Genomic DNA, 252359 nt, shown 5'->3' on the forward strand with positions numbered 1-252359 from the left:
GATTAGGATTTATTAGAGAAAAAGTGGATCAAACAGAAACTAAAGGCATAACCGCAATCAGGGACGTCCGCAGGAGGTCGGCCCTGGGATCCGAACTCCCCCTTCACTAAATGCAGATCTTTCTGTAAGCTTGATCTACTATGAGTGATGGTCCTCTAGTGCGTGAGTCCATTGGTTCGATCCCAGCTCGTATCAAGTGAGCTCTATGGTGGGCAAACACCGTGTGCGTGGGTTTTCATGCGGTTCTCCCGTTTCCTCCCACTTTCTTCATTTCACCATTTCATTGATTTATCATCATCACCGTCTCCTTTAGCCTACCCGGAATAACGTGGGACATAAAAGTAATTAATTTAATTTTTGCGGGGTGATTTTACAGATTTTAGTATAATTTATTCTCATATTGAATTTAGACCCCCTCCCCCGAAATAAATTCCTAACCACAATATGTAGATTTCATTTTATTTCACCTGAAATCAAAATACTAGTATTGGGAATGACAAAATCGTCAAGAAAGCATCAAACAAGAACACGTCTGTCTTTAGCGTAATTTATAACTGCTGTCCTTGTTGCTATAATATATGTAATAGTATCATGAATTTGCACAAGGGGAAACCAAAGTACAAACATGATACTTAAATTTGAAGATAGAAGAAAAAAACTAACACGGAACCAAAAAATATACTAATTAGCAGAACATTAGCATGAAGCAAGTCAATCATACTGGTGGAAGGTCACCTATATCTTAAGGCAATGCACAATAATAATACGTGCATGATTATTTTAACATTCAAGGTAAGGTATTCGGTCCTGTAAAATATTATGTTCTCATAATTTGTAGCAGTTCCTAGTTGTGATACCAATAATGCTTCTTTAACAACTAATCACAAAGAAAGAAAAATAAATCGAGATTCTGACACAGTATCGAATCGAATAGTAACGATGTGATATTCGAGAAGCATAGAAAATCATGAGAATCCTTTAGAATTTCGCTTCAATTTCTTAATCCATTTCTCCTTTCTCATTTCAACCATAGGTTGGTGGACAAATCATTAATTGAATATCCCACGGTTAAAATCTTTAGGTTAAAAGAGGGGAATGATTAACGAAAGTGAATGATTATATAAGAATTAGTAAATGTGGATGTGGAAAGAAATGGAAGAAACTTTCGGACATGTTCATGATATTTTCCAGCACAAAATAACATCGTCTGGGATCGAACCTTGGACCCCTTGCTCCAGATTCGAGAAGTCTACCATTTGACAACTGTATTTTATTAAAAAAAGAAAAGTTTCATACGACAAAGGCTTACGTTATCTTGAAAATCAAAGAAAGATCTTTTCCGCTTAAGAGTCTTCATCCCGGCGAAATTAAAATACCGCTACTTTTACAGTAATTATGTGATATCTTCAAATAGATAAAAGATAATTGAAATGTGGAACAAGAGCGCCCTAGACAATATTATTTTGCGTGAGGTACCGTTATCACAAGCCACCTAGTGGCTTTCGTTTTCAGCCGTTTAGAAACGCGAAAATAAATGCCGATTTTCAAAATGGCTCGAAATCGAAAGCAGATAAGTGAGTCGTGATAACGGTATCTCATGTAAAATGATATTGAATAGGGCGCTCTTGTTCCACATTTCGATTTTCTTTTATCTATTTGAAGATACCACATAATTATTGTAAAATTAGCGGTATTTTAATTTCGCCGGGATGAGGCCTCTTAAGTGGCTAATCTTATTTCATCGAAAGGAAGAACTGGTTTCATACGACAAACTCTAACGTTTATCTTAAAAATCGAAGGAAGACTTTCACGTCTAAGTGGCTAATCCCACTTCATCGAAGAGTAGAACTGGTTTCATACAATAAAGGTGTATTACACTGTATATTTATACTGAAAATCGAAGAAAGACCTTTCCCGCTTAAGTGGTTAATCCCACTTCATTGAAGAATAGAATTGATTTTATACAACAAAGGCTTGATCGGTCTAGAAAATCGAAGAAAGACCTTTCTCCGCTTAAGTGGCTAATCACACTTAATTGATTGACTATTCGAATGATGATCCAAACAATATTACTTAATTTATTAATAGAAATTGTTCTTTTAATTATTTTGTTCGAATTAAGAATTATCGAATAATATGCCAATCGAACATTGGATTTTTTAAGGAATAATTCAAATTTTGACAGAACTAACATAACAGAATCTATGGTCTTACGTTGAGTTTCTTTAATCCTTATACATCTCCGAGGTTATGAAGGATAGGACTTCCTATTAACGTGGGCTCACGACCGAGGATTAAAACTGGTGCCGCTGGCATAAAGACTATCACACATGATTAATCCTCACTGTGTAGGCCGTTCCCCACCCCAATGTCTTACCTCCAAAGAGAATTGGAAAATGAAATGAAGTGAAACCTTTCAGTTTAACATCCCACGACTGGGCCCTTTGGGTTTAAGGAAGACGATGATTAAAGCAAATGGATGATGATGGAAGAATTGGTGGAATGAGAAAGTGGAAGGATATGGGAGTAGCCCGAGAAAACCCACGGACATGATGTTGTCCACCACACTTACTTGACCGAGAATCGAAACAGGGACCCCACACCAAAAGTAAGCGCTCTATCACTGAGCCATCGCGCCACCTTCCAAAGAGAGTTGGATTAACTATAATCTTAAGTTTCCAGAAAAACAATTGCAATACTACAGCATAACCGTGCAACAGGGAAGTCTATAAATTCATTTTTTTTAAAATACACGAAGTATTAACCTTCTTTATATTAGTAAGACCTCAAATTTACGAGGTTGTGGGAAAGAATCCTGTGCCAAGCAATACGGGAATTTAAAAAAAGTCAAGAACGATTAAAAATTACTGCATTTTTTCACATTATCTAACCTTGCTCCACGCGATAAGAAATGCGAACAAACACGTTGTGAACATATAACAACACTCCACGCCCACGATATGTAGATATGGGTATACACAGCGTTTATTTCCAATGTAAAAAAAGAAGAAAAAAAACAGCAGTTAGTTATGCAACCTGAAAAATACAGAAAATTTTGTAGCTGGGCAGAGAAATTCGTTCGTTCGAGCTACCGTTCCTGACTGATCACAAGAGATATGTACAACTAAAGTTCTTAAACCTTTTTTTTTTAAAAAAAAAAAAAGGACAATTAACATGAAGAAAGAAAAAAATAGCCGACTTCGCAATAGTATTCACTGTGTGCATATAAGTACGTACGAACATCATGAAATAAAACCGCTGACGTATTAGGATTTTGCATACAAGCACGTGCTCATGGATCTTTTTATTGTACAGTCTCTCAAAGGAAGAGTACTATAAATCTGCTGTTCTCTGCATAATTTTGCTCTGTATCATGCAGTTATGTAACCTGCGCTTACAATGTATTCTTCCTCACTTTTTAAAAGGTAGATTCTTCATGAAAAAGCACGAACAGAAGAAATATTACATTTTGAACAGTAATTTGACCACTGTTTATTTATTTATTTATTTATTTATTATTATTATTATTATTATTATTATTATTATTATTATTAGTAGTAGTAGTAGTAGTAGTAGTAGTAGTAGTAGTAGTAGTAGTAGTAGTAAATTACCCGTTTCCAATTATTGCTTTTTGGGGTAAATTATAGATTTTCAATCAAGCAGCCACAGCATCATCCCTATTTATCCTAGGATCATAGTTCGTACCTCATTCTCTTTAGAATAGAACAGTCTTTCAAACGGTACCATTCATACATCCCTATCTTGTCTCTGAGACGGGAAATTTTGAGAGAAATCGTGATTTTTTCTTCTTTTTTCAAATTTTAAAGACCTCTGGATCCCCACTGTGTTAACGCACAGATCTCAAAAGTAACTGAAAAATACTAAGAGGTATACTAAATAGGCATACAAACTTTCAAGCTTCTATCTTGAATAGTAATGACGAGAAAAATATTTATCAATGATCCCCACAATGCCACAGATTACTCAAAAAGACCTAGATGTAATATAAAAGTTTTCTGAAACATTCCTATTTATCCCAGGGTCATGGTTCATAAATCATTCTATTCAGAATAGAACAAACTTTCAAACAGCACCATTCTCATGTCTCCATCATGTATCTGAGGCGGAAAAATAGTGAAAAAATGGATTTTTTGTTAAAAAAATAAGCCTTCTTTTTATCTTTTTGCCCCTCTGGACCCTCCTTATTTTAACGCAAAGATCTGAAAAGTACTAAGGGGTGCACTGAATTTGTGTGTAAAATTTCAATCTTCTAGATGCAAAAGTAAGCCCGCCAAAAAATAATATACCCACAATTTCCCAGATTCACGTATAAAACGGGATTTCAGGTAAAAAATTCCTGAGAATATCGCTGTTTATCCTAGAATCATCATTCTCTTCAGAATAAAACAGCCTTTCAAACAGTATCATTCACATGTCTCTATCATGTATCTAAGGCAGGAAAATCGCGAACAAAGAGATTTTTTGTTAAAAATATTTCTTTTTTTTATATACCCTTTTGCCCCTCTGGATCCTCCTGCTTTAACGCAGAGATCTGAAACAAATCTGAAAAATACTAAGGGGTGCATTGAATGTGTGTGCAAAATTTGATCCTTGTAGGTGCAAAAGTAAGCCCGCCATAAATAATAAAAATAGGCACAACAAAAACATATTTTTTAAAGTTATAACGTCATCACACCCTATGTCTCAACGCAGAAAAGCATAAAATCATACGTACCGTATTTTACAATGCCTCCATGCTTGAAAAAAAAAAAACAAAGTAAAAAGTTTTATTGGTATTTTTTAATCGAATAATGAAGACACTATGTTAGTACCTAAAATTAGGCACTAAAACTTAAAAGGGTTAAAGGTAGTTGTATTAAGGAAAACATTTAACCGTTTGATCAACGTTCATTAACAATGTTTCTTCCAGGCATTCTTCCAGGGAGGCAAAGTTCTCCCTCCCCTTAGAATGTTCAACCCCTTCCCCTGAATTAATAATTTAAATTGCGATTACATATTAATCTTGTGCAATTGACACTCTTTAGCAAATCGAGTCCCAGTCCATCTCCTTTATCTTTAGATTCATCCCCAATTCCCGAACTAAACTTTGTAGAGGAAGACCTGTTTTTTTGTTATGACTGATTACAATAGAAACACTCTGGCCGTGGTAACTCAGAGGTAGAGTGTTCACACCTTTGGTGCGTGGGGTCCCTGGTTCGATCCCAGCTCGCGCCAAGTGGACTTTGTCGTGGACAAACACTGTGTGCGTGGGTTTTCTCGTAGTTCTGCCGTTTCCTCCCACTTTATTCATTCTACTATTGCATTAATTTATCATCATTACTGTCTCCTTTAACTTAGCCGGCATAGACGTGGGACGTAAAACTGAACGATTTCATTTTATTTTTACTTAATTTAATGATTCTTTCCAATATTGTAAACCGTTACTTAAAGAAGTGTTAAGCTATTTAATGAGTAAATATGAAGCCGCCAATGGGAAGTAAGCTTCATTAGTTGCCTGACAAGACTAATCGAATATAAAACCGGCCTATCTGCTACGAAGATGAAGCGTAGCGTAGGATGATGCAACAGTTCATTTGACCAGAGATTCACTTTGCAGCCAGGATGGAAATCTGGTCTCCGATGTGATGTGACAGAAGCAGTATCCAACGAAGACATTAACCTGATTATCCTATATCAAGTTTCAATACTGTACAAATGTTAACGCTGTACTTGTATATGCTAATAGATATGTCTGCAAGCACTAACTGCTATACGCTATTCAGATGAATTCAACAGGGAATCAACCGCATTCACAAAGGAAGTCAACATCGTACATAATTAATACCGTGTCATTATATATTATTGCATTCTTTGCTCACTGCAACGCGACTTGTGCCTCTGGGCAAGAGGGCAAAACAGTGTTGCAAGTTGATTTTACCTGAAAAATAACAAAACATAGATTTAATATCGATAGTTGTGTGTAACATACTTTTATAAATACTGCAAAGCAAATATAAATACAAAATTTATCTCGATTATTTTACTAGTTTGTTCATAAGAGGGAAAGGTCGCTCAGAGACAGTGCGCTCATCTCTGGTTCGATCCCCGGCTACGCGAGTTTGTGGTAAACAAAATCATGTCCGTGGTTTCCTCGGAGATCTCCGATTTCTTCCCACATTATAATTCCATTAATTATTTCACATTCATTAACTAAAAACTTGATTTCATTTCATTTAGATACTAATAAATGGCTAATTTTAAAACACCGCTTATTACAGTATTTAAGAAACCAAAATCTTTCTAAGATACTTTTACAGAAGAGATTTGAAAGTTATATAAATTAGAAGAAACACTGACAGATATGCCTTTTAAAGCAATAAAAAAAGGTTCTCAAATGGTTCTCAAATGAAGACTAACTAACTAACTCTATGACCTATGAAACCCGAAGTTCAATGCCGCATTCACAAAACTTCTTCATACCACATCTATTACTTTACTCAGTGCCATATGCAAAAGGGGAATACAGGGTTTTAACCGCCCTCCTTTCTGCAAATATTATGGAAAAATATTATTTTACGGTATTATTAGAATATGTACTGTATATATTATATCGCTCATGTTCTGAAGCGATATGAGTTTGAGTCGAATACTTCCTTCACCACCGCTGATTTCTTAAAAGGGAAATGAGGAACTATTGACTATAATAAATGCCTAATAGAAACTATGGCGATATGAATTCTTAGAGTAAGAATGTATGAACAATTTTAGGATAACTTCAGAATCGACGAATTTTCTCAAATTCTCCTCAAGAGAACTAGATTTGAATCGCCCAATTTTTTTTAGTAAAAAAAATTGATATCTAAAATACAAAATCTATTTTAGAAATACCACTATATTCAAACTCAGATAAATAACGAAGATTCAATCTAAGAATAATAAGTTTCACTTTGAACGTTCAGATAACGCGATATTACCTGAAAATTAACTGGTTAGTTAACTAATAAGTCGGTGTGGCAACACTGCAATGTAAAATTAAAAACAAAAGAAAGAAAAAAACATGCCCACACAAAATACAGGAAGGCCAACAGAGACGAGAAATGATGAAAAAAGAAATAAAAGAAACAAGTGACCACCGTCAGCCATCATCGACCTTGCGTTACGAATGGGTACTGCGCCAATACCTGCATAGCCTAGAACCCAGTCACTTTTTAACTCACCACAATATCCTTTTCTTCTTATTATTTTTATTATTATTTTATCTCCGACTCAAAATGTATACAGTAGTAGTTATACATAAAAATAAGAAACACTTCATTATAAAAATATTTATCGTGGAATCTTAATTTAATGCAACTATTAAAAAATATAGAAAGTTTCAACTCGCTGAAAGTACAAGATTCTACTTTTCCTTCTGTTAATAGTTTTCTACTGACCTTGGACTTGAATACTGCAAAGCTACCTTGATAAATCACCAAAACGAGAAGCGTATCTCAATCAAAACTCTGAACTTCCTGATCTTCTTGCCAAAATTTCCATCTTGTGTAGTTTATGAAGTAATATTTTGGTTATATATCTACTGTTCCTGCTCACATATAATAATAATATATATATATATTTTAAATGGTTATGTAATAAGTGATCTTCAAAGATTTGGGCCATCCAACCGATTTATGGGGTCTGGGGCGAAAGAAAATTTCTGGACAAGTCATTTACATAAAATGATCAAATTGTATTTTGCGCCAACTCTGACTATTTCATATCGATGATGGTGGGTATCCACGGACACAATGGAGCACACACAGGAGTATACAGCGTATATATAAAATCCGTATTATGGAGGTTCCGTTAAGAGTCTTCATCCCGGCGAAATTAAAATACCGCTTATTTTACAATAATTATGTGATATCTTCAAATAGATAAAAGATAATTGAAATATGGAAAAAGAGCGCCCTAGACAATATTATTTTGCGTGAGGTACCGTTATCACAAGTCGCCTAGTGGCTTTACGTTTTCAGATGTTTAGAAACGCGAAAATAAGTGAGTCGTGATAACGGTTTCTCATGTAAAATAATATTGTCTAGGGCGCTCTTGTTCCACATTTCGATTATCTTTTATCTATTTGAAGATATCACATAATTACTGTAAAATTAGCGGTATTTTAACTTCGCCGGGATGAAGACTCTTAAGGGAAGTTACACTGTATTTCATACGCTATTATCAACCTCATATACTGACTATCTTGCCCCTGCTTCACTGATCGCTTAGTAGCCTTCTGGCTAGTTACGTAAATCGGCTATAACGTGTTTTGGTTAGATACAGCACAAGAGAAGCAGGTAACAGGTTCTTGCTATAGACCCATATACATTTATACTGTATAATGGAAAAATATCAACAACTGTTTACAAATCATTTTCGCTCCATACTCTCCTCTATACCCAGTTCCCGCTTTCTGCGTTATCCAATTTAAACATGGAGATTTTTTACCTATAGAGGCACTTGAGGTCAATAAATCAGTGCAGCCAGTCCATTACGGAATTTACGCGGTATGTGAAATTGCCAAAGCGACATTATTACTCCACGTAATGGGCTGCTTTATAAGTTCCATACTGTGTATGGCTTCAATGGCGTAATCGAAACTGTTTCTTGGAAGCATTTTTATAAATCAGAGGCGATTCGCGAGGGAAGTTACATAGGTAAAAATAGTTTTATCGTTCAAACTAAGGGAAGAAACTTACCTAATGCACTAATTCTTGTATACAACAGTTAGTGTATCAGGTAACTTTTCTTCCCCTTACTTTGAAGCAATATAATTTAAATTTTTATTGATATTACTTTCCTCATGAGCCACTCTTTGTAGTGCATATATATAAAATGTTGATTGATTTAACTAACTTTTCAACACCGAGGCTAGGTAAGAATAGACCTAATAGACCTACAGCTTAGCATGAGATTCAAACCACAGGAATTTACACCGGACTACAACCCAGATATCCTACATTGAAGCAGTTTGTCCATATTCGCCCGGCTCTCAGGCTAAATCGGCCTCGAACTCAATAAATGGCTCTCAGGCTAAATCGGCCTCGAGCTCAATAAAAGCCTCTCAGGCTAAATCGGCCTTGTGCCCAACAAATGGCTCTCAGGCTAAATCAGCCTCGAGCTCAATAAATGGATCTCAGGCTAAATCGAACTCGAGCTCAATACATGGCTCTCAGGTTAAATGGTACAAGTTCACATTTTTACGAACACAAAAAGTTCCCGGATTGAATAAACTTTACTATACAAAGCAAGTTATCTTAGTTTTGTTACAACCACTCTGGTTTCCTCTATTACTTCTTCTTTGGGAGGCAGGAGGAAAAAGAAAATGGTAAATTTGCTGAGAGATGGGGAGTTGCGCAGAACATGAACGAGAGAGTAAAGAAGACGTTGAAAGACCTAAAGAAATTTAACCATCATTACACGTATAATTCTCAACGAGAAGAAAACATTACAGCCACCGGCAAGGGTAATACTGATCCCTTCTCAGCAGAGACCATCGTCCCTTACCCTTATCTGCCTGCGTGGGATAAAGTCTTCAACTTCTGCTAACAACCTTTTGCTTATTACATTGTATAAGATAACAATCTACATGGAACAAAATAGCTTACAGCTAGATATCCTCCCCACCATACTGATGCTTAAACAGATGTTAGACCAGACTAGACAAAGATCCAACAGGATTTACAAGACTGTCTGAGGGGAAAAGAGTAGGGATGACATCCACTCTTCTTTCACATTTCCCTGAAGTTAATTTAATAAGTGAGAACTGTTATATCTTTAAGTTTGGCGGCTTAACTCAGACATTCCCAGCTGGTGTCCCAAAATTTTGGAATTTAAGAACAAATTTTATACAATTAAAATGGCCTTTAAGTCTAGGCTTAATACAATACGCCTATAAGTGTCTAGGCTTATTTTATTTCCACGCCTATAAGTTTAGGCTTAACACAATATTTATTTTATTTCTACCTCAAAGACTAAAAAAAAAAAAAAAAAGAAAAGTTGAAATCAATTTGAAACTGTCAGTACTAGTCAATTCTTGCAACGGCAGCAAAGCTTCTTCTAACTCATTCTAAGTGTGTCACGGAGGTGGAGTCCGTTAAAGTGAATCATCAGTTAAAAAAGGTGTTATATTTCAAGCAAGCGTAATATATGGTATGTCAATTATATTCAATTTAAAGAATGATTCACAGTCATATTTAAAATATATATCAGTCATCATTAATTTATGTAAAGTATTAACCCGACTTTTCGTGTTACAGTTTAACAATACCGTTAATGACAATAGATTTGCCAAACTCTAGTTGCAAATTTAAAAAAGCGTTAAAATTGTGGTACCTAATGTAGGCAAAAGAAAAATTTACTTCACTTTGGACTGAAGAAGCATAGATATTTACATTAATTAAAAAAAATAAATTCAGACTCTTCTGAACACAACTATGAAAGCTACTACCATTTATTACGGTTGTTTACGATATGTGAGACGCGTTAATATGATTAACTGCAAAAATAAATGCACTGAAATGCAACCAGACGGAACATGCAAGTGCGTCAATGAGCTCTTGATTATTCTATGTGACATAAACGAAATATCCTGTAGATTATTTTCTAAAAGCAGTACCATTAGATCTGGCTTTTCAACAAGACAAGAAGGTTAAACAGCCTCCATATCAGAAATATATTAATATTAATTGATGTAGGAAAGTAAAAATACGTGTAATGAAACTGTAATTAATAAATTATTATGGTATTCCTAATATAAAGTGTAGGATACAATTGGCGGAGAACGAGAGTTTAACACACTACAGATTAAAGTGAAATTCGAACCATTGTAGTGCGCTCACATTTTAATGTTGTCTTATCAGGAATCGAACCGGAAATCACATGCATCAAAGGCGCACGTGTCAGCCACTATGCCAGCGGGGAGGATTCTTCCTGACTGGTGGCTGGATAATTTTGATCAAATAGTGTATATGACCGGGGATTCCTCTCTTTGCTTCTACATCTTTCTTTATATATGAGGCCTCATTAAATCGTTTCATCGGGCCCCAAAACGGTAGATTCATCCATTTCACACAAAACATGTAGGAAGTATCCTCCACCACAAGGAATTTTAACCTATCACAGATGTTTTTGTCCAAAGTACCTTTTTAGTCGGTTTTCCAGAGTCAAAAAGTAATAGCAGATAACCTATAACCATAAGAAAAAAAATGTACTCTCTCAAACTATGCAAACCAATTGATTGGTTTTGGAGATAATCTCAAGCAAACGAACTCACAACCTTTCTTTCATTACATATTAGTATAGACACTAAGAAATTAGACGAAACTCTTTCAATAAAACACATAATCTAACAATTCGTATACTTCTGTTTAATGTTTATACATAATGAAATAATTTAGTGTTCAATCCCTATTTACAATTAGAGAGCCTCTCTAGACTTCATTTGTTGCGTAGTAGTAGTAGAGAGAGGAAATACTGAATCAATTATTCTCATATCTTCCCATCACAATCAAGGAGGCCATATGACATGATATATGTGGATTTCATGCATAATTGATTCGTATTTCAACATTAGGTCAACGTGTGTGTTGACCTAGTATGATTAATTTGTAATTATGTAGATTCTTGTATTATTGCTTAATCTTTATATACTATGTTCGATATTGGAAAATGTTTGTATTATTTTTACATGTTTAAGTTAAACTAAAATAAACTCTATGTATAATAAATACTATGATACATTTATGTACAAAATTTGGTAGGGCAACAAGCTGATCACAGTCACAGACACAGACATTATTATTATTATTATTATTATTATTATTATTATTATTATTATTATTATTATTATTATTATTATTATTATTATTATTATTATTATTATTAAAGACAGATATCTTAATTTTGCCCTTCCTTCCACCCGAAACATTCATATATTCTCCAACTACAAGATTCTGATTAAACTACTGAAAAAAGCCACACATCATCAAAATATTTATTTATTACGAGTAATTTATGTATAGTTGTAATTGTAAATTAACAAATTTACTCTAGGATATTTGATTATATAAATTACAAAATCAATGCTAAATTTAAGATTTGGACAATATGACAATTTTATTACCGAAACCAATAATAAATGAGATGTAAAATTTGTGTTTTACGTCGTTACGAAACACGAAGGTTACGACGAAGGGAACTCAATATTAACGTGAACTCCGAACTAGGGATGGCTACATTTTTTTAAAAAAAAATATTTTCAAAGAATGAATTTTTCGAAAAATGCAAAATTTTTCCAAAAAAACGGATTTTTTCGGAAAACGGAAAATTTTTCGAAAAATAGAAAATCAAAAAATGAAATTTCCAAAAGTCGAAAAACAGATTTTTTGAAAAAGGCCATCACTACTCCGTGCCACGGTAGGGCCTTGAATCCGGTGCAGTAGACAAATGGACAAATTATCAAACAAAATCAACCGTCACAGCACAGCACAGACCATTTCCCATCACACTATCTTACCACTATAAGAGAGTTAGATTACAAGACTGCACAATCGGCCCTCGTATACAAAATCTATATTCACAGATGACGAATAGTACTGCAAGTCAAAACACTCGACTCGCGAAATTTAATTAACTACGTAACTGCGTTAAATCCATTTATGAATTTATTCTTAATGCATTAATAATTATGATTGCTTTTCGTTTAGCGTACGTACGTCTGATTTGTTACAATGTAGGTTACACCTCTCACGTCATTAGGCGATTAATATGCTCTGACGATTTTTAATTGTTCGTTTCTTTTTAAAAATTATATTTTCATTTTTTTTCAGTCATTGGTCATTAATATAACTTTTTTTCTTGCTTTTAAATGCATACTTTCAACACAAGTTATGGCATTATCACGACTGAGCATATGGAATGTATTCCGAATAACACGAAGGTTGTAGTGTTATAATCGTTGTACAGTAGCCTGAAAGAATAACCACCCGACTCCTTCCCCTTCCACAGACACACAAATTTCGATACGTTTAAAGTAATCTGAAGCAGCCTTTTCAAACATACTTAAAATTACGTTCTCACCAAAATATTAAATGAAGATTCCTCTCACTATTTTTGTCCACAACCGTCTATATTGGGCAATTCTTCTTGATATTACTCCATATTTTTTCTCGTCATACAATGTATGAGATTGCTTCCTAGGTATCTTCCTGTCTTGTCGGTACCCACAAGAGCCTGAAGTTCGAGGAATTCCTCTCGAAATGCTCAATAAATGTTTACACTTTCATACTATACTGTGCATAACTCATAGAACAGATATGTTCGTCTGTCCGTTTTTTCAGATTGCTTTTACCCACCGACCATCATTTCTGCTTGCAATTACATATACAACGTGCCTTTACTATTACAAATTGCATGTAATAAATACATATTTACATGCATATACGAGTGTATATATATATATATATCATCATAATTAACATTTTTGCAGTTTTATAATAAAGAAAATGCATTTTTCCAGTGTCATGAAAAATTAGCACATCAGTTTATCATTTTTAATCTTATCTTAGATTGATATTAAATTTATATCAGATACAAGAAATTAAAGATACTATCCTTATTTTTCTTTTCACGACACCGGATTCTTTTTCAGCCTTGGCGTAAAACACACACACACACACACACTATATATATATATATATATATATATATATATATATATATATATATATATATATATATATATATATATATATATAAAGTGAGCTAAGATACTTATCGTTAGGCAACACGAAATGCAACAAGATGCTTAAAGTTCGAGGAATTCTTCTTAATAAATGTTCAAACTTTTATACTGTACTCTGCATAACTTTATGTTCACCCGTCCGTCTATCGAAGGGCATCAGAGCAAAAATGTTAACAGATAGTCAATATATGGAGAGAGAGATATAAGCGAAATTCCATACCAAAACAAATATGCATTTGTAATTGCTTCTTGGTTTATGGAATTTCTTTTTTATCCTTCAGTTTGAATTTAGGCAGCCACACAACCCACATGACAAGATGTATAGCTTTCAGGAACTTGATACGGTGGCTAGACAACCAACATGACTTTTGTGGTATGCTGGATTGCATAACTTACTCTTGCTGGCCATTAATGAAATACCAGTTTGTTCGAAAACTAATTAAGATAGCCAGCTCCGGATTTAACATAGAACTCATAAGTAGTTAATGTTGTAAAGACACTTTTTATTAAAACTATAGAATCCACTGCAGGAAAACAAAACTGATACTCAAATAATAAAATAATAAAATGTCAAAAAATGAGAAAAAATAGCTGAACCTGCGCTATTTACACAGCGCACAGTTCTATTATGAGCGTGAATCTCCTTCCCACTATATCTGAGCAAGTCCCTTTATGACAGGGTTGAAAAAAAACATGTTTTTTTTAAAAAAATCATAAAAAACGTTTTTTATGTTTAAAACATGTTTTTTTGTTTAAAACGTTTTTAACGTTTAAAACAAAGTACTTTGTTTTAAACAAGAAAAAAACATGTTTAAAACGTTTATTTTGTTTAAAACAATAATCTACATAAGCATATATATTACATTTTTACACTCTTAGGTACTGCTTGCCATCTATATTCAACCGCTATATCAAATTTCGGGAACTTCCCTAATCTCGATCCGCCCAAATGTTCAATTCCGGAGAAAAAATCGGGATTTTCCCGATCTCCGTTCACGGAATATGTAGTTTAGTTTCTTTATGTTACGTTCTACTGGTCGTCTGCATTCTTCATCTTTAAACTCCCATTGACGCAACTGCTGTGTCAGGGCTTTAAACCTCAATGGCTCAGTCTTAAACCTCAAATTAAGGCTGGAAGATGGTTTTGGTACTAATTTATTCCTCAAAGATGCAACTTTCCTGGTGTGCATTTTATGTATGTGGGAGGAGGGTAAATATCGTGTTTTTTTTTTGTTTTTTTTTTTTTTTTTGTTTTCAACAGTTTTTTGGGGGCCGTTCCCTCTCTTGGGGGATAGATTCATAAAAATTGTTACATGAAGCAATGAAGTAGGTTACTACATGGTAATATCGTGTTTTTGTACCAGGGTTGGCTGGTTTAAACCAAAAAACGAAAAATGTTCCTAAAAGTGTAAGTGTTTGTAAAATCTTGATGAACACACGTTTGTGGGTTATCACGTTTCACTCCCGTATATTATTCGTATTATATTCAGACCTAAATTCCCCATTCATTACTCAAAAAGATTATACTGCATAAGCAACTTTATATATATATATATATATATATATATATATATATATATATATATATATATATATATATATATATATATATATATATATATATATATATATATAAAGTTTATAAATGTTTGTTTTGTGGTTTTTTTGTGTTATTATTGTTTTTATTTAATTGCAATCAAAGAAAAATTCTAAATATTGTTTCGTTTTAATGTTTACTATTGATAAAATACATCGAAATGCCGTACTTTTTGTGTGTGGGGGAGGGGGGTCAGACCCCACGAGAGACATTTAGTGAAATGAGAAGTCTCTTTGGTATTTATTTATGTATAAATGAGTCTGAGCCAAAGTGGACTCAAATAATTCGTATCTTTATTCACTTTTCTTACTAATATGCAAATTAAGTCGTTGTATTTCTTTAATTTGGACCAATAAAAGTTGCTGTTAACTAACTCGAACTAAATTAGTTCTTCTGTACTCCGTAGTACTTTGAAATTGTCCATATGTAATTCTGTATAATGCTTTCACTTGTGCAACTGTTTATCTTTTTGTCCTTCTGAAATGACTCTTGACAGTTATATTAAGAAGCATGTAAAGATCAGTACAATGTATTTTTATCAGGATTCCTTCGTGAGTGAGTCGGCAGACGTATCGCATTTGTGGCCAATTAGTCCTGGTTCCGAGTTCAAATGGAGGACAATTTCTCTCGGATGTAACTCGAGAAACGATTTTTATTCCGCTTTAAGCTTATGTGATCCCTTCCAGCATAACCCGGTAGTTGCATAATAACATCAAGGCGAAACAGACTTATTTCTGTCCATATATGATATGAATATATAGAGCAAATTATTTAAACCAAAAGAACCTGGTTTAAACCAAAAAAACGTTTTTTTGTTTTTTCAATAAAAACCATGGTTTTTGCCAACCCTGATTTGTACTTCTTGCTTATTATGGGGAGCAGGGAGGGGACAAAGTTAGCCAATTTTTGGAGTTTCAGTTTTTTGACGTAAATTACATTTATTTTTACAACAAACATCAATAGCTCAGTCCTTAATTAAGCTAGAAAGGTGATTTGGTACCAAAGTATTTTTGAGAGATAAAGCTTTCCGTCACTTGCATTTTATGTATATACGGGGTACGTATGTACGGCCGAGAGAGGGAGGATGATTTTTTTTTTTCATCAATTTTTTTTCATCAGGTTTTGGCGGGTATTCTTCCCCTCTGTGTGGTACATCCATAAAAATTGGTATGTGAAGCAATGAAGTAGTCCCCTACATGATAGTAACCTGTATGTGTACTTGTTGTTTATAGAGGAAGAGAGGGTCAAATTTGGTTAATTTACATTTATTTTCGGGACGGTCCCGTATAACACAAGATATATTTCACTGAAGTGGTCTAGAAGCATAATTCTTGTTCGTATACATGATGTGTGCAGCAAAAATGATTTGCATATGGACGTGGTACTATAGTGGGGGAGGGGAGAGAATGTCTAATTCAATGAATGTTTTTCTGCGCATATTTTTTTAAAAAAATATTTCCTACATAAAACGAATTCATTACGCAATGGCAGCAATGGCTACCATTTCTTATATTATTGTCACAAGTATGTGGCCTACACATTAGCATCATTTTGTCAGCGCAGGTAACTGCAAGGGTTGCCAGGGCCCCGCAAAGTCAATATTTTCATATTTTTAATGATTTTTTTATGTCTGTTCTTTTTCTACGAATACGGCGGGAATTTGACGCATATTATCTCGTTGGAAGTTGTGGTCTATAAGCTTTTCAATGGTGTATATCTCATGAAATGTTCAAATACTTCACTTGAACTTCTGTTGGTTTAGTTATAAGCACACTGATGTGCAGAATTTCGTTCAGTAATTGCTGTTATAATAAGAATATAACTCTGCTTGTAATTTACTCCATGCACAAACCCTGCGGAGGATGGGTTGTTTGTTAGAAAATTAAATTAGCTTCTTCAATCTGATATTTTAGTTGTTTTAAACATGTCCAACCAGCATCGAAAAAAAACACGTTTAAAACAATTTGTTTAAAACGTTTAAAACAAACTGAATAAAACAACAGCCCTCGTTTTAAACATGTTTTAAACACTTGTTTTAAACATTTTGTTTTAAACATATCAACCCTGCTTTATGGACACAAGTAAACGACACAAAGACTCTTAAGGGGAGTTAACTGCTCTACACGAACATATAAATATAATATTTTAATATATAGAATGTTGGGTGAGCTAGTGGCAAACTTGGATAAGTGATAGATGATACAAAATGCAAATACAGTATTATGCTTACAATTCCATATCCGACTACGCCTCATTGTGGGTCCATAAGCCTTCGAAGTTGCCAGCTCGCAATAGGTTTTGTCATTCAAATTAAAGCAAATGCGCCTGAAATGTCTATCAACCCGCTATACGTAGGTCCTCTACTGGTTGCTTTTCTCCAACCTAGTTGCAATATAAAACTAATAGGGCCAAAACGACACCTAAAATGTACGTAAAAAGGAAAAAAGAAGACAAGTTTTATATCTTTTTAAATGAGAACCTTCAAATGTACACAAAATTTGGAATCGACCAGAGAAAACGGCACGTTTCTAGCACTGGTGGCTTTCGAGATCTCATTGTCGAAAGAGTGGGGACATACATATTCATCCCCAAAAAGCCAGCGTTTTTTTTGTGTGTGTGTGTGTGTGTGTGTCTCTAGTGAGTCTTCACGCGCAGTTGTGGAAAATATCGAAAGATTTATTTTTTTGTAAACCTAAAAAGTGGACGCTGTTCAATAACTGCGCCATACATTAAGATGAACTTGATACTAAAGTACACATTAAACAACATTTGTATTATGCCACTTGCAAGACGATAGTATACACACACAGACAGAAACATCCAACCAGTATGTCGCGACACACATCAGTGTGTCGCACAGCCCCACAGGATGTGTTGCGAAATTCTAGAATTTAAGAATTATGATGCTCTTAATAATAATAATACTTAATTAAAATAAAAATCAATTTTCAGACAGAGTGTACCAGCCAACGCCTCTAGCAGTAGCAACAATATTCAGTACTACTCAATCACTACATAATAATAACATCTTATAGTCTTACACTCTTTACACTCTTATAATTTGTATCATTATTAATTTAAAAAAATCATGTAGTGCACGTTCAGTAGTGTGTCGTCAATTAAAAAAAGGTTGATTAGGATTAGGAATTAGATTTTATGAGCTGTCGACATCTAAGGTCATTTAGCCCGTCACGTATATGAGGGACGATGTTCCTCGACGAGCACACTATCCGATGAAAGGGAAGGAAGGAAGCAGCCTGAGACAATGATTTTAGTTACCATCCCGACATTTGCCTGGTGTGAATGTGGGAAACCTAGGAAAAAACCTCACTCAAGATGGCTGGCCTGAAAAAGCTGTAACACTTTTTCGACCGAGTGCCCGCACAGGGAATCGAGCCTGGGACCGTTTGAGCCAAAGGCGAAAGCGTTAGCGACTATGCCACGCGGGGCCACTAAATAAGGTTGAGACCAATTAGTGTATAGTATGATTGATACAATGTAGCTGAAAATTAAAATTAACGCTTATGTTTTAATCGTTGTTTAAGGATAATATTGTTCAAAGATAGGTCATATCAATCTAAACAAAATGAGATGTTGAGAGTAATTCTCTTGCGTCGTTTTTGAGAAAATCGAGTTTTTATGACGTTCAAAAATATGTCGTTCGTTGCAAATCTGTTAGAATAGATTATTATTAGGACTTATAAAATTGTAATGTTTTAATACGACCGTTTCTCCGTAACTTTTGAACGGAACGGATTATTATTATTATTATTATTATTATTATTATTATTATTATTATTATGCAGTAGATAGCTAGAACAATTATCTCAACCGAGATCATTAATTGAGTCAATCCGTCAATATGTTCACGGGTAACGGTGACTTTAGCGATAGCTATCCATATCCTATTTTCTATACAACTGAAACAAATGTGGTATAGAAGAACACCTTAGGGGCAGCAAACGTCCTACAGCAAGTGACATTTACCGGGCGAAATTGAAACTTCTATAGTGCGTGATCATTTTTATACTGTTTACCATAGTTTATTTATTGATTTACTTGCAGTACATGAAAGATATACGCTTCATCTCTACTGTTATTTCATTTATCCTAACCGTGACGCGACACTCCTAACTGTGACGAGCATAGTCTTAACATTTTACACGTATTATATTTACACAAATACTACTTCTAATTTTAGACATCTTCCATAGATGATTTTCCGTGCCTTTGTCATCTTAATCTAATTAATAAGCCTATCGGTTTCACAGCTCACTTTATAAACTGCAGCCGAAAAGATTAAAAGGTGTGGTAGGACTTTTTTTTTATACTTTCTATATTGAACCATCATATTATAGATTTTTAAAAAAGCCCGTAGAGTTTCAGACCCCATAGCAGAGCTCCTTCGTGGTTAAGCGGTTAGCGTACACGCCTTTGGCCTGGGAGACCCGGGTTCGATTCCCGGTGAGAGCTCATGTGGTTTCGATTCCACGTTAATCAATAGGTCCACGTCTCATATAACCTCGCTGCTCAACCTGTTAAAACTCAAGTCAACCATTTTCCCCTCGCCGCTTTCTAGACTAGAATTAGCTTCTTATTTTTAGAGTAGATACCCAATTGTTCTCACGACATTGGTTATGCCTTTGGCGTGGGAGACCCAGGTTCGATTCCAGGTGGGAGGTCATGTGGACTGGACTCTAGGTCCACGCCTCATATACTTTCGCCACTGAAAGAGACGCTAAACTCATAATCAAATGAAATCAAACGACGTTGGTTGAACGCCACAATGCCTGGTGAGTACGAATGGTCTTTCACCCATCTTTCCTCTTACCAGAGCCAGTACTGCTTGACTTTGTCCATCTCGCGAGAAGCAGTGTGGCTAGGGCGTTAGCTATTATGGATAAAGTTAGCAAAATATTGTATGATAACCACCATGAATATCACAATCAAAAATAGAATTGAACATACAAGAGATGTAATAAGTGTATCTGAATAGTAAATCTATCTTAAATCTATGGTGTTCATTATAATTTCCACGATGTGTCACGTAGTGCTAATATGGTACAAATGATAATGATAAAATATAGTCTTTTTTAAATACAATAACTCGACAACCAAATCTTGATGTAATTGACATTTAATGTATTTAGACAGGCTCATCCATCATTAAACGCAATAAACCCATATTTCACGTTGACCATTTGCACCATACCCGAGGAATGTTATGCATTCTGTCACATTTGTACCGGCATATTAGGTTAAATTACTATTACACACTGAATTATACATATATCTATAATGTTCCTCTCTCTCTTTGAAATTTTATCAAGGACACAAATCAGATACTAACCAAGCTACGCTTTGCAAGATTTCGTTGCATGGTTTCTCATGCGACAATAGTTTTATCGTTGGGTTGTTCCAGGGAATTTCTCTCTTGTGTTCGTATATACGAACGTGGGCTTTGGTACATAAAAATAGGCTGTCCTCGTAATGCAGCTAATTCTTTTCCCCATTTCTTCCCGTCATTCTTTCTTGAATGCTGTGAATTTCTTCTTTTTCTTCTTTATAAGTTAAGAAATCTTATGCTGTGAAAATTACGTAAGCAGTTACATATAATATTTCTTTTCACGGGGCCTATATACAGACTATATTATATAGAAAGAAAATCACACTTCTTAATCATATAATAGTAGGTTCAGTTAATTTAACGTTATTTTATATTCCTGGTTTAAAGTGAGAAAATATGAAAAAAATCTAATAATACTGTATATTAATACTGTATTTTGTTACACTGCATTAAAGAATATCTGTATTATAGTTTGCACACGAACAAAATCAACTTTTTCCTTACAGATCAAGATCTAAGGGTAATATAAATAAGGGAGAAGACTCTCAGATCTTTACACTAAAAAACCGGGATACCCTATGAAAATTTACAGTAGCAGTCAATGGCGGGTCTAGAAGGTGTAAACTGGGAGCCAGCCAGACTTAAGTAGAACATCGCTGTACAACACCCCATTACTCTCCATCTCAAATCACAAACTCCTACCAAATCCATTTTTCTTCTTTAAGATTTTCCAACTTCCCTCCTTGTAACATGATACGTACGTTCCTTGTCCCTATCCTAATGATGCATCCATAGTCAGCGTCACGCTTCCACCACTTGATCCCCCAAGCCCCCCAGATCCCCCACCACTTGATTACAAAGACTGTGGAAAAAAAGAGTCAAAGGGAATTAAATTGTACCACCACTAGACATCGAACGTGAGTTACCAGATTGGTAATAAGACGACTTCAAATCTAATGTTAACACATCAGAAAAAAAAAGACTAGTGTGCATACCTCTAGAGCATGGGGTTTCTGGGTTGATTCCCGGCGAAGTAAGCTTGCGGTGAACAACATCGTCTCCGTAGGTTTTTCGGGGTACTTCCCTTACCTTCAACATCCTAATTCACCAATTCTTCCATTATCATTCACTTGCCTTAATCATCTATCTCCCTTAGTCTAAACGGTAAACGGTATAAACATGGGGTGTTAAACTGAAAGATTTCATTTTCATTTTTTTAAATTCAAATTGCCCTTCTTAGTGGCTAGGTAGTAACAATAGCTGAGTGGGCTAGGTAATCGGATTCGGATCACGAAGCACAGTTTATTGTGGGTTTCTAATCCCTCTGAAGAGTATGGATGTATTTTTAACTGTCTTTGATATTGCACTGTTTGTGTCTCTGTAAAACATGACCATGGAGATTGCAGACAAGTGTTCTCGTCGGGACGAATTTACAAAAGTAATGGCTAGTGTGAGTGGCTTTGGTGTATGGTGCCCAGAAGGGGGGGCTATGACGCAAACTGCGTCATTGAAATATTTGGGGGAGGGGTTAAAAATCTATATAAATATGTTTGAGGGGGTGTAAAAGTTAATCGAAAAGATTTTTTTTCATGGAAGAACACCTACGGATAGACAACTGCGGGGGGGGGTGCGTCATGGACATAAGGGGGGCACCACTGCCTTAAAGTGTAGGTCCAAGTCTCTCTATAGCCTCGATGCTGATAAGAGACGCTAAATTCCAATTAACGAAGTTTAATTTAAGAAATTGTCAATTTTTAAATCATTTTTGTTAATCTATAATTACGATTTAAATTGATCTATTTTGTATAATAAAGAAAATCTATAAGAAGCCTGATACTGTAGACAAAGTGATATTATTGCCTGTGCAATTCATTTTAACCACTTTAACCTTCAATTTTATTATTATTATTTCCTTGCAAAAATTTTGCACAGTAAATAATCAACTTTAGAGTCACGCAAAATACCAAATTCGTGACGTCTGTCTCATGATTCTTCCGTGTATTCAATACATCTTTACATCGAAACTTCATTTCGTCGCACATTCTTCAATCAACTAACTTTTTTTTTTTTAAATTTTTATTTTTACTCTATCATTCAAGGTAATAGAGAGGTTCAAAATTGCCACAAAACCAGTAATCACTTACATGGCCTTTATTATTATGTTGTATTGATTTTTTTTAAAAAAATTAGAATGTCATGTCTTTTGATTCATCTGTTTGTCGAGAGCGAATTCTTTCTCATTTAAGTTTTCTACTAAACGAATCAAGTCGGTCTTATGTGTGTGCGAGCTTGTGTGTGTACCTCTGATGTGAGTGGTCTCAAGATCGGACCCCAGTAGGAAGACCTACACAATTTTCGTTCGAGGCGCTATATATACTTGAATATAGGTGAAAGAAAAGACGAAATTTTCATTCGTCATTATCGCCAACATTACTTAATATCTAACTAGTACATTGAGAAAAAATGTATGTGGTGTACGTAAAATCGTATGTTACATTTGTAAATCCTGTAGTTTTTGGACTTAACGTACAGCAAACGTAGGATAACTGAAAACGCATGTTTTATAATACTTTCTGTATAAGTGTTCCATCTGTACGTACTTTCTGTATGAAACAATACAGGCGGTCAGGATCTCAGATACAAATGGACGTATATAACATATAGATGACGAAGGTAACATACATATATGTATGTAATATAATGAAGACTGTTAGATATAAGACATCCTGCAACAGCATGATGTAACATCTAAGGGCAGTGCCTATGTAGCATACGGATAACGTATGCTCCGTACTGATTTCTGTAGTAAGCAAGAGGATTCCGTACATTTGTATAATATACTGCTGTCCGAAGAACGGATTTTTCTCAGTGTACAAATGGGTATTTCAGTAGGAGATAGAGCGTTTAGGTGTATACGGTTTGCAGATGATATGGCGTTTGTTGCGGAATCTGAAGAGAAAATCAATAAAAAGTTAGAAAACGTGAGGAAGGGTTATGAAGAATATGGAATGAAAATAAATGGTAGAAAGGCAAACGCCAAGATGATGGGAAATAAGGGGTCGGCATCAAATATAACAGTAGGAGGGGAGAAAATAGAACAGATGACTAGTTTTTGATACATGGGTAGTATTATTAGTAATGATATGAGGTGTGAACGTAAAACAAAAGCAAGAATAGGAATGGCGAAAAAAGCTTTTAGGAGGAAGAAAATACTATTTTGTGGGAACTTGAATAAAAAGTTGAGAAAAAAACTCATACAATGCTTAGTGTGGAGTATTGTACTGCACGAGTCAGAAACATGGACACTACGCAAAAATGATGAAAAAAGACTGGAAATCTTTCGAAATGTGGGTGCAGAGAAGAATGAAGAGAATTACTGGGTCGATCGGAAAACGAATTAGAGGGTGTTAGAAATGGTAGGGGAGTAAATAATAATTTTAGATATTACGAAGAGGAAGAGAAACTGATTGGGACATTGGATAAGAAGGAACTCTATCACAAGGAACTATGTTGGCAGGAAGGAGAGGGAGAAGGTGAAGAAGATTATAATTAATGGATGATATCAAAACAGAGAAGTTGTATATGAAGACGAAGTTGTTAGCAGAATACCTTCCCAGTTGCAGAGAAACTGATTGGGACATTGGATAAGAAGGAACTCTATCACAAGGAACTATGTTGGCAGGAAGGAGAGGGAGAAGGTGAAGAAGATTATAATTAATGGATGATATCAAAACAGAGAAGTTGTATATGAAGACGAAGTTGTTAGCAGAATACCTTCCCAGTTGCAGCAAGTGACCTGCCAATAATGGCAGAATACCTATGATGATGATGATCATTGTTGGGAGAATTTTGTTGTTGGGATAGAAAATTAAGTGCTCTGTACAGTGAACAAAAACAAAATAATTAAGAAATGCACGAATTATTCTGTAATTCAGGGGCAGATCCAGGACCGACTTCTGGGGGGGGGGGCGGTGGGTTGCCATACTGCTACTTTTAAGGGCTCCAAACTTTGGGATGGATTTTATTTATATATATAAAATAAGAAAGCTTCCTCTTCTGGGGGGAGAGCGATCGCCCCGATCGCCCCCTCTGGATCCGCCCCTGCTGTAATTTACTGATTCAATTTCTCTTTAGACAAAGTTTGAATATTTCATCTCTTGAAATTAATTCAATTATTTTAAATATTATCAATTCCTGCAAAATGCATTGGAATGATAGGGGAAACGTGCTGCCACCTGTTGCTGATAGTCGGTCTCTTACACTTATCGTAGGGAAAAGGAAAGGGACCTAAAAATAATTTCGCAATTCTGAACATTTTGTTATAGGCCCTACTGGTGAGCATTACAGCAACATTTTATTGTAGTAACTAAATTACTAACATGGACAAACAAGACGTTAAAAAGAAAAGAAAATATCCCCTCTAATGTTGTTTTTATTGAATAAATAAGCAAACATAAACAAAACAAAAACCGTCAAAGCTTCCAGTTGTTATCACAAGAGGGAACTGTCGTTTTCTTTATGTATTTTTGAGCTTCGAATAACTGTACCTATGGTTGACATCAAAGATATAAACAGAAAAGTTTGGGACTTCAGTGGCACCATTGTACAGAGATCTTCTTTTCCTTTCTTTTTCACAAGTATCCACCAACCTGGTCAAAGACCACGAAACGTACAAAAACAACCGGTAATCTTTAGTTTACAAATAAGCAGGTGTGCGTAAAGAAAAAAAAAAAGTTTGTATATACCTATTTGCCAAGTAAAACTTTCACCAACCATGATAATTCTGAGCAAACCTTCTTCTTCTTGGCGTTTGTGCTAAATACTTTGCGATGTTTTAACCTACAATCTTAACATACATGCATGCTACATATTCCTGTCTCGTTCTCTCTCTCTTTCTTGCTTTAAAACACACGCATTTGTTTCTTCTTTTCTTTCTTATCAGAAAGTGTTAATCAATCGTGTCGCCAGTGGCGCACTCGTAACTCTTACGGCCACAAATGGATTTGAGAGAAAAGGGATGTGAACGTTTCGACCTAATACTAACTAAGCATTTCCTCTTTTCTTGAAATAAAAATTCTTAAGGTGTAAAACTGTAAACTAGTGCTTAAAATTAAATTAATTCATTTTGAATAATGGACTCTTCGAATGTCTTAATAATGGATTCTTCGAATATTCTAATAATGGATTCTTCGAATAGGTTATTCAAGTATTCTAATAATTGAGTCTTCAAATATTCTAATAATGGGTCCTCGAATATTCTAATAATAGATTCTACGAATATTCTAATACATGATTCTTCGAATATTCTAATTATAGATTTTTCGAATATTCCTATAATATATTACTCGAGTATTCTAATAATGGATTCTTCAAATATTCTAATAATGGGTTCCTCGAGTATTCTAATAATAGATTCTACAGATATTCTAATACAGGATTCTTCGAATATTCTAATTATAGATTTTTCGAGTATTCCTATAATATATTACTCGAGTATTCTAATAATTGAGTCTTCAAATATTCTAATAATGGGTTCCTCGAATATTCTAATAATAGATTCTACGGATATTCTAATACAGGATTCTTCGAATATTCTAATTATAGATTTTTCGAATATTCCTATAATATATTACTCGAGTATTCTAATAATGGATTCTTCAAATATTCTAATAATGGGTTCCTCGAATATTCTAATAATAAATTCTACGGATATTCTAATACAGGATTCTTCGAATATTCTAATAATAGATTTTTCGAATATTCCTATAATATATTACTCGAGTATTCTAATAATGGATTCTTTGAATATTCTAACAATGGATTGCTCGAATATTCTAATAATGGATTCTTTAAATAAATTATTATATTAATGGATTCATCGAATAATAGGTTCTTCGAGTATTTTAATAAAGGACTCTTTCAACATTCTAATAATGAATTCTCTGAACATTAGTTATTCGAAATTCAAATAAAACTCGTAAATTCGAATAATTGTTCTTCGAATTATTCGGTTATTCCAATAACAGAAAAAAATATTCAAATAATTTCAATTCTACTACTGTAAACTACAGCATATCTATAGAATATGAGACATCGTACACAGTGGTTATTTCGTGAATGTTTTAAACACAAAATTATAAGATATTGTTTGTTTGATTTTTTTTTTTTTAAGTCCGCTCACCTCTCTAACAGCTTATATTCTCGCAACTGGACTTAACGAAATTTTAAGACATTTTGGTTCTTACGTTCCTACAGAACTTGGAATATCGAGAAAGCTAATTAGATTAAGACAGCCGTGTGCAACAGCCGGCCCGCGAGCCATATGCAGCCCGACTAACCCTGTCTTCCGGCCCGCTGGTCAGTTATTGAAAACAAGAATTATTAGAATTTTTCTTTCTCACAAAATCAGTTAAGAGTGAACTGGAAATTTTCAATCGATCACACAGTGCGAAACGTGGTAACGTCCTGAAGACATTGGCAAGCGCAGGTACTTGGAGGAAATTTCCCTCGGTATAAGGATTGCTAGATGTACCGACAAAGTTCTAAATACATTATTCTGCTCCTCTTTCGTGAGTAAATATTTTGGTTACCAGTATAATAGTCGTTTTGTGTTATTGTGACGTAAATTACGATGAATATGTTCCATCATTTAATACTAAACTATTCAATTGTCGTAAAAATGATACACCTACAGTGAGACTCGAGACGCTGTTTAGTGCTCTGTGATTGGCCCGCCCACTGTTCCAAGTTGCACACCCCTGAATTAAGATATCTTTAAATGAATTCCAAAGTAAAACCCGGGCAGGAAAAATTTGTCCATGAGTTTTCACGTCGAAAATGGCCTGAAACAAGGAAATGCATTGTCGCCACTATTATTCAACTTTGTTATTGGAATATGCTATAAGGAAAATAAAAGATAATCATACCTGTTGTTCTGTATGGTTGCGAAAATGGTTGCTTACTCTGAGGGAAGAACATAGACTAAAAGTATTTGAGAACAAGATCCTGAGACGAAAATTCGGACCCAAGAGGGACGGGAGTGGGGAATGGCGGAAACTTCATAATGAGGAACTATATAATTTATACGGTTTACCAAACATTGTTAGGGTCATCAAGTCTACGAGGCTTAGGTGGGAAGGCCATGTAGCTAGGACGGAAGAAAGTAGAAACACTTTTAAAGCCTTGACTGGAAGACCAATCGGAAAACGACCATTAGGAAGACCTAGGCACAGATGGGAAGACAATATTAAGATGGATTTCACAGACATAGGAATACAAAGTAGAAATTGGATCCAGTTGGCTAAGGATGGAAGTCAATGAAGAGCTTTTGTGAACGCGGCATTGAATCTCCGGGTTCCATAGATCACAGAATTCGTTAGTTAGGTTCTGAAACAATGGTCTCAACGAGTGAAAAATTACCCGAAAATTTTCAAAAGAAAGCTGGGTAGATAGATATTTTTGAAAAAGGAAAAATTTATTTTGTAGCACAGAAGAGAAAGAAGTTACATCAAATACAATACATTGATGGGTAAGATAATTCGCTTCTGGTTTGATAGCGACAGCCGACAAACTACCCGTAAGAATTTATCTTCAAAAGCATGTCATATATTCATCTCAATGTGCTTTATCGATTATTATATGTCTCTTCTCTAGACAATATTCTCGATACAAAAATTAAACTTTAAGAATTATTCATAAATTTAGGTCTTATCTCATTAATCATACTATGTACTGTTCAGGGCTGTAACTTATGGGGGCTGGGGGAAATCCCCCCCCCCCACGGAAGCTCCCCGCCGTTCGAAGAGGCCCCATTTTAAGACAAAATTTTCTTACTCCATATACGATACAAACATGAAATTATAAATGAAGCATCGAACAGGTTCACTACATTACATAAACAAAACAGCACACAAAAGGTAAGTAAAACAAAAATAAGTCGTGGACCTATTTCAGTAAAAAAAAATGTGTACTATTAGAGGCCGTAGAAAAAATATTTATTCGTATGGCTTTGAGATTTGTCAATATTGTCCCTTTAATTAATTTGACATGTATGGAACGGACCAAGGGACGTAACTAACGGCCACGCAGACCTTACCGTGCGGAAGGGCCCACAGGCTCCGGGGAGCTCATATAGAGTAAGAGAGAGGTGAAAAGGGGGGGGGGCTCAAAAATTAGAAAAACAACTTTTCTAGGGAGCCCAAATATACATATTAATGCTTGTCCCCTCCCCCTAAATCAAAGTTACGGCGCTGGTACTGTTGTCTTGCAAGTAATACAGGGAGGGCTCTACCATATGTGCAACACGTGCATTTGCAAGGGGCGGCAAAATCTGTCATAACTATATTGCTTAAAATAAATATTTCTTGTTGGAAACAGACTTCATGATTATGGTAGTTAAATTTACTAAGCTAACCTTCTATTTGAATACTACATTATATAAATCATGTTTAGGTCGCATTACATTAAGGTCACATGGACAGTGGTAAATCGTCAAACAAATCCTAGCATGAATTGCTTGACTGTTGTCAAATACAAGAACTTAATTCTCGAACAGTAACGAACATCTGTTTCATTTAGTTAGTTATCAAATTCCTGATATGAAAACTAGTTTTGTCTTTGTCACAAACAAGTTCCTTATCATTGAAGGTGGAAACAAGTTTTTATTCTTTTAACAGATGTAGAAGGAAAATCAAAAAATAAAGATAAAAGAGCTAATTGCACTGAGATTGCAAACTGATATATTGAGACTGAAGCTCGATATTTAATTATATATATATATAAAGAATTACCATACGAGTATTTCCTCTGTAGACGTGTTTGCTTTATCTTTCACTAACATAACATATTATTATTTGAAGGGGAAAAACAGATACAAAGATTGCATTTGCAGTGTTTAGGCCTTTCTGAGTGCGAGTGTTTTTTCTCTACCCTTCGTTGTTCATGATGGGGTAGCATACTTAAAATCGTGGTTTTTAAGGTTTGTTCTTTTTGAAGGAAGGAGGGGGCGGCAAATTGCATAGGGCCGGCCCGGTAGTAATTTAATAAAAAGCTTGACAAGGATATACCTTTGTGTCAGTTTCATCGTAACAAATGGCGTGATTATCACACAGCATAATTTTTTTAGGACTGCGAAGAAAAGTTTCCTCTCGATTTTTTCTAAAACTACGCATGAGGATTTAACCATATCATTGTATTCAGCTCAATGAGTTTTATCGATTGGTGTATGTCCAATCTTTGAACTATTATTATTATTATTATTATTATTATTATTATTATTATTATTATTATTATTATTATTATTTTCTCGTAAAACGCTAATAATAAAGTCGGAAAACTGTAAGCTGGCACTTAGCCTAAAATTGCCATAAGCCAAGACCCCAAAAGTAAACTTCTGGTGATTATTTCAACAAACTGGTACTAACACAGTGGTTCATCTGAAGCTTCTTTTTTCTTTTAAATCGAAATATCGTAACAAGCTGCTCTTTTATACATGAAGTGGGATGGTGGAAATTCTCTTGGGCTACACGACAAGTTCAGTTATCGGATTTACTTTGAAAAACTTTTTTCTCTTCTTCCTCTTTGGTCCGAGGACTTTCCGTACAAAAAGAAAAAAAAACAACAACAACAACACTCCTAGTCCTTCACCTTTCACAAGAACGGTAAGAGACGGCCAAATGCATAAGCTTTTTTTCAAATATTATTTCCTTTAAGGTGTTTAGTGCATCGCATAATTTCATGACCAAAGTGTTAAAAGCTGGAAGTTGAAGAATGCTTCAAGTTTTCACATACATTCACTACCATTAAAACCCTTTTCCATCCAGCTTATCGTCGTGCTGCCTATAGATAACTATAAATATTTAGTACTGGTATCATAGGCGCCTGAAGGGAGGGGCGGGGGATCAATGGCTCACGAAAACAACTTAAATTTCTCAAAATGTTAAAATACAAATTTAAAAATAATACCAAACGTAATATAGCCACCAAGGAAATGGTCTCCCTAGAAAATTTTTCTTTGGGCGCCCACGACTTTTATCCTTATATTTGTTGAATAATATTATACAATATTACATCCTAATGTTTGTTTTTACAAGAAATCCTTTAAAAAAATGTAGTATTAATATCCTAAAATAATTAATTGACCCTAATTATTCGAAGTGGTGTAACCAGCAAGTTTTTCTAGGGAAGGTCAAGATCTTTAAGGAGGGTTGGACTTCTACATAGTACAGGCGGTCGCACAATGCGTGCAGTGGCTACGGGTTTTTAATACCGGTTTTCATTTTTCCTACAACAGTTCATTCACTTTTGAATATATATATATTGTTTTCTATGTTTGACTCATGTTGCTCCATCATGTTGCTTCCTGACGAAAAGTCAAGTTTTATGAACATATATTTTGAAAATGTCATTAAAGAATTTAAGAATTTAGAATTTAGATTTCAGGGCTTTCGCCATCTATGGCGATGTTAGCCCGTCATGCATAAAGGATGACATCCCTTGGCGATCACACTATCCGTGGAAAGGGAAGGAAGGAAACGGCCTGGGACAAGTATGTTGAGTACCATCCCGGCATTTCTCTGGTGTGAATGAGAAAAACGCAGGAAAACCATACTTATGATGACTGGCCTGAAAAAAAAAAACTTACACACTTTCGATCGAGCATCTCTACCAGGAATCGAACCTAGAACCGACCACATCAAAGACGAGAGCGTTAGGGACTCAGCTACGTGGTGTCACTTAAAGAACTTAAAGCAGTGGTTCTATTAAACAGAAGAATGTCATTTAAAAAAAAAAATCTTGTACTTCTTGAACTTAAGTAGTTTACATTGTGAAACGTGTACTCTTACACACTTATATAGTGTCAGATATATCGTTGATGAATACATTTACATTTACAGGTGCGTGTATCCACATATACAATTTCTTTAAATATCCATATGCATAAACGTATTTATTTCGTAAATGTTAGTACTATTATTTTTGGTAAGCTGCACCTACATTACCAACATTCTGCGTCCGTTATTGCTAAAACTCAACAAAAATTCTTCTTTCAGAATATGAAGACACAAATAATTCATCATAGGCTACATTATTACACTCATATATACATATTATTATTATGTTTTCATTATGATACCTTATTGAAACCTGGATCTTGACAGTGTGTGAAGTTAGGAAAATCACAGATTGCAGAAACTGTACCAATAAACTAGTAGAAAGTAAACAAAAATTGTTTGTGGAACTCCATTTGTTTAACTTCGTGTTTATATGGTTGTAAATAGTATTTTTTTAAAAAGTATCGATGTCACAAAATGCATTCATAGTGGGATGTCACCATCTTTCGAATGAAAAAAATCAAAGGTCGGGGGAAGGGGCGCACCACGGGATCTGCGGGTCCGTTATTTCCGTCAATGTACATTATTTTATGCAGAAGTGTATCATTCGTTTTGTTAATGCATTTATGCATTTCACTAAAACAGAGTTTCTCAACCTGAGAGTCGCGACCTCTAGGGGGTTCGCGAAGACAAGCGGAAGATGAATGAACTGACCAAATTTGGTGTTAAGCCATTCGCTTTTAGGGAAGTTTCTGTATCCACTATATACAAGAACTGGATTCTACTATTATAGAAATAGATGGATATCGTGAGATTTCGGCAATAGGTATATTAAAAATCCCACACAAGCTTATTACAAACCAGAAATTATAAAGGGGTCGCTAGAGGATGTGATAAAATGGGCGTCGTGATAGGAATTAGGTTAAGGACCACTAACACATACTTTACTGTGTTATTTTTCGTGGTTCGTTTCCAAATCAACCATATCATTAATGAAAAATTTAGGACTGTAGATTTACACCATTTTACACAAACGATATATTATATAGTGACGAAATTTATGTTCAATATATGGAGTTTTCATGTAAATCACTATCACCGCAGCTGCTTGAGTTTAGTGCTCTAAAGGTGTAGGCATTACTTGCAAGTTTGTAAGATCTCAAAAGCAACCAAAGGGGATAGAAAGTATTATTTAGCAAACGTATTTATAATTAAATAGGTGATTATAGACAGTGACGTAATTAAGGGGGTCAAATGTATCCCGGGCGCCGGATTGAGGGAGCGCAAAATTAGGCAAATAGTTATTTTCACTATTAGGCAAGGAAAGGAGTTTTAGCAAACCGAAGATCATTAAAAAAAAAAAAAAAACTCAGAAACTTAACAGCACGACAACGATTCACCAACCTTAGGATCATATTCATAGAGCATAAATTAGCTTCAAAGCTATCTTTTAAGAATATTGTAAAAGCCTTGCAGCCAAAAGAGGCCAAAAAGTTAAATTTTAGTTCCAGCTTTTTATGTTTTCATTTAACTTACATTGATTTAAGAGTTTTGCAAAATGTCCGAGTATAATACTCGTGAAAACAGCTTGACTGTTTGTCATAATTAAACATTCCATTCCACAACAATAGAATGAATGTTGATTCATTCTACACATAAGCACATCCTGATATAATTCCAAAAATATTATGATTTGCAGTTATTATGATAAGACTATAAGAATATTTCAAACATGCTACTCTTAGATTATTTGAAAATCAAATACTAATTAGTTTGGTGTTTTTATTATTTTTTTTTTCGTACTAAAAATTAAGTTATGTACTGCAATTTCTAAATCAAGCTTTACCACTTGAAGAAAAAATGGAATAAGAAAATTATTGTGTGATGCCAATTAGAAATATCAGGTGTAGTTGGAGAGTGTTTTGGTTTGGTTGGTCAAGGGAAGGGGAAGGGGGGGGGGGCGCTAAGGCGATTTCTTGGCCCGAGCGACAACTAGCCTACTTGCGTTGCTGCAAAAAAGGGGCTAAGTCCATTTTGGGTAACTGAGATATTAAAGAAAAACTGTTTAAATCCGGGACTGCAGACTTTTCTTGCGCTCGACTTATAGTTCAATGTTACGTTTACACCGTTGTAATACCTTCTTACTTGCCTTCTCTATACACAAAAATCTGTATACTTCCACAAAAAAACAAAAGTTTATAAACCAAATTTTAGAAAAAAAAATAGTCTTAGATGCTTTCTGCAATCATCAATTCATTATTGTAAGTGTTCCAGCACATTTGGAACAATATTGTCGCTGATATAACATTATTATATAAGATTCTCAACAAATTATACACGCTTCAATTACTTCGACAAAACGTAGAAAAACCGAAATTACTCAAAATAACTCGACAACACCTAGAAAACATGCAATTATTCAAAATAACTATTATTTACAAAATATTTCACGCTGGCGATCCTTCCGAATAGTGAAGGTGTTATCTTTCAATAAGAATTTATAACGATGTTACTCAGCATATTCAATTTACATATTATGCTGTACATCGAAGTTCTATACACAACCAATAAGCCGTAAATATTAAGAGATCTTGATATTAAAATCTTGTGGCGAATATATTGTTACTGCTATTTTTAAATAATATTGATACTGCTATTTTTGTTTTAAAATGAAAATTCTTAATGTCCCTTCCGCTTCATGATATTAATCCAACGTAGAACCAAAAAGGTACGTAATACAGACACCACAATATTCAGTTTACCTTAATGGATGATGTTAAAACAAATTCATTTCTGTACTTCCTAATTTTAGAGATTAATTAGAATTATATACAAATCTTTCGTTATTGTACCATGTAAAAAAAAAAAAAAAAAAAAAAAACCTAATAATAGTAATTCCCTGGCGCTACAGCCGACGAAAGGTTATGGCCCGTGTTCAATTGAGTGATGTGTGGAAGCTCTCAACGACATACATTACATGTGACTTACCAAACAGGAGTTTGCTTCGTTTTAATTCAGAAAGCAACTCAATTACCTCACAATGCTGAGTATATATTGAAAATTCTGTCATCACCGGGAATCGAACACCAAAGACTACTTGCATTAATATTTCTACTATACTTAACACGGAACTATACAAAGGCAGAATGTGAAGTGCTTAAAATGACGCACCAACATGCATGCGTCTTATGATCATGAAATTTTTTAACTTTCGTTTTCGTTTACCAGCGTTAGTGTGTTATCCTGGAGTCGCAAATTGTTATGTGGAAAGATAAAATATGTTTTGATATCATCAGCATTGAAAGTCCTTTCCATATATATATATATATATATATATATATATATATATATATATATATATATATATATATATATATATATATATATATATATATATATATATATATATATATATATATATAGCGCTAGTGTGCGAAACTTTAATCTCAGCTCAACGAGTTTCGCTAAAAAAATATTACTAAAGTACACATACATGATCTCTCTGAACATTTCATAAACACGAAAATACCCTAAACATTTTTGTTCTGATTCTTTCAAAGTTGCTAATGAAGATTTTAAGTTGAATAATTTGGCAGTATAACTTAGTTTCTTTCTTTTTATTTTTTCAACGTAATTACATATTTCACCGTCTTCTAAATTAGAAATTAATTTTCATTCGTTAAAACTAGTTCTATATTGATATAAAATATTTAAGTTCACTGTCTTTAGATCTTTTTATCTTTATTTTAACGTTCCGTAGTTATGAACTTTACACTGAAGGAAGCGGATAATTAATAGAAGTGAATGATTATGAAAGAAATTGGCTGGTAGTATAAAAATGTGGGAGGAAACAGAACCTCGAGAAGACCCATAAACACAATGCTGTCTATCACAAATTCACTTGAGCTGAATGGAATCACAGACTTCTCACACTAGGAGTCAGCGCTCTACCACTTTCTTTTCTTTTTCCTTTTTTTAATTCACAGCAACTGGAACATCTTGTCTACATGGCCTTCTAATGAACCTCTTCAATATTCTACTTGGTCAGCTACTACAGGAATACTAACAGATAAACATTCAGGACAGTGAAAAATGCCCATGGGATTCGAATTCACGAGTGAGCTCCTTCGTGGCTAAGCGGTTAGCGTACGCGCTTTTGGCGTGGGAGACCCGGGTTTGATTCCCGGCGGGAGCTCATGTGCTTTGGATTCCACGTTAATCAGTAGGTCCACGTCTCATATAGCCTCGCTGCTGAAAGGGACACTAAACTAAAATCAACTCAACTCAACTCGAATTCACGAGGAATTGTGCCTCATGATCCAAAATTGAATGTCTTAAACCACTCGGTTATAAGCATCGGGTCACAGTGTCCTCCAAACCGTCGTTATGTTATGTCCCTACCAGGCACGTACGCAGCAATTTATTGCGGGAGGGGTCAAAGCCATTTTGGGGGGGGTTCAAATTCAATTTGAGGATAAATTATATTAAAATTTGCAAACTCGCCCTTAGAACCAGACTAAATTTGCAGACAAATCGGGATTTCGGGGGCGGGAAGGTCCGGAGCCCCAAAACCCACTCCCTGCGTACGTCCCTGGTCCTGGTCCCTTCTATGACTAAAGGAGTTCTGTCTGCTTGGATTTAACAATCCTCTTCAGCAGCAAGGCTGTAGAAAAGAAGATGAACAGTTTACTGTGGAATTCTACAACATAGGCATATACGGGTCCGGAAATATAACCCAAGCCTTCCGCATCACTAACTAACTCGTGAGAGCCAAAAGTGGTTAAATAAGACAGTGAAAATGACCAAGAAATGATGAAAACACAATGAATACAATGATTATTTTAGAAAATTTCCCCCGAAGGGCAGGTTACTGCAAAAATAGTTGTCACCCACGTTGAGCACGATCGGGAGATATGTCCCAGGAGGAAATTCCGTAGCTTGGGGTAGGGGAGAATTCTACACCTTGAAATAATTACTGAATGAGTGTACAGAAAACGAGAGAGAGAATCGAAAAAAAAAAATCCAAATCATCGAGGCTACTCTGCTAATACCCTCGTGTGGTAAGACAAGAGTTCGAACAAGCAAATTTTGGACTTAGATTACTGATATATGGGTGATTCTGAAATTAAGGGGAATTTTCTGTCCCTCCGATTTTTCAGCCTCTAGATATACAATATTAAAGTAACAAAGTTATTATTAAATAAAAAATAATTAATACTTTGTGTTCCCAGAGTTTATTTTAACATTTATTTTATTTTTCTGCTTTTAAAAAAGCGAAAAATATGTGAAATGTAACCTCCGTGGAGTGTCCCCACCAACATTTTTCAACATTAACAGAAGAGAAAAACATGTTTGCACTAGAAAATTCGTGAAAAATCCGCATAAGTTACTACTGTAAGACATAAATAATGAAACTACTTTGCAAGAAATTACATTTTAAGGTCATTTTCATGGCCTATTTAATGCGAAAATATTGTCCCTGGGTTGTGAGGTAACCTCCATGGAGTACTTTTAAAATTACCAGAAATTCTACTAGGAAGCAACACTGTCCAGTCTCTGGTTCTGAAAGTGAAGCTCAGAGCAGCCATTTTGTGAGTGATATGTTGATAAGTGTGTGTGCAGTATTGTGTTCGTGAAAAATCTTCACATCTTGATGAAAATACGTGCGTACTCTTTGATCTTGTAACCTCCATGTATTTGCTAGTTTTATTATTAAAAATGTTGAAAAGGTTTTTTCAATTGATTATTGTTAAAATAGCAGTTTTCCTACTAAAAACGAAGTCATTGCATATATAGTCTTCTTGCTTTGAGTATCAGGCTGTCTGAAGTGCACTTTTGTAACCTCCATGGAAGTAACCTCCATGGTTTCTATCTAGCATGGAGGTTACACATGATCCATGAAGGTTACCATAATGAACAGTTCATGATATTATTATTTAAAAAATAGTTACATATTTGAGTTACTATGAGCTTCTTATTGAAATGCTACCTATTAGAGCTACCCAGAGGAAAAATTCCATCATATGTTTGCTAAACATGCTACAATAATATACATTACATGTTGTCTTCAATAATATATGATTTGGTTGATGAATATTGAATTAAAATTCAATTTAATGTTATACATGAGTAAAATTTCGAAATATAACATCTGTACCATTTGTTGTTGCTTATCTCTTGGAACAAAAGCACTAAATGTTTGAAGTTAGGTGTTAGGATGTGCACTTTGTAGAGTCCAAGCTAATAAAAACAGGTTTGTTGCTGATTAAACCTGGATTATTAAAATTATTGATTTACGTTTTTATTTTATAGAGAGAATGGCACCAAGAAAAAAAGAAAGCTAATGAAAAAGTAACAATGGAATCAAATAAAAGCGTTAATTGTAGAGAGGAAAAAGCCAAGTAAGGTATCAGAAATAGAAAGGAGAAGAAAAATGAAAAGAGAATCAGAAAGACGAAGAAGAGAAAGAATAAAAGCAGATCCTGTATTATACGAAGAATTCAAAAGAAAAGAGAGAGACAGATACAAAGTCAGAACTACAAGCGGAATGATTTTAAAAAATAGCAGATCTGAGTAAACGAGAGAATAGAGCCCAGAGAAAAAATACGTGAAAATTTTAGAAGGCATAAAGAAAAGAAGAAACGAAGAAAAGAAGAAAGCAGTAAATAAAATGCTGGAAGAAGCAACTCCTCCTGACAGTGATAATGGTGGTAACAATCGAAATGTCGTAAGATATGATATTGTTGAGCCTAATTTTGACCTGGTAGAAACCAGCCGAAAGAAAAGTGGTAAGAAAATTGCAAAACGAAATAAAACTAACAAGGAGAAAGCAGACTTTGGTAAATGAGCTTCGGGGTAATTTTTCGCGAAGTGGTAGTACATATTTAAAGTGTTAATATTACAAATTGGGAGAGCGCAACAGCCAAAAATAACGGAGAAAAAGCGTCTTGAAGTTTTCGACTCGCCCCATATATCGTACGACGCATGAAGTTATCAAGTGACGGCGTGGCAGATTGAGGAACATCTACGACTCACCTGCAAAGGGTGCGGGGTTCGGTTTCCGCCCGAGTCAATTTTACATTTTTTTTTGCTTCAACTAATAAAGTAGCCATTTGTAGCTACAAGTGAACTATTAATTCCCCATATGTTTATAATGAATAAAACAATAGATATGTTGAAATCAGTTGTAAAATCCTTCAATGTTCCATGTTAACTATCAACAAAATGTAATCTATTCCGTAAATATATTGATATCACGAGCGATAACGGTTGCCCCAGTTATTGTTTACAAAATGTTCTTCACGCTTCGTGTTTACATCTATTGACAGTGTGCGAATTACAACTGAAATGAAGGGGGTAATCTCCATTGGTTATAGCTACTAAAGAGGATGGAAGTGTTGTCAAGTGACATGGGGAAGAAACACATTGGCATTAAATATGCGCAGACTAAGCTGCTTTCAATGTAATCCTGACAATAAATACAGTCATTTTCATGAGGGACAATACAACTCTGTGCCTGCTGCACAGAGAAAAATCCGTTCTCTGGACAGCGGTATATTGTACAGATATACGGTATCCTCTTGCTTACTATAGAAATGGGTACGGAGCATACCTTATCTGTATGCTACATAGACACTGCCCTTACGTGTTACATCACGCCGTTGCAGGATGTCTGACATAATACTTTTCCGTATATCACATGCATATACTTATGTTATCTTCGTCAGCTATATGTTATATACGTTCATTTGTATGTGAGATCCTGACCGCCGACGTTGTTTCATACGGAAAGTACGTATAGATGGAACACTTATACAGAAAGTATTATAAAACATGCGTTTTCAGTTATACGTCTGCTGTACGTTGTCCAAAGACTACAGGAATTACGCATGTAACCTATCTTTTTAAGTATGTCATCTACATTTTTTTCTCAGTGTGTTTCAACCATAAAGTGTATTCTTTTATGTAACAGCATTTATGAACTGCTACAACTTGTTTTCAGATCTTCGTACTCTTACTCTAACCTAACGATGCTCAAAAGCAAATAGAGCCACTGTGGGTACTAAAGACATTGTTGCAGGGTTGGAACAGCTTTTCTTGGAAAATAGAACATTCCGGTTTACGTTTACTGCAATTTTAGATGTGTACACAAATCTATATTAAGCATTCAATTCAAAATATTACATTGTCTTACATTTTACCAGTGAGTAAAACTTAAATATATCTTCGTGAGTATGTTTTGTAACCTCCGTGGATATTAATGTAACCACCGTGTTTGTCAAAATAATAAATTACCATTTTTTAAAAAAATATATTTTCTTGACCTCATCCACTGTAATGATTGTATTTGTTTGGCCCTTAGGTGTGTAAAAAATAAATTATACATTATTTCTTCGATTTTTAATTTTAAGATTTTTCCAGTGCCAAAATTCCCCTTAATTTCAGAATCACCCATATATATTTTAGAGTACTTATATATATGAACAATATATATATATATATATATATATATATATATATATATATATATATATATATATATATATATATATATAAGTACTCCACCACAAAGTCAGAAGGGGTTTACATTTCTTATACGATATGTGTGAAATTAATTTATATTTGACTTGCTATAAAATACGAGGCATTCTAAATTCCCATTAAACTACTGTTAAGTAACTGAAACCAAATCAATTAATTTATTTTGCAAAAATCATCATTCTATATACAACGGATACATTCAGGTATTTCATACTTCAACGGTTCAGTGAACGCAATGATGATATTGTCTTATCCACGCACACGAATCTCCACTCATTTAAAAGACTTAAAGACGTAATATTATTCTCTTATACACTGTATGGTATTCTTATTACTAAACTTCAGGTTTGAAGAAAAGAGAGAAAGGTGGTGATCTAATTTCTCGCAGACAGAAACGAAAACAAAACAAGAAAGAAAGAAAGAAGAAAAAAAAAAAGGTCTCAGAGTTTTAACCTGACCTCAAACGGCAGCTTCAATGAACTGTGTAGTTCTGGTATTGCCACGTCGAGTTACCATCAAGATGAATTGTTAAGATTTCACATAGCTAAATACAACAAAATGGGGGGGGGGATTCTATAAGAAAAAGAACACTAAACTAGTAGAAAAAACGCAAAACAAAAGATATGAGTAAGATCGCAGAATAAAGAGCGACTGAAGAGAACGAAAAAAAAAAAAAGTGACGGAACTTGGCTGGCAACATTCGCATGCTGCTGGTGACGTGGCAGAGCGGTTGGGTTAAGAAGACTTGTATTGTTGGTTTGCTTATACGAGTATGTGAAAAGCGGCTGCCTCAAATGACTTTTTTATTCTATCCTCTTTGCTTCTATGTCTAATAATTACAATGTAAAAAGATTATAACAGAATAAAACAAACGAATTATTATAATTTTGTAAAAAAAAAAAAAACTAACTTTGTTTCCAATTAATCTTCCGAAAAAAAAAATAGATCATCATGCATGTGATGGCAATACAGATGTATTTAGATCACAGTCTTTGGATGAATGAGACTTCGATACCTTTATAAAATAATATTATTAATACATTTTGATTCAGTGGAAGATGAAGATTCAAGGCTTGTATTAATATTGATCAATGCACTTTTTTTCACAAAATAATAAAACTTCCAGTTAACTGTGTCCACTTTCTCTTATTATAATAAAGAGCTTCTTGTAATGGAAGTTGCTTATTTTAAAATAGCATTTTTGGTTTCTAGCTACCAAGAAACGAAATGATTGAACGTGGAAATATTCAGCAGTCAACGTGGAAGTTGCTGGAGGGGGAGAAGAACGTTACAAAGCGGGGATTGGAAAGAAGAAGAAGACCAAAAAGTGTATGTGTGTGTGCGTGAGAGAGAGAGAGAGAAAGAGGTGTCACGAGGACGGAGAAAGGGAGGGAGAGAGAACATCGACAATGACATTGACCTTGAGAATTCTGGTCAACCTGAGGCACCTCTACGCATATGAGGTACCTGCAGGGCTTAAGAAAATAAGGGGGGAAACTCGTACATATATATATATATATTTACGCAAATATTAAAGTTAGTTTCTCAAAACATAAAAAAAACGCACCAATTAAAGTATCAACAATTAAATGAATGTCCCAAAGAAACTCGAAGAAAAAAGACCGGTTAAGCGATTCTATGAAAGAATACGTGTTCGAAACATTCGCAGAATACCTAGAGTTTTGTCAGAAAAGGTTATAATTTTTTCTTCGTCTCCGAACCCTTTCTTTACAACTGTTTCTTCCACACACACACACACACACACGCGTTGTATGTGAATACGCGCTTTCACGCAAAATAATAAAAAGAAAAGAAAAGAAAAAAAGAAAGAAGAAAAAGTAGCACATGAGCTGATTCTGTTTTTCCTATGGTATATGACCATACCTTTTTATGCTTCTTTCATGCCGTACAGAATGCTTTTCGCAACTCACAGTTTTAACTTTTATTCACCAATAAAGCAACACAAGCAGATACATTGCAGTTTGTCAATGCACGAAGATAATAATTATCGGTCACTTTCTTTCTTATGTTTTTGAAATCCCATGACATCGCGTTCTGTTCAATACCTCTACAGAAAATTCTGTCGGATAACCTAAGCAATTTTGGCATTTTATAAACTTTTTAACAACAAAATGAGTTAAAAAAACAATTTACATCACTGAATGGTCTGTCTTCGTAAAAAGAAAACATTCACTTAAAAAAATAATTTTGTTTCTTACCTGAAGATGAACGTAACGAAGTAATTCCAACTTGGCCTTTAACACCTGCTAATCCTATGAGACACACACCGGAGCAAAACAACACTAGCAAACTTCGACACGCCATACTTGATTTCGAGACTCACTTAGCACCGCACATAATGACAACCTCTCACCGACTCTGTCGAGTCTGAACTAAACTGAAACTGACTCGCCGTTTGTCGCTCGCTCGCTTCTTCGTCCAACACGCCGCGAGTTTACGCCATGAAAGAACAGCGCGTGAGGCCCCGCAGTGAGCATCGCTCTTCTAAACTAACTAAAGAGAGGGAAACAAAGTTGTCGACTTTTTTCTTGTTTCTTTTTATTCTTCTTCTTCCTTCCTTTGCGGGTAAAGATAGAGCGAAACAAGCGAAAGAATAACAATAATAAAAAAACATGAAAGGAGAAAAAGATGAAAACAAGACTATATGAAAGAAAAGAATAACTTAAAAAAGGAATCAATATCTATGGTAAATTACCGTAAAGTTGAGTAGGTTATGACACTTCATTCTTTTGAACATGCAATAATGACCCACAATTCTTCACGGTACCAATGATTCATTTGTTCATGTTACAAATGTTTCACGCTATTTATTTCTTTATATCAATTTAATTCTAGTTAAGAAATATGTCAAATCTTTATTCTCTCTTTATAAAATTTGCACTGAATGTTCGATTTATGAAATATTAAAAAATAAGTAACCTGACAGATATCCTTCATCCTCACAAAGATTATTCTGTATCGCATCGCCTTTCCTATTTTCATCACGCTTCCTTTCACATCTCTCACAATATACAATTCCACCTGAAATTTGCGTTGATCAATCTTTTTTTTTTTTACTTCTGTAATTATTCACTACTACTCTTTATCTCCAATTTTATTATGCTCTTCTTTTTCACTTATTTTTTAAATGTTTTATATTGTACTAATTTTCCATCTTTTACATTGTATGATAATAATTTTCTTCACTCAAATTACAGATGTTGGATCATACGATAAATTATATATCCACACCTTATGCTCTGTAGCAGGGCCGGATTAAGGGTGGGGCTTAGGGGGTTTATAGCCCCGGGCGTCTAGGGGACAAGGGCCTCCACTCTGATCAAAATTTCAACTGAATTGAGAAAAATAATCGTATGTGGCATACTTAAAATCGTATCTTACGTTTGTAAATCCTGTAGTTTCTGGAACTAACTAACGTACAGCAAACGTATAACTGAAAACGCATGTTTTATAATACTTTCGGTATAAGTGTTTCATCTATACGTGCTTGCCGTATGAAATAATATAGGCGGTCAGGATCTCACACACAAACGGACGTATGTAACATATAGGTGATGAAATTAATATGCATATATGTATGTAATAGAAGGAAGACTGTTAGATATCAGACATCCTGCAACTACATGATGTAACATCTAAAGGCAGTGCCTATGTAGCATACGGATAACGCATATTCCGTACTGATTTCTGTAGTAAGCAAGTGGATTCCGTATATTTCTACAATATACGGATTTTTCTCAGTGTGACTATCTAAAAAAAATCATGGAGATACAATCGTCATCATAAAATAAAATATGAGCAATAATATTAAATATATTCCCGTATCTTTCCTACTGTGCTTTCACAGAAATGTACTAGGTGAAGTCAGCAGGGGCCACATATTTTCTCTAGCCCAGGGCCTCCAGGTGGCTTAGTCCAGCCCTGCTCTCTATAGCATGTGTAACTTACATCAAACTGCAACGTATATGTCAATAGTCATTAAATCTGCTCACAAGAAGAGACAAAACGAGAAATGTTTTGTAATCTCGTCTCATAAATATAAATCTTGTAGAAGTCTCGTCTCGATTCTCGTTTCATCTCGTCTCGAAATTTTCTAGTCCAGTTTTCTAAAATTCTGTATAAAATTTATGCGCACTGATTTCTTTCTTAATTTCATCTAGAATTTATCAGAATCCTTTCGCCCCACAAGACGTCCACGAACGGTGTGATATAGTAACAACATTTAAAACCATACTTATTATTAGAGTATATTGTGTGCAATGACTTGCATATCTTTCATCAATGATAAATGCTGTTCATTATGGTCGTACAATGACTATTAATTTTTAGTGGTTGTGGGCACGAAGGCTCAGTGGTAGAATGCTTACCTCTAGTGTGTGAGGTTCCTGGTTCGGTTCCCGACCGAGTAAGTTTGTGGTGGACATCGTGTTCGTGGAATTTTTCGGGGTACTCTCTTTCCTTCCACTTTCTCATTTCATCAATTCTTCCATCATCACTCACTTGCCATAATCATCGTCTCTCTTAGCCTATACAGGGGTGCCCACAAGGGGGGGGGGCTATGAGACAAACTGCGTCATTGAAATATTTGGGGGGGTTAAAAATCTATATAAATATGTTTGAGGGTGTGTAAAAATTAATCGAAAATATTTTTTTTCATGGAAGAACACTTATGGATAGACAATTGGGGGTGTTGCGTCATGGACATAAGGGGAGGTGGGCACCACTGGCCTATAGGTCATAATCGTGGGACGTTAAAGTGAAAGATTTCATTTATTTTCATTTTCAATTTATAGTGTTTGTTATGAATCATGTAACGCTAAAGTAGGTTTTTGATCTGAGATTTGGATGATTTAGTTTTGTTCACTAGGCTCTGAAATTTCTCGTCTTGTCTCGTCCCGAATTTTAAAAAAGTAAATTTTACCTCGACTTTCGTCTAGCTTTCAAATAAAGGTTCGAGACGAAATGAGATTTTTTTTCGCCTCATGGATAACTAATTATAATATACTAGTTGCAATGCCCGTTCTTCGCACGTGTTTATAGGAAATCATTAAAAAAAAAACAGTATACAGGGTATTTGAATCCCTTTTTCATCCCCTTAGGATGTGCATTTGAAAAGAAATTACAGGATAATGACTTAGCTCGACCCAAATGCAAACTACGTTTGGAAATTCATTTCAAAATGGTGCAGCCGTTATTCTTTGCGAAAGATATATCTCTCTTCCCCCCGAAGATACTCATTTTAATCAAAGTGTAACAATAAATGCCCAGATCAATTTAAGTGCTTATAATAAGTATAGTTTCACATTTTTCATTGTATATTACTATACTATTGTTTAGAATGTATAGGGTAAGGTTTGGTAATATCGTGATATTAGTAATTAAGGAGTTTGGTTTACCAAACACTAGTAGCATCACTTCAGATTTTGCCAGGGGAGTGGGTAAGGGTATCCACTAACGTAAGAGTTTCATATATATATATATATATATATATATATATATATATATATATATATATATATATATATATATATATATATATATATAGTATGGCGCTAAATTCGTTGTACAAAAGCAGAGGAGTGATTCCTGAGAGTAAAACAAACAAAAAAAGTTCCAATAAACATAGGGCGAAAACCCCATCGTTTACGTATTATAGGCTGCCGAAAACATGAAAAAATGAATTCTAAAGGTCCATAGCTCCAAAACTATGGGATCTACTGTAGTTGGATTAAGACTTCACTTAGGAACTAGTATGTGCTCTATACAAAAATACATGTTTTAGAATCCTAAGGTACTCACGCAACAATTTATATGGAGGTAGTTAGAGAATACTTTATATCATAGCCCCGTAGTCAAATCCCTCTATAAAAATTGTTGTGGAAACACCTCAGGATTCTGAAACACGCATTTTTGGATAGGGGACATACTAGTTCCTAAGTGAAGTCTTGACCCGACTACAGTAGATACCATTGTTTTGGAGCTATGAACCTTTAAAATTTATTTTTCATGTTTTTGGGAGACTATAACACGTAAACGATGGGTTTTTTTGCCCTATGTTTATTGGAACTTTTTTGTTTGTTTTACTCTCAGGAACCACTCCTCTGCTTTTGTACAACGAATTTAGCGCCATACTGTATATTAATTTTAGTATGCTAGTATATTATTTATTAAAGAAGTGTGCTTCTCAAATTCAAGGGAGGACAATTACCCCCTCTGGCTTCCCCAAATGACGTCCCTGTCAATATGGCCTGTATACACTATATTTACTGTTTTTATCCGTATGTCCGCCCAGAAGACACGAAATCTCAAGAACTACTTGGTGGCCAGAATGTAGAGAGTCAAAATATTAAGAATCGAGTTCGTCGATGAACGTGATCCATTCATTTGATCCCAAGATATAGTCAATCATAAATCGGTGTCCTATATATTTCTATATGGGAGTAATTACGAATAGCATCCCTGCTTTATAGACCACCCGCAGTACTGTTGAGATTATTGGGTTAGAATATTGCTCAGGATTCAAAATACAAATTTGTCCGTATAATACAACGGTCAAAAATGAAAGTAAATGACTTTCTACCCTACAACTGTAGAGACTTAAATATTTTATATTTTCAAATATTCATTAATCTTAAAGTATGTTTAATTTAATTTTTATTTAAGTAAAATGCTATATTTAAGTCTAGGTTTGGTAAAATTTAGTCAGTTAAGGAATTTGGTTTACAAAAAAAAAAAAAAAAAAAAACCACCTTTCCCGTGGTGTACACTATGGTGCTGCTACTTGTTTTTGTATTAGAAGCTACCACACAATATAACCGTGCGTGTAGTTGGAAGGTTTACATGTTCCCTGTTGCCTGGAAGGGATACGTGGAAACGTAGGAACTCGTAAATATTCAAACTTCCAGCCAGTGGCGGATCTAGAAGATAACGTGGGGGAATACAAGCCTCAGCCTAAGACAGGTATATCAAGTTTATTACAAACTTTCAAAAAAATGTAAATAACAGATTAAATTATTTTGGTCACTCGAAAAACTGGGCGGCCTAGAAATCCCGGCCCCGGGCTAGATCGACCTCTGCTTCCAGCTAGGTTATGTTGTGGTACACGCTAATATAAAGTTACTTATATGAAGGTAGCACCAAACTCGTGATATTTAAAACTCTTCAGAAGGAGCAGGTAATTTCCTCCATTCTCCAAAAGATGGCCATGGTACTAAAATGGAAAGATTTTTAGTAAAATGAAGTTTAGAGCTACGTTCTTATTGTTCCGCAAAATCTTCGGCTCGCTGTATACTATACACTAAAATCGTGTTTAATTAAAAGCTTTAATTGTGTACTTGTAAGGTATTTAATTATTTAAGTTTCCGTACCCCGAACTCCGTAACACATTTTTTTCAGGCAAATAATAATGCAAGCAGTGCTACTCACTAGACGAGAAATTTCTCGTGTCGTCTCAGATACGAAATAAGAAGTATATTTGCAGATTCGATTAAGGGATTTTGGATTTAGGTTTCTGGGCTTTCGGCATTTATGGTCATGTTAGCCCGTCACGTATGAAGGGTGACGTCTCTCGGTGATCACGTTATCCGACGAAAGCGAAGGAAGGAAGCGATCTGGGACCTGTATGTTAGGTACCACCCCGGCATTTGCATGGTGTGAATGAGGAAAACCTTGTTTCAGAGTAACTGGCCTAAAAAAGCTTTTCACACTTTTTCAAATGAGTGTTCCCACCGAGAATCGAACCCAGGACTGCTCGCACCAAAAGCTAGAGCAGCGTTTCTCAACCGGTGTGCCGCGGCACACTAGTGTACAGTGAATGGGCCACTGGTGTGCCGCGAGGAAATCGGACAAAATTATTAATTCTATAGCAATCAAACTGCAATACGTAGGGGAAAATGTATATTTGTATTGCACATTACTATGAACCTCTACTATGAATTTTCAATTTTAAGTTTCATACCATGTTACTTTTCTGTACATTTCTAATGTTGAAAAAAAGTATTTGTTATGACCATTATTGTTTCTTTATTGTTGCAGACTATTTCGTAACTTGAAAAATTAAAATATCATTCAATCCTTTCGACAAATTACCCACATTTGTGTTTTAAAAGTAAAAGAGATTTCTTTGTTTGTTCTTTCTTTAGTGATCTTCCTTTTTAGTAAAAGGTTGGATACAGTTTTTGAAAAGCGTATTCTTTAAAAACCTGAGTTCAATATTCCATAGCAATTGTTTTCTGTTTTTAAATTAGGATGAAAAATAAGCATAGTGATTTACCACGGGGAGAAACCAGTGATTGAGCTCTCTTCTCCGTGCGAAGGAGATCAGTAATCAAAGAAAAAAATACCACTGTGTTTCATATTTACAAATAATAATATCTATAAGTGTGCCGCGAGAATCCAAGTTACACCCGTAGTGTGCCGCAAGTTGTAAAAGGGTTGGGAAACGCTGGGTTAGAGGGTTAGAGACTACGCTACGCGGGGTCACGTTTTCAATTTCGGGACGAGGCTAGAAACTACCAGGAAACGAGAATTTTTTCGAATCTCATGGGCAAATACTAGTTTACTAAAGTCTTACATTAGATGATTCATAGTATAAAAACTACAAATTTTGATGGTTATTGTACGAACATAATATTGAGCATTACTCTCTTATCTCCAATGAGTAATGATAATATATTTCAACAAGTTTGACCAATGTTTTTTTTCTCTCTCATTAATCACGCCAAAATGTTAATTTTATGATTGTCATGCAAATACTTCTTTTCTTCACCACAAGATGTCACTACTAGTTCAGCTTCAATGAAGCTCATGCGACGAAGACCTGAAGCTCGTAACTTTTTACTAAGAAACTGGTTGGAGTTCTTGATGGAATTCTTGGTTTACAACAAATAAATATATTAAACAATAATAATAATAATAATAATAATAATAATAATAATAATAATAATAATAATAATAATAATAATAATAATAATAATAATAATAATAATTTATGATTGAGTTTACAAATACACTAAAAAGTAAAACTTTGACTTTGTGTTTCCATAATATCATTGACCATAAAACCATGGTGCAAATATTTAAAGGCAACAGTGGCACGTGTAAATCATGTAAAGGAGTATGATTTATATGGCGTTGTATTTTCTCAATAAACATTGAAACAGGAAGTGGTAATAGATTTCTAACTTCTCCGATTGTAGTAGACCTCTCTCTCTCTCTATATATATATATATATATATATATATATATATATATATATATATATATATATATATATATGACCGAATCCAGGATTTTCTGAGGGGGGTGCACCAATAACTATCAGTACATTTGAATCAAATTTAAATTTTTTAAAATGCTTTTAGGCATCTGTGATGTGTATGAGGGGGATCAGGTCATTTCCTCAAGTATGTTTTGGTCAAGCGTTAAAATGTGGGACATTTGCTCAACTACCTTACCTTGCTATTGATCATGAACTGGAAATCCATGACAGGCCCGAAAATCTTGACTAATGGCCAAAACGGAGGATTGAGATTTTCATATATGATAAAATATACGCAGGGTTGCCACAAGTTAGATAAAAATTTTACTATGATTTTTTATTAATAATAATGAATGTTTTTCATGAATCATTTATGTGAAAGATCTGAATATTCCTAAAGTATGTGCATGCGCTTGCAATTTAGGACTCAGTCCTAGCAGTTATCACATTCTCAGTATTATATTTTCCATATTACGAAGGTAAAACACTGTATCTGAGCAATTCAAGGTACCAACTGGATTTCTTTCATTACTTACAAGACTTAAGAAAAAGAGAATCATTAATTACAGACGATATTTATTTAAAACAAACTGTCCTTTTACACCGTATGTACGAATTCTTCATTAAATCACATTCATTTCTTAGGTTATGTCAGTTAATTCAAATGGTTCATTCCCGTTTCGCCTACGGACCTTCCAGCAATATATATCATTACCTCAATCCCATCGTAGATGTAGGCCAAACAGGCATTCCCGTTTCGCCTACACTCAATCGACGAGGGATATTTAGTTTGTTTTTTTTCAAAGATTTATGAATAAGTTTAGTTTTCAATGTCAGCAACAGTTTTGACGTGATTGACTGATTCTAACCAAGTGAGTGTCGTGTCACTAGTAGTTCAAAAGAGAACAACTCATTTCAAAACAGATATGCGTTCTAATTTTTTATGGGCTCAGAGAACAATTTAAAACGGCGAGTGACTAGCTATTCAAGATCAGTTTCTCGAACTTTACAAGGCTGGTCGGTACTCCGGTGATTCTGACTGTGAGAGATGAACCATTATGCCCTCCAATTGCCCTGCTAGTAAAATTTCTTAATGTAATTTTTCATCCTTAGTGGTGGTGGAAATAACTTTGTAGTTTTTCTGCCTGAATGCAGAAATACTTGTAATATTGCAAGTAGAGTAAAACTGAGGCCCGGAGTGAAGGTTCAGGATAGCATGAATGCTAGTTTTTAAATTCAATTTTGAATGCTTTTGAATTGAGTTTTGAATTTTGAATCGAATGTAGGACAAAATCCAAGCTAAATTCTGGTAAGACGGACAAAATCCAAGCGGATAAAATCCCAGTAACAGTATCATGTGCGTAGCTGTGGTATGTTCCTGTGAACACCCTAATTAAATGTGTGTGTTTGTTTCTTTCTTCAATTGTCAATTGCATTCTAAAGTTTTATCTGTAATTCTTCAAGTTATTGAAATAACATTTCATTTACTTTTAAAGAATTGAAAATACAATAAAATATGAAAGATTGTCACAGTAAGAGTGAAGATGAGCTTTAATTACTCATAAAATATTCTGGCTACTTCTAGGACATGCCCAGGTGGATCCAATTTAGGGTGGTCAGAAATATTTTGCTAAAAAGAGTATATTCACATAAATAACCAGAAAATGAAAGCACTGACTTGCTAAATCAGAGATAACAAATAACAGCAAAGCAGCCCAGTCTTAAAAAGAGTACACTTATGTAATTCTATTCTATTCATTGAGAATTAAAGTAGAAATAAAATTAAAAAGATATAATTTAGATTTAAAAAAATTTACTTCTCTACCCTCAAAGTATTTACATCAGTTACACTTTTGAAAATAACCAATAATACATACATTTTCATTTAGTTTGTCTAGACACATTTTCACATTTCGATTTTCTAGACAACACTTTTACATTATTTAATTCACACACATTATTACATTAAAAATACACACTTCAATAGCATTCAAACATAATAAATGGTGGATGGCACGAGTAAAACGACACTCAGCATTCTACCATTACCATATTCACATTTTGATCTTGATAGATACATCTATATTCACTTATTTAGAGTATAAGCGAAACAGGAGAATAAAAAAAAAAAAAACAGCATTCTACAACTACCGTATATTTCCATTTTGATCATTTCTGACGAAAATTTGATCAGTATATCAGAATTATTTGTTTCAAAATACTGTGTATAATAAAATTGAGATGAAAATACATACTTTTACAATGTATTTGTACATACACAATACTTTTACATACTTTCATATGGATGTGATAAGTAATTAAAACTCGTCTGCACTCTTACTGTGACAATCTTACATGCTCTATTGGATTTTCAGTTCTTTAAAAGTAAATGAGATGTTATTTCAATAAATTGAAGAATTACAGATAAAACTTTAGAATGCATGGCAATTGAAGAAACAAACACACAATTTAATTAGGGTGTTCACAGGCACATACCACAGCTACGCACATGATACTGTTCCTTGGATTTTATCCACTTGGATTTTTCCACCTTGCCAGAATTTAGCTTGGATTTTGTCCTCTTGGATTTTGTCCGCCTTACCAGAATTTAGCTTGGATTTTGTCCCCTTGGATTTTGTCCGCTTGGATTTTGTCCGCGCCCCCTTGATTCATGTCCAGAGTGGTGTGAAGTGAACGGAGTCAATTCTCTCCCTCGTTCTTCCTGTTTCAATAAATTGAATACGAGTTTCTCTAAATGAAGTGATGTAGCTGTTTTGCTTTGATAATATTTAACGCGGCTCTGGAGTAACGAACGGAATACCTCGAATGGAAGCTAATTGCACTCCAAATCTGAATTTCTTTAAACTTATTTTAGCTAAATTATTTTTATACCAAATTTCTCATAATGAAGGTATTAGTTTTATAGGGTTAGTGGGTCAGGATGAGTCTTCAGTCAAGGCATAACGTTTAAAATGAATGTAGTGATAGTAGACAACGTCTGGATTTGAACGTTGCTGAATCACATTTAAAAATATTATGGGGACTAACACACTCAATTTACCTCAATCGTAATCTTAAAAAATAAAGTTGAGAAATTTAAGCACAGAAACTTAGTAACACATAAGAGAGAAGTCAAACTTACTACAGCATTTATTAATTAGTATGAGAATTTTAGACAATAAAAGGATTACTATGCAGTGTTAATTCTGGAATTCTTTTCTGAAAAATTCAAGTTAATTGGTTTAATTTATTATTCCCTAGATTAATTAATTTCCATCGATTTAACTTGATTGAAAAATCACATGATTGCATTTAGTCGATATATTAATATTTTAGTTATCTCTATATTGCGTTTCCACCTCAAACACTCAAAACTTCCCCAAACTATAAATATCCCTAGTCGAGCGAGTGTAGGCGAAACATGAATAGGCGAAACAGGTATACCTGTTTCACTTAAGATAATGATAGAAGTTGGTGGAAGGTCCGTAGGCGAAACGGGAAGACACCATTCAAATAGGTTATGAGCTGTATTGAAGGAAATTATATTAAATTTTCCATTGTTTGAAACAAAATGTTTTATGCGTAGAGTGTAACGAAGATTAAGAATAGTGTTAACCAGGAGACGAGATTTAAAGCTGTTTCGTCTTGAAAAGGAGGCATGAAAGTGTTGTCTTTAAAAACGTGTTTATTGGAAGAGTTCGGTGTCATCTCGAAAAATCTACCTCGACATTATGTTGGGTAACACTAATACCATAATCTTATATAAAAGAGTGGAAGTGATTCGCTCATCATCGCCTGGATCATACTTCTTTAGGTAAAAAGAAATGTGAAATTTGGACAGAATATTCCTTGGGTGTACTCCACTAGCTCACAAAGAAACGAAAGAAAGTGCTTATGGTATCGCGAGCGCACAATATTCGATGCTGCGTTGTCATGTTTGGATTTGTTTTACAAATTATATAAGAGATCGTTTCTGTTACATGGAGAGGCAAATATCAAGAAATTAGACGTTTATTATAACACGAGTAATTGCTACATTTTGATTTTTGAAAAATATGGGAAGATGTTTTTGTAAGAAAGGGTAAATAGCAAGAAGTACAACATAGACGTACGTAATATTATTATATTGTAAGTTTTATATCCACGATTTGTCTTTAATTGACATTTACCCATTTTTAGTTCGCACTTATAAAAAAGAAAAAAGTGAGTACCAATATAAGTATCGGCTACCACTACACTATAAGTGCCGCTAAATGTGTAACTTTCGTTAAGGGGAAGATTTAAGTTTGTGTACCAGTTTTAGACAATTTAAAATAAGACTTTTGAATTTCATTTATGGACAATTATCCATGCTGTTCAACTTTAAAATGATTACCTTATGTTAATGGAGAACAGCAGTTTACATTTTTTAAATATATGCTGACAATATGAAAGTATAAAGACATGATACGTAATATGTTGACCTATTTCCAAATTCTGTTTTCTTCCCCTGCGCGAAATAAATTAACTAATCTTGTACCCAATGATAATGCAATATTTGTTTCGAGAGTTGTAGATGGTGATTTTGAAAAAAAAAAAATCACTATTGCCAAAAACTGTTTGACACAATGGACTATCATCGCATCATATTTTGTGCACTCGAGGTTTGTTATTTATGTTGATCGCACATAGGCCTTTGTTTGTGTGCTCCCGGCCTATGCCTATTCCTTTTATCACGGAGGCAAGAAATAAGAAAGTATTTTTTGGAGCATGTATTCCAAGGGAAATAAAGATATTTTTTAAAGTTTTTTTTTAAGGAATTTAGTATCTCACAAATTAGAGAGATGAAACTCAGTACATAAACTCTTCTTTAAAATGAGGGAATACGTATTTCAGCGCTTTCAAAAATCCCGTTTCTAACGGAGACATTTCTACAATATTCAAACTTCTCTTCCTTTCTTCAGAGGCTGTCGAATGTCAAGATTCGCTTAAGTTGGGGGTGTGGAATTCGGTACATAGATTCTTAATTAAAAATAAGGGAACACGTTTTCAAGAGCAGAAATAAGGTCGTATTTATTATATTGAAATTTCCTTTTATTTATACATAAAGTGCTGAGTGTGACAATTTAAATTTCAGTTTTTATATTCATTACACCTTATCTTCCCAAGAGGAGAACGGAAACTTCTGCTACTGTATGTATGATCAGAATACAATAAAATATATATTTAATAACTAGCCTTCTGTTAGCTGGGGACCTCGCCCAGAAACCGCGGTGTTTTCTCGGTCTACGGCCTCACATCTCATTCACCTGCAAGCATACCGAATTTCAGTTCAAACATCAAGTTTCATGTTTCTAACTTTCAGGATCCCCAGATATGAATGTATTATTATAATAAACTCAAAGACCGTAAAGAGGATTACGTAATATTTTATCATTTAATATGGAACATGGAAGTTGTATGGCTCTTTCAATTGCGGTTTTAGTAGATAGATTGGTATTGAGATGGAATATATTCTTGGGAAACTTAATTGATTAAACAAAATCGCTTCTCGCTATCTATTACCGTTTTGAATTTATAGTGATCAATATTATAACCGGAAGTGAGTAATTTCTATTTCCGGCTATACTAGAGTGTTAAGGATGGAGATGAAAGTTGTCCTTGAAACATGTAATCGATTCCCGAAAATCGTTTATCTCTGTCTATTATCATTTTTCTTTTACGGTGATAAAAATGTTAACTGGAAATGACTCATTTCTACTACCTCCGGTGGGCGAATCACCTCCATCAACGAACTCCCTCGAGATAATAACTCTATCTATCTATAGCAAAAGAAAAACAATTTAAAAATTCGCATCCGTTCAAAAGTTATCGTGCAGAGTAACGGACGTACGGACGGAAGGGCTAACATTATAATCTTATAAGTACCAGTACGTGATCCTAATAATTGTAATACTTCGACTAGCTGGGTGCTTCGCCCTCAGACTCTTGCATTTGTTCAGCTATTGCCTCGCACCTTATAAACCTACAAGCATACCGAATTTCAGTTCAAATACTAACCGTCCTGAATGCCCAGATACACTGAACATTTCAATCACCAGAGACTTCGCCCCCAAACCCACGTTCGATCGGCCTAGGGATTCACATTCCATGAAACTACAGATTACTGAATTTCAGTTCACATACCAAGTTTCATGGCTCTAATCTTCAAGGATCCAAAAATATGAACGTCTTATTGTAATTGTGATACCTTCTTTCCTTCTAAGCCAGATATAAAAAATACATATATAATGTGGCATCTTACTATAATAACTGCAATCCCTACCTATTTTCCCACCAGTTTTCTTTCTCTTTTTACTAAAATATCAGAAAACGCTTAAATACGCCTCACATTAGTTTAAATTTGAAAAACAAACACCAAATTTCAAGTCTCTAACCTGAAATTGAGAAGAAGAAGAATAGGAGGAAAGAAGAGGAATACAAAATATGTAAAATCAGATTAGAATATTAGAAAGACGTGCGCAGAATATGAATTTGACAGAGATATTAGGAACTTGCAGATAAAGATGGCTTATATTCAAAAACTAGAGTAAAACCAGTGAAATTTCTTGAGGACTGGGACTGCTTCACATGTAAATAATTTATCAGAAATTACAGTAAATTAGTGAAAATTTTTGAGGACTGCTTCACATGTACATAATTTATGTGACAAAGGAAATAGCTTGCAAATCTTGTAATTGTAGTTTTTTGACAAAAGCAATAACCTGCAACTTTTAAGCAGTCTATTTTCTGTATCTCACATAGAAAATAGCTAGTTCCAAGCATAGATAAAGTGTGAGGGAAAGTTGCAATAGCATTGATTTGTCTAATAAATTCTACCAGAACGAGACAGGAGTTGTTTTTGATCAAACCCTGATAACTTGCTTTGTAAAATAACTTTTATTCAATTTTGGGATTCTTTTTTCATTCTTAACAGTATTATTATGGTAGAATTAAAGGTTACACCCTAAAACCTGCCTGTGGATTTCAAGTCAATACAGAGACAAAAAAAAAAAGATCCAGTAACAATTTACATTTTTTCTAAATGAGATACAACCAAATCTTGTATCCAAGCAACACTTGTGATACATAGCTCACTTCTGATGAGGGCTGTTTAATCCCGGCAAGTGCAAGCTATATTTTGTGGTAAACAAATCTCGTGGGGATGGTCTCTCTTTGGAATATTCTTAATTTCATCGATTCTTCCGTTATCATTAAGTTCTTTCATTCATCAATGTCTCATATAGACTTTGAGCGTAATTGGGAGATGTTAAATTTAAATATATATACTACATAGGCTTATGCAGAAATATTCGATGGGAGGGGATATATAATAACTATGATAACAATAATATCTTCCTGTTGTGTTTCGTAGAGTGCATGTTCACTTCTGTTCCTAACACTCCCTCTCTCCACATAAATATGAAGAGTACGTGGGACGAACGATGAAAGTCATATTTTCACATATCTGAGATACCAGATTTTTTAAAAAACTTTTTTACATAGGAAAATTGACTTTCACCATTCTTCCCGCGTACTCTTCATATGTTTTCTGCACTCCTTGATATTCAGGTTCCAAATACCAAATCCCGATATTCCCTCTCCCCATTATTTGTTTATTTAACTAAAATAGTAAACTTGATTTTCCTTCTTTATTTACAAAAATAAAATATTTGGAATTGTATCTTATCTTCCCTTTCAAAAGTTCTTGAGGTACACTATGCAATACAATACACCACTCTGAAAAACTTTGGAAATGTATAAAATACAATCGGGGATCTCATCCAAGTCTCCTGTCCAATGCAGTTATGGTGTGGTGCATGAAGTAATCGTCTCTACATTTCCTTCACGGTTTGGTTAAAATAACCCTTAATCTCGTTTCCCTGGATAAGTATATACCTCAGCCTGTTAAAAATTTTCTAGACATTTGGAAGCGATGTAATATAATGCCTATAAATTAACCCTCCTCCACACATTAAGATCTCACTTTTCCAAAATTTAAGTAATCTGAAATCCACTCTATTTAAATAGTACATGAAAGTTCAATGCAATGGGTTACAACTCCCATCAACCCCCCTTAGATATGCCCCTGATATACTGTTACTAAAGAGGAATTTCAACCAAAAAGCAAGGAAGAAATGCATATATATGTAATGCACAGTAATTCTTTTCTTTTCAGAAATTTATTTACTCACTCTATAATGTTGAGATAGAAGTGATGCACGAAAAACTTAAAAAGAATGAAGAACATGTGCCTATGTTTTCTGAAATCCCTCCAATATAGAATTTCCGAAAGTGAATGTCTGAGTTTCTTGAACATGAGTTCATATCACTATTTCTGAATAATACAAATACATAATGATGTAGCGACACAGAAAACTATTGCCCTCTTGCTGGTAGTAAAGCCCCGGAGAATTGAATTTTGCAAGAGTCTACTTTCCCTCCTTCAGAATTCCTAATTATGAATATTGATCTTTCCATTTCCTTTCAACTAGTTAACAAACTAGGTATAATCAAAATATATTATATTTATTAAGAGAAAAAAAGAAATACTATTTTTTCCTTTGCCGAGGAATAAATGAATGTGTGCACTAGAACAGTTCTGAGTGGGTCGTATCCGTGTATTGTTTCAATCTAGAAGTAGTATTTGAAATATGCATAATTACTTCGAAAAATGATACTAAATTCCTTTGTTGTTGTTGACCTGTACCTTTCGGTTTATCTAGGTTGGACGCTAGTGACATGCGAGCACGAAGCGCAAGTATGAACCTTATTCAAGTTACAAGAAAGAAAAAATGTTACAATTAATAAATCTAAATTGAAATATAATACAAATAATACTTAACGTACGTAAAAATTATGCATAGCATATTATTCATTATTTCAATGTTCAGATATGCTGCGTGGTTAATTTAATACTGAATTGCAGAATTGAATTAGTCATTGGTAAAAGGGATTATGTGTCATTTTGGGCCAAGTTGAGTTATGAATAGATTCGTATGTACTGTATATTAGTAAACCTGTATGTCTGTGGGAAACTATGTTGTTATTTCACTCATAACCCCGCTTTTAAACACTGAAACAACTATGCTTAGTTTACCATATTTTTAAAAACAACACAATTTTATCTGACACTCTGCAACCCTGTCTATCGGAGATATTTCAGAATAGCCTGCAGCGAAATATCACCCATTCCCTTTCTGATATTTGCTAAGAATGCAGCAGGTGTCCCTTCTGTTTCGGTTGATGATCATCAGATTAAGAAAAAGATAACCACTGTAGGAAATGACCCTGGTTTAGAGACTTGAGGAAATAGACACTTGGGCAAATGACGCTATTTCGTATGAGGAACTGACTTACAAACTATTGTGTATAGCAAAACCGCTTTCTTTTAATCTCGAAACGGAAACATGACATTAAATTTTAGGAAAGTATTGCTATTTCCTCTGCCAGTTTCTCACTTTAGATAGTGTATATTCAGAACGGAGGGGGGTGCATGTGCAGGCTGTCGGAGTTGAAGGCTGCCGAAAACATGAAAAAAATAACTTTAAAGATCCATAGCTTCAAGACTATGGGACCTATCGTAGTCGGGTTAAAACTTCACTTAGAAAGTAGCATATGCCCTATCAATGTTTCAGAATCCTAAAGTTCTTCCGCAATAATTTTTATAGTAGTTGGTGAGTACTTTAAATTATATGCCTGTAGCCAAACTCCATGCATAAAAATTGTTCCGTGAGTACCTTAGGATTCTGAAACATGTATTTTTGGACAGGCCACATATTAGTTCCTAAGTGTTCTTGACCCGATTACGGCAGGTCCTATACTTTTGGAGCTATATACCTCTAAAGTTCATTTTTTCATGTTTTCGGCAGCCTATAACTCCGAAAGGAAGCATTTGAAGTTTTTTTTTTATTATTTTATTTTGCTTTTTTGTTTTTAACTGTGTCCACGAGCTTTTAATTAAGTGCTGAATCGTCGCTTCAAGAAATTGCATTATGCAGTCCACAAAAGGAATCTGTATATTTATGACAAAAACGCAATATGGTAATATAGTTAAGCACACGTCTTAATTTCCGAACTCATATTGCAGTGAAATGATACGCCGATCAAGTTTGTTTTTGCATTTCTTTTAAGTTGTAACTCGAATACTATTTTTCTTTTGCCATTTCAGTTAAAAAGTAGAAGACACAGCAAATAAATGTGTTCTCGACCAGTGCTATGAAATAACTATACAGATGTGTCATTTATGAACTTACCCTATAGCTCGAAACAACAGGACAGAAAAGAGAGTACTACTCAAATCCAGTGGCGTATCTACAAGATAGAAACTGAGGGGGTTAGCCAGAACCCAGACTATGATACGTATATCATGAGGCTCCCCCCCCCCCCGGCCTCGAGCTACATCCGCCACTCCTCAGGTCTCGTGGTTTCGTTAAATTATCTAATTTCCGAAAAGCATACTGAGGTCTTGCATTTCGACAGCTCAATAAGGCGTTTGATCTCCATATGCTATAAAATGCCAAAGTACACATCATCTCTTTGTCGTCAATTTTACAATCAGTCTCTAACAATATGGTGTCCAGTCAACAGTCTATTTGTATGCACTATTGAGAGCCATAGAGGCACCTAAAGGTCGAATGATTTTGTGTAGTAAACTGCGATGCGATACCACTTTAAATAAATAAATAAAAACTTATTTATATTGGCTGTCTTGGGGGTAACTTGACAAACATAGCTTACGTACCTCAACAAGAAAAAAGTTTATCTGCGACCTTTGATGGAAACACGTAATTTCGGAGATCGGGTCAACCTAAGTTAATTAATGGACTTGATCTTAGCGTGACTACATTGTACACAACAACCAGCAAACTTCGCACACGTATTCAAGACTTCAATATAAGATAAAAGTTTATCGATTAGCAAAAGACCGTGAAACAAGGAAGCTTCTCAGTTGTTGCGACAAGTGACCTGCCAATAATTGCAGAATACCTATGATGATTGGTCGGAAATGCCTAATTACGGAGATGGGGCCAATTTAAGACAATTAGTGGAATTGTTCGTAGGGTGATTACTTTAGATTGGCCCTATTTCCGTAACTAGGCGTTTTCGACTGAAGTTGCATTGCAGATAAACTATTTTCTTGTATTAAGATTCTGAACAAACACCGTGTGCGTGGGTTTTCTCGGGGTTCTCCCGTTTCCTCCCACTTTCTTCATTCCACCATATCATTCATTACTCATCATCACCGTCTCCTTTAGCCTAACCGGCATAACCGTGGGACGTAAAACTCAAAGATTTCATAAGATTCTGAACATGCACATGAAGTATTTGTCCGTTATTTTATTCAGTGTAGCCACTAATGCTGTTCACATTTCGTGACATTTTTTTTTTTTTTTTTTTTTGAAAATCGAATATCTGAAAATCAATTTTCCGTTTCGAAGCTGAAACCAATTTTTCAGCTTTTAAATGAAATATCTGTTATATAAATCGAAATTGAATTTCGGTTTTGAAGTAATAAAATAATTTCAAAATCCAGCAACCACATGCGATGTTGGTCGTCTCTTCATTTATCAAAAAAAAAAAAAAAAAAAAAAAAAAAACCGCAAATAAGGGTACTCGAACTATCAGGAATGTTATTCCCTTTCCTTCTATTTCTTTAAGATTACTATTACCTCAATTTTCGAAACATTCCCTACATAGCCAGTGCTGGAAACGAGAAATGCCAGTTGTTGGTGAGTTCTTCTTCGTGAGTACTTCAAATTATATGCCCGTAGCTAAACTCCTTCCATAAAAATTGTTTTGTGAGTAGCACAGGATTTTGAAACATGTATTTTTGGATAGCGCACCTATTAGTTCCTCCGTGAAGTCTTGACCCGACCACGGCAGGTCCCATAATATTGGAGCTATGGACCTTTAAAGTTCATGTTTTCGGCAGCCTATAGCTCCGAAATGATGGATTTTTGCACCCATGTTGGTCGATACTTTTTGTATTATCTTGGTGTCAGGAATCACCTTCCAAACGTTGTCGGTGTTGTTTTGAAACACCCTGTATATTTGTAAGAGATGTTTTCTTTTAAAGTCACTTTTAATGCCTTTAAGAGAATGTGAAGTGAAGAAATAGGTCTATGGAAAACAGACACGAGTAATACATAGGGAAAATATGCATCTTCGAGCGATTAAAAAAAAAAAAAAAAAAAAAAAAAAAACAGATTTCTTGGTAATTCCTCAATAATATCATGGATCAAATGTATGGAGTTGAATTATGGCATTCGTAGTAAGCAGAATAGCACGAATCACATATGAATTTAGAAATAACCGAAGCCAGGGGAGAATGTAAAACAAGTGCCAGAACCCACGAAGTCCAACTGAAGTTAGGATGTTTTTTGTGCGTCTGGGTAGACATCTAGGAGCTAGGAAGTGAAAATGAAACTGACAAGACAATGAGGAAGCGAGAAGGAAGACAGTTTATTCCCAATGCAGCGTTGATGGTTGATGTATTTTTGTTGTCCAATTTCTAGAGAATAGGAAAGTAGGTATTATTAAAAAAGGAAATGAAATTTTAAGTTCTACGTCCCACGTTATTCCGGCTAGGCTAAAAGGAGACAGTGATGATGAGAAATGAATGAAATGGTGTAATGAAGGAAGTGGGAGGACCCCGAGAAAAACCCACGCACAACGTGTTCGTTCAACACAAAGCTCACTAGGTGCGATCTGGGATCGAATCAAGGATCCCAGACACCAGAGGTGAACGCTCTACCACAAGTCACCTCGGCCCCAGTAGGTATTATTGAGTTTTAGATTTAATCGAAGCTACTCTCGAACACAGATCTACAAATTTCCAAAATTTTGAAAGGAACTTTTTATTTAACAAGAAATAGTACTACTGCACTGTAATTGTGCAGATTAATACAACAACTAACTAAGAACGCATAATGTCGGAAGGTTATACAATACTATATTTCCTTTCCTTTTATAAAGTAAGATAAATAGCAGTAGGTTGTTTACATGATACATTATGTCTTTATTCTTTACTGTCGGGGGACAAAGAAAGAATGGTGATCATGAAAATAATCAAATTCGAGGTTTTAATGGATTTACATGTTCCATGCGCTCTACATGCCGAAGAAGGGACTTTTGGATGTCTGTCTATCTATCCGTCCGTCCATATTCGTTCCGATGTATATACACTCACACAGAGACCATACACTTCAACGTATCTAGACCAAATTATTTAAACTCAAGGTTTTTGTATTCTCTATTTGACAATCGTTCTCCTTTGAATTAACTTCCTACGCTCAAAATTAAGGGTAATTGACTAAAAAGTAATAATTAAAATTCGCGATTTTCTTGAAAACAATTTTGTTTGTATTTCATAAATCTGTATACCATTTACCGACCCTATAATATAGTTTTGTTTCTTTATTTCGAAAAAAAAAAGAGTAGTTTGCTTTTAGGAGCAAGTGATTGGACATTAGCCTCCAAAACGACTCAGGTGATTATGTTTATCTATATATGAGTGGCTCGGGGGAACATAATGGAATGTCACATCTTCTAACTGTCGAGTAAACTGGGAAAGAAGGTTCAACATTCCTCCAAATGCAATTCAAAGCAATGACAAATTCGAGCAATGACACATACCTAACAAGCTTCCTCTGTCATCTGTAGATAGATTTCAGAAATTAAGCTACCTACATGCTGTTCTATGGTTTGATCCCAATTAATTTTAACATAATGGGATCCGGCACTTCTGGCACTTAATTTCACCGGAAATGGCGCTTACCATTGTCTTCCTCCGAGACACTCATTTATTATGATCTTGTGTGGGATTGCAGCTTAGAAGAGCTAAACCGTTTGATTTTTGAAATGTATTTGTCACTTACCTCGAACTACGTTTTTACCATGTGACTTTGATTAAAATGCGTATCTTATAAGCGGGGAGTGAGAGCTCAAGTCGGTAAGTACATTTCTCATTAAAAATAAGGGGATATATATATGTATCTCAGCGTTTTTGAAAATTTCCGTTTTAAAAGAGGAGGGGGTATTTTCTATATCTCAGAAACATGGACATTACGCAAAAATGATGAAAAATGCTTTCATCGATGTTCTTACCTAATGCCCTAATAAGTAAGGTTTTTTTCTTAGCTTGTAACAAAAAAAAAAAGTGATTTTATCGATGTTCTTTCCTAATGTCCTAATTAAGTAAGTTTCCTTTCCTTAGCTTGTAGTAAAAAAAGAAAGAAAGAAAGAAAGAAAAGAAAAGAAAATGGTTTGACCAATGTTTTTACCTAATGTCCTAATCAAGTCTCGTTTTCTTAGTTTTTCATAGCAAAACAAAACTATCACCGATATTCTTATCTAATGTCCTAATTAGGTAAGTTTTCTTTCCTTAGCTTATAGCGAAAAAATGCTTTTACCGATGTCCTTACCTTACGTCTTAATTAAGTAAGTTTCCTTTCTTTAGCTTGTAGTAAAAACAAAGAAGAAGAAGAAGAAAGAAAGAAAATGGTATCACGAATGTCTTTACTTAATGTCTTAATTAGGAGTTTCCTTTTGTTAGTTTTTCAAAGCAAAACAAAGCTTTCACCGATGTTATTACCTAATGTCCTAATTAGGTAAGTTTTATTTTATTAATTTGTAGTAAAAATGCTTTTAACGATGTCCTAATTAGGTAAGTTTTCTTTCCTTAGCTTGTAGCAAAAAAATGCTTTTACGGATGTCCTGACCTCATGTCCTAATTAAATAATTTTTGTTTCCTTACTTGTAGTAAAAAGAAAGAAAGAAAATGGTTTTAGAATGTCTTCACCTAATGTCCTAATTAGAAGACTCCTTTTGTTAATTTTCATAGCAAAACAAAGCATTTACTGATGTTCTTACTTAACGTCCTAATTAAGTAAGTTTTCTTTTATTAATTTGTAGTAAAAAATGCTTTTACCAATGTCCTTACTTCATGTCCTAATTAAATGAGTTTTCTTTCCATAGCATGTAGTAAAAAGAAAGAAAGAAAATGGTATTATGAATGCCTTCACCTAATGTCCTAATTAGAAATTTGCTTTTGTTAATTTTTCATAGCAAAACAAAGCATTTACCGATGTTCTTACCTAACGTCCTAATTAGGTAAGTTTCTTTTAATAATTTGTAGTAAAAAAGTGCTTTTACCAATGTCCTTACTTCATGTTCTAATTAAATAAGTTTTCTTTCCTTAGCATATAGTAAAAAGAAAGAAAGAAAATGTTTTTACGAATGTCTTTACCTAATGTCCTAATTAGAAGTTTCCTTTTGTTAATTTTTCATAGCAAAACAAAACATTTACCGATGTTTTTACCTAACGTCCTAATTAGGTAAGTTTTCTTTTATTAATTTGTAGTAAAAATGCTTTTACTGATGTTCTAATTAGGTAAGTTTTCTTTCCTTAGCTTGTAGCAAAAAAGTGCTTTTACGGGTGTCCTTACCTCATGTCCTAATTAAATAAGTTTTCTTTCCTTAGCTTTTAGTAAAAAGAAGGAAAGAAAATGGTTTTACGAATGTATTTACCTAATGTCCTAATTATGAGTTTCCTTTTCTTAGGTTCTAGCAGCAAAACAAAGCTTTTACCGATGTTCTTATCTAATGTCCTAATTAGGTAAGTTTTCTTTTATTAATTTGTAGTAAAAATGCTTTTACTGATGTCCTAATTAGGTAAGTTTTCTTTCCTTAGCTTTCAGCAAAAAAGTGCTTTTACAGATATCCTTACCTCATGTCCTAATTAAATAAGTTTTCTTTCCTAATTAGAAATTTGCTTTTGTTAATTTTTTCATAGCAAAACAAAGCATTTACCGATGTTCTTACCTAACGTCCTAATTAGGTAAGTTTTCTTTTATTAATTTGTAGTAAAAAATGCTTTTACCAATGTCCTTACTTCATGTTCTAATTAAATAAGTTTTCTTTCCTTAGCTTGTAGCAAAAAGAAAGAAAGAAAATGGTTTAACGAATGTCTTTACCTAATGTCTTAATTATGAGTTTCCTTTTCTTAGGTTTTCGCAGCAAAACAAAGCTTATCTAATGTCCTAATGTTCTTATCTAATGTCCTAATTAGGTAAGTTTTATTTTATTAATTTGTAGTAAAAATGCTTTTACTGATGTCCTAATTAGGTAAGTTTTCTTTCCTTAGCTTTTAGCAAAAAAGTGCATTTACGGAGGTTCTTACCTCATGTCCTAATTAAATAAGTTTTCTTTCCTTAGCTTTTGGTAAAAAGAAAGAGAGAAAATGGTTTTACGAATGTCTTTACCTAATGCCCTAATTATAAGTTTCCTTTTCTTAGGTTTTCGCAGCAAAACAAAGCTTTTACCGATGTTCTTATCTAATGTCCTAATTAGGTAAGTTTTCTTTTATTAATTTGTTGTAATAAAAATGCTATTACTGATGTTCTAATTAGGTAAGTTTTCTTTCCTTAGCTTGTAACAAAAAATGTTTTCATCAATTTCCTTACCTAATGTCCTAATTAGGAAAGTTTTCTTGTCTTGGCTTATAGCGAAAAAAATATTTTAACGATGTGCTTACCTCGTGTCCTATTTAAGTAAGTTTTCTTTCCTTAGCTTGTCCTAAAATAAATAAATAAAGAAAGAAAATGTTTTTACGAATGTCTTTACTTAATGTCCTAATTATGAGTTTCCTTATGTTAGGTTTTCGGAGCAAAACAAAGCTTTTACCGATGTTCTTATCTAATGTCCTAATTAGGTAAGTTTTCTTTTATTAATTTGTATTTTGAAAAAATGCTTTTACCGATGTCCAAATTAGGTAAGTTTTGTTTTATTAATTTGTATTTTGAAAAAATGCTTTTACCGATGTCCTAATTAGGTAAGTTTTCTTTACTTAGTTTGCAGAAAACTTGCTTTTACAAATGTTCTTACCTAATATCCGAATTAGATAAGTTTTTTGCCCATATTTTGTAGTGTAAAAAATTTATAATTTATCGATGTGACTTCCCTTAATAGCCACCACTGCCTAATTTAAAATCAGTTACATTAATAAAATACATTATTTGTAGTTTACTGTTTCACCTCACAAACAATGCTATAGTAGACATAGAGAAAGAATGTAATGATCTGCTGTTTCTCACTTAGTTTTCTAATCCATCCGAAACGAAAGATCATTTTTTTCCGTACAGTGTGTGAACAAAGATCCAACTAGAAGAAGCTGTTACATAACATGTTATGCAAAGACGGGCGTAATAGGTAAGTGGATGGTCAGAGAGCAAGCAAGTGCCTGCAAATTTGCTGACTTCGGCCAACAGGACGTGCGTAAAAATTGTTATTTCACCGGTGTTTATGTATGGCGAAACAACTCTTTATAAACTCGTTTCTCTGTACGAGGTACTCGTGCTGATATAATATATATACAAATGTAGTTTGTGTTGTGTGAACTAGATGCGCATCTTTTCGCCTCTCCATCCCGCAAAGAATTATATATATATATATTTAAAAATTATATTTGTAAAGCAAGAATGCTACACATGTGAAGCTGAGACTCATGTTTAACCTTATAGACTAGATATGACAAACTTAGTTTATGTATGAGGTTGTTTCATTTGAAGTTAGCAATACTTAAAAGATATTGTAGCCCAATACGGTTAGAGACATAGCAGCCTTGGGGCAGGGGGGATATTTATTGCTATTTCGCAATTCGAGCTCTCTATTCTCAATGAGGTTTGCGCTTACCAATCTGCATAAGGCTCACGCTAGCTCAAACTCCCTCCTTCTCTCAAGCTCACTATCCTCAAATGGGGCTCATGCTCACTAATCTTAATTGGCTCACACTAGCCCAGACTCCCTTTCTCTCTAGCTCATTATCCTCAATGGGGCTTGCAACACTTACGAATCTCAATTAGGCTCACGCAAACTCAGACTTCCTTACTCTTAAAATCACTATCCTCAATAGGGCTCATGCTCACTAATCCCAGTGAGGCCCACGCTAGCTGAAGCTCCTTCTCTCTTCCAAGCGTACTATCTCCAATGACACTTACGCTCACTAATCTCAATTTAGCTCACACAGTCCAGACTCTCTTTCTCTCAAGCTCACTATCCTCAATGGGGCTTGCACTTACTAATCTCAATGAGGTTCACGCTAACTAAGACTTCCTTCCTCTTAAGGGGGTAGTATGTGTTAGAGGTCAAAATTTCCTATTTTTGAAATGTATTATTCTCAGAATCTACAGTCTTTGAAGTTTCATGTTCCTACGACATCAAGTTTCCTTCGAGAACTGCAAATTATTATGTACTTCCGCTGTATTTTCAGGCTTAAATATATCTATTTTCAGTTTTTAGTTTGTTTGATCATCCCATTCTTCTGTAATGATGTAGTAAATATTGTAAAACTTTGTCCCATTGTAGGTATAGGTAGAGAGTTAATAAAAAGAGTGTCTGGAATCGATTTTCCACTACCAATTTTATTATGAAATTTCTCTATAGAAGTATTTTCACAAAATACTGTACAAATTAATCTCTCTAGTATCGAAGATTAGTTTCAGGTGGTCTTTGACCGTATGGTCGCAGACAGGATCTCTGCAGAGCCCCTGTCACTGACATGTAAACATTGATATGTGGAATTGTTTGTTTACAACATCACATGGGATATTACAATATATTTTTGCTTTGTCGTTCCGAAAATAATACACACTTCTTTTCGCTTACTGTTATTTCCGCGTTCACAGTTCTTTGTTTTCCTTATTAGTCTGTGTCAGTAAACTTAGCCAATAGGAGGTAAATGTAGAATGAATTCCAATAAATTGATAGCTTGCAGGTATATTATGGGAAAGCAATCAGGAAAAACGTTGGCAACCTTCAGAAGATGGAGAATGCAGTGTGGGTAACTTACTTTCATAAATATTAACTGACGAGAAACCAACGCATATGCTTTGTCCCAAAGAAGTTTTCCAGGAGTAGGTATAACAGATCCCAAACAACTGGAGAACATTAAGAACATTTGCACTCGTTGCCTGCTGCAGTGATGGGTGCTATCAAACCTATCTACAGAGCTCTTGCCGATCCCCTTTTTCGGAAAAATGTTTTCATAGGAAAACACCAGAATCCCAATGAAAGTTGCAATGCACTGAAATGACAACGATGTCAAAAAACTACATTTGCGAGCTCTAAAATCGTACAAATTGCAGTGTATGATGCTGTTTTATGCAGCGCAGTAATTTAGATTTTTTCAGGGGGAGAGGGGGCAAACATTAATAGGCATATTTGGGGCCCCTAGAAAAGTGTTTTTTCTAAATCTTGGGCTCCTCTTTCTATAATATCTTTCCCTTATCTTTATGGCCCCCCGGAGCCTGTGGGCCCTCCCGCACGGCAAGGTCTGTGGGGTCGTTAGTTATGCCCCTGGGCCCGTTCCATGCATGACAAATTAATTAAGGGGACAATATTGACAAATCTCAAAGCCATACGAATAAATGTTATTTCTGGGGCCCCTAATAGTAGACATTTTTTTTTTCTGAAATGGGTCCATGACTCATTTTTGTTTTATGTATCTTTTGTGTGCTGCTTTGTTTATGTAATGTAGTGAACCTGTTTGATGCTTCATTTATAATTTCATGTTCGTATCGTATATGGAGTAAGAAAATGTTGTCCCCTCTCGAACGACGAGGAGCTTTCCTGCGGGGGCAGTTGCCCTCCCTGCCCCCAACAAGTTACGGCTCTGGTTTTGGGTTTTAGTAGCTACGTGAATCAAGAAACGGTGTTCTGGAAAAAATAGGAATTTCAAGCGGTGAATATAGTTCGAAACTACTGCGAGACATGGGCGGAAAACGTATAACAAAATCTGAGCTGGGAGTCCTGAAACTTATCAAGGAGTCAAGAATGAAAAAAAAAAGTGTAGGAAGGGTGAAGAAAACATAGCCGAAGACGAAGAATATGGTTATGATCCTTTCTGAATGTTGTGATGCGTCTTATTGCTAAAATCCATTGTAAATTTTAAACTTTTAATTTCTCAAAATTGCATTTTTGGACATACATGTACCATTTTCTCACAAACTATGAATGATAAAGCAATCAAATTTTGCACAAATCGTAGTTATACCTCTATTTACTGAACTAGAATTATGACGTAGTTCCTTTATTTGTCTCAATTGCTCTTTGGTGAAGATGAGTAAATTACATCATTAAAATTCTTCGATTTTTTTTAAAAATAATTATTGACTTTGTATGTAACCTATAGAAAAATAATCCTAGTTCAGTAGTATTGCCAACTACTGTAGGATGTGTGTTATAAAAATTAAACGAATCCCTTCAGTAGTTTCCAAGAAAAAGGTACAAACACTTTTAGAGCTGTGCTAAGAATTTGAGCCTATGCCATATGCGTAAATGGCAAGATAGAGGGACAAAAATTAACTAGAGATGCTAAACTTCTATACACATCTAACAACCAAAAATTAAACTTCTGTAAGCAATAGCAAAGCGTAAGTTGGCAAATTTCTCGTACGCAGTCAAAACACGGACATTCCCCCTTACGATCACTATCCTCAATAGGGCTCACGCTCACTAATCACAGTGAGGCACACGCTAGCTCAAACTCCTCTCTTCCAAGCGCACTATCCCCAATGCGACTTGCGCTCACTCATCTCAATTTAGTTCACACTAGTCCAGACTCCCTCTTTCTCAAGCTCACTATCCTCAATGGAGCTTGCGCTTATGAATTTCAATGAGGCTCATGCTCATTAACCTCAATGAGCTCACTCTAGTCAAGACTCCATTTCTCTCAAGCTCACTATCCTCAATGGAGCTTGCTCTTACGAATCTCTTTTACTTTTACTTTAGTATTTGTTAATTTAAGAACTAATACGTTCCTTATTTCTTCTTGTTCTATTTTAAAAGGAGTCGATAGCTCAAGTTTTCATATAAATTGAACTCTTATATGGCAGTTTGACAAATAATAATTTCGTGCGTTTCTAGTAGGAAGACAAATCTAACTTGAAGGAACTTTACGATTATGGAACAATTAGGCCCGCTATAGCCCGATATATATAACTACGAGATAAATCCTAGGAAATATCTTAGGATTTATCTTCGGAAAAATGTTACGACATATCTCATAGGAAATCCTACCCTTTTGTGCCATATACGTGAAGAGTTTTCCTGTCTGACCCGAATGACGTTATTCAATATTATGAAATAGTTCTATTTATTAAAAGTACAAAATTAATGAATTCCTATGCTAACTACGATATACTGATATTAATATCAGGTGCTATATTGTTAAATTGGATACCTCTTTTAAAAGCATAAAAATCAGAAGGATGCTGGTGTACTTTTCGCGCACCACATTTTAAATTTACAGTAAACATTCAATACTTTGCATGAAAAGACATACAGGGTTTTCATAAAGTCTGGACGGATTTAATTTGCTTATAATTTTCATAAAAATGCTCATAATGAAATCAAATAAAGTGCAAACGGTAGCGGAAGGATTAAATTTTTACCTGTAAACTGCACCAGCTCAGTTCATTCACCGCCATACCTCCAACTGGGCGCCATTTACGTCCACACATTCGCGTAGGCGGAACTGGAATCCACTCACAGCGTTCCGCCGTGTTTGATCCGAAATACCAGCCACAGATGCCCTGATTTTGTCCTTTAAGTTCTCCAAACCACTTGGCTTCTTTGCATAAACTTCCGTTTTCACATGACCCCAAAGCCAGAAGTCGCAGGGGGTAAGGTTGGGAGACATTCGGCCGCCTACGCGAATGTGTGGACGTAAATGGCGCCCAGTTGGAGGTGTGGCGGCAAATGAACTGAGCTGGTGCAGTTTACAGGTAAAAATTTAATCCTTCCGCTACTGTTTGCACTTTATTTGATTTCATTATGAGCATTTTTATGAAAATTATATGCAAATTAAATCCGTCCAGACTTTATGAAAACCCTGTATTTATAAAGAACAAATTTCTGCAAGCAATAGAATTAAATACAAAGTATTTTATGTTAGGGTTACTAGTATAAGATCATTATAAGTGTTTTACTAAGGGAGGGGCAACGTTCAGCATAAGGGGTTCAACTATTTTTTTCTAAGAAATGTTCCAATTTCGGTAGTTTGTGTTCACATTCGTTTAGTTTAGGTTAGTTACGGTTATGTTATGTTATGTTAATTATATTACTATTGGGTTCCAGCATAATTTTTAAAAAATCGTTTATTTCTATTAATATTAGGTTAGTTTAAATTAGTTTAGTTTCATTAGGTTAGATTTAGTCAGGTTGTATTGGTCTAAGTACTTGCATCTTCCATAAATTTCTGCCGTAAATTTTGCAGTTTTATGTACTTCTGGACCCCTTCTGCGAAACGTTTACCTAAGTGAGTGCATATGAAAGATGACTGGTAACAGAAGCTGTAATTTATGCTTACAAGTGGAGCGCTACTAGCATGACACCATGAGTAGTGCTATTCAAACTCATATCATTGCCAAAACCAACTCGTTTTCACTACCTTCGTTGACGTGTCTGGTTCCTTCGGACGCAACCCCTCACTAACGCTCGGGATCCCGCTTCACCCTGCGCTAACCCGGTTAAATAGCATTCGTGCTTTTCAGTGGCCACCTAGCACAGGTTGGTTTGTGTTAGTTGCACTATAGTTTTTATACTGTACATACAGACTCCGTATTTATACGCAAATTGTAAAAGAATTGTAGATTTCAACAATTGCTTTTGATGGTCCCCTTGAATTTTATATATGCCATGTGAGGTATTTTCATGTGGCTCAACGCAAATCAATAAGGAAACAATAAAGAAATTAGTGACAAACTTTTTAACAATTATTTCGAGTGGTGCGCCAAAAGTAAACCTGCACGATCAGAAGATAAATTAGCAAAATATACCTCATCAGTTGTTTGTTTTCACTTGTTTTGTTTTCATCTCCTTTCATTGATGTCGCTTAAATGGAAACCTTACGAATTTTCTTTCCCAAATAGAGCGCGCTCTAAACAAGAGAAATCTCATAGGATCGTTCAGAACACAGAAAATGGCATGCGATCTGATGCCATACACGTTGAGATTTTGTCTCTAGGACAAATCGTAAGAGATTTACAAGGATAGTGTATAGTGGCCTTACAGCAAGATCAGGGCTATGATTACTTTGTATAGAAAAGACAACTGAATGAAATAATTTTCCAAAGAAAGCAAATTTGCTCCTAATATAGCTGTAGAAGATCTTTAATTTATAAATGTGATATGTAAATGAGCTGCAATGGAAACCTATGGGCTGTTCTACTAGAACAAAGTGGGATGTGTGTTACTATTAGGAATAAATGTGTATCACACCGTTATAGCAGAAATCAAACATCCATAGAGATGCAATCAGTTTCACCCAGGGTTGACATGTTTAAAACAAAATGTTTAAAACAAGTGTTTAAAACATGTTTAAAACGAGGGCTGTTGTTTTATTCAGTTTGTTTTAAACGTTTTAAACAAATTGTTTTAAACGTGTTTTTTTTTCGATGCTGGTTGGACATGTTTAAAACAACTAAAATATCAGATTGAAGAAGCTAATTTAATTTTCTAACAAACAACCCATCCTCCACAGTGTTTGTGCATGGAGTAAATTACAAGCAGAGTTATATTCTTATTATAACAGCAATTACTGAACGAAATTCTGCACATCAGTGTGCTTATAACTAAACCAACGGAAGTTTAAGTGAAGTATTTGAACATTTCATGAGATATACACCATTGAAAAGCTTATAGACCACAAATTCCAACGAGATAATATGCGTGAAATTCCCGCCGTATTCGTAGAAAAAGAACAGACATAAAAAATCATTAAAAATATGAAAATATTGACTTTGCGGGGCCCTGGCAACCCTTGCAGTTACCTGCGCTGACAAAATGATGCTAATGTGTAGGCCACATACTTGTGACAATAATATAAGAAATGGTAGCCATTGCTGCCATTGCGTAATGAATTCGTTTTATGTAGGAAATATTTAAATTGATGAAAAAAAAAACTTCATCCCCCCTCTCTCGGCCGTACATACGTACCCCGTATATACATAAAATGCAAGTGACGGAAAGCTTTATCTCTCAAAAATACTTTGGTACCAAATCACCTTTCTAGCGTAATTAAGGACTGAGCTATTGATGTTTGTTGTAAAAATAAATGTAATTTACGTCAAAAGACTGAAACTCCCAAAATTGGCTAACTTTGTCCCCTCCCTGCTCCCCATAATAAGCAAGAAGTAAAAATCAGGGTTGGCAAAAACCATGGTTTTTATTGAAAAAACAAAAAAACGTTTTTTTTTTTTTTGTTTAAACCAGGTTCTTTTGGTTTAAATAATTTGCTCTATATATTCATATCATATATGGACAGAAATAAGTTTGTTTCGCCTTGATGTTATTATGCAACTACCGGGTTATGCTGGAAGGGATCACATAAGCTTAAAGCGGAATAAAAATCGTTTCTCGAGTTACATCCGAGAGAAATTGTCCTCCATTTGAACTCGGAACCAGGACTAATTGGCCACAAATGCGATACGTCTGCCGACTCACTCACGAAGGAATCCTGATAAAAATACGTTGTACTGATCTTTACATGCTTCTTAATATAACTGTCAAGAGTCATTTCAGAAGGACAAAAAGATAAACAGTTGCACAAGTGAAACCATTATACAGAATTACATATGGACAATTTCAAAATACTACGGAGTACAGAAGAACTAATTTAGTTCGAGTTAGTTAACAGCAACTTTTATTGGTCCAAATTAAAGAAATACGACGGCTTAATTTGCATATTAGTAAGAAAAGTGAATAAAGATACGAATTATTTGAGTCCACTTTGGCTCAGACTCATTTATACATAAATAAATACCAAAGAGACTTCTCATTTCACTAAATGTCTCTCGTGGGATCTGACCCCCCTCCGCCCACACACAAAAAGTACGGCATTTCGATGAATTTTATCAATAGTAAACATGGAAACGAAACAATATTTAGAATTTTTCTTTGATTCCAATTAAATAAAAACAATAATAACAACTACAAAAAAATCACAAAACAAACATTTATAAACTTATATATATATATATATAAAGTTGCTTATGCAGTATAATCTTTTTGAGTAATGAATGGGGAATTTAGGTCTGAATATAATACGAATAATATACGGGAGTGAAACGTGATAACCCACAAACGTGTGTTCATCAAGATTTTACAAACACTTACACTTTTAGGAACATTTTTCGTTTTTTGGTTTAAACCAGGCAACCCTGGTACAAATACACGATATTACCATGTAGTAACCTACTTCATTGCTTCATGTAACAATTTTTATGAATCTATCCCCCAAGAGGGGGAACGGCCCCCAAAAAACTGTTGAAAACAAAACAAAAAAAACACGATATTTACCCTCCTCCCACATACATAAAATGCACACCAGGAAAGTTGCATCTTTGAAGAATAAATTAGTACCAAAACCATCTTCCAGCCTTAATTTGAGGTTTAAGACTGAGCCATTGAGGTTTAAAGCCCTGACACAGCAGTTGCGTCAATGGGAGTTTAAAGATGAAGAATGCAGACGACCAGTAGAACGTAACACAAACACTAAACTACATATTCTGTGAACGGAGATCGGGAAAATCCCGATTTTTTTCTCCGGAATTGAACATTTGGGCGGATCGAGATTAGGGAAGTTCCCGAAATTTGATCTAGCGGTTGAATATAGATGGCAAGCAGTACCTAAGAGTGTAAAAATGTAATATATATGCTTATGTAGATTATTGTTTTAAACAAAATAAACGTTTTAAACATGTTTTTTCTTGTTTAAAACAAAGTACTTTGTTTTAAACGTTAAAAACGTTTTAAACAAAAAAAACATATTTTAAACATAAAAAACGTTTTTTATGATTTTTTTTTAAAAAAACATGTTTTTTTTCAACCCTGGTTTCAGCAGACTGGCGCGAACGACATATTTTGAACGCCAAAAAATAAGTTTCTGTCGAAAATTCCACATTAGAATTTACCAAAACAAGAATCTCTTTTTGTTTATCTCGATATGATATATCAATTGATTCTATAGCTAAACGAAAATCGAAGTTCATTACAATTTTGTCATTCCTCTCGGTAGTGCCGTAATGAAAAGCTTAATGAAGATGTACAAGTTTTATTTTAATAGGTGGTGTGGTGGAACTCCCCCATGGCTAAGCCGTTAGCACATGCGTTTTTGTTGTGGAAGACCCGCGTTTTATACCCGCCGGGAGCTCATGTAGTTTGGATCCCACGTTAAGCTATAGATCCACATCTTATATAGCCTCGCTGCTGAAAGAGATCGCTAAAACTGGAAGTCAGGTGGCGTGATTATTGTACAACATTAATTTTATGGTTTACAGAAAAATTCGTTTTTTCTCGAAAACTACACAGGAGCATTTACACTTACTTAGGGAACAGTTCCATACAGGGCCGGACTCAGGGGCGGGTGTGCAAAGGTGCATGTGCTCCCTCCCTCTTAAAAATATACACTATCTAAAATGGAAAGCTAGTAGTGAAAATAGCAACACTTTATGAAACTTTCTGCCATCACGTTTCCGTTTGGGGCTTAAAAGAAAGCAGAGCTTTGCAAAAGCAATTGTTTAAGTCGATTTTCTAGAGATTGAAGGAAAGGGATTCACCTAGCAAAATAATGTAATATTTGTCAAGAACAGAAGAAAACAGAAGACAGGAGGAGACAATAACATTATTTTCCTGCATATCACTTGCGACCCTCTTTAAAATACTTTCCTCCGTTTTATGCATCAGTGTTGTCAGGGGTAAAACCAGTGTTGGGTTTATAAAAATGTAACGCGTTACAAGTTACTTTACTTTCTCTTAAAATGTAACGCGTTACTTGCCTCAAAAAAGTAACTGTTACTTTACTTCGAAAGTAACGCGTTACTAACGCGTTACTTTTAGTTCCGAAACTTTGAATATGTGAAAAAAATCTTATTACTTCAGTTTTCCGTACTACTATTACTACCGCTTTTATTATTATTATTATTATTATTATTATTATTATTATTATTATTATTATTATTATTATTATTATTATTATTATTATTATTATTGCACGTTCTGAATCGATTTATGTAAATGCAAGGACAAATTTTTACTTGACAGCTATATGAACACTTTAATGTAATGTAACATTGAATAAAATGCCATACTGCGTTACTCGTAGGGGTGAGACAATTTTTCTTTGAAACTCGATCCAACTAGTAACAGACATCTTTGAGCTCGACAAAAGAACTCGGCTTGAAAAATTTCCTCCAACTCGACTCGAATTCGGGTCAAGTTTGGAGTCCAGTCGAACCAAATCTGGTGTATAGTTTCGAGTACTCTCTTCAAGTATCTTACATAGACAATATAATTATTATCAATGGTACTACTACCACTACAACTTATTATTATTATTATTATTATTATTATTATTATTATTATTATTATTATTATTATTATTATTATTATTATTATTATTATTATTATTAACAACACTGTGTATAAACATGAAAGATAGGCGGTTTATATCGGATTACTGAAAAAGTAGTTGATTGCCAACCTCGGTAGTCGTGAAGTGTAGGAAGTCAATGACATTGTTCACGAGCTTCTGAATTTGGGTTGAGGGTCTAGGTTGAGCATTCGCGCTCGATCCAAACATTGTTAAAAGCTATAGGGCACTGGCCAAATATCTTAAAAACTTCTCGGCCCGGGTTTAAAATTGTCAACGACTCGAACAGATCGGCTCACAGCTCATTCACTATCGACCAAACCGAGAAGTGAGCCGAGCCAACAGCTCACCCAACCGAGTCGGCTAGAGCCCTTCGCTCAGTTGAGTCGAATCGAGCAGATGGCTCATCCCAACCAAGCCAGCTCGAGCTGATGGTTCACCCCAAGCGAGCCGGCTCAAGCCATCGGCTCACTTAAGCCGAGTCGAGCTAAGCTTGGTATAAAAAATCTCTTGTAGTCTCGCTATCGAGACGAGACGAGATGTGAGCAGTGTCCCCTCTCGTGAACAACACTAAAAGTATTCCATATTACTACTTAGCTTACATTTCTCATGGCTTTCGCTTTCCAGTGTAATCAGGCTATGATTTCAAAACGAGTTGAAACGAGCGAGTCATTTATCACACTCGACTCGACTCGAAACTCGACGCCAAAAACAGTGAATCAGCTCGGAACTCGACTCGAGAATATTACTTTTGACTCGACTCGAAATTCGACTTGGATTCGAGTCGAGTTTTAGCTTGACTCGTGCCCATCCATATGCGTTAGAAAAAGCGGTTGCTTATTATTATTCTGCTAAACTAATTATATCTAATAACAATGTTGCTATGTAAAATTAAAAATACAGAATATAGAGAAACATTACACAACAACTGACAAAATGAGAACACATGAACTGGGGTGAATCAAAACTTGCCAATAACTCTAAAATCGATACATGCTTTTTAAAGCTAATTGTTCCAAACTCTATAATCAACGGTACTTTAGGATATGCAAACTGATCTAAAAGAATTCTAATATTACATACCATCAACATTACATCAATAAAGTAGGTCTGATCATCAGAACACAGTTTATTCATATTAATCCCTTACTGTATGTCATTAATTATGGTATCCTAGTTGTTGATAAATATTTACTTTTAAATTCTGATCACCATCATCTTCAGCTTTTAAGAAAAGTATTCTTTCAAATGTTCGAACGATAAAATATTTTCGTTCTCCATCTTTATAAAAACAACACCAATCAAAGTAAAATTGACTACCAGTACCATTGCACTCGTAGTTCACTAACTGAATGCATTGGTCTGAAGCTGTCAAAATCTAAGACAAAATCTTCCAGGTGCTTGCAATCTGTACACGTGATTTCCCTGAGGCTGTTCTCATCTTCCAAAAACAACAAGTGGCACTATATTTTGTTATATAAATAAACAAATCAAATTGTATCTATGAATGTATTTGCAGGCTTACCAACATAAAATTCATAAGGCGAAATGGGAAAATGCACATCGAGATTTCCCGTTCCGCCTTACATTAAGATGAAAAGTGATAACAGGTTTTACATGCAAATTTCATTTCTAGAGGTCATAAGGCGAAACGGGAAAAGGCGAACAGTGCAGGAATTGTCGATCACTGACATCGTTCATCCTCCATTGTTCCATTCTGAGAAATTCACTTACAAGAAAGAAACATTTGTTTCCGGAAAAAAAAAAATATATATATATATATATATATATATATATATATATATATATTGTAGTTACTTATCCGAAATGTAACGCGAAAAAAATAAAGCAAACTAGGTAAGTTACTTAAAAATTTGTAACGCGTTACCGTTACAGTTACTTTGGAAAAAATGTAACGCGTTACTAGGAAACGTTACTTAAAAAGTAATGCGTTACAAGTAACGCGTTACTCGCGTTACGTTACTTCCCAAGACTGGGTAAAACATATTGTCACATGCCACTTTGAAGAGTTTCAGTGTGATTGGTTATTTTGGTAGATATTGGTGCCCCCTCTCAGACAATCCTGGATCCGGCCCTGGTTTCATATAAACTTTAAGTTTTCGACATAAGAATGATATGTTTTATGTTTTACTTTCAACTTTGCTTTTAAACATTGTAAAAAAGAAAAAGAAAGAAAGAAAAGAAAAAAGAAAAAGAAAAAAGAAAGAAATGTATAAACAATTATTAAACAAGAGTGCTTACACACATATTATTGACTTTGCCTTCACATTTTTTGTTGGTCTTTTATTTATTTATTTAGTTATTTATTTTGACGGTTTTTCCTTTAATTCCAAGTAGACAAACATGTTTATACATGTAAAATGTCCGAAATTGAATTGATAGTAGACTTACACTTGAGCTTAGAAAATGTGTACAAATCAGGGAAATTCGGGAAAAGTATGCGAACGGAAAAATTTTACTCTCAAAATGCGAATGTGTGCATAAATACTGATGACAACCCTCATGGTTCAATCCAAAGAAAGTACTATATGCAAATTCTATACTTTCAATATAGATTTCACCATTGTATTTATTTGTAAACAGTTTCTTAAGCGTGCATGCATCCATATGTAATCGTGTTTATGGTTTCTATCACGTTCGAATGCCAAAGTCACGCAGAAGGAACAAGGAACAAGTTATTACTGAGCAAATTAACGTAAAATATTGATGTTTTACTGTTTAGTCTGATGCTTTTGGAATTTGCAAATTATGTCTTTATAGAAACGTAAAAACCAAGGTCGCTAACCATGGAGATCATTTTCACGACAAGGATATTTCCTTAGAGAAAATGTTTTAAAATACTTCGTTAGTAAATTAAATATGACACATACACATTACGTGTTGCGAAAATTATCTTTGATTTTGTAACCAGCAAAGATTATACACTAAAGACTTTTCAATAGATTTACAACGAATAACCGACAAATATATTGTAAAACTAAATGCCAGTGTAAGTGCTATAATACTTATGAAACGAAAACAACAATAATTGACGTTAAATATAATAGGTAACAATCAGTGGCGTATTTAAGAGAGGGCTTCCGGGCTTAAGCCCTCCCCGAAATTTTATTTACTATTTTAAAATAAATGAAATATCTTGCAGACTTTTCACATTTCCAAGAACAAACTTAGCAAAGCCCCTCCCGAAACAAAATCCTAAATACGCCACTGGCAACAATGATAGTTTGATCTAAACTGTATTTCCTGCCTTACCCTTGCCCTATTATTTAATCTAACAATCGGCATTATACTAGCATATTTGTGTGCTAGCAAATCGTTGTGATCTAACTGAATAAATCTCACAACCAGTGGCATCGTAATCGTCAGGCTCTTTTAGAGTCGTATAAACTAACAATGGCATCATAACAGCGTATTTGTCAGGGATTCTTTGTGATCTGACAGAAGAAATCTCATAGGCGTGGCGTTGTCAGGTACTTTTGAAATATACTTAAGACACACTAGAAAGGTTTAACGTCGCCCAATCGAGAACAGCAAAAGCACGGAATGTGTAAGTGACGTAGAGATAACGTAACACACACACACACACACACACACACACACATATATATATATATATATATATATATATATATATATATATATATATATATATATATTACAAAGTAATAAAGTAATTTTATCTTATAGACATTATGGCTGTCAAACTGCATAATTTATGCGATTTTGTGTACAACCATTAGACTCTTATGAAAATCGGCTTTTGATGAAACACACTCATATTAACCCCTTACCGCATGCCGTGCCATATATGGCACATACCTTTTTTTTACTTTAGCTTTTTTGTGATTTATCAAAGGCACCAAATGACTGCTTTGTCTGCTGTGTGAGATATTGACGTGTATGAATAAGAGATGTTGGTGTCATCTGGCATGTTCTTTGTGAGTTGTAAGTGTGTCATATATGGCACTTGCTTATTTCTCGTCGGAATTAAGTGAAAAATCTAAAATTCAAGTTTTAATTCATTTTTCAAGTTCCCATATGAGGATTTCCAATACTGATTATTTTTTTTCGCTAAAAGAAAAAAAATCATGCAGAAAGGGGTAAATATAGTATATCGTAATTTTCACTATCCTGAGTTTGACCTACATACAAAAATTTCTTAATGTATGGGATCGCTGTTACCACTATATGTGTAACTATCAGGAGTATGTGTGTCACTGCATAATCAATATTGTTGCCAGCTTTGGACTTTTATTTTTCGTTAAATGCTAAAATATTGCAGAATTTAAGATTAAAATGGTTTTACTCATCCTGCACATCCTAAGTCACGTACAGATCCTTAGTAAAACTACTATCGCTAGAAATAAGAAATTTGGACAGAATACTTCTTTTTGAAACAGAAGGAAAAGGTAAGGAAATACTTCTTTAAATACAAATTCTTAGGGGTGGTAAGTGATAATTTTCCCTTGATTTCTGCGAACCGAAAAATCTCTTTTGGGCAAATTTTCTTTTGCCGAAGATAGATATTGTTTTTCTTGCTGGTAGAGGGAATTGCAGTGAAATTCTTAACTATAATTCATCGATATTGTTTTTCTTGCTAGTAGAGGGAATTCTTAGCTATAATTCATCATTAGAGTCCGGATTTTTATGTAATATCAGCCCCCTAAATATACACATAAATATGTAACAAAAATCGCTTAAAATGTAAGAAATATGTAATATTATATAAGAATATGTAATATTACAAATGTTACATATTTATGAAAACGTAATATTAACATGCGTATGAGTATGCAATATTCAAACGAATTATGAAAATAAAAAGGAAAATCTACTACAATCTATCCTGCTTAATGCAAGTCCCCCAATGAAGTGAAATGCTTGAACAGCTAAGACAACCATACGCCACTGACGTGACTGATTGCAGGATAATAAAAATCAGATGGGAATGAAGGAAGATGTGAATCGGTTAGAGAGAAACAGGAAAGACCCGAGAAAAGCAATGCATACGGCATTCGTACGTCAGAAATCCCGTTTCAAATCTAGAACCTTTTACACTAAATGCGCATCCGTCACCACGGCCCAATCTTGAAATGAATTATACGCAATATACAAATTTAAATACTAAAAGCAACTTAAGAAAAAATGTATTGTTTTATATATATTTATTTCATGCAGGGAAAAGCAGTCCTATATCTTTTAAACAATACCAGCTGAACTAAGATTTTAAAACTTTTCACGGTAGGCTTGCAAATGAACTATAATATGATGATGAACTATCATATGGTTGGATCGGACCCCCCTAACTTCAGCTGCCCCCCCCCCTACATTTTTGGGCTGGCTACGGGCCTGAGTCAAGGTTCACCGAAGCATGATCCCCAAACCCAAACTGAGATATTGATGTCATTGGAACGCATGAAAAGTCATTGTGGGTAACCGAATTGCCCACTTGTCAGGATGAAGGGCGATGGTAATGTAAAATGTGGGGCTGTCAGAGGTACTACTTATAATAGTTGGATTTGTAATTTTCTATGTTGCCGTAAACCCTCTTCAAGAAGATAACTGTTAATCTTAGCTCTGAAAATGTTACATAAGGAGTTTTATTGCTATCATTAGGTTGCATATAAATCTCTTCATTCCGGAATTATCGGATTTATTTTAACGCTTAACTTTCACATCTCTTCTGATTTACGAATATTTAAATCGCGATTATCCCTTTAAGGTCAACTTGTGATATTTTAACTCATTTCGAACCAACTTTATATATGGTTAGTCCTATTATATGAGGATAATTGAGACCAGAAGCAGTCTACAGGCTAAGTTCAAAAGAATCTTGGTTGACCTGATAAATCACGTCTTTTAGTAAGGTTAATTGTGGCAATCCGATACCCCGATGCCTTGCTAATTTTTCCCCAATGTGAAAGTACCTAACTTTATTGTTAAAAATGAAAAGGACTTTATTTGAAACAAGTCTTCATTACAGTTTTCGTATTTGAACACAATACTCATGAAAAGTCATGTTAGAGCGCGACTTACCCCTAAAAAAGAATATATATATATTAAAGTTTCTCGTGTTCCCCAAAGTACATGCGGAATTAGTGCAAGTGCCTTCCGCTCGCATTACAACGGTTACGATCTTGGTACTAGCACATGTTTCGGTTTCCAGATCTCAAATATTTATCTTTCAGCCTGATTCTATGTACGAATCCGAATTTTCAAATCTAGATAAGGGGCACCAAAATTCATAGTTTATTCTCGGTGCTCATATTGTGATTTACTAAATAATTATTAACTCTAATTGTAAGGTATACATTTAATATTTTGAGCAGACTGAGCAAGATAAATATACGTAAAAACTAGTCAATACTTGTCTTAACTGTTTATATTTTCTTAACTGTCAATGAAACAGATGCCTTGAGGAATTTTAAATATTCGAGTTTTGTATTCCGGTTTCAAATATATATGTGTGTATTTCATCTCGGTCCTGCAACCAGGCGGATTAGATTCGACATTCGAACTCTCATCCGGATCGAATCAGTTTTTTTTTTTTTTTTTCTTTTGGTAAACATTTGATCTTTAGAGTAGAATGAAGGGGACAAAGAGACATGTCAATATTCGTCTTAATTTTCTGTTTTCTTCTTCACTGTCAGGACTTCCTGAAATTACTTTCGGCGAATTTTACATATTCAAGTTTATCACAATTTGGGTGGGATATGGGTTTGGATAAGAATCAAGATCTGAGATCCGGATTTCGGATTCAGATCCGAATTTCGAACCCAGACCCGAGATTAGAATTCGGATCCAGATCCGAAATCCGAGAACCGGACCCAGATTCGAGATCCGAGATTCAAGATCCGGATCCACATCCGGATCCGGCCATCCCTAATGTATGTATGTATACAAAATTATGCTTGTCGTAAAGGAAATGAAATCAAGTGCTTAAATCCCCTTGACGAAATTCTGTGTACGCCACTTTCTGTCACTATTTTAACCCACCCACTATTTCTGGCTTTCTAGCGCGGAGACTGCTAATTGAAGTTTTCTCCAGTTGCCTGACGACACTAATTAAACATCACTAGGAACCCAACCAGTAGGTACCAATTTCTAAATTAAGAAAGAAGGATCCTATTCATTGAATGGTTTGTGACATATATGGATATCATATAGACTATATGGATATATACGGATCTTATCCCCCAAAATAGCTTTTTTTTTTTTTTTTTTTTGATTTGAAGGGATCATGAAACATAGCTTAATTGTAATAATAATAATTCTATTAAACAATAAACATTAACCTTTATAATCAGACTGCTTCATAGATAGCAAGCAAACTTAAAGCGTCAACCAAATTAATCAAAAGTAAACAACAATCTTGAAATATTATTAAAATATTATTGCAACAAGTTAGTTTGTAGCATTGCTTTTGAAGAAGGAATGTTGTTACTTATCATGCATTTCAAACATCATGGTAATAAACAACTTTTATACCAACCGTGTCATTGGACGAAAAGACACTTTATAAGAAACTATCTGATTAACCCACACTGAAAGTTTATATATACATATATTAAGTGTGATACATTGGATAACTTGTAAGATATCTCTGTTGGGTGTCTTACTCATTTATATATGAATGTTGAATGTATAGAAACTAAAAACACTAGCCGCTTGTTATCAAACTTAAAATTATTACTCATAGTGACAACATACTGGTACTGCTTCAAATCAAACTGTGAGTCAATACGGAACGAAATTCCAGCAATGATCTATCGCAGTGTGATACACTTTGATATCTTATCTTACATCCTAGTTCATTTTACATTATATAAAATTTATAATTCTTAAACTATGTTTAAATAATACTGATTGATTGTACGTACAGATTGTACTTTTTTCAGCGTAAGTGTATATGAATCAACAGATAGGACCGACGTACTTACTAATTACTTCTGAACAACTATTCCTTTTTTTTTTTTTTTTTTTTTTTTTTTTTTTTTTTTAGAGGCTTAATTTTCCTACCAAAGACAGTAGCATATATTGGTTCAATGGTTTGAACTATCGTTGATATTACTTTAATAATAATAATAATAATAATAATAATAATAATAATAATAATAATAATAATAATAATAATAATAATAATAATAATAATAATAATAATAATGAATATGTTTTCGTAGTAATGAATAAATAATGACTCAGGATACTATTGTTGAACATAGTTTTCAGACAATTAGTTGGTGTTTAGCGTCTCTTTCAGCGCCTAGGCCAGCGTTTCCCAACCTTTTTCAAGTTGCGGCACATCCATGTATATATATACTATTATTATTTGTAAATATAAAATACCGTGGTATTTTTATGTGATTACTGATCTCCTTCTTACAGAGAAAAAAGCTCGATCACTGATTTCCCCCCGTGGTAAATCATTATGCTTACTTTTCATTGTAATTTTAAAATAGAAAACAATTGCAATGAAATATAGGACTCGGGTTTTTAAAAATCCACTTTCTCTTTCGAAAACTGTATCTAACCTTTCACTAAAAGGGAAGATCACTAAATAACGAACAAATAAACAAATCTTCTATACTTTTAAAACACAAATGTAGGTAATTTGTATGCATGCTTTCTTTGTTGAATTTATTGAATGATATGTTAAAATTTCAAGATACGAAATAGTCTGCAACAATAAAGAAGCAATATTGGTCATGACAATGATAAATACGTTTTTCAACATTAAAAATATACAGAAAAGTAACACAGTATGAAACTTAAAATTGTAGATTTATAGTAGAGTAGAGGTTCATAGTAATGTGAAATACAAATATACATTTTCCCCTATGCCTTGCAATTTGGTTTCTATAGAATTAATAATTTGTTTCGATTTCCTTGCGGCACACCGGTTGGGAAACGCTAGCCTAGGCTATGTGAAACGTGGATCTATAGCTTCATGTGGGATCTGAACCACATGTACTCCCACAGCAATCACCTGTGACTTCAGTTGGTTTGTTTTTAGGGATGATGAATCATCAGGGCGATGAAGGTGCGGAAAACAAATTTCGAATCGAAAGTAGAATAAACTCTGTATTATATATTTTAAAACTCTGTCCCATATAGGTTGTAAGTAGAGCGTGTTAATAAAAAGAGTGTCCGGAATCGACTCCCACTACCGGCTTTTATTATAAAATTCACTAAAACAGTATTTTACAAAAAAATACTACGAAGATGATTTCTTTATGCTTGTAAGGTTAGATACGGGTAGTATTTGACCGTAAGGTCGCAGACAGGATCTTCACAAAGTCCCGAAGCAGGCTAGGCAGAGTGGCGATAGGGATCCCAATGCTCCATGGCAAGCAGTGGGTTGGTTAAGTGGTCACAGAGCCCCGAAGCAGGCTAAGCCAGGAGAAAGGAAACGCCAGGAGTCCCGAAGCAGACTAGAGGCTTGGGGTTAGGTTACTCATAATGTTCCGAAGCAAATAGTAGGAGGGACATCAGAGAACTGGTACAGGTCCGCTGCCGACCATCAAATTTATAGGGCCGGAAAAGATGGAGTTGTAATATACTCTGGCTGTCTTGGAGGAGATAGCCTATAGCGTAGTGAGAAACGACCTACCTGTATACTGTGAGGATTGATCATATGATCTGCTCACCCAATAAATGCATCAAATTCAAGCCACGACCACGAATCAGAGTCAACGTTAATAATAGATTCTGTCATTCATAATCTCGGTGCTGTACAAGAATGAAACACAAAGTCTGAAAATTCAAATTTTACTATAATGGATACATTTAAAGTTAACTCACAAGTTGATCTACACATTTTCATAATTTAGATTTTCTCATTGTAGGAATGATGGTAAAAAAAAAAAAAAAAATACATTTTAATAAATCACTTCAAAATTCAATCGCTTTCTGAACAAAGAACTTATCCTTCAAACGCCTACACTTAAATTTCAAGCACCTTTATCATTCTTCAGCTTGCAACACTGAAGAAGATATTTTCCAATTTTTTAATTATTTTTTGACCCTTATTTCTACTGTTGTGGTACTGTTTTTTAGGTTTACAAATAAACTGCACACAATTAAACTTTTCCGTCATAAAAATGGTCACCAACACAAAAATTAACACACCCTTTTATTTTTATTCTTCATATTTAAAAAAAAAAATCCCGCTAGATGTAGCTCTACGCACACATTCACGGATATCTGAGAAATCTATGAGTTGATTGCAGTTACCTTGGCATTTCTCATATCATAGCGCAGGCCGGTAGCCAGCCCAAAAATGTAGGGAGGGCCCGGCTGAAGTTATGGGGGCCCGATCCAACCATGTGATAGTTCATCACCATAATATAGTTCATTTGCAAGCCTACCGTGAAAATTTTAGGGGCCCAGCAAAAATTTAAGGGGGCGGTCCCCTAGACCTTCCCTGGATACGGGCCTGTTACAGCGTGGAATATAATAACACCTCTCACCTTCTGTTTTTCCACTATCTACTTTTTGATATTTTATTTAATATGTAAGACTACTTAATTGCCCAACAATGTTTCTTGCCTGCGACATATCTTCCGTTGCCATTAGACAGTGCTTTTTATAGCGTTCTTACATCTCCAGTCTAGAGAGCTGTATACAAAGCGAAACAGAGCAGGAGTAAAAGTGCGGGGGACGCGGGGGACGTCGTACCCTCACTTCCAGAAAATATCTGTGGCGTCCTCCTGCTTTCTAAAAAAATTACAATGGGCAAAGATAGGCATGAGGGACGGCTTAACATCATGCGTCCACCTGGGGGCGCGGTGGCTCAGTGGTAGAGCATTCAGCTCGCGCGGTGTGGACTTTGTGGTGGACAAACACCGTGCTCGTGGGTTTTCTCGGGGTTCTCCCGTTTCCTCCCACTTTCTTCATTCCACCATTTCACTCATTTCTCATAATCACCGTCTCCTTTAGCCTAACCGGCATAACCATGGGACGTTAAACTTAAAGATTTCATTTCATTTTCATTTTCATGCGTCCCCCTACCTTTTCAGATCCACTTTTACACCTGAAACAGAGTACACACAAAGCTGTCAGCTCAGCTGCTGTATCTTATTACTAGTAGTCCACAATATACATCACTGACCAAAGATCAATCAGAATTCCAATAGAGGTATATAAGTAGGATTACCAATTTCATTTTTCTATAAATGGAATGATACCTGTGACTGGATTGTTGTTAACTATTTCGGTGAAATTCGTCAACATAATCTATCCTGGAAATAAAATTATTTTAGCACTACAGTATTTTAATTCTAACTTTTTAAAGTTTATAGCAATAATAATAATAATAATAATAATAATAATAATAATAATAATAATAATAATAATAATAATAATAATAATAATAATAATAATTTGTGATAGAAGCAGTAGTAGCAGCATTTCTTTTATTTGAGGGTTAAAACCAATTTTATTTACCTAAGTGTATTAACTCATACACGAAATCTCATTCAAAGCGTATTTCATTTTATGTATTATTTCATTTATTTACCTTGATAAGATCAGAAATAACTACATTCCAGTGCTATTAAGGACTCAATTATGATTTTTTCAGAACAGTATTTTTTTAATTACTCTTTGACATCAATAAAGTGGGAAATAAGAATGAAGTATATAACATTGAGCTCTATTAGTAATGAACATTTTGAATACAAGCAGGAGCAATAATCCAGTAGCAGTGTGGAGGAGCCCTACATTTTTTTTTATTATAATATTGTTACGAAATGAGGTCTGTGTCTTATTATGACCAGGAAGATCATGTGATACCTTTTAGAGATAGTGATGATTTCAGGAAAAGAGTTTTTAAGTTCAGTTTCATGTTTTATTGTCCGTATGCACCACTTAGGTTGTGAAGGACATAATTTACTATTAACGTGGGCTCTGAACCACGACTGGGCCTTGAATCCGTTGCCTCATATTAGCATCAAGAGAGCAATGGATTACAGGACCAAGATACCGATGTCGGCAGTGGGAAAAGGAAATTAATACCAATGTATAGTATATACATAAATATTAAGTGCTCAGCAATTACTTTAAAATCATACATAACCATATATATATATATATATAGGGATTGACAAAATAGTTGACACTGGAAAACTGTATTGGAATGGAAATTAACATCGAAAAATCGAAAGTCATGAGAATATCCCGTGGAAACACGCCCTTACGGATCAGAGTAGAACAAAGAGAACTTGAAGAGGTCGATAATTTCAAGTATCTGGGAAGCAATTTGACGAGAGACGCTTACTGCACCAAAGAGATCAGGTCAAGAATTGCCATAGCTAAAGAAGCATTCAACAAGAAAAGATCACTCTTAACTAGCAGGTTCAATATTGAACTTAAGAAGAAGTTGGTCAAGTGCTATATATGAAGCATTGGACTGTATGGTTCAGAGACTTGGACATTACGGAAGTTACAGAGGAAATATTTGGAGAGCTTGGAAATGTGGTGTTGGAGGAAGATGGAGAAGATAAAATGGACAGAGAGAGCAACAAACGAAGATGTTTTAAAACGGATAGAAGAAAAGAGGACACTTCTAGCCACCATCCTTTGTAGAAAGACCAATTGGACTGGACACATCTTGCGAAGAAATTGTCTTCTTCACACCGCCATAGAAGGAAAGATGGAAGGGAAGCGAGGAATAGAGAGAAGAAGAACACAGCTGATCGATGATTTGAGAAACAGGAGAAAATATTGGGAGTTAAAAAAGGAAACTGAAGATCGACAAAAATCGACAAAACTGAAGAAACATTTCCAGGCCCAAATCTAAAATTTGAAAAAAAAAAATCCTCATTAATCCCAGGACCTGCTGAAAGGCAGAATACTTATTAATAATAATTTTATATATATATAGGGTGTCTCAAAAGTCCTCTGACAGAGTAACTTTTTATTAACAGAGTTACAACAAAATGTAAGAGGAGAAACTGTCTCCAAATATATTTTCAATCTAAAGTGAAGGAATTTTTTAAATCGGCCCTTTGGGCTGTACGCATATTTTCGAAATACACTCAGCCCTAGCCAGAAGGCATTAGGTTTGGCAACATCGCACGGAAACAAATGAATGTTGAATTTCATTCTAACGCGTTCCTATTATTATTATTATTATTATTATTATTATTATTATTATTATTATTATTATTATTATTATTATTATTATTATTATTATTATTACTTTTGCTATGGATCTGTATAAGTACAAGGGCAAACTTATTTTAATGAAAGAAATTTAATGAAAATTTTAAAAATAATCGTTAAATCACTTTTTGAATATTATTTTAATCTTATTGTAACGAAAGAAGTATTATAAAAATTTTTAAAAATAATAAGAAAAGCTTTCCTAACGCAGGATTTGAACCCACGCCAACAACGATTTTCCTTTGTAGTATGTTGCACTAGCTCACTCGGCTACCAGTGCCGACAGCACGTGGCGTTGGCGTTTACTTTGTGCTATATGGAGGACATGACTCGTGATCGCGATATAAACGTCATTCATTTTTCCTACATTGTTGCCAAGCGTAACCCCGTTCACAATGCCTTATAACTAGAGTTCAGTGTATTTCGAAAATACGCGGGCTGTACACTCTTTATGCGACCAATGTTAAATGAAAATGCAACGTTGCCATTTACCTGAACCACAACTTAAGTGAATGATGTTACTAGTGGCGTATTTATGATTTTGTTTCGGGGAGCTTTGCTAACTTTAGTCCTGGAAATGTGAAAATTCTGCAAAATAATTCATTTACTTAAATATATTAAATAAAATTACTGGGGGGCTTAAGCTCGGAAGCCCCCCCTAAATACGCTACTGGATGTTACTATTTGAAATAGAGGCTGACCATCGACAGGTTAGCGTAAAATCCAATAACTTCATTTGCTTATGTTGTAGGTCCAGGTAAATGTCAACGTTGCATTTTCATTTAACATTGGTCGCATAAAGAGTGTACAGCCCGAAAGGCTCGTCCGATCTAAGATATTAATTCACTTTAGATTGAAAACATCATATTTGGAGACGGTTTCTCCTTCTCCCCTTCTCATTTAGTATGTTTATTTCAATGAAACTGTAATGATAAAAAAATACAGAAGACACTCCATTTTTGGCATAAATATTCAAACACCCTACCGCCCACAGAATCAGCCATTATATAAAGCCCGAGAACTATGAATTCGACACTAATTTAAATCACTTTTGACATTAAAAAAAAAAAATCCTTCTCCTCTCATTCTGATGATGGATCTGAACTTGGACTTACCGGTTAGTCAAACCGATAAGGTTAAAAAAAAAAAAAAGGACAGCTTTAAATGGGTACTAACTGTCTTCCAAATGTCATTTCAAACGTGTCAGACCCGACCCTGAAAGCTATGAATTCAACATAATTTTCAGTTTGACCCTCCTTTCACCTTATGCTGATAAGGATGATCCTGGACTTGAACGACACTGAGAGCGTCATTATTCATTTCAGCGACCCTAGGAACTATGGATTACACACTATTATAAGTAATTTTACATTATTTTTTAACTTTACTCTTGCCAATTTCCACTCCATGGGGTATCTTACTCCCACAGTTTTTTTTTTTTTTTTTTTTTTTTTTTAGTTTGAAAATCATGTATCTACAAAGTTTAGTTAAAATTGCTGCAGACGTTCCGGAAATACGCTGGAATAGACATTCAGGCACATACATCCAAATATGAAGATATGCGAGTAACGCCATCGGTGTTACCCCTCTAAATTCCCAATTCAGCTGATAGGCTCAACGAACCCAAACTATAGATTCGAGTCTAAAGTCAGTCATTTGAGATTTTATTTTTCGCCTCTTCTCACTCCCATGTCGATGGGGGCTGAACTTGCACTTTAACTATATCGGGAGTGTAATTATTAATCTCAATGACATCGAGAACTACGGATTCGACACTAATAAGGGTTCTAGGAAGAGACGGGAAAATTTAGTGAGGAGAGTGATAACTTTAACTCTTGGAGAGGATAGACATCCCTGGTAAGACACTGGGCCTTATTTCATATCAGTATTCGCAAAATTTAGCGGACTGCTAGACAACATCTGAAGCAAATTCTAAGTGTTATACCGATTATCGCAAACTAAGTCACAAACTTTGGATTACATTTATGCAAAACCGTTATAGAAGTGCCCTATAGTCTATTAGGGTTGGAAAAAAGGTAGGAGGAGTAACGCTACACACAATAAAATAAATGACGAACGAATTTCGTAATGACAACAACATTCCTGTTTCCATAATAAACAATAGCATGGTGCTAGAATTTTTTGGACATATTTGATGAAACGCTATCTGATATGTTGATTGAAACATTGTTAATAGTGACTGAAGAATTTCAAGAAGTAAAAGGACTTCAATGTAAAGTAACGTCTCTAGATATTTGTGGACTACTTTAGTATCTAGGTACGACTTTGTAGTTCATATTTTTACTCACGGATACAACAAAAATAATGAAATCATCTTGAAATTTGGTAGCACGTTCATAAAATGTGGAAAACAAAAACAAAAACAAGACAAAAAAATCAGGCAATTCATTCATCCATATTCAATAATTCGAATTCATACAAGCTCATTTCTTGGTGAGTTAATTATTACAGCATCTCTACAACTAGAACTCGCACATATTACGAATGCTAGGACAAATTTATATCACAGAGAGCCAAAATTTGGCAGGGTTCTAGAACACAGGCCCCCCTTTCCACTTAGCTGTAATAAAGACAGAAAACAACGGGCCCTGCGGGGCTCTAACCCGCCTTCACTCGCTAACGCTCGCTCGGGTATACTATGTGAGTTAAATAATTAACTTGGGTACAGAAAAGAACCAACCTAGCTATTAACCTATTTGGAGAGACATGTGTTCTAAAACCTTCCCCCAAAATTTGTAGTAGAAATAGTACCTTCTAAACTCTTCGTTTGTTGTTGCAAACCGGTACCTTACTTAGAAGAGCTGAAATTGAACAACACAGCCAGAAGTAATTGTTTAAAGTATCAGTTCTCTTACTAGTCATCTAATGACTATAAGATTTTTATTTGTCTGGCCCACGACCAACTGTGTACATATTTATAATAAACCTGCAAATGTACATGCCATTAAAATTGTTACTCGTGAAAAAAAACACGGACCAAGCTGTGTTAGGTGGTAACTACAAGCAAGACTTCTGTCTGTCGCGGTTCAGGGCAGATCAAAGTTGATGGGTCCACTAGTTCTTTCACCGATTTCTTTCGTGTCTACTAAAAGATTTCCATTGGGCGACATTAGGGTCCATGTTCCGTTAAGGGGGTCCAAAACTACACTGGACCCCCTTAAGCTAACCTAACCTGATCTAAGTTAACCTAACCTAACCTAAAATAACGTTATATTATGTAATCAAACGAAAATCAATAGAAAAGTGGTGTCAAAGACACTGGACCCCCTTAACGGAACATTGACCGACATTAGAATTCTTACTTGGCATAGAAAAAAAAATCAAGGGGCCATGTTGTGAAATTACGGCTTTCGTATGTGTAGCATAAAAACTACAGTGCAAAAATACAAATTAGCCTATGCTGGGTTGCCACTAAGAACATGAATGCTGTCTAACCGTGTTAGGGTAGGACGAAGCTGGGGTACATTCGATGGGAGCAGACGCGTCACCGATGATGGGTATCCGCGCAAGCGAGGGTAGTGGGCAGAAGTAGGTTTTGGCAATGATATGGGTTTCAGTAGCACTGCTCATGGTTTCATATTAGTAACGCTCCACTTTTAAATATAAAATACAGCTTCTGTATGCTGTGCAAAAATATGCTGCCGGTAAAAAAATAGCATCTAATAGAGCCACCTTTCATATGCACGCACTTATTTTATCCGTCATAAAGCACTTGCAATGGTTTTATACTTAACCCACATTTCGAAACCTAAATTACAGCTGTGTAACTTCGTACTTAATTCTGTCGCCTGCAGAAATTTGTTCCTTATAAACGTGTCTTTTCATGCAAAGTATTAAATTTTATCTGTAAATCTTTCAAAATGTGGTGCACCAAAACTGAATCTGCACCCCGTATCAGTATTCGCATTAGTGTAAAGCGTTGGTGGGTATTCGTGTAAAGGAAGACAAGTGCTAAAGAACGCATTGCAATTGCATAGTAATGAACTTCGCTTTTTAAATCTCCTTTTATGTTTTTTATTTTATTCATTTATTTTATTTTCCGTTGTAAGAACTTTGCGTTCATGGCTTCGTCAAGAGATACATTCTTACAATTAATAATACAAATATTAGAAAAATAATATACAATAATGTAATATATATTATAATAATACAAAATATACACGTAACAATAAAACTTACACTAAAAGTGTATTTTTAGAAAAAATATAAATTGTACCATGTTTTATATATTTCAAAATTCAAATAAATCTTAATATTTACATTACAAAGAAAGATCACACTGAAGATATACATCCAAACGATAGAAAAGATGTTTAAGTAACATCAACTTGAGGTGTCTTTTAAACTGCAAGTTTGGCATTCGTTTGACACAATCTGGTAATTTATTATGAAGTTTTATTGCTATGTGGTGTAACGAATTTTGAGTTCTTGTTAGACGGAAATTTTGTATATGAATATGATTGGTTGTTCTTGTTTGTATTGGTGTAGATCCGAATTGAGTTGGAAGTTTCTTTTATTCATATGTATGAATGATGTTGTTTTGAGAATGTATATACACGGCAATGGTAATATTTTAAGTTTCTGAAACAGTGGTCTACTTGGTGTATGAAATGGAACTGATAACATTATTTGTAACACTTTCTTCTGCATTGTAAATACTTCTGCATTCGCTATCGTACTACATTACTCTTCTGTCAAAAAGCTACGTGATTTAATAAGATGCATATTTAATATACATTATAAAATACTTTTCCCAAAAGCACCCCCCTCCCCCCTAAAAAAAAACTTAATTGTGAACGTTTCGGCAGAAAGTTATTGTTACCTTCAATGCATGTCTTTTAAGGAAAAGTAACGTTGTATGTGGAACAACATTCCATTGATTACTTCTTTCTAATAGCTTTACTTTTTTTTTTATTTATTTATTCCAGTAGTACTTAAAATTTTACTTCTTCCTAAACATTCTTCTACATGAGCTCTAATTGGTTTCTTATGTAGTTAATTAAGAACAATATTTTAGTTTGACGTTACACATTTATGCCCTTTATTATGAATGTTAACTATTAAAAATAGACATTATAATGAATAAATTGCCTAAATTTAAATCTTATTAATGATGCTGTATTGTAAATAAACTGCTACACTTCCCCATAGTCATACCATTTTCATTTTTTGGTGTAAATGGAACGATGGGAGTTAATGTATACATATGTACCAAAGGGTTAAAGTAGTTAACCTTTAATACTGCCATAACGAAGACGTATGAAACTTTCACATTATTTTGTATTGAAACAAGATAGGATAAAATATATTAAGCATAAGGTACTGTGTTATCAGAATGCAATATCTTTAAGAAGAAAGAAAAAGTGATTGCTTATTTGGAGACATTCCATAAAGGTATCGCATGATGTTTATTATTTAAAACATGTAAAGTGGTGAAGAAAAGGGATGCTTTAACAGTTTGGGAATCCATAGATTTGTAAAATTTACAGAAGAAATATCGAATGCTATTTCAAAACAGAATTGTATAGATAATTAAAATATCTGGGGATCTTACCGTAATAATATGAAAAAAATATAATCCAAAGTGTAGGTTTATAATCATGTAATAGTTCATGAGGAAGCCATGATGGACTGAATTTGTATGTGACTGTAGTATGTTAAGTCATGAACCGTAACAATAAAGCTGTCTTACACGTAAGATATCTAGTAAATGAGAAACACAGTGTGTTCGCGCCTTTGGCGCTGGAGACCCGGGTTTGATTTCCGGTGGGAGCTAATGTGGTTCGAATCCCACGTTAAGGTATAGGTCCACGTCTCAAATAGCCTCACTACTGAAAAGGACGATAAACTCAAATCTAACCAACTAACTAGTTGTCCATTGGTGAAGAAAGACGTCATAATTCGTGAATTCAAGTATGGATACCTAAACTGGAATAGTATCAGACAAGGTAATTTAAAAGCTGAAAGGGTATTTATACTTGCTCACATTTTGCAAATAAATATTGTTAGGATATTTCCTCTCTTATTTATTTATTTTATGAAATTTGGCAACCCTACCAGTACTTACATCAAGAAATCTAGCTTTTCTCTACAAAAACAAATTTATGAAGAGGTCAGTTGTCGGGTTTTTAAAATCGAGAACCCTTACACCTAAAGAGCAAGATGTTTTCATGAAGTGATTCGGTCTTCAAGTGGGTGACATCACCTGTTGAGAAAGGACACGGAATAACTGAATTAGACTATCCAGAAAATCCCCTAAAGACCCAATAAAGAAGCTAGATTCATACTACCTGTTTTTGAATAGTGCTAACCATGCATCAGTTTCCTTTTTTAAGTAAATGTTGTTTAATAGGAACTATCTGGCACATCAATCGTCTTTTTCTTCATTGAGTATGTGCCAAATACGTGCTATACCATAATATATATATATATATAATTTTTTTTCATTCTTTTAGGAAGCAAGTATGCGGAAGAAGATTTATGAAGTAAAATTCAAATTAGAAAGATGCAATTAAAACACCTCAAAAGCATATTACCTCCTCAGGTACTTATCTCTATTTTATTATAATATATGATAAAGTTCAATGTGGTATGTGAACAACTGTGACCAAAGATAAGTTCCCAGTCTATTTTTTTTAGATGCATGAAAGTATTGTTTATTTATTTTATTTTATAGCGTTGATATATATATATATATATATATATATATATATATATATATATATATTTATATATTTTCCTAATTTGCAACTATATATTGCACATAGGCTATTTTGTACCCACATACTCTTCATCCATTCACATCGGAATATATTGCCTATAGTCTTAGGAATAGGGTTTCGGTGACATTTGTGAATCAGAAAGTGCATGAAAGAAAATTTTTATCCTCAGAGTTGGTTAATAATAGAATACAAATAATTTTGGTACTACGTTCACTATGTCACTTGTAAAATCGGTATATAGCTGGGGTTGTATTTGTAACATTAGTGCTCTGCCTAGGCAGTCAGAAAGAATGACTGTATAATATTTTGCCCGTTTTTATTTGTCTTGTGAGTAAAAGACTAAATTGACTAATAAGGTAGTTATAAAACAAGTGTCAGTAGCTCAGGTTTCTTATCACTGAATAATGAAAAGTGAAAGTCGTATGTTTGATCACTGAGAAACTACAGATCATACTTTTATTTTCTTAAAAATGAACTTTCTTAGGAAAATAACAGGATGTTTGCAATATTCTACATGTAATTCCAAAGCTTTAGCGTAGGTTTCTCAAGATAAATGAGCTAAATTTGCAGAGGAATATGTTTTAATCTTCATTGTCAAATGTCGTGTTTAAATTGATGTACCTGACCAAGTCAATAATCATTATCAAATTCGAATGAATTGATTTGATTCATACGTATCTGGTATCTCGCTAATGTTAGAAGCCATCTTGAATATTGTTCTAGTATTCAGAACTGAATCTTAAATAATTTTAAAATTATATTGAATCTGTTCAAAATTTTTTTATTTCCTGGTTACACTGGAATTTTAAGTTTTTGTCACTCAAAACCAATGATGAAGTTAGGCAGTCACTTGGACTCTTGAAATCATCAGAAAGAATAACTTCATATGATCAAGTAAAGGCATCATATACCTATTACTAAACAAAGACATTCGTCGCGACCTGACCACTGGAAATTTAGAGCCCATCTTATTCATATATTAAAGGTTCAATCCAAGGATTTCAGTTTTCAGTATTGATGAGTTGAAGTGTTATGCATAGTGTGCTGTGTTATGCAGCTTAAGTTTTTAGTCTTCCCCGATAAAGACGGAGGTTGTTCGTTGAAACAGCTTGATTAATTGAATAATAGGTGTTTCTCAACATCTCCGTGATGCACCTAATAATCTCTTTACAGAAAAGAAAACGTGTCCGGAAGGACCATTACATTGAAAAACAAATTAGATACAATATTTGTCAATTCAATGAGTAATTCGAAGTATCATTTTCAAGATTAAGTTGTAACGGACTGTATAGTTTTTATTGTATTAATGTCTTTTTCTGATATGTTTCATAGGATGGAGCGGCTAAGATAGCAGCCATTGCTTGGGCTCCGAATAATTTAAAACTAGCAATTTGCTCGGCTGATCGAGTAGTGATATTATTTGATGAAACAGGAGAAAGGAAGGACAAATTTTCTACAAAGCCTGCTGATCCCAAGGTAAAGCATCTTAAGTTTCACTTAGGTTGTGCTAAGTATATTTCTATTATAAACAAATAGCAGTGTCATGTGCACACCACGTGCAAGAGTTTAGTTTGTATGGCGTCATATTTTTTCAATATTGAAACCGGAAATGGTAATAGATTACTCTTCCGGTTTTAGTAGCGTGATTAAAGTGCAGATGGAATATATTCTTCAAACACTTGATTGATTGCAGAGAACCGTTTCTCGCTATATGGTGCCTTCCATTTCAATTCAGGCAGAGCATGTACCATCACCATCTCAGATATTGTTGAAACTTTTTTTATAGCAACTAGACATGTTTTTAAGAGACCCATATTTTTTTGTTTTGTCGAAAAAAAATTTCCCGCCAAGTAATGGGCCATCAAAGACGGGGAGTACAATTTATGAATTGTAGAAGACATGGAAAATGGTCAACTTCGGAGCCTCACCATTCGGCTATGGAGACAGGTAGAGCTATAATTCTTGTTGTGGTATGTACATAGGGATATAAATAAACTATATTTTATTATAGTTTGGTTTGCGTATGCGTATCTTTTTGTACATTAATTAACAAATGAACGTAAATTTATCTGAAAAGTCGAAGTTTCCGAATTTTTTTCGAGCACTTCCGGTTCGAATTTTAAAATTCTCTTTTCACGGTTGGTAAGACCTGGTTACCCGCTTTCCGAAAAAAAAATTGTATCGCTTCTGTGTGCAACCGTTTTGTCGCAAAAAATTCGAGAAATTGTAAAATTTTCAAAAATCGCCATTTTTGGGCGCCATTTTCTCGAAAACACCATCTTTTAAAATTCTGAAATTTTGTCAGATGGTTCAACTTTACATGAATAATAAACACACCAAATACAATTCTCGACCAATGCTTCATGAATTAACTGCAGCCTTTTAAAGTTAGCGAAGTTTCGTTAACTTTGATGTCACAGTTAGCAACACTGGGAACAATAAAAGTGCAATGATTTGATGATGTTTGTGGTTCACATTCATTAAATGAAGAACAAAATGTTTTCTTGACTGTTTTTTTTTCATTATTTTGATCAAGAAGGCTCTCAAATAGTAAAATGGGCCTCTCCCTACTCCTCCGTTTTCTTAAACCGAAATAATCTGAGGTGGAAATTACGATTACGAAACACACAAATTTTAAGTTTACTTGAAATGGCCATCCAATAAATTCTGATGATCTACAAAAAGCCTGAACTATTACCTCAATGATGATTTGGAATGCTCCAGATAAAGTCTCAATTAAGTGCGATGTCATTACAGTGATCGAAAAAGGGCAAAAAGTTTTTAAAAAAATCGAAACGTTTTCTTACGCGTTCCAAAGAAATTTACTGACTTTTTAAACAGAACAATCCCAACATAAGAATGGGTCACTCGGAATTTTACAGTATTCGACTAAAGTGGGTCAGTCCGCAACCTGCGAGGGAAGTGTGTATATGTGTGTGTGTGTGTGTGTGTATTGTGCAAATTTTAAGTTAGCTGCTACTGCGTTGCTACAAATCAAAGGTGTTGCCTGTATTGAAGCTGTCATGAGTGACCTATTTCCTTTAGTAGTATGATCCGTAGAAAATGACAACTGTCTTCAAGAATGTGGTGAATGTCCTGGAGTGGAAGGAGTAAGTGTGGAATCTTTAATTATTGATCCTGATGAAAATGAAAGTGTTACGTATGCCATATGGGAAAACAATAATCTCGTTAAAAAAACTGACACTTTCTGTTTTCGTATCGTACATTGCTTGTTTAACTGTAAGAATTGTAATTCATGACTACATCAAGAATTAATTGCTACCGAAAAGCACCGTATAAAATTTCAAGATACAAATTCTATTTTACTTCATGTGGACTTCACTGAAAACTGGACTGTTATTCTGCAAAGTGAAATTCAGAGTTATCACCGGAATATGAAACACCTGACAGTTTTGTTGTAATAAACGACGATAAAACACACGATTCGGCTCATATACTCATAACCATAGACAAGATTCTAAAAATACTCGAAGAAAAGCGAAAATATACTTTATAGAAAAAGGTTTGAATACGAGAAAATAAGTGTCTACAATTTCCCAAACCGTGTCAGTGATTTCTGATGGCGCTGCATTCCACTTTAAAAATCGATTTAAGATGTTCGAGATGCAGACAGGTCCAATAAAGCAGTGGTTTTGCAGTGAAACCGGCCATGCTTGGTCTCTGCGACGGTATTGAGGGGGAGGGGGAGGTGTAAAGAATGTGGCAACGTGGCATAACCTTAGGCAAATACAGATACACAGTATTAAAACCGCAGAAGACAAAAAATAAAATGAAATCTTTTAAGTTTTACGTCTCAAGATTATGCCGGTTAGTCTAAAGGAGACTGTGATTATGAGAAATGAACGAAATGCAGTAAGTGGGAGGAAACGGGATAACCCCAAGAAAACCCACGAGCACGATGTTTGTCCTCCACAAAGCCCACACGGCACGATCTGGGATCGAACCAGGGACCCCAAGCACCGGAGATGAACGCTCTACCACTGAGCCACCGCGCCCCCACTAAAACCGCAGAAGAATTCGTGAGTATAGTGCAAGTACAAATTCCGGGTATTACTCTCGTTTTGTTGCCTGGAACTGAATTCGACGACTTCCGGAAGAAAAAAAGGGAAAGTATGCGACCGGTAACTGGTATTCAACGAAGTCATCTTTGGCTTTCGGAAAATGGCGAAGTTTTTATGGCAGTAATGGGTCACCATGAACTAACTTCATGCTTCCCCCAAAATCGAACTTCTGCAATTCAAAGTATAGATTTAAGAAATCTGCAAAAAGGAACTTTTGTTACATACATATATGTATGATAACCAGTGGTGCGTAGCAGAAATATTATGAATAAATAATGAATTACGTGAAGTTGAAGTGCTGTTTATGCTTCCACATGGACGTTCAGCATTTGTGACTTAGACAATGTGCTACGCAGAGGCGGATCCAGGACGGACTTCTGGAAGGGGAGGGGAGTATACTGCTACTTAGAGCTACGAGCTCCAAACTCTGAGATCGGTTTTATTTATATTTAAAATAAAAAAAAGTTTCTTCCCCCTAGATCCACTCCTGGACAAGTTGTGAGTGAGCCAACACCTATGGAGCACCTGCACGGTTACATACTATTAGACACCAATCAAGCAAATGATTGGTCCATGTAAAAAATAAAAAAATAAAAAAATCAGTCAAATTTTGTTTCCGAAAACCATTCTAGGTAAGTGAACTTGAAATTTGTGCGTTTCGCAATCGTAATTTCCACCTCAGATTATTTCGGTTTAAGAAAACGGAGGAGTAGGGAGAGGCCCATTTTACTATTTGAGAGCCTTCTTGATCAAAATAATGAAAAAAAAAAAACAGTCAAGAAAACTTTTTGTTCTTCATTTAATGAATGTGAACCACAAACATCATCAAATCATTGCACTTTTATTGTTCCCAGTGTTGCTAACTGTGACATCAAAGTTAACGAAACTTCGCTAACTTTAAAAGGCTGCAGTTAATTCATGAAGCATTGGTCGAGAATTGTATTTGGTGTGTTTATTATTCATGTAAAGTTGAACCATCTGACAAAATTTCAGAATTTTAAAAGATGGTGTTTTCGAGAAAATGGCGCCCAAAAATGGCGATTTTTGAAAATTTTACAATTTCTCGAATTTTTTGCGACAAAACGGTTGCACCTAGAAGCGATACAATTTTTTTTTTCGGAAAGCGGGTAACTAGGTCTTACCAACCGTGAAAACAGAATTTTAAAATTCGAACCGGAAGTGTTCGAAAAAAATTCGCAAACTTCGACTTTTCAGATAAATTTACGTTCACTTGTTAATTTATGTACAAAAAGATACGCATGCGCAAACCAAACTATAATAAAATATAGTTTATTTATATCCCTATGTACATACCACAACAAGAATTATAGCTCTACCTGTCTCCATAGCCGAATGGTGAGGCTCCGAAGTTGACCATTTTCCATGTCTTCTACAATTCATAAATTGTACTCCCCGTCTTTGATGGCCCATTACTTGGCGGGAAAATTTTTTTCGACAAAACAAAAAAAATATGGGTCTCTTAAAAACATGTTTAGTTGCTACAAAAAAAGTTTCAACAATATCTGTGATGGTGATGGTACAATTTTATATTTTTTTGCCTGAGTTGAAATGGAAGGCACCATATATAAGCCTTGCAACTCGACTACTCCTATCAGACAACAATAAATATCAAAAATAAATAAATAAATAATGCGATAAATGTTGAATTACCACTTTTGAGAAAGAAGAACACGTTGAAAACAGGACTTTAAGTTGTTGCCTCAAAGAAGAATGAGCGAGTGGCTCATTCGAAATGTAGGAAAGAATCAAAATTGGTTGGAACACTACTAGGTGAGTAATTCGTATATTTCTCTTTAATACTAGTATATTTAATTATCTTTTCATTGCTGATAATGTTATTACTTCAAAGTTTGCTTTGGAGTGTTCTTATTCGTTTGTATTTTATTTGCTTCAGTATGGGAAGAGAAGTTACACAGTGAGAGGATTGGCTTTTTCTCCAGACTCCACTAAAATCGCAGTTGGACAAACGGACAATATTATATTTGTTTACAAAATTGGTGAGGAATGGTAAGTGTTAGTATTTTATTATCATTGATTGACTGTACCCTATTATTTTCATTAATTATACATATTGTTTTCATTAGTAGTTGAATGTTTAACTGGTTGGAAATTAACACCATTATACAGCACTAAGACCATGAGGGATGGGACCTGTTGCTTTTGATGAATCCAAACCTCTACTTACGTTTCTATGCGAGACTTAATACCCATCGGAGATCGAACTCGAAATCATGTGCATAGAAAACATGCGCAATAGCCCTATGTCCATCATCAGATTAGGATTAGAATTAGGAATTAGATTTCTGGCCTTACGAGAAACATCTATGGCAATGTTAGCCCTTATGTGAGGGATGACGTCTCTCGGCAATCACACTATCCGAAGAAATGATTGGGTAAGAAAGGACACGACCTGGGACTTATATGTTAGGTGTCATGCCGGTATTTTCTTGGTGTGATAAGGAAAACCCCAAAAAAACTTCACTTAGGATGGCTGGTCCGAAAAAGCTTTTACACTTTTTCGACCGAGTGTCCCCATCAGGAATCGAACTCAGGACGAGAGCGTTAGGGACTACACTTATCGTAAGAAAATGAGTAGAGTTTGTTTTATTTGCATAACGGTACGACGTGAAAGTAAATATAATATGCATTTTCTCTGACATAGCATACATTTACGATTTTCACCTGAGACATATTTTGTGAAGTGAGTTTCCAATAGTTTGAATTATTACCACAAGTATTCTTTAACGCTTTTCGTTCGAATTTGATCTGTAGTAGAATTGAAAAAAAAAATGAAATCTTTCAGTTTTACGTCCCACGATTGTGCCGGTTAGGCTAAAGGAGACGGTGATGATGATTAATGAATGGAATGGTGGAATGAAGAAAGTGGGAGGAAACGGGAGAACCCCGAGAAAACCCATGCACACGGTGTTTGTCCACCACAAAGTTCACTTGGCGGGGGCTGGGATCGAACCCGGGACCCCAAGCACCAGAGGTGAACGCTCTATCACTGAGCCACCGCGGCCCCCTAGTAGAATTGGAGTTGATTCTTTATTAACACTAATCATTTAGTGTATTTTGTATCTTTGTATGTGTTATGTGTAACTAAGGATTTTTAAAAAAGTATTTCCAGAAATTGTATATCTTTGTAGTGGGGGCTTTTGGCGTAGTCTTGTAATCTAGCTCTCACGGAGGCGAGATAGTGTGGTGAGGAATGACCGATATAGTGACTGTTGGTCTTGTATGATGGTCTGTAGAAGTGACAACTGCACCAGATTCAAGCCTCAGTTACTGTTTGGAGTCTACGTTAATAATATTTCGCAGTTTTTATAACCTCCTCGGTGATGCAAAAGAACGCAAAACATAAAAACTCAAGGTTCAACTCTGTGTCTTTGTCATTATATTAGAGGAGATTTTTTCAATTTTTTTCAATATCTCGCACCGTTTGCATGATTGAGCCTATTTCCGGTTAGAGTTTCTAATTCATATGTGATCAAAGTTTTCTTTCTTCATGCATGAAGTATGTAATAAGCAAAGACATTACATATACAATTATATAATGTCAGTGATATATTGTGTTCATTGGGCAAAACCCTCCAGACAATAAAGGTTCATCTTAGACTGGAGAAATGGATATCCGTTTTTCATTATCATTACAATTTGCCTGAAACAAACGCCTGAGGGATATACAAATATGTGGTGTTGGAATGTATAAATCCTAGGATATGATGCTTTGTTGTCTTTTTTTTTTTTTTAATTAACACTTCCAGTATACCTCTAAAAAATAACGGCCATTTTTTTTTAACAATTAAAACTGGACAATCTGCACAAAATTGGAATCGACCAGCGCAAATGGCACGTTTCTAGCACTTGTAGTTTCCGAAATCTTATTGTCAAAAGGATTAGAGACAAACATATAAACTTTTCTTGACCACAAACATTTAAACCTAGCATTTTAACATATAGATTCTCCACTTTGTTCTCATCAAGAATAAATGATATTCAGTGACTATTAGTTTCGTTTAACAACTTGTTGATGAACTTTACGCAACATCTATGTTATCAAGGGCCGAGACCTGTTATGTACGTGGGTTCCAAATCACATCGGGGCTGAATCTGATGTAGTTAGAGGGTGCACAAGCCACTGTGTAAGATCAGCTCGCACAGAACAGGCCCTTCTCTACCATACTATCTGAATTACAGGACCACGCCTTAAATGCCGGCTATTCAACTGACTTATGAATAACAGTAAAGTTTCAAGCACATTTGTTAATTTTCAAATCAATTTTCATTTTAGTTCGTAATTTAGGAACAGAATCGTTACTATTAATAAATTTTAATATTTTTTAGGGGAGAAAAGAAGATCATATGCAATAAATTCGTTCAGCAGTCAGCTGTGACGTGTCTTGTGTGGCCAACCGAAGGCCCGTTAGTCTTTGGATTGGCAGATGGTAAAGTGCGAGCAGCGCATACTAAGACAAATAAATCACAAACACTGTTTGCAACTGATTCATATGTTGTTGCGCTCGCTGTAAAGTAAGTGTTCTTCTTTTACAAGTAGTATGCGTATCACTGTTACGAATATTGTACAATGTTAGGAACTATATTTGTCAGTGTTACAAATATGTGTGTGACTATTAGGAGTATGTATGTCACTATTACGAATATTGTGTCACTGTTAGGAATAGGCGTGTCACTGTTACAAATAAATGTGTGACTATTAGGAGCATGTATGTCACTGTTACAAATATTGTGTCATTGTTACGAATGTGTGTGACTGTTAGGAGTAGGCGTGTCACTGTTACAAATATGTGTGTGACTATTAGGAGCATGTATGTCACTGTTATGAATATTGTGTCATTGTTACGAATGTATGTTACTGCTAGGAGTAGGCGTGTCACTGTTAGAAATATATCTCACTGTTAGGATTATGTGTGTCATTGTTAGGAGTATGCGTGTCACTGTTCGGAAGATTGTGTCATTGTTAGGAGTAGGCGTGTCACTGTTAGCAATATGTGTCACTGTTAGGAACATATGTCACTGTTAGGATTGTGTGTCACTGTTAGGAGTATGCGTGTCACTGTTTGAAAGATTGTGTCATTGTTAGGAGTAGGCGTGTCAATGTTAGGAATACGCATGCCACTGTTAGGATTATGTGTGTCACTGTTAGGAATATTGTGTCATTGTTGGGAGTAGGTGTGTCACTGTTAGAAATATGTGAGTGACTATTAGGAGAACGTGTGTCATTTTTACGATTTTTGTGTCATGTGTCATTGTTACGAATGTGTGTCAGTGTAGGGGGGCGCGGTGGCTCAGTGGTAGAGCGTTCACCTCCGGTGCTTGAGGTTTCTGGTTCGATCCCAGCTCGCGCCGTGTGGACTTTGTGGTGGACAAACACCGTGCTCGTGGATTTTCCCGGGGTTCTCCCGTTTCCTCCCACTTTCTTCATTCCACAACTTCATTCATCTCTCATCATCACCGTCTCCTTTAGCCTAACCGGCATAACCGTGCGACGTAAAACGTGAAGATTTCATTTTTCATTTTTTGCCACTGTTAGGAATAGGCATGTGACACTGTTAGGAGTGTGCGTGTCACTGTTAGGAATGTGTGTAACTACCAGAAGTATGTGTTTCGCTGTTAGGAATACGTGTTATCTTTAGGTAATGACAAACAATAATTAATACAACCTGCTACTTGACAGTGTATTTCTTTTTTAACATGTGTAATACACAAATAAATAAACAGTCTGTTTCAGCAGAATAAAAACTATCAGTTATTACTGGCAAAAAGCGATTCCATTTTAGCGCCATAAATATTCGATCGAAAGCAAGAATATATTTTTAAAAATTTAAAAAAGCTTCAACTTGCGGACAAATATTCAACTTATAACGTCACCTCCAGTTCGATTGATTTTTGAAAGATTTTATCGTGGATTATACTTATTAAAACTTTTCACTATTTACTACGATGATAATTCAAATAAGTAGACACTATTTTGATCACTTAGGATAATTTTATTTCCAAATAATTAATAATTGCTTCTCAGCAATTCCGTACACTTCTAACTTAAGTGGCGACGAGTTGTATTATATAGGGTGGTCCAAAAGTAGGTATACAGTCCCGTACTGATCAATTCATTGCTTTTTATATCATTTCTTATTGTTATCCATCAGGTAGACTTAGTTTCTTTATTATTTGTTCTTAATGTATTTTTACTTATATCTTAATCTCGGATCAGCCGAAGAAAATAAACCTATAAACTAGAATGTTATACTTGATCAATGCAGGGGTGTATACCTACTTTTGAGCCACCCTATATTATACTCATTTATGAACAAAACCTTGGTAACGTGAATCGTTACCATAGCAACCGAGCTGCGATGAATAAACAAAATTTCTGCCTCTAGTGGCAGTAACATAAAACATTTTAAATCGAGATTATTCATCCTCTTTTTCTTTTAGCTCGTAGCTATTGCCAGATAAGATAACACTTCTGCCTAACATATTAAATAAAAATAAAAGTACAGTAGAGCGTCGATTATCCGAACGTCGGTCAACCGAACGACCGCTTAACCGAACTGTGTACTCGCTCGCACCTGTTACTCTCCCACCCTACCGTCCATCATCCCCCTCACTCCCAAACCAAGTTTCCCACAGTAGTCGCCGCACTGAGCCACCGCTGGCGGAACATTGCTTCTAATGGGGCCTTCATAAGGCGCTGCTGACCGGCCAAGCTGCCAGTCGCTGTGTTTCAACAATCAGCACACTTCTGTCGGTTTGGCACTGGCTGTAGAAGTACAGTACAGTACAGTACAGTTCGATTATCCGAACAAACCAGTTTTCCGAACACCCATGTCCCCCAATTACTTCGGATAATCGACGCTCTACTGTAATATATGCATGTTATCGTTGTAAACTAATGAGCACATAACGCATGACAAAAGCTCGCAATAAAGTTACATAACATTAAACAATGTTTTATATATAGCTCGAACAATATGTAGATCGTATGCCTTCCTAAACTTAACACACAATAGTTCGAATCGAATCAGAACAAGGACATGATTGCATAGCTAAGAGTTCCACCTTAAAAATCGCCCTGAGGACAAGGGCGCAATAAAATTAAAAATGGGTCATCTTTGACCAGAACTTGATATCTTGGAGGTCAATTTCAGATTGACAATTTCTTAACTCGTAATGCTTTCTCATGGGACACAACAGCTTACGGTAAGCTGGTAGTTTATCGCCTTTCATCTTCAGGAAAACAAAAATTACCAACTGTTCGTATTACCAGTAAACGAAGACAACTTCGTTTAGCTTCTACTTACAAAGCAATCTTCGCATATCGGCACACAGCCACATCTCATCGTCTTAATTTATTATCTCGCTCTGAGCAGAGATGGCAATCGTCAAAATCTCGAACATCTAACGAATATCTTCCCTTCAATCATGCCTAATTTTTTAGATTCTTGTTGTAATGTGATACACGTACGTATTGATCCCGCCCAAGATCTATGACTTTGAAGGGTCGTTCGATAGGTTAGATAGGGTCATTCGTTCTCGGGATATTTTTTTAAATAATTATAATATTCATGTTGCTATTAAATGCTATCATGTAGCCTGCAATTGAGCAGGCCCAGGACTTGAAGAAAGAGAAGCTACTCCATCATACCAATAATAATAATAATAATAATAATAATAATAATAATAATAATAATAATAATATAAAGAAAATAGAAACAAGTAATACGATAAAAAAAGTAATATAGTGTAGCATGAGAAATCTACACTATAAGGGTAAAATATTAAGCTAGTGCGAATTGTACGCGTGCTTTTGGTACATGATGTCGCGAATTCGGTTTCTAGTAGAAGCACAGAACTTTGGTATCGATCTAGCATTGTGAAGCGATTGGGATTCTGCTTGGAGTGAGAGCGAACCCCCAGTCTGGAAGGCCAGAGATAACGGCGCACAATAGCAAAATAACAAAAAACCTGGACAAAACCCCAAAAATGAACTCTAACACTGGAACGATCATCTATAGTCTTTTAGTAGGGGAATGTCCACTCTACATAGAACAGATCTGTTTTTCATGCAAAAACACCTGTAGAAAATGGATAATTGGCCGTCCTTGTAAAAATGCTTTTCGTGTTTGGCAGTATGACGGAACTGTTACTCTTTAAGTATGTTGATAGTTATGAGATGTTAAATATTGGTCTTGTTGAGCAGATCAATAGCAATCCTTTAAGGCCAATAGCAGGCCTTTGAGGCACTTCATATGCGCACTGGGGGTATTTTTACAACGCTATACTCAAAGTCAGACTTTTAAAATCTTCGTAGCAAGTCCAAGGTTTCATTTTCATTTTAATATTTTCTGTAGTCTCTCAATTAATGATTTTTGTTAGAATTAGCTGCTACTGCTTGCTCCGTGGCAAACGAGCGAGCTTCAATGAGTGTTGTGTCGTGCCACCTAGACAAATCTTCGCGCAACATGGTAAATCACTGGAGGGGGTAATATTCGTAGCTAATTTTCCAATATAGATGCTAAGTGAGGAAGCTCAGAAATCTCGAAACAGACTTCCCCAGGTATCGCGAGAAATTGTGCCGGAATAAGTCTAAGAAAGATACAAACCTAGACTTGCTACACAATTTTTGAAATCGTTTGACCCGATAATTTCATCGTTTAGACTAAAGATGCCCCAAATCGTAACAATATGCCGAATTAAATGTTACAACTATTAAATATCCATCGCCAATCTCATGTTTGGGCACCAGAGACTTTCAAAAGTGATTAATTTCACAATCAAATTTTGTGACTTTGATTGTACTTGATTGGATAACTTCCACTGTTTTGTGTTCAAATATGCGTGTTGCGAGATAATTTCATTTCTGTAAACATTTCCTACACGGACTGCTTTTGGTTAACTTCCTTGTTCATGTTTATATGTATTTTTCATTACTGTCCAAAAACATGTTTATTTTATTTATAATGACATTTTTACTCTGCAATTTTAATAGGAATAACATTACCATAAGTTCTAAATTATTTTGTTTTCATAACGACCCAAGATGGTATTTGTAAACCTGATTTTGAAAATATCGACTTTTTTCGCCACCTACATAGACAACCTGCATCACTGACCATAAACGGTAAATTATTCACATTTCAGCAGAACAATCGAAAAATAGCCTAATGTGCTTTCAAGAAATAAAATATCGACAGAAACACGCTTTCAGTACGCCCGCAAATAGTTTCGCCGCCGCGTTTTCTCGCGATTCCGACCACTGTTCGGCAGTAAGAGCCAATGAGCTGACCACATATCATACGTTTAAAAACCGTTTGTCAAACCGGAGCTCTTTGTGGGACTGTACTGTCAAAAAGTTTAATTATTTATGAAGCCTATTAATTTCCGTGTTAATTATTACAATGACATTATGTAAATACGTGTATGGATTTATATACTTGGTTATTAAATATTAAAGTGACTATAGGAAATCTACAAATATATTTATTTCATTTGCTGCAAATACATTATTGACTTGCTGTTTCTAATAATATACTGTATTACACATTTTTTATAGAAGAAATGTCAGTACAACATGATTATTTTTTTAAACTATGGGTTCTCCGTTTTTGTGAAATAATTAAGATTAGAATTAACTATATTTAAAAATAAGCTATTAAGTATACTGCTTATAGATAACAAAATTTTCACTAAAAAATCATAATAAGAAGTTTAAATTATGGATTGAAGAACTGAGACTTATTTTCTGTACGTTTTAAATGGGTAGAAATTGGATTCTATCACAGCCAAGTAACTGATTACCCTTTTCTTTTCTTTCCTTGAAGCTCACGTGGAACAGGGATTCTTTCTGGCCATGCTGATGGAAGTATTGTTAGATTCTATGTCGCTGAAGATGGCGCTGCTGAACCTCAGGTAGCTACTGAACATTAATTCTAGCATGTTACAAAATAAATAAATACACAAGCTACTACAAATTAGTTTGTTACAATATGTAGTAGATGTGGTGAATCGGACAAACATTTGTGTGAAATCCAGTCTAGTCGTGTTCCAGCTGAGTTTAATTAACTCAGGATGTATTGCTGAACTTTTCGTCTGTGCTTTTTGAATTCCTTAAGGCATTGAATAGAGTATCTAGTACAGTTAATTCTGGGAACATTGTAACATATTTCTACTTTTATTGTCACTTATCTCCAGCCACCAGCATAAATATTATATTATCTCTTCCATATACAGGATGGAACATGTTGTAGTGACACATAAAGAAATTTCATATCTTTTAAAACAGTTGACATGTATTGATGGGTTAGAGTAACCGACAACTTAAAAATTTTCTCACCTCTCTATTGCTGATATTAAAATAACGGATAAAATTAACACAGTTCCATCTTACGCATTCATAGGTCTCAGTGATTTGTTTCTTGTAATCTTCCTCAAATTATTAACAAGTTTGTTCCTGATGGTGCCAACAATTAGAGACTTTAACTTCGTCATGTTTCTGGGCGTAACCTTTACTACCTCTTAATAAGCCCTCAGAAGAAACTCGGGAGTCGTCAGTGATCAGAGGCTTACTGGGGTTCAGCGATTGTGATGCACACGCCTGAAAATTCGCTGCTTTATGCTGCATTTGGTTGACACCGTGCATCGCTTTCATGTAACCAAGACACTGTAGCCAGATATTATGCAATGTTTTTCCGTTGCTGATTGTAGCAACTCACTTTTTATCAGGGTGGATTGATTTCAATCAGTCTGATTTAAATCAAATTACGAAATAAATTAATTTATAGTGAAAATAAGTAAAATCCTGTTTCTGTTCTGTTATTTCGATTATGAAAGATAATCATAATACAGTGGGACTCTGATTTATGTACAGCATAATAGGAAAACGAGTGTTTCATGCAGAGGATGATTAGAAAAAATCCCGTTTTGAACGAGTAACGGGAGAATCCTGCTTTTTTGCCTTCGTAACAAATGGTTTTGAAACCGTTAACTATTTTAGCGGGAAATTTAAGGCGAAAATTCTTTTGTGTGCGCGTCTGTTTGTTCCAAGATAATAGGGGCGTATTTAGAGGGGTTCGATCCCCTCTGTGGACTTTTTTTTTTAATTCTGTAACTTTAAACAAAATTTACGTATTTTGCATGTATTTCGTGCCGCAAGCCAGTTCCGATTTTTTAAAAGTATGCCCCTGCCAAATATCAGTAACATTTGTAAAAAAAAAATGTGTGTGTCGTGTTGATAAACGCTGCTGTACTTTTTCCTTAATGCTTAAGAAATATTGTTTGGGATTGAAATAGGTTAACGATTCAGGATTAATTCAAACTCCAACCCCAATACTTTCACTTAAATGGCATAATAACATTTAATATAATTTCTAATGTTTTTTCTTCAATTCGCGACTTGTATTATACCAGGAGAAAGATTTGATTTAATTAAAAAAATCGATTAAAATAAAAAAAAAATGTTTTTTTTTTTAAATCATGTTTTTTTTTTCCACCCTGCTTTTTACGTATGAGTGTATATTGCTACTTTGAAAGCTATTCAATTTGTTCATTGGTCACTGTAATGTGTTTCACCCTTTATATTTTGTTGTCAATAATTTCTGAACAGGGAACAATTCAAAGAGAATTTTTGGTACTTTATTTAAAATTAAATTATTTCTGTACCATACACGGATGACTAGATATTCCTAAGTAGAGTTAACTGACGAAGTTCTAGAAAGTTAAATGAACTATTCCTGTAGACAAAAGTATATGGTAAAATGAAACAATGAGTTTATGTACTTTTTGGTAGTTAGAGTTAAGATTTAATATTGTTTTACAGGGAAGAGTGGCGAAACATTCTGTTCCACCGTATGCTCTGGCTTGGCCGTTAGGCTGTATAGTTGCAGCTGGCTGCGACAAGAAAGTAGTTATTTACGGCTCCGATGGACATGTTGCTCAACAATTTGATTATAGCCGAGACGACTCAGAAAAGGAATTCACTACAGCCTGCTGTAGTCCTAGTGGACAGGCTGTTGCTATTGGCAGTTACGATAGGTAAGAATTAAATTTAGATAATATCAGGCAGCCAAGAAAGTTCGTGCGGTTTTTACACCTGCCACTATTTTTCGTGGGGTAGTAATTATTTCTGCCGCCAGAGGTATCTGCATGTGGCAGTTTCTGAAAGCTGAGTCATTGTCACGTCGGCTAACGTAGATAACAGGTCGCATTCGACAGTTCGAGATCAAGCATGCGCAGTGAACCATGTCTGTGTCGAACGCAGTAATCAGGGCTTGTTTACTGTATGAGTTCAAGTTGGGCACAGAAGGTGCGGAAGCAGCAAGAAAAATATGTGCAGCGTTTGGAGAAGGTACAATTAGTGAATGGACAGCTCAAGAATGGTTTCAGACTTTTTCGATCGGCGATGAGACACTTGAAGACAAACCTCGATCGGGCAGATCAAAATCTCTTGATTTGGACCAACTCAAGACAGCAATTAAAGAGGACTCAAATCAAACGTATCAAGAACTCGCTCAACGATTTGGGGTAAGCGATGAAGTCATTCGTGTGCACTTGCATGAGCTTGGAAAATCATGGAAACTGAGTAAGTGGATCCCTCACGTGCTGACTGCTGCGAACCGTCTCCAACGACTGAACATTTGCTCTTCCTTGCTGACTAGGAACAACAACTGTCCAATTTTGGACCGCATTTTGACGTGCGATGAAAAGTGAATAATGTACGATAACCAAAAACGCACGTACCATTGGCTATCGTCAAATGATTCCATGCCTTTAAGTGCAAAACCTGCTCTTCATCAGCGGAAGGGGATGCTGTATGTATGGTGGACTACTGCTGGGATTGTGCATTATGAGTTCTTGGGAAGTGGTAAAATCATAACCAAAGAGGTGTACTCAGAACAATTGCAAAGAGTAGCTGAACAGCTTGGAAAAAAAAAAGGAAGGGTGTGTTTGTCCACCAAGACAACGCTAGACCTCATACAGCAAAGATGACCCTGGAGGTAATTTCTTCTCTCGGCTGGGAACTTCTGTCACATCCAGCGTATTCACCAGACATTGCTTCATCAGACTACCATCTTTTTTTATCCATGAACAATCATACGCGCAATCGACAATTCAAAACTCGAGAAGAGTTTGAAAACGCGATGACGCAGTTTTTTGAGTCTCAACACAAAGATTTCTTCAAAAATGGCATCTACAGGCTTGTAAAACGATAGAAGAAGGTTGTAGAAGCGGATGGTGGATATTTTGCGGAATAAACATAAGGTATACGCATCTTTTTTTTGTACTGAAACCGTACGAACTTTCTTGGTTACCTGGTATTTCAGTATTAGATTTGAAAATTCCGACATTGGCGTTGCTGGTTGGTGTCACCAAGTGTGATGACTCCTCTCCGACATACCCAAGCTCTTAATATACCAGATCATACAAGTCCTTAGTAATACATATTTTATTGTTTTTTTTTTTTTCCTGCTCTATCAACTAGTTTCTGTTTTAATTACAAATCTATTAAAGTAATAGTAATTCGAAGAATCTTTTAAGTATGTGCCGTTACTTATCTTGTTGAACAGTGACTGTTCTATTCGAAGGCAAGTTAAAGCCTATTCATCCAGCTAGTAAGTCGAGACCCAGTGATGCAGTAGAGCAGGTAGGATGTCCAGTTTTTTCCCCAATGGTTTTATAAAGTTTATGGGAAATTGATAGTTAGGGTATTTAATATATTTTTTAAAAGTAATATGTGTTCAGCTACTTTCTCTGTACACGTTTTTTCAACACCAAATCACTCACATAAAAATCGAATCATTTAATGCAGACTTTCTCAACCTATTTTATATTATTATCCCTACTCGTATTATAACCTTTTGCTACTGATCCGTGTAAGTAATTTCTGGTTTGTAACAAACTTTTTGACTATTGCTACTTTATCAGTTACACTTGTGTTGTATGTCAAAATGAGCCTGCCCATTTTGTAACACCGAAGTTCTACGGTTCGATTCCGGATTGATGTTTGGGTGGTTCCGACTTGGAAGTCCGATTACCTTCCTGTGGCATTGTCATTACTCCAGGACGAGGATGTCGCGGAGTATCATCATTAGTATAAACAATTTATCATGAGAATTAAATCGTAGCCGTAAGCACCAAACAATACATTCTGTCAATTTTGTTCATTCATTAAAAGTTACGAATGCCAACTAGTTCCCTGACAGCAACCCAACACCTGTCTTCGAAAACACCTAACCTCAATACCTTTACTGTCAGAAACTGTTGCCATTCTGATGTCAAATTCTCATAACTAAAAGATTTCTTAGTTCATCATTTTCATGCACGAGCTTCGCATGGTTTTCTATCAACAAAATGGATAACACGTCACGGCAACCGGTTTAGACACCTTTAGCGGTCTGTACTTAAAACAGTACATTAACATCGTGTGACGTATCTTGCATCGATATTCTGCTGTTCTTTTGGAAAATTAGTAGAATATCACGCCATGGTGTGATTTCCATGAGTACCTTTAGGAGAATGAACTTGGACTGGACGTGTTATGGAAAGTAACAAGAAACCTATGTTAGTATCGAATAGAATAAAACCTTCTGGTTTTCTACGATCTGGATCAGAACCCGGAGGCTATGCTTATAGTCACAATAAGCCGCTTTCTTTCTTTTCTTTCGAGTTAATCTTAACATGTACGTCAAGAGAATGAGAAAAAGCAGTATGTAATTGATGCAGAAATTAAACGATTGTGTTAAACATGTATTCTTTCTTATATATTTATGGTATTGTGATATTTGTTGCCGTTCTTATTATAATCAGAATTTAATTAATGTGCAATATGTAATAAATATGTATAACAATTATGTTGAATATGTGTAACAATATTAATCAGTCATCATCATATCAAAAGGGAATTATCACATTGGTGAGAAACGGTCGGCTGTAGGTAGAGGAGGAAGCCGATTCCGTAAAAATTTCCTGTAGTCACGAAATATCTATAGAGAGTAATGAAAAGCCAGGAAGAAATTAGAGAATCTTTTTTGCTCAAAACCTATAGGAGCCCTGTCAAACCTCATAGGACCTCTCCGCCAAGGTCCGTAGTTTTTAAGTTTCTGTGAAAATTTTATGAGTATTGTTTAGAAGATCATGTAAACACTTGAAACATATTTTTGTTCATGTGTCCTACCTCAGAGTTGTGTTGTTATAATTACGTAGTTCCATATAAGAATTTGCAAATACAATGCTAGTATGAAAAATAAGGAACAAAAGTCTGAAATTAATTTAAGCCAAATTCACAGTCGGCAAAAGACAGAATAGGAAAGTATGTATATATTTACTTGTATTTTTTGCATGGATATTGAGAGAACTAGTGTATCTACAGGTTCTCACCGTCGTGGGAAGCCTGGAAAAGTCAAGGAATTCAACTTACTCGTAAAAAGTCCTGGAAAAGTCAGAGAATTCAACTTACTCGTTAAAAGTCCTGGAAAAGTCAGGGAATTCAACTTACTCGTAAAAAGTCCTGGAAAAGTCAGGGAATTCAACTTACTCGTAAAAAGTCTGGAAAAGTCAGGGAATTCAACTTACTCGTAAAAAGTCCTGGAAAAGTCAGGGAATTCAACTTACTTGTAAAATGTCCTGGAAAAATCAGGAAATTACATGGAACGCTAAAAAGTCAAGGAATTTGAGTACGGATTTTTACTTCTCAGAATCCATTGTTTTAAACCTTTATATTATTACAGCAGGCATTTCTTATTTAATAAGAAATGCTTGGAAGAAATTGCGACTCTTACAACTGGAGCCAGTGGTTTAACATTTCCACTCTAAAATTATATTTCAAACAGGGCTTTCACTGACAATATCGGAACACCTATATATATATATATATATATATAGAAAAAAAGGGAAGTGTGTAATAGAAAACAAAACATTTGAAGAAGTGGGCAGATTTAGAACTACAGTGAGAGAAAGAATTCTAGCAAGAAACAAGGCGAATCATGCTAATGCACAGATACTCAAAAGTGTTGGCAGGCAAACCAAGTTGAAGATTTGCAAACGACAATTAGACCGGTAGTCACTTACAGCGCAGAAGTGTGTGCGTTAACGAGAGAAAACGAAGAAAAACTGCGAATATTCGAACGAAAAATAACAAGAAAGATTCTCGGGCCAATCAGAGAAAATAACGAATGGAGAAGCAGAACCAACAAAAAAATAGATCTTAATAGGAGAAGATATTGTATGGTTTATAAAAGCGCAACGTCTGCACTGGACTGGACACGTAGAGAGAATGGAAAAAAGACGGATAGCAGGGAAGATATTACATGAAAAGATATTTTCCACGAGAAGAAGAGGTAGACCAAAACAAAGATGGTACGAGAATGTAAACAACGATTTGAGAATATTGAAAGTTAAGAACTTGGAAGAAAAAGCAAAGAACAGAGAAGAATGAAGGCGCCTGGTGAATGAAGGTAGCTCCAGGGCTATAGAATTGTATGGTAAGGTAATAAGTCAAGAAATTCGTGCTCGCTAAATAAATGGGAACTCTGATCTATAATAAAATTTAAAATGGTTGTAAACTATAGGACATCACCTCTCAAACTGTGGCTCGCGGACCACAAGTGATTCTCTGAGATTGAGCATTACTCCATAAGACAGAAAAAATTATAATATTCAAGTGAACTGCAATTGGGAATCTCTAACAAATATAAAATATATAAATAACAGATCATACAATTTCATAACTTAAAGATTATACAAATTCTAATAGCTTATATAGATTTTAACAAAAGAGACACTGACCAAAGCTTAAAACCCACTTTATTTTAAATTATAATTTGTAACTGTTTCGGATATCTAGCATATCTTTTTTCAGACACTATCGAAATTAATGAAAATACAGACATATATATAAATGTTGTTATAACAAAGTTTAAATTCTTTAACCGTTATATATATAGTCATTGTTATAAAAAAGTTTAAATTCTTTTAACAGACATATATATATAGTCATTGTTGTACTTTTTTATTTTTTTAATTTTTTTTTTATTTTTTATTATTTTTTTTTTTTTTTTTTATTTACTGAGGCCTTCAGCCAATCCTATAAGTCTTCGTGTTCAGTTTCCAATTAATCACGTTTCTCATTTTTGGTTCTTATAAGGGCCTTTTTTTTCTATGTTATTCAAACTTCCTTGCCATAATTCATTAATCTGTAAGCCCCCTCCAGTTCATCAGTTTATCTCTTCCTACCTTCTTTATCCAATCCGCTTCTTTCCACTTCCTTATTATCATTCTTTTCTCCATCTCCAATACTTCCGTCTTATTCCAATTAATTCCGTGATTTGTCTCCTTAACATGTTTGTATATGGCATTGATATCTTTCTTCCTCCTAACATCATCATCATGTTGTTTTATCCTTTCTTTCATTCTCTTTCCTGTCTCTCCTATATATGACATATCGCAGTCCTCACACCATACCCTGTAGATGACCCCTTCTTCCTCTTCATTAATCTTTTTAGTTCCTTTTCTATTCTTCTTCTTTATTGATCTTAATAAAGTTTCTCCACTCTTTCTATAAGTTCTGACCCCTTCTTTCTTCAATAAATTCTTCAGTTTCTCCGTTTCTTCTCCCATACTTTCTATGCCATGCCATTTTCCACTCTCATCCTCTTCATTCTTCTTTCTCCCTCTCTTCCTCTTCCTGCGTTCTTCTTCCTTCTCTAACTCTTTCTTGTTGTAACCGTTCTTCTCTAACTGTCTGTAGAATTTCTGTATGCTCTCCTTCCTTCCTTCCTCTTCGTCCTCCATCATTTCTTATCATATTTGTTATGAAATTTCTCTTTGTACTCCTATCCACGTCGCTCCTCTCATGGCAGTACACTTCCACTGAGCACTCTTTCTGGTACCACCTCGTAACCAGCCTTTCTCCTTGTTTTATTATGGCCATGTCTAAAAAGTTTATTCTTCCATTTTCTTCCAACTCCATTTCCAAGCTTATGCCTTTTTCTTTATCTTCCACACTATCTTTGAAGTTCTCTAATTGTCTCCTAATCCCTTTCCACAAGCCTAGACAGTCATCCACATACCTACAAAATATAATCAAGTTCTTACACCCTTCTTCTTTCACCTTTTTCTCCCATTTGTTCATAATTATTTCTGCCAGTACTGGGCTCAGCCTCGAACCTATACTGATTCCTTTTCTTATTTTTACCACTTTCTCACCGATTATACAATAACTGTTTTCCCATATTAACTTCAAAGTCTTAACTACTTTCCCTTTTGTCCATCCTTTTATACTTTTACTACCCATTTCTTCCTCTATGACACTTATTATTGCTTCTCTACTAAGGCTCGGGAACATAGCCTTAACATCAAGACTAAGCATCAAGAGCGATGAATTATGGCAAGGAAGTTTGAATAGCATAGAAAAAAAGCCCTTATAAGAACCAAAAATGAAGGAACGTGATTAATTGGAAAGTGAACACGAAGACTTATAGGATTGGCTGAAGGCCTCAGTAAATTAAAAAATAATAATAATAATAATAATAATAATAATAATAAAAAAAAGAAAAGAAAAAATAAAAATAAAAAAAGTACAACAATGACTATATATACAGTATATATATGTCTGTTAAAAGAATTTAAACTTTGTTATAACAACATTTATATATATGTCTGTATTTTCATTAATTTCGATAGTGTCTGAAGAAGGATATGCTAGATATCCGAAACAGTTACAAATTATAAATTTAAAATAAAGTGGGTTTTAAGCTTTGGTAGTGTCTCTTTTGTTAAAACAATCAATCCAAAGCCATGAATAGTCTTATATAGATGTGTTATTGTAAAACATTCTTGATACCATTTTAATTATTTTTTTTAAACTAATATGTATTTTTTTTAGTACCAAAATAAAAATAACGGAATTTTAGATATTATTATTTTTAGAAATGTAATTATGAGTATACTGATATAGTAGTATTTGCTCAAAATATAAAAAAGGTTATAAATTCTTCGAAAGAAGCAAGAGTAGGGTGTCGGTAGAACATTCTGACTACTAACAGTGGTCCCCGCTTGAGAAAAAGATATGGGAAATGCTATTACAGAAAACATTGATATTCAAAATTAGGATTTTTGATTCAATTCTTAGCATTTATATAAAATGTTTTCTCCTTCAGGATTCGTATCTATAGCTGGAGTCCACGAAAAGCGTCATGGGAGGAAAATCCTGCGAAAGAAATCCAATATTTATATAGCATAACAGCACTCGGATGGAAGAGAGATGGCTCTCGGGTAGTTTGCGGTACATTATGCGGAGCAGCAGAGTTGTTCGAATCCGTTTTGAAGTAAGTCCTTATTTCTTCTTTAGCTAGAACTCTATAAAGTTATTAAATAATATTGCAAATTCTGACATTGGTTAATATTTTCTGTGTACACGTAGGTTGGACGATGGAAAATTATTGCTTCTGTCTTTGGTTGACTTCAGGGTTTACTACGGTTGGTGCGCTATCAGCTTATGACCCTACCGACACCTATCTTAGGACCTGGTACCATTACTTATGCTTATTTAAAGTTCTTTACATTGAAATTCAATGGAGTGGGCATATTCCACTAATAGAGTGGTTAATTAGGATAAGATTCGTGAAAAACAAATTCTCGTACCAAAATTCACCAGTACCCACCAAACCCTCGCATTTTGTTTGCAGTTTCATCCTTGTTAGCTTGAATTACTTAACATCTCATCATGAAAGTAGTGGACAACAAGCAACGATCTATTTTTACCATTCCCATGCAACTGCGTAAGCAAAGCACACCCGAAGTCTCTATTTGTTGAAGTTGCAGGATAAACCGATGCCAAAGAAGATATCCACGTAGGTCGAAATAGCCAATTAATGGAGGAAAACAGAGGTACAAAATAAGCCACGTTAACCCCCGAAGTGCTTCATATCTCGTAATCGGAAATACTATCTCCGCCTTTGACCGCACTATTTGAATTCTTTCATGTTTGAAATTCAAGCATTGGGTGCAGATCTATCTCAAGTAGAATAGGGCTAAATCTGCCTCAAGTAGTAGCAGTAGAATAGAAGTTCTTCCCCTAGTCTTACTGGTAGGGTCGACCCACCATGAGCCCTTCCCGGCGGAAGCTCATGTGGTTCGGATTCCACGTTAATCAGTAGGTCCACGTCTCATATAGCCTCATTGCTGAAAGAGACGCTAAACTAAAATCAACTCAATCCATCATGAGCCCATTACCAAAACTCACACCAAATCTCTCCATTTCCAAAACGGTCGCTAACACCTAGATCACAAGTAGGAAAATTGGTTATGCCCATTGTGTGATTAGTCCGCGGCCTAATATCCAGTTGTATCTACTGGTGGAGGGAACTATCCTAGCGAGTAAGAGCCTCAGCATATTCAGAATTGACTCTGGAACTTTAAGGTAAGCGTACATATCCTTCTTGATGCCAGGAGGCGTCCTGAAGCCCATGGTATATATTTTCGATATTATAATTGGAAATAAAACTATCCCATTTTGTTTTTGTACTTCTAAGTTCAGTAAACACAGTATTTATCTTTATTTTTGATGCATCGAATTCAGTTAAAGCTTCCTGTAGAAGAATTTAGGAAGTCACTTTAAGAGTATCAATATAGGAATTTTCCGCTTTTACCGTCAATTTTCAAAAAAGTTTTAGATATTTGGAAAAAGCAGGGCTGGTTTTGTTTTACGTAATGTTGATGTTAGCTCAGTGTTGCTACAAGTACATCAAATGGTAGCGCTAAATCCATGTTCCAGTTATATCAAAATACATTCTCACAAATATCTTAACTTTAAGGAAGCCTAGTTATAATATGCTAATATGGTAACACATTCAAGAGGGAGGTAGTAGCCTCACCCCTAGAGATATTTAATTCGTATTGGAACTTGCAAAACCTATTGGTAGTAGCTTTAACCAGCATACAGAATCCAAGCACAGGCATCATAATACCAAGAAATAACATCTGAACCGTTTTACATTGTCAGTCAATTCTCCTTAAATAAATAGCGTGCAGCTCCACTGTCTAACGTCTGATCATACAGAATATGAGATCATTCAAATATTACGATATTTATTTAACACCATTATTACACTACAAAAAATAACATAACCAATGATTCATTAAAAAGAACATATTCTCATACAATGTTTGCCAAACAACTGCAGAGTTATTCAGTTTACTTCTGATCTTCCTTTTTCCTCCGAAAACTCAATTCAGTCAATGCTGAAATATTCCTTACAACGTCCTTCCCCTCGTTTCGTAATAGTTTAATTACCGTATTTACGCGAATCCAAGACGCCCGCAAATGTAAGACACATTAAGTAAAATTGGAAAAATAAATTCCTTGAATGTAAGACGCGTCTTTGGCGAAAATAATAATAATAATAATAATAAACTACACTGCATTGATTTTAAAGAATGAAATAAAAAATAAAGATTAATAAATATGGGGAAATAAATAATGTTATGGAAAAATCAAAGAAACATTGAACTTAATGCTGGAATTTACGGTATATTCATGTGCATTTGCTGGTAGTTTTTTCCTAATGTAATTACGGTACACACTTGCTTGCGTCAGTTTTATAGCAATCCATTATCGGTATCATATTATCATGTTATACTAGTATGTATATTATGCTGGTATGTTATTCCAGTATGCACATACATACACACACAAACAAACAAATAATTATTCACCAATTACTTAAACTTGTTTCTTTTCTTCTGTTTTGCGCTTATACACTCGCAGAAACAACACTAGTACGTTACTGTTCATCATCTGTTTCCTCATGAGCACCACTATCTTCCAATTTTTCCACTTTTGATAGCCAAATACATACAAAATACACATTCTTTACAGAATCGTGACTAATGGGATTAGCAAGTTTTGGCAAAACTCCATTCTAATCTGGGCTAAATTTGCATATCTTAAATCTAAGACATATCTTGATTTTGGAGGCCAAAAAATCGGTAAAAAAGTGTATCTTAGAATCGCGTAAATACGATATTATTCACCTTTGTTAAACTGGTATATATCGTATTTGCCAAAATATTACACAAAATATTACTGATTATAGACGCTTACCTTATTATTCATATTTTTTTGGAGTTCCTCGCTGTTTCAAAAGGAGCCCTAGTTTTCAGAACCGTTTTGTAGAAATCTTGACAGGTCCATTTTCAAGTTCATGTAAACACACGTTTTGTCTATCACATTCTGTTGATTTTCTGTTTATATCATCTGACGGTAAAACTTTACCCTAAGCACTCGCTCTATTACTCGAAACATGAAATTAATTTTAAGTTTTATCTCCACCTCTTATCAAATCATTAAATTAAAATAGTGTTGTTGCCGGGTATTAATACAAACGCAACAATGAAAATAATTCAAATCTAGTTTAAACCATTGTTACAGTAAAAATATAACCTCTATAAATAACTAAATATAACATATACTATAAGGCTTAAATAGTATAGATAATAAATTATAAATATTTAATATTTAAACCCGTAGATTTGATTTGTTGGTCCGTGTACTCGCAGAATTATTATTTTCGTACATATTTTTCATTCTAAATATTCTATATATTCTACCTAATTTGTACATATTTTTCATTACTCTCATTATTGTTGTTATTTTTTCTTTGATTATTCTTCATATATTTTCTTTATCAGTTTTATATTTTTCACTTCCTTTTCTTCTGTGTTATTTTCACGTAATTATAGTTATATAGAGTTCTCTCGTAATTTATTATATCTTCTTTCTCCAATTCTCTTATCGACTAACTCATCCTATCCTTCGTCCACTGAATGTAGAGAATGTTTAGTCGGACAACATATCAGGTTACTGTATTTGAATATAGTAACTTCTACTTTGTTACAGTTGCTTTACTGTTGCTTTGTTACAATGTTTTTTTTTTTTCTTTTTCTTTTCTTCTTATTTTCTTAATGTATGCAACTAGCTAACTCTATTGCCTTTAGAACCAGAAGGTTGATGCCGCATTTACAAACACACTGCATTGACTTGGTCAGGGATGGAAATGGAATTCCAGAACTAATGGGACGATCATTAATAGATACAGTCTGATCGAGCTACGTCACAACAACAGAAGTCCAGGGGGCGTGGATACAAGCAAACTTTCGTAGGCTACCGACTAAAACGACAGTGTTTGATACAAAACAATAACGTCAAGATCATCATCGAAGTTTCCAAATTTTTTGCTAATAATCGCTGATATTCTTCCTTCTTTTAAGTTTATTAAGAGAACGTCGTCCCCTCGCGTTCCTTATTTCCACTCCTGACATTTTTCCTTTAGTCAACTAAATCCAGTTTCTACTTTGTATTCCTATTTCTATGAGATCCATTTGAATATTGTCTTTCCATCTTCACCTAAGTCTTCCTAATGGTCTTTTCGCGAGCGAGTTTCCAGTTAAAATTTTGAAAACGTTTCTACTTTTTCCATTCCGGCTACATGACTTGCCAATCTGAGCCTCCTAGACTTTCGAAATGTAGGTACGAGGTTGAGGTATGTATTTGAGAACAAAGTCTCATCCGCAGGCAATAAGAAAACCTTTCAGTTTTACGTCTCACAGTTATGCCGGCCAGGAGATTGTGATGATGAGGTGTGAATGAAATGGTAGAATGAAGAAAGTGGGAGGAGACAGGAGAACCCCGAGGAAACCTACCACACGCTCGCAGGCAATAAGAAACAGACACTGGAGAGAGAGCATTTATTACCTGTCAACGAGCTGTACTGGTGATCACGTTCACAATGATCGACATCTGCACTGAGAGCCAACGGTGTTGTGTGGATGCTTATTGGAGTATCTGTCAACCACGGATCATAGTAAGAGTCCATTGGATTAACATCTTGGGGAGTTGGAGGGGTGGGGGGTAGGCACATGTTTGGAGTAATATGGTCATGAAAACTGTCGACCAGCTGTTCTTGTATGGTACAAGGTGTCTGGGATGGAGCGGAAACCTGCTGATTAGCTGATTATTATATGGCCTCCCACGCTCTACAGCAGTAATCTTGTGCATAACTGTGTTTAATGCCTCGAAGAAAGCAACGGCGTTGACTCTGATACTTTTACGAAAGAAATGTAGTCATCACGTCCCCTTCGTTGTTCACGATCCCCAGAATCATCACTGATGCTGAAATTTGGTGTGCATTGCGATCGGAACCTTCTTTCTGCTTTTACAGTTACTGACCATTTTTAATGTTCACTTTCTGGTTCAAGACAAAGCTTTTTTTTTTTTTAAATTGGAGAAAAACCAAAGCATTTTGAGCTTCTCTTGATGTTTCAGCTTGTTGATTCTATCAATTGGTTCGCCATGGTTCTCTCGGACAGAACTGTTCTCTCAGCATCATGTCCGCACGAGACTTTAACGAAGGGTCTCATGAATCTCACGTCGGATGGTGACCTTGTCAGCCCACAACACTCTTGTGTGTGTGCGCATAGACTTCTCAGGATCTTCATCGATGGCAGCTTAGACAGAACGGACAAATTCCAGTGTCCTGATAATGTGCGAGCAGCAACATCATTTCCTGTGAGAAACATTGACCACATCACCCTTAACAGCTCTCAGTTCTTTCGAAACTTGGAAGACGAATGACCGGGTGACATTCAAGAATGCAGTCATGTCTGAATCGGAGTGGCATGCAGATAAGGAAATGGTAACAGCTTGTCTTTTCATTTCCTGGGTTAGTAGGTTCTTCTATGTTTACCTCGAAATGAAGGGATTTGTAACTATGACGCACAGAATACTGTGTCACCTATAATGTGTTCTATGTGTTCTCAAATACCTGCCGCACCCTGTATGTATATGTAAATGATATATAGGTCATCACCCAGTACAAAAATGATGGCTAGTACTTTATAAATAAAGTCACTTAAAAGAAATCTTAAATTCGAAATAATAATATAAAATAAGCATTCTTCTCATCTATACAATTCTTTTATTGGTTGTAAACCTATAATTATAAATTAATTTCTTGAAGTGGAATGGTGTTTGTTAAGATTATTTTCAACAATAGAAACAACCATGTTAAAAAAAATAATAATAATAATATTAAATGTGTACTGTGCAATTTATCAACTTACTTATCCTGTACAAGAAATCAGGTTTAGTGTGCATCCGTTTCGTAACCTATTTTTAATTCCGTGATTATTTAGTTAATTATTTGAGTATAAACGGTAGAAAGTTAAATTATGATTCCATTTTTCGTCTGCTGAAAAAAATGGTAGGTGCTTATAGGTTCTTTCAAAGAAGACTGAACAATGTAACTAAATTTCTCTGTATTTTCCATAAAATAATTATTTTGTAAATTTATTTCAGGCGAACTGTGTACAAAAACAAATTTGAATTGACTTACGTTGGACCGAGCCAGGTTCTTGTCAAACCACTTGCTGTTGGCTCTAGAGGAGTAATTTTAAAGTCTCAATTCGGATATGAAATCGAAGACGTGCGAATCATGGGACAAGAGAACTATTTGGTAGCTCGCACAACGGAGACACTTCTGTTGGGGGATTTACAGAGAAAAATGTTGAGTGAAGTCCCTTGGAATAATACAGGTCACAACGAGAAGTTTTATTTTGATAACCCAACAGTGTGCATGATTTTTAATGCTGGAGAGCTTACTCTTGTGGAGTATGGAAATAACTATATATTAGGATCAGCAAGGTAAGATATATAGTTATTTGGAATGGTTCTTACATTTACTTAAGATGGTCCTTATTTTTGACTTTCGAGTTTTTTGTGTCTCGCCCTCTAAAATGGTTCGATATCAGACCAAAGTAACCCATGAAAAAAATTAGCTCAATTATATTAAATGATGCCACAAGAGACCTCAGTTTTTCAGTACACTTAGAGTATACATATGAAACAAAAATACGTTATAAGTTTAGAACGAGTAGAGGGAATAACACCATATTTTTTTCCCTCAAATTTATTTATTTATTTTTATTTATTTATTTATTTATTTATTTATTTATTTATTTATTTATTTATTTATTTATTCACTTTCCTTTGGCCCCAACGAGCTAATGCTCACATTAAGGGGCAGTACAATCCACTATGTACATACTTCAATAATAATATAACATGACAATATATGTTTGTCATAGACTAAAATGAGACAAATAAAAGAAAGAAAAAAATAAAGAAACAATTTTCGATATTTTCGATAGGGGTAATGGAAGTAGAGCTGCATCTATTACTGTGTAGTACCATCGTTGTGGCCATGTTGAAGTTCTCCATGTTAGATTCAGATCCAAAATTTTTAATAGGAAAGGGCCATGCGGCATATCGTATTGAGGTAACTTTTTACCATAAATACACACCCGACGTTATTTCCAATTTATCTATAATCATTTAATAGTTATTACCTTCATAATATATGTTTGTTAATTTACAGTTGTCGTTCCAAACTTACAAGGCACCTTTGCTTCAAAAATGCCTCATGATGTATATTGTAAATGCATTGAAAACATGAGGTCGCTTGCGGCACCATGTAATATCGTTCTATTGAGCAATTTTTAGCTGATGAGCCTGACATTCAGAATGAGTGAGTGTGAGGCCGGATATCAAAGGGACTAAAATCATGAGTTCTGCTAAGAATGAATATTTTTTGTAAGAGTTTCCCGACTTACACCGTACTTTTTTTTTCATTTTATGTTTTGTTTTAGAAATTATAAAATGGAAAACTTCATTTTATAAATTTTTCATCGTCGTCTTCTAATTGTACACACCCTAGTTATTTATATTATATATTATGTATTTTTTCATTTATTTTTTAATCTTTTACATTAAACTGTTTTTTTTTCTCTTCTTTTAACAACATGTAGGTCTGTTGGGAAAAGTTCTTCTGAAGATTTAATTTCTTTTGCGTCGAACTGACTACTTCATTAAAGTCTTTTGTAGATAACATTTTTACATTTATATTCTTGTGTAAAATCATTATCTATAATAAATTTAGGAAACCATGTTAAGAGTTATTCATTTTATTTATTTATTTATTTATTTATCTTTTAACTTAAACACCTCGTTTTAGATTTACTAGTTCTCACGTATGAAGGATTGATAGCGCTAATGAGACTTGCTTACTTTCATTAAGACAGTGAAATCAAAGGCAAAATTTAGCTTGTGTAAAACGAATACCTTTCACTTGAAATTTTCATATTTTAATATGTCAATATTATATATATATATATATATAGATAGATAGATAGATAGATAGATAGATATAGATATAGATAGATAAATGATAAATATGTCAGAATATAATAGCAAGGAAGTATTATCTCAGTTTTAGTTGCAGGTAAAGGCTGGTGATAGTCAACTTTGTTTCATAAACTTCCATACATATAACTGTTATTGTTGTTGTTGTTATTATTATTATTATTATTATTATTATTATTATTATTATTATTATTATTATTATTATTATTATTATTATTTAAAGGAAGTCAGAAACAACAAATAGTAACATTACTTGACGTACAGGCTTTTTCTAGGCGTTGAATTTTTTTTTCCCCTAGATTACCTTTCTGAATATTTTATATATTTATTTTACAGAACAGAATTCATGAATCCTCATCAAATAAGTGTTCGAATTAATGAACGAAAACAGCAAGGTGTCGAAGATAATAAGAAATTGGCCTACTTACTGGATTTGAAGACAATTTGTATTGGTATGCACCTTTAATTTTTTGTCGTAAATTATTTCCATTCTTCTGAGAAAGAGGTTGAGCCCCTAAATTGCCTAATGTAATTCATACACTATCTTCTAATTTGCATAGCCATGGATTCAATTCTAGTTATTATTATTATTATTATTATTATTATTATTATTATTAATTATTATTAACATAGTGAAATATTTAGGGAATGCTTTGATATGTTCGCCACACAATGCAAAATTAAAAAATTAAATTTTATAGCTGTTCATTCTAAGGGCTTTTGCGCCATAGGATGTTTGATTTCATTAGTTTGTAGTGTAGTAGATATTGTGACAAATTAACGATATAATTGTGTGAAATTACTATGAAGGAAATACTTATTTTCTGTATAAACTTTGTAAGTTTCCTTTATTTTTTATAATGCCAGAATCAGTAGCGACTCCTGAATTGTACAAGAAAGAAGTCACATCTGTGCAAACTAAAAATTTTTTAGATGTAAAATTAGCATGACGCGGCTAAGTATTGACTGAAATTGTAATACCTCGTCACTATTTAAACTATTGAACAAAGAGCGAATATCAAGTTCTGTGCGCTTTTAGGGGAACTCCAACGGAAATGTTTGAGATATTGAAATGTTTCTATGTGGACAATTATTTTTCTCGTTGGCGTGTGTTTTTGAGTGGCGTAAGAATTTCAGTACTGGCAGGAAATTTATGGAAAATGACGAGCTCAGGTTCAAGCAGGTCTGTAAGGATAACTAGATGATTGACAAAGTTCGGGATATCATTTTGAATGACCAAGACGCAAATTTCAAGGTAACCTAAGCCCTCATAGGGGTAAATAAGGAGGCTGCTCGCCAAATAATAACTGAAGATTTTTAAAAAATGCAGGTTTCATTCTTATTCCTTAACGAAGGAGCAGAAAGTGGAGTGATTGTTCGTGAATGTTTGGCCCCAGAAAGTGCTTCTCTTTTACTGCACCCTGCATATTTGTCAGACCTGTCCCACTGCTATTTCTTTCATTTTCCCAAATTCACCACTGAAGGGTTACTTTTTGACGATGTTTCTACCATCCAGAAAACAGTGATGAGGGTTATGAACACCATTACAGTCCAGGATTTCCAGCAGTGATTCCATGACTTACTGGATCTGCAAAGCTGTGTGTGAACAAAGGAGATCCATACATAGAATAAATCGAGATAAGTTATTCCATTTGTTATACATTTATTTTGTTTACAGATTCAATCTCGTTTCATAGTTGCAGCACTGTGTATTTTGTTTCCTTCAACCATAATGGATACCATATGTTTAATGTTTAATATTGTGAAGTTTTCCCTGTGTAGGAGTATGTAGAGCTTGATAAAGTAAATTATGGTTTGAAATTGTCTTCCACTACCGGCCGGTTTTTATTATAAAAGATCCTCTATAAACAGTATTTTACAAAAATATTACAATGATGTACCTTCTCTAATATAAGGTAGAAGAAGTTGACCCAAGGCCCAAACAGCCTAGGGCAGGATCCCCACAGAGCTCCGAGCAAGATAGGTGGAGTGGATTAAAAATCTCCAATGCTCTGAAACAAGTAAAGAGGGGGGTTAAAAGTCACAGAACTCGGAGCAAGCTAAGTAACTGAGGTTGAAAATCTCGACAGAACTCCGAGCAAGCTAAGCGAAAAAAAAAAGAAAAGCCTAGAATTTTAAAGCGAACTAAAGGCTGTGGATTGGATATCTCCTAAAGTTCCGAGCAAGCTAAAGGAGAGACGAACCAGTCGAAATTAATTGCTATTCATAAAATCTTTTCGGTTATGTAGGCGCTGCAGATAAAGCAATAGCGCTGCTGTTCCCTCGTCATCATGTAACTCGCTGCTGTCTCCTTTGTCTGCAGCTGTAGTACTCCATAGTAAGGTACACGTGGTTGTTGTTCATAAATAGAAACATATCAGGTGTTTGTAAATACAAGTACGTGGTACATTACAATATGTTAATAATATATTTAATGTTTAATGACAGTAAGTAATTATTAATAATTTTGATCGTATTTGTTTTTCTTTTAGTGGACCTAGTGTATGGATTAACATTGGGTCAAGTGAGTCATGAATCAAAAATTGATTGGCTGGAATTGAATGAAACAGGAACAAAGTTGTTGTTCCGGGATAAGAAAATGCGGCTTACGCTTGTTGATGTAAAAACTCTCCACAGAACGTCAATTCTCAACTATTGCACATTTGTACAGGTTAGTTTGTTTTCTTTTCAAACTTACGAATAAAGAATGGGTTTAAATGACAAATAACAATTAGTAAGAACACTGTAATGACCTGTTATGCCCAAGAGGCTAACAAGCGACTTTCTTTACTTGTAATCGTGTACTTGATTCGTGATGGAAGCGCTTGCTCGGATACAAGTCCGAGTAATGTTTCAGATCCCACTTTGGCCTTAACCTTTGATCGATCAAGCACTAAGTAGGAATGCTCGGTTGTGATTTATCACACGTTTGTTTGGTTCAAGATTAAAACAATGCATTGAAAATAGTTGACACTGGAAAACGATATGGAATGGAAATCAACATCCAAAAATTAAAAGTCATGAGAATATCCCGTGGAAATGCGCCCTTGTCAGAGTAGAACAAAGAGAACTCGAAGAGCTCGATAATTTCAAGTATGTAGGAAGTGTTTTGACGAGAGATGCTTCTCCACCAGAAGGTCAGGTCAACAAGCAGGTCAGAAGCATTAAACAAGAAAAGATCACTCTTAACGAGCAGGTTTTATATTGGACTAAGGAAAAAGTTGGTCAAGTCCTATGTATGGAGCATTGGACTGTATAGTTCAGAAACTTGTACATTACAGAAGTTAGAGAAGATGTATTTAGAGAGCTTCGAAATGTGGTGTTGGAAGAAGAGGGAGAAGATAAAATGGACAGAGAGTAACAAACGAAGATGTTTTAAAACGGATAAGAGAGAAGAGGACGCTTGTACCAGCATCCTTCGTAGGAAGACCAATTGGATTGGACATATCTTGCGGGTAAATAGTATTCTTCATCTCGACATAGAAGGAAAGATGGAAGGAAAGCGGGGAGTAGGAAGAAGAAGAAGAACACAACTGATCAATGATTTGAAAAATAAAAGAAAATAGGAGCCGCGGTGGCTCAGTGGTAGAGCCTTCAACTCTAGTGCATGGGGTCCTTGGTTCGATCCCAGCTCACGCTAAGTAAAGTTTGTGCTGGACAAACACCGTGTACGTGGGTTTTCTCAAGGTTCTCCCGTTTCCTCCCACTTTCTTCATTTCATCATTTTATTTATTTCTCATCATCACTGTCTCCTTTAGCCTAGCCGGCATAACTGTGGGACGTGAAACTTAAAGATTTAATTTCTTTTCATAGAAGAAAATATTGGAAGTTAAAAGAGGAAGCTGAAGATCGAGAAACATGAAGAAACATTTCCAAACCGAAACCTTAAATAAATAAATAATCACAAAAACATTAGTACGTTTGGAAATGTTTCAAGGGTAGTAAGACAAGGGGAAGATAGACCTGCCAAAAGGTAGAATTCTTAATAGTAATAATAATTTTGTCTTATTTCTTAGTACCACATCCAAATGTTATAATTAACTAGCATGAATTACCTGCTTCGCTGGGTTAAATTAAGAAAAAAAAAAAAAAAAAAAAAACAGTAATATGCTCCGTTAGTCAGTCACTTTTTACTCTTACTAAAGCGCTCTCTGATGTCGGTAATTCTTGATCATTTTTATATTTCTTTCTCCTCCCTCCTCCTCCCTCATGTTGCGTGGCTGAATTTGGATTTAAATGGCATCGGAAGTGTCATTGTTCATCACAGCGTCTTCGAAAACTATGGTTCCGTCATTGATATTAGTCATTTTCGATCATTTTTAATATCTCCCCCTTCCCCTCCCCCAAGTTGCGGGTTCTAAATTTGGATTTAAACCTTACGTGATTCAATGAACATAATATATTTCATCTTTCTTGCTTGTAATTTGGGGATTCCAGTTCAGTTTGGGTACATTTTTGTACCCTTAACGTCATTGTGTCCAGATACTATGCCAGTTTCTTCCATTGCGTTTACTGTTTAAGAAAATAGGCATAGGGAAACAAATAAGTTGTGTTTTTACTCATTTTTGACAGCAGAAAGTATAATTGTAAGTTCAGGCTATAGTGCAAAGTATATTCCAAATAAAATTAATTCAACATTGTTTATTTCAGTGGATACCAGGTAGCGATGTTGTGGTTGCACAATCAAGGAATACGTTGTGTGTTTGGTACAATATTGATACTCCCGAGAGGGTGACCATGAACCCGATAAAAGGAGATGTCGTTGATGTGGTTAAGGAAGATGGAAGAACCGAGGTATGTCTGTACCAGTGTATTTATTGTGTTTGTATTTTATATTAAGAATAATGTAAGGAGATAGCTCTTCAGTAGTAGCTCCCGAGTACCAAGTGCATGGTTCTGACTTAGATTGTCGGCTGGGGCAATGTTCACTAGACATACAAGTGAAAAATAGTAATCCGTGTATCGCCGTGTGCAAAATAGACAACATAAAAGAGGAACACTGTGTTTATTAATATATGTGACGTGTTTGTTTTCCACCGTGTTTAATATATTAATATGTTTTTTCAAGTGACGTGTTTGTTCAGTGTTTGTATAAAAGTTTTGCAGCAGTTGTCGCAGTATACTGGCCGAATATGTGCGTAAACATCTGGTTTTATAAACTTCACTTTTTATTTTATTTGTGCGTGTAATAAGAAGGGTTTTAATTCTTCTCTCTGACAACTTCAGACACCTCTGTATAATCTAGTTAAAATATACTAAATGGTGGTTTTAGAAGTTATTTGCTTATTTTGTTCTGTGGGCAAATTTTCTGCGTGTACAGTGCATGTATTTTACACAAATGTGAAGGTTGATCAAACTGAAACGCGTTTATTGACTTTAACTACAATATGGTGTGATGAAAGGAATGTAGATGTAATGATATATCATGGTATATGTCCATGTTCAAGTACAGTAGAAAAATGGTTCCATGTTTTTTGTCGTTGTGGGATGACTGTTGAAAGAAATCGTATTCACAAATCGTCTAAACAAAATCAACGTTCTGCCATATAGTTCCTCACTGCCGAAGGATGTCAACCAACTGAGGTCGTTTCGTCGGATGCAGGACATTTATGGCAAACATGCGTATCAAAAACAACAATGGTCAATTGGTCAAGCATGTTTCGTGAAAGACGTGCAGGAACAAGTGATTATTCCCGTCCTGATCAAGCTCATGTTGGTACCACTAAAGACAATTGTGCAGAGGTGTCTGAAATTATTCGTGCGAATTGACGCCTGACATTCAATCCATAGCGGACAGTTCAACATGGGTTACGGTATTGCCAGATGACGAGGTGCAGACTGCCGTCCATCAATGGACGGCATTCCTAGATTGGTCACACGATGGATCAAATATTTGAAAAATATGGTTGACTTCTTTTGAAGTATAAATATTGTGATACACTGATCATGGATACTATGCGGCCGCGGTGGCTCAGTGGTAGAGCGTTCACCTCTGGTGCTAGGGGTCCCGGGTTCGATCCCAGCCCCCACCAAGTGAACTTTGTGGTGGACAAACACCGTGTGCGTGGGTTTTCTCGGGGTTCTCCCGTTTCCTCCCACTTTCTTCATTCCACCATTTCATTCATTACTCATCATCACCGTCTCCTTTAGCCTAACTGGCATAACCGTGGGACGTAAAACTCAAAGATTTCATTTCATTTTTTTGATCATGGATACTGTTTTCAAACCAGTTTCAGTTGATCACACCGTATAAACTGGTATTATTACAGTTGGAGAACAAACAAGAAAGTAAACTCCAGCCATGCTGTGATGTCATGGACAGTACTAATTCTGACACCATTTTCTGACTAATTATCGACGAAAACCATTTCAAAAAACGGGTATTGGTAACAAGAACAAGAATCTTATTTTATTTTGCAGAGAAATTTTAATATTATATGTTTTATTTCCATAGATATTTTATTAACTTGCATAATTTTTTATTTGTCCAAGTTTTCCGTTTTTTTTTAATATATAATAGTGATTGTTCTTTTTTTTCTTTAAGGTGGTAGTTCAGGAAGGCCATCATCAAATTGGCATAGAACTTGATGATGGCTTAATACAATTTGGCACTGCAATTGACGATGGAGATTTTGTTCGAGCAATTACGTATTTGGAAAGTATTGGTGACACTCCAGAAGCAGAAGCTATGTGGCGCACTTTGGCTAATCTTTCCCTGGAACAAAAGCACCTTAGAGTTGCAGAAAGATGTTTTGGAGCGCTTGGAGACATAGCAAAAACCCACTACTTGAAAGAAACAATAGAAATAGCTGAAGAATACGCAGCGAATTATGGTAATTTGGTTTTAATTTCTATAAAAAGAAGTCGGACAGATCATTTTCTGCTAACATTATTTTAATGTTGATAGAAACAAATGAACCACAAACACAGTTTCTTTTGTTAAAGTACTTAATTTAAAGTTATAACAGTTCTTCGTTGTTTGCGATTGAATGATATTAGTGCGAAATAAAGTTTATAAAATAATAATAATAATAATTTTATAATAGAGAAACACTAATTCCTAGTAGTATACAGTCATAATAGGTGTCACTACTCCACTACCTGCCTGCCTGACGCCAATAAATGCCACTTGCGTACAGGCAATTGCAGATTTAAAACTATTACAACTATTTTGTTGCAACTTAGAAACGGAATTGTTTCAATTTAATTATTTCAAAATAGGACAAGGGCGTAACCATGTTTAGGTTCGAGCACTAATATTTGTGTTTCTACTTGTATATTGTGATAATGTAATTGCAACTTGAACTGTCTTGTTTCGATTTAATTATTTGAAAATATATGATGATTATACTAAACATGAACGTGCTTTGCTGTTTATTATCAGGACAAATAAACAATTAGAGCTTTCAGTTAAGCACGATTTTAATTATAATGAAATGAAATGAAAATGTCTTTATTGAAGCGGGCGAGGTTCAGCCATGGCTGCTCTACCACCTAACCCTCGTCAAAAGAATACAATATTAAACATTACACATCAAAAGGAACAGAAAAAAAAAAAATACAAGTAAAAGAATAAATCAGAAAATAAACAAGTGACATATGCAATAAAAAGTATCGATATTGTTGGATTTAGCTTTGTTACTTAAAACTGTACATGTCGTAAGTGCCAGAGGCCAGCCGCTGGGATTTCATCAAATGTGATTTTAATGAATTTCGAAATGAATTAAATGACTTTATTTCCGTGAGAGCTTTTGGTATCGCATTCCGTACTCTCGGACCTGCTCTAGAAGATGATCCTTGCACTATCTTCAGTTTAAGTCTTTGTACATTGAATTTCTTACTGTTACGCGTAACGTGAGAGTGAATTTGTGACCGCTTTGTGAATTTACAATATAAATATTGTGGGGATTGAGTTTTAAGGATTTTATATATATCAGACAACTATAGCGTAGGTATCTTCTTCTCGGCATTGTTAAAATATCGTTTCTATTTAGCACTGGTAGGATATGTTCCGATTTCTTTAAGTTAAAGGCAAACCTAATGCACGAGTTCTGTATTTTCTGTATAGTTTTAGAATTGTAAACGGAGAGAGATGGTCCATATACAGCGTCACAGTAGTCTAATAACGGTAAAACAAGAACTTGTATGAGATATAATTTCATAGGCTGAGATAGAAAGTCTTTGACTTTGTAAAGTGGACGTAATAAAGTAATAGCTTTATTACACTTGAGTAGATATATGATCATTATAGTTTAGTTCCTTATCCAATATGAGTCATAAGCTTTTCACATGGGTAGAGTAAGAAATATAAGTGTCCATAATTTTTGTTTTTAGATCCGCTGCCTTGATTTTACTCAACTGTTGTGAGGCTCCTATAATCGTAAATGTACACTTACTGGGGTTGATGACAAGACCGTTATCGGTACACCATTCAGATATAGAGGTCAAATCTCTATTAACAAGTTCTACAGTTTGTTCAATATTTTGTAGTGATGACATGATGCAAAGTTGTGTCATCGGCGTAGCAATGCACAGTAGAGTATTTAATAGAATCTATGAGGTCAGCAATGTAAATAGAAAATAAAAGGGGACCCAAGATTGATCCTTGAGGTACTCCTTTGTTTATAACGAGTGACGAAGATAAGGGATTTTGAGCTGTCCTAAGATATACTTGTTGCTTCCTGCCTAGTAAGTAGCTTTCAATCCAGTTTATAACGGTATCAGAGAATTTATAATACCTTAGTTTAGCCAACAACAGGTTATGACTAACTAGATCGAAGGCCTTGGTTAGGTCTAAGAGGACTATGATTGCAACTTGAGAGTTATCAACTGCGTTTAATATCCCATCTGTTACCTCGAGCATCGCACTGACAGTACTATGATGCTTACGAAAACCGGATTGAATAATAGGGATAATATTATTATGATTTACATAGTCGTATAATTGCTGGTTTACTAATTTCTCTACAACCTTTGACATTATTGGTAAGATACTAATTGGACGTAGCTCGTTTAAGGAAGTTACGCGGGGTTTCTTTGGTAGCGGCACCACTTTTGCTGTTTTCCAGGCAGTAGGAAAGCAGCCGTTAACTAGTGAATAATTAATTATTTTTGTTAGAGGTGATATTATGAATGGCAACGCTAATTTGATCATGTTAGTGCTTATTGCATCAAGGCCAGCTGAGTTAGATTTTATGCTCTGTACCGCCTTTCTCACATCGGATTCATTTACTGGGTTGAATATAGTGTACATAGGACCGAAGGATTGTGTGAAACAACAACAACAACAACAACAACAACAACAACTACTACTACTACTACTACTACTACTACTACTACTACTACTACTACTACTACTACTACTACTACTACTACTACTACTAGTAGTAGTAGTAGTAGTAGTTTATTATTATTATTATTATTATTATTATTATTATTATTATTATTATTATTATTATTATTATTATTAATAATAATAATAATAATAATAATAATAATAATAATAATAATAATAATAATAATCGTAGTCATAATTATCAACCTTAACTGATGTGGAGAGTTCGGAGAAGAAGCTCGTGGATTATTTCCTTTTGAATAGACTTCAGTGCAGATTTATTTAATATCATTTTCCAGACACTACGTGACTTACTACAATCTACAACAAGTGAAGAGATATAATCAAACAAATGAAGTTATTATTTCACCCGTACCTTATCCTCTTCGTATTATCGATGGAATTTAATTTGTATGTACATTATATCTTTTATTTACTTTTCTTTAGGTGGTAATGGAATGGACTGTCCAGATGTGTATGCAAGATTGGCTATACTGAACAAACAATTGAAAACAGCCGAGGCAATTTACTTAGAACAAAATCAATTGGACAAGGCACTGCAAATGTATCAGAAGCTACATAAATGGGATGAAGGTAACTCTTGTGTTTCATTATTCATAGAAAAAATTACGGAATACCTTACATAAACAATTAATTGGTTTCAAGATACCTCTACACAAATCAAACCAGATTATTTGAGGTCTAGTTACAGTAGGTTCAAGTTGAATTTATGTCACACGTTTATATATATATATATATATATACAAGATAGAATCAAAAAGTAAGGTAACTGTTTTTTTTTTTTTTCAGAAATCTTTATGTCTTGGTTGCCTATACTGTTACAGGATATACATGACACTCCAAACTAACATTCCACATAGTCGCCATATTTGTCTAAACACTTGTTCCAGCAGGTGACCAATGCAATGCCACTATGTGGAAGAAATCTGTGTCAAGGCTGTTCAACCAGGTTTTAACTGCATCCTGTGCCTCTTGCACTGTGTTGAAGCGTTGTCCTTGAAGATGCTTCTTCATTGGTCCGAAGAGATGGAAATCGCTGAGTGCAAGGTCCGGGCTGTATGCAGGGTGTTCCAAACCTTCCAAGTTGAAATGCATGACATGGTCACGGGTGAGATGGGCTGTGTGCGGTCGAGCATTGTCGTGTAACGACAAGACACCCTCCATTAGTGCCCCAGGTCTTTTTCGACGTATGGCCTCTTTCAGTGTCCAACGTCTGGTAGTAGGTCCGAGCAGTGATCGTGGTACTCGGTGCAAGGAATTCTAGGTGAATCACACCAAGGTGGTGCCAAAAGTCAGTGGCCATTGTTTTCCTTGCACATGTTACTGTTTTAGACACTTTGGGTGGGGGCGATGAAGGATGTTTCCACATCATGAAGGAACGTTTCTATTCAGGTGTCTACAATGGCACAGGTGTCTCATCACCCGTAATGATGCGATACAAAACTGAAGACCCTTCTTGTTGATAACGGGTCAGGTGGTTCAGACTAGTGCTGTCGAAATCGGTTTTTGAAAAAACCGAAAACCGGTTTTTGAAAAAAGTGAAATTTCATAAAACCGAAATGTCGGTTTTGAAAACCGCTTTTGCGGTTTCGGTTTTGAAAACCGCTTTTGCGGTTTCGGTTTCGAAAACCGCTTTTGCGGATTCGGTTTTGAAAACCGCATTTGCGGTTTCGGTTTTCAAAACCGCATTTGCGGTTTCGGTTTCGAAAACCGCTTTTGCGGTTTCGGTTTTGAAAACCACTTTTGCGGTTTCGGTTTTGAAAACCGCGTTTGCGGTTTCGGTTTTGAAAATCGCTTTTGCGGTTTCGGTTTTGAAAACCGCAAATGTCAAAAATTCTACAGCACTAATATCAAGTAACGACGAGAAAACAGCAAAGAATCTTTCCCCACACCGGCTCTCAGTTGCCAGATGGAGGGAAATTTACCTCGGCGGCTTAGGGAAAAATGATCAAAATTTGCAGAAGGAAAAGAAGGTATTTTTTCTTAAAATGTCCTAAAGTGTAGGGAAATTCTATACTTTTACAATTGGCAGAAAAAAAAAAAGTTGCAATTTCTCAAAGAGGCACGGCTATCGTTATTGGGAAGTAAAAAGATACAGAATAAAATATGATCGGTGTTTCCGTCTAGTATAAACTATTGCAGGTGTCTGGGACTTGCGATAAGAAGCCAGTCGACACATGCAAAACCACAACATTCACATTTATCGGTTGAGCAACAAATCAACAATAAAATTGTGTATTGCGATAGAGATTTTCTTTCTTTCTTTTCTCTTTCTTTATATTAAGAAAGGGAGGTGGTGCCTTTTTGTTAACAAAAGAAAGAGTGGCAGTACTATTTTTAAAAATATGGGGAAAGAGTAATAATAATATAAAAGATGTCAGTCTAAGTGGATGATATTTCAAATTGAATTTCATGAGTTGCATGTTTAGTGATCTTAAATAGGGATATACCTTATTTCTATTGAGTGTTGGCTTATTACCCTATTTTAGCGGGTACCACCCGATTTTCAGGTTATATATTCGTCCCCCGCTTAAACATATCTTAATCACGAAAAACCACCCGCTTTTTGGGATTGGAGAAAAATCTAAGAGGACTTAGTTGATAAAGTGTTGGTATGGTATATTCAACGTAAACCGCTACACCTTTGACAATCTCAATCGCGATTGAGTTAAATTTGGACTCGCGCTCAGGCTCAAGCTCTGGGCTATCTGAGCAGTGCGCGTGTGCAGAATCATTTGCTAATAAGAGATCTGCTCTAATGCACAATGGTTTTCTTTGTATAGTTCATGTGTTTTCTATGTAATGTATTGGAGGTTCTATACGAATGAGTATTCGTTTGTAGATGTTGTAACAAACATACTTGAATTATTCATACCTTCACAAGCTACAAGAATGCCGAACGACAATTTCAAGTGTAACTTTAAAGACTCTTATAGAAGCGAATTTACGTTTCTTAGCCAGGGCAGAACTCAGTTTGAAGCAAAATGTACACTCTGGAAAACTGTTTCGTTTGAAAAGTAGGATGCAGGGAAGCAAATTGGACCTTCCCTGATTTTTATATATTTTGTAAACTAGATCACGAGGAACACGAATCTGAAAGCGTTTTGACATTCCGACCTCCGGAACTCGAGATATTAAAACTTAAAGTTTAATATAGACGTTATATGAAAAAAACACAATATTCTCTATACGAAACATATTATGTCCTGAGAGATATATAAAGGTAACCAAGAAAGTTCTGTCGCTTTTTGTGGAATTCTGTGTAAAATTGACCCTCATACCGTGAGTTTAATGCGTATGGAGATAAGGCGAAGGTCAGTTGTTGGTGTGGGTATATCCGACATTCTACCTGGTTGTGGAAGTTCAGTTACAACGTAAACGTATGTAAGGACGGAGTGAATATGGAACCTCCACAGAGCGTCATAGGGGCGTGTATGCTATACGAGTTCCAACTTGGATCAAACGCCACTGTAGCGGGGCGGAAGATACCTCAGGGCTTTGGTGAGGGTGTCGTGATTACGCAGACAGTGCAAGGGTGGTTTAGCAAGTTTAAGAACGGTGACGAAACACTCACGAAAGACGCACCACACGTGCCGGAAGACCAACACATGTACAAAATGAGGATCTTCAGGTAGCAATTGAGCCGAACAGACATGTGAGGAACTGGTGCTAACATTCAATGTTAGTCGAGAAACCATTCGCCAGCACCTCCATCAATTTGGGAGCTCCTCCGTGGCTAAGCGGTTAGCGTACGCGCCTTTGGCGTGGGAGTCCCGGGTTCGATTCCCGGCGGGAGCTCATGTGGTTCGGATTCCACGTTAATCAGTAGGTCCACGTCTCATATAGCCTCGCTGCTGAACGGGACGTTAAACTCAAAATCAACTCAACTCCATCAATTTGGGAAGCAGTACAAGTTGGGTCTATGTGTCCCAGATGATTTGTTTCCGGGCCAGAAAGTCCTCCTGTGTGTTTGGTGGACTGCTCACGACATCGTGCATCGGGAACTGCTACCGGGCGGTCAGAGAAGAACATCAATGCAACTGTCTTCTGTCAGCAGTTGAGCCGTGTTCAAGAAAAACTCAAAACCCTGGAGCCAACACTTCTCAATCGCTAAGGGGTTCCCCCATTACGGGACAACGCTATGCCCCACATAGCTAGAATGAGCCGGAACACTATCCTACACCTTGAATGGGAAACACTATTGCATCCTCCATACTGTCCGGACATTATACCGTCCGGTTATCACCTGTTCCTTTCCTTGGACACTCACTTTAGAGGACTCCAGTTCAACTCCGTAGTAGAGGTGCTAAATGCACTTGATACCTTCTTCGCTTCACGGCAAACCAAGTTCTACCGCGAAGGATTCCATGCCCATCCCGAACGTTGGCAGAAGGTCATTGATACTGATGGGTACTATTTTTGATCTTCCAGGTTCGTCTTTGGTGACATATCTATGCTCTAAGTGATAGGTCAAAAAGCGACAGAACTTTCTTCGTTACTTTTATACATATTACATAAAACTACTGTATAAGTTCTAGTATCTCGAGATCGGGAAATCGGAATGTCAAAATTCGTTCAGATAATTGATATGAAAATCAGGTGGGGTCCACCGGGTTTGCTTCCCTGCAACCGAAAGGTACATTGAAAGTGTCGTCAAAGAAATAACTAAAAAAAAAAAAAAAAAAAAGCTAAGGATCGAACGTCAGTATTTGTCACCCTAATTTAGCTGTGACTTGTACAACCATCGAATTATCCCTTTTGCACTGTGCTACACATATTACCATAATAGTCTTGGAGCAAATAAAAAAAGTTAAAACACACATATAAATCAATACATTTGTCTCGATCGATAGATGCTTTCACAATTGTTAAAAGGTGTAATTAAAAACAGCAAACATTGTTTCTGCTTTGTAAACGACAATCCCTTATAAAAAAGCAAACACGGTTTCGGGTGGCTTTCGCTTTCGAAAAGAGCTTTTTCGGTTTCAGTTTGGAAAACCGCATTTGCGGTTTCGGTTTTGAAAACCGCATCTGCGGTTTCGGTTTTGAAAACCGCATCTGCGGTTTCGGTTTTGAAAACCGCTTTTGCGGTTTCGGTTTTGAAAACCGCATTTGCTGTTTCGGTTTTGAAAACCGCATTTGCGGTTTCGGTTTTGAAAACCGCATCTGCGGTTTCGGTTTTGAAAACCGCACCTGCGGTTTCGGTTTTGAAAACCGCATTTGCGGTTTTCGGTTTTCAGAAAATCGGTTTTCTCAAAAACCGAAAACCGCAAATGTCACAAAAATTCAACAGCACTAGTTCAGACTAATGCCCATTCGTCTGTTTCTGTGAGATTCGGTGGTACCCAATGTACACACACTTTGTGATAGCCAAGCGTGTTGTGAACAATACTGTGAACGGAAACCTACGAAATGTTCCGTACCTCTGCAATGTGTGACAATGTGATTCGCCTATCCTCCCTAATCATCCCCTCCACCTGACAAATATTCTGGTCGCTAACAGACGTTGACGGTCTGCCACTTCGATTCTTATCAGTGATGTCAGTTTTCCCATATCAAATTCCCTACACTAACTCCCTTCCTCGATAACACGTTGTTGCCATACACCTCCACAAGTTCCTGATGGATCTCTGCTGGTTTCTTCCTCTTCGGATGCAGAAACCTAATCACACTTCGCACTTGAAGAATTGACCATGTTTCCAGCAGCCCTGCCATCTTGGAACTGCGATTATCTGCAACTGCGTCACCGTGCTGCTCTCTAGCGGTCACCAAGCATACTACCCATCAATACCTACAACACACAGAAACAGAAATCTTTGAGTTTTACGTCCCACGGTTATGCCGGTTAGGCTAAAGGAGACGGTGATGATGAGTAATGAATGAAATGGTGGAATGAAGAAAGTGGGAGGAAACGGGAGAACCCCGAGGAAACCCACGCACACGGTGTTTGTCCACTACAAAGTTCACTTGGCGGGAACTGTGATCGAACCCGGGACCCCAAGCATCAGAGGTGAACGCTCTACCACTGACCCACCGCGGCCCCGCACACAGAAACAGAGTTATTAGCATATAGTGGTTCATTTTTAGGGCACTTATTACCTTACTTTTTGATCCGCCTTATATATATATATACAGGGCGGTAGGTAACTCCACCGAAAAACTTTGGGAGGAGATTGCTTATACGAAATGAAAGAAAAAAGTTCTAATAAACAGAGGCCGAAAAACGTCTCCGTTCAGAGTTATGATCCATTGAAAATTCGAAAAGTCACTTTTCAAAACTTCCTAACTTAGAAACTATAGAACCTATCCCAAACAGCTTAAGGAATTACACAGGAACTAGTATGTGCTCTATCTAAATATCCATGTTTTACCATCCTCCGTTATTGGTGAAAGGAACTGTAAAAAAAGGAAGTTGAAGTATAGGGATACTCCTTTAAGTACTAATGGTGTGTGCGTTTCGCTGGTACCGGTGAATTCTGAAACATGAATATTTAGATAGAGCGTATACCAGTTTCTGTGTAATTCCTTAAACCGCTTGGGATAGGCCCTATAGTTTCTAAGCCAGGGCGTTTTGAAACGTGATATTTCGAATTTTCGGTACTTCATAACTCTTAAAAGAGACGTTTTTCGACCCATGTTTATTAGATCTTTTTTCTTTCATCTCATATAAGGAACCGCCTCCCAAAGTTTTTCGGTGGAGTTACCTACCACCCTGTGTATATATACAGAGGTTGATTCAGTTATATTGAGTCGAATTTGAATGTGCCTCTTCCTAGTAAATGCTGTGTTTCCACTACCGGTTGTGTTCGATCTGTAGTCCACCTCTACGGACTATTGCCCAACATCGAAGTTTCCATTGCAGGAGATTGTGTTGCAGCTATAACCATTAGCATTGCATCTCACTCCACTTTATAGGCTTTCCACAAGTCGGAGACGGTGCGGACTCGATGAGGGGACAGGCGCCGCTTGAGGAGTTCGAAAACTCAATAGTCCATTGGGCTGACATCTGGACTCTTGACAGGAATAACAGAGATGGAAACTGCCGCAATTCGAGTTTCCTATTCCATACGGCGATAGAATCCCAGCGGCGTTTCCACCGTGTGGCTGGATGCCTTGTCTTGGTACAGTTCAACTTGATTCCCGACTTGTCCGTATATGCTGGCAACAACAAACTTCCACCGATCACCCACGAAATGACATTTATACAGCCTCGTGCAGTTTCTGCAATCCGAGCAAGCAAAGAGGTTTAGTTAGTTGACGAAACTGTTACACAATTATTATTTTTTAAATTAAAACTTGCTTTGTTCAGAGATTTTTATTTTTAAATACTTCGCTGAAGTTATAACCCCTTCCCCTATACGGTATGTTTTCTCACAATACTTTCTAATTAGTAAAACATTGTATATTGCATTTGATCTGTTTAATTTAATGCTTGTTCATATTATTTTACACTCCTTTAAAAGTGATTGATTTCAACTAAGACGAAATAAGAAACACTTCAGTGGATCAAACACACACACACACACACACACATACTGTATACATAAGAACTGACAAATCTCATTACACAATGAAACACCTTATTGGATTTACTTAAAAACAAAATAATATTTTCCTGATAATTTATGTAAAAATAACTAGTCACAAGTATTTAACTGCTTTCCATTCTAAAGAAATGAACTAAAGATTGAAAAGATCTGTAATTTTCTTATGAAACGTCTTGAAAAGGAAGAACCTATTTTCGTTCACCTATATACCAACACCAACATATAACATTAGACATGAGAAATACCGTATATAAGTTATTTAATGCACTTGCATTTAGTCGTGTTTATGAACAAACTAGGTATTTATACAAGCATTAAGTCAAACCTTTAGTGCCTTAAAGTTTTACTGTTTATGCAGTATAAAGGCAGACCTGCCAGTGCTTTAAACTTTTACAATAGTTTCTTCAGATAGTACTATTAACGTTGTCCATAATCATTCTTTCGGAAGAATAAGTTTATCCTGTCCAAAAGTAGTTTTGCACTTCACATGCACTTTACACGAGCTTTCATAACATTTGCACTCCACTACTACTGACATAACCGACACAATATTCGGTACATGCTCCTCATATTTGGTCCATTACATGATTCCTGTGTTAACTTTACAGGCTCATTACTTCCGAACCCACTGCTGACTGACGCTGGGAATCCAGATGCTTCTTAATTATGTAGAGGTATATGGTTTTGGTCATGTTATTTTGGGTGATGGAAAATCACATTTATTCAAAGTTAAATTAAAAGACTGAATTATAGCAATAATGAAATATTGTCATGTTGTACAAACACGTGCGTTTGTTTATCTGTTGACTTACGTCAATAATTTGTAAATGTGTTAAATGTAATTACTGAATGTTATGGCTAGACGCTAAGTCGTCACTTTCTGTGTTTGTTGTGATTTGTAATGTTGTGTACAAAATAATGAAATGTCATCAATGTGAAATGATGTATGCAACATTGACACACTTTGACTGTGGCATAACTGTCAGACTTGCAGAAAATTGTTGGTCTGGGAATTTGGTCACGATGTAATTCGGGTTGAAACCAATGTTTCACCAATAGCTGAGATAGACAGAAAGATCAACGAAGTGAATTCCAGAGTGTCTGGAAAGGAGAACAAAAACCTTTCGTTGGAGAGGATTGGGAGGAGAAGTGCAGAAGTGAGCAGAAGTGGAGGATCGTTAGAGAGAACCACTGGAGAGCCTTTGGCAGCTGAGCAGTGAGCTGCAAGTTCAGTCTACCTGAATAGATCAAGGGAGATCTATTATTCTACATCTTCAACCATAAACTTGGAGTATGGTTGGTTTATAGTCGGATTCCACAGAACGCCGACTATCTGCGTTAAGAGAGCTTGCATCGTAAAAGTATTGTCATCCAGTCCAGGCATTCATCAGAAGTTAAGGTATGTGTATCTCAGCTATGTACGAATTATTCGTGACAGAATTTCTAGATGCTGTCGATATGTGATCTGACTAGTTATACTCAATCATACATGAACATACACACACACTTGATATTATTGAATAATACATTTATTTAAATGAAAGCTCAATTTGTGTGGTTTTTCTCTGCTTCCACTTCAACCTACTCATTTCAGATAGTGAGTAGTAGCAATCTCCAATCGTCAATGATAACGTCATCCCCATTCAATTTAGGCACGACGTGAGGAGGTTGTTAATTAGAACTGGCTTTTCCAGGATATGTGTCGCATTCCGCCATTCCGGATTCAGAAGAGCGAAATGTTACTTGTGAGATGTTTATTATGTATTATTAAGATTATTATTAACGTAAAGAAGTCCAAGTCTACTAATACTTTTATTCTCACTATGAACTTTTTTTAAATACATATTTTACTATTTTAGTATGCCTTCTAATAGTATTTTTCATATTTCTTGTGTATTTCTTTTATAGCATTAATGCTAGCCGAAGCAAAAGGCCACCCGGATGTAGGAATTTTAAAAGAAAATTATGTAGCATGGTTAACTGAAACCAAACAAGAGGAAAAAGCTGGAGAATTGAAAGAGAAGGTAGGAGATCATCTGTCAGCTCTGAATATGTATTTAAAAGCCGGACTGCCTACACGAGCGTCAAGGTAAGTGAAAACACTATTTAAAATACAGTATAACGCTGAGTTTCTGATTTTGCATTTAACGAAAGATTAATTTGGTCCCGAAAGATAACGTCATATATATAAATCATTTAAATCCGCATTTAACGAAAACCATATTAGTAAATTCACCGCATTTAACGAAAAAAGTAAAGCGGAAGAAACATTATTAGTAAATAAAAAGTATTGATATACATGTTTTGTTTATGGAAAAATTGCCTTCTTTGTGCTTGTGTTTCTTTTAAATGTTATATTGATTGAATATGTTCCTAAGATTCTCTACTTGGAATAACGTAGATTAGTCTATTCATATTTGCATTATTCTTCTGAACAAACATATTAATGTTAGCAATTCTTTTCTTCAGGTTTTTGTTAGTTTTTAATTTTATATGTTTGATCATTTTTGCTCTGAACTTCAGTATGGTGTTTTTCATTAAGAAGCGCATCATTATACTATATAAAGGGTGTATACAAAATCTAGGAACATAAACCGCATCTGTTGTGAGTAAATATACAAAAAATGAAGAGAGAGAAAAGTTCTTGGAAATAAGTGGCTTTCAATCTAACTTTGCCAATTGCACCAGCCGTTTGAACTTCACACTGGTAAGGCGCCCTATGTTAAATAAAAACCAATGTTGCCAGTTCAGCAGGCTGTTTCCTTACATTCTTACCATACTCACAATATAGTATTGTTGCGAAACTTACTCGAGGTGTTCTAGGTTCCCTCATTTTACAATGTGCATGTTCCCCGTGTCATTCTTACGTGCCCTGACGTTCCGTTCGAACAACCTACTAAATTAGATACGCTGGATTTTCATTTAACATAGAGCACAATGAAATGTAAAATTGATTATTCCACTAACTTGATCATCAGTTTATTAATGAGCCGTATATCTGTGAAACTTAGTTGTAAAACTTAGACAGATTTTAATATATTTTCACTTCCCTTATTTCTATTGCAGATTGATTCAAAATACGCCTCACATGCTTGAGAATCATGATCTTGTAGCTAAAGTTGCGTCTGCGCTGTTGAAAGGGGAATTCTACGAGCAAGCCGGAGAACTTTATGAAAAAGTGGACAATACAGATAAAGCCTTAGATTGCTACAAAAAGGGAAAAGCTTACAACAGAGCAATTGAATTAGCAAGAAGCTCATTTCCTTCTGGTAAGATAATATTTAGTTGATTTGTGTACTATATTGATCGTTTATTAAGGTAAAAGAAGCTTTGTAAAAAAAAGTCTGAATGCATGTAATTGTCAACTTTGCGAAAACGTATTTTTTATATTATTTAGACACTGGTTATTACAAAAGGCTTTTTTAATGGTTTTATTCATAGAATATTTGTACGCTTACTCATAAAAGAAGTTTTTCTGTAATCGCAAATGAAATTAAATGAAATCTTTAAGTTTTACGTCTCTTGGTTATGTCGGTTAGGCTAAAGGAGACGGTGATGATGAGAAATGAATAAAATGGTGAAATGAAGAAAGTGGGAGGAAACGGGAGGACCCCGAGAAAACCCATGCACATAGTGTTTGTCCACCACAAAGCTCACTTGGCGCGAGCTGGGATCGAACCAAGGATCCCCATAGACCAGAGGTGAAAGCTCTACCACTGAGCCACCTTTTCTGTGATCGAATTTCTTTGCCAGTAGCTTTTCAGTGAATTGAGCAATTTCCCTTCTTTCAATTCTTTTTAGTCATATGTTTGATTTGATTTTGAGATTAGCGTCACTTTCAGCAGTAAGGCTATATTCCTACAGCTTAACATAGGATCCAAACCACATGAACTCCCACCAGGAATCGAACTCTGGTCTTCCACGCCAAATTCAGTCATATATGAAAGAACACGAACACGAAGTTCGAAATGTGAAATTGCAAGGTCCGGAAAAATGAAACTTTACAAATGTGGTAAAATAATATAAAAAAATAATGTATTTGAATTCTCACCATTAATGCTAACACACATTTCGCATTATGATTACTAAAGGAAGATCGCTCTTTTGAAGAATTTGTGTGAGTATGTGTAACCGTAAAGGTCGCCCCTCTTACGGGACAGGTCAGGAAGGCCCAAGAACTATGTGAGGTAAAGGAACTTAAGGATGTGATGTGGCCAGCCCCAGGCACTCGTCCATTTTACTTTCTGAGGCTGACCCAGGTACTCATTTCAAAGAAGCTGGTTGAGTCGCAAAGCCACATTGAAACGAGGATACAACAAGAATTTTCCTCCCCCTCCGGGGATCGATCCAGGGCCGTCCAGCTGTCAGGTGGACGCCTAACCAACTGGTTATGTAGTGGAATCAGTGATCTTTCTGGTTCTGACAAAAAAGAATCCCCTTCAGTTGCTTCTTCAAGTCCCGTAATACATGGAACAACAAGTCAGGGCTATAGGCTTAATAGGTCAGAACCTCCCATAAAATACTTTTGATTACATGGAATATGTCATTATCGTGGAAGAGACTAACGACATCTGTTAGAAGACCATATACATTTTGACCTTGATTTCGTGACGCAGCGATGTAAGCCTGTGGTAATTGATTTGATTGATAGATTTACGTCCTTCGTAGAGCCGAGGCTATATAGAACGAGATATACAGTTTAAAGTAAGATTTAAACCATTAAAATGCGGGACTGGGATTTTGTGCTCCAAAGACAAGCGCGCTAACCACTAGACCAGCGATTAGGACAGGAAAAGTGTTCAAGTATCGACCAACACATTATACGTATTCCGTAAATAGGTTCACTGTGATCGAAGAATACCGCCATTTTACCGGTTACTTCGAATTTCATTTGGTTGCTCCTTATATTTCACCGATAAAAATCTAACATAGAAAAACATATATAAATAAAAATGAGTGTACCGTTGTTTATCCACGAACTTCTAGACCGCTGGACCAATTTTGATATTTGAGTTGACCCTGGTCTATCTTAGGTTTTTATCTCATTTTCATCATTGGAAGTGAAAGGGGGTGAGGATGGGTCCGAACGGGATGACATAATCGAAATCGGCCCTTTTTCGAATAAAAATAATCGAAAAAAGACCTATATTAGTGTCCAATTCTTAGTTTTCGCGGTTGGAGAGATGAGTAGTGACACATGTGATGCCGTGTAAGTCCAAAGACATCCTTCATCGGCATGAGGGTGAGGGTGGGAAAGAGTGACATGTAAAATTAATCAAAAACGCCCGATATTAGTGTGTAGTTCATAGTTTTGTAGTCACTGAGATGACAGTGACACTCGAAATGACTTTAAGTCCAAATCATTGTGAACATGAGGGAAAGGGTGAAGGGGTGGCATTACAAATTTTTGTCATTATACTTTCATTGAAATGCGTATGGTGCATCCTCCCCGTGCGAGGAACGAGCATTTCAATTAGCAATAGTAATAAAAATAAGATATTAAATAATGGTCAAGGCATAAATCTCATTGGCAGTCTTTGAAAAATATCATGATTGTAATCTTCGAACATTTGTTAATTGGCAACATTTCATCTTCTAGTATAACAATTATTTTATATCACAGTACTGCATTGGTCTTTATTTTATTCAATATATGTTATGTCTTACTGCTACTGTATTTTCATATAAGCCAAACTTATTGTTTGAATATATCTTTCAAGTGTAAAGGAATCAATGTGTCTTTGCTTCGATTCACAAAGACTGTTATTAATAATGCATTGAGTTATGCAGACAATAATGTTGGTGACAGGTTTCTATTAATTTTATTTGTGTTTTGTGGAGTTTCTGTGTAGAGTGCTTGCGTCCTGAACTGTCAACAGTCAACTGGTTGTTGTTTTGCTACATCAGCAATTTATGAATGTTATGTATTTATTGTAATAAAGTTACGAGAGACACCTTCCTGTCTCCTCCCAACACCTAAAACCACACCTCCTATGACGTCTGGGACTCGCTTTCGATATCAACCAGAATAGTCACCGAGCCTGGGGGCCCTCCTTAAATAGCCCCGGTTACTTCCGTCTCGAGGAGTAGCGATATAGATTTGAAGCCGGGAGTAACGGTGCGGAGTGGAAGCTAATCTCGGACTTCTCCTACGAACTGGCGGATGCCCGCGATATCCCGCCAATAGTCCAGGACCAGATCCATAGCAAGATACCAGGAGACCAGAGAGGGACCAACGGACTCCCGGACGTCATGAAGGTACACCTTCCCTAACCGATAAACCTAACCCTAACCCTGTCTCTCTTCTTTCATAGAATTTCTTCGTTATTAACTCTAATATCCCAATGATCTTTTACTTTAAAGGACAGCCGTCCGAATCCAGTGCCTGTGAACTGAGCTAAATTCCCCACTTTAGTTCTTCTGACGGCTTGTGTGTAGGTGGAGTTTCCTTTCATATTTCCTCCCCCACACACCCTTTATATGGTGGAGATGTGGCTTTTTACTCTTTCTTTTTATCCCTGCTAGTGTCCTACTTGGTGGAGAATTGTTTTTACCCTGCCAGTTCTATCTCTGCATGTTTTTAGGTCAATCTTCTAGTAGTGCATGTTTTTCTTGTTTTCTTTTCTGGCCAATAGCTGTTGTTGGAGCAGGCATTTCAGTGCCGAGTCTAGACTGGTTTTCTTGCGGGAGTGTAGCACACGCACCCCGATCGAGACCAGTTATTGGGCGTATCTCCGCAACAGACGGATGGTTTCACCAGAGTGGAGGCCAATAAGCTCTCTTGTCTATTGGGTCTTTCGCATTTCACTACTTTTGCAGTGAGGCATTTTTGCCGAGTCTGTGCGAGGTTTATTGCGGAGGTATGGACGTACCCCGAGCAGAACCTTGCTAAGGGCGTAGCACTGTACGAGGAGGGTTTCACCCTATCGTGAATGCTCTTTTGGTGTGCGTCTTACTTTCGAGCGAAAAAGTACTACTCTAGCGTCGAGGCCTTTTGGTCGAGTCCGCACACGGAGGTCATTGCGATTAGATGGAACTTCTGACCGATCTGACTTCCTCGTTTAGGGGCGTAGTGGCGCTAGAGTCCGAGAGGTTCTCCTCAATTGGAAAATAGCTCACCTATGTTTCCTCTTATTTTTGCATGACACTTGGGTCCTGGCGAGATGTTTTTTTTTTCCTAACTCTTTCCGAAGTATAGTGCGTTTCTTATTTTTTTGTGTCTATTAGCGTATTCTCGGTATTATTTTATTATTTTTAAGTTAATTATTGAGTTATAGTATTAATGTGATGTGTAGTTGTGTGCCCAAATTCTTAGAGATTTTTGTCTATGTTGCGTTACTTACATGAGGAGTTAGGTGTGCCTACAGAAGAAATCTTAGACCACAGCGATACTGTATATTTTGAGCCTGCCGCGTGTTCTTCCCCTAAGTCCGCTAAGGTTACGCGCCAATATTTGTATAACTTACGTAGGCAGTTACGTTTATCCGATACCTTCTCTGAGATTTCTGGGTCCTCTTCCATTTCTTTAAGTCCTAAAGTATCAGATATGGCATCTGCAGCGAATAATGCAGGAGGCGAAGGTCCCGTCCAATATATGAATTCGATTATTAGACCTGAGCCGTTTTATGCTCGTTTCGGGGAGGATGTGGACAGATTTTTGAGGAAATACGAAACTGTGGCCGAAGTCAACGGCTGGACAGGAGCCCGTAAGAAGTTAATTTTAGGATCATTACTGAAAGGAGGTGCTGAAAATTGGTATTCAGCAATTGAATCGAAACCCGAATTTGCGCAGTGGAATTATGACCAGTTTAAAGAACGAATCCGTCAAACCTTTAAAGATCATGCGCTTCCCCATTTTACTGTTGCGCAGATGAGGGCTCGAGAGCAAGGTACGGATGAGAGCGTGATGGATTACGTTTACTCAAAACAGGATCTCATTCTTAGATCAGATCCTACAGCCTCAGAAAAAGCACAAATACAGTACATTATCGAAGGTCTTCAACCTGAATATTTTCGTGCTGTTATTAAAAAAGAATATGAAAATCTCGCTGCACTCGTCGATGAGTTAATATTAGAGGAAAAAGCACGATTGCTGACAAAGAGGAAGGAATTGGATCAGTTCATTAAAAAGAACTCAGTGCTTTTGCAGTCTGCCTTGGTCAGCAATAAGCCGGCAGACAGTCTTCCTTATGTAACAGCTGCTGACGCAGCATATAGACAGGAAACAGCTGTTAGAGCTGCTGACTCGCCACGAGAGCAAACGCAGCAGAGTAATGACGTCAATGGCCGTTTGCTTGAATTACAGCAACAATTATCTAAGTTAACGTTGCAAATATCCGCTTTTTCTGATGGCAGTAAAAACAAAAACAATGACAATGGCTCACGCAATAGAAGAAATAACAATAGACGAAACTTTCCACGTAATAACAGGCAACAAAACAATGATAATGGTGCCAATAGTTTTCATGTGCCCCAAACCGATCCTAACCGGTCCGAATCAAATACAGGGTCGTCCCAAAACAACGACTCCTCAAAAAAGGGACCTATTATCTGTTTTCGATGCAAAGGCCCTAATCATATCGCTAGATATTGCAGGGCGACTTTAAACTAACTGCTAGGGTAGCAAATTGGACCACTGCTACCCATTCTCTCCGAATTACGGTCCCTCTTTTCACCCAGAATGAGTTGCCTCATATCAGTGTTATTATGGGAGGAGTCCAGACTGAATTTATGCTCGACACTGGCAGCCAGGTCAGTTGCGTCGGTTCCAATTTAGTACCGGAAAGTGCTAGGAGATATCGCATCAATACTCGTTTACGAGGTGTTACTGGCAAGTTTATACAGGTTTCTGAGTTGGCGATTCTCCAGTTTGATATTAATGGGAGACGTTTTTCTCATGTGTTTCGAATTATTCCACACTTTGACTATGGTCCCTTGCTTGGAGCTGACTTTTTGAATATTCATAGAGCCTTAATTGATTATGATAGAAATACCTTTACTCTTTCTTACTTTGGTCGTTTACCGTCTCGTTCATTGCCGAGGCGAAATTTGGAGGTGCATTTATCCAAAGTCCTTACAAGTAAAATTGCTAGCTGTTCTACTCCTGTTTTTCGAGTTTTTGAAAATACTGTGTTGCCACCGCGGTCACATACTTTGGTCCGTCTCCGAAGTTCGCTTGATATTACCGGAAAAAAGTTGTTGTTGTCCCCGTCTCAGCGAATTGAAGAGTTATTGGGAATTTTTATCCCACGAGTTCTGGTAAATGGTGAGACACCAGTCGTTTATGTGACCAACCCCACCACCACCCCAGTGAAGTTACGCATGGGAACAGTTCTTGGTCTGGCAGAGGACTTTGAGGAGGTGCCTGTTGATTCGGATGAAGTTGTGGCAAACACCACGGAGGAATACACCCCACCACCAGAGCAGTTAGCCGCATCACAGAAGATGTGTGATCCCACCCGAGTGGACGTCAATCAAGACCTCGCCCCGGAGGACAAGGAAAAATTTTACGATCTTATCCGCTCCTTCGCGGATGTCTTCTCTTGGTCGGACACAGACGTGGGCGTCGCTAGAGGCTTTGAACATGAAATTAGGCTATCTGATGAGACCCCAGTGAACAAGGCTCCGTATTCAGTACCTTACCACCTTCGAGATGTCGTCAAAAAACAGTTGAATCTTCTCCTACGTCAGAATGTAATCTCGGCAGAGACTTCCCCATGGAATCACCCTATTATTTTGGTCAGAAAACGCTCTGGAGACTTCAGATTCGTTTCGGACCTCAGATTTTTAAACCTGCAATCGATGCCCTGTAATTATCCGACGCCACCGATGGAGGACATCTTAGGACGCATGGCGGGAAAGCTTTTTTACACGAGTTCCGACATGAAAGCCGGATTCTTCCAAATTAAGCTTACTAAGAAGAGTAGGGAGTGCACAGGATTCTCAATTCCAGGCTTCGGATCCTATGCATACAATTGCCTACCGATGGGGCACATTTCCAGTGCCGCAGCGTTGAATAGGTTGGTGAAATTAACGCTTGCTGGAGTTCCTTCATCAAACATCATGTATTATGTGGACGACTTTTATGTAGTTTCCAGTAGTGTGGCTGAAATGCTCGACTTATGCAAGATTCTGTTTGAACGACTTCGTTCCAGAGGTTTAAAGTTGTCCCCCGAGAAGACCAAAATCGCTCACCACTCTTTGGTCGTACTTGGCCACAAGCTTGGGAGTTTTGGGATGTCCGTTTCCGATAAGATGTTGGACACCATTAGAGATTACAAGAGGCCACGGACGAAGAAACAAGTCAAGAGTTTTCTTGGAGTTTGCTCCTTTTTGCGGCGTTATGTCAAGGATTTTGCGATTATCGCTGATCCTCTTCAGAAGTTGATGAAGAAGGATGTTGATTTTACCTGGGGTAAATCCCAGCAGGATTCCTTTGAAGCGCTGAAGACCGCCATCTTGGAAGCTCCCACCTTATTGGCCTATAAACCCGAACGTGACTTGCACATATACACGGATGCTTCGATCCGAGGTTTGGCTGCCGTCGCAAAACAACCCGTATCCGAAGATCCCGAATCTGAACTGGTGCCTATTGCATTCGCATCCCGTGCAGTGGGGCCTGCTGAGAAGAATCTGTCTGTTTACCATCTAGAACTCCTAGCTCTGCTATATGCCTTGCGTTCTTTCCGCTATTTTGTTTTGGGAAGACATTTTTTCCTTCACACGGACTCCAAAGCCATAACATATTTAAAGAATAGCAAGAACTTAACTGGAAAACTAGCTCGTTGGCTGACGGAAATTGAAGCTTACCATTTTACTATATCTCACGTCGCCGCAGCCAGCAATGTGGAGGCTGATGCTTTCAGCCGTTTTGTTAACCACAAGCGTGATATTACCGATGAGGACGCAAGTGCGGCAGATCCCCGTATATTTTTCATTGAAGATAATGACGCTATTGATCTTAGAAAAGCTCAACGAGAAGATCAATACTTTAGCAAGATTATCGCCTACTTGGAGGATGCTCCTGACAAGGATCCTGCTTTCGAGCGAAGAGCATCACACTTTACCATGAGGAACTCTACCCTATACAAAGTCAACTCCACGCCTCTTGGAAAAGTTCATTTAGTCGCTGTGCCACTGTCCTTGAGAGACCGAGTTTTTGAGAAGTGCCATGCTGAAAAACTCGCAGCAAACCACGCTGGATTTTCCAAAACGTATAATTTGCTATTAAAGTCTGTATACTTTTTGGACATGAAGAAATTTGTCTATCGGAAGTGCAAGGAATGTATTGTTTGTCAAGTGTTGAAGAAGAGGAGTGGCAAGCCTCTAGGAAATCTACAGACCCATCCCAGCGTTCCACCCTTCTATAGGATATATATAGATTTTTCCGGGAAATACCCCAGCAACAACATCCTTAAACACAGTTATTTGGTTGTTTGTGTCGACGAGGGAACTCGATTCTGTATAGCTGCTTCTTTGCCCGATACATCAGCTGCTTCTGTATCTCAATTTTTGTACGAGCAAGTTATTTTGAAGTATGGTCTTTTTTCTGAATTGGCATGCGACCGTGGCTCAGCTTTTACGAGTCAAGTCTTCAAGGAACTGTGTAATATCTTTGATATCCAATTACACTTTGCAGATGTGGCAGGACACTATTCTTTAGGTCAGGTGGAAGTCGCCATAAGACATATTGAACAGCAACTGAAACTTGCATTGGACAAAGATAACCAGTCCAATTGGATTGAACTTTTACCACAGATTGTTTTTTCCTATAACGTCACATGTAATTTGAGTATGCAGATTTCTCCATTTGAGTGCCTCCATGGTTTTTCTCCTAAACTGTTACATTCTGCCATGTTGGACACACAGTGTCAATTTTCAGATAACCAAGATCGTTTAGAACGTTTAAGATATATACGGGAAAGAGCCCATGATAACTTGTATAAAAGATTTTTGATTTCCGCTAAATCGTACAACAAAAAGAAGAAACAGCAAACTTTTAAGAAAGGCGATCTGGTTTGGATTTTTGATTCAACCGTTAAGAAAGGTAACTGCAAAGCTTTCTCAGGGAAATACTTTGGTCCAGGTATAATTCAAGGAAGGAAACATGACAACAGTTACTATGTAAAGTTTCGGACAGGACATGGGCAAATTAAGATTGATTCTTTCGCTGTTGACCGTTTAAAAAAGTATTACCCACCAGGAAAAGATGCTGAAAAGGATGTTCAGAAGCTAGATGCCTCTTCCCCTACTGTCTTAGGTGAAGGTGCCAAGGATCCCGAGTTACCAGCTGTTAATGGTGATTTCGCCCAGTTCTTAGTTGAAGAACCAAATTTGGACAGAGATGATGCTGTTCCTCATTGTATGTTTGTCAGGGATATAGTTTCTATGGTGGACCTACCGACTTGGTACGACATGGCTTCCCCCACCTCAAACTTAAAAGATAAAATGTGCCCAAAGTTTTCAGCCAACCACGAAATCAACAAGAAAATAGCCCTATATTTTGGGAGTATTACCTCGCTCTCCGGAGACTGTATAGTGAACAGTACGAACACGTCATTGGAGCCACGTGGAGGTGTTGACCGAGCGATCCACCAGGCTGCTGGACCAGACTTACTTCAGGACTGCGAGAAGATTAGTCATCTAAAAGTCGGAGATGTTTGTGTCACCGATGCCTATAACCTCCCTGCCTCCTACGTCATACACGTTAGTGCTCCACCAGACAAGAACCCAAGGAAACTACAAGCGTGCTATGAAAAAGCCTTAAGTCTCGCATTGAAAAGTGGCTTTAGATCCATAGCCTTTCCAAACATTGCGACTGGGATTTTCTTTTTTCCCAAGGAAGAAGCATGCCGTATTGCTTTGGATTGCATACGGAAGTTCTTGGAAGAGAATTTGGATTTGGTGGACATGGTTGTGTTCTGTCAATTTGACAAAGAAAATCAACGAACGTACGAGCGATTGATGCATGTATACTTTCCACAATAGACCTGAAAGAGAACACATATTTTAATTATATTAGATTAGTTTGTTACTGGCCTACCAGGGAACTATAATATAGATTAGTACGTGTATGTTATGGACGGACTATGTATAGTCGTCCTGCTGTATGTGTCAGAAGCAAAGAAAAAAATAACATGCAAGTTACCACCACCATTCGTGCAACCGAAGAAATCCCTCTAGAATTCTTTTTTTTCTCCCTTGTCTTTTCTTATTTTTTTTCACTGACAATAATTTGAGATGACGTACCTGGAAATAGAGAAGTTTTGACTTATAGTAAAGGTTGATAAATGGGTTAACAATAATAGTAACAAGTATAATCTATTCAATACAATGGTTCTGAAATGAGTTTTTTTTCTCTCTTATTTCAGATGTATTGGGTATTAGTTTTCTTTCCTCTGCAAGTTATCTGTATTTCTTCCGGGTGGGATATAGACTACCGCAAGCAAGCAACCTTGGAAAAATTAGGTATCGCCATTTCACATGCAGGATACGCTGTGCACACAACGGACACTGTCTATACTACTTTACGTATACATTTGGACCTTCATCTTTCAAATTTAAACATTACTTCATGTGAGAACAAAGTAAATCCTTTTAATGATGTAGTTACCATGGAACGAGATTTTTATGCTAAGTTACAAGCTGTTATACCATGTGCATTTCAGTATTCGAATAGTTCTTTACACTGTATGCATCAACACCGTCCTACTCGTTCCATAGTTTCATGGCTCTTAGGAATATCCTCTTTTGGATTTTCTTCCTACAATTTTGTTGAGACCCAACGAATAAAGCAATCCCTTAGTATTTTACAAGACCACGATGATTATTTGAAATCCGAACTTCAGAACATTAAGAAAGCATTTAATAATGAAGTGAAAATAGTACGTGGCGTGGTTCTGGCTGTCAAGCATGCCGTACTCCAAATTCAAAACGAGACTTCGAACCTTCTTTGCGATGTGATTACCCATGAAAGACGATTGTGGATTATGCAAAATTATTATGAATCCCGACGTAAGGTTGCCGAGATGCTAACTGATATTCTACAAAATCAACTAACCTATCGTATTTTAAATTCTGTTCAGATACTTTCTCTAGTTAAGAGCCATGCTATTCTAAAGGATACTCTTTTCCCACACGATATTGGTCTATTTTATACGGTATCTTCAGTTTTCCTTATAAACTTCAATTTTGATTCCTGGAACATTGATCTAATGTTAAAGACACCAGTAGTTACTCCTGATAAAATTTCCCAGCGTTTTATGATTCACAACCTAGGTATTTTAATGACAAACAAGATTGTCAGGTATTCGTTGCCTAAAGAGGCCTACTTGTCAGATAATCATTTTGTAGAAATTGACAATCAACAGTGTGTTTGGAAGAAATTTTTATACTTTTGCGAAACCTCAGGTTTAAGCGCCAATAATCGATCAAAATGTCTTACGGACATATATTTTAATCAGAATTTAACCTTTTGCAACCTAGAAATTGTTCCTTCTGATGCAAAATTTGTTCATTTATATACGCCAGCAGGCTTACTTTTTTCTTCGTTAGTACCAGGTCATATAACTTCTAGAACTTCCCATAATATTTTACATACTACCCCTATCAAATATGGAATTAACCTGACTCAATTTATAGTATATGACAATTTTGAAACAGTGCTTATTCAAAATATGGTTTTACCCACTCGGAAAACGATAAATATGGAACATGAATATATGAACATTGATTTAAATTTTTCTCTCCCTCATCTAAATTTTTCTGCGTCTATCAAAACCCTTACTGAGTTAGATATGGAATTACAGAAATTGAAAATTAACCATACTGAGTTTGTTGTTAAGCGATTTAATAACTTACATACTACTTATTTTATTGTGATCCCAATATTAGTCGTAATTTTGAGTTTGGCAACGCTCATTCAGTGTTTCTTGATATGTAATTTGAGACGTCAAGTCCGTTCTATACAACCCAGGGAATCTTAAGTTTTTTTCTCTCTTTCTTTATGTATAAGCAGAATCGTTATATGCATTATTTTGTGTCTATGTTTGTTTGGACCTATGACTCACAGTTGTTTGAATCGGAATTTGCTTCTGTTGTTTGGTTCCTGTTTTATCATAGTATTCCCGGGATGATTTTGTTTTACAGGACCATACAGTGTTGTTTGTGTCGTGACAGATTGATTTGTCAGGTTATTGACGTTTTAGTTTATCTGTCCTTGGTGTCTGAAGTCAAATTCCACCTTATGTTAAATGGGTCAAGTTAGTGGTTTTTTTTTTTTTTCAACACAAAAAGGGAAGAAGGGAGTTTTGTGAAGTTTATTTTCCGTGATGTGTCCATTTTTCGGACAAGAGAAATATTTGAGTTTTGTGGAGTAATTCTCCTTTGTGTTGAAGTGTTGCAATGCCCTTTTTTTACGATACCTTATTTGAGTGGGCACGTTTTGCCCAGCTATTTTTGGATAATAGCAGTCTTGAAACATGCATATTTTACCCTAGAATTTCTGCTTTTGATTTAGCCCTGAAGATTTAGGAGGTACTAGATTTAGCCACTAAGCGATACAAAATATCAGTTTTCATGCTTATTTAGACATTTGTTTTTTTTTTTTTAGATACTTCTGGCTTTTAGCTCCTGTTTTTTAGCAGTGAGAGCGGAAGAAACCTTCTCACTCCGTGACACCGCCTGGGTTGTTGTCCACGTGCTCGAGATATCTTTATTATCTATTGGAATTCTCTTACTTTATAAACTATACAAGCGGCATTTTAATGACCGATTCCGTCAAAATATTAGTGATAAGCAATGTCTACCCTTATCTACAGTGACATCTGTTTCGGAATCTCGCCCTATGATCAACGACACACGAGATTCTACAAAAACTCATTTCTTACGTAATTATCTCACTTATTTGTAGTTTTGCCGCTAGTTGCCTACCAATTTTTTTGGATAGAATTTGGATAGAATCCAATTTTTTTTGGATTTGGTTACGTTTCATCAATTTAAGTAAACTTCTACTGGGATCACAATTATTTTGATTCTGAGTATACCTACCACCTCAACAATGAAACCTAGCGTACGTACATTTCAAACATACAATTGGTTTTTTACATTAATTTTTCTTTCTTCGGTCCCCCTTTTGTGCCCCCGACCCCCCCCCCCCCATGTTACTGGAATAATCATAATATTTTTTTTTAGCCGAGTGCTAGGCGGCATAACCTGGCCCCGTTCCTGTTTTTGAGAAGATTAGCTGAAACAGGAAATGGTTTCAGCCTTATGATTATTCTGGTCCCACCCTCATACACCCTCCCTCCCTCCAAGATTGCCTTGTGTTGATTCTGTGTTGTATGGTATTATTTGGTCGTTGGGCACCAATTACAAGTCATATTAATGCTTAATTTTTGTTTCTTTTTAAATTTTGTCTTGTTCTTCCTCTACTTCTCTTCCCCCGTACGTTTACTTTTCGTTTTTCTACTGTACTAAGATTAGCCTTGCACTTACGTTCCAGCTACTTAAATTTTTTTATTTTCTTACCGCAACTACATTTTTGTAACCCTTTCTTACTTTTCCTCCCACATTCTCATTCTACTCAGTCTCAGTTCTCTCTAGTCAATTCTATGCTATTTTAATTTCATACCTAAAACCTGTTCCTTTCTCCCTCCCATACCTTCATTAAGCAGCGAATGAAGAAGAGGTTACCATCCATCGTAGACATTCAAGAGGCCACCGCCCCCAGGATGCTACATCGAGTACATATGGATTGATTGTGGATCACTGTTTTACTTTTCCACCAAGATACAGTATTTTTTGCATTAATAGTAACTTCGGATGGACCGTTACGAGGATAGCGTCCCCCGACGCCATTTTGAACTTTTCATCAGAGACTGATTTTCGTGCCTGATATATACCACTTTTAAGCTGCAATTAACACTTCATACTTCCCCCCCCCCTATTTTTTTATATACCTTTATTGTCCTCTTCATGCCGGTTCGCTGCCACCTTCGTCCATCAACACTAATAGACTATTTTTTCTCTGGACACATTTCTGCTTTGCTCTTCATGCCGGCTGGTGATGGCACTTGTTCAGACTACAGCACCGTCTAGTGGAAGCTTTTGGAACCTCCGCCTAGAAGGCCATCTGCATTCTTAGAAGTGCTATCGTCAAAGACTACTGACCGATATATTTTCAAGGGCTCCGAGTCAGCAAATTTTTCTTAAGGTCTTACGTGGTTATAAACAATTCCACGTGCTTTTGTGTTTACATGGACATGTGCTTCAATGAACGCTTCTTTATACGTCAAGTGAACGTTTATTGTGTTTACAAATATATATATGGATATGTGTGCTTTTGTCCTTTTTTTAACGCAAAAGACAAAGAAAGAAAAGTGCAGTAATATGAAGAAGACTGGAACTTCTAACCTAAATATCGAATTATTAACATTTTTTTTTTTGTTTTCTGTGTTGTTTTCATTTTATTTTGGTGTTTTTTTTTCTTCGGTGATAAGTATATATACACATGATTATCAATTTAGTGGTGCATATTATCCAATGAACGATGATATAAAATAAACTTGTTTTTTTTATATATCTTCAGTTCCAGACGGGGGAGTGTAAAGGAATCAATGTGTCTTTGCTTCGATTCACAAAGACTGTTATTAATAATGCATTGAGTTATGCAGACAATAATGTTGGTGACAGGTTTCTATTAATTTTATTTGTGTTTTGTGGAGTTTCTGTGTAGAGTGCTTGCGTCCTGAACTGTCAACAGTCAACTGGTTGTTGTTTTGCTACATCAGCAATTTATGAATGTTATGTATTTATTGTAATAAAGTTACGAGAGACACCTTCCTGTCTCCTCCCAACACCTAAAACCACACCTCCTATGACGTCTGGGACTCGCTTTCGATATCAACCAGAATAGTCACCGAGCCTGGGGGCCCTCCTTAAATAGCCCCGGTTACTTCCGTCTCGAGGAGTAGCGATATAGATTTGAAGCCGGGAGTAACGGTGCGGAGTGGAAGCTAATCTCGGACTTCTCCTACGAACTGGCGGATGCCCGCGATATCCCGCCAATAGTCCAGGACCAGATCCATAGCAAGATACCAGGAGACCAGAGAGGGACCAACGGACTCCCGGACGTCATGAAGGTACACCTTCCCTAACCGATAAACCTAACCCTAACCCTGTCTCTCTTCTTTCATAGAATTTCTTCGTTATTAACTCTAATATCCCAATGATCTTTTACTTTAAAGGACAGCCGTCCGAATCCAGTGCCTGTGAACTGAGCTAAATTCCCCACTTTAGTTCTTCTGACGGCTTGTGTGTAGGTGGAGTTTCCTTTCATATTTCCTCCCCCACACACCCTTTATACAAGTGCTTTCACATTTGAAAATTATAACTGTAATCGCGTATTGAAATTACGTTGCAAAGTTCTCCTCAATTCAGTGGAATTGTAAGTATTATATTTTATCCTAGATAGGAAGCTTCATTATACATAAATATTTTTTTAAAAAAGCAGTTCTTGTTTCTTAAAGGTGATTGATCGCATCGTTTCACAGTTAATAATTTCCAAATAGGTATAAGATGACAATATACTTTTTCTAGTATGATATAATTTTGCAGTAACTCCGACTTCTGACTTAACGACGAAGGCAGAAGTATCTGTCGAAACTTTGTAGAGCGGTTTTAACAAGACAGTCACTGGCAAGTTTTCTTGTCTAATTATTAAACAGCATGTGTCAGTTTCTGCCCTTAAATCATTATCAAGGCATTCATTCCAGTAGTAAGAGGAAAACAACGTTTCAGAATAAATGAACAACAGATTACATTTCTGAAAAAGGAGTTACGCAAAACGTACAGTTTTGTTAAGAGAGAGAGAGAGAACTAACCATCACTGTTTCCACCTCTTTTTAAAAGATCTTTTGTCTTATTCGTCTGCGTGTCAAACTGCATCAGGATCCACTCCAAGTACTATGACAGTTAGGCGTGAGATGAGAAAAGTTGGATTTCATGGTCGAGTGGCTGCTCATCACGCAGTTAAATGCCAAACGACGCCTCGCTTGGTGTAAGGAGCGTAAACATTGGACGATTGAACTGTGGAAAAACGTTGTGTGGAGTGACGAATCACTGTACACAATGTGGTGATCCGATGGCATGGTGTGGGTATGGCGAATGCCCGGTGAACGTCATCTGTCAGCGTGTGTAGTGCCAACAGTAAAATTCGGAGGTGGTGGTGTTATGGTGTGGTCATGTTTTTCTTGGAGGGGGCTTGCACCCCTTGTTGTTTTGCGTGGCACTATCACAGCGCAGGCCTACATTGATGTTTTAAGCACCTTCTTGCTTCCCACTGTTGAAGAGCAATTCGGAGATGGCGATTGCATCTTTCAACACGATCGAGCACTTGTTCATACTGCACGGCCCGTGGCGGAGTGGTTACACGACCATAACATACCTGTAATGGACTGGCCTGCACAGAGTCCTGACTTGGATCCTATAGAACACCTTTGGGATGTTTTGGAACGCCGACTTCGTTTCAGGCCTAACCGACCTACATCGATACCTCTCCTCAGTTCAGCACTCCGTGAAGAATGGGCTGCCATTCCCCAAGAAACCTTCCAGCACCTGATTGAAAGTATGCCTGCGAGAGTGGAAGCTGTCATCAAGGCTAAGGGTGGGCTAACACCATATTGAATTCCAGCAGTACCGATGGAGGCCGCCATGAACTTGTAAGTCATTTTCAGCCAGGTGTCAGGATACTTTTGATCATATGTATGTATATACTTGTACTTACCCACTAAAGTCAGAAATTGAAATCTATCCTTCGATTCTTCATGCTGGTACACTTCTCTATCACCTTGGAGTTGAAATCTGGCATGTTGTTGATCAAACTTTTTTCTATCGAGAGCATGACAATGGAGTTAACCTTTCTTGACCCAGGAAATTCCTCACGAATGTCTTAATTCTCTTTAGAGATGAAAAACATCTCTTAGGCTCTGCTGTGGACATTGGTATGATCACTTGCAAAAGGGTTGTTATTTTGCTAAAATTGTTCTGTAAGTTATTAAAAATAAGCTGACAGAACCAAAAGCTCAGTGCGAAGTCGCTGCTTATCTAACATTGAGTAGCTTTCAACCGCAATGTCCAAAGTGAATTCCGAAAATTTCTTCGAAAAATCACTAAAATTGGCAGAATCCAAAAGTTTAGCGGTATCCAAATGGCTTGTTTTATCAAATCGATTTCGCGCCTCCGCAGAAATGCGATCACATACTTCTTTGGCATCTGGTACTCTGCAAGATTCAATCCGCCCACATTTGTTTTCACCAACTGTTGGAAGAACCATATCACTTGTCATAATATTGTCTGTGAATTCCGAATTTTCTCAATGGCTTAAATGAATTTTAACTGCTGTTTGTACTTTGATGGTAGACCTATCAGTTTGCCTGCACTGAATTTGATTATAGAAAATATCCACATGGGGCATTTTTTTGTGAAAGAATTCTAACCAAAACATGAATTCACTGTCTTCCAGAATACGACGGAGAGCTCGAGATTCGTGTATTGTAATTTTTGATGCGGATTTCTCTACTTTTGAAAAGCACTCTTTCAAAACATTTAAATTTTCATAGACGGAATTGACGGTTATTGACTTGAAATTCTATCGAGTAGCTGACCCACTCGAAATACTCGTACAGCCACTTTTTCCAAAAGAGACACACGCGGTGGAGAGCGGGAGGAGAAATGTGGAAAATCCCGAAAGACTACAGAAAAAGAAAAAAAAAAAACTTTGCCGATTGATTTTGAAATGCAGCTCTTTCCATTATCAAATTTAGTTGATGAGCGTAACAATGGACGTAACAATGCCAAAGGAAAGTGCTGTTTAATTTTAGATTGTACGCCATGAATTCTTGACTGTGCGGGAGAAACAGTGTGAGTTAAAAAAAAAAAAAGGTTTGCAGGCTATTTTTTTTATTTTACCAAGCATAAGTATGAATTACTTGTACTAACAGTACCAAGACGCGATTATTCAACTCACGTTTAGAATTGACCTACACCAAGTTAACTGAAGGTGGAGCATGACACGTAGATCTCCAATTTTGACTAACCTCATTTTGGCCAATTTCTGACTTATATTGTTCTCCCCCGCGCAGTCTAGAATTGATCCCCTCCCCTCTTTACCGATGCCCCATCAAATGTCTGTGCTATAATTTTGCTACGATCTGAATCTGTATCAAAAATGTTCAATTCATTTAATATATATACTTCGACAGTTCTGTGGCTCCCTGACCTTCTTTTAAATTAAGAAAGAAAAAAAAAAAAGAAAGAAAGAAAACAGAGAGGCGAGCGCCGTCAGCAAGCAGAAAAAGAAAGCGAAAAACAGGAATACTTAGCGCTTGCGCAGAATGTTTTCGGGCTCAACCTAGCTCAGCACGGTGGAAGCTATTCTGGGCGGAAAAAAAAAAATGAAAGTGTACGAGACATATTGATATCTTTGCTCTATGCTAGAGATATACTTGTTGGGTAGGCTTGTATAGTTCAAGCGGGCACCATTCAGTAGAGCCCGCTCGGTTCGTTAGTACAACTTTCACACTGTGGAAGGCGCTGATAATCGCGCTCCACGCTCAGAAAACAAGATCGTAATCGGAAACTTCTGTATTTTGTTAATTAAAGAACAGTTTAAACAAATGAATGGATAAAAATTTTTGAATTAAAATTAATCTAACACAATTACACAAATATAGGAAGCGTGCTGTAGCCCGGTAGCTCTACATCAGAAACTGCTACTGGTCTGTATGACTAATAATGCAGACACTTTCCGAATTTAAATCGCTGTCCCTTACTCCCCCATGCGAGAAAATCTGAATTTAACGCGGTAAAGAATACTTGATTCCCATTATTGTTTGAAAGGTATGACTGAATAAAACGTGAAAGAGACAAGATTATTTTACACCTATATTATTGACGTATAGTAAAATAAGTTTGTAAGTATTAGGATATGATATGTTAATGTTTTCATTATGTTTACGCAGGCATATATTGTGTAGAAATCAAAGTTATTTTACATACCTGCGTTGATTTAGTTATTATGATCCAATATTTCCCTTCCTTATACTGAAAGCTTCATTTGGAGAATAGACCTCAGAAGAAAATATTAAGATTTTATTTACATGTTTGCCACAACTATTTACAGACTAAACGAAACGTTTTTTACGATCATTATATAAAAATGGTTAACTGTCACTGCAAAAATAACAATGCTTCACACTCAGTCACCATGTATCGGGGTGTGGCCTAATTTATTCATCTTTTATTTTCAGAGGTTGTAGTTTTGGAGGAAGAGTGGGGAGATGAATTGGCAGGAAACAAGCAACTCGATGCGGCTATAAATCATTATATTGAAGCTGGCAAGACAATCAAAGCTTTAGAAGCGGCTATCAATGCTCGACAGTGGAAGAAAGCTGTCCAGATCATACAGGTATAATAACGGAAAGGAAGCCATAGAAATACATAGAGTAAGATAACTAAACTAACTAGCTATATGACCTATAGAACCCGGAGGTTCAATTCCGCGTTCACAAAAGCTCTCCATTGACTTCTATCCTTAGCCAACTGGATCGAGGTTCTACTTTGTATTCCTATATCTGCGAGACCCGTCTTAGTATTATTCTCCCATCTGCGTCTATATTTTCCTATTAGACGTTTTCCGATTGGATTTTCAGTAAAAACTTTGAAAGTGTTCCCACTCTCTTCCATTCTGGCTACAGGACCTACCCACCTGAGCCTCTTAGACTTGATGACCCTAACAATGTTTGGTAAACGGTATAAATTATGCAGTTCCTCGTTATAAAGTTTCCGCCGTTCCCCATTCCCGTTCCTCTTGGGTCCAAATATTAATCTGAGGATTTTATTTCCTAATACTTTCAGTCTGCGTTCTTCCCTCAGAGTAAGCGACCATGTTTTGCAATTATACAGTGCAACAAGCATGATTATTGTTTTATATGTCGTAGGGTAAGATAAATCCGTTGCAGTTTTGCCAAAGTTAGTTTGAGGAGCAATCATTTAATAGTATCCGCTAAAATAATATTACAGCCTCCACCGATATCTTGAAGCTTCGCAACATCGATGAAAGACATTCCATCATCTTCTTCTTTAGAAAAATATGTACAGCCGAGATACTGTTTCTGGTTTATTTATGCATTACTTCTTTGTTCTGTTGTGTGTATTTCGATAGTTCAAGCAAATGGCAGAATATACAAGAAATCAGCGATATTTTGCCCAATATTGGCGTTAACTTCATGAAGTAGCTGTAGAGACTGTTTAATATTTTTATATTCCGCAAAAAATGAAGTATTGTGAACTCTTTGGAAAAGGAAATTTGTTATCATCCAAGGAGGCCCTGTTCTCAAGTAACTGAAACAGAGTGGCTTGGTAGGTATCAGATGATAGTTTTTTTGTTACAACACAATGAGGAATATCGGGCTTTATTCGTCACACATATAATTTATTCGACGGCATCCATTTAAAGAGTCAAACCCTCTATATTCAAATTTCGACGTATAGTCGAAGTCCCGCAAAATAGATTCTTGGTGATTCACTGTTGCTGTGCGAAACAATGCTGTAAAGAAAAAAAGGAAAGTTCACAACCTTAATACAGAGGCATTTCATTTATATTTCTGTCTCGTAATAAACTACTACAAAAAAATCAGTACTTTATAACGTATTACTTCCTATTTTTTCGTATAGGTAATTGAAGACACAAGTGCCCTTGCACCCTTCTATGAGAAGTTAGGCAATCACTTCGCATCAGTTCAAGATTACCAGATGGCGGAACGCTTCTATATTGAAGGGGAAATGCATAAAGAAGCAATTGATATGTACAATCAAGCAGGTAAAAGAAATTTAATGTATTAAAATTTTTGCGCATCTTTCTGGTATTTGTCGGTTCATGGAAATCTTTCAACATTCACACGATTGTTTTCCTTAAAGGCCAATGAAGATGAGGGGTAACGGTTAACCCATTATTCAAACAGGAATTTGCGAAAAAGAACCACTTCTGGTTTTAACGTTGATCATTATAGAGTAAAAATGGTAACTTATAACGAGAAGTGGTTTTCTACAATCAATTAAGCGTCCCAGGAATATATTCCATCTCTATTCTAATCTTCCTATTACAACCGGTAGTAGCTGAAAATCAACTATCTCTAGTTTCAACAATTATCACTACAGAGTAAATGGTAACTGATAACGAGAAATGGTTTTCTACAATCAATTAAGCGTCCCAGGAATATATTCCATCTCTATTCTAATCTTCCTATTACAACCGGTAGTAGCTGAAAATCAACTATCTCTAGTTTCAACAATTATCACTACAGAGTAAATGGTAACTGATAACGAGAAATGGTTTTCTACAATCAATTAAGCGTCCCAGGAATATATTCCATCTCTATTCTAATCTTCCTATTACAACCGGTAGTAGCTGAAAATCAACTATCTCTAGTTTCAACAATTATCACTACAGAGTAAATGGTAACTGATAACGAGAAATGGTTTTCTACAATCAATTAAGCGTCCCAGGAATATATTCCATCTCTATTCTAATCTTCCTATTACAACCGGTAGTAGCTGAAAATCAACTATCTCTAGTTTCAACAATTATCACTACAGAGTAAATGGTAACTGATAACGAGAAATGGTTTTCTACAATCAATTAAGCGTCCCAGGAATATATTCCATCTCTATTCTAATCTTCCTATTACAACCGGTAGTAGCTGAAAATCAGCTATCTCTAGTTTCAACAATTATCACTACAGAGTAAATGGTAACTGATAACGAGAAATGGTTTTCTACAATCAATTAAGCGTCCCAGGAATATATTCCATCTCTATTCTAATCTTCCTATTACAACCGGTAGTAGCTGAAAATCAACTATCTCTAGTTTCAACAATTATCACTACAGAGTAAATGGTAACTGATAACGAGAAATGGTTTTCTACAATCAATTAAGCGTCCCAGGAATATATTCCATCTCTATTCTAATCTTCCTATTACAACCGGTAGTAGCTGAAAATCAACTATCTCTAGTTTCAACAATTATCACTACAGAGTAAATGGTAACTGATAACGAGAAATGGTTTTCTACAATCAATTAAGCGTCCCAGGAATATATTCCATCTCTATTCTAATCTTCCTATTACAACCGGTAGTAGCTGAAAATGAACCATTTTTAGTTTCAACTGTTATCAATACAGAGTAAATGGTAACAGATAGAGAGAAACTGTTTTCTGGAAACAATTAAGCGTCCCAAGAATATATTTCTAGAATGCGCGGGAGAAACAGCAAAAGTAAAAAATCGCAGGTTTTCAGGAGGCGATTTTTTATCTTACGAAGCGTAAGTATAAATCATTTATACTAACAGTACCAAGACGCGATCATTGAACTCACGTTTAGAGTTGACTTATACCAAGTTAACCGGAAGTGGAGCATGACACATAGATCTCCAATTTTGACTTATCTCATTTTGGCCAATTTTTGACTTACACTGTTTCTTCCGCGCAGTCTAATTTCCACCTCCACTCTAATTTCAACTAAAACCGGAAATGGTAGAAGCTTCATTTGGAGAATGGACCTCAGAAGAAAACATTAAGATTTTATGTTACGTTTATTTTATGTTTTATTTTACGAGAAATATAGAGATATACAGGACTCTATTGTTGTCAATGTGTTTTTTTTTCTGCGATTAAATTTATCATTAATTAGTGATAAGTTTTCATTTTTGTTCTGACGTGTTCTGTATCCTGATTAGAAGAAATTTACTCTGCACATTAATTAAAGGTAATCTATGTGAGAAATAGAAACTTGGCGTAAAAACTCTCTGGAATTACAGCTCAGAAAGGGCTGTGGCTATCAGATGGCTTATAATTGGGCGATGTTGATCAGCACACTGTATCTTATCAACATTATTTCTCATTCATGCTGGGTCAACATTGAAAATTCTGCGTCCTCATCGATAATTGAACCTAGTACCACGCGCAAGTCATTAGGCACTGTAGGGTGTTATATTAGATATACCGCTATAATACATAATTTCTTTACACTGAAAAAAAATTGACAAATTCATTAAAAATATAAATACTTTAAACACGATAGCATAATTCCAAATTAAGTTAGTGCTTAATCCTGATTAGTGTCTCTAAAATTATGTGACTTAGGATATTAGCCTAACTTAAATTTTCGTCTTTACTTGATTGCACCTTAAGGTTAAATAGTGAAGAAGTAAACATTAAAAACACAAAAGTTCATACATGTTCTCCTTTTCCTTTTCTTTCTCAAAAGTATTTCTAAAGTATTTGAAGGTTACATCGTTTTTAATTTTATATAATTATTCGAAAAAAAAATAAATAAATAAAACCCTTGGCGAAGTTATCAGTTAATTGATCGATTTTACTTTATCTCCCTACGCAGCAGCGATATCATAAAGGGCAGACCCTACTACAGTGAAGCGTGATTGTGGGACACCGATGAGACATGATTATTTATCCGTAAAGGAGGTATCGTTTACAAAGAGGTTACACAAATTTAGATTAATTACAACTCACATGGTAATGTATACCTTACACAGTAAATTCGTTAGGAACAAAGATAAATATTGTATAGGCTGATATCGAAATACTCTACACAATGTTTGAATTACTGAGAGAATGAGAAAAAAACATCCTCCGTAAAGAATAGAACGTGTCGCTGGAAGATGTGATTGTATGAGTATGTACTAACTTACTAACTAACTCTATGGCCTATGGAACCCGGAGGTTAATGCTGTGGTCACAAAAGCTCTCCATTGACTTCTGTCCTTAGCCAACTGAATCTAACTTCTACATTGTATTTCTATTCCTGCGAGATTCACCTTAACATTGCCCTCCCAACGGTGCCTAGGTCTTCCTAATAATCGTTTTTCAATTGGACTTCCAGTTAAAATTTTGAATTCTTCCATTCTAGCAACATGATCTGCCCACCTGAGATTCCTACATTTGATGTCCCTAACATTGGTAAACGGTATAAATTGTGCAGTTCCTCGTTATGAAGTTTCCGCCATTCCCCATTTCCGTTCCTCTTGGTTACGAATATTCGTCTCAAGATTTTACTCTCAAATACTTTCAATCTGTGTTCTTCCCTCAGAGTAAGCGACTATGTTTCGCAGCCATACAGAACAACAGGTATGATTATCGTTTTATATATTTTAAACTTCAAATTCCTCGACAAAATGAGCATGTAATACAAAATATAAACTGTACATGTGGTAATTTTACGTAAGTACGTGTCATTCCTCTGTAATGTTCACATAATGTGCATGCCAACTGTACTAAAAGTAAAAGTAACGCAATAAGAATATGGAAGATTACTGTTAAATACTGAAAATAGAACTTACCAATCATGACGGTTTCTGAATTTCTTGAGGAAAAAAAAAAAAGCCAAAAAAATGTTTTTGGGTACATCTTCGAACACCATTTTCTACTCGACATTTACTCAATTTTTAAAACTTAGAACTGAAAATAATTCCTGTCTATTAAGAAGAGGTTATTAAAATGTTTGGAGGAAGGAAAGACTTTTGGCGTCCGAAAAAGAGAGGGTTTTGTTCCGTTACAATACATATATTTATTTTTGCCGGAAAAAAAAAATCGAGGTGTCCGTTAAGGAATGTTTGGCTGTATTAAAATGAGCTCCGAACTTGTATGTAGATGTTGTACTCCCAGAAAGATTTGAATCTGCGATCATGCACACTGTAAATTTTATAGACAAGCTGGTCAGAAAATATTTTCTAACGACCTTGTAGAATATGAGAAAGCGCCAGAGAAAATGAGCAGCAAAATTTTGTGCCAGCTCTAAAGTTGGTACTTTTAAATAATATTTATTAACATTATTTGCATTATTTCTTTTAGGTCAGTGGGAGAAAGCTCATCGGTTAGCCAGCCAGTATCTTCGCGCTGAAGAAGTATCTGAAATGTATGTAAATCAAGCCCAAGTGCTCGAAGAGCAAGGAAAGTTTCGAGAAGCGGAGAAGCTGTACATTTCTGTGTCAGAGCCAGACTTAGCTATCACAATGTATAAGAAAAACAGACAATATGACCAGGTAAAAATCAAAGTTAACGACAGTCTTTTACAGCTACCTTGCATTACTTTCAGTCTGAGTGTGTGCTTTAAAACCCTTTAAGGCTATTTATATTGAATTACACATACACACACAGTTTTTTGGAAGGATTTATTTTTCACATACTGTCTATTTGCATACCTCTTTTAATATTAGTATTTATTTTCATGGTGCATTATGAGCACTAAAACTTAGAATCACGCTCACTGAAAGCATGCTTGCTAATCATTTATTTACATTAAAACAAGTTCCATTTCGAATATATCAATTGTTTTAGAAACCCACAGACAGTAATTACAAGCGTTTCAAAAAGTCATGAAAATCACACCGATTAGCCACATGTGGTCGTATGATCTAAAACACGGCACGTATAGTCTAAAACAGTGGTTCTCAGTGTGAGCGGGAACGTTCTCGTTTTCAAAGGGACCACGAGCACAAAGGGGCGATTGAGAGGTGATAGACTATTTAAGGAGTGTTTGAACTTTCATAGATTTGCCACTCCCTACTAGCTTTTTATTTTATGGTGGGAAAGAGGGAATAAAACCTTTACCTTGAGGTATACTTTTAGTTAGTATTAGCATAGGTTAACTTTTGCTGCATGTATATCCTGAATTTTGTATCAATTTTTAATGCTGAAACATATCTAACCGATACAAAAATTCTGTTATTACAGTTGGTCAGAGAAACGCTCGTTGGTCCCTTTCTTTTGACAAATGAGGAGGGAAACGTATGGTAAAAAAAAGAAGAGAAAATTGTATTTTTCGGAGGAAAATATAAGGGAAAAGATGACTAATGTAAGAAAAATTATAGAAATAAGATATACAAGGTGTTAATGAACTATACCGGCAAACTTTAAGAGGTGATTCCTCACATCAAAATAAGAGAAAAAGTTCATGGACCTACGGCGAAAGTGCATAGTTTCAGAGCTAGAGCTGTCCAAAATCGCGAAAAACCAAATTTCAAGAGGCCCTATTTCGAATTCGAGCGACTGTGGATGGTAGTCCTTATCAGCGTAAAGGAAGTCACGCATACGCAATCCAAAAATGCATATTTCATTAATGTTCAATGGGTGTACGGATTATTCCCTGCAGGGTGAAATTCCCAGACATGCCATCAACTGAATTTTGAGACACGCTCTGACTTTATGATTGGTCCAAAGTAGGCAAAAGATAAGCTGTGATAGCAGTGTACATGGAATCATTTGGTGCGATGTCGGAAGTGTTAAGGATCATCAGCAGCAGTCTCTCGTATTCGGGAAAACGCATGTTGCAATGCTTTCTTTCACGCTTATAAGTGAAGAAAACGAGAAATATAGCGTGACGAAATACATATCCTCACACGTTATTGTGAACACAAAGAAACATGGAGCTGCCGGTTCCTAACACTTCCGTCTTCCCTCCGAAGCATTGGATGTCCATTGTTGTCAAGGTTTACCTCCTGCCTACTTTGGACCCTCCTTGAAATCAGGGTATACCTGAAAACTCTATTGAAAACGTATTTAAGAATTACATCCTGTAGGGAATACCCTGTACACCTATTGACAATTGATGAAATATGCACTTTTGGATTGTGTATGCCTGGCTTCCTTTACACTGATAAGAACCACCATCCACAGTTTCTGGAATTCGAAATAGGGCCTATTGAAATTTAGTTTTTTTCGCGATTTTGGACAGCACTAACTCTGAAACTACGATACACTTTACTTTGTTGTTACCCGCCTATCTATGATCTCACTTTTACATTATTAACCTCCTACTATCTTCGTCTACCCAAAGGTCTCTTCAGTCATTTCCCATGCGAATGATTATTCATCTTAAGCATCCACGTGATACCTGTTTCAGTTTAACAGTAGTGACCTAGATTCACAATGGCCATCATCGTGATAATGGACATTCATTTTAAAAAGGTAGAGTACCCACTAGTATTAATTTAATTACCATTTTAACAACTATTTTTAAAACAAAAGGGGATATTGATTGCTGTGCATCTTAAGAAGGTAAAGTACCCACTAGTTATAATTTCGATTTCACCAACTATTTGTAAAACAAAAGGACATGTTTAAACTTTTCTTAGACATGTACTGAATAAATCAAAGTAATAGATTTGAAACTGATTCATATAGTAATGATAGTAGACACAATGGCCGTCATAAATGTATTGAATAAGTCAAAGTAATAGATTTGAAACTGATTAGTGTAGTAATGATTCTGCACACAATGGCCATCATCAAGGTGATGGACATTCATTGCAAGAAGGTATTCATTTAATTTCCATCCCATAAATCATTATTGAACCCAGAGGGTATATTGTGACTTTTCTTCAGTCTGTATTTAATAAGTCAAAATAATACTAAAGTAGTAATGATGCTTCCGCAAATAATACACGCGTGTGAATGGATTAGAGCCCATTGAAATGGTACATTATTCTACTTTTTTTATGTAGGATTATATGTTTTCTTAAAACAAATGGTTATTTGCTTTCTCTTTACCACATTAGATGATGCGCCTTGTAACGCATTACCATCCAGATTTGGTTCAAACAACCCACTTACATTTGGCTCAAGAACTTGAAGGGGAAGGCAATTGGAGAGGAGCGGAGCAACATTATTTACATGCTGGTGATTGGAAAGGAGCTGTTAATATGTACCGTGCAGCTGATATGTGGGAGGATGCTTATAGGGTATGGAGACTTATTTTAATATTGGAAATAACGTGTTTTTAACTTAATTGTAGTAATAAGTATCATAACGATATTATGAATTAATCTAACTGTAACACATAGTATAATCTGCTACTGAGAAGAAGTCTAGTTTATGGAAACTATGTTATTTATTTATTTATTTATTTAATTATAAAGTGTAGGAACTTTGACAGGAGAAGGTGGTCAGTTCGGGCTTAGCTAAAACTAGAGCGATCATTGGCTTGATTTCAATTTATGATCGGTTTATCGCAAAATTTTTTGGTTTTTAGTAAGTATAAAAAATGATAAGCATATTTGGTGCAATACTTTACATAGAGTGGACAATTTTTTTCTTGCTTTGTGCTCGTTACATGGAGACTATATACGTTTGTTTTCTAATAATGTTAAGAAGAACAATATTTTGCAAGATTTGAATCATATGTACAAAATTTCCTGAACGTAATCGAAGGCAACATATATTTTTAATTTTCAATTTGAAAATAATAATAATTAAAATTTATATGGCCTGACGTAGAACGAAACATGCTCCGATCAGAACTCGAAGTTTAGCTACGGCTCTGTTCCAGAACTACGTGTTACTGTACTAATTGAATGCTAATGCACTTCATCATTGGAATGAAGTAGGAAACCATTTTAACTGCTTTACCATTCGTATTACTGTAGTTCGCAATTTCTCAAAACTATAAATTTGCCTTTAAGTTCGTTAAGTTAAGCAGAAAATAAGTTTACGTTATATTTCATAACGATACATTCATTCAGTAATTTTATTTTATTTTTTTATTTATTTTTTTTTAATGTATTGTAGGTTGCCAAAAATAGTGGAGGACCGCATGCAGGGCGTCAAGTAGCTTTCCTGTGGGCTAAATCATTAGGCGGCGATTCAGCTGTGAAGTTGCTTACAAAATTTGGTCTCCTTGAAGCGTGTATAGACTACGCATGTGAAAGTTATCAGGTATGTATATTTGGTTTATCAGGTAGTCTAAAAGAGTGGTGAGCTTTTTTGCGCACAAGATGGCGTTAGTGTTCCAAATCTCAAGGTATATGAGTTGCAGCGGATTAGGCGTAACGTCATTTGGCAGCTGACAGTTGAAACTAGCAGATGTGCTAAAAGTGGTGGGATTCTTATAACCAGACGTAAAGTATTGCGTCGTAAAAATAACTGAAACTGCGCTACTTCGATAAAGGCATAAGTGCTGCGTAGATCCGTGAATAAATACGTGTTGTTTGTGGGGAAGATACGTTATCAAAAACAAGAGCCAAAAGATGAATCAGTTGCTTTCGTTGTGGAAATTTCGATATTTAAGATGTTCCTCGTAGTGGGCGAACAGACATAGCAAAAGTGGATGATATTGTGGCAAAATCGGCATGTAAGCAGTCAGGACATCGCCAATGACGTACACACCCATCACCAAACAGTGTTAAACCATAATAATATATTGACTCACTTATAAGTTCCTTTAATACGTACTTTTTAGCCAATATTTCAGTTGAACTAGTGGTGTCTTTCTCAGGACAAAGGCTTAAATTATTTTCTTATGCAGATCGTCACATAGTCGTGGCAATGTTAGGTAGTAAAATATATATGGAACTAGGAGGAATTGCTATAAGAGTGGAAAGAATCAATCATTGTTCCAATTCACAAGAAAGGTGATAAAACTGATTGTAATAATTATCAAGACATTTCTCTTCTGTCAACATCCTATAAAATCTTTTTTATTAGCAAGATTGACTCCATACACAGATGAAATTATCAGTGCAGATTTAGGTGAAATCGAACAACTATAGAGCAGATATTTATCGTTCGACAAATGCTCGAAAATAAATGGGTATACAATGGGAATGGGAATTCGGTGGGAGAACCTTGAAAAATTTGAGCTCGGATTCCACCGCAACTGTAGGACCACGTCCTCTATGTTGAAAAGGACGCTGAATTCCAATCCAATCAACCAATCAACATAATTTCACTTTTACTTTTACACTAAAAATATTTAAAGCAAAAAAGTTTCCAAATATCCAGGGTGCTGGGTTACCTCTACAAAGTAACTGGTAGAAGCCGTGTTATTACTTAAAGCGTAAGAAATACACAACATTGAAAATTGGCTATGTCACTGGCTGCTTAGCTATAGAACATCACTCCGTAGAGCAGTGGCTCTCAACCTGATTCCTATCACGATACATATTTTATTACATCCTCTTGCCAACGACCCTCTTATAATTTCTGGTTTGTAATAAGCTTGTGTGGGATTTTTAATATACCTTTTGCGGAGATCGTACGATATCCATCTGTTGTTTCCCTACGATGATAGTGCTGGTTCAAGATAGATATTAAACTCCTTCATTAAAGAGGCCATCAAAGTATCTGATCTAAGCCCATAAATTCTTGACCAACTAATAGAATTATTGTGCGACAAGTCCTTGCAATTGTTTTCTGTAACGAAGACTTGGACAATTTCTGGCTGAAGAGGAAAGAAGAAAATCCAGGTCTGGTATCTGTTGCTTTAAAAGAAATAATTCCATTTGCTACATCGTACCTGTACGAAAGTGTTTTTTTCTTCCATGGTGAGCATTAAAACAAAGACAAGAAATCGCTTACCAGTTGAAAATGACTTGATAATGTGCGTCACGAAAATTGAACCGAACATTGCCGCACTAGTGAAATCATACCATGCTCAGGTTTCGTTAGCTTTCAATTTTAATGGTATTTCAACATGCAGGTTTTGTTGCATTTGTATTTTTCTGTTATTTCAATATACAGTTCTCATTAGTTTCATGTCGTACCTCTTTCATTTAAATTGATTTTTAAACAATTCTGCACCTGTTGAAAATTTTTAGTAGACCTATTTTTGTGTTATTCTCAATAGTATGTATAAAAACGAAAATATGACTATCAAAACGAAATTCAAAATAATAATTTAAAATATTTTCTTTCCGGTATTAGATTCTAATTATATTTCTTTCTTCCGCTTATTTTCGCGACCTTCATGAAACCCTCTCGCGACCCCCAGGTTGAGAATCTCTGACATAGAGCATGCAGAAGAGCAGGATTCAATTCATCTCTGATTCAGCAGTCAGGTTTTTAAATTCAATGTTTTGTCATGTATACGTATGGAACTAAATACTTTTTTCAAAAATAAATAAATAAATAAATAAATAAATAAAATAAAAAATAAATAAATAAAAATAAAGAAAATAAATAAAAAAAGTGATTACTTAATTGTTTTCTTTAAACAGTTTGACTTTGCTTTCGATTTGGCGCGAACTGCCATGAAGCATAAGATGCCAGATATCCACTATAAATATGCAATGGCGTTAGAGGATGATGGAAAATTCCGAGAAGCGGAAGAAGAATTCATTAAAGCAGGGAAGCCAAAAGAAGCTGTTTTGATGTAAGTACCAATCAGAAGGTTTTACTCACCGTGTCATTAACAAATCTAATTTTCTGTTGTAGATTTAGCTGTCCTGAAAGCGTTTCACTATACATTTAAAACAGTCGGAGATGTGGGAATGTAGTATAAGGAGTACTGCTTCCAATAATCTTCTAATTCATAGGAAAATAACGGAAACTTCTGTGCCTCTTTAGTCCCAGAGCAATGTTGCTTATTTCCTTCATTGTTTTGCTATTTAAACTTCAAATGTAAAATCTATGCTCTGTTAGGGTCGCGATGGCACTGTAATAGAGTCCTTATCTCTGATATGTGGTGTCCCTGGTTCGATGCTCAGCTCTCTTCTAATAGACTTTGTGGTGGACAAATACTGTGTACGTGGGATTTTTGGGGGTTGTTCCGTTTCCTCCCACTATCATCATTCCACAATTTCGTTCATTGTCATCATCACTGTCTCCTTTAGCTTCGGAACATAATTGTAGGAGAAAAAATATTGTATAGAGTTATGGTCAAAAATGCTGTGTTACCTAGGCTCACTCACTTCTAATTATAATACCTGTATAATCTTTATCTTTGTCAAGCTTTCGACTTTTTCTGGAGTTTTTAGCACGGAGGATAAAAGGATATAGGAGTAAAGAGAATGAAAATAAAGGATATGAAAGCTACAGGTTGTCATTCCATAGTAAATTATACCATTACTTGATGAGCAAAACTTCAATTATTGCACAGAACATGGTGTTTTCACATTCTTTCTTGAGTCCGTTCCTTTTATATATAAAGTAAAAGAGTAAAGATCGCCTTCCTTTCGGTACAGGCCATGAAAGCACAAGAGCTGTATGAGGTAAAGCACCAAACTGTGACCCCTCTACTTTCTGTTTGTCCCAGATACCTATTTTAAAGAGACTGAGTGAACATCAGAGCCGCATTAAAACGAGAATAAAACGAAAACACAAAATCCTTTCGTGATTTTGCTCTTTATTTTGACTGTGATGATCAAGGTTTCATGAGAGAGCCTAATGCTTGGAAATGAAATGATTGTTCGAAATTGAAAACTACCTTAATGAAGAAGCTGAATATGAAAGCCTAAATTGCATAGTACCTCTAAAGAAAAGTAATATAAAATTAACTTTTCATTTCACTAGTACCACGTGTCGCTATCACAAATACAGGATGGCTAAAATCACTGGAACCAAAAGTAGAACTGTTGAACACAAATTACCTTAATGAAAAACGTCCTCCATGTTTCTTTGTATTCTCCTCAACATGTGAGGATTCAGAGCAGAACTTATCCCCTATTTTCATAACATACATCTTTGGTTTCAAAATTCATCGTAAGCTAAGCCCATGACGTCATCAGGTGGCTGGTAGCCACAGGCTTTTTTTTTTTTTTTTTTCAATCCAACGTCTGCGAAACGTCATCCAAACAATATCGTATGATTTCTACATAAAACAATACAGGTATTGGTTTCAGATTTCGTAGTTTTAAGATTAGAACTCACCTATTCGATATTTCAAAATGTGCATTGTAAATATTTCATTTGCAAGCAATCAAATTTCCTCACTTTGAATAGCACGTATGGAACTGCCCAGCTCGTGGCTAGGCACTGCTTTTTAATTCCAGCTCTTGGCTTTCATAATATAATGAAAAACATTTCAGCTGTAGTTTCTATTGGAAATTTCGGCCTTCATAAATATTTAAACGCATTTCTAGGTTTAAGTTAGTAGATGTTGAAGTTTTTTACAGCGCTGATAAGACATAGAAAAATTCTAAATAAATCTGGAAAACTGATATTTGAAAACTACCTTGAACACCATGCGTATGGAGAAGTTTAAAATCTGAGATGTATAGTGTCAAAATCTGTGGTCTGAATCATCTTCGCGAGAATATAGACACTATTTTTATGGCTGATGTTGATTCTTACATGTAGAAAAGTTCAGCCTAGTTCGATGTAATGATTGAGAAAATATGTTGGGAATAGGGACGGACGAGTGGAGCAGATTTGTATTAAGATGTGTTACGAGGGTAATTTCATAAGTCATTGCAACTGTGCTATAACCGCCAAAAAAGCTGCAGCAATGGAAACCTAGCACTATCTAATAGCATGGGCGACTATTTGAAAGATGTTTGCTGCCGACGTACCGGACGTTTTCTTTACAGCTTTGTACATTTCTGTGTATTTTTCCATATTAAAACGTGATCAAAGAATGAATTATGTACGTATCTTTTGATTCCTCTCTGCCGCTAGCTTCTTCACATAGCCATCTGTGGGTGGCATAGAAAAACACCTTCTTGTGGCTTTCAAATGCATGTAGTGGATTTCCGTTGAGGCAGCTTTCTTTCTTTTCTTTTTTTCGGATGCAGCACAGTTGCCATAACTTATGAAATGACGCTCGTATTTAACAGTTTCCTTGCTTGTTCCGGATTTCATAGACACATGTAGTTAAAGTGATATGCAGTATGTCTGTATGCAGGTAGTGATATGCATGCAATATAAAGTGATATTTTGCATAATTTTGTAATATTTTATTCAAGCAATACAGCCCCTTTTATGATTTTTATTTTGTATATTTGTTTGTTTGTAGGTATGTACATAATCAAGATTGGGAAAGTGCCCAGAGAGTCGCAGAGAATCATGAACCTGACTCAGTAGCAGATGTTCTGATTGGTCAAGCCAAAGTTGCGTTCGCTGATAGGAATTATCCACGGTTTGAAGCGTTACTGCTTCGAGCTGAAAAGCCAGAACTAATCGTTAAACAATATCAGGTATGGTATTATTCAAAAACTTACCATAGTTGTCTAGTGTTCGTACAATATTATACGAGGGCCACTATTTATATTTTGAACCTAACAATGAAAAAACAGTAATTTGTCATTGAAAATTGATTTACTGTTTCTCGAAATATTCTCCTTTATGATCAATACACTTTTGCATTCGTTCGAGCCATTTGTCAAAGCATTTTTTCAATCTTCTTGAGACACCTCCACAATATGGTTTTTGAACGCATCAACAGCTTCTTCTGCCGACGAAAATCGTTGTCCAAGCAATTTATTCTTGACATTCGGGAACAAGAAGAAGTCATTGGATGCCAAATCAGGACTGTACGGCGGATGACCCATCAATTCGATTTTTTGAGTGTTCAAATTGTCGGTTGTTAGACGAGATGTGTGAGAGCTCGCATTATCTCGATGAAGAATGATCCGACGGCGCTTGTTTGTTTTCCGTATTTGACCGAAGACCTCCGGCAGATAAATTGTTGCGTACCATTTAGAGTTGACCGTTCTACGTTCCTCTAAAGGTACAGTTGCCACATGACCAGTTTTCCCGAAAAAACAGGCGACCATTTGTTTCGATGTGCTTTGAGCGCGAACAACTTTTGTTGGATTTGGTTCATCTTGAAACACCCATATAGTCGACTGCTGTTTACGTTCCGGCTCGTGTGCATATATCCATGATTCGTCACCTGTTACAATCTTACATACGTCTTTTGAAGCACCGCCATTGTATTTATTGAGTATTTGTGAGCACCAATCGACGCGAGCTTCTTTTTAAGTTTTTGTTAAATTATGTTGGATCCAACGAAAACAAACCTTTCTCACAGCTAAATGTTCATGTTATATTGTATATATGCTGGTGAAACTATTGCATAGGGTGCCTCAATCTCACAGTATGTCACATGACGATCTTGCAGTATTAGGTTTTGTACAGCATCAATGTTTTCTTGAATAACAAAATTTTGGACGACCTTCGCGAATTTCGTCAGTGAGCGAATGGCGGCCACGAGTAAATTCGTTATACCAGCGTTTCACAGTGGCAAAGGAAGTAAGTTGATCGATGCACTCTTGTCTTGATAATTCGCGTCGAAAATCGTAATGAATGATCGCACAAAAATTTTCACTAGTTAGTTCTGTTTTTCTCTTATCACGCAATCTTCAAGTCAACGTAAACAACACAAATTAAGCTATTGACAAAACATTTGAAGTACGTTATGGCCAACAATGTCAAACTTTTCTATGCAAACAAAAAATGGCTCCTAACTACAATCAGTGTTGCCAAGATTCAAAATATAAATAGTGGCCCTCGTACCTATTTAATCACATAAAATAATTAAAAATCAGATTTTTCTACGTATGTGTTACTGGCAAACTAAAAGTACAAAAATTTAGGAAAAATCAGATATATAGTGCAACCTCTTAAAGATTATCAAAAATTTTAAAAATTAGCCATCACGAGAATCTTCTTAAAAATGAGTTTCAGTGATGGATTTTTTAATTGGGCAAATAAAAGAAAGAAGAAAGAGTTACTAATGTCTTGGTTATTTCTTAAAGAATAATTCTATATTATAGGTACTAATAATTTTATATTATAGTATTATTTATAATAATAATAATACAAATAACCAAGAACTAATTACACTACAAGTAAAATATCGTTAACTTTTTTATTAGTACTGCAGGACTTACTTTTACTTCTCGCTAATGTTCTGTTTCTCTATACATATATTCCTTTGAACTTTATCAATTAACAACTATAGATAGTATCTGAGTTTTATTTCAATTAACTTATTCAGTTAAACCTCATTTCTCTTTTCTTCTGGCACATCTTGTATGCATTTGGTTTATTTATAAAAGACAACTATTTTGAATACTGATTTAAAATAAGTGACACTGTCACTGTCACTGTGACGCGGGGAGCGGGATAGTCCTGTACAAGAACCAAGGTTTCTCCAGAGGCAACTTTTGTTTAGCTGGGTAGCGTGTGCTTAGTACACTGATTTACTTTGCCTTTCTTACTAGCTTTTCGTTATTACTAGAATATGTTACTTTTTATTTAAATAAATTTCAGGTTGTCCTTCTATATATATATCAAGACTGAAGGTCTATGTATATCCTTGTCATTAAAGTCAGAACCAAAAGTAAACTTATTTTTCCATTCGGTTACGAAAGTTCTGCATCAATAGAGTTACTCCGAAAATATATATAAATCTACTACACGTGGTCCATGAATGCATTAATGCAAAGAATATGCTACTCAAAACCAAATGCTAAGATTAGAAATTATTAATAATAATAATAAAAGTGAAATTAGATTCATCACTCACTAAAATATATGATACATAAAATACACTATCTCATGAGGAAGTTAATTACGTAAAGTTCATTCAGATCCTATAAAAGAAATGGTTAGTTTAACGATATCAATATAGGACTGCTTCTGAAACATATCAGTACAATAATGTATTTGATGAATGTAAAATAACTTTATACTGAAAGTTTTAAGTTTGTCAGTAACCCTACACAAGGTAAGTAGAGTCGTATAGGTATATATAGCACAACCTTCCGTGCAAGTTACATTTTTTTTTTTTTCAAAATTACTGAGTCATGTTTTTCTTTGAAAAATATTTACTGTTTCTATTTTGAGATGTCAATCAGTACTTTCAAGTAAATGAAAATTTGAGTTATGCAGCATCTACAAATCAATATTTTATGATATATAACAATATGTAAGAATGTTTGTATTATATTGTAGGAGCTAAAATGTCCGTTCTTCGCACGGGAAGAATAAGTTTATTGAAAATATTTGAATTCCCTTCCTCCTTTGGATATGCATTTAAATGGAAGTGTAGTGATAAAAATTCATAAGATTTTCTATTTTTGACGTAAATTTTTAAACACCCTATCCTCCTAGAATACACCTTTTAATCAAAATGATATAATAAAAACCGAGCTTGAGATGGGTATTAACTATGTTCCAAAAGTCATTTCAAACGGGTCTACCCTAAAATCTATGGGTACGACACTAATCTCATTCATTTTGGACATTTTATTTTTCATCCCTTCTCTTCCTTCATGCCGATGGGGTTGAACTTGAACTTAAACGTCTTCAAGGCTGTCACTATTTATCTCAGTAACTCCAAAAATCGTGGATTTTACTCTAATATCGGTCGTTTACGATTATTTTTACATGTTAGCCGTTCCTTTTCAACTCCAACTCTAGGAGTGCTAGTGGTATTTTGCCTGCACTGGGGGCTGAACTTAGACTTAAACAGCATCGAGAGAAGCACTATTCATCTCAGCGACCTCAAAAACAATGAATTTGACACTAATATCGGTCATTTTCGATTATTTGTATATTCACTCCTTTCATTGAGGTTGGTGGTGTTATCTGTGAACATTTGCTGTAAGATGTGTGGTATATCAGGGGAAGAAAGATATTTCGAGATTATTTCTTGTCTTTGCGAAATTATTTGGCGTGTATTTTGTAGTTACTACTTACTGTTTAAATAAAACATGCATTTTTCCCCCAAACACTTTTCTTCGTTTTATTCTTTTTCCATTAACTTCTATGAAATTCTTGTGTGCCACCTTTTTCTGTTTTATGATTCTGTAACCGGCCAGCTATAAACTTCTTATTTCTGTTGTACCTTGGTCTCAAATTTAACTTTAATTGTAGAAGAAGCTGAACAAAACAAGGAAAAGATTCCTTCACATAATTTCAGGTCAAATATCTATTATAAAATGTTAAGAATTATTATGTAATTTTGTCCGCGAATTCGTTTTATGTGCTGAAGACAGTTTGACTTACATAGTGAACTTCCTCATTATGTAAATATTGCGTTGATAGATTTCTTCGTGTGAACCAAATTCCGTCTTGTGCATGAACCCGATTTTCTGGTCACTTTTTCGATGGCATGGTTCTACGTCATAAACACGGTCACTTTGGGTAACAATCTCAGCAAAAGTAATAGTATAAAACCACATGATACTGCCGGGATAGCATGGTGTGTTATATCGTTAACTGTCTCGATGTAGCTTGGAAATTGGAAACATTTTATCTTCAGACTCCGAACATCATAGTCTGTATCAGTTAAAATTTGGAAAGAGTGACTGTTTCATCAAATAACAGACTTCTCTCTGGATCTCCGCGAATTAAGTACTTGCGCTGAGATTGGACCTCAAGTGACTGTTCTGGGCAGGTTGAAAAAAAAAAAAAAGTTTTTTATGTTTAAAACATTTTTTTTTTTGTTTAAAACGTTGTTAACGTTTAAAACAAAGTACTTTGTTTTAAACAAAAAAAATGTTTAAAGTGTTTATTTTGTTTAAAACAATAATCTAAATAGGCATATACAGGGTGCGGCACGTAAAACCGGCCCGTAAAGTGAACACATAAAATGAAATGTAAGGTATTGAATATGATTAACTACAACACATAAATGAAATGTAATGTATTGAATATGACTACTCACCTTCACAGCAGCCTTCACAGCAGGTGCTGAAAGTGTCCTCCGCCCACTTCAACACACATGTGAGCACGATTGAGGAGATTCATATATACCCTTGTCAGTTCTTGTGTTGTAATGCTATTGGTGACATCCTGGGTCCTGGTCTTGAGTTCTTCAATTGTGTGTGGATTTGTTTCGTATACTCTTCCCTTTAACAGTCCCCATAAGTAAAAGTCACACGTGGACAAGTCTGGTGACCGAGGAGGCCACAAGCCTTTGCTGATTGTCCTCTCTGGTGTAAACATCTCATGCACAAGGGACAATGATGCAGCTGATGTGTGGCATGTTGCACCGTCCTGCTGAAAGTAACATAACTGACGCTCCTCTTCGGTCAAGTGTGTATAAAACTCCTCCAGGATTCCCATATACACGTCACTGTTCACTGTCGTCTCAAAGAATATGGGCCCAATAACGCGTGTGGCGGAAATGGCACACCAAACACCAATCTTCTCATCATGCAAGGGTACCTGGTGGATTGCGTGTGGATTTTCTGTCGACCAATACCGGTTGTTTTGGGAATTTACGTACCCAGACAGGTGGAACCACGCCTCGTCACTCATGATGAGCATTAGTGGATCCAAGAAACCACTGGCAACATTGCTCAACAGCCATGAACAGAAACGCACCCTCTTCTGCAGGTCAGGCTCCTTCAGTTCTTGCACAACACTTATCCGGTACGGTTTTAACTTCAGTCCCCTTAAAACACGTCTGCAACTTGTCTCACTCGCATGAATCTGTTGACTCAATCTCCTGGTTGACTTTCGAGGACTTCTTGTCATTATCTCCTCCACCTGCATCTTTAATTCAGGTGTGTAGACAGATGGTCGTCTGTTCCTGGGAGCATTTTGAACCGATCCTGTACGCCGCCATTTTTCAATCAATTCCTGAATGGTGCTTTTTGCTGGCACAGAATGTCCTGGAAATTTCTCCCGAAACAAATTCTTTGTTTTCACAAAAGATCCAATGAGAATGAACCCTTCAACAATGGCAACACGCTCGGGTATCGAATACGGCATTATCACACACTCACCCGGCTTAACACAACGAGGCCTTTTTCTTAACTGGTTTCGACAAGTTTCACTGGCTGCGGCTGCACGTGACTGCTGCAGGTCACGTAAGTCGACCCGACCTCGACAAGCCATCTCTTGGTAGGAAGGTAGATTATTTAAGTGTTGCCAAAAACACAATATACCAGAATATTACGACGGGCCGGTTTTACGTGCCGCACCCTGTATATTACATTTTTACACTCTTAGGTACTGCTTGCCATCTATACTCAACCGCTAGATCAAATTTCGGGAACTCCCCTAATTTCGATCCGCCCAAATTTTCAATTCCGGAGAAAGAAATCGGGATTTTCCCGATCTCCGTTCACAGAATATGTAGTTTAGTTTTTTTGTGTTACGTTCTACTGGTCGTCTGCATTCTTAATCTTTAAACTCCCATTGACGCAACTGCTGTGTCAGGGCTTTAAACCTCAATGGCTCAGTCTTAAACCTCAAATTAAGGCTGGAAGATGGTTTTGGTACCAATTTATTCCTGAAAGATGCAGCTTTGCTGGTGTGCATTTTATGTATGTGGGAGGAGGGTAAATATCGTGTTTTTTTTTCAACAGTTTTTTTGGGGGCCATTCCCCCTCTTGGGGGATAGATTCATAAAAATTGTTACGTGAAGCAATGAAGTAGGTTACTACATGGTAATATCATGTATTTGTACTTCTTGCTTATATGGGGGAGCAGGGAGTGGGCAAAGTTACCCAACTTTTGGAGTTTAAGTTTTTTGACGTAAATTACATTTATTTTTACAACAAACATCAATAGCTCAGTCCTTAATTAAGCTAGAAAGATGATTTGGTACCAAAGTATTTTTGATGGATAAAGCTTTTCGTCAGTTGCATTTTATGTATATAGGGGGTATGCCTACGTGGGTACGGCCGAGAGAGGGAGGATGAAGTTTTTTTTTTTCATCAAATTTTTTTTCGTCAGGTTTTGGCGGGTATTCCTCTCCCTTTTGTGGTACATCCATAAAAATTGGTATGTGAAGCAATGAAGTATTCCCCTACATGATGGTAGAGGAAGAGGGGGTCAGATTTGGTTAATTTACGTTTATTTTCGGGACGGTCCCATATAACACAAGATATATTTCACTGAAGTAGTCTAGAAGTATAATTCTTGTTCGTATACATAATGTGTGCAGCAAAAATGGTTTGCATATGGAGATGGTACTATAGTGGGGGAGGGGAGAGAATGTCTAATTCAATGAATGTTTTTCTGCGCATATATTTTTTTTAAATATTTCCTACATAAAACGAATTCATTACGCAATGACAGCAATGGCTACCATTTCTTATATTATTGTCACAAGTATGTGGCCCACACATTAGCATCGTTTTGTCAGTGTAGGGTGGCTGCAAGGGTTGCCAGGGCCCCGCAAAGTCAATAGTTTCAAATTTTAAATGATTTTTTTATGTCTGTTCTTTTTCTACGAATACGGCGGGAATTTCACGAATGTTACCTCGTTGGAATTTGTGGTCTATAAGCTTTCCAATGGTGTATAACTCATGACTCTGTGATAATTAGGGGGGTCACCAGAGCCCCGAACGTGAGAGTCTACCATTTTGTTAAAATCCCTGGCGGGTGTCTAGAGTTAATTTTTTTTGTTATGCCGTAGACACTAATCATTATTAGCTACCCATGTTGCAGATAGAGATGTATCTTGAAAACTGTTTAGCTAAAATGTCATTTGCTCCTTGTAGGGTAGTCACTGCTCTTTTCTATGAGTTGTATTGTATTTGTCAGAGCATTTCTTCTAGCTTATGACGTGAGAACTGTCATTATTATGGAAATGATAGCGATCAAAAAATATTCAAGTTTTGAATTTGTGAATTTGGATCTTAGAATAGTGTATAGTGTGTTTAACCTCCGTTATTCTTGGAAATTAAGAAATGTTCAAATACTTTACTTGAATTTCTGTTGGTTTAGTTATACGCACACTGATGTGCAGAATTTCGTTCAGTAATTGCTGTTATAATAAGAATAGAACTCTGCTTGTAATTTACCCATGCACAAATCCTGCGGAGGATGGGTTGTTAGAAAATTAAATTTTCTTCTTCAATCTGATATTTTAGTTGTTTTAAACATGTCCAACCAGCATCGAAAAAAAAAAAAAAACACGTTTAAAACAAACTGAATAAAACAACAGCCCTCGTTTTAAACATGTTTTAAACACTTGTTTTAAACATATCAACCCTGGTTCTGGGCGATAACTTCAATAAGAAATGCAGGTATGTGCTTAACAATTGTGTCAATTCCAAGATTGTCTCAACACATAAGCCAATTCACAAACACCACTTAACGCCTAATCAAAAACTTTAAATAGTTCCCACATTTGAGGCTTGTATCTTTTTATTCGTGCCTAAAATTATCAAGTTTAATTAATGTTGTATAACTCTTCTATCAGGAGTATAGGAGGGAGTTGGTTGTGGTTAAGATACACAACCTTTTGGAATGCACCCCAATCAGGATTCTTAAGCATAACTACAATTCTTATCTTTCTTTCACAAAGCTTGGCTTCTGTCTTTCATTTTATTATGATTGTTCACTCCTGTATTTGTTCCTCGTACTATTAATTGGTTTCTAGTAGATGATTCTTTTTATTACCAGTCAATTTTCTCATTCACTATGAAAGCTAACAGCTTGAAACTTTTCATTGATTTTTGGTATACAACATATTACGCTGTTTTTTTTGGGGGGGGGAGGGGGAGGGTCTGCCTAGGCAACAGTGTTGCCATCCAGTTCCCACAGATTATTATTTTTTTAAAGGAATTTTTTTTTGAAACAATTTTGGCCTTTATAATTTCCCTTTTATGTAGATCAGAGTACCTCCTATACACTATTCGAAAGGTCACTCCCTTACCTTTCGAACACGCTATAGCACTTTCTATAATTGCCTGCCATCTTTGGTAGGTTAGAGTCATTTATTGGAAAAGCATCTTATCACAAAATGTACAGAATTAATAAAGTATGAGGCAACAAATCTTGTTAAACAGGATTATTATCTTTCAATGACTCTTGAAGTAGAATACGGCTTCCTGTCTAAACTTACAAACCAGGGTTGGCAAAAACCATGGTTTTTATTGAAAAAAAAAACAAAAAAAAAAGTTTTTTTTTTTTTTTGCTTAAACCAGGCTTTTTGATTTAAATAATTTGCTCTATGTATTCATATCATATATGGACAGAAATAAGTTTGTTTCGCCCTGGTGTTATTATGCAACAACCGGGTTATGCTGGAAGGGGTCACATAAGCTTAAAGCGGAATCCAAGCCGCTTCTCGACTTACATCCGAGAGAAAATGTCCTCCATTTGAACTCGGAACCAGGACTAATAGACCACAAATGCGATACGTCTGCCGACTCACTCAAAAGGACTCCTGATAAAAATACGTTGCACTGATCATTACACACTTGTTAATGTAATTGTCAAGAGTCATTTCAGAGGGACAAAAAGATAAACAGTTGCACAAGTAAAACCATTATCCAGATTTACATATGGACAATTTCAAAGTATTACAGAGTACAGAAGAACTAATTTAGTCCAAGTTAGTTAACAACGACTTTTATTAATCCAAGTTAAAGAAATACGACGACTTAATTTGCATATCAGTGAATAAAGAATAAAGATACGAATTATTTGAGTCCACTTTGGCTCAGACTCATTTATACATAAATAGATACCAAAGATACTTCTGATTTCAATAAATGCCTTTCGTGGGATTTGTATGACCCCCCTCCCACACACACACACAAAAGTACGGCATTTCGATGTATTTTATCAATAGTAAACATTATTGAAACGAAACAATATTTAGAATTTTTCTTTGATTGCAATTACATAACAATAATAACAAACTATAAAAAAATTCCAAAACAAACATTCATAAACTTATAAAAAAAACGAAAAAATAAAAGTTGATTTTGTAGTAGTATAAACTTTTTTGAGTAATGAATGGGGAATTTAGTCTTAATATTATGCGAATAATATACGGGAGTGAAACGTGATAACCCACAAATGTGTGTTCATCAAGATTTTACAAACATTTACACTTTTACGAATATTTTTCGTTTTTTGGTTTAAATTTTTTTTTTTTTTTTGAAAAAACTAGCTGGTTTAAACCATGGTTTAAACCAGCCAACCCTGTTGCAAACGAGAATTACTTTAGTTGTTAGATGATTTTCCAGAAAGTATTCCAACTTACTTACCGACAATCACAGGTGAATTGACCGAAACTATTTAGGATAAAATAAACTGTATTATCTGTTTACTATATTTACCTGTTTTGCGCCATCTGTGGTACATTTCATTTCATGTATTTTTTACTAAGGACAAAATTTGAAAGTGAGCCATAAGTGAGAAAATATTGGTAAATTATTTTTACGTTAATTAATTTTTTTTCTTTAGTTATCTAAAAATTAACATAGGAACTTCTTGCGTGCTTCGATTTATGATCTCCACATACGCACTTAGTTCTACTTTAGCCACTCACCGTAGTTTCTGTGATTTCCTTGTTGCTTTGTTTGACAAACTGTGACGTCACGAGCGATATGTACGGAGTGGTAAGAATCACGTAACTAATGTTGTAAAGGCCTGGAAAAAAACCCGGAAATTTTGGTAGAAAACCAGTTTTTTACCATTTTTTACCGAGCTTGGAAAAAAAACGGAAAAATTGGGAAGATTCGAATATTTTACTACATTATGCTTTTAAAATGAAAACTATTTTATATTTAGTAGTTTACAGTTAAGATCATTGAGTAGTTGTTTCTTATATTAGAATAGGGAAATTTTGTGGCAACAAATATATTTGCACCACTCCTTTAAAGCTAGCACCGTGATAGAATGGAGTTATGGCTACAAAAGATACTAAAATATAATCATAGTTAGATTAATTAATATAGACGCATTTAAATTATCTTAAATAATCTTATGAAGTTACCGTTTTATGGCAGGGAAGTGTTAAAATAACAAGGAAAGGACCATTTTAGTTAATATCAGTATGTTAAAATCAAAGATATATTTCATGGAGATACTGTACGTATCTTCCTTGTGCTGTATAAAATTTCCGGAAATTTTGAACTCATTACAAAAAATCTTTTGTTCGGAAATATTGGCAAAACCTGGAAAATATAATTTAAAAACTATTTCTTCGCCTGATGCTAATCTTATTTGCTGTAATGTGTCTGCACCATATATACAACCTATTTCGCAAAAATACTTAGAACAACAGCTTTTATTTTACTTTTTAGTTTTCTGATTTCTGATAAAAATCCCTCTTTATTATTTGTATATTTTTCGAACAACTCGAAAAGAGAGATGATTTTATTTATATATATATATATATATATATATATATATATACACACCGCACAAGTGCGTAAATTTGAGCAGCGACAAATATATTAAAGAATTTAACATGTGAAACTTCCGTTCGTTATTATTAAAGACTAGCAGAACACCCGTTCTTCACACGGGGAGAATACGTTTCATTTTGGGTATAAAGAGCACCAAAACTGTCACCAATTAACTTAGGGACCCCAAAAACAGTTTTTTACTAGCAGGTTCAAAATTTCCTGAAATTTTACAACACTACACGTAACCATTGAGACTGCTAACAGTTTACGTTGCACTCGACTGCAAATTTTCGATTAATAAAGATGTGAAGGTTATATCGCTTCTTGTAGAATTCAATTTTATTATGTTTCCATAATATACAATTGTGAGATTTATACGATACAAGAAAATACACAAGGATTATCCTCACAGTTAAAAATTTTGTTACAAATAATGCTTAATTAAAATTATTGGCGTTCAAATGTTGATTGGCGTGTTTTCGTTTTTCTGTTACTTATTTGTCTGTGGTGTCATTGCATATACACATCTAGGGATTTCTTTATGAGACCACATATATAGTGTAACACATGTGTGTATGTGTGTGTGTGTGTGTTGAATTAAAAATTGAATCTAATGTTTTGTCTTAGAAATAGTGATGAATCTTGTTTTTAATGTTGATTTATATTTATGTTTCTCAGTTATTGTGAGTTGTGAAGAAACAACAGGAGCGCATTTGTATTATTTTTTTTTGCAAAAGACAGCACACAGTACAGCTTATGTGAATACTTACGTCTTAAACATTCAGCTTCACCATTGCAAAAACTCGGGTGAGAACTGGGTTCAAACCCGGTATTGGAAATCTCATCATAAAATAGTGTGGCTTTCACTCGGAAATCATAAGAGTAGAAGGTATTTCATCATAAGGAAAAATATAGCAAGATACAATAAGTGGTAAGTTTAATTAATTATATATCTGTACGATACTTTTCTTTTAATTGTAGGACTCAGGGATGTGGGTAGAAGCTCTAAAGATTTGTAGAGAATATTTACCAAGTAAACTTCCGGCCTTGCAAGCGGAGTATGACCGTGAAGTTGGCTCCAAAGGTTCTAGAGATGCTGAAGGTTTATTTGCCCAAGCCAGAGAGTGGGAAGAGAATGGAGAGTACAAATGTGCTGTCGATTGCTATCTAAAGGTAAAAGTTACTTAAGTACTCTATGTATTGACCCTTTTAAATTCTGTTATATTTTTTATACGATAGGGTAGTATCTTCATTATTCGATTGAAAAAGTAATAATAAAGCTTTTTAGATCTTTTTTTTTTTTAAGTATGGAGCTATTGTAGGCATTGTAGAACACGTTACTTACGGTTTCACACTTCTCTGCGTCGAGACATAGGGTGTGATGACGTCAGCGGCGTGCCGTCAAGGGAACTAGGGGACTAGGCTAGTCCCCTGGAATTTTCATTAAAGTATTTTGTGATAAATATATACCAAAGAAAACGAAAACATTGTTTGTATTTCTCTATTTTTGTAAAATAACACTATTTCAATTGTTCTGACACAACTATAGTCAACGCCCGTGTACTGGGTGCGACAGCGAAGTGGAGATCGGAAACGCTCGGGTTTTAATCGGCTTTTCTCGGGGAAGGGAACAGGGTCCAGTCAGCTAGTCCTCATATTATGTTGTCTAAGCTCTAAGCACGGGCGTTCTGTCGTAAGCGAATTTAATGTTCGTTTGCTTTTTACGGTTAATAGTTTTAACGTAATTAAATTTACAGTATTAATCTTGACACTTTAACAAATCTAGTGAAGTGTAAACTTTTTAGATTATCAATATATATTTCGCAAATGACTCGAAGAATAAAGTATGGAAGGGGACTCGTCTGAGAAATCGAGTCCCTTGCAGCAAAGCGATGTCGCAAGCAGTGATATTACATCAATTGGTATAGGGGCAATAGGGGTGGGGATCGGCCCTTTCAGTCTTGTATTCTGGACCATTGGATTCCTTAATTTTCAAGAAATGCAACAAATAATAACCAGTGGTAGAACAACTCCAAGCATTTCCATTTAGACAAAAATGAAAGATTATATACATAATATCAAAACGGATTATTTTGCTTCTTCAAGATAGTTAACTGCATGTAAGATAAGAAACAAACTGTATTGCTGGCCTTGTATTCTGTTCCACATAGAAAAGGACGTGTGGAATAATGATGGCTTTTGTGACATGAACAATTTTCACAAACCCAAGTTGCGCCAAGAAAAATGTTATTCACACCTGTCCACAATAACTAAATTGAAAAATTTCGGGAAACCAGAATTGATTTGTAATTGAGCAAGCAATGTAGAAGTTGATTCAAACCGAGAACTAATGAACCGATTGATTTATTCCTCATGTTTTATGGCTAAATAAGAGCTATCATTTAGAAGTCATAACAAACAGGAAGATTCTATCAATTAGGGAAATTATATTGAAGTAATTCAGTTACTTTCTAAGTACGACACTAAATGGACTTGCAGGGGCGCCTGAAGAAAATTTTCTAGGGAGGGACCCATCTCCATGGTTGTTATGTTGCGTCTGGTATTTCTGGTATTTAATATACGTGGTTTGCTATATTACGTATACATTTTCGTGAGCCAGAGGAAGGTCCGGGCCACACCCTGGCCTCTCGTTCGGGCGCCCATGTTGACTTGTCACCTTCACAGCATGGGAGTGTTTAAAGGAACGTCAAACAAAATTCAGAATTATATTATTAAATGTGTTGGTGAGTAATTCTGGATAAAATTAAGTCAGAAATAAACAATACACTTCTTACAGCAATAATGTTGAACAAAACTACGGACATTGCAAAGATCTCTCAACATTCAATCGGTACGTGAAAGACGGCAATTCATGAAAGATTTATTTGTTTTGCAGATGTTACTAGTGATTGCACTGCGACTGCTCTAAGTGAGCATTCTTTCCAAATTATCTCTCATTTTAATTGTAAGCAAAAGCTTGTAGCACTAGGCTATGGATGGAGCTGCCACATTTTCTGGACATTTGAACGGTTTACAATCTTTTGTGAAAAGGTGTTTGAGTGCACTCACCATACACTGCTATCATCACAGACTCAATCTCGTTGTTCCACAGTCTGTTAATCACATCAAGGAATGTAAAATAGTTTTTAGAATAAGTGGCATTCCAAATTTATTTTCATATTCATCGAAACGCTGTAACGCGCTTGCTGAATCAGAAGTAACTAAGCGATTTCCAACGGTTGCCACTATAAGATGGAATTACAATTCCAAAATTGTGAATGCAGTAAATGAAAATCAAATAGAACTCTTACGGTGTTCTGAGAACATCGTAGAAGATTCAGATAATTGCGACACCGAAGCTTTCATGAGTACAAAAAAGAAAAAAAGAAAAAATGTGTGAGTTATCATTGAAGGATTTCGTTTTTGCATTTCTCCGCACGGATATACTATTCAACATTCTTTAAAGTAAAACCTTGGATGTGAAATATTGCATCCAAAAAGTATAAAATATGGTATCTCAACTTAGAAATGCAAGAAACGATTTTGAAGACTTATAGAAAAGTAGAATTCGATGACAACGGGAACCTTCTAATAAAAGACGTAAAGTAGATGACTCAACAGATTCAGAAATTAAATATGTGCGTATCTTCAATGACATTATTGATACTGTGATTTCAAGATCTCAGTGAGCTACAATTTCTTGAGCTGTTAGATTTAAAGAATTTTCTGTGCTTGAAATCTCGATTTCCTGATTGCTTGTTTTTGACGCTTAAATCAATTTACGGGAGTTTTTTTTAAAATTTTGACAATTTGGGGAGTGAATTAATATAGGTTTTTATACTCTTAGGTTTTTCAAATAAAACTGTGACTGAAATTATCCATTTCTTGAAAGAAATAGGCTTGGTAGAAGAAGCGTTTACGGAAACAAATAAATTGTGTTATTTGGTGTCAACAATACTAGTCAGGACCTCCACTCTACAGCACACATTCTCTTCGAACCTAGTCCCCTGTGAGAAAAGTCACGGCACGCCACTGGATGGTCATAACTCTAAAAAAAATTCTGTCAGGCTAATTTGTATTATTTTTTTGGCAGGGTTACTTTTGTACCTAGAAGATTGAAATTTTGCACACACATTCAGTGCACTCCTTAGTATTTTTCAGATTTGTTTCAGATTTCTGCGTTAACACGAGGGAGGGAAGGATCCAGAGGGCAAACAGGTGAAAAAATGGGATATTTTTTTAACAAAAAATCCCTTTTTTCACGATTTATCCCCTCAGATACATGATGGAGATGTGAATGGTACCGTTTGAAAGGTTCTTCTTTTCTGAAGAGAATGAGGAACGAACCATGATCCTAGGATAAATAAGGATGACTCAGGAAATTTTTACCTGAGATCCTGTTTTATACGGGAACCTGGGATATTGTGGGATTATTATTATTTGGCGGGCTTACTTTTGCACCTAGAGGATTGAAATTTTGCACACACATTTGGTACACCCCTTAGTGTTTTTCAGATTTATTTCAGATCTCTGCGTTAACACAGGGGGGTCCAGAGGGGCAAAAGTTTTTAAAAAATACTTTTTTAACAAAAAATCCCTTTTTCGCAATTTTCTCGCCTCAAATGCATGATTGAGACATGTAAATGGTACAAGGATGTTCTATTCTGAAGAGAATGAGGTACGAACCATGACCCTAGGGATGTGTCAGGAAATTTTTATGTTACATCCGGGTCATTTGGGGTCATCTTGAGGCATTGTGGGGATGTTCTTAGCTCATTGGTGAATATTTCCCCCGCCTTTACTATTAAAGATAGAAGCTTGAAATTTTGTACACACATTTAATACGTCCCTTAGTATTTTTCAGTTGATTTTGAGATCTGTGCTTTAACACAGGAGGGGTCCAGAGGGACTCAAAATTAAAAAAAGAACTTTATAAAAAAATCAGATATCTCTCAAAATTTCCTGCCTCAGGGACATGATAGGGAAATGTGAATGGTGTCATTTGAATAAGAAACATGACCTTAGAATAAGTAGGAATGATGCTGTAGCTCTTGACTGAAAGTCCATAATTTACGTAAAATAAATAAATAAATAAATAAACCCAGAATTTAAAAGGGTTAAGGACAGCGAATACAAAATTGAACAATACAACAAATAATAACTGAAGAGCTCGTTGCCTTTTGTTGCGTTAATTTACAAGTATAAATTTAGTCTGACCGTACTATCAAAAGTGACAAAGAATTTTTAAGTTAACATGCTTGTTTATGGAAGTTTTGCATTATCAGTAATATGTTCATAACTATAAGGAGTGTTTGTGTCGTTCTTAGAAGTATGTGTCTCGCCGTTAGGAGAACACAAACCCCACACATACTTCTAACAACGATATAAATACTCCTTATAATAATAAGAGAACACAAACCGTATAACATCAAACTGCTATATAAGAGCTTATTTGTTATATGTACATCACACAAATAAATAAACAAGTTTTTTTTCAACAGAAAAAATACTTCAAATTATTATTGGTAATCAATGACATATATGTCAGCGCCATTCACGAAGGGCTGTGAAGAATATGGGTTGAAAATAAATGTTAGAAAAGCAAAAGGAATGATAATTGGAACGAAGCGGTCTGTGTCAAATATAAAAGAAGCAGAGAAGAAAATAGAACAGATGACTAATTTTCGATATCTGGGTGGTATTATTAGTGATGATGTGAAGTGCGAACTTGAAATAAAAGCAAGGATAAGAATGGCGAAAGAAGCCTTTAGGAGGAAGAAAATACTATTGAACAAAGCGTTTAGAAGAAGACTTATAAAATGCTTCATGTGGAGTATTATCCTGTATGGGTCAGAAACATTGACATTACGCAAAAATGATGAAAAGCGACTAGAAGCTTTTGAACTGTGTGAGTGTGGAGAAGAATAGAGAGAATTAGTTGGGTCAAGCTGTTACCTTATACATGGTATAATGTAACATGGCCCGGAAGTTTTGGACAACCAGTATATATATATATATATGAATTTAATATTTATTGAACTTTTGTAAAATATATAATTAGTCGTTTACTCAATTTTAGGTAGATCGCAAAATTTGCGTTAAGTTCCTTGAAATGATGATTTGAGTATATTTAGAGGGAAATGTATGGTAAAATATATCTACATTGGACAATATTCGTATATTTAGCTAAAATCTAATGTTATTTTAGAAAATAAGGTTATATCTGGTCGTTTTGAATCCTTTCCAGTCAATTTTCATGAATATTTTTGGCTTAGGGGATCCTCAAAAGAAATCAAAATTTTTTATTTCAAAAATCTTCCCTGAAATTCCACATTTGTAAAGTCAGCCATAGTAGGTTCTTGAAGCATCTCTTTGTTTAATCTAAATTATCTGTGATTGGATCTTCCGCAATCACAGTTGTGGTTGAGATTTTCGGCTTTCTTTGATCTTGAGCGATACTCCTATCATCATATAGTTACGTCAGAGTAATCTTCCAATTGGGAATCTTCTTCCTGTTGCCTTTGTTCTTTTGGTTGATGAAGCCGCCATGATCAGATGTGTAGTGCGTCTGGTCTACAGAAAAATCTACAATTTAATTCAGTGTGGTTAGCTGCTAGTGGACCATTTTGGAGTACGAACTCCTGAGGACTGCGGCGCAATTCAAATTAGTTTTGCCTTGCTCATTGTGCAGTGGTTCGAGAGAGCAAGCTGCTGGCGTCGGATTAGCACGTTGTCGCAGATCGTGAGGAAGAAATGGAGTCCAGGTTCCAGTTTTGACTATTTTGAGTTATCCGAAAGCTTGCCAGCCGGCAAGCGGATAATAGGAAGTTGGTAAAGTATGAACTGAACAAATACTTTTCCTTGTATATGGAATTCATCAAGTAAGTAGTAGAAGATAGCCTCAAAATTATTGTTGTTTTGGCCCAGTTTGAACCTACAAAATTTAAACCTTTTTCGGATTAAATATGTTTCATCCTGGTGTTGTGATGTTTGAACTAATGTGCTAACTTCGCGTCGTTTTCCCTAAGTTGCATGATATGTAAACTAAAGAGATGACAGGAACCGCTCGTTCAATGGGAGGGGGGGGGGATATATTCTTTCTTTGAGTTTCAGTGTGGACGATTGTCATAAACAGTCCATGAAGTGTGTGTACTTTCGAGTACATACATTTCACCCCAAAATTATATTTTGAATATGTAATCTCAAAAATTTTCCGTACTGCTAAAGGCTACAATTAAAATCCATTTTTCTGTTTTTTTGGCTCACCTTCACTGTAGATTGAATATGATGAGGCAAATGTTTAAGAAAGGCTTCGGCTCACATTAATGACAAGGGTGCTAGTACGACTATTGATAATGGGAGATGTTCATCAACGGTGAAATATCTGCTTTGTATTTTGAAATTCCCTCAATTAGTAAAACAAAAGCTCAGATTTTAAACATATGCAGTTTTTTTTTTTTTTTAATTTAAAGAATTTGAAGCTGAATGATAAGTGTTCTGTACGTCCTTGGTAACCGGCTGTGCATACTATACTACGAATATGTCTGATAAAGTGAATTTCATATGTGTTAGGTTAAGTTAGTTTAGATAGTTAGGATAGGGACTTAGGTTAAGTGTAATTTTGATTTGAATTTTCTAATGTGTATTTCCTCAGTGTCAAGGAAAATGATTTATATTGTTGTGAAAGGAAAATGTGGATAGGTCTGAGCTTATACAAGAGGTCACCCTACTGGTATAAATCCTCTGTGCCGGCCCCACTTGCACAGCAACGACCGAGAGAAATACAAAAGAAAAGAAATTCAGTATGCACACAGCCATGGATAATAGTACACAGGTGTAGTATAGTGTTGTTGTAATCAGTTTTCCTCATAACAAATGTAATAATATACGTTTTGTTTATAGTCGATAGAAATTGAAAACACCTGAAGGTTACCCACGAGATTTGGAGAGAAAATGTGATTCTAATCAATTTGTATACAAGCTTATCCATTCAGCTATGTTAAGAATTTTCTCAATTTCCAACCTTTGCAATTTTTTTTTTTAAATTTTATTCTGTTATTTTCTTGTCATACAGTAAATTAGTGTAAATAAAATATACGAGCCGAAACACAATCTTTTCTTATCCAGTGCAAAGTTCATCATTTAGAACTATGTAGTAAATTAACTTCAGTGGTATTGTTAGTACGTAGTATGTAGAGTTTTTTTGAAAAGCAGTACGTGAACCGTGTGATAAAATTAAATTGTAGCGTTTGAAAACATACAGAATTGATTTCACTTAGTGTGACCGGGGTTGGAATCACAGACCTGCCAGAAAATTTCACTTCGTTAATAAAATCAACTAAATTCATTTTAGGCATTCAGTTTTACAAAATTCCTTTCCGTTGCGCGATTTAGAATTCAGTTTGAGATTTTTTTTTATCTGGGTTAGTAAATACAAACATTCAGATTTTCGAAGCACTCATTGTCAGTTTCACTCTTGGGTCAGTGTCTTGTTTTGTCAGATTGTGGTTTGCAACCTATCCCGTGATGAGATGCAGACGCTGAACTGCGGATCGGGATACTGGACTGCGAGTGAGAATGGAGGAGGCTTAGAAATCTTCACATTTTGGGTCTATTTGAGTTCTATTTTCCGGAGATGATTGGTTTGGTGGATGGGTCAGTGAGTGTTGACAGCTTACCCGTCTGGGCCCGGTGGGTTCGCGGTCACCAATCAGTGACACATTCACGTAACCATAGTCTTAAGAAAAGTGAACATCATACAAAACACATCAGTATCACTATCATCATTTTATTTATTTTATTTTATTTATTTATTTTCATTTTATTTTATATATTTATTTTGACTTTTTTTTTGTAAAAAAGCGGAAAATGAATGAAAGTGTGTTAGAAATGGTGCGGGAGAAAAGAACAGTTCTAGATATTATTGAAAAAAGAAAAGAAATTGGTTGATACAGTGGTTAAGAAGAAACTGTATCGTGAGGAACGTGTTAGAGGGTACGGTGGCAGGATAGAGGGGAAAGGAGACTATAATTTATAGACGATATCAAAACAGAAAAGTCGTTCGTGAAGACGAAGAAGTTAGTGGGAGACCGTGGAGCATGGAAGCTTCTCAGTTACAGCAAGTGATATGCCCAATAATGGCAGAATACCTGTGATGATAATTTCAATTTTTTTTTTAAAAATTGCGCATAAGAATTTATCCTCAAGCATGTCATTTTGATACGTTCTTTGTCATCTATCGACTGATATACACAGAGTGAAATTTTAAATTTGAGACAACCCTGTAACTTCTAAGCTGATTGATAAAAAAACGCTGAAATTTTGTGCGAAGCAGACATTGATACGAGGAAATCGTTCGACTTACTTCGCAGGACATATACTACACAAATGTTTTGAGTATTGACAGGGCAACTGTAAGTGCACTACATTTCAGTTTTTTGAATTAAATTTATTTTATTTACGATCAAATGAATCTACTTTTTTTTTTTTTTTTCAGATAAATACGTCAAATACGGCCGATCATAATGTTTTGAAGAAAGCATGGCAAAAGGCAGCAGACTTAACTATTAAGTTTCTGGAAGAAGACCAGGCAACGGAGGTGGCCAAAGTCCTGGGTGAGTTTCGAAAGAAATGCAATTATTTTTTTTTTTTTTTTTATTTGACATCTTACTATTATGCCCTTTATACTAAAGGAGATGGAATGATTAATGAAAGGGAATGCTTATGGCAGAGTAGGTAGATTGAGAATATAGAAGGAAACGAGATAACCTTTGAGAAGACCAACAGATACGAAGCAGAGATGACTAAGAATTGAACCATGGCCTCCACCTGAGGTAATTGCTCTACCACTGAGCCATGTCCTCACTGGATGAGTTTGAAATGTTGAAGTAGGTTTATCTTAAGTAATAATATTCAATCTTTCAGGTATATTTTAAATGCATTAAATACGGAATAAAAGTATTAAATAAATGGTATTATGATCATACATATTATTGTCAGTCTAAAGTCATGCAGATATTTTTTTCTTTCGTGTGTTTCCAACTTCTTTTTAAGTGGACCTTATTATTGTGGTTATGCTATGAGTTATCTATGATTAACATAAAACAGGACGTATGCGAGAGGTGTCGTAGTCGTAGCAATAACCAACTTTTTCTTAGAAATCTAGACATGGATAATTCCTACACCGATATTCGTGAACATTCTGTTTATGGTGAAATGAAAGAACAGAGTTTCGGGGGAATGTTTTCAATGCGAGTCTGTTGAAATATTCCAAGTATCACATCATGACTAGGTATTGACAAATATGAAGTGAGTACATGCCTTAGACTTATAGATATTGGACTAATAGAAGTACTGTAGGTGTTATACTTCAGTATAACTCTAATGTTCATGTCGGATCTACGGTTGTATACAGAGTTCTCTTCTTTCTTAAGTTTAGCGTCGCAGTGTCACAACTTAAAGAATCCAAGTCGTTTTGTTCTTCGACTAGTACTGAAGTCATGTACTTACTGTACTTGTGGTGGTGAGATAGTAGGTATGTATGCCTACTAGAGACCTGCACGGGCCGAATTTTTCGGCCCGGGCCCGAATTTTTTTTGAGATTTTCGGCCCGAGCCCGGCCCGGCCCGATAAGTTTTTAAAAATGCTTGGCCCAAGCCCGGCCCGGGTCCGATAAATTTTCATTTTGTAACATTTTTCACGGGCACACTTCTTCAACGTTTGCCTTTATTCTAATTATCGTTTAACGAAAGTCAATAATTATTAAAGAATTGTAATTAATCGGCCCCAGCCCGGCCCGACCTGAAGAGAAATCAGTGTCGGCCTGCCCAAGCCCGGCCCGGCCCAAAGAAATAACAGAGTCGGCCCGCCCAAGCCCGGCCCGTGCAGGTCTCTAATGCCTACAAGAATATACTTCTATCATCATGTCTGTCAATGTATGAACTTTTTGATGACTTATGTAAGGTAGTTGACTTCGGTACGTGGACACAAATTCAAAGATTGAATTACAAAGCATTTTTTTTTTAAATTACAGATAAAGATTTCTTTAGGTAATCATCTTTGAGTTTCTATATATCCAAAGTTTCCTTTCCGTGTCCTTTGCAAATCATATTGAAGACTAATGAACTAAAAGTATAAATGAGTTTAACGTAGTCCGTGACATCATCATCATTATTATTATTATTATTATTATTATTATTATTATTATTATTATTATTATTATTATTATTATTATTATTATTACTACTACTACTACTACTACTACTACTACTACTACTACTACTACTACTACTACTACTAATAATAATAATAATAATAATAATAATAATAATAATAATAATAATAAACTGTTGTAGGAATAAGGAAATTATCTGAAATCGTAATTTTTCCTATTTCTTTGATACGGTATAATGTTGCATAAATGTAATGTTTTCAATTCCAGGACCCAGGTTGCTCGACATTCAAGATTATATTCCGGCGGCGCAGTTGTATTTGAGTGTAAACATGATTAAAGAAGCCATCGATGCATTTATAGAGGCAGAAGAATGGGCCAAAGCGAAAAAAGTGGCTAGAGAATTAGAACCCAGGTAAAGTTAGTAAGGCGTTAAAAAGAATAATGTAGAACAATTTTACATAAGTTAGCAAAAATACTTATAATACACTCTTAAAGTGTAAATATATTGGGAAGCATAGGGTACAGTAGACGCTCTTTAATCCGGAATTCTGCTGTTCGGCACATTCTGTAATTCGGTACCAATGGAGCCGCTCGTGTTTTTTTCCGGTGTTTGTTGACCTTGAGTCCAGGTCGCGCTACTGCGCAGCCCACGCTTTTAGTTCGTTCAGTATTTATCGTGACTGTCAATTTTCATTTCACTGTATAGTGTTTTCTAGCGGCTTACATACTACGTTTGCACAATATTACAACTATGTACATATAATGTAGAGTACTGTAAAATGTTATCGAAGCCTAACATGAATTCTTCAAGCGTTAATAAAACGAGTATGCGTAAGCATGTGACTCTCATTATACAACAACTATACACTATATAGAATTAGATGTAATTAATCGTTTCGGAAAAGGTAAAAACAGGAACTTCATTAATAGTGGGGTGCGCTATGTCTGAAATTACACATCCGTGTGGATTTCTTGTTAAAATTGAACTAACACTTGATTTTTGTCCTTTCGGTGATGCTTTAAATTTCTGACACAGTTGCCATTTTTTTTCGTTCATCCAAATCCAATATGGGGGCTATCAAAGATGGCCGCCTTCGTAAATGCACAGCGCTTTCTTTAAAAGCCTATATCTCCCAAACTAATTGACCAATCTTCATGTAACAAACATCAAAGCACGTAGAAAATAATACATTTTTAAAAATTGACAAGAATTATTACTATCAATGCAAATAATAACGTGAAAAATAATTTTATTTCAAATTTTGCACATTTTATGATGTGTTTTCTTTATATTTTTTTTAAAAATAACAAGTAAACGGCAAGTAATTGAGAACAACGTTGTTTACCTTTTAAAAGAGTAATAAATTGTCTTTAAATTGTCATGTATATCATTCATTTTGGTTAAGAAACAACGAAATTATAACAAATTAATATTTCCTTTTTTTGCTTGATTTTCCTACATGAGTAGAGGGAGACCGAGACCTATAGGAAAACCAACCATGAATCCGTGATCTACTCTCCAAGAGAAGTAGTTTGATATATTGCATGCTATACCCTGACAAACACCCCTATTAGCGCACCTCAAGTATATCACCATTTATGCAAAACTTCAGAAATAGCCATAAAATTCTAATGGAAAGCTCTAGGAGGCTCTAGAGGCTTCCATGGCATTTTATTAAAACGTTCTAAAACTTTCTATACTTTTTCTAACATTATAGAACTTTCTAAAACTTTTCCGAACATTCTAGAACTTACCCGAAAATTCAAGAACATTTTAGAACTTCCTTGAAAATTATAGAATGTTCTAGAACTTTCTCGAACATTCTAGAACTTTCCATTAGAATTCAATGGGGTTTTAGAACGTTCCATTAGAATTCGATGGAAGTTTCTGGAACTTTCTAGTACTCGGACAAAGTATATAAGTGCGGTGGAAAGTGGAACTACTCACAGTTAACAGGGGAAACTGTGCGCTTACTTGCCGAATTTCAATTGCAACGTAAGTATTGTATCTTATCACTTGCTGTACGTTACCTTTAGTCCTCTTGTCATTTACTTTTCGTTTCTAATGTGTTTCCCCAATTCTTTCTTGTATTTTCAGAAATGAAACTGTGTAATTAACTTACAAGATGGAGTCACCAAATCCGAACGAACTTGATTATAATCTCTGTATAGGATCATAAAAGAGGAGACGTAACTCGAAATCCGTCTCTTGAATCACTAGAAAAGCTAATAACAATTGCAGTGGGTAGAAGCAAATTTGCTGATCTTCAGTATTCAGCGGTCGCATCTCTTCTTAAACCGTTATCTCCTGAGCATCTGCAGGAAAAGGCAGCATTCTTCCACAAAGTCTGTTACTCTAGTTTAGTTCACAAAGGACACTATGATAAATCGAAGGCTTTAAAACATGGATCCCTAGTGTCTACGGTTGCGAAAAGAGGACGTCCATCGAAATTAACAGTGAATATTGCAAGTTCGAAGACAACAGTGGATGCTCCAAGTTCAACAAGGTCTATCTTTCCATTTTACAAAATAAATGCATATTTTGTCGAGAGGCTGAGGGTGAACTTAATTTAGTACAGACGTTGTCCATGGGGCAAAAAAATTAAGAACGTCGTTGAAAATAGTTGTGATGAATTGAAGTGCCGCCTTCTCGCCTTGTTGAACGAACCCGGGGACGCAATTGCGTATGACATGAAATACCACTTAAAATGCTTGGTGTATGCTGAAAGAAGAAAATCTTTATCAGAACCACATGAAACTGGATTGTTAACATCTTCGGCAGACGTTTTGGCTGACATCGAATTACTAAATATCTTGCAATGCACATTTTATCGGGATAAAGATGCTGTAATAAGTATGCGGGATGTCAATACAACTTATCTTAATCTTCTTTCTGAGAAAAGTGGAAAAATAGTTGATGGTAACTATAAGCATCATCTGAAATCACAAATACAGAGGAAGTTACCAAATGTGAACTTGGTCCATCCACCACAAATGAACGCTCCTGAGAATCTCTGCGCTTCCAAGACGATTGAAAAGGCCGTTCATAGCATCGAAAACATTTCTCATGCTGACGCAACTGCAGTACTCAAAGCATCACAAATAATTCGTGACGAAGCCTTGATGGATCTTTTGATGGGTATAGCTCTCCGCCAATCCTCTTAACAGTTCATACGTTGACTGATACAAGGCTGTAAGCCAGAGATTCAGACAACACGGCGGGCTGAAGAAGTTAATAAAGCCGTGAACAACTTATGCCAATTGGTTGTCGCTAGTTGTAGATCTGATCGTCAAATTAACTGTCATTCAAAACATGACCATAGTAATTTCCGACAACAAGCTGATACACCATTAACCATTGGGCTTCCGCTACTCATTCATCATAAAACAAGAAGCAAACAGCTCATAAATGCATTAGAGAACTATAGAATTGGAGTTAATTATAAGAAAATAGAGGACATTGAAGTTAGATTTGCCCATGCAATGCAGACAGAAGTGAGACAGTATGATAATGTTCATATACCTCCATTCACAGTTAAAAAGAAGCCAGTGTGGTTTGCTGTTGATAACATCGACTTTAATGAAGATACAGGAAAAGACACTTTACACGTAACTTGCACCGTAATGCATCAAAAGCAGTATTTCAATGAAGTAACAATGGTTCAGAAGTTGCGCTTCAATCCTGAAGAAAAGATCAGTCACGAAAACCTTGCTCCAAGTGTGTGCATTCGTCAGTCTTCAGCTCTAGTTCCTCAGCCACAGACTCACAAAGATTATTGTATTTCTAAACCAAGTGACGAACTACAGCTGTGCAATGACAAGGACATTGTGTGGATTATGTCATCATGTACATGCATAGCAAATTCAAGCACATGTGATTCACAAGAAGAAAATGAACATTGTGGGCCAAAACCTGTTGCGAAGTTCATGATTCCTTGGACATCGTATAACGCTTTTCTGTCCGAACCAGTTAACAAGACCAACGTTTCCGTTATTGCACCCACACAATATTCAGGACTATTTAACGCCCTGATGAATGCACGCATCTGTGATTTAGTTATGGGCTTCAATTCACCATGTGTTGTAACCCTTGATTTGCCTTTGTACGAGAAAGCACAAGAACTCATGGTCAGCGAGGATATGAGAGGAAAATTCGACCTGTGTTTGGGTGAACTCCACGCTGTCTTGGCATGCTTGCGTTCTCTAAAATCTATATTGAAGGTAGTGGGCTTGATGACTGTTGGGTTGCTGCTGGAATTTATAGCCCCACCACCGTCCGTCAAATTATTCAGGGAAAATATTTATACAGAGGAATAGAAGCACACACGTCTATGGTACTCGCACTCTATTCCCTATATCTGGATTGCATATGGCAGAAGTATCCAGAGAAGACAGAAATATATCCAACCTTGGACAAGCTTCTTACTGCGTATCTTCTGGTCCAACATGCGCACAGGAAATTAGAGAAGAACATAACAATGTTATGTGCACTATTCAGGAGGAAAAAGTTGGAACCATTCTGGAAGAGGAAGATGGACAGTTGAGTGATATAGCTAAGTTTGTAAGGAACAATATGAAGCAATTTGAAGGTATGCTGCGCTACATTCCGGCCACAAGGGAGGTCAACTGGTCCCTTCATCTTTGTGCTCAAGAAGACCTCATAAAATATTTCTTTGCAAATGATCAACTAAGTTACGCCAGAATGACCACTCTATATTGTGCAGAAATGCGAGATCTGCAGAAAAGCAAGCCTGAAGTATTTGAAAACCTAAAAGAAGGAAACTTTTGCCTCAACAAGTCCGGTCATCCTTTCACATTGATTGGCTCAGATCACGGGATAGAACATCAGATTCGATCACTGAAGGTAATAGAAGGCATCACTGGATTGACACAAAACGAGTCAGCTCTAGATCGTTATCTTTGGTCAGCACCTGTTGTAACTCAAGTCCTCCAAGAATTTGAAATGTTATATGGTTCAAAGGAATACGTGCAGTCACATAACCATCATCGTCTCGTTGGAACTTCCAAAACTTGAGTGCTGCAAAATGCAGACGAGTTGAGAAAGATTTTAATTCTTTATAGTAATCCTTTTGCTGGAGCAGGAGAGCTTGTAAACATCACAACCAAAGCAGTTGTTCCCAAGAAAATAAAAACAGATATTCTTCTCCGTGATGATAGGGGAACAGAGCAAGCAAACCAGTTCGTGAAATCTCGACTTCACGGTTCCGCGCAGACAGTGTTTGATAAAATGAGGAAGCTTAATTTGGGGTCCTTCAAACATCTGGTGAAGAAGCTAACAAAAACTGTAGCCGGTAAAATCGTCAAATTGAAGGAAGAGAGAAGTTTGTTAGTGCGTTTTGTAATCATCTGTCGTATACGCAATGACTTAGACATAAAAAAGTGATTGGAGAGTTTGAGGTATCTACGATCCCTCTAGCACTCTTTGCTGCAGATGGTTCGCTCCTATTGGGCCCAGATAAAGCCACTATTATTCGCACTTTGGAACGAATGCTAGATTCACGCAACAGTACCGAGCCAGAAATTGATGAAAACTCGAACAGGAGTGTTCAAAGTAAAAACATCATGATAATTGATGGAATGTCAATTGTACAAAGCATGAAGAAGACCCCGACGGTGAAAACCTGCGGTGATTTTGCAACCGAATTTATGAAGGAAAAAAAAAAGTGGTTCTCACGATTATCAGACGAAATTCGCATTATATTCGATAAGTACCTCGAAAATTCCTTGAAAGAATAAATGCGAGCTAAGAGAAGTGGAGGTACATCAGTCGAGTTCCGTGCGGATGCTTCCACAAACATCAATAATGTATATATGAGCTATTTTCTTTTACATTCCAGCAGAAAACGACATTTAACAGCATTCTTGGTGAAAGAGACCATGGATTACTTCCGAAATATGTCTTCACAAAAGCAGGTCATCGTTGCGTGGGAGGATTGCGCAGAAACAGCATCAGGTTTGCTGGAAGACGAGTTGAAAAAGCACAGTCATGAAGAAGCGGATACACTCATTATTCTCCATTCAATCCATGCTCGAAGAAAATACCCTGACGCTCACTTGACAATATATTCACCAGATACAGACGTAGTACTGCTTCTGTTACATTACTTTGAAGACATTGGCCCTCAAGTCACATTTGTCAGTGATCTCCAGGGAAGATACGTAATTCACCTTTGGGATCCCTATTCAGCTCTCGGAACTGATTTGTGTAGAGGACTATCAGGTTTCTGTGCATTCACTGGCACAGATGTTTCTGGCAAATTTGCTGAAAAAAAAATAATAATAAATAATAATAAAATCTATCAAAACAGCGACAAAAAATATTAGAATCCTTTGCCTCTTTAGGATAGACTGTGGACCTACCAGCCGAGGAAACATGCAGTAATTTAGAGCGATTTGTTTGTGGTATGTACTCAACAGATACTGACTTAAGTAGCGACCTCTCAGAGTTGCGATGGCAACTCTTCTCACGCAAAAATGCCGAAGGGGAACGACTTCCACCAACATGCGCAAGTTTAAAACCTCACATTTGGAGAGCCCATTACGTGTGCCTTGCGTGGAGAAACAGTCACCTTCCCCATCCCGAAGTTCCACCTCCAACAAATTACGGATGAACAAAAGAACAACATCGTTTCCAGCCTATTCTGTGTTTGCAGCTACCGGCGCCGGACGCAATTTTGTTGAATGTTGCTTATTCCTGATGATACATGTTACCATATTCCGCATAACGGCCGCTGTATAACGCTGTCCAAAATACTTTCTATTTCAGCGTTATCTTAGCAAAATATAATTATAACATACAATTTAAATATGTATTTTTGCGTTCACAAAGTTTAATATTTTTTCAAATGTTTGTGTTTTCTGAGCAAACTATTTTCACCGTCCATTAAATGTTCTTCTTAAGTTTTCTTAAAGATATTGAATTATGATTATGAAGTCTGTTAAAGCAAATAACATTGTGTTTTACAATATTTAACATGATTGAATTAAAACAAAAAAGAAAACATGAGCAGGACGTAGGAATAGAGTATAATTTATTTACATGTGCTTGCACGCTCTGAATTCGGTTGTCAGAGGTAAAAGCAATAACTAGGGTACCAATTTTCGCTCATCAGAAATATTAACCACGGATCAATATAATAGGTGCTTACCGGGTGCAAGCGAGAACAATGTTTTTGCTATGGCAGCCATTTTGATGGCCGCTATATTGGATTCGGCCAACCTGTCAGACTGGGACCACTTCAATTCCTCTTTCATCGTATCATAATATCAACACATCTAACTGGAAAGATTTCAGCAAAGTGACTCTTTGGTTATTTTATTACTCTTAGCCCCCTCTATTTATGTGTGAAAATCAAGCAAAAAAGGATATATTAATTAGTTATAATTTCGTTGTTTCTTAACCAAACTGAATGATATACATGACAATTTATTACTCTTTTAAAAAATACACAACGTTGTTCTCAATTATTTGCCGTTTACTTGTTATTTAAAAAAAATAAAAAGAAAAAACATAAAATGTGCAAAATTTAAAATAAAATAATTTCTCACGTTATTAATTGCATTGATAAGTAATAATTCTTGTCAATTTTTAGAAATTTATTATTTTCTACGTCGTTTGGTGTTTGTTGCATGAAGATTGGTCAATTAGTTTGGGAGATATAGGCTTTTAAAGACAGCGCTGTGCATTCGCGAAGGCGGCCATCTTTAATAGCCACCATATTGGATTTGGATGAACGAAAAAATGGCAACCATGTCAGAATTTCAAAGCATCACCGAAAGAATAAAAATCAAGTGTTAGTTCAATTTTAACAAGAAATGTACACGGGATTACACAATACCCCCACTATAAGCAACCGATTTTTGGAGGCAGATTTATGTTCTCGCATAATTACCTCTCATACCTGCTATCCTATGAGGGGTAATTGTGCAAGAAGGATGCAATCGCAGAGAATCTCTTTGTTGATGACGGGAGTGATTTCAGTGGCGTAGCGAACAGAGGGTGGTGATAATTAGTGATGAGCGTCATATCCGTCTTGGACACAGTGACAGCCATGTGTTGTTGTCTATAGACGTGCAGTGCACAGGAAAAATCACACTCACTATATAAGATTCACATCTGGCATTCTAGTATTGGGGTGAAGAAGCTACATATTCCACTCGCCTCTGGTATTCATTCAGGAGAGTATAAAAAGGTGTGTTACACATTCATAACGTCATGTATCGTTAGTCCCGTCATCCGATCTTATCTGAACATTTTGCGAGATCCCGTCTGGTAGGATAATGTGCGTCCTTATACCGCCAAGGCAATTCAGCGTGACCGAGTCGTTGTGCATGTTGGCATGCTGAGTCTCTGGACCTAACTCTTATCAGGCACGTATGGGACGGTGCTTCTGGTATTCATTCAGGGCAGTATAAGCTAGTGCGTTGTACATTTGTAACGTCATTAGTCCTGTTATCTGACTTTATCTGAATATTTTGCGGAATCCCATCTTACAGAGAATAATGCGCGTTCCAATATCCCCGGGCAATCCAGTTGCTTTAATCGTTGTAAACCTTGGCCTCCTGAGTCTCCGGACCTAACTTGTATCTAGCACTTGTACCACGGTGCCTGACTTCCAATAGAACCACGAAAAAATACAGAGCAACCGTGGGATGCTTTGCCCCAGACAGACATTTAGCACCTGTACTACCCGCTACCTGCCTGAACAACGCTTGTGGGACTTGAGAGTATGAATGGAGACTGCAATAGAGACAACTTCCTCTATTGCAGTTTAGAGAAAAGAAAGTCGTCTTTGATGGTGATCGTAGCAGCATTAGAGTTATGGTTTTAGTTTTAACATTCCCATAAAATGCGCCACGTTGTTGGTTGAGATTGTCGATCTCTGTGTTGCCTTTTACGTTTGATCTTGTGGGATTAATCACAAACATATGTCTGATCTGCTCCACTTATTGTATTACAGACGGTGTATTTCCATTTAAACTAACACCTTGTTTTTGAAATTGTTCATATCGTTATTAAATATCAGATGATCGTTGCTTTCCGAATTAAGTGCAGGATTGCCATTGGACAATTGTAACTGACCAACATTCATTAAGCTGTAAGCATAAAATTGCCTTCTCACTGCCATTTGGCGCCATCGTGGCACACTTCACTTCAAGCGGAAAAATGCCTAACTGCTTCACACTACACATCAGAAAAAGAAAATTATGAAAATTTCGTGATACACCAATGCGACTACATACTTCTATCTAAATCAGCGTTTCCCAGCCGGTGTGCCGCGGCACACTGGTGTGCCGTGAATGGGCCGCTGGTGTGCCGCGAGGAATCGAAACAAAATTATTAATTTTATAGCAATCACATTGCAAAACGTAGGGGAAAATGTATATTTGTATTTCACATTACTCTGAACCTCTACTATGTATCTACAATTTTAAGTTTCATACCGGGTTACTGTTCTGTACATTTCTAATGTTGAAAAAAGTATTTGTTATCATTGTTATGACCTTTATTGCTTCTTTATTGTTGCAAACTATTTCATAACTTGAAAATTTAAAATATAATTCAATCCTTTCGACAAATTACCTACATTTGTGTTTTAAAAGTAAAAGAGATTTGTTTGTTCGTTCGTTATTTAGTGATCTTCCTTCTTAGTAAAAGGTTGGAGACATTTTTTAAAAAAAGAAAGCGTATTTTTAAAAGCCTGAGTCCAATATTTCATTGCAATTATTTTCTATTTTTAAATTAGAATGAAAAATAAGCATAATGATTTACCACGGGGAAAAAACAGTGACAGAGCTTTTTTCTCTGTGAGAAGGAGATCAATAATCACAGAAAAAATACCACTGTGTTTTATATTTATAAATAACAATACTATAAGTGTGCCACGAGAATCCAAGTAACACCCGTAGTGTGCCACAAGTTAAAAAAGGTTGGGATACGCTGATCTAAATGCATGATAGGCTAGTTGGTACCGTGACAATCAGTTTGAATAACCCTATATTGTTATTGTATTTTAATTACGAAATTTTGTAGATATCTAACTGAATAACATCAAGGGTCCCTACTCTCCAGGAGCGTACTCAACTAAGTCATATGCAAGTAATATTAAAGTTCGAATTTTTGAAAACATTGCACTTTTAAAAAGCACTGTGTCAAAAGATAATCTTATGACACCGAAACAAGGGCAGAGAACCGAAACTGTTCAGGCAAAACCTGAACTTCTGGTCACTTTGTCATTTCCACCAACGAATCCTTTTGGTAATGCCTTAAACAATACATAGCTTGCCTTGTCACTCATTTATTTGGATTCGAATCCTTGTCGGAAGCACGATGGCTCAGTGGTAGAGTGCTTACCTTGGTGCGTGGGGTCTTTGGTTCGAACCCCAGAGAAGTAAGTTTGTGATGGACAACATCATGCTCGTGGGTTTTCACGGGGTTGTAAGTCATTTTATATAGAAAATTTGGGAGAACATCTAAACTAGAACTGTTCTAGAAACTATTCTTATTTATTATTCACCATAATTATATCTATATTCCAAGAGTACACTACGAATCCTGCGTTAGACCTAATCAAAATGTATCAAACCAAACATCATCTCACTTATAACTTCAGATATATTTATGTCATATTGCATCCAAATTTCCAGTTAGCATTTACATTATTAAAAATACATAAAACTGATTCATATGTACATATTACCTAATTTGATACATCAATTCCCAATCCATAAAATAACATAATAGCTTCCTAATTTACCAATCCATCTTAAATACACCTACAATCTAATTTGACATGTTTTCACAGAGTAACTCCTGGCAACGCCTAATCATAAATGGCATGTGCCATTATCCCTAACATAACGATTCAGATCTCAAGAGCCTCATTCCGAACACGCGCCTTATTCCATGCAAGACTCACCTCCCGTTTCCTTCCACGTTCTCATTCCACTAATTCTTCCATCATCATTCACTTGCTTTAATCATCATCTCCCTTAGCCTAAAGAACATAATCGTTGGACGTTAAACTCAGAGATTTTTTTCTTTCGAATCCTTGTCAACTAATTTTTCTACGAGAAAAAGCGGAAAGGCTATTACTTACCGCAAAAAAATATGTAGCAGAATTTTGCGGTGAGTAATAGCCTTTCCGCTTTTTCTCATTGAATATAATCACCGCTCGCAATAGTGTGATAATTTTTCTACCTTTATGCTGGCTCAAGCCCTTGATGGGAAAAACATTTAATGGAAGGAAATAGAAATGTACGTAAGTAGAATTTTAAAATATTTTTGTAAGTATTCTAAAAGTAAATATAAAATGTTACTTTTTTTTTTTCAGTTTTGAAACTTACGTGGATAACTGCTTCAAAGAATCTCTTCGTAAGCAAGGCCGTGTGGACCAGTTGGCTGATGTAGATCTTATTGGAGCTCTAGACATGTTTGCTGAACAGGGACAGTGGTCGAAGTGCTTTGACACTGCTCAGCAACATGGACCGCAGGTTCTTCATAAGTATGTCGCTCTGTATGCTAGTCAGCTTATCAAGGTAAGTTTATATTAACACGATCAAGAACATTTAATGTATGATCACTTATCATTGCATCGTCAATCACTTGTAGACGAAAATATAAATAAAATGATCACATATATAGTATAAAGAAGTGTACGAGGGACGTTCCGAAAGTAAGTTTCGTCATTTGTTTTGAACGAAAAGATGGTACATCAGGCGAAACAAAATCACCGTAGAAAACCACACCCGTTGCTGGTTTAACGACGGAAGAAGCGTCAGCGGAGATGGAATGGTGTATGCGCAGAGTGCCGAAGAAGAGGGAGAATCAGCAGACCGGCGTGCCCGAGGTTATTCGAGTACAAATCGCGATGACAGACAGACGTGTGCTTACAACGTGGTCACCAATATAAGTGCGTGCTGTTATCTGGTATGAATGAGCACGTGAGAGACTAGTGTGTCCGTCATTCATGTACGCCTACAGACCGTGTGTGGTGAAAAGGTCATGTCTCGTCAAATGGTTAGTCGCTGGTGTTGCATGTTCAGTGAAGGAAGTCCGAGTGTGGAGAATGACGGTCGAGGTGAGCATCCCTCCATATCCACGAATGAAAACAACATTGCTAGAGTGCAGGACATGCCGTTAGCGGATAGGTGCACAACAGTGTCAAACGTGGCGTTCACACTGCGTATTGGTTGTGCTCAGGACCATCACATGCTCTGTGATGTGTTGGGTTACCGAAAAGTGTCTGCAAGATGGGTGCCGAGAAACCTGACCCCCTGATCATAAGAGTGCAAGAATGGGAATCAGCCTCGACCATTTAATGCAGTAAGCGCGAGAGGAAGATGAGTTCCTGTTCAGAATCATCACATGCAATGAGACATTGGTCACCGCTTTACCCCAGAAACCAAGACCGGCTCAATGACGTGGAAGCATCCCAGTCCACCAGTGAGGAAAGAATTCAAAGTGCCGCTCTCCACAGGAAAGGTTATGATCACAGTGTTCTGCGACACGAAAGGTATGATTCTCCTTGATTTGTGTTTGGCAATAAAGTTTCCATGTGAAAAAATGAAACCTACTTTCAGAACGTCCGTTGTACATTTTCACAAACGCTTCATCACATAAGAGAAGAGAAAGAGTAGAGAGGGCAGAAAAGAAAAATGAACAAAATTCAGCTGTGAAGTTCTGGCCCACATTAGAATACATTTCTTTAGTGCTTTGTATAAGTCTTCACTTGAAGAGAACGTACTAGGAATATAACAACCCTGTTAAGATTTCCAGGGTACATTATAGGTGAATGTTAGTTAATGATGTCTCCATTGTTTTATTTTTCAAATTATATGCAGGTAGCAGACGACATTGTCAGTATGATGAAGTATCAAATGCAAGATAATACTTAAATAATAATAACTAACTAAACTAACTAACTAACTCTATGGCTTATGGAACCCGGAGGTTCAATGCCACGTTCACAAAAGCTCTTCACTGACTTCTATTCTTAGCCAACTCGATCCAGTTTCTACTTTGTATTCGTATTTCCGCGAGATCCACTTTAATATTGTCCTCCCATCTGCGCCTAGGACTTCCTAATGGTTGTTTTCCGATTGGTCTTCTAGTTAAGACTTTGAAAACGTTCCTACTTTCTTCCATTCTGGCTACATGACCTACCCACCTGAGCCTCCTAGACTTGATAACCCTAATAATGTTTGGTAAACCGTATAAATTGTATAGTTCCTCGTTGTGAAGTTTCTGCCATTCCCCATTCTCGTTCCTCTTGGGTCCGAATATTCGCCTCAGGATCTTGTCTTCAAATACTTTCAGCCTTGGGGCCGCGGTGGCTCAGTGGTAGAGCGTTCACCTCTGGTGCTAGGGGTCTCGGGTTCAAACCCTGCTCCCGCCAAGTGAACTTTGTGGTGGACAAACACCGTGTGCGTGGGTTTTCTCGGGGTTCTCCCGTTTCCTCCCACTTTCTTCATTCCACCATTTCATTCATTACTCATTATCACCGTCTCCTTTAGCCTAACCGGCATAACCGTGGGACGTAAAACTCAAAATTTCATTTCATTTCATTTTTTACTTTCAGCCTATGTTCTCTCAGAGCAAGCTACCATGTTTCTCAACCGTACAGAACAGGCATGATTATCATTTTATATATTTTAAGTTTCAAATTCCTCGACAGAACTCGCGACAAGAGATTTTGAACTGAATAATAACACGAATTCTCTACTTTTAGCCGACATTTAATTTCTTCATGAATATGGTTTTCGTCTGTTAATATTGATCCTAGATACTTGAAAGTATCCACTTTATCAAAAGTATTATTTGATATTTTAACGCATCAATAAATGCCGTATTACAATCTTGACAAACTTCCATGTATTTAGTTTTCTCTGCATTTACTTCTAAACTCATGTCCTTGCACACGTTTAATAAGACCTCTGCATTTCTTTCTATTGTTCTCCTATCATCCCCTATTAAATTTACATCAGCATACGCCATAACCTGGTGAACACCGTTTAACTCTTGGTACTGGTTGCTATCTTTGATTTTCCTTATAGCGTATTCCAGGACAAAGTTGAATAATAATGGCGACAACGCATCTCCTTATTGTAGGTCATTCTCGGCATGAAAGCTAAAGCCTACCCGGACTTTACTCTGAGATTCATTTAAACATATCTTAATTAATCTAATTATCTTTTTCGGTATTCCAAATTCTGTAAGAATGTTGTACAATGTTTCTCTCCTACCAGTGTCGTAAGCCTTTCTAAAATCAATAAATAGTTGATGTACCGGAGTATTCAAGTATTTGTCGAATGGTAAATATTTGGTCGATGGTTGATCGATTTCGTCTAAATCCACACTGATTATCTCCAATAATTTCATCTGCGTATGAGGTCAATCTTGCTAATAAAAATGATTTTATAGGATGTTGGCAGAAGATATATGCCTCGATAATTATTACAGTCAGTTTTTTCGCCTTCCTTGTGAATTGAAACAATGATTGATTCTTCCCACTCTTGTAGCAATTCTTGCTTGTTCCAGATAAGGGGAATGCGTTTGTGTATCTTGTTTCACAATTTCTTACCTCCAGCTAAAATTAACTCAGTTGGAATTTCGTCTAACCCGGAGATTGTGTTTCTTTAATTTCATTATAGTGATTTCTACTTCTGTTCGATTATGTTCTGGAATATACGGTTCTGCGGTGTGTATTTCCCTCTCTCCACGCACATTAGATTTTAGCTTCGTGTTAAGCAAAGCGTGAAAGAAAACTTTCCATCTAATTAAAATGCTATCTATATCAATAAAAACTATTCCGTCAGCTTTTTTTAAAAAAAATATATAATCACGAGGTTGATAGCCTTTCTTAAATTCGTTGATCCCCTTAGACATGTCCCGAATGTTTTTATTTTTACTATTATCTTCATGTTCCTTAATTTTATCTTTCAAAATCCGCGTGATGTCTACGAAATTTTGTGAAGTTATGTCATTCGGATTTTGTAGCCAACGTAATTTTGCCTGTTTTCTCTTCTCTGCTAGTTTAATGCATTCCTGGTCGAACCAAGTTTGTTCCTACGTATTTCCGCGTGTCTCAATTTTTCTTTTGCTGAAATTTTAGTGCTGTCTCTAATTTCAATCCAAGTACCTTCAACACTAAGATCTATTCCAGGCAACCTGATAGGAAACTCCCCTTCCTCCCACCACTCTCCAGTACGGAGGGGAAATCAAGCCGTTGACCTTCACAGGGAGGGAAGCTTTTCTAATAAACAAAATCGTGTACACACTAAATTCGTACGTCAATTCGCTCGCACCTGATGGTGAGAAAGCACTGACTGCTGTTTTTACCTGTCAACCCCGAATAACAAACAATTACTGTTTTTAATTGTTGTCTTTAAGAAAAGTATTTTTTACTATTTATGTATTAAAGTTTTGGCTTTAGTCCTATTTATTAAATTGTATTTCTAGAAATAAGAACTAATTCGTTATAAAGTTAATTTCCATCATTGTTTCACTTAAGAATCGGGAGAAAAAGCAAACCAATCCTGTCGACATTCTGTCTTTATTTACAATTTCAAGAAAGGTAATCTTCTGGCTGTCTGAGTATCGAGTGCGCAGACTATCGACCTGTGCAAATATTGTATGAATTTAGCGTGTGTGGTAACTATATTATATATAGTGTCGTGTGAAATTAGTGCATATTAAATTGTATTCTGTGTCCATTATGTTTTGTATAGTTTATATTATCTGAAACAAATTTTAGTGCATATTAAATTGTAAATAATTGCGTATTTAGTGCTTTGTGAAGCGACAATTCATGATGCTTGCAGTAGTTCTGTGATAAAACATGAGCCCGGGACAGCGTTACGAAGTGGTGAGAAGCGTTGCATTTTGAATATCTTCCATGCTTTAAGAGAACAACACCCTAATTTAACTGTTGAAGAATTCGCCGACATGACTGGGAAACAGACAAGTGTAGGAAAGGCAACTGTTTATAGAAGTAGGCGGAAGGCTAAATTTAATGAAAATAAATTAAGAAGTCCCAAAAATACGCGTACAAGTATTTCCCCTCTCGGAAAACTATGACGACTTCACGAAATCGGCAATTCGATCAAAGGTACATCAGGTCTTTTCCCGTAATGAATTGCCAACGTTAAATAAAATTCTGATAGCTATAAATACCGATGATGAACTGCCCTGCTTTTCTCACTCAACTCTCCATAGACTGTTGAAAATAATGAAATTCAAGTATGTATAGCACCCATTAATTGCATTGACCTCCAGACAAGAGTTCTGTGAGAACTAAAAACTTTTGTTGGGGCCGTGGTGGCTCCGTTGTAGAGCGTTCACCTCTGGGGCATAAGGCCCTGGTTCGATCCCAGCTCGTGCTTAGTGGGCTTTGTGGTGGACAAGCACTGTTTTTGCAGATTTTCTCGGAGTTCTCCTGTTTCCTCCTACTTTTTTCTTTGCACTGTTTCATTCATTCTCGTCATCACAGGCTCTTTAGCCTACCCGGCATAACTGCGATACGTAAAACTCAAAGATTTCATTTCATTTCCAAACATCTGTTACTCTCCCTCCCCCTCAACGGTCGTCAGGACTGTTGACAACTCCGTTTTTATTAAAATAGTCAAGTAACAATTCAAAAGTCAATTTCCTCTATTATCAATTGGCTAAACTCAAGGCCAACGAAAGGGCCGGGTGAGGATTGCAACCACACAAGGCGCCAAATTTTAGGGGATTTTAGGGGCGTCAAATTCACTATGATGGTTAAGCTCCAATATTATAATTTTGCTTGAAACAACAGACTCAGACATGGGCCTGTTCAAATTACATAGCATCTGCAGTTACTATTTCGTGTCAGGCTTCAATCAATCTGGTATTTTTTTTCTAAGTCCACCATAACAAATTTTCCCCCTTAATAAACTCAGAAGACTCCAATGTTGATGAATCTTGTATGTATGATGCTTTACCGTAAATTTATCGCCGCGTATTAATAAACAACAAACAAAAAAATATACTTTGCCACCATCACATCAGGTGTACGTACGAAGAGAAAAACGTAGGAAAATGATTTCATTGAAAAATAATTAATAGAAACCAGGGCATTTGCTTGAGTTGAGGCGCCCGGGGCGAGACGCATTTATTCACTATTATCAGTGTGTATACATATGGTTATTTCTCTTCTGGTTCTTTTTAATGTAAGAACACATGTATATAAGAGAGGAAACAAGAAGTGTATTATTATTATTATTATTATTATTATTATTATTATTATTATTATTATTATTATTATTATTATTATTATTATTATTATTATTATTATTATTATTATTTCAGGTTCTATTGTTATTATCTTAACGCACTGATAATTTACCCATACATATTGTACTTGGTTTCCGATTTTATATTATGAAATTCATGTATCAAAGCAGTAAATACCAATTCAATTACCAACCCTGACATCCTTTGCCATTCCAACATTATGTCATAACCCCGACTGCCAAAAAAGAAGGAAAATAAACAATACAACTGTTCAATAAAATTTCCATTAAAATGACACATGTGCTACTTACTCACTAATGCAGGTAAATGTCATTAAGTGTTTTAAAATACTCAATGTTATTATGAAAGTTGTAATTTATTATTTAGGCCTAGACATATTTAAATACACTCTATACCTCCGTGTGCGGGGGCTGATGGTGGAAGACGGAACACCAACATTCACCTGTACTTGAGCGTGGTGGGGGGAAAAACTTCTTCTTTTTCCTATCCTTTTATGTGAAACAGAGAATAGTGCACTCCGAATCTCATAAATAATAATAATAATAATAATAATAATAATAATAATAATAATAATAATAATAATAATAATAATAATAATAATAATAATAATAATAATAATAATAATACAGTAGAGTCCCGAAAACTCGGCCTAATGTGGACCGAAGGGTGGCCGAGTTTGTGAATGGGGTTAAAAAAAGAATAAGTACGAGTGTTTTCTCAGAAAGTACAGCACTGTATTTGCATGTATGGTTGCTTGAGAATACGACAGAGAATAAACTACCGAATTACCCTTAAACAAAGGAAAATACATACTTTATGAAGGCTTAGAAGGCTTAATGAATACACATTGTATAGTAACTTACCTAAGAAATTGACTAACTCTGGCAATGGTTGCAGGTAAACTGAACGACTAAGCGCACGCCAGCGCCAGACATGTGGTGGAGGGGTGGAAGTGTAACGCGAGGAAAAGGAATGCGGGAATAGGGACACACGCACGTGGGCAATGACGGTGAACGTTTTGCGCGCGGAGTTTTTTCGCCCTGTCAGCGTGTGGTTGAGTTATCCGGACTACCGTGTTATGGAGTGCCGAGTTTTAGGGACTCTACTGAAATAATACATTCCAGGCTGTATAAGTTCGTGATGGATAACATCGTGTTCGTAAGTTTTCTCGGTGTTCTCCCGTTTTCTCCCACACTTTTGTTCCACTAATTCTTTTATAATCATTCACTTTCATTAATCATTCATCTCTTTTATCCTACAGGTTATAAACGTATGACGTAAAACCAGAAATTTTGTTTCATTTAATAATAATAATTAAAATTAAAGTAAAACTTAAGAACTTTAGTCCCAGAAGGGAAAGCTCAAAGTAGGATTAAGGATTTAGATTTTTGAGCTTTCGGCATCTAAGACCATTTAGTCCATCACGTTTGAGGGATGACGTCCCTCGGCGAGCACACTATCCGTGGAAAGGGGAGGAAGAAAGGAGTGGGGAAGGAAGGAAGCGGCTTGGGACCTGTTAGGTACCACCCCGGCATTTGCCTGGTGTAAATGAGGAAAGCTCTAGAAAACTTCATTCAGGGTGACTGGCCTGAAAAAGCATTTTATACTTTCTCGACCGAGTGCACCCACTGGGAATCGAACCCGGGACCGCTCGCACCGAAGCTTAAAGTAGCCAGATCTTCATTCGTATTTTCATTCTTTGACTGAAATTAATAAATACTTTATTAATAATATAGTTGCTAGTTTTGGGTAAGATCTGCGAGGCACAGAAAACAAAGAAGTTCATTGCAAAGAAGAAAATATAAGGAGAAAAAAATGTTGATTCTTAACAAGTACATACCTTGGCTATTTATCTACGTAGGTACCATAAAGCTGCAAACAAGTTTGATAGAGTGGCGCAAGTATATATACTTTTTGTGTAGAAACATGTCGCCTGATACTTCAGCCTGTCGAGAACTGATATCTTGAGGACTTTATTGCCATTCAAACGTTGTGAAAGAAGCCACCGTTTTAAGTGAAGAAACAAAACAAAAATCACTAGAGGCAAAGTTGGGATTGTAGGAGGAGTTATTAAAAAGCTTTCATCTGAATTTTTGAATTATCTCAACAGCATGGGCAACTGAGTATGGGCGAGCGTTGTCATTAAAGACAACAATTCCAAACGCAATATTTCTCTTTACCGGTTTTGGATGGGATGTCGTAGATTAGACTGTTTGACAACATACATGTGCTGTAATGTCAGCTGCATTTTTTTTTTTTTTTTTTTTTTTAATGAGATCACAGATAATATCTTACATTTGGGAAATTTTCTGTGACGGAAGTCATTTCAATGTATTGCTACTCATACACAACTCCACACGGATCATCATTCCTCTGTTGCGGGCACAGAATATTGGAGTATGCTTTCCTGCACGCACAACTTCTTCAGTGTTGCCACTTGCAAGTTAAAAAAAAATGCCCTTTTTTGACATGCACTTCGTAATACAGTTCCTCAAGCTGAAAAGATAACTTATCTTCATAGCTTTCCAGACTGCTCACATTTAGGTGTACATTTGAAATTCGTCTTCTTACATTAAATGTCTTTTGGATATAAGTTTGACTAAAAACTTAGAGGCTAGGAAGATGGGTTTCGGCGTGAGGATCTATTTATAACTTTTGAATATCTGTTTCTCTCTTCTCAGTTACGTTGTTCTTCGCCTTCTTCCGAATTTGTCGTGTTTTTTGCTACTATGTTTATGTTTTCTGATGAGTTTGTGTAACTTGTCTTATCATCAATCTTAAACTACTGTGCGAAGATAATACGTACGTACTGAAAGTGTATACTGGCGAATGTACCAACCTACCAATGAATGTACCAATGTCATAAGCTACCAACAATCTTCTTATCATGTAAAAATTACAGTAAAATTGAAGAATTTGTAAAACAATTTTTTTAGTCTTGTGAATGTAAGTCATTCAGTTTCTTCCTCATCTCGCTTCTTACAGTGATGTTCTTTCTTCTTTGTCTAGTCTGTTTTGATAGCTCTTTGGGCCTCCACCAGCTAAGTCATTAAAAATCGAATACAGTAGTTTAGAATGTACCATAAAAGTTGTGAAGAGTCTTCATGAAGCCATCACACATATTCATAAATATAGAAGCAGTCACACAGATGTTATCGTAACAGAAAATAGTACGCAATAAATTATATACTGTATTGTTATAAATTTGAAATAGGTTTTATGTTTAATTAAGATAAAATATTTCTTCTAACTTGTGTAAAGGGAAGGAGCTTAAGAAGCTAATCGCATTGCCTCTTTGTATAGCTAGGCTAATGCGTTGTACTAAAAATTGTTGGCTTCTGGCGTCGCCTGATTTAGTAATCAAATTGAAACCCAGTTCTTTCAAAAATTTGTGAGCTTCTTTGCTGAAAACCTCCATAGTTTCAGTTACAAAAGCAACGAAAAGATGCTCTTCTTTCAGTTTAGAATATTTTGAGTATTTTCTCTTGCAGGCCACTTCAGCTGCACTACCTGCTTCGTTTTGTGTTGATAGCAAATAAGATGGTGCAAATGTATCCACGCATGTGACATCCCATATCAACCGTTGACCCATTTTCCATGAAGTTAGGGTAATTCCATCTGGCCGCTTTCCATTTTCTCGAAACATTCTATCCATTAAAAAAATGTAGAGCTAGTAAGATTAATATATCTTACTAGCTCTACGTTAAAAAAATTAAATTATTCTACAAATTCTTTAATTTTACTATAATTTTTACATAATAGCAAGATTATTGGTGGCTTATGACGTTGTAACGATTCTCTAGTACACACTTTTAGTATATCCTTCATGCATACTTTCGCTCTTAGACTGAAAAAGTACTTAGCTTCTTAGTGTTTAGTATCGGATTACGTGTTTTTAAAAAATCATGTTAAATGTCGAATTTTCGCTGACAGCCGTCACATTATCAAGACAAAGGTAAGGAAAAGCTGTAGTGGAGATAGGATGTATGGAAATTAATTAAATACGACATAACTGTTTATAATCCAAACATATGCTGTTCCATAGAATACACATTTTAAATCTTCGTGCTTCTTCTGTGGTTGGTAGTGACGTGGAAGATGTCAGTGGTATCATTCCAGTTTTTCTGAAGATGCCAATGTCCGAATTTAATTTTCAGCCCTTCATTCGAATGAAAAAGCCAGTGTCTTTCTATGAATGATGAAGATCTTTTGATCATGTTCAGTTTATCGTCATGCAACGCTGGACTGTCATGTCCACCACCACAAGTTTGGCCACTGAGTGTAATATCAAGGCAGGGAAGATGATGTAAAATCTGGGAAATATTTCAAAATATTGCGAGTCAGGGAAGTACAGTAGCTATGTTTCACAGAAGAGTCACGGAAAATGCAATCAGATTTCAGGAAAGTTTTCAGAGAGTTCCTATTACTCAAGCTGTGTTGACAAGTATTACACACACACTATTAAAATTGCTCACAGAATGTATGATAAACACTTCAAAGAATCAATGCAGATTCAAAAAGATGATAAAAAAAAACTGTAAAAAGACAATTATCTTTAGAAATAAAGAAGCCTGAGGAGCACCAAAAGGTGTTAAAACTTCAAGCTTTGAAAGAAAAATTTAAACCAAAAATTTAGATGCTACAGAAGAAAAAAGTAGGTTTAATGGTTGTAACTAATTAAAGAGATAGGCAAAATTATGAATGTTTACTTGTTTATGTTTGAATGTATAGGCAAAATTATGAATGTTTACTTGTTTATGTTTGAATGTATTCGCCGAGATATTACGTTGATACTTATGTTTGATGTTGATGTTTTATTGTATTCCATTCCAAGTACAGGAAGTTTGACTTATAATAAGTACTGATAGTAAGAAAGTAAGCTTATACTGTGTTTAAAAAAAAAAAAAAAAAAAAAAAGGAGAGCTTTGGACGCTTATGAAAATGGCGGAACCCGATGAAACATAAATTACAATGTTGGCGGTGTCGCAGGTCAGAAAAAATTACTTACGTATGGAAAGGCAGGATAATTAATATCAGAATTTCAGTGTGAACCATGAACCACTGGTTTTCCAAGCATAACAGGAGTTATGGTATAGTGCATTGTTAAGCACCGACCTTAGCAGTGGTAAAATGTATGACAGTTCTTGGCAAACTAGGTAGCGTAATGGTTAACGTATCGACACGGAAAGTCGTTGACCCGAGTTTGACTCGCGGTCCAATCGTGTACTGTTACGCTCTTTTGTATATCATTAATTTCGCACTTACAGAGGAATTGGTGATAAAATAAATTATTCCTTCATTTATCAAATATGACCCCATACACTATCTAGATATGTCTTTCACTTGCTTTCTTACATTTAATAATGTAGTGTAACTTAAAAATTCGTTCTTCACTATTTAATTTAGGAAGGTCATCCGTTGGATGCTTTACGCTTGTACACAAAATATGGAGCCCCGACGTACTCGCAGAATTACAATATTTACAAGAGAATAGTAATGGATGTATTGAGCATAAAGGAAATGTCTAATTCTAACGCTTACAAAAGTTGGGCAGAACTGAGAAATTTGTTGTTTGATTTGGTAAGTATGACTTTCTATCTACTAAATACATTAAAGTAATTCAGTTTGAATAACAGGGTGTGTGATTTTCTTAAAAACTGAAATGAAGGAACCTTAAAATAAATAAATAAAGTTTCATTGCGGTTTGGCAATCGATAAATGCTAAGTAAGAGTTTTTCGTATTACTTGATTCGTCACATAGCATACGTACTTCTGCTGGATGTCCACTAGACATATGGATATCCTTATTTCATCCGAGTTGGGTATTTTATGGATTTGTGGGATATAATTGGAGAACTGGTTTACCAATTAGTTGAGTTGAGTTTGCAATGACTGGATCAAATCCTTCCACAGTGAGTTCGTATATTTTACTGGACGAACAATAGGGTTATCTTCTCATTATCTTCAACAGAGTAAAAAGAATTTTATATATTGACCTTTTTACTTGATATTAATGGAAAGCAAGTCTCTTAAGGGTACCACACTGCTGCATATATATGTAAATAGATGTCCATACTGGCACACACACACACACACACACACACAAAAAAAAAAAAAAATAAATAAATAAATAAAGCAAATCACAGACAAATGAACTTTAAACAACTATTCAATCTCATGGCGTTTAAAAAGTATATAACTATATTTGCCTACCTTCATTCAACTACTCTACCGTTCGAAAGTTTTCGAATACCATGGTTGTTTGTGAGCATTTACGTGATGTCCAAACAGCGGCCCACCAAACTATTTTTTGCGGCCCACTAAGCTCTCACAATTAACGATTGTTATGGCTGATACTATTTTCATTTATATTTATTCATTCTTTTAATGTTTCCACTCTTCTTTCGAAATAAGACATCATTTAGCGCTTCTGTACAACAAAAAGGTGCGGGCAACACATTTCCCTAAATTTTGGAGTTTGGTCCGAAAAGAGTGTCAGTGTTTGATAGTACTTATTTGTGTGAAAGTATATTTTCCACCATGAAAATTGTGAACAATCGCTTCCTGCGGCTAGCAACAACAGGAATGGATGTTGATATCCCAACCCTTGTAAACGCTGCTAGTCCTCATTTATCATTTTGAATGGGTATATAATATTTCAAATACATTTTTATTTTTTCTACCGTATTATTATTATTATTATTATTATTAACTGTGGCCCTGCACTTTACTAGTAAAGATGGTTATGGCCCTCAGGCTCATTATAATTGGACACCATTGTTCTATACTATTTGTCTTAACTTGGCTTCAGGAATCACCTCCCAAACGTTGTCGGTTTGTTTTGAAACATCCTGTATAGACATTCGAGCACGGACGGAATGTGGATACTCTTATCAAATATTTAAACCAAATATAGACATTGATGTATATATATATATATATATATATATATATATATATATATATATATATATATATATATATATAGTGTGTTAATGTATTATGTAGCCAAAATCCATTGGTGAAATCCCTCACACCTAAACAATAAAAAAGTCCATATGAACATAAGGCGAAAAACACGTTGTTTCATAGTTGGGACGTATCGGCGCAATGGAATTTATAGAGGAAACTGCGATATAGTTTCCGTTCTTCCACCTGTCTCTCTAAAATCATGTGCGCCGGTACAACCCAACTTTGAAACATATATATTTAGATAGCGAGTGTACTAGTTCCTCTAATAGTTCTTTAATCGCCTTTGATATCTCTCATAGTTTTCGAGTTAGGCAGCCTCAAAGTTACCATTTTCTCGATTTCGGCATCTCGTAACTTTGAAACAACGCGTTCTTCGCCCTATGTTCATATGGACTTTTTTATTTATTTATTTATTTATTGTTTAGATGTGAGGATTTCACCAGTGAATTTTGGTTACATAATAAATGCCGTTGTTGATGCTTTGATGGAAACTATGATATTCAGATTTAACAATCGATTAAAATATTGTTCTCGAATAGTTTCAGCAATTGTTATTCTTGCAAGTTAGTGCGTTACATAAAATCAGTGGCGGCTCTTGAGGAAACCACATAAGTAATATTTATCATGTAGGCTAAGCAAAGAAAGCTATTAATGTATTAATTGTTATATACAGCTTTCTGAAGTTGTATGAAGCTTTGTTCCCTTAGCATGTTGAGATAAGATTTAAGTTTTTACCTACTTCGTTCAAGAGTAGCCCTTGAATAAAACAAAGAATACTTATTATATATCAATAGCTAGGTATTATATACAGGGTATTACAAAAAAATTGTCAGAATATTTTGAGAATAGATTCCTTACATCAAAATAAGAAAAAAAGTTCATATGGACCTGTGGTCGGAAGCGCATAGTTTCTTAGTTATAGGGTGCCGGAAACGTGTAAAAAGGAATTTTAGAGGTCCATAGTTCCACTACTACAGGACCGATCGTAGTCGGGTCAAAACACCACTGAGGAACTAGTATGTGAACTATCCAAATATCCATCTTTCACAACCTACGTTACTTGCACAATTATTTTATAGAAGCTGTTTGGTAGAGATGGTCATCCTCCCTCGGTTTGCCCTCATGAGGGCCACCCTCACCCTCACCTCACCCTCATTTTAGTAGTTGAGGGTGAGGGCGTTGGAGGGTGAGGGTGATAAAGTAATTGAGGGTAAGTGTGAGGGCGTCAATGGAGGGTGAGTGTGATGGCGTCAATTGAGGGTGGGGGTAAGGGTTCATAAAATTAATTATCTTGTAATTCTTCATTTCTGGAAAATATGTTAGAAAATGTAATGTAGTTTTTTTCTTAGAATTAATCGTCGTTCACAGAAAATCGTCATATCAATATTCCATCAGTTTCATACACTTTTCATGCGCGAAGACAAGATGTTTCTCATAGCTTTATTACTTTTCTATGTTTATATATTTTCACTTTATAGAAATAATAATTACGTTTGGGTTTATCTGCTCCAGCAAAAACATATATCTGATGTGCACGCTGATCCATGTTGCATAATTTATACGGTCGAGAAAAAAAAAAAAACATGATGCAAGGTTTATCAACGACTGTTATAAAGCTCGAAGTCTTTTTGTCTGAAGAGACGTGCAAGCAGAGATGGTCATCCTCCCTCGGTTTGCCCTCACCTCACCCTCATTTTAGTAGTTGAGGGTGAGGGCGTTGGAGGGTGAGGGTGAGTGTGAGGGCGTCAATGGAGGGTAAGTGTGAGGGAAGGTGAGTGTGAGGGCGTCAATGGAGGGTGAGTGTGAGGGTGTCAGTTGAGAGTGAGTGTGAGGGAGGTGAGGGTGTCAATTGAAGGTGAGGGTAAGGGTTCATAAAATTAATTATCTTGCAATTCTTCATTTCTGGAAAATATGTTAGAAAATGTAATGTAGTTTTTTTTTCTTAGAATTAATCGTCGTTCACAGAAAATCGTCATATCAATATTCCATCAGTTTCATACGCTTTTCATGCGCGAAGACAAGATGTTTCTCATAGCTTTATTACTTTTCTATATTCATATATTTTCACTTTATAGTAATAATTACGTTTGGGTTTATCTGCTCCAGCAATAACATATATCTGATGTGCACGCTGATCCATGTTGCATAATTTATACGGTCGAGTTAAAAAAAAAAAAAAAAAAAAAAAAAAAGATGCAAGGCTTATCAACGACTGTTATAAAGCTCGAAGTCTTTTTGTCTGAAGGGACGTGCAAGCAGAGATGGTCATCCTCCCTCATTTTGCCCTCATGAGGGCCGCCCTTACCCTCATTTTAGTAGTTGAGGGTGAGGGCGATAAAGTAATTGAGGGTGAGTGTGAGGGAGGGTGAAGTTGAGGACGTCAATGGAGGGTGTATGTGAGGACGTCAATGGAGGGTGAGGGGAGGGCGTCAATGGAGGGTTGGGAAAAATGACCATCTCTGCTGTTTGGGAGTACTTGATCACTCTCCACCTACCTCTAAAAATTGGTGTGCAAGTACTGAAGCATTCTTAAGCATGGATATTTGGATAGTTCACATACCAGTTCCTCAGTGATGTCTTGATCCGACTTCAATAACTACGATAGGTCTCATAGTAATGGAACTATGAACTTTTAAAGTTCACTTGTTTTACGTTTTCGGCACCCTGTAACTCCGAAACTATCCACTTTTGAGCATAGGTCCATATGAACATTTTTCTTATTTCGACGTGAGGAATCTGTTCTAAAAAAAAATGTGACACCTTTTTGTAACACTCTGTATGAGGGAAAATTGTAATATGGTAGCTATCTACCGGTCTCCTAATGATGATGAAGATACATTTCTAAAATCTTTAAGTAATGAGCTTAAAAACTCGTTCTAACTAGTAGTTTATTTACTAATCAGAGGTATTAATTTTGGTATACTAAAGTAAAAAATATTGTAAAAATATAGATACGTACTGATGGTTATGTCTCATGTATTAAGTATTTTCTTCCTTTTTTTCTCTTTTCAGACTGAAAATATGAAGAAATCATCTGATGCTGGAAGCGACATCCACGATGAGTTTGACCTCCTTCTTTTAATTTCACATTATTATGCTACTCGTTGTGCGTGCAAAGGAGCAAAATCTTTGGAGAAAATAGCCGCAAAAATATCTGTTTCTCTCTTAAGGCATACGGATGTTATTCCAGCAGATAAAGGATTTTACGAAGCAGGAATAGATGCAAGAGTAAGTCTTACTCGTATACGTGGTAAACATTTCTTACTTTAAAAATGTGCGAGAATGAATAAGGTGTTTTTTAAGACTAGAATATTACGATATTTTTGTTGCACGATCACCATATTCTAATCAACACGACACAAAATAGTTTTATGGTTAGCTTATGGTTAAAAAAAATCTCTCAAAATGAGCAAGCTTTTAATATAGCTACTACTTGGATAATATATTAGAATGTTTATAACCTGTTCAACAAAATAATTTAGAGTTAGTAATAAATACTTACATTATTATATTAGTTTGGAAATGGGAACAATAATTAGATAGGAATGGGTAAGTGTTAGAATAGTACAAATCCGAAGTCTATCAACCGATTTCTCCTATTTTATATGGCATCCATAGGGGTTGTAATATAATAGAGACGTTTTCCTCACGTACAGTTTTGCAAGCTCAAAGACTCGGTCTCTCTTCGTACCCACTAAACAAAACAGAACCTGAACAGTCAAAAAAGTACTGTTAAGATTATTTGAATAATTTTTCTCCTGGTTTAGGAATATTCATTTCCAATATTTATTATTCGAATAATTATTTGTTTTTCTAATATTCGAATAACGAACATTGTTCGAATAATGGAAGACTCCATTATCCTAATATTCGAATTTGAACAGCACTAATGTCAACAAGCAACCCTTCTATCGATAAAATCCATCCGTCAACGCGTCTTTCGACGTTGCCTTATATCCGAAACTTCATAAAGGAACTGAAACCCCTTTAATTCTTTTTTTAAGTCACACAATTTTGAAAGCACATTTCGATTTAACACAGATGGGAGCATGGGCCTCTTTTACGTAAAAACATGACTTCCTTTCTCTCTCATTAGTTATAGAATCTACTATTTAATTTTCGCAAACAAACGCGCCCTTGGCATGAAAGACCTGCGTTCGGTTCCCGGCGGAAGCTCATGTGGATTGGATAAGCTGTAAGTCCACGTCTCATATAGACTTGTTGTTAAAACGGTTACTAAATTGCATATACAGTATATGTTTGAGAACAAGATCCTGAGACGAATATTCGGACCCAAGAAGAACGGGAATGGGGAATGGCGGAAACTTCATAACGAGGAACTACATAATTTATACGGTTTACCGAACATTATTAGGGTCATCGAGTCTAGGAAGCTCAGGTGGACAGGTCATGTAGCCAGAGTGGAAACGCTTTCAAAGTCTTAATCGGAAGACCACTCAGCAAACGACCATTAGGAAGATCTAGGCGCAGATGGGAAGACAATATTAAGATGGATCTCGCGGAAATAGGAATACAAAATAGAAACTGGATCCAATTGGCTAAGGATAGAAGTCAGTGGAGAGCTTTTGTGAACACGACATTAAACCTCCGGGTTCCATAGACCATAGGGTTAGTTTAGTTGGTGCAGTGGTGGTTAGTGCATATATATATCGACTGCCCTGCGATCTATTATAAATACACTGTTTGGTGACAATTCTAAGCTACCAACGGTGTGGCAACACTAGATAGCAGCTATAAATCAGGAAAGCATGTAGTAGACTTCATAATAAAAGTAGTCTTAATGACTGTACAATGACCTCAAGCATGACATGTGTGAGGCTTATCAAAAAACGGACTATGTAGGGTAGTGGCCAGTGCATTGGCTCAGTAAGCCGGAGACTCGGGTTTCGTTCTCGGTCTGCTTGTTCATTTTCACTCTGTATTTCGTGTTATCCTATAATTGAATTTTAATAAGCAAATGCCGATGCACTATACTACACTTTATCCACGGTTAATTTTAAATTACTTAAAGAACTCTCTTGTGAGAAAATGCTTAGTGGTGCAATAGACCTGGGTTTGATTCGATACGGCTGAGTACGATTTAGACTCACATAAAGCAGTAGATCCATGTCTCATAATAACTTCGATGTTAAAAAGAAACGCGATACTCTGAAAATACCAATTAGCTCATTAAATTATCTGTATTTTTGGGAAGTATTATGCCAATCTATAAGAACGTGTTGTTGTACAAATTCAGCATCTCTTTGTGACTCAAATTTATAAAAGGTCTTGCCTTGTATCAAATGATTTAAAAATTCTGTCAAACTGTATCGATACTTGATGACATCTTTATCAATGATTTCTACTCGTTGCTAGAGTAACATATGGTAGGTTCCTGCCTTCTTGTCAAACCGTTCTGAGATTAAAAAAGAAAAAAAAAGTAATGAACTTGGGTTCTTGGAAATATACGTCATGAAGTTCTTCACAAATTTTATCATGTTGTCAAAAAAATTTGAGTCTTTGGCTGTCAAACTAGAGAATGCATTTAGTGTGATTTGAAAATTACGTTATGAAACCGCATATGCACTATTTTGTTTTGTTTCATGATTTGCCATTTTTCTGCCGTAATTCCGTCGCTACAGAAAATGGTTTTCACAGGTTTAAAAAGAAAAACCTAACATCAATCAGGGAGTTCTGTAGAGACAGAAAGAAATTATAGTCTGACCGTGCCAGGTCCGCTCTATACAATAGATGCATTAAAGCCTTCCAGCGAAGATCCACCAATTTCTGATTTGTCGTGAAAGAGGTATGGGGTCTGGCATTGTCGGCGTGGAATATATCCTTTCTGTTGCTCAGTTCCGGTCGTTTCTTTTTAATTGCTAATTGTCGACAGTACAGGTCCGAGTCTATCGTTCTGCCTGGCGGTAGCACCTCTTAATGCACAATTCCCTTCCTATTCCACAAACGCACAGCATAACCTTCATGGGCGCCAGTGTAGACTTTACCATATTCTGTGGAGTTTCTCCTCGCTTGGATCACGGTTTATTTTAGCACATTGTTGTAGAGGCTTATTCACTTTTCAGCACTCGTAATCAAACGGTTCAGAGATGGCTCGAGTTCGTTACGTTTAAGTAGAGGTTCGCAAATAGGAATTCAATCGAGCCAGCCAAATATCGATCTTCTTTTTGTAGCCAGCTTTCTCCACCTAATTTAACTACTTGGTGATGGATATTTAGGTCATTGGTGATTTTGTGGCTACTTAACATGCCGGTCTTGCTCCAGTTTTGCCAGAATATCATCCACTTCGTTGTGATTGGTCACCTACTGCGAGGAGCATTTTGGAAATCTAAATTTCCACAACGAAAGCGACTCAATAGTCTTTTGGTCGTTGGTTTTCTTGCCCATAAACAGCATATATTTCTTCATGGGCCTGCGTAATGTTTGCGCCTTTATGGAAATAAAATAGTAAAATGTTATATAACATTGCGGAAAGTTCATTTATCTTCACGGCGCAATATCTTATATTTGATAATAAGAACTCCAACATCTACTAGCTTCAACTGTCAGCTGCCAAACGATGTTTGTCCTGACCCGCTGCGATTCATATTTTATGAGATTTGGGTCATTAACGCCATCTTCTGCTTGAAAGTCGTACTGATTTTTAGACTGCCCGATATGAATTTAAATTCATCATTCCTTCTCCAAGAGGCAAACAAGCGAATTAATGTTAACAAGAAAATTGCACCAACTTCTTTACGAACGGGAAGAATATATATCAATCTTGAAACAGTGAAAAGCATATCAACTTTCTAACGTATCTAAAAAATAAATGAATAAATAAGAAGTTCACCACAGTTGGAGAAGCGAGAATTTCATTTCCTTTTTTCTACCAGAAGGCAGCGAATAGAAATCATTGATAAAGATAACATTGAGCATCGAAACAATTTGACAGAATTTTTAATTTCCCGGATTCAAGGTAAGTTCTTTTATATTTGAGTTATTCAATATGTATGTTATAGAAACTATTAGCAAATATCTATCGTGTGACAACTAAAGTAGCTTATTTTGGGCTTGTACTGTTCTTTCACTCACCTCTTCATAAATAAACTCGGAAAGATTATCTTAACGTAGAACTGGCTTGCCACGTGAGACTACTGATGTAATATGAAACAAGAAGAGTTAAAAATTTCATTGTTCTTTCCAGGAAGTAGGCTGGGAGAGTATGGCATTTGTGTTCCTGAATCGTTATCTTGACATATGCGAAGCAATAGAGGAAGGAAATTTGGATTTGTTGGACAACACGGATTTCGTTGGTACAGATATTCCTTTTGAAGTACCGTTACCATCAACGCTTTACTTAGATCCAGATGAACATGAAGAAGTAAAAGAATGGGTATTAACTGTGTCCATGGATCAGAAAGTGGAACAGGTGAATAATTACTTTGTATCTATGAGTTATTGTATTTGTTTTGTAGGGTTGCTGCTGTTGTATTTACGTGCTGTTATTGTGGGAAGGGATATTGGAATGAGAGAAATCAGTGATTTCCATAATTTGCAGTGGTACAATCACGGTGAATTTCTATGAGCAGGATTTAGTTTTCTCTGCATTTACTTCTAAATCCATGTCCTTGCAGGTGTTTAATAAAAAACCCTGCCTTTTTTCTATTGTCTTCATATCATCTCCTATCAGATGTACGTCGTTAGCATAAGCCATAACCTTGTGAGGCCCTGGTTGCTATCTTTGATTTCCTTAATAGCACACTGCAGTATAACCTTACCAAAATGGCTTTCCTATAACACAACTTGAAAGAAGAAGAGCAGTACTGTAGTAATACTAGCAATATCGAGTCAGTAAATAATTATTTGTAACCATAATTTCTCGTGTAATTCACTGGATTTGACCTTATCACAATGATGATAATGCTACAAGATTCATTGTAATAAGCGTTGGTTTGATACTGAGGAGCATGCATGTATTTTTCAGGGGACGGTGATAGATACCAAGGAGGGGAGAGCTGTGCCCATTATTTTTATTTCATACTGTATCAAACGACTTGTGTTACATTACTCATTTGTCAACAATTAATAATCAATTGAGTACTGTAACCACCCAGGTGTCGGGTCGTTGTTCTGTCATCCGTGGTTCTGCCAATAAGTATTCTCCTGTGACCTGAACTTACCTGGATAGGACGATGAAGGGCCTCTCCAAGAAAGGATTGCAAATTGTTTCCAAATCGCTCATCGGTCTCAATGAGATGAGCATTAGGCGCCGAGAGGTTCGGATGTCTCGTCCCGAAAACCTCACGGACGATCAGACGGTCATCCAGACCATAGCGCACACAAACATCATTTACACAAAGAACGAAAACATACTGGATTAAATAACACTATACTTATTTATTAGAATACTATTATATAAAAAATAACGAAGAAAAATGATCACAACACTTAACACAGAATATATATATATAATTATTTCCACTATCAAAATCGCACTTTACATTTGACTATATTGTAGCCCTTTTTATCACTGTGATTTGTATATAGGAGATTGACTGAAATTTTACTATAAATGCTTCTCTCACACCATTGACTCACTTAAGGGATTAGCACTGGGGGAAAAGTTGCCGGGATAATCCCACGTAGAAATCCAGTTGCTGCGCCAAACAGTTCTGAAGCGTTAAGATGAGTCTTCAGCAAATAAAAAAAGTCTCCAAAGTAGAATGCTAATGTTGGAGGGCGCGTTTATAACTGACATGTACGCACAAGGTATGTGAACCTGGGACTTCACTAGTTGGGGCTAGCCGTAAGAAAACGTCCTTCGCCGGCTAATAGTTTGTGCCCCTTAACACAAAGTCATACCTGATTCCCGACGCAACGTGCGTGGTGGCTGCACACAATTCCGGAGTCAAACTCCTAGAGCGCAAAGTTCTTGATACGAGCTGCAGTGGTTGACTGAAGAGTGTTGGCAGTTCATTCCAAAAATCACTCAATTAACTCACCTGTATGCACATACAAACAGTATACGGAAAAGGATTTATGTTAATTTTAGTCCACTGGCCACGATGCACGAGACATTGCGATAACTCGGGCGTGAGAAAGTACAGATAAGGAACTGCAAAAGCAATGTGACTGGCGTCACTCTGGTCACTCGAACATCTGGTCAGCTAGTATTTCCATAAATGATTAAAGAAAGCACTTAATTCAGTTCCAAATAACTGCAGAATATATACTGTGCATATAATAAGTCAGGGAGAAATACTGAGAAGGTTCGTAGCTCACTGAAATGTTCTCACCAAAAGGCAATGTTTTAAATATATGTGTGAGAAAACAATGAGAGACTTCTTTGTCCAGTTGCGTGGGAAGGAAGCAATTCCCACCGAAGAAATTATTTGCGTCTCAAAATAAAGTATAAATCGAAAAAAAATGATCACAGTCTTTACGAAATATACAGAGCGTCCACCAAAAAAAAAAAAAAAAAATCTATAACCTGGTAGCGGTTATAGTACAACAAATTTAGTTTCCTTACATGTGACAAGTAAGGGAAATTTTACGGTATATATGAAACTCTAAAATTTTCCGAAAAACACTAGTGCATTTAGGATTTCAAGAAATAACACTCGGTCATGAAAAGATTAATGACCATACACAAGCTGTGAATACGAGATGAAAGTTGTATTTAGAAGAAATTTACCCGTAACTTTATACCAAACGCGATGGCTAATAGTGCTCACATTTGGAGATTCAAACCCTGTTGAGAACGCATTAAAAATTCAGAATGGTGTGTGGGGATAATACTAAGTAGTGGACTCATCCTTCATGAATTCGCTGTCAAACAAGAACACAATCAGAATCAGTCAATTAATCTAGAAGCGAATTTGCAGGTTAGTTGTCTAAAAAGTATTGACTCTTTGGAGGTCAAATTGAGAGTACATTTACTGTGCTTTGAAAACAATATTATGAAACCATATACCCATCATTTTTACGCCAACACCATAATCCCCTCGCTTTAGAATTTCTGTCGTTTCTGGTCAAAAAATTGTGACACGTGGTTTTCACAGACTCGTTCGAAATTAGCTTATCACCATTCAGGGAGTTCTACAAAAATTGAAACGGCTATACGATGAATGCATTAAAACCTCCCAGTCAAGTTCTGTCAACTGTCAGCGTGGTATACGACATTCTTTGTGCTGACCAGTTCCAGCCGTTTCTTTTGAATTGCTAGGGGCACTTGCGCTAGTAGTTTCCAATATAGGCCCGAGTCTATCGTTCTGCCCAGCAGCAGCAGTTCGTGTAGTATGATCCCCTTCCAATTCCACCAAACGCTCAGCATAACCTTCTTGGATGTCAATGTTGACTTCGCCACAGACGGTGGAGTTTCTGCTCACTTTGACCACGATATTTTTCGCATATGGTTGTTGTAGGATATTGACTTTCCGTTACTCGTGATTAATTCCTTCAGAAATGTCTGTTAGTTACGCTTTAGTGGAAATTCGATCGACTAAATGTTTTTGAGTGAAATCATGTGGCATCTAAACGTCGAGCTTCTATCTGTAGCCAGCTTTCTTCAAATGATTAACACTGTTTGGTGATGGATGTGTAGGTCATTGGCACTGTCGTGATGCTTACATATTGGGCTTGCTCGACTTTTGTTGTGCTTGGTGGTCTACTGCAAAGAGCATCCTGGACATCGAAATTTCGAGAAGAAAAGCGACTGAACCAAATTTTGGCCGTTGCATTTGCACTTTTATAGAAATGAAATTGTAAAATGTACCGAAGTTTTACGAAAAGTTCACTCGTCGTTACAACTCAGTACCGTACGTCTGATTCCAACACATTTTGCACATCTACTAGCTTTAACTGTAAATTGTTAAATGACGTTAGACCTGATCCGCTGCGACTCACGTACCGTAAGATTTGGGACACTAACGTCATCTCGTGTGCCAAAGGCTCAGTATTTTTTTAGACTACCTGATACGTTACTTTTAAAACTAGGTGAAAAACCCAGTGTTCTGGATCATATGAATTTATTCATTAATGAAAAGTGAAAAAAAAAAAAAAACTTTCGTAGTGTCAAAAATCGTTCGTATTTCGTAAAATATGAAATGGAGTTGTAAAAATCTAGTTGAGCGATTTGGGTGACCATAATGGGTGTCACATTTTCTAACTTTTGAGTAAACCGGAAAAGGAGATTGACCATTCTCATGCAATTTAATACAATGACATACCAAACAAATTTCCATTACCATTTGTAGTTACATTTCCGAAATTCAACTACCTACATACTCGTTTGTGGTTCCATCAAACCTAGTTTATGCCATGGCGTTTACCATTAGGTTCACTTAGGTTTACCGCTAGGTCCGAGCCGCTCAATCAATGACATTAGTTTTGTTTTGATTTCTGAGAATTACGTTACTAGAGCCTTTCTGTTTCAAGTATGCCCCTTCTGGCGCTGTGTCAATGTGTTTGCCCGTACCTAGAGGAGGGACAAGTTGCTGCGGTCGAGACCTTTTAATTGTTGGATGTGGATGCATTGCCACAATGAATTATTTCACGGACTTCGCTGTGCTGTTTTGTTAGCCATTCTAAATACCCTACAATCTTCACTCATCAAGACCGAACGACTGAATGACATATTGGCAACACAGCTGAGGTCATGCACTTCCTGTCCCTAAGCAAAGGGAGGGTTTCTTCCGTCAGAGGGGGGCGGGGGTGGGTCCGAAGTATGTTTCGCATATTTTCCGAGGGCACACCTGAAATAGACAGGCTCTATTAATTTGTAATTTGGTAATTGAATGGCTGAAAACCAATCTAGTACAAAGGACATTTTGCACGAAATGGAAATAAACAGAAACCTATACGAACAAAATATGTATGGCAAAGGATTATATGGAAAATAATGCTCTTTATTACTAATGCAATTGTTTAGGGATCAGTCAACTTTAAATTTAATTTTCTCGCGTGCTGCAATTATGTACTTACACTGTTATTGTTTTCATCCACTCAGTTATTTTTTGAAGTGCCCTCGCAGTTTGTTTTCAGCAAATTTTTGGGTAAAGTACGAGCTTCATACTATGAAATAGGGGGGTTCTGAGGTCAAATTTAGGTTATTAGGATAAGAAATGTGTGTAGATTCAAAGAGTTAGTGTGCAACTTGAAAAATCTACATTTTTGTTATAACTCTGATTTTATATTCTTTATCTATAGATATTACCTATTGATGAACGAAATGTTTATGAGGCCTCATTAACATCACGAGATGGTAGATCCTGTCTGCCATGTGTTATAACAGGGTATCCAGTGTTGAGGAATCGCGTCGAGTTCAAACGACCAGGAAAAGTGGCGTCGAAAGAAGACTGGAACAAAGTAATGATGGCTGCGAAGATGTCTCCGGACAGCGATTTGCAAGATGTCCTCACTTTTATTAGTAACTGGTGTGGAGGGATTCCAAATTTCACGTTTTAGTTAGTTTGAGATTTGGCTACTTTACATACGCTAGCTTTTAAATCGGACATTTGCTTTTAACTGTAACTTATTTCTTTATTAAGATATTTAACTAACACTCAGAGCAGAACCTTGAATGTAGGAAAGTTTTATTCGTTTTCTAGTGAGTAATATGTAGTATTAGAAAGGAAAATTTTAGTATCGTAGTATGTTGTGTAGCATATGACCCAATTAAGTATATCTTCTCATACGAAACTAAGAGTCTTCTGTAAACAATGATTTAATTAAAATGATGTTTTCTGAAGAGAAAAAAGATATCCAAAAAAGAAAGAAAGGAGAAATTAGATTAGATTGGCTTCATAGCATCTTTTGGTAAGTGCAGTGCTATATTCATTGGTCAGAATTAATATTAGAAAAATTCTCACAAACTAGAATTACAGGTAAATACACAAATGTGTATTTTCCCATTCTACATATTTCAAATAAAATTTTGATGATAAACAGTTTAAGTACCACTTTTACCTTTTAAGCCTTGTGAAGATATTAACACAACAGAGTTTTGGATTCATTTGTCTTGTTTCAATTAAGTTAGTGTAAGTCCTACAGCGAAATCTGTTGGGTTGGTCGTGTTTTATTGTTTGCTAATATAGATCGATGCAGGTGTGAAGTTATTTTATACTGAAAACATTATTACCAAACATGGGAAATAACTTTGGTAAGGGGTTTATTAAAAAGGTGCTATCCAGCATTCCCGTGGTAAAATTAAAGAAAGTTATTGGGGAAAATCTGAATCAGGATGGCTGTTCTGGACTTGAATCTGGACCTCCCGATTTCAAACGAGAATGTTAACCATTTATTTACGTCCATTCAATAGATTTAATCGTATTCTATGTTCGCTACTTGTCTTCTTGGCGAACCTTAATCCTACACAAGTTTCATTCTTGACTGCATTAGTTCCAAGGAATTTATTGCAAGAAACTACCTGGAAAGCGTGCACCTGCTAAACGAAGGTGCTTTTTAAACTTCCAATAACGCATCATCATATTACACATCACTACATCGATTGTTTACAAAAGTTTCGTAAGATGAACAGTACTTATTGTCCACTATTGCAGAACCTATAGTTATTTTGCTAATAATTTATAATACTGCTTCTAACTAAATAATTAATTTAGTACAGTAATACCGAGTATAATGTAAGAGTGACCACTATATCTAGACTATTTTAGAATTATCATCATTATTAGTTTAAATTATTAAATATAATCACCTTTTTTAAGGTAAAGTTTTATTTTGCCATGTTACATAGTAGATGTGATGTATTAGATCGTAATTTTTGTTTTGCACTAAAATTGTAATGCTCATTAATAATGGGTTTACTTAAAAAGGTTTATATTATACTGTGATAAAAATTGCCGTCAATATAAATCAGTGAAAATGTTTGAAGATGCTTAAGTAATTGTGACAAATTTAATGTGTGTACTGTTATGTGATATTTTATCTCCGTCCATTTACACTTCTATTTTTATAATATGTTGCAAAGTATTGTTGTATATTGACTCCAGGATTTATACTAGTTATTTATTAATAATGCATTGTAGTTACACATATCCGAAGGTTTTAAAATGAAAAGTTGCACTATGAAAATGTCTGTATTTTCGCCTGCAAAAAGGGAACATCTTGACTAAATCGAAAATAACTAAGGTACATGGGAAGTCACCCTTTCCATGAGAGTAATCAGTCTAATGAATCAATATATATCCGCTGTTCTACACACAAAATTAGAGCCCCCTTCCCCTCTGCTCATGACATGGAATGAAGCTTTCCTAATGTGATGATGCAGAAATTTGCTTCCGAAGTTCGTTTGAGATGTAACAAGCAGGTGCTGTCATTAAGAATTGCCTGCTATGGCAAAGTCACATTTTTTAGCGGCCATAACAACTACAGAGTACTGCTACCACTCCAACGACCTTAAAATTTCTTGTTCAGGAAAGTGTGAGGTGCTCCATTTCGTTGCAGCCATGCTTGTTCGACTAGAGTTTTACTTATGAAGTTGTGGTATTAGTAATGTATCCAGCGGTTCTTTAAACAGAATACTGCATCTACATGTTTATTATGAATAAATAAATAAATAAATAAATAAATAAATAACGTGATGTCACCTCAATCAATGTTTTGTTGTTGTCAAGGATACGGTGAATTTTCGTCCACTTTATACATGCTTTTGTTTTCAGAAATTTTTGACATGATTATTATTGTGCATTACCAAATCGTCTGTTACATGAAACATGAATGTCATTTTAGATTACATGATCGTTTGAAACTTCTTTCATAAACTCACAATTTTTTTTTTTTTTTTTTTTTTAAAAATCACATGCTCAGACTAATACAAATAGGTTTTAAACAAAATAATTTATTTATTGGTTAATTGAAGTTAACGCCCCTTTCCAACAAAGATGAATGTCATTTTAGATTACATGATCGTTTGAAACATCTTTCATAAACTCACAAATTTCTTTTTAAAAAAATCACATGCTCAGACTAATACAAATAGGTTTTAAACAAAATAATTTATTGATTGGTTAATTGAAGTTAACGCTCCTTTCCAACATCGTGGCTATATGAGACGGGACCTACTGTTTAAAGTGGAATGTGAACAACTGCTCGGATTTGTAGCCGAAACAAGTATCTCCACTAAAGGTGGAAGATTATGCACACAGAAAGCATTTACGTTTACTATTTGGCCATGACAGAGCTCAAAAATTAGATGAATTCCGCTTCCCTCTTATACTTGTATAACAAAAATATATATTGAGTCAGCCAATTTATTATATTTATGTTGTATGTAATTATTACCAAGCATACTATTCAGAAGTATTTTTGTTCGTTCATATTTTAAAATTAAAAATCTCCCCTGGCGCAACAACCCATGGAGGCCAGGGTCTGCAAACTGGTTTGACATTCATGCTTTTGGGGTAATGTATATGATCAGCACACTGTCTCCCGTCACTGTTAATACTGGCTTTCTAGACCAGAATTCGCTACTTCTTTGAAGTAGCTCCAAAATAGGCCTCACGACGCTGGGTGGACGCCGCAATGCCAACACCATCTGATGAATATCACCCATCTTTTCTCTGACCAGATCCGGCGCTGCTTGAGTTCTCTGATCTCATGAGAAGCGGTATTGCAGTACGGCTAGAGCGTGAGGTTATATTTTAATAAACACATGAAACTTAAAGTGGCAAAACTCAACCGTACATTATGGATCTTAACTACTCGCTGCGAGTTCCAGAGTAGTGAGTATAAGCAGAATAAACCTCTACGTGAAACTATAGTGGAAAAATATTATTTTATAATACGTACAAATTGGCAAGACTACTACTTTATACTAAACATTGCATTTCCAGAAAAACCTTTTCTCTTTGTTGCTTCTCTTAATTATAAGCTAAAGTTGATTCTTAGCAAGAGATAAACCGTACAAAATGAGGTAAATATATAATTTCATGTATAATGCGCTTGTGTTAAAAGTGTTCGTCAGATATCCATATACTTTTTTCACATTAATGTATGTATATCAAGGAACAATCCTGCAATTTCAGTTCGTAATTTTCAACTCCTTTAAAGTCCTATCCATCCTGTAAACTAATTCAGAATTACTTAAAGAAAGAGAGAGAGAAAAAAAAGCAGTTTACGGGATATTTGTTTTTTCTAATATGAAATCTCCAATTTTCATTTTTTTAAGGCATCTTTCTTTCCATATTCATACACCACATTTCTTCAATCATTTTATTTACTTCGTATTTTCAATGTGAGTATATTTGATACTTATACAACATTTATCATTACATTTAACAAAAACCTATTAAACATTAACAATAAAAGCAACATGGATTCGAGCAGAAACTGCCGGAAAGTGAAATAAGTGTGTGAACAGTATCGTTCTTAGAAGCGAGGGCAATGTCAGCATAGGAAATAAAGGTGCATGCTACAATACTTTACGGACAGCAGCACGATTAGAGACAGAGCATTAACTGAAATTACTTCAGAAAGGAATACTAGTTTCCTATTAAAATTACATAAAAGAGTATTCAACCTAGTCCCTCAGATGTCAAATTAGCAACACTATGTGGATTGTTACCAGAGTTAGAGGGGGGGGGGGGGAGGGGAAGAAAGATATTCAAAAAAGGTGTGCCAGTGTTCAACAGACTGGGTTTTCTGACTTCCCATAAATTCCAAGATTTACGAAACAATTGAAATTACTAACCTTATATCCGTGAAAAAGACAATCTTTTTGTTAGATGATTTCAATACTCCCTGCTACTTTCTTTACCAACTTTATAAACTCCTACGGTAGACTCATTGTGTATTCTCTCATCCTGTGACTTACCTTGGAAGAGGACAACGACATTACTCTGAAAACGAATGTCATTCGTAAATCGTTTTCCATTTATATTTCCAAACTAATGTTATTGTCCTCTTCCAAGATAGTCACAGGATGAGAGAAAACACAATCCGCCTTATGCAGAGATGTTTTGACGTATGATTAGCGTCATACTAAAAACCTGACTACTGCAGGAAACTTGTTAGTCGAACTCTTTAGTATGTAACTAATCACACCTCAAAAAGACTCTGCATAAGGCTCAATGAGTCTAGCATAGGAGTTTATGAAGTTACTGAAGAAAATAGCAGAGATGATTGAAAATCATCTAACAGTAAAATATTATATTTTTCACGGATACAAGAATAGTAATCACAATTTATAAATGTGTCCCCCCTCGTATCCAACAGTACATTTCCAAAACGATTTTCAGTTTTTCCGCCATATTACTGATTTTCCAGAATGTGGAACCATGTTAATTTATTGTAGTTCGAGATGTTTTCTATTATCAAAAAGTAAGTCTTCTAACCAATTATGTCACCACATGCTTTGGAGATGAACTGCTCAACAATAAGCAGTACCTCACAAACACTAACGATTTAATTAATTAATAATAAAGTTTTATGCTATATTCTTTCTTATCTAGCGATATGTATAGAAAAAGATAAAGGAACCGTTCCGTTCGTTATGGTTCGGCATTACTCGAACAATCATCATCTGGCTGAGAGAGAGATTTGTCAGTGTCAGTATCTGTGTCGTATCATAGAACTTAGTCGTTTCACGTAGTTTCATTTTCCTGAAATATCGTGAAGTGAATTGAGACATAAAAAGAAAATAATCATATGATAAACAAGGGAACATTTTTATCTCAGAAATTCATTTATAGATGAGAATTCAATTATATTCAAAGGAGGAAATGACTGGATCAAGAATCTAGTTTGGATCTGCGGATTATAATGCCGATGTGTTATCCATTACGCTATCTAGTCCATCCCTGAATAGTCTTTTACGACCGATATAATCTCTCTCTCGAAATCTGTGCTCAACCATTTAGATCACATGGAATGTATCACAATTCCTGCTGTCCAAGCACGCGCAGAGCCGAAGATAAGGTTCAGTTCTCGGCCCAGTCGTCCATTTTTCACTTCAAGACAGCCATATACACGCTAATTATTTAATATCAAAAATAAGTTAAACTAAACAGTTTTAAATTTTGTTTTGTAATTTTAGTTATAAAGTGATCTATCTCTCTGTACATCACAAAATACTACGGCTTAATACCCAATGAAAACTTCGTTGATACACATCCCTTTAGTTTACTCTGTTGAATATTCTAAACGCAAAGTGAGAACACACAATTACGCAGAGAAATTGTATGTTTGTTCCTTGAATGTTTGCAATATTTTGCAAAACATGTGAATCAGAAGGTTTACTATATGTATAAAATACATAAACTTCGTAAGAAGAACCTGATCTATTTGTCTCGGGCTCTGATTTCAAGTGCTCTCTAGTTGTACTGAATCTGTATATCAAAACAAAGAAATAGTTGTATCTAGTCATAAATGTATCTCATGTTTGTTGAATGAACAATATATTTGATAGGAAGCTAAAATATCAATTTATTTATTTCTAATTTCATGACTGCATACTCCATTAATTACATGGGCAAGGACACGAGAAATTGTATGTATTCGAGGTGAACTGTTCACTCAGTTCCTCCCTATTTCTCTAAAATTCTTCCAGTTAACATTTCTAAAAATATATTATTGAATTTTAGCTGAATTTAAACTTTCTACAACTTCGTTCTGTAGAGTTTCCAAAGTTTGTTATTTTTTAAAACATATGGACTGGATTAAATTGTGTTATTGTTTTTAACATGAACTGGATTAAATTGCGAAGTTCCTGGAAGTGTCTTGACTTTCAGGAGTAATGTTTCCCTTCGTACATAGTAAATTTTGCAAGCCATTATAGCGCACGACATACGAAATTACTTCTCTAATATACTTACCATGTATATAATATTGTTTAGAAAAGTGCTTTGCTGTGTCATTCCTTGCGCGCCTGCGTATTAGACACTAACCGCATACATTCATATTTAGTGCGTGACGTCAGCCACCGTTATTATAAAGACTCTACAAGCCCACTGAGTATTCGGCATATTCTTGTACTATGACGGGAGTTTAGGACTGACAACCAGTATTTCTTAATCTTAAGTCTGGTTTTGGCGATAACACTATTTTTACTGAGTACCCTTACTTTATTCGTCATATTCAACAAATCTGAATGTTCTCTGAGACCTCGTTTTAGCGTTTTCATTTCTGATATTTTTTATGCAATATTTGGTCGAGCTTTTATCCATTTTCCTCTGTTTTAGTAGTCGTGCTTTTTCTGGGGGGGGGGGGGGAGGGGGGATTTTTTGTGAGCGATATGTATTGCACATTAGCTGTTTCGTGACGGGTTAAAGAGCCCCACTGCTGACGTCCTCATTAAAACCTCAACCAGCGAAACACAGGTGTTTTCAAGTTATTGTCAGAGTTTCGTCGTTCTTGCATTAGTGGGTGATACACAGTTAATGTAAACACATGTAAATGTAGCATAACACAACAGGATTTTCTTCGTCAAATGTTTCGATACCTCTGTTACCAAATTATGCTGCTAGACGAGTTTTGTAGTTCTGTCGTATGACTGATAATGAAAAAGCTTTTTGTGTCCTTGAATATCACACGAGGTCCGTGACAATTACGGAACATTTTCGTACGCGTTATGGGAAAGGTCCATTAGAAGATGGTACGCACTCTTCAAGAAAAGGGGTTGCATTTGCAAGTGCAAAAGCAGTGATAGACCCTCAATATCTGAAGATGATGTAGAGCGATTTCGTGCAAGCTACTTACGGAGTCCGAAGAAATCGATTCCTGCTTGATCCAGAGAACTTGAAATTCCATCCACAACCGTACGGCATATTCTACGTAAACGTCTATCCATGAAACCATACCGAATAAGTCTTAGGTGCTAACACCCGACGACCGTTGTGCACGGGAAAGTTATGCACTGATCTGAACGTGCTCATGGCTAATATAACTTCCGAGAACCTAGATTTTACATACCATGATATTCCATGGAGGTGGAAAAGTAAATACGCACACACTGTGCGTATTTGAGGAACGGAAAATTCACGAGAGTTTAGATCAGGACTTCCCTAAAGTGTGTGTATTTTGCTCTGTCATGAAAAAGGTTTACGGTTCCTTCTTTTTCATGGAGGAGACGGTTACGAGATTTATTTTTCTTGTTATGTTAACCTATTGGTTATTTTCTTAACTGGATGGAGATAGTAACACCTATATCATGCAATTGTATGGAGCACCACATTTCCACAGCGAGCTGATATCACTATTGAACAGAAAACTACCACATCGTTGGACTATGTGGAAATGATGATGATGATAAGACTTCTGTCATGGTCCTAGACCTTTCCTTTTTGCACTGTTTCTTCTAGGACTACGTTAAAGACTCAGTTTACCTTTCTCCATTACTGTGTGCAAGGGACGAACTAAAGGCGCGCATAACCAATGCCATCAACACTGTTACACGTGACATGCTGGACCGTGTATAGTGCAGGAAGTTAATTACTTAGATATCTGCAGGGTTGCCAGAGATCAAACATAGGATATTTGTGTAAGTTCACAACCAAACTTGATGAGTTTTCTGATATTTTGCATGTATTTATCTTCATTATATATATATATATATATAAAACAATGCTTGTTTGTAACCCCCTCAATCAGTTTGAAAAACTCTGTATGTGTAATTATTTTGGAAATACCTGAATTGTGTAAGTATTAAGTCGAATAACTTGCAGAATTTTGTACTGTACAATCTTGTTCACAGAAAATAAGTTTACGTAGTTTTCTCTGAATATTTTTCTTGTTTTTAACTCTGGAACCTGTATCTACAGTGTGTTAATAAACTGGACCGATAAACTGAAACAGGTGATTCCTCACTTCAAAATAAGAAAAAAAAAAAAAAAAAGTTCATTCGGACCTATGGTCAGAAGTGCATAGTTTTAAAGCTAGAGCTGTTCAAAACCGTAGGAAAATGAACTTTGAGGATGACTATCTAAAACCTATTTGTTATTGAGCTGAGGCGGCATATTATTGTCTTAGACTTGTAATCTGATCTTTCCAAAACTACACGATTTGAATAGTTCAGTGGTGGCACAAGGAAGTTCCCCACAGAAAGTGGAGTGTCCCGGCTATTCCGTTAGGAAAGATGGGCCCGATTCATGATAGATGGAACGACGGTCTAGAAAGTTTCAAAAAGTCGTTCATAGACAATCGATATTTTGAACAAAATGAAGATGGCGAAGGATTTTTGGTGTTGTAACTACAGGAGGGACTGAATGTAATGGATAAAAATAAAATAAAATCATTACAGCTCTAGGTTCATGACCTGTGTTCTATAGAAGACATACATTAATAATACTTAATCATTTTGGAAGAACTGGTGCAAAGAAGATTTGCGAGAAAATGGGAGTATCCCCTCATCACAAACTCACTTGGTCGTGGATCTAGACTGGAAACACTTCCCATCTAGGTGCACACACTGTCGCAGAGTTACCATGTAGCCCATTTTCCTCCTACCTAGCGAACAACAGATTGTTGACAACGTGTGGTGATACACAAAAGTAACAATACTGGTTATATAACAAAACGAGGGAAAAGTCGTGTTAAGAAGGTAGATATTTCGAGAAGAGTGGTAACTTACCCTCTCAGGTTTGTTTTATACAAATTAACATTCCACAGTTTTGTCTCTTAGGCTAAAGGAGGCGGATGATTAAAGAAACATGAAAAGAGTTGAGGGAATGAGAATATACTAGACAATGGGAGAACTGCAAGGCAACATATGGACACTCCTGGAAAGATACCTGCGCATGTCGGTGACCAAATGAAAAGTTCCTTGGTCATGTGGGTCATGTGGTAGTTAGTAATAGGGAAGAGGATACATGGTATTGCCAGGCAGTCACAATGGTGAGTGTGTTATAGGACAGATAAGAGACGATCAAAACCAGCACGTACACAGTGTCATGGAAAAGCACTGTGACTGCCATATAAGTCTGGGAATAGTACAATCTACTCTGAAAGTATTCCCCTTCCCTTCACCTCCCTTTCTCTCTTTGATATATGAACATACGAGATTGCCCCCAGGGACAGCCAAAATAAATTGCAAATTGAAAACTCCTTATATACGAGTGCACTCCTATTGGCCCGAACAGATTATTACGCGCCGCCTTGTAATTAAGGCATCCCGGGTTCAATTCCTAGGGGTTACAAGAGGTTCAAAGCCAACGGTAGTAAGAAAGGTCATACGACTGTAACAACGAGCACAGTAAGAAACTTATCTGTATCTAGGGCAGGCTCTAAACAACAAAGAAAAATGCAACACATTTTACTTCGAACACGAGGAACCGTGGATCTGGCGGTCTATAACCGTACTCATAGAAGAAGTCAAACATAAGCTATTAAAATGCATATATCAGCTATGTGCGATGGGTGTGCAAGCAACTAGAGATGCTCGGAAGTAACGGTTTGTCCAAAGTATGCAAAACGTAAACTTCGACGGAAAGCGTTAATGGGAAGTCGATCTAGAGGCCAGATGGGGGTCATTGTGTGAACTATGCTTGATTGTATAACAAAAAATAACAATAGTAATGAAATGAGGACATCACTACATATGCGCACCTCTAAAGAAGCTGCTCAAAACACCGTCCTCCAAAGTCAATACAAGCATTGCGACAACGACGCAGTGAGCCCCTAATACATACGAACACACTGTATGTGGTATCTATGGCTAGTAAAAACAATTTTTGCAATTAGCTCTTCTTCAGACAGTATAGGCGTTTCTTAAATCAGGGCTTTTATATGACCCCACAGAAAAAAATTAATCGGTTTAGATCTGGTGAACGAGCAGGCCTTCTCACGGCACCATCTCACAAAATTATGTATGATGTTCTTTTTCTTCTGCTTGATCATTTCGCTTTAATTTTACATGTTAACAATGAGGGTAAGAGGACGTTGGACCTCATGAAGCTACTTACTTCTAACTAACGACGATTCCAACTATAGTTGAAGTAAAACTTACGTTTGAGGGTACTTACTTCGTGTGCCTGTATATAACTATAATGTTGCGTTATCGTTTTTTCTTTCTTTAAATACGAATTAAGGTAAGGTAAAAGAGCATAATGATTATTTTAAACCTATACTTTACTAATACACCAATGGTTATGGGACTGGGGCAGCGACAAATTTATAGCCTTGAAGCATAAAATGAAATTTATGTACTCTTCTAGTAACGAAAAACAGACCAGGAATTGAAAACTGGCACACATTCTACAGCCGCTGGTACATTAATGGTGTCTAAGTCCAAGATAATCACAATATTTCGTTTATACGACTTTCATCCGATATTTTGTTCTAGCACTTTTATACCGTCCTGCTCGATTTCGGGCTGGTTATACTTCGAAATGAAGCATTTATGCACCCATGTTGTCCATAGTTTCTTTCGTTTTTGTGCAAGGGTTTACGTTCCTTTCCCCCCCCCCCTGTTTCCGAACACCCTGTATATAGACTAGTGTTGCGATACGCAATAAGGCGAAATTGACTACAGGTTGATTTATCTTGGTTTGGGGATCACTGAATTCCTGCGTTTTACTTTTGCATGTTTTGGAACTTTGCACTACTTCAAGTTTGTTCTAAAGAATGATGTGATTTGCAATCTTATTACAAGTATGCAAAACATATCTAAAATAACTCTAATACAGCGTATAACTTTTGCTGCTAACTGCGGCTGCCATCTCTAAAGATAAAACAAGGAAAGTTGGTTCTAACAAGTCCGTTAATACAACTGAATACATAATCAGGAACACGGCGCATAATAAATTCAAAAGCTTATTTTGGCGGGAAGTATCAGGTGTTTGGTAACTAATTTTAAGAGTTCGAAGAAAGAAAAAATGTTTGAACAAATCATTCCTGAGCAAATTTTTTAAAAAGTAAAGATAATGCGAAAATTTGTTAAGCAATCGTATTCAATGTAAACTGTACTGTTCTGATTTTGAAAGCTTCAGAAATTTACTTCGATGAGAGTTTTTGAAGTCATGCGATTTCACTCC

At 35.8% G+C, this 252359-nt stretch overlaps 1 protein-coding gene across 3 annotated transcripts; it reads left to right on the plus strand.

Annotated features, from left to right (window-relative positions):
• Positions 1–91817: 91817 nt before the first annotated feature.
• Oseg2 (intraflagellar transport protein Oseg2) lies at positions 91818–243172 on the plus strand. Of its 3 annotated transcripts, none has more exons than XM_081746560.1 (31): positions 91818–91867; positions 96487–96575; positions 98086–98229; positions 102751–102863; positions 105204–105389; positions 110702–110789; positions 112696–112910; positions 120032–120199; positions 126229–126573; positions 128467–128582; positions 130623–130801; positions 132781–132924; positions 134675–134963; positions 137912–138058; positions 146941–147121; positions 148099–148301; positions 167340–167497; positions 168766–168910; positions 172956–173146; positions 175661–175843; positions 176670–176816; positions 179096–179250; positions 181831–182011; positions 193913–194104; positions 202428–202545; positions 204372–204516; positions 215459–215663; positions 226810–226983; positions 231388–231603; positions 235580–235804; positions 240583–243172. In XM_081746560.1, exons 2-31 carry the CDS (start codon positions 96537–96539, stop codon positions 240838–240840), a joined length of 5250 nt encoding a protein of 1749 aa, XP_081602686.1. In that variant the 5' UTR covers positions 91818–91867; positions 96487–96536; the 3' UTR covers positions 240841–243172. The 3 variants fall into 3 exon arrangements, with proteins under 3 accessions (XP_081602686.1, XP_081602685.1, XP_081602688.1); XM_081746559.1 differs by lacking the exon at positions 91818–91867 and adding an exon at positions 92078–92288; XM_081746562.1 differs by lacking the exons at positions 91818–91867; positions 105204–105389 and adding an exon at positions 92078–92288.
• The last annotated feature ends 9187 nt before the right edge of the window (positions 243173–252359 follow it).

The sequence above is a fragment of the Thermobia domestica genome, chromosome 18, assembly GCF_964235325.1.
Source record: "Thermobia domestica chromosome 18, izTheDome1.hap1.1, whole genome shotgun sequence".
Lineage (NCBI taxonomy): Eukaryota > Metazoa > Arthropoda > Insecta > Zygentoma > Lepismatidae > Thermobia > Thermobia domestica.

Excerpts from the sequence above, each read along its gene's own strand:
- Oseg2 (XM_081746560.1), top strand. The coding sequence starts at position 96,537 with ATGCAATTAAAACACCTCAAAAGCATATTACCTCCTCAG. Across the intron at positions 173,147-175,660 it reads AAAACAGACAATATGACCAG|ATGATGCGCCTTGTAACGCA; the intron begins GTAAAAATCAAA and ends TTACCACATTAG. Across the intron at positions 235,805-240,582 it reads TGGATCAGAAAGTGGAACAG|ATATTACCTATTGATGAACG; the intron begins GTGAATAATTAC and ends CTTTATCTATAG.